The sequence below is a fragment of the Eleutherodactylus coqui genome, chromosome 1 (genome assembly GCF_035609145.1).
Source record: "Eleutherodactylus coqui strain aEleCoq1 chromosome 1, aEleCoq1.hap1, whole genome shotgun sequence".
NCBI classification, from domain to species: domain Eukaryota; kingdom Metazoa; phylum Chordata; class Amphibia; order Anura; family Eleutherodactylidae; genus Eleutherodactylus; species Eleutherodactylus coqui.
Window position 1 is genome coordinate 159942215 of NC_089837.1, and position 244067 is coordinate 160186281.

The window sequence follows — 244067 nt, forward strand, 5'->3', positions numbered from 1 at the left end:
ACTGACGTCTTCTAAATTAATGTGATGACTTCTAAATTAATGCAGCTGGGGTAGCTGACCTGGCTAGTCTACTAACTATTGTCTGCACTGGGCCATCTGCTCATTAGCTCACGCACAGTACTGCTGCCGGGCACTGGGGGATGGCTTAACTGCAGCCCGGAGAGAATTAGAAAAGGGAGCAGGAAGAGGTGGAGCTAACAATGAGATTGGGTGGCTTGCCACTGCCCCACTGAGTTAGTCCTGACTTCTCCAGGCCGACAGGATGTTACGTCATCAGCTTGGCCTGGAGGTGGGACTAGTAAACACTGGACCAATGAGGAGGCTCGCTGGCAGAGACCCGGTCAGCATGGCTCCCTATTGGCTCTCCACAGTGATTTTCCTACAACTTGGAGTAGCAACAGCAGCGGCTGAACTATAAGTGCCCACCTCTGGGCTCCTCCCACTTGCATGCCAGTGTTTCTGTACTCTGTTACTACACAGTCACACACAGTAGTAGTTGGTTAGTAGTTGGGAAGGCGGGCTACTGTGGTTCTTATACAGAGGGTCGTCCGAATGCAGTTAAGTTGTCACTGACAGTGGCCGATCCTGTGTATAATGAAGCACCAGTCCACAGAGCAGATGGCCCACTGGGAATTTTCCTGGTGCGGTAAACAGCCTATATTCCCCTGTAGGCCGCATTCATAGCCATCTTTGGCTGCAGGCTGCACACTCCTGAGGTAAGCAGTACTGGAAGAAATTATAAAGCATTAGGGTGAATGCCCACAAATGGATTTCTACTGCGTTTCCCGTGGCAGAAATCCGTGCATGAATTCCGCAGCCATTAGGTTCTATTGAACCTAATAGCTTTCTGTCTGCCAATGCTCACCTGCGGAATTCTGCAGCGGATTTTCGCAGCGGTAAATAAATCGCGGCATGTTCTATTTGCCACGGATTTATGCTGCGGGAGGTCTCCATTAATATAGCTTATTAATGGAAACCGTGGGAATCCGCACAAAAGTCTGCAATCACTCGCACGCACTATCGCGTTTTAATCGCAGTACTCCCACAGCGTAAATCCGCAGGCGTACCCCGCAATGCTCGTGGGCATAAGCCCTTACAATATCATCCCAGTTACTGGTGTATTTGTCATTTTGTTATTATTATCATCATTATTTTGTAAAAAAAATGTTTTTTCCAACAGAAATTAATTATTGCCTGAGTAACCCCTGTAGGAATGGAGCCACGTGCAATAGTCTAGTCAATAGTTTCTCCTGCTCCTGTGTTCGTGGATTCACCCGCAGATTCTGTGAAATAAGTGAGTATCTGCCAGATTGAGGGGAGTTCGGTATATAAGTGACCACTCGTTACTCTTTACTAATGATGATATCTATACTTTCTCTTGCAGATATTAATGACTGTACTAGAACTTCATGTGGTAATGGTGGCATCTGTGTTGACTTAATAAATGATTTCTCCTGCATATGTCCATCTAACTGGGAAGGCCGAAATTGCAGTACAGGTAATGTATTATTATCAGTATTGGGCTGCGCTCCCACGGGGCGGAATTACCACAGAAAATTTGCTGCATTTAAAGTAGCAGCAAAGTGAATGAGATTTTGATAATATCTTGTCTACATGCTGCGAAAATAACCCGCATAAAACCCGTACGTAGAGTGATGTGTGGCGTAGAATTCAAATTCGCGGCATGTCAATTATGTCGCTGTCTCCGCTGCATAATAAACCCCCTCTCAATGAGGTGGTGAATTCCGTACAGGAGTTCATGATGAAACCCGCAATAAATGGTGCAGGTTTGGAGGCAGGCATTCCGCAGCAACATTCCGCTGGAAATCAGCCCCGTGGGAGCGCAGCCTTATTATTTTATGTTATGAAAAGTTTTAGCTGTTTGTCTAAACGATAATCTACATTAAATCTCTGACTTTTTAACTGTTCGTTTTTTCCAGATGTGGATGAATGTATAACTGGCAGACACAGGTGCAGTGGTAATGCCGTGTGTAGTAACACACAGGGGTCTTATTCTTGCGCTTGCAAGACTGGATTTGTAGGTGATGGATTTACATGCAGAGGTAAGAACTTTAATTTTATATTTTCTCTGTATAAAACATGCCAGCTTTCAGGCTACGTTATTCCTCATTGATTAATGACATACAAACAGTGATATCGGGCAGATTTTGGCACCTAATCCGCGCCCAAATCCGCTTACAATATGAATCTTATTCCCTTGAATGGGATGCTGCATTGCTGTCTTCACTGATTGTTCTGCCAAAGATTTTAAATCTGCATCGCAGAACAAAAAGAAGTGGCGTCACTTCTTAACATGGATCCACATCAGAACTTCCACATGTAAACCTTGCCCACAGACGGCTCAGCAGTGGGTTTATGCCACCGTTTTAGGGGGCTGTGGAAATTTCCACATAGAATCTGCTTACTAATGGCCAAAATCTGCGAGGGGAATTTTCACCGCATTTTCATGCTGATCTGTCGGAAAAAGTGACATGTCCCTTCTTTGCACAGATGCATGTGAAAATATGTCTGAAATTCCACAAGCGGATTTTGCCCATTGACAAGGCTAAATCCATATGCAGATCCCTGGCAGAATAGCCGTAGATTTCTGCTGCCGTTTTACAGGGTGATTCCATATGAAAAGTTCCACAATAGAATCTGCCGTATGAACCTTAAAGGTGAAATCCATGCAGAAATATCCAATGTGGATTCCAGCGTGTGAACATACTCTAACAGTATATATTACATATATTATATTATCTTTATTCCAGAGGAGAGATTGTTTGAATACAAAAATGGAAGAAAAGCTACACGGCGAACTTCAGATTTTGTTTCTCCTACGATTGACATCCCAACAGGCTTTCCTTTTGGTGCATCATTTTATAACACCTTATATGTAAGTTACAGATTTCCAGCAAGGAATGTTGTACATCGCTCTGTCTTTACTAACCAAGAATCCAACCAGAAATCAATCTTTCACAGATTAATACATTAAGTAGATTTCTTGCTGTACATGTGAATACACACTGCCTTCAGCAGATGCAGGGGAAACAACTCTGGAAAGGCCCATTTACACGGAGCGATGATCGCTCAAACGACAGTTTGAGTTACAGCTTTGAGCGATCATTTTGCATAAACTATTAAGTAGCTACTTAACCCTTTCCAATCCACTGTCTGACGTCTGAAGACATTCTGATTGAAGGCTTTACAGCTCCAATGTCGGAAGACATCCAGTAGGGTATTCTTACTTATATTACTGGCCGCTCTGTTGTCGGAGGTCCCTCCAGCATGTCACATACCGCGGTACTGGCTCTAGCCAGCAGATGGCGCCACTGTAAAATGACAGAAAGAGAAAGCCCCCTAGGAAACCCTGAATCTAAAATTGGATTGCGAAGGGTTAATAGATATTTGGTGTGCAAATGAAGCCTTTAGCTGAATGCAGTTATTAGCCAGAGGGTTTTAATCTGCTTTCAATTCCTTTGTTCTCCGATGGGAAACAACGCTATCATCTGATAAATCCACACAATGATTTTTAGGTTGGCCTAAATTTAGACGCAACGATAATCGGTCAAACAATCGCTTTTTAGCGATTTTTGAGCGATCATCGCGCCGTGTAAATGGGCCTTAACTCAAAAAAGGACTTTTAGTGCAAACAAAATGCTGTCACATGCTGAGCCATTTTTTTCAACAATTCCAGAAAACAGTCTGACATTGGGTTAGATACTCCTAACAGTACTCTGCTTGCATATAGTAGTAATGAGGAATATCCAGATGAACGAATATGAATAATTTTTGAAAAACATATAAGCTGTGTGCACGATTGCACTCTTTTTTTCTTCTCTTATTCAATGTATTTTTGGAAATGAAGACTTTTTGCAACTAATTTTCGTGAATAATTTCTGACTGTTGGATTTCTCTGCTTGTTCTGTTTTCCAATTCACTGCTGACTGGAGGACTGAAGTTGTAGCAAATAAATTGTAGTCAAAGTAAATTGAAAGTAACTCATCTAGCCTGCTTCCCTGTTAACATGCATCTTGGGCCCGCCCACACTTCTCTTAACCTCTTAACGCTACAGGAAGTACAGTTACGTGAAGGAGGTTCGGGGTATGTATGGAGGGAGATCGTGGGTCGATCCTACTGCAGGTGGCTGGATGCGGGTGCCGGATGTTTCTTACAGCTGATACCCGCCCACAACAGCACTGATAAGCTGCACCGCTGATCGGAGCTATTAACCTTCTATTCTGACAGCAGCATTTAAATGCCCCGACCGATGTTCGGGGGTTCTGAACTGGCCCCCGCAATAAGATGGCAGGTTGCTGTGCAGTTGCCACGGCAGCAGGGGGTCTTCTGAAAGGCCTAAGGGCTGTCATTGCAGATTAGCCATCAAGCCATGCCTGTGGTGTGGCTTGATAGATTGCCTGTTAGATAACGGTGTAGTGTAAAACTATGATATTACATCATACTGCAGGAACAATCAAACCATTGCTAGTTCTTGTCCCCGAGGGGGGCTAAAAAGAGATGTAAAAATTAGTTTAAAGTTTTTCATTAATCTATATATATAAAAATGAATGTCTGTCTGTCCTTTTATGCATTACTACTACACCATTCATCCGATCGCTATGAAACTTTGGGAAGTTGTTGAGTACACTCCTGCGGCGGTTTCTGGCATAGTACAACTATCCTACGATAGGTGGCGCACATGCGAGCATCGTCGACAGTTATGCCCCCCAGATATAGATCGAGCAATCGATGTCCATCTCAAGCACGAAAGAAAAAGGCATTACCAGCTTCAGAAACAGACGAGCAACGGGAGGCATGTTCAACTACAAAATGATGCATCCGCCGAACGTTTCGCTAAACAATTGCTGGATATTGGGAATGGGAAGATGGCAATCGACAGATCTACACAATGTATCACATTGCCCACAAACTTTGGTAAGATGACATCAACCAAGGACGAATTGGTGGCTCAGTGCACGGGCTATATTAGCAGCTACAAAGGTATAATGAAAGCTGTGCTGTGATTCGTTGTTATTTCCTATATTGCTGAGGTAACATGAAAGCTGCGCTGTGATTGGTTGCTATTCCTTATACTGCTGAGGTAACATGAAAGCTGCGCTGTGATTGGTTGTTATTTCTTATATGGCTGAGGTATAATGAAAGCTGAGCTGTGATTGGTTGCTATTTTTTTATACTGCTGAGGTAACATGAAAGCTGCGCTGTGATTGGTTGCTACTTCTTATACTAATGAGGTTACATGAAAGCTGCGCTGTAATTGGTTGTTAGTTATACTAATGAGGTTACATGAAAGCTGTGCTGTGATTGGTTGCTATTTCTTATACTGCTAAGTTAGCGTGAAAGCTGCACTGTGATTTGTTGTTACTTTCTAAACTGCTGAGGTAGCATAAAAGCTTCACTGTGATTGTTTGTTATATCTTATACTACTGAGGTTACATGAAAGCTGCGCTGTGATTGGCTGCTATTTCTTATACTACTGAGGTTACATGAAAGCTGCGCTGTGATTGGCTGCTATTTCTTATACTACTGAGGTTACATGAAAGCTGCGCTGTGATTGGTTGTTGTTATATATTATACTGCTGTGGGAACATGAAAGCTGCGCTGTGATTGCTTGCTCTTTCTTATTCTGCCGAGGTAACATGAAAGCTGTGCTGTGATTGGTTGTTATTTCTTATACGGCTGAGGTATAATGAAAGCTGCGCTGTGATTGGTTGCTATTTCTTATACGGCTGAGGTATAATGAAAGCTGCACTGTGATTGGTTGCTATTTTTTTATACTGCTGAGGTATTATGAAAGCTTTGCTGTGATTGGTTGCTAGTTCTTATACTAATGAGGTTACATGAAAGCTGTGCTTTGATTGGTTGCTATTTCTCATACTGCTAAGTTAACATGAAAGCTGCACTGTTATTGGTTGTTACTTTCTAAACTGCTGAGGTAACATGAAAGCTGTGCTGTGATTGGTTGTTATATCTTATACTACTGAGGTTACATGAAAGCTGCACTGTGATTGGTTGTTATATATTATACTGCTGAGGGAACATAAAAGCTGTGCTGTGATTGGTTGCTCTTTCTTATACGGCTAAGGTTACATGAAAGCTGCGCCGTGATTTTTTGCTATTTCTTATACTGCTGTGGGAACATGAAAGCTGCAATGTGATTGGTTGCTATTTCTTATACTGTTCAGGTTACATGAAAGCTGCGCTGTGATTGGTTGCTATTTCTTATACTGCTGAGGTAACATGAAAGCTGGACTGTGATTGGTTGCTATTTCTTTTACCGCTGAGGTAACATGAAAGCTGCACTGTGATTGGTTGCTATTCCTTATACTGCTGAGGTAACATGAAAGCTGCGATAAACAATAGGGTACAAAGAAAAAAAAGCCCTGATGCCCCAGTGGTTTGGTATGTAGATAGAACAGAAAGGAACTTACTTCGTAGGGGTGCCAGTGGAAATGACACCCCTAAAATCCTGGTTGGCGTGTAGTAATGCAGAGGATAGGGTCGTAGTGGTTGGATTCCAAGGTAGAAATTTTATAATAAATTGCAACGCGTTTCGGCTATACAATGTAGCCTTTATGAAAGCTGCGATGTGATTGGTTGCTATGTCTTATACTACTGAGGTATACTGAAACCTGTGCTGTGATTCGTTGCTATTTCCTATAGTTCTGAGGTAACATGAAAGCTTTGCAGTGATTGGTTTCTACTTCTTATACTACTGAGGTTACATGAAAGCTGTGCTGTGATTGGTTGCTATTCCTTGTACTGCTGAGGTAACATGAAAGCTGTGCTTTGATTGCTTGCTATTTCTTGTACTGCTGAGGTAACATGAAAGCTGTGCTGTGATTGGTTACTAACTTACTATATATTATACCGCTGAGGTAAAATGAATGCTGCAATGTGATTGGTTGCTATTTCTTATACTACTGAGGTAACATGAAAGCTGCGCTGTGATTGGTTGTTATATATTATACTGCTGAGGTAACATGAAACTGCGCTGTAATTGGTGGTTATATATTATACTGCTGAGATAACATTAAAGCTGCGCTGTGATTGGTTGTTATATATTACTCTGCTGGGGTAACATGAAAGCTGCGCTGTCATTGTTTGCTATTTCTTATACTGCTGAGGTAACATGAAAGCTGCGCTGTGATTGGTTGCTATTTCTTATACTACTTATGTAACATGAAAGCTGCAATGTGATTGGTTGTTATTTCTTGTACTGCTGAGGTAACATGAAAGCTGCGTCGTTAGAGGTTGCTATTTCTTATACTACTGAGGTAAAATGAAAGCTGCACTGTGATTGGGTGTTATATATTATAAAGCTGAGGTAACATGTAAGCTGCACTGCGATTGGTTGTTATATATTATATTGTTGAGGTAACATGAAAGCTGCACTGTGATTGGTTGTTATCTATATATATAAAAATAAATGTATGTCTGTCTGTCCCATCTGTCTTCGCAGCAACGCGCAACATGCAAGCTAGTTATTAATGAAAATAAAAGTTATAAAAGTAAAGAAAAACCCTTTTGCCATATTAATAATAAAAGAATCTAAATTAAAAAAAAAAACATATTTGGTATCACTGCGTCCGTAAAAGTCTGATCTATCAAAGTAATGCATTATTTACCCTGCACGGTGAACGTCGTAAGAGAAAAAAAAACAACACCAGATTTGCGCTTTTTGGTCACTCCATCTCCAAGAAAAAATGCTATAAAGCAATGAAAAGGTTGTATGTACTCCAAAATGGTATGATTTGAAACTACAGGAAGCAAAAAATGAGCTCCTGCACAACTATGTAAATGGAAAAATAAAACGTTATGGCTGTCAAAAGGAGGAGGCAAAAAATGTTATTTTTTTCCAAAGATACTGTATTTTTATATTTTAAAAGTATTACAAAAATAACTATATAAATTTGGTATCTTAGTAATCGTACTGATAGAATGAAGGTATCTAATTATTTTTGATGCAATGTGTACACCATACAAACAAGACAGTTTTTTTTTCCAAATATTTTTTATTGAACAGTTTTTTCATTAAGTATACGTACATGTACAGATACTTAGCAATATTCACAACAGCTAGCAAAATATAACGTTAAATGCTAATAGTATCATGTAAAGTTGGATTATATTAAACAACGTATTCATAGATAGATTAGTTGTCGCCATTGTAAATAAGGGCAATTTGTTCTCTAGATATGTATACAAAATAAAATCAATACAAACATTTTAACTTGAATTGCTGCCAAGGTCCCCATTTGCTATAAAATTTAGGTAACGAGTCATTATTCTTTGCATATATTTTTTCAAAACAGTGGTGGTCGGATACTGTATCCAGTAAATCTCTCAAGAGGGGCACGGAAGTCGTCCTCCATTTTCTTGCTATGTTATTTTTTGCCGCTAGGAGGAAGTGACACATCCAGATTCTTTTGTCTGGCGGGAATGAGTCGCTTTCCAGGAGAAGGAGAGCCAACTGCGGGGATTTAATTGGACGAGTTCCAGTTATGAGTCGGATGGTGTCAAAGACTTCCTGCCAGTAGCCTTGGATCAAGGGACAGTCCCAGAATATATGGTATAGTGAACCTTCGAGTCCGCAGTTTCTCCAGCATTCCTTGCTTGTGTTTGGGTAGCATTTGGCTAGTCTTGTGGGCGTGTAGTATCATCTTGATAGCACTTTGTAGTGTGTCTGGAGTAAGCCAGCCGATATGGTTGCTTTATTTGTTATCTCGAAGGCTTTCAGCCAGTGTTTGATCTGAAACTTCTTCCCAAGATCTCGTTCCCAATTGAGTAGATGAATTTTTTTGTTGTTATTTGTATTTCCTACGATGATATCATAAAAGGTCCTTGTTAGAGATGAGCGAACGTACTCGTCCGAGCTTGATATTCGTGCGAATATTAGGGTGTTCGGGATGCTCGTTACTCATAACGAGCACCACGCGGTGTTCTGGTTACTTTCAGTTTCCTCTCTGAGACGTTAGCGCGCTTTTCTGGCCAATTGAAAGACAGGGAAGGCATTACAACTTCCCCCTGTGACGTTCAAGCCCTATACCAACCCCCTGCTGTGAGTGGCTGGGGCGATCAGATGTCACCCGAGTATAAAAGTCGGCCCCTCCCGCGGCTCGCCACACATGCCTTGTGAGTTAGCTGAAGGAAAGTACTATCGTGCTGGTGCTGCTGTAGGGAGAGCGTTAGGAGTCAGTGTAGGCTTCAAGAACCCCAACGGTCCTTCTCAGGGCCACATCTACCTGTGTGCAGGCTGCTGTTAGCAGTGGGTTTTTTTTTTTTTTTCTCAAAATCGGCAGCGCAGAGCATTGCACCCGGCATTAGGGACAGAAGTGGTGTATAGGCAGGGAGAGTGTTAGGAGTGAGTGTAGCCTTCAAGAACCTCAACGGTCCTTTCTAGGGCCAAATTGAAGCGTGTGCAGTACTGTGCTGGCTGCTGTTAGCAGTGTTGCATTTTTTTTTTTTTCTAAAAATCGTCTGTGCAGAGCATTGCACCCTCCATTGATACTACAGGGACAGAATTGTGTAGGCAGGGCCACAACACAGTTATTGTTCATTGAATATACGCAGTGGGTCCTTCCCTTTGCCAAAAAGGACAAAAAATTATATTTGGCCAGCCTGTGTCAGTCCTAAGGTCTCCGTGTACGTGTGTGCTGCGTGGACAACGTACAAAAATCAGACGCAACCAGCTACGGTTTACTGCAGGCTTGCGCCATTGTCTTTCCTGACTGGCAAATACCTGCTCTGCTAGAGTTAATAACTCTGCTACACTATAGTTGTGTGACACTTTTTGAGGGCCACACCACAGATATTAAACTTCTTGTTCATTGAATATACGCAGTGGGTGCTTCCCTTTGCAAAAAAGGAAAAGAAATTATATTTGGCCTGCCTGTGTCAGTCCTAAGGTCTCCGTGTACGTGTGTGCTGCGTGGACAACGTACAAAAATCAGACGCAACCAGCTACGGTTTACTGCAGGCTTGCGCCATTGTCTTTCCTGACTGGCAAATTCCTGCTCTGCTAGAGTTAATAACTCTGCTACACTATAGTTGTGTGACACTTTTTGAGGGCCACACCACAGATATTAAACTTCTTGTTCATTGAATATACGCAGTGGGTGCTTCCCTTTGCAAAAAAGGAAAAGAAATTATATTTGGCCTGCCTGTGTCAGTCCTAAGGTCTCCGTGTACGTGTGTGCTGCGTGGACAACGTACAAAAATCAGACACAACCAGCTACGGTTTACTGCAGGCTTGCGCCATTGTCTTTCCTGACTGGCAAATACCTGCTCTGCTAGAGTTAATAACTCTGCTACACTATAGTTGTGTGACACTTTTTGAGGGCCACACCACAGATATTAAACTTCTTGTTCATTGAATATACGCAGTGGGTGCTTCCCTTTGCAAAAAAGGAAAAGAAATTATATTTGGCCTGCCTGTGTCAGTCCTAAGGTCTCCGTGTACGTGTGTGCTGCGTGGACAACGTACAAAAATCAGACGCAACCAGCTACGGTTTACTGCAGGCTTGCGCCATTGTCTTTCCTGACTGGCAAATTCCTGCTCTGCTAGAGTTAATAACTCTGCTACACTATAGTTGTGTGACACTTTTTGAGGGCCACACCACAGATATTAAACTTCTTGTTCATTGAATATACGCAGTGGGTGCTTCCCTTTGCAAAAAAGGAAAAGAAATTATATTTGGCCTGCCTGTGTCAGTCCTAAGGTCTCCGTGTACGTGTGTGCTGCGTGGACAACGTACAAAAATCAGACACAACCAGCTACGGTTTACTGCAGGCTTGCGCCATTGTCTTTCCTGACTGGCAAATACCTGCTCTGCTAGAGTTAATAACTCTGCTACACTATAGTTGTGTGACACTTTTTGAGGGCCACACCACAGATATTAAACTTCTTGTTCATTGAATATACGCAGTGGGTGCTTCCCTTTGCAAAAAAGGAAAAGAAATTATATTTGGCCTGCAGGCTTGCGCCAATTTATTTCCTGCCTGGGAAATCAAATCACTGGTAATACAGCATGCTGAGGGGTAGGGGTAAGCCTAGAGGACGTGGACGTGGCCGAGGACGCGTAGGCCCAAGTGAGGGTGTGGGCACAGGCCGAGCTCCTGATCCAGGTGTGTCGCAGCCGACTGCTGCGCGATTAGGAGAGAGGCACGTTTCTGGCGTCCCCACATTCATCGCCCAATTAATGGGTCCACGCGGGAGACCTTTATTAGAAAATGAGCAGTGTGAGCAGGTCCTGTCCTGGATGGCAGAAAGTGCTTCGAGCAAGCTATCATCCACCCACAGTTCTGCGCCGTCCAGTGCTGCAAATCCGAATCCTCTGTCTGCTGCTCCTCCTTCCTCCCAGCCTCCTCACTCCACTACAATGACACCTGCTCAGGAGCGGGAACACTCCCATGAACTGTTCTCGGGCTCCTGCTTAGATTGGGCAGCAGTGGTTCCTCTCCCACCAGAGGAGTTTATCGTCACTGATGCCCAACCATTCGAAAGTTCCCGGGGTCCGGGGGAAGAGGCTGGGGACTTCCGCCAACTGTCTCAAGATCTTTCTGTGGGTGAGGAGGATGATGACGATGAGACACAGTTGTCTTGCAGTGAGGTAGTAGTAAGGGCAGTAAGTCCAAGGGAGCAGCGCACAGAGGATTCGGAGGAAGAGCAGCAGGACGATGAGGTGACTGACCCCACCTGGTGTGCAACGCCTACTCAGGACAGGTCTTCAGAGGGGGAGGCAAGGGCATCAGCAGGGCAGGTTGCAAGAGGCAGTGCGGTGTCCAGGGGTAGAGGCAGGGCCAGACCGAATAATCCACCAAGTGTTTCCCAAAGCACACCCTCGCGCCATGCCACCCTGCAGAGGCCGAGGTGCTCTAAGGTCTGGCAGTTTTTCACAGAGACGCCTGACGACCGACAAACAGTGGTGTGCAACCTTTGTCGCGCCAAGATCAGCCTGGGAGCCACCACCAACAGCCTCACCACCACCAGCATGCGCAGACATATGATGGCCAAGCACCCCACAAGGTGGGACGAAGGCCGTTCACCGCCTCCGGTTTGCACCGCTGCCTCTCCCCCTGTGCCCCAACCTGCCACTGAGATCCAACCTCCCTCTCAGGACACAGGCACAACCGTCTCATGGCCTGCACCCACAGCCTCACCTCCGCTGTCCTCGGCCCCATCCACCAATGTCTCGCACCGCACAGTCCAGCCGTCGCTAGCGCAAGTGTTGGAGCGCAAGCGCAAGTACGCCACCACGCACCCGCACGCTCAATCGTTAACCGTCCACATAGCCAAATTTATCAGCCTTGAGATGCTGCCGTATAGGGTTGTGGAAACGGAGTCCTTCAAAGCTATGATGGCGGCGGCGGCCCCGCGCTACTCAGTTCCCAGTCGCCACTACTTTTCCCGATGTGCCGTCCCAGCCCTGCACGACCACGTCTCCCGCAACATTGTACGCGCCCTCACCAATGCGGTTAGTGGCAAGGTCCACTTAACTAGGGACACGTGGACAAGCACAGGCGGGCAGGGCCACTACATCTCCCTGACGGCACATTGGGTGAATTTAGTGGAGGCTGGGACAGAGTCAGAGCCTGGGACCGCTCACGTCCTACCCACCCCCAGAATTGCGGGCCCCAGCTCGGTGGTGGTATCTGCGGCGGTATATGCTTCTTCCACTAAAGCACCCTCCTCCTCCTCCTCAACCTCTGTCTCGCAATCTAGATGTGTCAGCAGCAGCAGGACGTCGCCAGCAGTCGGTGTCGCGCGGCGTGGCAGCACAGCGGTGGGCAAGCGTCAGCAGGCCGTGCTGAAACTACTCAGCTTAGGAGATAGGAGGCACACGGCCCACGAATTGCTGCAGGGTCTGACAGAGCAGACGGACCGTTGGCTTGCGCCGCTGAGCCTCCAACCGGGCATGGTCGTGTGTGACAACGGCCGTAACCTGGTGGCGGCTCTGCAGCTCGGCAGCCTCACGCACGTGCCATGCCTGGCCCACGTCTTTAATTTGGTGGTTCAGCGCTTTCTGAAAAGCTACCCACGCTTGTCAGACCTGCTCGTAAAGGTGCGCCGGCTCTGCGCACATTTCCGCAAGTCCCACACGGACGCTGCCACCCTGCGCACCCTGCAACATCGCTTTAATCTGCCAGTGCACCGACTGCTGTGCGACGTGCCCACACGGTGGAACTCTACGCTCCACATGTTGGCTAGGCTCTATGAGCAGCGTAGAGCTATAGTGGAATACCAACTCCAACATGGGCGGCGCAGTGGGATTCAGCCTCCTCAATTCTTTTCAGAAGAGTGGGCCTGGTTGGCAGACATCTGCCAGGTCCTTCGAAACTTTGATCAGTCTACCCAGGTGGTGAGCGGCGATGCTGCAATCATTAGCGTCACCATTCCTCTGCTATGCATCTTGAGAAGTTCCCTGCAAACCATAAAGGTAGCCGCTTTGCGCTCGGAAACAGAGCCGGGGGAAGACAGTATGTCGCTGGATAGTCAGAGCACCCTCCTGTCTATATCTCAGCGCGTTCAGGAGGAGGAGGAGGATGAGGAGGATGAGGAGGAGGGGGAAGAGACAGCTTGGCCCACTGCTGACGGTACCCATGCTGCTTGCCTGTCATCATTTCAGCGTGTATGGCCTGAGGAGGAGGAGGAGGAGGAGGATCCTGAAAGTGATCTTCCTAGTGCGGACAGCCATGTGTTGCGTACAGGTACCCTGGCACACATGGCTGACTTCATGTTAGGATGCCTTTCTCGTGACCCTCGCATTCAACGCATTCTGGCCACTACGGATTACTGGGTGTACACACTGCTCGACCCACGCTATAAGGAGAACCTTCCCAGTCTCATTCCCGAAGAGGAAAGGGGTTTGAGAGTGTTGCTATACCACAGGACCCTGGCGGACAAGCTGATGGTAAAATTCCCATCCGACAGCGCTAGTGGCAGAAGGCGCAGTTCCGAGGGCCAGGTAGCAGGGGAGGTGCGGAGATCGAGCAGCATGTACAGCCCAGACAGTGCAACAGTCTTTAAGGGCCTGGACAGCTTTATGGCTCCCCACCAAGACTGTGTCACCGCTCCCCAGTCAAGGCTGAGTCGGCGGGAGCACTGTAAAAGGATGGTGAGGGAGTACGTAGCCGATCGCACGACCATCCTCGGTGACGCCTCTGCCCCCTACAACTACTGGGTGTCGAAGCTGGACACGTGGCCTGAACTAGCGCTGTATGCCCTGGAGGTGCTTGCTTGTCCTGCGGCTAGCGTCTTGTCGGAGAGGGTGTTTAGTGCGGCTGGGGGAATCATCACAGATAAGCGTACCCGCCTGTCAACCGACAGTGCCGACAGGCTAACACTCATCAAGATGAACAAAGCCTGGATTTCCCCAGACTTCTCTTCTCCACCAGCGGACAGCAGCGATACGTAAGCAATACGTATTATGCACCCGCGGATGGAAGCTACGTTCTCTCTCACCATCCAAAACGGGGACATTTCTGCTTCATCAATCTGTGTCTAATATTCCTCCTCCTCCTCCTGCTCCTCCTCCTGAAACCTCAGGTAATCACGCTGAACGGGCAATTTTTCTTAGGGCCACAAGGCTCACTCATCTAATTTTTCGAAACAATTTTTATATGTTTCAATGCTCTTAAGAGCGTTGAAACTTCAACTTGAACCAATTTTTCGTTAAACTGGGCTGCCTCCAGGCCTAGTTACCACTTAAGCCACATTAACCAAAGCGATTAATGGGTTTCACCTGCCATCTTGGTTGGGCATGGCCAATTTTTACTGAGGTACATTAGTACTGTTGGTACACCAATTTTTTGGGGCCATCACCTACAGTGTAATCATAGCAATTTGTATGTTCTTCACCTGCACTCATGGTACAGAAAGGTGTGTGGGGTTGGCCTACACTTTAGCTACATAAATGTAACTTGGGCCTTGGCTATACTGCAGCTACTGAAATGGAACGAAGACTGCGCTCCCGCTATAATGCTGCTAGTGATATGTTAGTGGGGCCTGTCTTGAGTGCTACTATTGCTGACATGGAACGAAGACTGCGCTCCCGCTATAATGCTGCTAGTGATATGTTAGTGGGGCCTGTCCTAATGCTACGGCTGAAATGTTACGAATTCTGGGCTCTGCCTATACCGCTGCTAATGGTATGTCTCTGGGGTGTGGAAACAGAGGCTTCCCAAAGACATGATGGCGGCGAGGCCATTTCCCACCAACGCGGTTACTGTAAAGGTGCATATAACCACGGACACGTGTAGAGGACACGTAGTGCCTCAAAAACATCCCCCTCCTCCTCCAACAGGGAAAACAAACATTCTTGGCAAATGCCTTTGCATTGGTTCGTCTGGTGGCAGTCCAAGAATTTCACCTTTACCGACACTACAAGAGAAACCCCCCACCATCCCCCCGCCACGGCCCACTTAATCCTGGCCACATTCCGAAAACCAACAAAATAAAACCGCGCTACTAGGTCCGCAGTCACCACCACATTACCACCAATGCGGTTACTGTAAAGGTGCATATAACCACGGACACGTGTAGAGGACACGTAGTGCCTCAAAAACATCCCCCTCCTCCTCCAACAGGGAAAACAAACATTCTTGGCAAATGCCTTTGCATTGGTTCGTCTGGTGGCAGTCCAAGAATTTCACCTTTACCGACACTACAAGAGAAACCCCCCACCATCCCCCCGCCACGGCACACTTAATCCTGGCCACATTCCGAAAACCAACAAAATAAAACCGCGCTACTAGGTCCGCAGTCACCACCACATTACCACCAACGCGGTTACTGTTAAGGTACATATTACCAGTCTGACTGGGGCATGCAGAGACACCTTGACAGAATGAATAGTGTGTGACACATAGGTTCCCCATTGCTATGCCCACGTGTGCAGCTCCTGATGGCGGTGGCACAGGATTCTATTTCTCATTGCTTCTGTACAGCATTGTGGGCTATCGCCCCGCCACTTTTAAAGAGGGTCGCTGCCTAGCCGTGCCAACCTCTGCAGTGTGTGCCTGCGGTTCCTCCTCATGGCAGACGCACTTCTAAATAGACATGAGGGTGGTGAGGCATTAGGGCAGCTGAAGGCTGCGCAGGGACACTTTGGTGTGCGCTGTGGGGGGGAGGGGGGCGGTTGGGCAGCATGTAACCCAGGAGAAGTGGCAGTGGAGTGTCATGCAGGCAGTGATTGTGCTTTGTTGGAGGTAGTGTGGTGCTTAGCTAAGGTATGCCATGCTAATGAGGGCTTTTCAGAAGTAAAAGTTTTTGGGAGGGGGGGGGGCCCACTCTTGCCGGTATTGTGGCTTAATAGTGGGACCTGTGAACTTGAGATGCAGCCCAACATGTAGCCCCTCGCCTGCCCTATCCGTTGCTGTGTCGTTCCCATCACTTTCTTGAATTGCCCAGATTTTCACACAAGGAAACCTTAGCGAGCATCGGCGAAATACAAAAATGCTCGGGTCGCCCATTGACTTCAATGGGGTTCGTTACTCGAAACGAACCCTCGAGCATCGCGAAAAGTTCGTCCCGAATAACGAGCACCCGAGCATTTTGGTGCTCGCTCATCTCTAGTCCTTGTCATTGAGGTTTGTGAGTTGGAACATTTGTGGAATAAAGTCTCTAGATTATTTGAGAAGGAGAGCGATCCTGATCGGAAGCTACTGAGAAGTGATAAAATTTTCAAGTAGGAAAAGGCCTCTTTGTCGGGTAGGTTGAATTGGAATTGGATAGATTGAAAAGATCGAGGTTCACTTCCAGTCAGGAGGTCAGATATGAGATTGATTCTGTGTCTATACCATTCCTTTAGGTTCAGATCTTGTGTATAGTAGGTTAGAGTTTCCAATGGGAGGTTGGTTGAAGAGATTTTAGTAGTTTGTTGGAATTTATGCGCCAGAAGATTCCAGCAATGTAGAGTTGTTGACATTAGAGGTGAGAAGTCTGATTCTATGCGTAGAGGCGGCAATTCTGGATTGAGAGTGCCTATCACTGCTGTTTTAACGAGGAGACTCAGAGGTTTGCCCTGATTTCTCTGTCTCTCAATGTGGCACCATGATGGGATTTGTGAATTTTTGAACCAGTTGGCTGATTGACTCAAGATTGTTGAGTTGTAATAAGCTTGGAGGTTGGGTACCCCCAATCCGCCCTGCTTTCTATGTTGATACAGAATGGAAGAAGCCAACCTGGGCCTCTTGTTATTCCAGATAAAACTTAGCAATTGTTTTTGAAAGTTTGCTATTGTTTTTTGGGGAATTGGGTGGGACAACGTGCGAAACAGATATAAAATTTTTGGTAAAATGAGCATTTTGTATAAGGCCATTCTACCGAACCAGGATATCTCCCTTCTCCCCAATTCATCTAACTCCCCTTTGAGTGTGGAAAACAGTGGGTTCATGTTTTGTGGGATAATCTCTGATACGATGTTACAGAGTTTAATTCCCAAGTAGGGTATAGTCGTTCTCCATTGAAATGGGAATTCCCTCTGTATGCTCTCCTTCAAACTCTTATCTATGTTAAATCCCATAATCTGGGATTTGGTTAGGTTCAGTTTATAATATGAGACTTGACTAAAGCGGGAGATGCACTCATAGACCTCTCTGAGAGAGTTCAATGGATCAGTTAAAGAAATAAGGACGTCATCCGCAAAAAGGCCCATTTTATGCTGTCTCATGTTGATTGGTATCCCCTTTACTCCCAGGGAGGTTCTAATCGTTTCAGCTAGGGGTTCAATTATCATGGTAAATATTAAGGGGGAAAGGGGGCAACCCTGACGGGTTCCATTTGTTATCAGGAATGGCTCAGACAAAGCTCCGTCCACCAAGACTCTCGCGGTGGGCTGAGTGTAGAGGGCTTGTACCGCTCGTAGAAAATTTTCACCCACCCCAAATCTTCGGAGAACGGCAAAGGCGAACCCCCAGTGGACTCTGTCGAACGCCTTCTCCGTGTCCAGGGAAAGGAGGAGAGAAGGCGTCCGACCCGAGCTTATCAACTCCACTAGATTTTGGGCTCTCCTCGCACCATCCACTGCATTTCTGCCCTTTGTAAATCCCACCTGGTCGTCATGTATGACTCCAGGAAGGAGTTCCAGAAGTCTAGTTGCTAAAATTTTGGAGTATATCTTCACGTCGGAATTTAGGAGGGAAATGGGCCTAAAGTTTGCTGGTGATGAAGTCGATTTTCCCGGCTTGGGGATGGCGACAATCGTGGCCTGTAGCATTTCATCTGCCATCTTGCCTTGATTCATCGAGTCGTTAAAGATGGTCGCTAGGTGTGGCAACAGGGAGAGTGAGAACCTTTTATAATATTCATTTGATAGGCCATCTGGGCCTGGGGATTTGTGGTTTTTTAGTCCACTGATGGCTTTAGCTATTTCTGGGATAGATATTGGTTTGTTTAGGGGGCCATTCTCTAACCTCAAAGAAGGGAGAGACACCCTCTCCAAGAATTTCTCTATAAGATCTGTTGTTGGTTGGGGGGTATTTGAGTCATTGGCTAGATTGTATAGGTTGGCATAAAAGGTTCTAAACTGATTCGCTATCTGTTGGGGATGGGTGATTTTTATAGTAGGGTCTCTAAGTGAATACAGAAATGGAATTTTTGATTTAATTTGTCTCTTTTTGACTATTTTGGCCATTAATTTTGATGGCTTATCTATATAAGAATAGAAATTTGCTCTAAGAAAGGTAAGATTGTTGGTATGTTTGTTTAAAAGGATTTTCCTTAATTCCCCTCTCATAGCCATTAACTCTGCGTGTTGGGTGTCTTGGGGAAATTCTTGTTGGGCTTTCTCTAATTTTACAATGTTCTTTAATAGGGAGTCAATTTTTATTTGTTTATTTTTTCGATCTTGTATTTTTAATTTTATTAAGACTCCCCTGATAACCGCCTTGTGAGCGTTCCACAGTGTGGAGTTGTTAATATCTGGTGTGGCGTTTATGGCAAAGTATTCGTCTAGTGCGGTTTCAATAAGTTTTTGGTTGGAAGGAGAATTAAATAGGTTTATGTCATTTCGCCAGACTCTGGCTGGGTTGAAAGGGGCATTGATCTTAAGTTTTAGGTAGATAGGAGAATGGTCAGACCATGTAGTGGTGCCTATTGATGAGTTGATAACGGAATTGAGAGTCCATCTATCCACTAGCATAAGGTCAATTCGCGAGAACGTTTTGTGCCTTGGGGAATAATAGGTAAACTCCCTCGAGGAGGAGTTTAGACATCTGAAAGAGTCATATAAACTTTCTCTGTGGAGCCAGGATTGAAGTGTGGGGGCGGTTCTTATTTTTGCTGTTGAGTCTATATCTCTATTTGGAATAATGTTAAAATCACCGCAGAGGATAAATTTTCCTGTGCGGGACTTTTTGATTTTTTTAATTAGTTTGTTTAGGAAGGCTATTTGCGCCTTGTTGGGCGCGTAGATATTAACAATCGTTACTGGAGTTTCGTCTATTTTTCCTACCAGGATGAGATATCTTCCCTTGCTATCAGCGATTTGTTCTTTAAGGGAGAAGTTTACTGAATCTTTAAATGCGACTAATACGCCTGCGTGTTTCTTTTGAGCATTAGCAAAAAAGATGTTAGGGTAACATTTGTTTAAAAATTTAGTGGAAGAGAGGTGTGTAAGATGCGTTTCCTGAAGACAAAGTATATCGATGTTTGCTGATCTAGCGTCCTTCCAGACCATTGCCCTCTTGAAGGGGGTGTTTAGACCCTTAACGTTAAATGAGCAAACATTTAATGACATCTTGACATATAAATATGCATATTGTGTGCGGGGTAACCTTGGCAGCATGTTTAACAGTGTAAGTAGAAACTTGAAAACTTACAACAATACAAGCAGGTCTTCTGGGACGTATAGGCGAAGATTTGCGGACGTTGTTCTTAGAAGTAGAAATAGCGTGCCTATCGGATAGGGTGCAGAGAAATAATTCTTCGTTTAAATATTCAAAGACCTGGGAACAGAAACAATTTAAACAAAACAATATAGCAGGTATAAAAACCTGATTCATTTGGGGGGAAAGTTCGGCAAACAAGTGACGGCCTTTTTCCTTGTTTTGATAGCATGGAATTACCAGCGTATAAAATATTCAGGTTGGACATGTTACAATTTCCTCACGGAGGTGTGGTAGGGAGAATGCGACAGTTAGGTGCCCTTTGAACTCTTTGAGGTTTCGCTGTTTGTGAGATCTCTGGCAAAGGGATGTTCCATTTCAGAAGTAGTTTTTTTCCTTCGTCTGGAGAAGATATAATTTGAGTTGTATTATCTCTGCGGATTATCAATTTGATAGGGAAGCCCCATTTGTAGGGTATTTTGGCGGTTCGCAGAGCCAAGGTTGTTTGCGCAAAGGCTTTCCTAGCTTGGATTGTGGATTGGGATAAGTCCGCATACAGGTGAATATTGGTATATGGCAGAGTTAAGGGGCCAGAGGATCTGGCAGCCGACATGAGCGCTTCTTTTACGTGAAAAAAATGTATTCTGGCTATTACATCTCTAGGCGTTGTATCTGGAAGAAAGCTTGGCTTAGCTAATCTGTGCGCTCTGTCTATGATGCAGTCATGGTCGGTAGCGTTTGGAAGAAGATGCTTAATTAAATTGATGAGGTAATTTGTGAGGTCAGGTTGTGTAACGCTTTCCGGTATACCTCTAAATTTCACATTATTCCTTCTGCTTCTATCTTCCAAATCTGTCACTTTGCTTTTAAGAAACTCCACTTCCTCCTCCAGAGAATAATGTGCATCAATAAGATTATTATGGGATGATGCTATTTCTCCTATCTTGTTTTCGACATGATCTGTACGTTGCTCTAATTCTTGGATGGACTCGCTAAAAGTATTGGAAAGAGCTTTAATGTCTTTCTGTAACGAGCCCCGCAGGGCTAAGATCATGTTCTTGATAAAGTCTTCCGATGCGGGAAGGCTTGAGTAAGGGAGGTCATTTATAGGGTCTGCTTCTGTTTGTATTTGTACAAGCTTATTGCAGGTGGTGGTATGTGGGGACATACGGGGTCTCTGTTTTTCTGGGCTATTAGAAGGTGTAGCTGATTTGGATGCCGACATGTTATGCAGGGAGTGTGAGTGCTGCGACGCCATTTTGTTTTTTGCTGTGATATTAATGGCGGGACTGTCATCATCATCATCACTCACCCTGCGCTGAGATGCCGGCTTCTGTTGGTTAGGAGACAGCCTCTTCAAGCCGATCGCTGCGAGTTCTTCACTATTTGAAGTGCCTGCGATGTCCTCTCCAGCTCCGGCGGCAGCAGCGGAGCTTGCGGGACTTGCGGACCCCGGGGAGATCTCTCTCACTGTCGGCTCAGTCTGTCCCGAGCCGCGGGAGGAGAAAAAGTCGGAGACCTTCTGCAGCGGTGCTTTGGCTGACTTTCTCTTCGGCATGATGCCCAGGGAAGCCTCCGGTAAGGATCTAAAGATATCTGAGCAGCTGGTAATGCTTTTTTTGCCGCTTTTTAGGCTATCGGAGAGCGGAGCACAGGTTTATGCTTCCAGCTCTGCTCGCGTCCAGGCCACGCCCCCAACAAGACAGTTTTTCAGCACATTATATGGTCCATTACATAGTACAATTGAAAAATACAGCTTGTCATGCAAAACACAACAACAACAACACGCCCTCAGTCATCTATGTTGATTGATAAACTAAAAGAGTTATGATATTTTAAATGTAGGAAGGAAAAAAAGAAAGTGGGGGAAAAAGGGCTGCATCCTCAGGGGTTAAAATGTCAATAAACCCCTTCAATGTAACAGTAATACTGAGCTACCAGTGCTGTCCTTCAGCCTGAAGCTAGACAGACTCATTTTTGGGTGCATTCACAAATTGCTGCAGATCAGCACCAAAATCTGTCATGTGTGAACGCACCCATAAGGTGTTTTGATACCTTTGCACTACATACTCATACATAACTCAGGTCTACATATTAGATGCATATACATTACACATATTAGGGCTCATTCTCATTAGTGCTAAAGGATTCTGTTTCCCTGCTCTGTCCGAGGGGCAGCATCCCCAGCCAAGTGGATCAACCAAACGGACCCATTGACTATAATGGTATTTGTTTGGTTTCCGTCTTGCATTTTGCAGCATGAAGTACAGCTCCATGCTGCACTATTTTGTCCAGTTTTTTTTCTAGCAAATTCAGTAATAAAGGATCCGATTTGAACCTCCAACACTGATTTGAAGTTACCCAAAGGGCTCGTTCACATGGGTGTATGCGTACAACTCTGCAGGGTCCCCCACAGCGTTGTACACATAACAGCCTATATGCTCTGCTGAGCTGTGTATGGCACTGCACATGCCCACAAAAGACGCATCTCAGACTTGTGTAGTGTGATTTTTGAATTCCCCACTTTGTCCAGAACAAGGATATATATGGAAACGTTGCCGTGTAGTATTCAGTGGGTTATGCTACTCCACCTCTGAAAGAGGAGGAGGGAGGGGAAGCTGAGCTTTTATGCATTCATGAGAGAGACCAGCTGATCAGTGCTGGGAACACCTAGCCAGAAAATTGAATGTAGGAGAGCCTGCAATACAAGTATAATGCTTTCTAAATGCTTGAGAAGGAAAACTCACTGCAAAAAAAAACAGATATTTTTTTTTCTGCAGAGGCTTAGTAAGATATGTGTGCATTCATTTTTCATGCACAAAGGTTTCCATAGGCTTTAAACAAAAGCAATATGGCATCCAGTGATACTCAGAATAAGGCCGGCTTCACACGGCCGTGACGGCGCCCCCCAGAGACCCCAATACTTACCTGCGGATCTGGCGTCCTACGTCCCGCATGACGCTGTGACGTGACGCAGCGTCATGTGACACGCCGGCCACGTCACATGACATGCCCACAGCATCACATATGACGCGGCGGCGGTAGGCGGGGAAGCGGTTTCACATATATGTATGTGTTGTTCTGTTTACCACAGTGTTATATGCGCTCAATCTCCGATCATGTTCAGTGCTTCATTGTATAAAGTACAAAGTTGTACTCTGTTCAGTAGAAAATACTTCATCAAATTTAATTTAAAGCAATTGCAATTTACCTGTGTAAAAATGCCATAAAATAAGATCATGATGATTTCCAGGTCTCTAATAGCAAAGCTTGGTCACATTTACACATACATTTCATGTTTTTCTATGGTTTAATGATTATATGAAGTAACTTCTCCTTATTTTTGTTTCAACAGTTCACAGACAATGGTGTTATAATTTTTCGTCGAACGTCTTATGACCCATTTTACACAATGAGATATCCTTATAATTCCTTCCACAACGATGATTATTCTACTCCTCCTATGATTGCCGTCTTTTGGGCAGATGGAGATTTCTCCACAATGGGGGAACTTTACTATCAGGTGAGCTAAAGCTCCAATCTCAATACGCCATAAATGAATAGACATTGGGGCATATGTAAAATACTCTGACTCCAGTTTTCTGGCAGTCAAAAGCCACAATTTTGGCACCTGCCGCAAAATTGTGGCTTTTTTGGACCTCAATATTGGCACTGCCACTTTTTCAAAAAGTGGTAGGGCCCAGCATTAGCAAGCATGCTTACACGCTGCCTGTTGGATTTACTATGATTTACACCAGAAGCTAGCATAAATTATAGCTGAGACCTATGCCAGCTCACAGATCATATAGGTTTCAGTCTGGCACATGGAGGTTCCACCAGATTCGATAAATATTAAGAGGCTTGTGTCAAATACACTTGTTGTTCTGATGCTGGCATATAGATTCCTTACACCGTTGTATGAAATTCTGGTCTAAGTAAATATGCCCCATAATACTTTCTACATTGTAGAACATCAGATATTTGCAGAAACTAATATATATATATATATATATATATATATATATATATATATATATATATATATATTCCCAGTTTCTACAAAGTATGTGATTTAAGAATCATGTTACCTGGTGTCTGCTTAATTCTATAGTGACTATTGATTGCATCAACTTGTGAAAGATGAGATGTTAAAGAAAATACATGTAAGGTCACCCGCCCATGAACGAATTTGTATTGCGGGATCCGCAGTCGGCATCCGCACAACAGATCCGCAGCAAATAACGTTTATAACATGCTATGGAAAAATGCTTCTTCCTGCACACCCGCAGAAACCAATTGTGATTTCCACGAGCGGAGGAACAATCACAGCATGTTCTATTTTAGTGCGGATTCTGCACAGGCGGCCTCCACTGAAGTCAATGGAAGCTGTCTGACCCGCAGCCCAACTACAATTAACCATGCGCAATACACATGAAAATGAATAAGAAGACAGGTACACGCGGTGAGGGTCGGATTTTACTGCCGACTCCCGCATGCAGAATCCAACCCGGTCGTGTGCAGGTAGCCTTGTAGTGTTATAAGCTATTTACTGTCCCCTCAATTAAAGGTCCCAACAATCAAAGGCTAGGAAAGTAATAAACTGAAGAGCCGGTCACTTTTTCTTTTAAAAGTAACATTTCTACATCTTTCAATCTAACACTTCCTCTCTTTGTTTTCACAGACATACGACTTCCAAGCTTCACCCAATCAAAACACAGATTTCAGAGACAAGCTTGAGTCTGAAATAAAGACATATTTTTCTTCTCTTCCTGGGACTTTTAAACCTGTCTGGGCCATAAAGATAACCTGGGATCAGGTTCTGCCATTTCCTTCATATTTTTTCAATCCCTCTGAGGTAAGATAACTACAAGCTACCGCACATGTGCGCATGCTTTTTAATACGCTAGACTTATATGGCCATGCATGCTCTTCTGGGTAATCCTAAAGAGAAACCATAACCTTCCTGACCTATGTCATAGGTCTCTCAACTAGCCAAGCCAGCAACCTGCTGCACACTGATGAGGGGAAAAACTCTGAAACAGTTTTATACTTCCAGTCATTGTTACATGGCTTGTTAAAATGTCTGACATTGACTTGCAAGAATGCTGCGTTCCAATAGCTCGCACTGTAGAGGCATTGTTCCATCTTGAAAAACATGGCAGCTTTCTTCCAAACACAGCACTACCCATGTCCTTAGTGTTGTGTAGGGTATCACAGCTCAGCTCAACTGAAGCAAATGAGAGCTGAGCTTTAATGCCAGACACAACCCACAGACTTGGGTGGCACTGTGTTTGGAAGAAACAACCTTTGACACGCTGAATACTGGGTTAAGATATTCCCTAGGATTTATGCATGAATGGGAAGTGTGAGACATTTATTGCACAGATAAGACCCCCATCAACAGTAATTCAGGGACCATAAACTTCCACACCCTTATCAGTTTAGCTAAAATGTTTCTGTACCTCTTGTAGCATTTCTAGCCTGACAACCTCTCCCCCCCAACAGTAATTTAGGGACCATAAAACTTTCACTCCGCTATCAGTGCCTAGACAAAAAAGTTTGTTTGCTGTTGCAGAATTCCTTTTAAGTACAAACCAATCACATCCATATCTGTGCCTTGTCATAAGTATGTATGTTATAAGTGTGTATAAATATCCATGCCTCTTCAGATCCAATCCATTTAAGCCTGAAGAAGAACACTGCGTTGGTTCGAAAGCTCGCTATTACATCATGTATTTTTGTTAGCCATTAAAAGGTATCATATCTACAAGATTACTTGGTTTCTCTTGCTGGGAACAATCACATTTTGGAAGAAAGCAGCCATGTTTTTCTAACCCTGGACAACCACTTTAATTTTTAATCTTGTCCCAACATTTGTCGTCTATCTATGGTGCTGTGAAGAAGGGAAGTAAAAAAATATTCCTACTGTGTAAAGGAAGTAAAAGGAAAATAACATGTAAATGTGGTATCACCATAATCTTATAGACACACAAAGCAAATTAAACATGTTATTTATACTGCATGATTTATGTCGTAAAAACAGAATATAAATAATAAAACCCTCAAAATTGTGGAATTTCATGTTTCACCCCATGTGGGGCAGAGTGCTAAAGCAGCAGAAATGCAGTCCTACTCTCTTGCTCACGACCTGAAGGTTGCAGGTTCAATCCTCGCCTGATTCAGGTAGCCGGCTCAAGGTTGACTCAGCCTTCCATCCTGCCGGGGTCGGTTAAATGAGTACCCAGCTTGGTGGTGGGTAATAAATAGATTACTTAAAAAGTGCAGCGGAATAAGGTGGCGCTATTCAAATAAAAAGATTTATTTTTCTATTTTTTAAAGTACAAGACAGTATTTGGGGATTTTACCCATGTAGTGGTTTCTTTACCCTATTTTTTTTCCAAAATTATTATTGCAGGGTTTTTTCCGTGACATATAGGACTATTTTTTACATCTATTTTCACTGACTTTTTTTCCCCTGTTTTTTAGCTTTATTGTGGGTAAAAAGCTAAAAAATTATTTTTTTTTAAATTTATAGTTAGCTTTTATTTTAAATGAATATATTTATACTAGCATAATTGTTTATTATTTCAGATGTTTTGATAAATAATATGCGTAGTTTTGGATTACAGGGTGCATATGACAACGTTTTTGGTTGGCGTCGGCAGTTGGTCATTTTTCTTTTATGTATAAATTTTAATTTTATTCTAGAATTTTTTTAAACTATTTTTGTAACTATTATTTTACAATCTATGTCCCCTATGACATTAGATAAGACCTCTGGGGGTCATTTACATGGTCTTTTTTCTTATTTCACACTTTTCCCCTATAGCTGGCACATCCATAGGAGCAATTTTTGATTACTCTTACATCCTCCACTGAGGCCTAGCATTAACCCCTTGAGTGGTAGGTTTCCTACCACCCTGTCAGAACCACCAGGGGAGTTTTTTTAAATGGGCCAATCATTTACTTTCAACTAATTTTGCAGTCGCGTTCCAAGAGCCATAACTTTTTCATTTTTCCATTGACACGGCCATATGAGGGCTTGTTTTTTGCGGGACAAGTTGTACTTTTTGATGGCATCATTTTTGGGTATATATAATGTATTGCATATGTTTGTTAAAAAAAAATTGTAGGGAGATTGGAGGGAAAAAAAATTCTGCCATTTGTTTTTTGGATTTCATTTTTACAGCGTTCAGTGTGCAGAATAAATAATGTGATAATTTTATTCTTTGAGTCACACGATTCCGGCGATACCAAGTTTATACAGGTTTTTTTATGTTTTGCTATTTTTGTACATTAAAAACATTTTTTTTCTTAAAGGTTTGATTTTGTGTCTCCACATTCCAAGAGCCGTATTATTATTTTTTTCCATTGCCAGAGCTCTAGAAGGCCTTGTTTTTGTGGGATGAACTCTAATCTTCATTTATCAAATTTTTAGGAACATGTAAAATTTTGATCGCTTTTTATTCCATTTTTTTCTAGTGGCAAGATTAACAAAATATATAATTCTGGCATGTTTTTTATTTTTCACTGCATTCTCTGAGCAGTATAAATAATATATTAAAGGGGTTGTCTCGCGAAAGCAAGTGGGGTCATACACTTCTGTATGGCCATATTAATGCACTTTGTAATATACATCGTGCATTAAATATGAGCCATACAGAAGTTATTCACTTACCTTCCCTGCGCTGGCGTCCCCGTCTCCATGGCTCCGTCTAATTTCAGTGTCTAATCTCCCGATTAGACGCGCTTGCGCAGAAGGGTCTTCTCCCATCTGTTCGGTCCGGCACAAGCGGCATTCTGGCTCCGCCCCCTTCTACGCGTCATCACATAACTCCGCCCCCGTCACGTGTGCCGATTCCAGCCTCCTGATTGGCTGGGTGCACCTTAAAATGTAGTGTGAACCCAGTCCTAAAGGTTTTCTTCCAGAAAAAAAGGTGTTCCTCACTTATCCACAAGATAGCTGATAAATGTATGATCAGTGTGAGCCCTCACATTCACTAGATCAGGGGGTCTGGGGTACTCTGTTCCTCCTTAATACATAACAGTGGTGAGGAGTTTAAATACGGCTGTGGTCAAGCATGCCTGCAGCCAGTCTATTTGAGGTCTGCGAGGCTGATGGAAACAGCTGCATACAGTGCTTGGCTGTACTTAGGAACCCCATTCTAGTGAGTGTAAGGATTCTGAGGGTAGTTAGGGCTTCCATTGATTCGACATTTATTAGTTATCCTGTGGATAGGAAATAACTGTTTTTCATGTCAAATCATGAATGGAAACTCCTGTGCACGGAATAGCTTCCCTGCTGCTTACAGCAGGGCATTTAAAAGGTGCTTCTGGCCAGAAGCACCTTTTAAATGTCCCGCTATTAACCACTTAGTCACCGTGGGGATGAGGGGACTCCCCGAGGGTACAGTTAATCCCTACGGTGAGTCCCCTAGTCACTGAACACTCATGCTGCCACTATATCCAGTTATTCTCAGGTTGCTATTGGAGTCTTGTGGTGCGGACTGAAAACTTTCAGTTTATCCACCTCACCCTGTTTGGGTGGGTTTTTTTGTGTGCTACTGTAACTGTTGATTACAATTGTCACAGTGTTCAGTGTTGAGGGGACTACAGCGGGGATGAAAGAATCCCCTGGCATAGCTGTCACAGCTGTGGCAGAGTAGCATGATGATGTCCTATTGCTTTCAATGGGGCCGGCACTGCTGCTGCCCCATTGAAAGCAATGGGATGGAGACAACCCCCACTGGAATTTTTGGGGAAGGGCTCAAAATATAAGCCCTTCCCTGAAAATAACCCCTAGCTGCTGGAAAAAAAAATACATAACTGTGACGGCTGTGGCAGAGGATTCTTTCATCTCCGCATTTTTTTCGCACACATAGGAGATCGAGACCTTAAGCTGTTTTTTGTTAGATCCAGTAATTCAGCTGTGTGACTTGGTTCTCAGCTAAAACCAAAAAGTATATAGCAATAATGTTCAATGTATTAAAAAGCAGAAAAGGCAAAAGTGATTAAGAAAAAACTATTTCTAGGCAGCTCTCCAAGCAACCTGACTGAATGATCATTTGTCTAGAAACATTTATACTTGTGGCATACTTCTACCACAATTCAGGGCCTCACAGCACATACTGTACACGTTCTACAGTCTCCTAAGGAAGATTGGGTATTTTTTACATTTTCCTAGTCTTATTATGAATGCATGGTTATGTATCCACTGCATGCAACCTACTGTGCTGTTCTAACCAACATTTCTATTGTAGACAAGCACCTATCAGGCTGTGTTAGTCACAGATGGCATCTACTCTTTCTGCTTGATGCGATTTGCAGATGGAGAAATGAAATGGAGATACTACTCACTCCCTGATGATTACTTACCGAAGATGGGCTACTTCAGGTATATTGCTTCTGCATTATAGCTCTTTGATACTTACCAAGCAGAGCTTTGCTTCCATTGTATGTATAACTTCAATGTGAGTTACATGTGTGCCTTACACTCAATTTACTATTATTTAAGGGTGGCTATTTATGAAAATATTATGGCAAGTTTAATTTATGACAATTGTAAAAGTTTGAATAAAATACAAAAAGAAAAGTTATATACTGTAATAACATATAGTTACTATAATCATCATTATATATGTATACATAATTAGTTTTCTCACCCCTATGGGTGGTATGTGTCTTCCTCAACCTCAAGACTTCTAGTTTGAAGTTCTGCGCAGAATCTTAGCTGAACCTAGTATTACACTCTTCTGGATAGTTTGCTTAAATGTTGTTCCTGGGATTTGGTGGAGCCATTCCCCCAGCTTTCGAGTCACAGCCCCAAGTGCTCTTACTACCACCGACCTGTTACATCTATCATCACTGCTATCTTCTGGTCCTTGTCAATTACGATGATGTTTGGTTGGTTGGCCAGTACCTGTTTGTTGACCCATATTTGGAAGCCCCACAGGATCTTAGCCCTGTTGTTCTCCACAACTTTCTACGGAGTCGATACAAATAAATGCCTGCTCATCTGTCCACTAAATACCATCAACTTTAAACTCTGTCTATCATATAGGCCTAGTGCCTCAAACACGTAGCATAAAGTCCATCACTTCATATCCTTCCAGGGTGTCAATTGAGCGTCCGTCCACCCCTGTCAGGTTTGTGGCTATTCAACCAGTATCACGTACTCCAGCAGTCAGGGGTGTAATTAAAGACTCAGGGGCCCGGGTGCAAAAGTTTAGCTCTGGTCCTCCCCACCTCTTCCTCTACTGTGCTGCAAACGGCTGCAAAACTAATTTACATACATGATTTAGCCCCTTGGCATAATCTTTCCAAACATGACTCATTTCCTGGACTTCGTGAAAATTTGTTTGTAGCCCCCATAGGCTAACTTTATATGGGTGAGCACGATATCGGGCCGTATGCGTTATCCCCATGGATGCAAAGCGTTTTTATATCAAAACTTCTCGGAAAAGTAGCGAGCCGGAGGATCGCGTCATATGTCTTACTGTTAACAATGGGGAGACCTTGCATCGCATAGGATTCACGTGCACCTAGTGGTGTGATGATGCCGCCGGCCCTGTTGAAAACAATGGGTGATATGAGGGCACATTCAAAGATAGGACGTGCCGCGATTTGTTTCCCGCGATTTTCTCCGGCCTCAGGCTGGTGTAAGCCCAGTTTCACATCTGTGTCGGAACTTCCAGTTGGAGGTTCTGCCACAGATCCATGTCAAAATACTGAAAGAAAAAGTGCTGCATGCAGCGCTTTTTCTTCTGTCCAAATGCAGCTGGACGCAAAGTGGACAGAACCCATTATAGTCAATGGAGTCGGCCCGACGCCATTCGGTTCTGTCCAGAGACTGAGTCGTTTGGCTGCAAGGATTCCTCATTCCTGCTCCCTGAATGGAACAGAAAAGCGGAATCCCCAATACAGGTGTGAATCCACCCTAATGGCTCAGTGTGATTCAATTTTTTTTAATGTCCTGCTCTGTTCAGACGGAGATGCGCATGGAAACGCTGCTCATATGCAATCTATTGCGTATGGACAGCATATCATACGCAGCCCATACAAGTGTATAGGGCTCACGCTGTGTATGAACGCAGAGAAATAGAGCATACTGCGATTTATTTCTTGTGTATCGATATGCAGTGTCTACACGCCAGTGTGCATGGATCAATAAAAGTATGTTGACTGTCATTGACTTCATTCATGGCATATCACGCAGCCATGCAACACGGTCATGTGCATTAGCCCTTACCTGGGTATCTCCTGTATATAATTATATATGTACAGCTGATATAAGATATACATCTACTGTAAATAATGATATACCAGGGTATACCAGCATGGTCGATATCACTACATACAGGATGTATAGTTTATACCAGTAGTACATATATAATTATATACAGGAGATAGCGTGTTATACCAGTATGCTCCATATTGCGACCCCTAGTGGTACGCCAGCAATGGACCATGGCTTGCTCTGCTGTGGTCACTGAGCTTAGAAACTCATGAGCTTTTCTGTACTGCAGCCACACCCACCCAGGTGATTAATTATATATATATATATATAATGTTTATATGAACACACACATATATATGCGTGCATGTGTGTATATACATGTATATGTATATATAATCTGTCACAAATATTCTGAAAATAACTAGCTGTTTCTGTGAATAATGGGAATACTAGTAAACAGGCTATATTTATATTAATCTAATAAATACCTTGGTGTTACAGCTAATTATTCACAAAATATGTCTACGTGATTCAGGCAGCAATATTAGTGTCAATGTAGATATTGCAAGTAATTTTATTTGACCCAAAACAAGTTTTAGGATATTCCTTGTATAATGCAAAAACTCAAATGTACAGTTATCACATGGTGTTATATTACCTGGGACATTATCACTATGGCTATAATAATTGTTTCTTATGTCTTTGGCTTTAGTGGGGAGCCTTCATACAGACCAACTCATGCTAATTTTCCAGCATACAATGACCCACAAACTGACTCTTTTGATATCCCGAAAAGATATACTCCAGATCAATACATAGGACAGAATACAAGTGAGTTCATTTCTTTAAAATGAATGTACTTTCAGATGAGTTTTCAGAATAAGCTGCCCCGTGTGCCCTGAAAAGTAGCATAATTTCTGGTCATTCTGTGACCTGTTATATGATTTATATCTTGCATTTATCACAGCATTCCCCCTCTGCAGGCTGTGCCTGTAACTTTCAGTTTTCTTCCCCTTCCCTCTGCTGTCTATAGACGTTTATGGACAGCATAGACTGTACCTTTTTACACTTATTGAATATTTGTAAGATTTTTTGACAGGGATTCTCTAAGAACCAATAAGAAATCTTGGCATGGTCCATCACATGTCATACTGTGAAGGTACAATTATTTCTAGAGGAAAATATGGTGCCACATGAAGGCAGTGTATGCTGTTACATGGAGTGCAATATAGTTGCATACAGTGGACAGGACTGAACTCTATGCACATTGAATTGTGTCTTTTATATATACTTTCTCAAACTGCTTTATATAAATATACATTCACAAAGTATATATCCGGTAGCTGTCCTGTCTGCATTTATAATTCTATCTAAAAACATATTTTCATATCTTGGTTTTTCTTATGGCAGAGAAAGCAGGTTATTGGGCTTATCGCCTGGAATACAACACAGCCGCCACAACAAACTATAGGCAGAAATGTTTGAATTGGTATTACAAAGACATGGATGTGTATCCATACTGGATGTATCACACTCGGCCATGCCCTTGCTCTTACAATCAAGCTACATTTGATACTTCTTATACATCAGCACATCGTCTAAGTTATTACGGCTTTCCAGAGAAAAGTACAGGTCAGTCCTTATATTACTAAGTACATTTTATCATATATGTATGTATAAAGAAGAACTGCAAGTCATATGATGAAAAGCACAGTTTTTTTAAACTGACCAAAACTTTAAATGAACCTCGCATTTTTGTCTATTCAAGATAAAATACTTCTACAGGACATAACTGCTCATATAAAATGTACATGTTGCTACAAACTGTAAAAATGTATGTAAATTGTAATTTAAGTGTGAAATCTTATCAAACACACAGTATAGCATTGGTTTAACCCCTTCTGGTTACATCTCTCTTTTTTCTTTCTTTGAGGTTTTTCATCACTACCTTTCAAGAGCCATATCTTGTTTTTAATTTTCTGTATCTATCATTGTATGAGGGACAAGTTGCATTATTTAATGGTACCATATAATGTATTGAAAAACATTTAAAATTTTCGAGTGAGGTGGAATGAAAAAACCCACAATTCTGCTATTGCTTTTCGGCTTTGTTTTTATGGTGATCAGTGACCACCAGTAAAAACAACAATTTCACTTTATTATCAGTACAGCAATACTAATAGTATATAGCTTTTATTTTGTTTTACCACATATAGGCCTCGTTCAGACAAGTGTCTTTTTTGCGCACAAATAGCCACGCAAAAAAATCATCAAAGCCAAAGGCGCGATGTACCGTATATACCGGCGTATAAGACGACTTTTGAACCCCGAAAAATCTGCTCTGCAGTCGGGGGTCGTCTTATGCGCCGGTAATACAAAAAAAAAAAAGTGTAAAAAAAAAAAATTTTATTACTCACCTCCCCCGGCGTCCTGTCGCGCTCCGGCAGGATGTCGCTCGCTCCGGCAGGCTGTCGCTCGCTCCTCGTCCCCGCCGCAGCATAGCTTTCTGAATGCGGGGCTTGAAATCCCCGCTTCCAGAAAGCTAATACACACGCCGGCAGCCATGACAGCATTGAATGGCTGTGATTGGCTAAGGCACACGTGGCTTCAGCCAATCACACTATTCAATGACATCATTGAATGGCTGTGATTGGCTGAAGGCGCACGTGTTAGCAATCACACCCATTCAATGATGTCATTGAATAGTGTGATTGGCTGAAGCCACGTGTGCTTTAGCCAATCACAGCCATTCAATGATGTCATGGCTGCCGGCGTGTGTATTAGCTTTCTGGAAGCGGGGATTTCAAGCCCCACATTCAGAAAGCTATGCTGCGGCGGGGACGAGGAGCGAGCGACAGCCTGCCGGAGCGAGCGACATCCTGCCGGAGCGCGACAGGACGCCGGGGGAAGGTGAGTAATAAAATTTTTTTTTTTTCTCCACTGAATACCGGCGTATAAGGTGACAGTTGGGGGGTCGTCTTATACGCCCCGTCGCCTTATACGCCGGTATATACGGTATATCCATGCATAATTTGCTGGTTTACACAATCCGTGGTCCATGCTGCGTGTTAATCCAGCTCCCATAGGAGTCAATAGGAACTCCTGTACAACACTCACCAAAGATAGGTCAGGTCCTATCTTTTCACGCAGCCCACACCTTAGATGCGTGCATTGTAGCCACGCATGTCCTATCTTTTACAGGTGCGAGTATTTTGGGTGTCTAAAAATCGTTCATGTAAACGCTGCAATAGGAAACCATTGGTTCTAATAGACACAATCTTTTTGCGTGGCTATTTGTGCACAAAAAGAAGCTCATCTGAACGAGGCCTTAAAAAAATAATTTAAAAAAAGCTTATTAAAAAAATATGCTAACATATTTGGAGCCTCAAAGGTTTTTTAGTTTTTCTTTGGCTCGTTTTTTACTGGTTGAGCTGTAGTTTTTATGGATTAAGTATTGCATGTGACTTTTTGGTCAGTTTTTGGTTTTCCCACTTCCAGCTATTGATGACGAAGTCCTTAAGACAGGTTATCAATAACAGATCGGCAGGGATACGTGTCTTGTGAGCCCTGGTGATCAGTTGTTCCCCCAGGCTGGTGCCTGTGTGAATGGAGATGTTTTTCTGCTAGAAGCATACAGCTTCATGCATTGCACAGTAGCCCTGGTTGTATTGCTGAAGTACCAGCAGCGACCACTGCGCAATTTACAAAGCTGTCTGCCTCTGGCAGAAAAACAGCTGCTTGCACAGGTACTGACCCTGGGAAACAGCTGAACCCTGGGAGTCCCAAACCGCAGATCTCTGCTGATCTGCTATTGATGACCTATCTTGAAGATAGGTCATCAATAGCTAGAAGTGACACAACATTTTTTTTTCAAATCCAAAGTTTTATTCAGTTTTAACATAAGGTACATATAAAGTACAGACAGACATGTCCAGAGTATACAACTCCTGGCTAATTAGCAGGCGAGATTCACGGCGAATAGCAATGTTTCAGTTTAGCTCTTTATACAACTGTATGTTCATGTCTGGACAGACGAAAATACATACAATGACTTACGTATGGGGGGGGGGGGGAGAGGGGGTCCGGGTAAAGTAGGGTGGGTAGGGGGGGGGGGTTGTGGTATGACTTGTGCGAGCATTCTCTCTCCAAGGGGGGTCCTCTCAAGATAAACCTAAAGAGAGAGTTCGACCTCCGTCTTTCCTCCTGTGGGGGGTTAGAGGGGGAGCTCCGAGCGAATTCTACGCCAAGGGCCCCAAGTCTCAATAAATTTTTCATGTACGCCTTTTGACCAACTGGATAGTTCCTCCAGGTTGTAGGTCCGGTCCATTCTGTCCCTCCACTGTGCAAAGAGTGGGGGGGACTTCTGCAGCCACAGGGGGGGGATAAGTGCCTTGGCCCCGTCGATCGCGTGTGCCAATAGTCTGTGCCTAAGAGGACTAAAGTCACCCGAGGGCTTCCACAAAAACATCACCTCTGGAGTTAGTGTAAAGTTGGGTAGAGTTCTTTTAAGCGATTCTGCTATTTTTTGCCAGAAGGTAGACAGGAGTGGGCAGGACCACCAAATATGCAGGTAAGAACCTGTGCCATTCTCACGTCTCCAGCATTTGTCTGTGGATGCAAGCTTGTGGTCTGCCAGCCACTGCGGAGTCCTGTACCAGCGAACTAAGAGCTTGTAGTGAGCTTCTTGATTAATAACGCATGAAGATAGTCCAAATGCGAACCTTAAGATTAGTTGAGTATCGGTGGAGGAGAGGGTTATATTTAGCTCCTTCTCCCAAGAGCAGAGGAACGCCGGCTTAAAGGTTGAGGAGGGCGGGAAGCAAAACCTGCGAAGGCATGCGATTTTTCTGGAAGATGGGCTACCCGCCCCCAGCGCCTTCTCGAAGGCTGTGAGGGGCCTTGTGGATATGAAGGTCTTCCTAAAATCCTTAAATACACCTTCAATTTGGGCCTGTTGGAGGAAGGGCAGTGGCTGGCCGGGCAGTAAAGAATCCACTATCTCCCTGGGGTTCAGGTGGATCCGCGATTGCAACTCACTCAGAGGTTTGCTGCCAAATTTTTGCCAGAGCCTGACAGTACAGGGGTCCGACGGGAGGCCCATAAGGCTGGGTAGAGAGCATAATGGGGAAACCGGAGAGGGTGTCGGAGCCAATATCTCTGCGAAAGAGTCCCAGGCCCTGCAAGGTCCCCTCAGGAGCATATTATATTTCGTGTTTCTGTAGGCGGCTTTTTTGGGGAACCACAAGGTATCCAACAAAGAGGGACCGTACATGGCAGTGAGCATCCGAAACAGAAGAGGGTCTCCCGATGGCATGGTCAGTCTCGACCAGTAGCTAATGTGAGACGCAATATAGAAGTCAGAGATGCTCGGCAGGCCCATTCCTCCCTCCTCCTTATCATAAGGCTGTAGGGCAATCTGGAGCTCTTTTGTCTCCAAATAAACTTCGAGATCATCTTGCGGAGAGTGTTGAAAAAATTTGTTGGGAGCTGGATCGGTAAAGATCGGATCTGGTAGAGAATTATTGGGAATATATAGGATTTTATTATATTTTTCCTCCCAAACCAGGAAATATAGGGGAGATCGTAATTATGTAGTAAAGTTTTGATTTTGGTAATTAGTGGGGGGAAGTTGGCTGTGAAGAGATCGTCTATCCTCCTTGTCAACTTCACTCCCAGAAAGTCTATTGCAGTATTGGACCAGGAGAACGGGGAGTCAGACATCAGGCTCGCACAGCGGGCCCTTGGGATTGAAACATTGAGGACCGTTGATTTGTTAAAATTTATTTTGAAGTTCGAGAGAGACCCAAAGTGTTCCAAACAAGCAGTGAGTCTGGGGAGTCCCGTTTCAGGGTTAGTAATTAGAAATATGATGTCGTCCGCAAAGGCGGCTGTGGATAGGGTACAGTCTCCTGCTGTTAGTCCCCGTATCTCCTGGTCCAGCCTAACATATTGGAGAAGGGGCTCCAGGGCCAGAATGAACAAGGTGGGGGACAAAGGGCAACCCTGGCGAGTGCCATTTTTTATTTCAAAGGGGGGGGAGAGGATATTATTTATTTTCAGTCGGGCGAAGGGCTCGGCATACAGGGAGAAGATGGCCGCGACAAAGGAGGGAAGTTAAAGTGGAGTAAGACAGATTTCATATATTGCCAATCTACTCTGTCAAAAGCCTTTTCGGCGTCAGTGCTCACCAACGCGAGAGGGATTCTTTTTTCATGGGCATAGTGCATTGCGTGTAGGACGCAAACGCAATTGTCCCTCCCCTCCCTCCCCTTCACAAAACCGGCCTGTTCCCTATCAACCAGGTCAGGAATGTGCCCTTCCATGCGTTTGGCGAGAAGCTTAGCCCATAATTTAGCATCCAGATTAATGAGGGAGATGGGTCTGTAGCTGCCGCACATCTCTGAGTCCTTATTCTCTTTCAAAATTAAAGTGATGTGGGCCTCTTGAGTCTGTCTCGGAAGTCCACCGCCATTCAGGAGCGCATTGAACATTTCTGTGAGGCGCGGCACTAGCGTGCTGCGAAAAACTTTATAGTATGTGAGGGGGAGGCCGTCCGGACCTGGGCTCTTTCCCGAGGGAGAGGAGTTTATCACCTCTTCAACCTCTGTTTCCGTTACTGGGGCCAGAAGTTGATTGGCTGTCTCCGAATCTAGTTTAGGGAGGGATAGCTTTTTTAAAAAGTCCTTTATTTGTTTGTTAAAGTCGTTTGTTTCGTTTTGGTCTAATTGCGGGCGTAAGTTATAGAGTTGGGAGTAAAAGTGTTGGAATTCGGCTGCAATATCGGCGGAGGAAGTGGCTCGGGTGCCTGAGTGGGTTTTTATTGAGTCAATTTGATTTTTGGTGCGGGCCTTCTTGATCATGGCTGTCATATATTTGCTGCCTCTATTATCCTGGACGAAGGCTATATGCTTGAGATATAGGCATCTTTTATTAAATCTTGTTTCTAAACAGAGATTTAGTTCCTTTCTGATAGCAGAGAGTTTGGAGAGGTTTTCCTTGCTAGCAGAGAGTTTGGTAGTGTATTCTAACTTTGCGATCTGCTTCAGTAGTTCGTCTATATCTTTTTGTTGGCTTTTCTTTTTTCTAGAACCGAGGGCTATCAACACTCCTCTAATAAAGGCCTTATGCGTTTCCCACACCACTGGGGCCGACTGGTCGCCGCCCCCGTTAAGCTCGAAGAATTCCTTTAGTTGGTTGGAAATCGCATCTTTATCCTCAGCGGAGTCTAAGAGGGAGGTGTTCAACCTCCATCTCCACTCCCGGGGGGTGCAGCAGAGAGGTCTTAGGTCCACGTGTAACGGCGCATGGTCGGACACCGTGGTGGGGGCAATAGAGGAGTCCCTTAGCAGGGGGAGAAAATAGGAAGCTATGAAAATATAGTCCAGCCTCTGGAAGGAGGCGTGAACATGTGAGAAATAGGTGTAGTCTTTGGCGGAGGGTGAGCATTGGCGCCACGCATCCACCAGACCCATCTCCGAGAGGCATCGCTGCAGGCGTCTCAATTTAGAGTGCGATATTTGGGAGCGACCCACTGATGAGTCGAGCAAGGGGTTTAAAGTGAGATTCAGGTCCCCTCCCAAAATAATGGGCCCAACTGCGAATTCCCTAAGGATCTCCAACTGCCCCACCAGCCACGCCACTTGGTTGGAATTTGGAGTGTATAGATTGGCCAGGGTAATCTGGAAGTTATTTAGGCGTCCTCTTAGAAAAATAGCTCTACCCTCTCCATCAGTGTGTTGTGCCTCGCACTTAAATGTGGAGGACCTGTGAAATAAAATGGAAACTCCTTTAGAAGCTGATGTCGGGTGGGGGTTGTGGAAGCCCTGTGGGAACTGTCTGCCCGGCAAAGATAGGCACTTACCCTCCTTGTAGTGGGTCTCTTGTAGGAAGGCGATCTTGGTCCCGTATTTTTTCAGAAGTTGTGCTACATTGTGCCTTTTAAAGGGAGAATTGAGCCCTCTCACGTTGAACGAGGAAAGGCGGAAGCGGTCGTCTCCAGCAGGTGGCGGAGGAGGCATCGAAGGTCCCAGAGGCGTGCTGTTGTAAGGGAAATCAGAATGTTCAGCACAACAAAATGCACTTTATCAGTGGGGTGGAAAAGGGAAGCCGAAGGGAGAAGAGTTAGGAACAAACACTAAGGGAGAGCGGGAGACACAAAGGGGATACTTACACTGCAATGAAAAGCTAGGTATTAAAGTTGTAAAAGACCAATTTGTCCTGAGACGGTCAGAGGGGGTGGTGTGCAGGACGGCGTCCACCACTGCAGTGGTTACTGGGGCTCACAAGCTCACCAGATGGAAGCCGGGATGCACTAAACCTGCCCTGGACGACTCCTAAGGGCCATTTTAACGTTAACAGCAAAAACATGTCTAAGAGATATGACATAGATAAGTTGGTAGGACGGGAGGAAAGAGTAGAGGCATCACAGGTGGAAGAACAACATAATAATCAAAGACTGATGGACCCATGAGTCCGCGGGGGGTCGACCAACGGAACGGCGATACTTCCGAACGATGGAAGGTATAAGCGGGAGCTGGGCCCAAAGTTCGCCTTTAACCCGGCGTGGAACTGGACTCAATCAAGCCAACAGTGGTACAAAAGCTCCGGTTCCGTAGACCGAGGCTGGATAAGGAAAATTTCTTGCCCCGACAACGGGCGGGCTGGTATTGTTCCTCATTCTCCCGCTGGGGTGGGGTCTCGGCTCTTTTTCTTCTTGCTCCTGGGTGATTTGGCCGGCGGGGCTACACTCCAATCTGTAAGAGATGGTAGGTTTGTGAATTTTGGTAGCTCCGGAAGAGGGAGCCAGCAAGGAAGGTCCAACGGCTCCATCTCGAGAAACTGCCAGCATGCCTGGAGGTCCTCCGGATCACGGATATTCAGCCTACGACCCTTGTGAGATATGCCCAAACCGAAGGGGAACAGCCAGGCATATTTAATCCCCTTTTCTCTCAGGGCGTCTAAGAGCGGGCGGAACAGGCGGCGCTTTGCCAGAGTAGACAGGGCCAGATCCTGAAAAATCTGTAGCGGAGCCTCAGAGTATTTCAGATCTCTGTGGTTTCTGGCCGCCCTCAAGATAGCGAAAGCGTCCTGGAAGGAGAGGACTTTACAGATGACGTCCCGTGGGGGATCTGTGGTAGCCGGGAGGGGTCTAAGGGCTCTATGCACCCTTTCGATCACAATGGGGGCTGCCCTCTCTGCACCGAGAAGAAGTGCAAAAATTTCTTTAGTCACCTTGTGAAGGCAGTCCGCCGCTCACGACTCCGGCAGCCCCTTGATGCGTACGTTAGAGCGTCTATTCCTATTCTCTAAGTCCTCCTGCATCAAGAGGGCTTTGTTAATCTGGTTCTGGTGTTCCTGCAGGGTGCGTGCAACTTCTGTGGCGTGTGTAATGATGGCGGATGAAGAAGTCTCCAGATCTTCTACTCGCCTGCCCAGAAGCTTAATATCCTCCTTTATTTCTCCCAGTTCTGTCATAATAGGACTAAGGTCTCTCATGAAGCCCTTAGACACTGCTTCACTATCTTCACTGTCCGAGGCAGCTCCCTCCTCCCCCTCCTTACTGTGAGCTGCAGCCGATAGCTGAGTCGGCGCCATCTTGGCTGGGAACAGCGGGGAACGATAGCTCTTCTCCTTCAGGTACCTCTGCATATCGGACTGCCCTCTGCTCACCCGCGGAGTCCCTGAGGGTTCCGTGCCTCTTTCCTTCCCGGTCCTCCTCATTTCTGCGCTGTTAGTAGCTGCTGAGGGTCCTGTGCTGGAGTCTTGCCGCGGGAGCAGTGGGTTCACACGGCCATTCTCCTCAGCGGTCAGGCTCCGCCCTCAAGTGACACAACATTTAAAAGTAGAAGTGATGGTATCAAATGCCATTAAAATGTAAATAATGATTTACAGATGTAGCAAAGTTTAACCTGACTGGTTAACTTTTAGTGTTAAGTTATCTTATCATAAGCCTTTTAAAACCTATTGTTATTTTATCCCAACACGATAAAACCCATTGTAAAACAATTGAAAAGGCTAATAAACTGTGGCACAGAAAGTTATTTTAATGTGTTGAGTCATGTTAAATTTTGCTGCATCTGTATGTTTCACTAAATAGTTTGATTTTTTTGCTCTCTCAGATTTGTATACTTCATACAACACTTTTCAGACCGCATTTTCAACATGGTATGGAGGAGGCACAAGATGTTACTACAATTATTGGGGCAGTTTGTCCTATGGAGAGAAAGAAAGATATTTACCAACACCATGGGAGTATAGAAACAACTTACAGGCACAAAGAAAGCAGTACAAAGGTAATAATAATATAATACACATTGATGGAAATGAATCATAGAATGTTAGCGCTGAAAGTGACCTCTAGGATCATCTGGTCCAACCCCCTGCTCAGTGCAGGATTCACTTAATCATCCCAGACAGATATTTGTCCAGCCTTTGAACACTTCCATTGAAGAACTCACCACCTCCCATGGTAACCTGTTTCACTCATTGATCACCCTCACTGTCAGTTTTTTTCCAATATCTAATTTGTGTCACCTCCCTTTCAGTTTCATCCCATTGCTTCTAGTCTTTCCTTGTGCAAATGAGAAAAGGGCTGATCCCTCTGCACTGTGACAGCCCTTCAGATATTTGTAGACAGCTATTAAGTCTCCTCTCAGCTCTTTTTTTTTGCAAGCTAAACATTCCCAGATCCTTTAATCATTCCTCATAGGACATGATTTGCAGACAGCTCACCATCTTGGTAACTCTTCTCTGAACTTGCTCCAGTTTGTCTATGTCTTTCTTAAAGTGGGGTACCCAGAACTGGGCACAGTATTCCAGATGAGGTCTGACTAAGGAAGAGTAGAGGAAGGAAGAGTTATGCTTCTCTTAATACATCCCAGAACTGTGTTTGCATTTTTGGCTGCTGCATCACATTGTTGTCTCATGTTCAGTCTATGATCTATTAGTATACAGATGTCTTTTTCACATGTGCTGCTTCTTAGCCCAATTCCTCCCATTCTGTATGTGCTTTTTTTCATTTTTCTTGCCCAGATGTAGGACTTTGCATTTAAATACCATTCTGTTAGTCGCCGCCCCCTGTTTAAGCTTTTCTAGATTTTTTTGAATACTCTCTCTCTTTTCTAGCGTTAGCTATCCCTCCTAGCCTTGTGTCATCGGCAAATTTGATCAGTTTCCCATCTATTCCCTCCACCAGATCATTTATAAAAATGTTGAACAACACTGGGCCTTGGACAGAGCCTTGTGATACCCCACTTGATATATTCTTTCACTTGGATGTGCAATCATTTATGACCACTCTTTAAGTACTATCACTCAGCCAGTTGTGAATCCACCTCGTGAATCCCATATTTGGTCATTTTTTCAATAACTATAGTATGAGAAACATTGTCAAATGCTTTACTAAAGTCAAGATATACTATATCCACCCCATTTCCCTGATCAACCCAGTTGGTGATTGTGTCATAGAAAGAAATTAGATTCATCTGGCATGATTTATTTGTTACAAACCCATACTGGCTCTGGTTAATTACTCCATTTTTATCCAAGTACTTGCATACATGTTGCTTAATAATTTGTTCAAAGATCTTTCCCGGTATAGAAGTCAGGCTCACAGGCCTGTAGTTTCCTAGATCCACCTTTTTCCTTTTTTTTGAAGGTAGTAACAACATTTTCCCTTTTCCAATCTTCTGGGACTTCTCTTGTTCTCCAGGAATTTCAAAGATTATGGCGAGTGGTTCAGCAATTACCTTTTCTGCTTCCTTTAGTATCCTAGGATGTAATTCATCTGGGCTTGAGACTTAAATTCATTTAAGTTAGCTGAGTGTTCCCTCACCATCTCTCTGCTTATAGAGAGCCTGCATTCTTTTATTCGCCCAATAGCACTGGGATGATCAGTTGATGTTACATATACTTTCTGAGAGAAAACAGATACAAAATAGGAATTTAAAAGTTCAGCCTTCTCAACTAATTCACCATTTTCATTTTGTAAGCATCCAATAGCATCTTTGACTTTTCTTTTGCTTTTGACATACCCCCCAAATCCTTTTTTATTGCTTTTGGCCTTTATTGCAAGCCTCAATTCATTATTAGCTTTAGCTTTTCTGACACTTGCCCTACAGTTTCTGCAGACCACATTATATTTTTCTTTAGATATTCCTAAATGAATTATGTCTTTGACTCTAAGGCCTTAGTCACACGGGCGTTTTTTCACGCGATTTGCGGATCGCATGACGGATGCGCATCCGCAAATCGCGTGACCGGTGCGCGCAAATCGCCCGAAAATCTGCTCCTAGCCGCGTTTCATTAGAAACAGGCCGGAGCTGTCCAGCGCATTGCATTCAATGGAGACGGCAATAGAGCCGGCTCCATTTAAAGCAATGCGCTGCGGGCGAGCCCGGGATGAATTGTCGGGAAGGGCTTAAATATGTAAGCCCTTCCCTGCAATTCATCCTAAAATGTGTAAAAATAAAAAATATATATATATACTCACCTTCTCCCGGCAGCCGGAGCTCCGCGCGGCCGTCCTGCAGTGGGTGTGAAGGGGGTGTGAGTCAGACCTGCCCCCTGATTGGCTCAGCGCTGAGCCAATCAGAGGCATGTCTCACTCACACCCATTCATGAATTCATGAATGGATGTGAGTCAGACCTGCCCCTGATTGGCTCAGCGCTGAGAGGCAGCAGTCACTCAACCATTCATGAATTCATGAATGGGTGTGTGAGTGAAACCTGCCTCTGATTGGTCAGGGCTGTGACCAATCAGAGGCAGACCATTCAGCAGGCGGGGATTTTAAAGCCCCGCCGGCTGAATAGTGCCGAGAAGCAGTTCAGGAGAACTGACAGCGGCGGCGGCTGGACTCCGGCTGCAGCGGAAAGGTGAGTATACAATTTTTTTTTATTTTAACACATTTTAGGATGAATTGCAGGGAAGGGCTTATATATTTAAGCCCTTCCCGACAATTCACCCCGCGCACGCCGGCAGCCCATTGCTTTCAATGGAGCGGCTGTATTGCCGGCTCCATTGAATTCAATGGGCAAACATCGTTCTTCTCTGTCACAGCTGTTACAGCTGTGGCAGAGAAGAATGATTTATCTTCTATATGTTCTCAATGGGGTCGGCACTGCTGCCGCCGGCCCCATTGAGCGCATATAGAGAAGAGAACAGGAATCGCAGATCGCAGATAGGTGCGATCTGCGATTTCTGTTCTATAATTTATCGGACGAGCGCATAAAAAGCGCTCATGTGTCCGATACCATTGCAAAGCAATGGTTTTATAAAATCGCCGGACGCATGCGCATGCGCAAATCACGGCTAAAAACGCCCGTCTGACTAAGCCCTAAAGCTTTTTGCTACTCACATAAGAAAGTTATGTTCTTTACAACATGATACATTTCTAGATTTTTAGCAGATCATTAAGATATAATGGCATATGGTATATCACTTTGACATATAATATGTTAAATTGTCAAAAAACAGAATGTTACGGTAAATTGTATTTATATTGTCCAAACAGAATATGAAGTTGATCCCTATAATAACTGCTGCAAATACTCTGGCTCTTCATCTCTATGTTCCTTATACCGGCAGAGAAGACCTTATGATTATTGCTCTGGATATATCCCACCTGGTCTTGGTGAGTATAAGTAGCATGAGGCTACCCAGCTGTCAATCTGTTATTTTTGAAACTTTTTCTAAAGATAAACTGAATACATTAATGTTTTTACATAGGCTCCTTATTTGGTGACCCCCACATCGACACAATAGATGGAGTAAAATATACATTCAATGGCTTGGGAGAGTTCATTTTGGCCAATGTCAAAGATGAGAATGACACAGTTATCTTCAGGCTTCAGGGGCGTACTGCTAGGGCTGGCAATGGCACACAGGCAACCAACTTTGTGGGCCTAGCTGCAATATTTCAAAATCAGACAACGGTAAAGTTGGCTTTTTTATGTACAGTATCCACTTATACAGTGTTTGCACGCTATGTGTTGTACAAAGTTGACAGGAAACAAAGTAAACATACTGTATCATAGTGACTGTATCACTCTACAACATTTTCATAACTTGTCTTTTTGTATAGATTGAGTGGATTCTTCAGAGAAGCAATTCAACTATTGTGAAACTCAATGGTACTGAATATACTTTACCAGGTAAGATAACATTCCACATTATTTATATTGACTGCAACTTTTTCCCAAATAAAATAGTTTTGTTTGATTTAAAAAAGTACAAAAGGAAAGCATTCAGAATATTCTTTTTCAGCTGCGTATATTAAGATTATCTTTTGCCTTGAGTGAAACTGTTACGTTTCTAAAGGGTGAAAATATGTCAGCCTCCAGCACGCCGCAGCAGAAACATGATTCTAGATATTTGTTTGCTGGGTTCAGCTAAGGACAATTGACCATTTTCTATAGTAGTATATCTTTAGAACAAAGATTTAGCTAAAGCATATCAAATACAACTTAGGGGTCCTATGATAAATGTCAAATAACATTGTTACATTTAGTATGTAAATCCTGCTTTCTGTGATTACACTTTGTTAACATACATTAAATCTTTCTAGACAATGTGACGTATATAAGCAAAATAACACTAGAGAAGACAAGCGGAGATGAAATACAGGCCGCATTCGATGGTGGGATCTCGATTACAGTTTCTGCTGACCAGGGAGCTTTGAACTTTATCACAATGTTCGATGTTACCTACAGGAACAGAACAGAAGGTCTCCTGGGTAAGATACCTTATCCTGCCAGTTCTTCAATTGTTACAGTGTATTTATGTACAGTATTGTAAATACGTTACCTTGTGCTCTGTAGTATATTGGCTTTAAAAATGTACATGATTTCACAGGAGTTTTCAATGACGATAAGACCGATGATCTGATGGCAGCAAATGGGACCAAACTGGAGTTTAATGGTGTGAAACTTCCCAATGAATCCCTGATATTTGAAATTGGAATGACATGTAAGTGGTTATCTGAATGTAATTTGTGTTCTTACAAAGGACCTAGTAGTTCTAAAATGAGCGACTTAATTCGTCACTTTTACCATTTTGTAGAGTAGCAGATTTGCTGCTACACAGAATAGAATGGGAGACTCACATGATAAATTCATCAAAAATGAAAATCAAATCTGGTGAATTAATTTGCTAACGCACCCTAACGATCAGCGAATCAGCAAAGCACAAATTGTAAAAATATGTTTGTCTCCAAATGGAGCTTGAACTTTACTTATTGAATATTTATAGGAATTAATCACCCATGTAATCTAATCTTGTTGTGTGTTTTATAGCCGAGATAGGGGAGATGGAAACAACTGCTTGTAAAGGGTTTATCTGCTAGAAGAGGGTTAAAGGGTATTTCAGGCTTCACTAATGACTCTCACGTGTGTCTTCTGAGTCAGTGTTTTTGTAAAACCTTTGTGGCTGCCTTGTTTACTGCAATCACATCTTCAATTAAGAAATTTTCATTAAAATTTCGATTTGTATGAAAAAACAATGAATACACATTATGCAAATACATTTTTAGAGAAATGTCCCATATTGGGTAACTGCAATCACATCTTCAATCAGGTTGGCTAGCTACACTGATCTCAGAGTACAAAACCTTGACTCATTTCTTCCCTCCTGCCTCATTACAGTAACGGCAAGGTCACATAATCAGTGAAGTTTTTTATTCTAGCCTGTAAGGGACACATGATTAGAATATGAAACGTCACTGATCCAGGTAATGTACAGTAGCAGCCAAGTCACATGACATGTTTGTCGAGCGGCAAAATGAAATATCTACTAATTAGAAAGCAATTAGTAAGTGGCCTAAATATGTGTAACTGATTTTAATACATTTTTAAAGACCGCATAACCCCTTTTAAAGTGGTTGTCCAAGACAATAAAAAAAAAAAATTCCCCATGCCCGAAAATAATAAACTCACCTTTCCTGGGTCCCCATATCTCCCTCACTGGCAGCTCAGTCCTCCATGCTGGATCTGTGTTTACAGGCTGCAGTCAGCTTGTCTTCGGCACGTCACAAACTGCTGCAGTTAATCAAAGACCTCAGCGCTCAAGCAAATACTTGGCACCCGTGAACCTCTTTTCACCCACTCTGTACCTTTTATATGGAGGCTCACACAGTTTTTCTTCTAATGAAATCTGTGAGAATACCACTAGCACAGTGATGGCGAACCTTTTAGAGACCAAGTGTCCAAACTGCAACCCAAAACCCATTTATTTATCGCAAAGTGCCAACACTTCAGGGGGTGGGGCTTATCACAACGTATGATTTCACCTCCGTCATTATAAAAAGGACAGGACCGCTTCAAAATAGACAGTGTGCAGCTTTTGACTTCTTTTTGGATGTGGAAATGCTGCGGAATTTGCCACGGTAATTACTGCCACGTGTAAACATACCACAGCGGTAACAGTGACACCCCACGGCGGCCCCAGCGGTAACAGGGACACCCCACGGTGGCCCCAGTGGTAACAGCGGCCCCAGCGCCCCTTCCCCACGGCGGCCCCAGCAGTAGCAGCTCCCCTTCCCCACGGCGGCCCCAGCAGTAACAGCGCCCGTTCCCCACGGCAGCCCCAGCGGTAACAGCGCCCCTTCCCCACGGCGGCCCCAGCGGTAACAGCGCCCCTTCCCCACGGCGGCCCCAGTGGTAACAGCGCCCCTTCCCCACAGCGGCCCCAGCGGTAACAGCGCCCCTTCCCCACAGCGGTCCAAGCCGTAACAACTCCCATTCCCCACCGAGATCCATATACGTACCCCATCTTCCAGTAATGGTATATCTTGTCACCACCGGAAGTTAGGGGTGTGACAGGGTTTCCATTCAGGGATTCAGGGATTGGCTACTTGCAAGCAGGTTCTAGCAGCAGTCTGTGCCAAGGTTCTTGCCTGGCCTCCAGGGTTACGCCAGTGCCCCCACACTCATGACACAGTGCTCCCGGCATCCCCCGCTGCTGACCCTGCGCTTCCAGCCTGTCACGCTCATGACAGTGCGCTCCCGGGCCCCCCTTCCCCCTGTGGCCGCTGTCACTGTATTCTCCGCTGTCCCACTCAATGCCGGCTGTGTATGGCCATGTGTCCCCGCCGCCACTGGCCTCCCCGCTGTTAGCCTGCATGCCACCGCTGTACATGTTTCTCCCGCGCGCCGGCCCAGCAGGGACACTGACAGCGGGGGACCAGTCCCACCGGCGGACACTGACAGCGGCGCAGGAGGCATGGAATTTGCCGGCCCGCCGCTGCAGTGAAGAAGGGAGCGCGCCAGTCCGCCGGGACTGACAGCGGGGGACCAGTCGCAGTTGCGGAGCAGGCAGGGAAGATGCTGGGCTGCCACTCCAGTGAAGAAGGGAGCACGCCAGGGACACTGAAAAGGCAAAAAGTGAAGACCTTCAGGGAAAGGTGAGGAAGTACGTTGCCAGGGACATGTCTCACCTGCCAGAGCCATTGGTCCATCCTGCTGTATCTGGTCTCCCAGTCCGAAGCTAGGGGCACTAACGTGGTGAGCGGCCGATGGCTCTGCGTGCCAGCAGAGAGGGCTCTGCGTGCCGCCTCTGGCACGCGTGCCATAGGTTCGCCACCACTGCACTAGCATATAGTCCGACATATCCCGCCTAAATGGAGATATTGCCTATATAAGCATCAGGACTATATGTCTAGGGGTACTGTGTACATGAGGCCTAATCCAGATAAATATGTCTTAGGCTGCTTTCACACCTGCATTAGGGCTCAGTTCAGGGTTTCTGTCTCTCTGCTCCGTTTTTGGAGGAGAGATACTGAAATAAAATGGAAAACAACGGATCCATTTTTTCCCCATTTTTTTCAATAGGCTTTCAAAAAAATGGAAAGTAAATAAAAAGACTTCAGTTTACTTCCGTTTCATTATGTTTCCATTTTTTTGGGATGGAAGAATAATCTGCAGCATTATTTTTCCATTTCCTTTTTGGAAACCGCACTGAAATCAATGGAGAAAAAAGTGGATCTGCTTTTTTCAATAATGTTTCAGTTTCTCTCCTCCAAAATGGAGCAGAGAGACAGAAACTCTGAACTGAGTCCTAATGCAGGTGTAAAACTGCCTTATATAAACTCATTAATATGCTAAACATGATCATAGGACCCAGCATATGCCAAAATAGTGTCCTTCAGGGCTCACTCCCACGAGCGTTATTTGCGCACGTAATACGCAGTGAATGGAGTCAATGAAAATACATTGCTTTTCATTGATCTATTTACATTAGCACATATACATTACGTGTAACATTAGCATGAAAGAGTACATACCATGCTCTATTTCACGTACAGCCCTTTTATTCACTATGGGTTGCACCTCCCATGGTGATAATATGCTGCGTTTTAGGCACACGGCTCTGTGAATGAGCCCTTAGTCATAAGTCCAGGCAGTAGAATTAGAAAGTGTTGCACTCTCTATTGATCCTGTAATTTGTTCCCAGGGAAAACAACACCTTTGGACAGCATCTTCATCTACGATGAAACAACTGGAGAATCCTGGAACACCTACAACAACAACACATTTGTACCAATGTTTTACGACGAGCTACTTCTGACCAGTAGCAGTGATGCCATCGATAAAGCAAATCAAACATGTCAAGGAAACGATGAATGTATTTTTGATATCCTGAGTACTGGAAATGATGCTTTAGGAGTCGCCACACTTACTAGTTTCAACTCAGCGACAGAACAAAACAGCTTGATGAGTAAGAAATGTCCTTTACTCTCTGCTTTATGTTTTTTTTCCTATACTTTTTCAGTAATTTTATATATTTCTTGCTTTAATTCCAAGAATATACAGCAGTGACAGGTCAAAACTGCCATTCTATCTCAACATTCTTACCATGTCCTTCTATACAAATACTATCCTCTAGGTTGGGTTCACGACCTTTTGTTGTCCAAAGGCCGCATTGTCAGACTGTATCACTCCCACGGGCTGCTATAAATCTTAGGCCTCTTTCACACGGGCGCTACAATTTTCGGCCACAGCGCAACGAAAATCGCATGAATGAGAGGCAGCCATGGCCAAGTCACGCCTGCATCTCCCGTTTATGCGTCCGTTCAGATGGCCCAGGTGCGGCATGTATACGCCACACTCGAGATACCGTCAGGTGAAGGGAGACGTAAACTCCTTCCCCCTCTCTGGCTCCTGGCAATGGGAGGGGGCAGGGGCTAGTTTTCTAAACTCTTGCCCCTTGCTGACTGCCTGCAATGGGAACGGGCAGGAGCTAGAGTGCTAATCTCCTGCCCCCTCCCTTTGCCAACAGCTGGTAAGGGGCGAAGAGGGAGTTTAGCATGAACGCTGCTAAGCTCCCTCCCACCTTCCTTTTCTGGCAGTTCTTATAGGCTCCGATAGGAGTCTATGGGACCATTAGTATTCCGGGCGGAGAAGACAGTTCCAGAACTATCTTTCACAGCTGGCGTAAAAACGTCCGGCCGGAATGCGCATCGTATGTGCTATCTTTGCCAGGCAGCCTTTTTTACACACTGGCAAATCGCCCATCTGAACTGAAGCATTGGAAACTAATGCCTCAGATGGGTGGCGTATATTAGTGTGAAAACGCTGCCAATATACGCCCATGTGAATGAAGCCCTAAATGACTATTACCGTCTAAGACATCTATGGTATATATATATATATATATAATGTCAGAAATGTTTGATAAGTGACGATTCCACTTCCCAACTATTGAGAGAATGGGGATCCCCTTCTCCCTATTTGCACTCCAAAAGACTAGAACACGCATGCAGCTCTCTCCTGTGTAGTTTATTTTAGTTGCTAAAAAAGGTAAATGTTTTACTACTCCGAAAAAAACTATAATGAATGTAGCTGCATTTATGAATGGCCACCTATCTGCCTCCTCTACTCCTTTTTGAATTCCTACAAAGTTACCAGGGAGCCCCATTCTGCTGATATGTGGAGATCTCAGAGATGATCATGTAGTGCATCGCAAGTACTTACCTGCTCCCACTCTGTACACCACCCCTCTACTCTCTGACCAGATAGTAGGGGACTGTACAAAATAGCATCACAGCCCCCAGACCATGATTTGTGCCCCCCTGCTCTAGATGAACAAACCATCTACACATTATAGCCCAAATCTGTACAATCAGTTAATAAAAGGTGCAACTTGTCTCTACAGATAACTTTCCTCCAAATGTTACTGGACCCACCACCATTAGCACTAAGCTGTTGGAGCCGATAACTGTCTATTACACAGGCACTGATGATAGCAATGAAGCGGTGATCTTCTCTCTGCAGACAGACTCCTCTGACATCAATATAACAGGTGAGAATATGTCAAGTGGTCGTGATAGTTGCAGTATATGGCCGAAGCTGCCTTGCAGTTTAAGTCCTCCACATGAGTGTATGCGTATTCATGATGGCTGAAAATTGCGTGAAAAGAAAAAAGCCGCAATCATGTCCCGAACTTAATTCACATGTTCTTGACCATTCACACAGACGGCTGCGGTGTATTAGAGAACAAATACTCCGCAGCGCAGAAATCCCTTGATCGGCATAAATTCTCATAATGCTGTACTAGAGGCAGCTGTAATCTTTTCCCAGCACTGGATGCAACTCAACTCCCTCCCTTTACATTTTTTCCAGTTCCCATAGTGGTCTATGGGAGCATCCAGCGTATCTTGGCAAAAAGATAGGGCAAGATCTATTTGTCGTTTTCACGGCCGTCCGATATACGCTACCATCTGAGCTGTCTTACCCTTTCCCTCCCTCTCGCCGGCTCTCTGCCTCTCTCCTCCCTTCCTGCTATTTGCAATGAGAGGAAGAGGAGAGGGGGAGGGGCCAAGATTCTGCACCCCCCCTCCATGTTTGCAGCTAGCAATGGGAGGGGGCGGAATGAGGAGGAGCTTAGCTCCACCCCATCTCGCCCCTTCCCATTGCAAATAACTGGAGGGGAGGAGAAAGGCAGAGAGCCCGCGAGGGGGAGGGAGAGGGGGAAGACAGTTCAGATAGCAGCGTATCTCGGCAGGCCGTGAAAACAGCGGCTGATATACGCTCCTGTGAATAAGCCCTTAGGCTGTATTTAGATGCTTGATACGATACGAGTTGTGTCAGACATGCTCGACACTCCATCCATGTGCTGTATGACATGCAAGACTCCGCACATTGTATGTCCCATATCCATGCGAGACACACGAAAATGGGGCTTGCAGTGATTTTTCAAATTTGAGCCATCCATGCAAGTGAAAAATTGCTTGTGTGAATGAACACCATCAAACGAATGGCTTCATTTTCCATGTGAGTTCTGTCCGTATTGAACAGCACTTACATGAGTTTAACAGCCGTGTAAAAGGGGCCTTAAAGTATCCAATCAGCCTATGAGTTTGCTATGAGCCAATCACTTAATTGAAATATAAAGCATACCAAATCAATAATTTATTTACTTAATAAATGTGCTTCCTTCCCTTCCTTCTTTTCTGCTGTACAGCTGATGGGATGTTGGTATGGAATCCCACCAGCTCAACACCTATTAACGTCACCATAGTGGCCAGTGATACCAAAACCACCACTGCAGTGGTTCTAACCCTGGTGCTCTGCAACTGTACCAACAATGGCAGCTGCCTCTATGACGGTGCCATTACTCTAGGAGATGAGACCACAACCTTCCAGGTAAACCAGCATATTAAATAATGGCCATTGTATTTTACTACAGTGGGATGCATATTTAATTACATGTCCAGTTTCTATTAGTGCTGCCATCTACTGTCTTGCAATGCAGGTCGCTGGATGTAACTGTTCTGCTGCGTGGACCGGAATGTTCTGTGAGGAGGATTTTGATGCTTGTGCAGAAAACAAATGTTTTACTAACAATTCTTGTATAGATGATAAAGCACCTGGGGAAGGATTTAGTTGTGGTGCTTGTCCTCCTAATCTAACTGGAGACGGGATAACCTGTACAGGTGTGTAAATGCTTCGCCTTACTTCTCCTTATAGATATGATTTTTAGTGATATAATTCTGATATCAGGTGGCGGATATTGTCATCATTCATAGAGAATAGGACACTGTTTAAACTCCTTCCTACAATATTTATATAGTTGATTGGAGCCTGGGCTCAGTTTTCCTGAGATTTGCTACATCTAGGCCTCATGTCCATGGGGAAAATCAGGCCAGCCGCGGATTCTTCATGCAGAATCCCGCAGTGGGTCCCTCCTTTCCCGCGGACATAAGGCCTAAAAATAAGAATTACATACCGGTCCAGACACTGTGGATCTGCCCTCCATCACGGCCGGATCTTCTTTCTTCAGCCGGTGGATGTGTTTGGCACGCCGGCAGCGTGCCGCACGCATGCGCCGTGCACTCTTTTTTTTTTTTTGAACTCCTGCTCTCCTGAGCCGGAGAGCAAGAATTTAGCTGCGGGTGTGCCGCGGATCTGGATGGCTTCCATAGGCTTCAATAGAAGCCTGCAGGAGACCCGCACTAAAATGGAGCATTCTGCAGGTGTTTTCCCGCACACGCAATCCGCGCCTCAGGGGAAAATGACATCTGCAGGTATTTAACTACCTGCGGGTGTCCAATGCATCCCTATGGGGCACGGATCACGCGTGTGGGTGATCCGCTGCGGATCTGTCCCCGTCGACATGAGGCCTTAGGGCTAATGTCCACGGCCGGATTTATGCCACGTTCTCCACGGCGAAATAATGCAGCTATTAGGTTCTATAAAACCTAATTGCTCAGTCCTCACATGCGGAATTCTGTTGTGGATTCACGCCGCGGACAAAATTCACGGCATGTTCTATTTGACGGCGTTTTTCCGAGCAGGGAGGTCTCCATTAATATAGTATTAATGGAGACAGCGGAAAAATGCGGTAAAAAACATGTTTTTCTGCGATCCCCAGCGGGGACTCTTTTGTTTATCCCTGCAGGTTTCCCACGGCGTAAAACCACAGGCGTATCCCGCTCCCTCTGTGGGCAGGAGGCCTTAAACAGAGTACAAACCTTTACTTTTTAAACTAGAGTGTCTGGCATCTTGTAGTCTGTTTCTAAGGAGACAGAAAGCATTAAAGAATTTCTCCATCTGATTACAATTGTTTAACCCTTTGCAATCCAATTTTGGATTCAGGGTTTCCTAGGGGCTCTCTCTTTCTGACATTATACAATGTCGCCATCTGCTGGCTAGAGCCAGTACTATGGTGTGGGACATGCTGGAGAGGCAGCCAACAACAGAGCGGCCAGTAATCTACAGTAAGAATACCCTGCCGGACGTCTTCCAACATTGGAGCTGTACAGCCTTCAATCAGAATTTCTTTAGACATCAGACAGTGGACTGGAAAGGGTTAAAAATGATCAGAATGGTGTAAAAAAAATCATTGGGTGCAGCATTAACCTACTACAACAGTGGATTTGCTCAAGTAGTCACATGTTTGTGACAAGAGGCACCAGGAAGTAGAACTCGCCAGAAGACCTGGGAAGCATCAGAATAGTAGTCACTAGGGATCAGTAAGGTGAGCATGACAGGCCTGTGTAATTGCACGCATTTTTTGCATGTTGCTTCTTTGCATGCACTTTGGTGTATTTTACTGTACTTTTTACATGCAAAAAAAGAACCACACCAATGCTCTCAGCCATTGAAATTGCCAATTAGTTTAATGAGTTTAAGATGTGTTTTTTACCTGCGCAAAAGCACAGGAAAGTGGGGAATGTAGCGTATTTTGCGCACGCCGAATACGCGCCTGTGAAAGAACCCATTAAAATCAATGGGTTATTTTTTTTGCGTATTGCACAAGCAGATTTTGCACACACAAGTACGCTCATGTGACACAGACCTCAGGGCTTATTCACACAAGCGTATATTGGCCGTCATTTTCACAACCGGCCTTTATGCGCTACTATCTGAGCTGTCTTTCCTCTTCCCTTCCCCTTCCCTTCCCTTTCTTCTCCCCCCTCACCGGCTTTCTGCCTCTGTTCTCCCCTCCGGCTGTTTGCAATGGAAGGGGGTGGGATGGGGGCGGCCGACATACGCACCCGTGAATAAGCCCTCAGGCTGCGTTCTCATCAGGACTTCATTTATGGTTTTCTGTTTCATCCTAAGGCCTCAGTCAGACGGGCGTTTTTTCGCGCGTTTTGCGCATCGCATGTCGGATGCGCATGCGCAAATCGCGTGACCGGAGGCGAAAAATCGCGGGAAAAATCTGCACCTACCCGCGTTTATCGTCGCTGCAAAACGCCCGTCTGGCCGGAGAAAAATCGCCGTGCGCATCAAAATGCGCATGAAACTTCGTCTGACCGGCGAAAAAAATGATTTTGGTGCGCACATAAAACGGCGAACGCAGATAGGCGCGATTTGCGAATCGTCGTGTCCTATAATTTTTCGCAAAAGCGGACATGTGACCGATATCATAGCGAACTATTGGTTCTATATATGCGCGAAACGCATGCGCATGCGCAAAACGCGCGAAAAAACGCCCGTCTGACTGAGGCCTCAGATGAAAAGCAGAAAATGGATTGATTTCTATGGGGCTTACTTGTTTTGTTTCAGTTTGGTTCCATTCTGCTGGTTTCTGTATTTGCAACAGAAATAAAAACTGACCTGCAGAACTTATTTTCCATCCAAAATAAAGGAAAGCTGGCAGAATGGACTTTTTTTTTCAAATTGTACTCTATTGTGGAAGCTGGGAAGGGGGAGGGGGGAACGGATAGAGACCCAGATGGAAACTATTCTGTCTGTATTGTGTTTAATGACTCTATTTAATACAACTGTGCAATTGTAAAGTATTAAAAAAACACAAAATGCAGATCTGTTATAAACTGATCATAATGGATGTCTAAGGCCATTTTCACATGGCCATGGAAATCGTACGAGATTTGTGCGTTGCATTCTATTGAATAGGGTCATGCACATAAGCGCCTTTTTCCCGCATCACAGTTTGGAAAAAATCATGGCATGTTCTACCTTCGGGCGTTCCCTCGGAACCCCTCATCCATTGTTTTCAATGGGGCCAGCAAAGACATTACACCTCGTACAATGTCCATGCAATGCGATGCGAGGTTTCCCATTGAAAGTAATAGGCAACACTTGCCAATCCTCGGACGCGGCTGACAGCTAGAGAGGATCACTAGTTCCCTGAAGTGATGTGAGGCGCTTTTGACAAAGAAACGTTAACCAACGAGACATTGCCCATGTGAAATTAGCCTAACTGATGCAAATAAAAAGTATCTTTCTTTTTTATGACTCTGTTTGCATCAGTTAGACATCCTTTTTTTAAAAATTGAATGGAAAAAATATGAATTCTTTAACAATGGATGAAAGAACGCTGATGTGAACCCAGATGTATTTTATTTGCACCAATTTGAATTAAATTTAAAAAAATTTAATTGGCCGGACAACCCCTTTACCTGATAGAACTTTACCAGTTAGCTCCTGTTGGCATATCTGTACATCTAAATGCACAACAGCTTAAAGGCTTATTTACACGAGCGTATAACTCTGCCTCTCTCCTCCACTCCGGTTTTGCAATGGGAGGTGGGGGACAGAGCAGAACTAAGCTCCGCTCTGTCCCGCCCACTCCCATTGCTGGCTGCGGACAAGGGAGGGGGTGGGTGCTTAGCTCCGCCCCTTCCTGCCCACTCCCGTTGCAAACCATTCAGAGGGGAGGACAGAGGCAAAGAGATGGTGAGGGGGAGGGAAGGGGGAACTGCTCAGATGGAAGCGTATATCAGCCGGCCATGAAAACGCCGGCCAATATACACTTGTGTAAATTAGCCCTCCATTGTTGGTCAAGATTAGGAAACATGGTCTTCTCCATTCATTGGAATGGGATTAAGCTACAATACCAGATAAATCCAAATGACAAGAGGGGCGCTGTAATGGGGAAAAGCCCAAATGAATATACAGGAACATCCAATAGTCTCACAGGCACTGAGGGAGTATGGCTAGGATAGATTCAGAGGGTTATGGCTGTATTACAATCACCAGCATTGAGTTTTATATGACATTCCAGGCACTAACAAGAGCACTTTTGAAAGTATTGGGATGCCTTGCGCACAAGTAATATTGTCAGTAGCTATTACAATTTAATAAAAATGGCAAAAACTGACCTGGAGATGTAATCCTAATGATTTTTTTTAAGAACCATATTAAATCTCAGTGGCAGAAGGATATGGTGATAATACAGCATAGTGACATTCCCATGTGCCTTTTTATAGTCATCTGTAAATGGTTGTAATACAATAGAACCGTCTCATAATGGATGAGGAAACTAGCTCTGCGTAAAAAAAAATAAGGCCACTCTCACACAAGCGTTTGTAAAAACCCTGTGTTTTTAATCATAGCGTTTTACAACGTTGAGAGCAGCGCAAAAACGCTAACTTAGCCACGCAAAAACGCTTGTGTGAATGAGGCCTTAATAATGCTGTAAAACGCTGTACACAGCACTTTACAGTGTTTTATAATATTTTTAATGCACCCATTCATTTCAATGGGCGATGCAGGGCATCAAAAACGCAATGCAACACCCGAAAACAGAACATACGGCGTTCGTTTTTGTGCACGTTGTAAACGCTGTGCTAAAATACTCGTCTGAGAAGCTCCATTGAAATGAATGGAGGTTCAGTGCAGCGATTTTAGCGAGCGTTGAAAACACTATAAAAAACGCCTGTGTGACAGAGGCCTAAAGGTGAAATTCTTGTACTTTTTAGTGAAACTAAGCACAATTATTTATTTCTAGATATCAATGAATGTCTTAATACATCAATTTGTCAGCAAATTTGTATCAATTCCTTGGGTGGATACAACTGCAGCTGTGAGGCGGGCTATGAAGTGGATGAGCGGGACAGCTCTCTGTGTGTCGGTAATGCATTATGCTCCATTTTGTCTTTCAATTAAAACTTGTTTTACATGACTTAAAGGTAGTGCAGCTGAAATAAATGATGTTACTAATATCACACAAATAAAGGAAGTCCAGCTAAAATAAAGGATGTTACTAATATCACACAAATAAAGGTAGTCCAGCTGAAATAAATGATGTCACTAATATCACACAAATAAAGGTAGTCCAGCTAAAATAAAGGATGTTACTAATATCACGCAAATAAAGGTAGTCCAGCTGAAATAAATGATGTTACTAATATCACACAAATAAAGGTAGTCCAGCTGAAATAAATGATGTCACTAATATCACACAAATAAAGGTAGTCCAGCTAAAATAAAGGATGTTACTAATATCACACAAATAAAGGTAGTGCAGCTGCAATAAATGATCTTACTAATAGCACACAAATAAGGGTAGTGCAGCTGAAATAAATGATGTTACTAATATCACAGACATAAAGGTAGTCCAGCTGAAATAAATGATGTCACTAATATCACACAAATAAATGTAGTGCAGCTGAAATAAACGATGTTACTAATATCACACAAATAAAGGTAGTCCAGCTTAAATAAATGATGTTACTAATATCACACAAATAAAGGTAGTCCAGCTGAAATAAAGGATATTACTAATATCACACAAATAAAAGTAGTCCAGCTGAAATTAAGGATGTTACTAATATCACACGAATAAAGGTAGTTCAGCTTAAATAAATGACGTTACTAATATCACACAAATAAAGGTAGTTCAGCTTAAATAAATGATGTTACTAATATCACACAAATAAAAGTAGTCCAGCTGAAATTAAGGATGTTACTAATATCACACGAATAAAGGTAGTGCAGCTGAAATAAATGATGTTACTAATATCACACAAATAAAGGTAGTGCAGCTGAAATAAATGATGTTACTAATATCACACAAATAAAGGTAGTGCAGCTGAAATAAATGATGTTACTAATATCACACAAATAAAGGTAGTGCAGCTGAAATAAATGATGTTACTAATATCACACAAATAAAGGTAGTCCAGCTGAAATAAATGATGTTACTAATATCACACAAATAAAGGTAGTCCAGCTGAAATAAATGATGTTACTAATATCACACAAATAAAAGTAGTCCAACTGAAATTAAGGATGTTACTAAAATCACACGAATAAAGGTAGTGCAGCTGAAATAAATGATATTACTAATATCACACAAATAAAGGTAGTGCAGCTGAAATAAATGATGTTACTAATATCACACAAATAAAGGTAGTCCAGCTAAAATAAAGGATGTTACTAATATCACGCAAATAAAGGTAGTCCAGCTGAAATAAATGATGTTACTAATATCACACAAATAAAGGTAGTGCAGCTGAAATAAATGATGTTACTAATATCACACAAATAAAGGTAGTGCAGCTGAAATAAATGATGTTACTAATATCACACAAATAAAGGTAGTCCAGCTGAAATAAATGATGTCACTAATATCACACAAATAAAGGTAGTCCAGCTAAAATAAAGGATGTTACTAATATCACGCAAATAAAGGTAGTCCAGCTGAAATAAATGATGTTACTAATATCACACAAATAAAGGTAGTCCAGCTGAAATAAATGATGTCACTAATATCACACAAATAAAGGTAGTCCAGCTAAAATAAAGGATGTTACTAATATCACACAAATAAAGGTAGTGCAGCTGCAATAAATGATCTTACTAATAGCACACAAATAAGGGTAGTGCAGCTGAAATAAATGATGTTACTAATATCACAGACATAAAGGTAGTCCAGCTGAAATAAATGATGTCACTAATATCACACAAATAAATGTAGTGCAGCTGAAATAAATGATGTTACTAATATCACACAAATAAAGGTAGTCCAGCTTAAATAAATGATGTTACTAATATCACACAAATAAAGGTAGTCCAGCTGAAATAAAGGATATTACTAATATCACACAAATAAAAGTAGTCCAGCTGAAATTAAGGATGTTACTAATATCACACGAATAAAGGTAGTTCAGCTTAAATAAATGACGTTACTAATATCACACAAATAAAGGTAGTTCAGCTTAAATAAATGATGTTACTAATATCACACAAATAAAAGTAGTCCAGCTGAAATTAAGGATGTTACTAATATCACACGAATAAAGGTAGTGCAGCTGAAATAAATGATGTTACTAATATCACACAAATAAAGGTAGTGCAGCTGAAATAAATGATGTTACTAATATCACACAAATAAAGGTAGTGCAGCTGAAATAAATGATGTTACTAATATCACACAAATAAAGGTAGTGCAGCTGAAATAAATGATGTTACTAATATCACACAAATAAAGGTAGTCCAGCTGAAATAAATGATGTTACTAATATCACACAAATAAAGGTAGTCCAGCTGAAATAAATGATGTTACTAATATCACACAAATAAAAGTAGTCCAACTGAAATTAAGGATGTTACTAAAATCACACGAATAAAGGTAGTGCAGCTGAAATAAATGATATTACTAATATCACACAAATAAAGGTAGTGCAGCTGAAATAAATGATGTTACTAATATCACACAAATAAAGGTAGTCCAGCTAAAATAAAGGATGTTACTAATATCACGCAAATAAAGGTAGTCCAGCTGAAATAAATGATGTTACTAATATCACACAAATAAAGGTAGTGCAGCTGAAATAAATGATGTTACTAATATCACACAAATAAAGGTAGTGCAGCTGAAATAAATGATGTTACTAATATCACACAAATAAAGGTAGTCCAGCTGAAATAAATGATGTCACTAATATCACACAAATAAAGGTAGTCCAGCTAAAATAAAGGATGTTACTAATATCACGCAAATAAAGGTAGTCCAGCTGAAATAAATGATGTTACTAATATCACACAAATAAAGGTAGTGCAGCTGAAATAAATGATGCTACTATCACACAAATAAAGGTAGTGCAGCTGAAATAAATGATGTTACTAATATCACACAAATAAAGGTAGTCCAGCTGAAATAAATGATGTTACTAATATCACACAAATTAGGGTAATCCAGCTGAAATAAATAATGTTACTAATATCACACAAATAAAGGTAGTGCAGCTGAAATAAATGATGCTACTATCACACAAATAAAGGTAGTCCAGCTGAAATAAATGATGTTACTAATATTACAAAAATAAAGGTAGTCCAGCTGAAATAAATGATGTTACTAATATCACAGACATAAAGGTAGTGCAGCTGAAATAAATGATGCTACTATCACACAAATAAAGGTAGTCCAGCTGAAATAAATGATGTTACTAATATCACACAAATTAGGGTAGTCCAGCTGAAATAAATGATGTTACTAATATCACACAAATTAGGGTAATCCAGCTGAAATAAATGATGTTACTAATATCACACAAATAAAGGTAGTCCAGCTGTAATAAATGATGTTACTAATATCACACAAATAAAGGTAGTGCAGCTGAAATAAATGATCTTACTAATAGCACACAAATAAGGGTAGTGCAGCTGAAATAAATGATGTTACTAATATCACAGACATAAAGGTAGTCCAGCTGAAATAAATGATGTCACTAATATCACACAAATAAATGTAGTGCAGCTGAAATAAATGATGTTACTAATATCACACAAATAAAGGTAGTCCAGCTTAAATAAATGATGTTACTAATATCACACAAATAAAGGTAGTCCAGCTGAAATAAAGGATATTACTAATATCACACAAATAAAAGTAGTCCAGCTGAAATTAAGGATGTTACTAATATCACACGAATAAAGGTAGTTCAGCTTAAATAAATGATCTTACTAATATCACACAAATAAAGGTAGTTCAGCTTAAATAAATGATGTTACTAATATCACACAAATAAAAGTAGTCCAGCTGAAATTAAGGATGTTACTAATATCACACGAATAAAGGTAGTGCAGCTGAAATAAATGATGTTACTAATATCACACAAATAAAGGTAGTCCAGCTGAAATAAATGATGTTACTAATATCACACAAATAAAGGTAGTCCAGCTGAAATAAATGATGTTACTAATATCACACAAATAAAGGTAGTCCAGCTGAAATAAATGATGTTACTAATATCACACAAATAAAAGTAGTCCAACTGAAATTAAAGATGTTACTAAAATCACACGAATAAAGGTAGTGCAGCTGAAATAAATGATATTACTAATATCACACAAATAAAGGTAGTGCAGCTGAAATAAATGATGTTACTAATATCACACAAATAAAGGTAGTCCAGCTGAAATCAATGATGTTACTAATATCACACAAATAAAATAACTCAAAACCTTTAGAATCCTTAAGGAGGAGCGGTCACTGGATAAAGAACAGCATGGCTGCATGGCTCTAGTTACGGTCCTTCCATACTCACCTCACTTTGCCTGGACAGGCTCTTAATAGGGTCCGCCTCCTGGCTCTGACAATGTTCTAAGTGGGCGGTCCTACCACTCACTCTCAGTGAGTGATGTCAGACTATCAATCAGGTCTGATGTCACCCACTGACAGGGAGCGATGGGGACTGCCCACTTTATACAATGACAGTCAGCACCAGGATAAATAACAGAGAGAGTTAGTGGGGTTCAGGCTGCAGAGGCATGCAATCAGCCCCGCTGACTTTATCCAATGTATTCAATACATTTTAATGTTAAAAGTTTTTGTGCTTTTCTTCAGACATTGATGAATGTAGCAATGGTGCCAATGATTGTGCCAGCAATAGCAACTGTACCAACCTTCCTGGAAATTATACTTGTGACTGTTTGCCTGGCTATGAAGGAAATCCCTCTATACTCTGTGTTGGTAAGGCCTGCTGAAAATTCCATCATCCTGTAATATTTGTAACATTTCTTGCTCCCCAATTTTATATATATATATATATATATATATATATATATATATATATATATATATATATATATATATATAATATGCTGTATATTATCTATATATAACCACTTCATACATTGACAGCACTGAATTAATATTCAATTAATGTCAGAATTTACTGGGATACTGAACCCAGCAGGTGTATATGTGTGCGTGACCATATGATAACGTTCAACCTAACATCCAGGTCTGATGTTAATGTATTTGGCCGTCCGAGACACATAAGTTCAGCGGCTGCATATGCAAGTGCGGCTGCATGTTAGCACTCAGTTAATCATTAAGGCTTTATGTGAGCCTAGTTACTGGGACACTGAATCCAGCGGGTGTACATCTGTGTGTGGCCGTATGATAATGTTCAACTTAACATCTAGGCTTGACATTGATATATGGGCCGTTTGAGACACTTCAGGTAGCGGCTGTATATGCATGTATGGATGCATGAGGCCACTCAGTTAACTACTGAAGCTTCATCTTAGCCCAAGACTTAATCTCCATTATCGTGATGAACCAGTTATAGATATACTGTAACTGAAGAAACGCGTCGATACTAGGAGAAAGTAATAAAATATAAAGTCCACGTGAGTGTATAGATTAAGTGAACATTGAAGTTTAAATTAACTAAACAGACACCTAGATATGCGGTATTTATCAGACAGACCATTGTTTCCTCTGGAGTTCCATATACCTGAACATGAGGGATAATTGGTAGATCTTAGACCACTACTGTAGCCTCTGTAGCAACATCAAAGACTACCAAGATAACACTGCTAGGCAAACAATAATCCCAATAGATTTACATCAAGGGATGTTAAAAAGTTTAAAAAGGAGGAGCAAGTCTATGGATAAGAAGGGGATAAGCTATAGGGGTGGCTGTTAGGGACTGATATCATATATCCCCCGATCTTATGATATGAGCTATTCCATGTAGCGATCCTTAAGTGTGGTGGATATTATTATTGAGGAGCAACATATGATTGAGGGTTCTGTATTAAATAGCCCCACCATTGGATGCACACAATTATCGGCATAGTATCACATCTGCTCTATATATATATCCACAGTTGACTCTGATTCAGCGCATTGAGGCTGCAATCGTGATGCTATTTGTCATCTATAAGACTATAAGTGACTCCCACATTATACGTTACCTGGCAGTGTGTATATGAATTCCATTAGTGGTCTAGTTTATGAAACCTGGTTCTTATTACACCAGGCAGTACATTTTTTTATGTTTGAGTATGTTTATAGTAGTGGGTCCCATATTTTAAATGTAATAATAAAAGTTAATTTTTAAAGTTTGTAGATTCTTTACAGTGATTTCTAATTTTATAGAGAAACCGATCTGTCTCTGTGATTAACCAATGATATACATTATATGCTGTATATTATCTATATATAACCACTTCATACATTGACAGCACTGAATTAATATTCAATACTTTGCGTATTATTTTTATCTATCTATCTATCTATCTATCTATCTATCTATCTATCTATCTATCTATCGTGTATATGCTATATTTTCCACTAATTTAATAACTATTTTCCCAACAGATATCGATGAATGTGCTGATAACACATCCAACTGTCCCAACCAATCGTTCTGCATAAATACCAATGGATCCTATTTATGTCAGTGTCTTCCAGGATATAGTGGAGAGAGCTGTTCAGGTAACATTTAATGAGACAAATACAGAAAGATGTCATTTCATTTGAATTCTCCAATGTTACCTGTCTAGAAGATCTGGAGTCTACTCACTTGTCTATTCTACCAAAAAATAATATATAGTGTATAAATATAAATCCATATAACTGAGAATTTCATAGCTTTACATTTATAAAATAATAATTTTCTCTCTAAGTCTGATAACATTTGGTTCTGTAAATGAATCTGTCACCTAACCAATGTTAATAAAAGAAGTTTCATATTTTGTGTTAAAAGGTTCCCCTGATAATAAGCTGATTACAAGGTTGCCACTACTGGGTTCCCCCATCCATCTGCTGTAATCCATAAGGGAAGCACAGCAGTAAGTGTTGAGTTTCCCTGCTGCACTACCACAGGTGAAAGCAAGTATAACACAGTTCTTATTAAATGGATGCACAGATGTGTAGGATCTCTATGGCCAGGCTGGGACTAAAAAGCCAACAAACCCCACTACCCCACTTGCAATATTGCCCCCTATATTGTGAAAAAATAGCATTGTGCAATGTGTGCTTTAGGTAATTACACACAATTAGTTACCTTCCTTTTAAATATGTAAATCAACACAAGAAGGAAAATAAAAATACAGCATAGAAATACCTAATTATATATCCAAATGAACAGGTGCCGGAGGCGGAGTCTAATAGGTTGACTTACATGGCAAACATGGAGGCCTTTGTCAGGCTTCCAGCTGCCATGGGAACCCATTGGTACCTTGTAATCGTGCTGCGGGGTGCTGATATTTAGCAGAAAGGGTTCCCTCCCCCCTGTTATCTGCTTACATGGTGCAGTTATTGATTGTGACACATATGGGGTTAAACTGCCAGGACCTGATGTTTCTCTGCTACTGGCTGTTAGATCAGAAGTCTGGCTGTCAGTAGTCAGCCAAGCCACTGCCTTAAAAAGATGTATGTGCAAATGAAAAGCGTATTGGCCGTCACTAAGGGGTTAAAGGGGTTGTCCCAGAAAAAATATTGTTTATAGTTAAATCTAGCCCATATGATTATTTTATATACTTACACTTATTGGAATAAGTGTTTCTATCCCCAGATATTCTAGGACTAATGTTAGAATAGCACCACCTACTGTTTCTATTGAAGAGCTATTCTGTGTCCAGTCCACCTCAGTAAATGTTCCATAGTGGTCACATATACTCAGTCTTGCTTTTCTCTCTCCTCTACTTGGTATGTGAAGAGGTCCCTGGTGCAATGAGTGGCAGCTTCTGGAGCCGCTGAGCAAGTGCTAAAAGACTGTGAAAGCGTTACTCAAATTATGTTTGTAAATAAGGAAAAAGGAACAATACCTCTGCAGCGCCACCTATTGAGTGGCAGCATTCCTGCAAATCAATATCCAACCTTTTATACAGGTCTTTGGAACAATGATTGGTAATTGAAAACCAAGTCAGAATACATAGACTCTGGATAATATAAGTACTGTCCTTACGGAGTGATGATACCCCTACCGATCCACGTCATAGGCCTCTCACTAGCCGAGCCAGAATCCTCCTGCACACTGATGAGGGGCAAAATCCCCAAAACGGCTGTCTGTGTATGGTTTCTGGCTTGTTTTCCAATTCCCAATCATTGTTTCAAACACCTGCATAAAGGGTCGGACATTGATTTGCAGGAATGCTGCCATCCAATAGGCGGCTCTGCAAAGTTATTGTTCCATCTTCTTTACTTGCATATATTTTCTAGAGGAGCATGCGTGGCCTTATAAGTCTCCTCACTCACCTTCTAGGTGCTCTTCTTAAGGGGAGACGATACCCCTCCTGACTCCAATTATGCTTGCTCACCATCTCTTCCGATGTCAGAAGCTATTTCAGAAGCTACCAGTTGACACATCATGCATCCTTCCACATACCCAGCGGGGCAGAGAGAGAAGCAAGACACAGATTAGAAGCAGCAGGCGATGCTATTCTAATATCAGTCCTGGAATATCCAGGAATATAAATATTTTTAATAAGTGTAAATACAACAAATTTTTATAATTATGAGCTAGATGAAACTATGAGCAATATTTTTCGTGGGACACGTCTTTAAGGCCTCATGCACGCGGCAGATCCGGATTTCGACAGCAGAATCCTGTACGGAATCCAGCCCTGGCCGCACCAGTGATCCCTGTATACCTGCACTTTTCTTCTCTTTATGCACTGTGCTAGGCAATGACGCGGAATCCACAGCCATTCTGGAATGGCCGCAGGTCGGACGGCTTCCATTAACAGCAATGCAAGTTGTCTGCGGGTCCTGCTCGAAAATGGAGCATGCTGCAAATTGTCCTCCACGAGTGGAAATCGCTATTGATTTCCGCTCGTGTGGAGGAAGCAGCGGATCTCCATAGGAAGTAACGGGCGGTATTTGCTGCCGATTCGCAGTGCGCACCCCGACCGCGGATTCCACAGCAAATATCCACCCGTGAGCAGCAGCCCTTAGTATTACTGCAGTATAGTTATCTTGCTATTACAATATGTTAGGACTACCAGATCCTGACAAGATCCTATACATTTCATAAGGGTGATTGTCCCAACTAAAAAAATTTGTAGATATTAAGATGTTTGCTTTATCTACTCCCCACTTCAGATACAGATGAATGCCTGGAGAATACCGCCCCGTGCCCTTTGCATTCAAACTGTACCAACATACCTGGTTCATACAAATGTGAATGTTATCAAGGCTATGGTGGTGAAAACTGCACAGATATTGACGAGTGTTCAACAATAAACCAATGCAGTGATTGGGCGGACTGTAACAATACTGAAGGCTCCTACAACTGTGCATGCAGGAATGGTTACTCTGGTAATGGGGAGGAATGTGACGGTGAGTATATTCCTTAAAGTAATAGTACTTTCCTTACTTCACATAGTAGATACCCATGCTGGCACAAGTATGGATTGGTAGTTTTACAGCTGAGCACTCTGTGCTATCCGTCTCCATGATTATTCCCTATCTCATACTGCCCTCCAGCTTCTACAACCTATATACAATATCTGACAGCAATTTAATTTTCTTTATACAATATTGCAGATATTAATGAGTGTTCTGAAAATTCCTCTATTTGTGGAGAAAATGCAGCCTGTAAGAACACAAATGGCAGCTATGAATGTACTTGTAATACTGGATTCATCCGTGTAAATGGAATTTGTGTGGGTAAGTACCCTTCACAGATATAGATTTAAAAGGTAAATTTTATTAGAAATTACTTAAAACCAAGGGCAAACATAAAGACACTTACAAACATAAAACGACAGGACAGAAAGAAGTTTCGACCCTCATGTGGGGACTGCTCAGTATCACCCGTCCTCCTCTTGTGTGGCCAGATGAAGACGGGGGGGTGTTTAACAGATACAACTAGAAAGTCCTACTGAGGGTTGAATCTCAAATTGATGTAGATCCACAAGACCCCTGTGTCACAGACACTGGTCTACTTTATAGTGTTATACAACTAGGTGCTTTATAGTCATATGTGACTAAGGTAACTAGCCATTATTCCCTAATGGCTGGTGTCTTCACTGTGATTATAGTCATTAGCCCAGTTAACTTCGAAGTCAATACGCTGGTGAGTGTTCGTAGGTCACTCAATTTTTTGTATTCCAATGCTCTTGTTTGTGCTCTTGTGTGGGTAAGTACAGCGGGCTATTCACATCTCATTTATTACATCTAGACGTTCCATCAGAGTTAAGGGAAACTATCACTGCCTTTGTTGAAACCTGCTGACATGTTTCAGTTCGTTTCTATTTGTGGTCCATCACATTATTGTTTTTTCCCCACAAAAGTCTTGAAAACAACCAGAGATCTGTTGGTCTCTATTTCAGCAGATCTCGATAGTGGCAGGGATAGGATTCCATCCAGGTGGTCCATCTTCACTGATTAATGTAAGCTGTGATGAAAACCCTGGATATAATCATGTTGTAATAAAGTTTTATATTATGAGTAAAGCTGCAGCAGGTGCTGCAAGTTATCAGTCATGTTAAAAGGTTTGGAGAATAGTGAAGAGGGCGAGTTAAGCTTTGTTAATAGAGATGAGCGAACACCAAAATGTTCGGGTGTTCGTTATTCGTAACGAACTTCCCGTGATGCTCGAGGGTTCGTTTCGAACAACGAACCCCATTGAAGTCAATGGGCGACCAGAACATTTTTGTATTTCGCCGATGCTCGCTAAGGTTTTCATGTGTGAAAATCTGGGCAATTCAGGAAAGTGATGGGAATGACACAGTGACGGATAGGGCAGGCGAGGGGCTACATGTTGGGCTGCATCTCAAGTTCCCAGGTCCCACTATTAAGCCACAATACCGGCAAGAGTGGGCCCCCCCCCTCCCAACAACTTTTACTTCTGAAAAGCCCTCATTAGCATGGCATACCTTTGCTAAGCACCACACTACCTCCAACAAAGCACAATCACTGCCTGCATGACACTCCACTGACACTTCTCCTGGGTTACATGCTGCCCAACCGCCCCCCCTCCCCCCCACAGCGCACACCAAAGTGTCCCTGCGCAGCCTTCAGCTGCCCTCATGCCACACCACGCTCATGTCTATTTAGAATTGCGTCTGCCATGACGAGGGACCGCAGGCACACACTGCAGAGGTTGGCACGGCTAGGCAGCGACCCTCTTTAAAAGTGGCGGAGCGATAGCCCACAATGCTGTACAGAAGCAATGAGAAATAGAATCCTGTGCCACCGCCATCAGGAGCTGCACACGTGGGCATAGCAATGGGGAACCTATGTGCCACACACTATTCATTCTGTCAAGGTGTCTGCATGCCCCAGTCAGACCGGGCTTTTTAATTCATAGACACAGGCAGGTACAACTCCCTATTGTGAAGTCCCTGTCGACCCACAGCATGGGTGGCTCCCTGGAACCCACCGGCGGTACACAGAAATATCCCATTGCATTGCCCAACACAGCTGAGGTAGTAATGTCGTGCTTAATGCAGGTGGGCTTCGGCCCACACTGCATGCCCCAGTCTGACTGGGGTTCTTTATAAGTGTACAGATGTAGTAAAAACTCCGTGTGCACCTACAGCATGGGTGGGTGCCAGGAAGCCACCGGCGGTACATAGAAATATCCCATTGCATTGCCCAACACAGCTGAGGTAGTAATGTTGTGCTTAACCCTTTCCAATCCAATTTGTATATGGTTTTCCTAGGGGGCTTACTCTTTTTCTGCTGTTATACAACGGCGCTATATGCTGGCTAAAGCCAGTACTGCATGAGCTGACACGTAGGATAGGCTCCGACAGCAGAGAGGCTGGCAATATACAGTAAGAGAACCCCGACGGACGTCTACCAACAACGGAGCTGTACAGCCTTAAACCCTAATGTCTTCACAGGTCACACAGTGGACTGGAAAGGGTTAATGCAGGTGGGTTTCGGCCCACACTGCATGCCCCAGTCAGACTGGGGTTCTTTACAAGTGGACACATGTAGGTTTAACTCCCTGTGGACCCACTGCCTGGGTGGGTGCCAGGAAGCCACCGGCGGTACATAGAAATATCCCATTGCATTGCCCAACACAGCTGAGGTAGTAATGTCGTGCGTAATACAGGTGGGCTTCGGCCCACACTGCATGCCCCAGTCAGACGGGTTCTTTAGAAGTGTACAGATGTATTAAAAACTCAGTGTGCACCTACAGCATGGGTGGCTCCCTGGAACCCACCGGCGGTACACAAAAATATCCCATTGCATTGCCCAACACAGCTGAGGTAGTAATGTCGTGCGTAATACAGGTGGGCTTCGGCCCACACTGCATGCCCCAGTCAGACTGGGGTTCTTTACAAGTGGACACATGTAGGTTTAACTCCCTGTGGACCCACTGCCTGGGTGGGTGCCAGGAAGCCACCGGCGGTACATAGAAATATCCCATTGCATTGCCCAACACAGCTGAGGTAGTAATGTCGTGCGTAATACAGGTGGGCTTCGGCCCACACTGCATGCCCCAGTCAGACGGGTTCTTTAGAAGTGTACAGATGTATTAAAAACTCAGTGTGCACCTACAGCATGGGTGGCTCCCTGGAACCCACCGGCGGTACACAAAAATATCCCATTGCATTGCCCAACACAGCTGAGGTAGTAATGTCGTGCGTAATACAGGTGGGCTTCGGCCCACACTGCATGCCCCAGTCAGACTGGGGTTCTTTACAAGTGGACACATGTAGGTTTAACTCCCTGTGGACCCACTGCCTGGGTGGGTGCCAGGAAGCCACCGGCGGTACATAGAAATATCCCATTGCATTGCCCAACACAGCTGAGGTAACGTCAGCTGTAATGCAGGTGGGCTAAAAATTAATTTGATTACACTGTAGGCGAGGGCCCACAAAAATTGCTGTATCAACAGTACTAATGTACATCCCAAAAATTGGCCATGGCCAGCCAAGAGGGCAGGTGAAACCCATTAATCGCTTTGGTTAATGTGGCTTAAGTGGTAACTAGGCCTGGAGGCAGCCCAGTGTAACGAAAAATTGGTTCAAGTTAAAGTTCCAATGCTTTTAAGCGCATTGAAACTTATAAAAATTGTTCTGAAAAATTATTTGAGTGAGCCTTGTGGCCCTAAGAAAAATTGCCCGCTCAGCGTGATTACGTGAGGTTTCAGGAGGAGGAGCAGGAGGAGGAGGAGGAGGAATATTAGACACAGATTGATGAAGCAGAAATGTCCCCGTTTTGGATGGTGAGAGAGAACGTAGCTTCCATCCGCGGGTGCAGCCTACGTATTGCTTACGTATCGCTGCTGTCCGCTGGTGGAGAACAGAAGTCTGGGGAAATCCAGCCTTTGTTCATCTTGATGAGTGTTAGCCTGTCGGCACTGTCGGTTGACAAGCGGCTATGCTTATCTGTGATGATTCCCCCAGCCGCACTAAACACCCTCTCCGACAACACGCTAGCCGCAGGACAAGCAAGCACCTCAAGGGCATACAGGGCTAGTTCAGGCCACGTGTCCAGCTTCGACACCCAGTAGTTGTAGGGGGCAGAGGCGTCACCAAGGATGGTCGTGCGATCCGCTACGTACTCCCTCACCATCCTTTTGCAGTGCTCCCGCCGACTCAGCCGTGACTGGGGAGCGGTGACACAGTCTTGGTGGGGAGCCATAAAGCTGGCCAGGCCCTTAAAGACTGTTGCACTGCCTGGGATGTACATGCTGCTCGATCTACGCACATCCCCTGCAACATGGCCCTCGGAACTGCGCCTTCTGCCACTAGCGCTGTCGGCTGGGAATTTTACCATCAGCTTGTCCGCAAGGGTCCTGTGGTATAGCAACACTCTCGAACCCCTTTCCTCTTCGGGAATCAGAGTGGGCAGGTTCTCCTTATACCGTGGATCGAGCAGTGTGTACACCCAGTAATCCGTAGTGGCCAGAATGCGTGCAACGCGAGGGTCACGAGAAAGGCATCCTAACATGAAGTCAGCCATGTGTGCCAGGGTACCTGTACGCAACACATGGCTGTCTTCACTAGGAAGATCACTTTCAGGATCCTCCTCCTCCTCCTCCTCCTCCTCAGGCCATACACGCTGAAAGGATGACAGGCAATCAGCCGGTGTACCGTCAGCAGCGGCCCAAGCTGTCTCTTCCCCCTCCTCCTCATCCTCCTCATGCTCCTCCTCCTCCTCCTGTACGCGCTGAGAAATAGACAGGAGGGTGCCCTGACTATCCAGCGGCATACTGTCTTCCCCCGCCCCCGTTTCCGAGCGCAAAGCAGCTGCCTTTATGGTTTGCAGGGAATTTCTCAAGATGCATAGCAGAGGAATGGTGACGCTAATGATTGTAGCATCGCCGCTCACCACCTGGGTAGACTCCTCAAAATTACCAAGGACATGGCAGATGTCTGCCAACCAGGCCCACTCTTCTGAAAGGAATTGAGGAGGCTGACTCCCACTGCGCCGCCCATGTTGGAGTTGGTATTCGACTATAGCTCTACGCTGTTCATAGAGCCTGGTCAACATGTGGAGCGTAGAGTTCCACCGTGTGGGCACGTCGCACAGCAGTCGGTGCACTGGCAGCTTAAAGTGATGTTGCAGGGTGCGCAGGGTGGCAGCGTCCGTGTGGGACTTGCGGAAATGTGCGCAGAGCCGGCGCGCCTTTACGAGCAGGTCTGACAAGCGTGGGTAGCTTTTCAGAAAGCGCTGAACCACCAAATTAAAGACGTGGGCCAGGCATGGCACGTGCGTGAGGCTGCCGAGCTGCAGAGCCGCCACCAGGTTACGGCCGTTGTCACACACGACCATGCCCGGTTGGAGGCTCAGCGGCGCAAGCCAGCGGTCGGTCTGCTGTGTCAGACCCTGCAGCAGTTCGTGGGCCGTGTGCCTCTTATCGCCTAAGCTGAGTAGTTTCAGCACGGCCTGCTGACGCTTGCCCACCGCTGTGCTGCCACACCGCGCGACACCGACTGCTGGCGACATGCTGCTGCTAACACATCTTGATTGTGAGACAGAGGAGGAGGAGGAGGAGGAGGGTGCTTTAGTGGAGGAAGCATACACCTCCGCAGATACCAGCACCGAGCTGGGGCCCGCAATTCTGGGGGTGGGTAGGACGTGAGCGGTCCCAGGCTCTGACTCTGTCCCAGCCTCCACTAAATTCACCCAATGTGCCGTCAGGGAGATGTAGTGGCCCTGCCCGCCTGTGCTTGTCCACGTGTCCGTAGTTAAGTGGACCGTGGCAGTAACCGCGTTGGTGAGGGCGCGCACAATGTTGCGGGAGACGTGGTCGTGCAGGGCTGGGACGGCACATCGGGAAAAGTAGTGGCGACTGGGAACTGAGTAGCGCGGGGCCGCCGCCTCCATGATACTTTTGAAGGACTCCGTTTCCACAACCCTATACGGCAGCATCTCAAGGCTGATGAATTTTGCGATGCGGACGGTTAACGTTTGAGCGTGCGGGTGCGTGGCGGCGTACTTGCGCTTGCGCTCGAACACTTGCGCAAGCGACGGCTGAACGGTGCGCTGAACTACACTGCTGGATGGGGCCTAGGACAGCGGAGATGAGGGTGTGGGTGCAGGCCATGAGGCGGTAGTGCCTGTGTCCTGAGAGGGGGGTTGCATCTCAGTGGCAGGTTGGGGCACAGGGGGAGAGGCAGGGGTGCAAACCGGAGGCGGTGAACGGCCTTTGTCCCACCTTGCGGGGTGCTTGGCCATCATATGTCTGCGCATGGTGGTGGTGGTGAGGCTGTTGGTGTTGGCTCCCCGGCTGAGCTTTGCGCGACAAAGGGTGCACACCACTGTTCGTCGGTCGTCAGGCGTCTCTGTGAAAAACTGCCAGACCTTAGAGCACCTCGGCCTCCGCAGGGTGGCATGGCGCGAGGGGGCGCTTTGGGAAACACTTGGTGGATTATTCGGTCTGGCCCTGCCTCTACCCCTGGCCCTGGACACCGCACTGCCTCTTGCAACCTGCCCTGCTGATGCCCTTGACTCCCCCTCTGAAGACCTGTCCTCCTGAGTAAGCGTTGCACACCAGGTGGGGTCAGTCACCTCATCGTCCTGCTGCTCTTCCTCCGAATCCTCTGTGCGCTGCTCCCTTGGACTTACTGCCCTTACTACTACCTCACTGCAAGACAACTGTGTCTGATCGTCATCGTCCTCCTGACCCACAGAAAGTTGTTGAGACAGTTGGCGGAAGTCCCCAGCCTCTTCCCCCGGACCCCGGGAACTTTCGAATGATTGGGCATCAGTGACGATAAACTCCTCTGGTGGGAGAGGAACCGCTGCTGCCCAATCTAAGCAGGGGCCCGAGAACAGTTCCTGGGAGTGCTCCCGCTCCTGAGCAGGTGTTATTGTAGTGGAGTGAGGAGGCTGGGAGGAAGGAGGAGCAGCAGACAGAGGATTCGGATTGGCAGCAGTGGACGGCGCAGAACTGCGGGTAGACGATAGGTTGCTCGAAGCACTTTCTGCCATCCAGGACAGGACCTGCTCACACTGCTCATTTTCTAATAACCGTCTCCCGCGTGGACCCATTAATTGGGCGATGAATGTGGGGACGCCAGAAACGTGCCTCTCTCCTAATCGCGGAGCAGTCGGCTGCGACACACCTGGATCAGGAGCTTGGCCTGTGCCCACACCCTGACTTGGCCCTCCGCGTCCTCGGCCGCGTCCACGTCCTCTAGGCCTACCCCTACCCCTCAGCATGCTGTATTACCAGTGATTTGATTTCACAGGCAGGAAATAAATTGGCGCAAGACTGCAGGCCAAATATAATTTTTGCCCTTTTTGGAAAACGAAAGGCCCCACTGCCTCTAGTGAATGAATTATCTAAGTTTAATAACTGTGCTGTGTCCCTGCTTATGTGTCACAGAACGTGAGGGTAGCAGAGTTATTATAACTCTTGGAGAGCAGGTATTTTTTTCCCAATTAAGGAAAGCAAATGGCGAAGCCAGCAGTAAAGCGTAGCTGGGTGCGTATGATTTAGCACTGTTCTTCACGCAGCTCACACGTCTCCACCGCCCGTAAGGACGGACAGAGGCTGGACAAATAGATTTGTTTTCAGTTTTTTCCCACCAACAGGCAGCACTGCGTATATTCAATGAACATGAGAAGTTTAATAACTGTGCTGTGTCCCTGCTTATGTGTCACAGAACGTGAGGGTAGCAGAGTTATTATAACTCTGGCAGAGCAGGTATTTTTTTCCCAATTAAGGAAAGCAAATGGCGAAGCCAGCAGTAAAGCGTAGCTGGGTGCGTATGATTTAGCACTGTTCTTCACGCAGCTCACACGTCTCCACCGCCCGTAAGGACGGACAGAGGCTGGACAAATAGATTTGTTTTCAGTTTTTTCCCACCAACAGGCAGCACTGCGTATATTCAATGAACATGAGAAGTTTAATAACTGTGCTGTGTCCCTGCTTATGTGTCACAGAACGTGAGGGTAGCAGAGTTATTATAACTCTGGCAGAGCAGGTATTTTTTTCCCAATTAAGGAAAGCAAATGGCGAAGCCAGCAGTAAAGCGTAGCTGGGTGCGTATGATTTAGCACTGTTCTTCACGCAGCTCACACGTGTCCACCGCCCTTAGGACGGACAGAGGCTGGACAAATAGATTTGTTTTCAGTTTTTTCCCACCAACAGGCAGCACTGCGTATATTCAATGAACATGAGAAGTTTAATAACTGTGCTGTGTCCCTGCTTATGTGTCACAGAACGTGAGGGTAGCAGAGTTATTATAACTCTGGCAGAGCAGGTATTTTTTTCCCAATTAAGGAAAGCAAATGGCGAAGCCAGCAGTAAAGCGTAGCTGGGTGCGTATGATTTAGCAATGTTTTTCACGCAGCTCACACGTCTCCACAGGCGTTAGGACGGACAGAGGCTGGACAAATAGATTTGTTTTCAGTTTTTTCCCACCAACAGGCAGCACTGCGTATATTCAATGAACATGAGAAGTTTAATAACTGTGCTGTGTCCCTGCTTATGTGTCACAGAACGTGAGGGTAGCAGAGTTATTATAACTCTGGCAGAGCAGGTATTTTTTTCCCAATTAAGGAAAGCAAATGGCGAAGCCAGCAGTAAAGCGTAGCTGGGTGTGTATGATTAAGCAATGTTTTTCACGCAGCTCACACGTCTCCACAGGCGTAAGGACGGACAGAGGCTGGACAAATAGATTTGTTTTCAGTTTTTTCCCACCAACAGGCAGCACTGCGTATATTCTATGAATAATAACTGTGTTGTGGCCCTGCCTATACAATTCTTTCCCTGCAGTATCAATGGAGGGTTGAATGCTCTGCAGAGGCGATTTTGAGAAGCAAAAAAAAATGCAGCACAGCTAACAGCGGCCTGGACAGTACTGCACACGGATAAATATGGCCCTAGAAAGGACCGTTGAGGTTCTTGAAGGCTACACTCACTCCTAACACTCTCCCTGCCTATGCAGCACTTCTGTCCCTAATGCCAGGTGCAACGGTCTGCAGAGGCGATTTTGAGAAAAAAAAAAATCCCACTGCTAACAGCAGCCAACACACAGCTATCAGTGGCCCTAATAAGGACCTTTGGGGGGTCTTGAAGCCTACACTAACTACCAATTCTTTCCCTACAGCAGCTCCGGTATAAACAGCACTGTCCCTCATCTAACTCACACCGCATCTGAGGCGAGCCGCGGGAGGGGCCGACTTTTATATTAGGCGAACACCTGATCTCGCCAGCCACTCACAGCAGGGGGGTGGTATAGGGCTTAAACGTTGCAGGGGGAAGTTGTAATGCCTTCCCTGTCTTTCAATTGGCCAGAAAAGCGCGCTAACGTCTCAGGGAAGGAAGTGAAAGTAACCAGAACACCGCATGGTGTTCGTTACGAATAACGAACATCCCGAACACCCTAATATTCGCACGAATATCAAGCTCGGACGAACGCGTTCGCTCATCTCTATTTGTTAACATGACAGAATTTGGCATGGATTTTGGTGTCAATTCTGCATGGATGGCACATTAAATCCATGTCCAATTTAGTTGTCTGAGAATTCACATCATAGTTTATACAGCACTGATTTCTCTGCGCATCGACTTGGAAATTTGGTGCTTTATTTATATGGTGCCAAGATATTCTGCAGCATTTTACAAATTAGAGGATACATTTACAAATCAGACACCACCTATGATATTACACTAAATTTGAGAAGTGCACATTGTGGAAAAAACAGAATTGACACATCACTTGTTGATGTGCATTCAACATTGAATCTGGGTCACATCCACACACAGATTAGCCCATTTGAATGTTGTGCCCAATCACGGACATGATGGGAATACACCTCTGTACTTGGTGGATGGGATGGCATGGAATACGGAAACAGACGCTACACTCTGCAACTACTATAAAAGTGAATAAGAGTTATTGAAACAGCATCATACAGCAAGATTTACTGTTTGTGTAACTCAGGAGCCACAAACTGCATAACTCCCCTTGCTTCGCTGTTTCCTTAACTTCCGGTCACTACTATGTGAATTTTGGAGGCAGCGTAAAACAGCTCTGCTTGGCTTCTTCAGTAATCCCAACCATCCTTGTCCCCCGCACACAGCTGGATTGGGGGACAGGAGGGGTCCGTCCTGGAGACAGATGCAGGTCCCAGCCGTGGTACCCATATCTAACAGACTTTTATTGGCATATCCTATGGATATGGCATAAAAGTGTGAGTTGAGAATACCCATTTAACCCCTTGAGTGGCAGGTTTCCTACCACCCTGTCGTGCCCACCAGGGCAGGTTTTTTAAAATGGTCTAATCATTGAATTTCAACTAGTTTTGCAGTTGCGTCTCAAGAGCCATAACTTTTTCATTTTTCCATTGACATGGCCATATAAGGGCTTGTTTTTTGCGGGACAAGTTGCGATTTTTTAAACAGGGGGGAGGAAAAAAAGAAATGGGGAAGAAAGAAAAAAAGGGGCCATGTCATTAAGGGGTTAAATAATGTATTAACTTCCTTCTCTGGGTCATTACGACACACACGGATACCACATGTGCGATTGTATTTTTGATTTTTTACAAAGTAAAGGGAGACAAGTGTTTTTTTTATTTTTTTTATAAATTTTTTACTTTTTTTTTTTTTATTTTTTTTTTATTTTTTTATTTTTTTTGTCCCTTTAGGGGACTTCCACAGGGAGCCATCATGACCCCTGATCACATTCCGGGGGTCCGATGGTGACAGCCCTTTACATGCTGCAGTGACAACCCTTTACATGCTGCAGTCACATAGACTGCAGCATGTAAAGGGTTAACACAGCAGAGATCAGAGGTTTTCTCTGATCTCTGCTGTAAGAGCTAGTACCTAGCTGTCCTCTGACAGCTAACAACCAGCTCTCCCTGCCACAGAGACCATCGGCTTGCTTCTGACAAGCCGATGGTCTCTATGGCAACTTGTAAACAAAGCAGGAGATTGCCGGCAGATCGGCAATATCTTCTGCTGGTTTTTCAAAGCCCTTGCACTGCTCTGTGTGGGTCTGTGCAGGCAGAGCACACTGTCACAGCTTGTGGCATTGTGCTCTGCAGCTCCTATAGTGATACATAGCCCGGAAATCTTCCGGGCTATGTCACTATGAGCAGTAGAGCTCGTCCCCGGAAATTTTCCGGGCGTGCCACTCAAGGGGTTAAGGATTAAAAGTGTCTCTTATTCCACTTTTCAACAGTGTCTAGAAAATGGGACATGGTTGGAGTACAGTGTTTTTATGACAGATTTAAGAATTGTGACTCTTTAAAAAGTGGAAAAATGTGTTGCTTCAGTTTTAATCCAGTAGTTGGGTGGCATACAAAATGCCATTATCAAAAGAGAGCAACATTTTTAACAATGTGTTGCATTTTAAGCTAGAGAAGGGGGAAAAGGGCTGCCGAAACACTGGCGCCGTCAATTATTCACCTAATGATAAATTCCCCCATTGCGTTTTTATATAAAGCAGACTTCGTACAGCCACTAATATCTTTGTGCTGTTGCGGTAGAACTGATGCAGTAGATATGTATATTTTCTCAGCATGTGCTTCAGGTTTTATTAATTCACCATTTGTATATGTACAAAATGCGGCTCACAGTTATGCCTAAATGTGTCTATAATTCGGTAATAATGTGCCATTCTTCCAGGAGATAACAAAGACTGCCTGTTATTTTCACAGATGATGTAGAATGTGGCCGTCCAGAGTATTGCTTAGGAAGAATATGTATAAATACAATAGGCAGCTTTAAATGTGCGTGCCAGCCAGGATTCCGCGAAGTCAATGACAGCTGTATCGGTAAGAACATCTGCTTGTATTTACAGGATCCAAAATATATACTGTGGTGTTCAGATCTCATAAAATGGAGCTTGACTGAACTAATATCACATAATAGACACTAATACATCTTTGCATTAAGTTCCTTCCACATGCATGCACAACCTGTGTCGTGGTAGGGGCAGGCAACACAGGAATCAGGGCACGATGTGGACACCGAGCTTGCAAAAATATATTTTTTATTATAACATATGAATTCGGAGGATGAAATAGCAATCAAAATGTTGTCACTTGCACGCAGTTAGGCAGTTACCATGGAAATATCAGGCAACTTAACTGGCCCTAAATAAAAGTAGGAATAGCTTTAACGTTAAAGGGATGATATAACAGTCTTTTGTTAATCACACTTTAATCATAGAACAGGTGATATTATCACCGAACGTATGAACCCAGTAAGAAATGGTGGTTTACCACACGCAGTCCGAATATAACTTAATTATTAACTGATGACTTGTCCACAATTGTATAGAACGGTATATAAATCCCTGGTTCACCTCCAGTCACGCTTCTGTAATTTTAGTGTTTGCTTGTCCTATCTTTTGATGGAGAGAAATCTCAACAACAAAGATTTGTGCCTATCTTTTGGCGGGTGATTTTTTTCAGCGTGTCAAAAGATCGTTCCTCTGAAAGAACCCATAAGAAACCATGGGTTTTTTAGAAGTAATTTTTTGACATGCCCATTCACGCCCGTGTGAAGGAGCCCTTAGAACGTACCTTTAGATACTTTTCTCTAACTTTAAACAACCTATTGGTTGGCTTACTTTGTGACAGAATTTTGGCGCACATTGTCGTCCAAGGAACACTGCTATTCCACACCCACTTCCCACTAAACAATGCCTTAGGCTGTGCAAGGCACAATAAGTGTCGAAAACACTTATTTATATATTTATTTGTAACTAGCTGATATACCCGGCTTTGCCCGAGTTAATTTGATACAGGTGTTTATGTGTTGTTTGCATGGAAAATTTGATTAAGTCATGGTTACTTTAGAGGAAGGCTGCATGCACGGATGTTACTCTACAGAATGTGGCGCCCCACCTACTCTTCTCACTTAAGAGCTAAAGAATGCTCACGCCAAATTTCACGCTTGTACGACACCGGGATCAAACATTACATAGGGATGAACTTACAGTTGCAATTAGCATTGAATTTTCGAGTTGTGACCCCTTTACTTTTCTTATTTAGAACATAAAGAATTTCCCTGCCAAATTTCATATTTGTACGACATCGGGAAGTCAAAGAATTAGATTTGGTACATTACACAGGGGCGCCAGTACTTGCACTTAGCAGTAAATAATCAAGTTGTGACCCCTTTACTTTTCCTATTTAGGACCCATGGAATACTCCTGCCAAATTTCATATTTGTACAACATCAAAATGTTAGAGAATTAGATTTGGTACATTACACAGGGGCACCAATACTTTTGCATTTAGCAGTGAATAATCGAGTTGTGACCCCTTTACTTTTCCTATATAGGACCTGAAGAATGATCATCCCAAATGTCATGTTTGTACGATATCAAGAAGTTAGAGAATTATATTTGGTACATTACACAGGGGGGCCAATACTTTTCCACTTAGCATTTAATTTTCCAGTTGTGACCCCTTTACTCTTCCTATTTAATTCCTAAAAAATGCTCCTGCCAAAATTCATGTTTGTCCGACATTGGGAAGTTAGAGAATTAGATTTGGTACATTACACAGGGGCGACAATACTTTTGCAGTTAGCACTGAATTTTCGATTTGTGACCCCTTTACTTTTCCTATTTAGGACCTAAAGAATTCTCCTGCCAAATTTAATGTTTGTACGACACCGGGAAGTTAGAGAATTAGTGGCGAGTCAGTCAGTCAGTCAGTGAGGGCTTTCACCTTTATATATATAGATAAATGTGGTACAAGGTATGTGCCCCTGCTTTTTGACATAAGTGATTCCTGTGCATTTCGCTTGGTAAATTATGATCTGATCCTTTAGAGCATAAAAAGAGTGATATAAATCACCAATGTAATTACTGCAATATCTTCATTTGATTAATTCTGTCAGATATTGATGAGTGCAGAGATCGTGTCTTGAATAACTGCTCCACAAATGCTCATTGCTCTAATGTGGCCGGATCTTTTAAGTGCCAGTGCATGGTAAACTACACAGGAGATGGCGTCACCTGTACAGGTAAGCAAATATACAGGTTTATGTTTATTTACTGTGAATGAAAAGTCATTAACCCCCCCAGCAGTTTTTGACGAGCTCTGTTCGTTCTGCAGGAAAAGGACATTATAGTTTGGGATGAATAGAGCTTACCTTTGAAGGGCACACCATCCAAAACTAAATTTTGCCATGTGTTCCATTATGGATTTCCATGTGTCATTCTCACCTGTTCTTTCCCTTGCTGCATCAGTCTCTGTATATCACACTGGGGCTGTTATATAGTAACAGTGTAAATCAGGGTTCAGTGACTCATGGTCCTTTTATACGGGACGAGCTGTCAGGACGCCTGACAGCTCCCAGTGATGCTCGCTCAGGTACTGTTACAAATGACTGAGTATCATTGGCATGGATATGGAGAGGACCGAGGAGTGTTCTCCCCCGCCCACCTCCATTCACAGTAAGCAGACAGTCTTTCAAAAGTGAATAACTGCTAGTTACACTGAACGGCATGTTGTCAGTTCTCTGCATGCAGAAATTGAACAATTCTCGTTCAGTAGCTGCATGCATTTACACTGGACGTCTATCCCCCAAATTTACACGGGAGCACGAGAATCTGAACAATACTGAATGATATCGTCCCCTATATAAGGGTCATTATGAATTCTACTAGGGCCTGCAGGGAGCTCTAAAATTAAGATGTGGTCTGATAAGTAGTAGCCTGGAGACTGACTACAATATACATAAATGTCCAGACAACCAGGTGTGTGTGGAGGGGTGTGCAATGATAAAAAGTTGTGTTTACAGAAGAGTCCTTCTCTAAAGGCCCATTTACATGAGCAGGCAGGTGTGTTTTCCATCCGTGTGCTGTCAGCATATTTCACAGACAGCACAGCATTGCATGTGCAGTGTCCCGTAGGGAAACCCCAGACACATGACTTATGTTGAGGAGCTGGGAGGGCAAAGTGTTGGCTTGTCATGGCGGCACTTATCAGGCTCCCTCCTGGAGAGACACATGTAGTCAAGACCAGGTCAGCGCTGGGCCTCCTCCGGACAAGCCCGGCATGGGGATGCCCAATAAACAGGGTAACAGGTGCAGATCCCGATACTCTCCGGCATGACCATCGGCGGGTTGAATACATGACACACAGACAGTTTAAGTACCTCAGGTCCCCAGGAACAGTCAGGGCCTGAAAATAACTTTACTAAGAACTTCACTTTGATAGTACAAGGCATAAATACAAAAGATACTCTAGTGCAGGTAACACAAGAGATTTGAGGTCAGGGAGGAAACTTATGATGACACCGGTCCTGCAGTCCACGTTATCTGTCAGGAGCCGCTCCTGGAAGGGGAACTCTCCAGAGGAGGAAAAGGGGTAGGGTCACTCCACAGACTCTCCGGCAGACAAGTACCTCAACTCAGCGGGACTAAGACTTCAATACGCTTAAGTGTGAAACACAGACGATTAAGTACCTCTGCACTAGGCCTTGACTAACTGAACTTGCGTTGGGGTTAACTTACAATTTGAATTGAAGACACGCATTCCGGGAAAACCTCTCCTCTTCCTCTATCTTCAACACACAAGGGCTGAAGGTGCCCTCATGTGTCTCTGTGTTTTCTCTAGCAGCTCTAGAAGATGGAAGACGGAGGATTATTGTTTCTTGTCACCACTGTTATTGTGGGTAGTGGCAAGATACTTGGTGCTTGACAGGGGGGTGAAACCCACTGTTCCTGAAAGGCTGCTCTTTGTCGGCCTCCCAGCAGGTCCTGCCACTCAGCACTGCATTGCTGTCTCCTCATCTGAGTATACTGTGTGTGCTGCTGGCCCCGCTGAGGCTGTAGGCGTCAGCGCTCCCCCCCCCTGCAGTGCTGCACTGACTGTGTGCTCCCCTTATGCAAGCTGCTGTCACTCTCCCTGGCGGCACTGTCCTCAGCCCCTCGGTCACTGTAGGCAGTGGAACATTTTGGGGGAGGTTATACCCCCCTAATGTAAATTCAGCACTGGAATATCAAGGTGTTATTTTGCATAGGGGATAACTTGGAATTCTGGTACAACCCCTTTAAGACTAAAATTAGTTATGTCACTAAGTAATTAAAAAAGTACCTAAGTTGACTGAGTTCTACCTCAAATATATTAACATGAGACATAAATTCAAAATGTATAATAAAAAAAGTGACATTTTCGGAAGGATTTCCCAATTTTTTATGTGACTGGTGTGTGTGTGTGTGTGTGTGTGTGGGGGGGGGGGGTTAATATATTTTAAAGTTCTGTGCCATAGTTTATTTAATGTGTTAACTGTCAAGTTAAATTTCGCTATGTCTGTAGATCTCTAATATATATATTTTATTGTTCAATCGTTTTTATTAGCATTTAAACAATACAAGTTTGATTACAAATCATCAGTCAAACATTTATCACATGTATTGAGCAATTAACAAGTTGTTAAGTAGAAAAGAGATTTGCTTAATAGCTATTTTTCGTTACATTAAAGGTATATAAGATAACTGAGGGTAGTTGAGGTGTAGGGGGATTTTAATTTATATTTTACATAAAAAGATATTTCTTATGAATTCTGAACAGAAAAGTAATGACAAGTTTAGGAGCATCAGTCTACCTAATGCTGTGAGTGTAATGATGTTTATCGAGTTCATATCTGTTTTTATAGTTATTGATGAATGCAAGTTAAATACAACATATTGTGAACATATCTGCACCAGTTTCCTGGGGGGACATATTTGCAGTTGCAACGATGGCTACAAAGTGAATGAACAGAACAGCTTTAAATGTGATGGTACGGCCTATTTTTTCTGTATTATTAATGTATTATGTAGTAACTTATCAGCTTTCCATATAAAAATTAAAAAACAATATGCTGCATGAAATAATACAGTATACTTGAAAATTATATCTCCAATTGCAAATCTGGGTTGAAATCGGAAGTGTAACAGAATTCGTTTCTCCCATTGAAATCATTGTGGTCCAAGCCAGGAGTGTAATAGAAGACATCGCTCCCATTGATTTTAAATAGGAGTGATGAATTCTATAACACTCCTGGCTTCAAAGCCAAAATCGACGTCCAGGTCGGCTGCACTGACAGCTCCACTGCTCGGGATCCCCGAGATCAACTATTACCGCATATTCCAGCGTATAAGACGACCTTTTAACCCCGCAGAAAAATCTGCTCTGCAGTCAGGGGTCGTCTTATACCCTGCGTATACAAAAAAAAAAAAGTGTCAAAAAAAAAAAAACAGTACTCCCCTTCCCCGGTGCTCTGCGGCGCTGCTGCAGGCTGTCGCTCCCTCCTCGTCACCGACAGAGCATTGCTTTCTGGATGCGGGGCTTGAAATCCCCGCCTCCAGAAAGCTAATGCTGTGATTGGCTAAATCGACGCGCCGTCAGCCAATCACAGCCATTCAGTGACATAATTGAATGGCTGTGATTGGCTAACTCACACGGCCTCAGCCAATCACAGCCATTTAAGGTCGTCTTATATGCCCATTCGCCTTATACGCCGGAATATACGGTAATTACCTATTCTGAGTCAAGTAAAATACATTTGCAAAATGTCATTACTGGCAAAGTGTGATTGTTCTCAGTAAGAGAAACCACGTACTCTTGTAAATATGATACCTTTTAATGGCTAACAAAAATACATGCTGTTATAGCGAGCTTTCAAACCTACTTAGGGTTCTTTCTCAGGCATAATGGAACAGATCTAAAGACGTATTTATATAAAAACATACACATGATCACATGGGAGGGCACAGACATGGTGTGCTTAATTTACACTTGAAAAGATTTCCAGAACAGGATAAGAAGGCACAGACATGTTGTGATTAATATCACTTACATAAATACCAGAAAGGGATGCATATAACAGTAAGGAGGTAAGGGGTGACCCCCTAACATCACTTCAGAGACTATAAAACTTTCACATCTCTTGTCACTGGAATAATAAACCCCTTAGTGATGGCCCCATTGCCTTTCTATGTCCTGCCTAAGTGGGCTTTAATCCTCAGGGATGTAAAAGCATGCATCCCATGAGGATTAAAGCCCCGTGGGCTGTGGACATGACAGCTGCGTGCTGTCAGTTACCAGATGCAGTCAACAACATGTAGCTGTAATAGGGCGCCACAGGGATCGCCAATAGCATTAAAGTAAATAAAAAGTTAAATAAAGTTAAAGATTCAGCTCCGCTCATTGATTGGATCCATTGGGGCTGCTGAGTGTACTCACCACCATCCTCTGCAATGTCCTGCAGCAATCAAGTCTGCCAGGACCTAACGCCGCTCTTCTGTGCATGGGCGCCAAACGTATGACATCACGTAACCACGCAGAAGCCTGGATTGGGAGATTTGAAATCTCCTAGCTCCCAGCTCCTGAAGGTAGCCAGGAGGCAGGACATATCACCAGGGACTGTGGTGACCGGTCCCAGGGCCCCTGATTGCCAATATCCAAAAGTTTAAAAAAAAGCTTAAAAAAGTTAAAGTTTCAGCTGCCCTCATGGATCAGATAACAGTGATCATGTAAAGTTAAAATACAAAGTTTAAAAAAGTAAAAGTTTTATCTCCCCTTACGGATTGTATCCGTGAGGGGAGATGAAATTACATAACAAAGATCCCCGGATTTGTCCCACAATGGGATCTTTATCCGAGAACCTTACCCTGGAAAGGATTACCCAGGAAATTGAAAATCTCCCTGCCCTTGGTTACCAAAGGTAGCCAAGTGCCTGGAGATGTTGCGGGGGCCTGCGGTATGCGGTTCCTGGTCATGTGATCACCGTTATCCATAGGAAAAGTTAAAAGAAGTTGAATTTTTATCTCCCCTCACCAATGCAATCGGTGAGATGAAATGAAACTTTTTACCGAAGGCCTCCGTATTTGTACTGCAATGTGATCCTCCTCTGGGACCTAACCCGGATTCTGTGCATGCGCCCGTCACCAAAATGCCAGACACATTTGCAGGAGCCAGGTAGGGCCTAGGAAATTTAAAACCTCATTACTCCCCGCTACCAAGAGTCGCCAAGAGCCTGGAGCAGTGACTGGTGGCCTAGTTGAGCGATCCCCGGTCACATGATAAAAAGGTAGCGATCTACCATTAGGCTGGTCTCCCGCGCCCGGATAGAAATTACGGATTCCGCATGCTTTCGATCCGCGGTAATATGTGGATCAATCAAATGCATTGGATTACACAATTGCACTCACATTAGCTGGTTGGAATTACGTAATCCTCTCGCAGAAAACAGAACGCAGCATGTTTTTTCTTTTTAATGCTGATATCCGCAACATAGAGCCTATTGTGCTCTATAGTCGCGGATATACCCGCAGACGATACGTAACTACATCATGTAGGGCTGCGGGTACCCACAACATTGTTAAGTGACGGCGAGGGAAATACAAACAAAAAAAGGTGTACAGCGCATGACCACCTGTGTGAGTACAAGGTTATGGACAATACATTACGCGGCCGCACGCAGGGCCTCGGCCAGGCTCACAGCTAGGATCTGCTGCGGACCTCTGCAAGCAGATTCCACATGTGGCTGTGTGAACCCGGCATTATTCAGAGCGCTACCAGTAATACGTAATTTATAGAATTCCCTGGGAATGCTTGCCGTCCTGCAGTTCCAGGAGCAGCTTGTTGAGCACCTTCTGTGTGAGACCGCCACACCTCTGCAAGCTTATGAAGCCTCACAGAGCACCACTTTTTACACCCCATCTCTGCCACTGAGGTCAAGAAATACTCCCCAAAACAGCATGAGAGGAGGAGGGATGCCTGGTTTTATTGCCCCATATGCCAATCCCAATCGGGCCTCCGCAATTACCCCTGTCTTTAGACATACCACACAGTTTACATTATTACTTTTATCTAAGATTTAGGGAATGCCAAAAAGGGTGCGGAGGTGGGGCCTATTTTTAGGGAGTCAATTTTTTTTTTCCGCAATGGGGCCTGGAATTTATTCAGTTGTGCCCTGAAACCCAATGGGTGTCCCCTCCATTATTGGCCAAGCTATGTGTCCAATGATGTCATTGAATGTCTGTGACTGGTTAATCCAGCACCGACTTTCATTAGCTGACGAGCGCTGGATTAACCAATTAGAGCATTAGCTTGCTGGAGGCGGGGTGTTCAAGCCCCGCTTCCAGGAAGAAAAGCTCTGTCGGTCTGGAATAGGACGCCGAAGCCTGCAGTAGCACTGCAAATCATCGTGAGGACCGAAACGCTGGCAGTAGGTAAGTATTACCCCACCTCGGCTTGCGAGCTTCTTGACTTGTGAGCAGGCTCGTAACCCAAGTTTTTGCTTTTAAATCAAAACAAAAATTTGAGAGACCGCCTGCTTGCAAGTCAAGAATTTCGCAAGCTAAAGGCACTCGCAAGCCGAGGTACCACTGTATTTGAGATATTGCAATTGAAAATTTTCCCAATAAATATACACAAATTCTATTCCATTTTTAGCACCTAAATGAAGTACAATATGTGGCGAAAAAACAATTTCAGAATCACTTGGATATGCAAAACCTTTACAGAGTTGTTCTATGTTAAAGTTACACATGTCAGATTTCCAAAATTTAGCACCGTCACTAAGAGGTTAAGTATTTACTGTTATGCTCATGTTTGTAGGTATCATATCTACAAGATTACTTGGTTTCTTTTATTGAGAACAATCACACTTTGCTCTACTGACTAACACGATACTAAAATCTTTTTTCGTATTATTGGCAAAAACACAACATCAAAGTATGCAGCAAAAAGAATGGAGTATACCATGCTGAACCATTTTATATCATTAGCATTAAAATATGATTTACTCATGTTCATTTTATGTCTTTAGATATTGATGAATGTACTAATGAAACAAGTCCATGTGCTGCAAATGCCACTTGCACTAACCTACCTGGAAACTACTCCTGCCAGTGTATGCCTGGATTTGAAGGAGATGGCATGCATGAATGTACTGGTAAGCGCTGGTCACTTAAGCATCATCACTTTAGATATTTCTTCATTTACCTTAACCCCTTAGGGACCACCCATACATGTTTTCACGTCCTGGGTGTCTGGGCTTTATTCTACAGGGCCATAAAAACACACCGCCGGTAGTGAGAACCTGGAGCTATAATCAGGGGCTGTGAGGAGAGATGAAACTACTTACCTAAGACCCCTGGATTTATTGCCTGACAGGATCTTTATCCAAGGACTTTTCCCCAGTCTCTGCACATGCGCTCATAGGCAAAATGGCGGACGCAAACGCAGAATCCGGGGATTGCCCGGAAAATTTTAAGTCTCCCTGCTCCTGGCTACCAAAGAGCCGAGAGATGGAGATTTCATGGGAGATATTGTTAAAAAAAAAAAAAGGTAGTTTCACCTCAACTCAAGGATCGGATCCATAAGGGGAGGTGAAATTACTTTCCTAAGGCCTCCGCATTTGAACCCTGACGTGATCATCCCCCATAGGCATTCCCTGGCAACTCCGCATGCACCCACCGGCAAAGTGACTAACACATGCGAAGAAGCTGTAGAGGGCCCTGAAAACTTTAAGATGTTCTATTTCCCAGCTACCAAAGCTAGCTGAGAGCCTGGAGCAGTGACTGGAGGCCTCGTTGAGCGGTCCCCAGTCATGTGATTGCTATTATCTAATGGTATTAAAAGGTCTACCTCAGCCGGTCTCACACGACCAGCTAGCAATTGCGGATTCTGCAAACGTTTGATCCGCAGTAATCCACGGATCAAACAAATGCATTGAAATACACAATACCTCTCACATTAGCGGGTCGGAATTACAGTACGTAATCCACTCGCAGAAAATAGAACACAGCATGTTCTGTTTTACTGCAGATATCCACGACATAGAGCCCATTGTGCTTTATAGCTGCAGATATACCTGCAGCCCATACACAATTACATGTTCGAAGGGGATATCCCAATTTTTTATGTGACTGGTGAGAGGGTTAATATATTTTAATTTATATTTTACATAAAGAGATATTTCCTTATAAATTCTGAACAGAAAAGTAATGACAAGTTAAAGGGGTTGTCCCGCGGCGAAAGCGAAAAAAATTTTTTTTCACTTACCCCCGCATTCTGCCCTGTTAAAAAGAAAGCATAGGTTAGTTTTTAAAAATGGCATTGCGCTTACCTGCATCAGCGTTCTGCAGCTTCTTCTTTTCTTCTTTTAAAATGGTGCCGCTGGTCTTCTCCCATGGTGCACCGCGGGTCTTCTCCCATGGTGGATTTTCTTCTCCTTCCTTGCGTTCCATTGCCGATTCCAGCCTCCTGATTGGCTGGAATTGGCACACGTGACGGGGCGGAGCTACGATGACGACACGGTGACCAGCTCTCCGGCACGAGCGGCCCCATTCACCAGCCAGAAGACCGGACTGCGCAAGCGCGTCTAAAAACGCCAGAAGACATCGAAATTAGACGGCACATGTGACGGGGCGGAGTTACGCGATGATGCTTACAAGGGGGCGGAGCTAGAACGTCGCTGCTGCCGAGCCGAAGGGAAAAGACCCATCTGCGCAAGCGCGTCTAATCGGGCGATTAGACGCTGAAGTTAGACGGCACCATGGCGACGGGGACGCTAGCAACGGAGCAGGTAAGTGAATAACTTCTGTATGGCTCATATTTAATGCACGATGTATATTACAAAGTGCATTAATATGGCCATACAGAAGTGTATAACCCCACTTGCTGCCGCGGGACAACCCCTTTAAGGAGCATCAGTCTACCTAATGCTGTGAGTGTAATGATGTTTATCAAATTCATATCTGTTTTTATAGCTATTGATGAATGCAAGTTAAATACAACGTATTGTGAACATATCTGCACCAGTTTCCTGGGTGGACACATTTGCAGTTGCAATGAAGGGTACAAAGTGAATGAGCAGAACAGCTCTAAGGGCTTCTGGCCACAGGTGGATATTTGCTGCGGAATCCATGGTGGACGTCCGCATGGCGGATCCCCAGCAAATAGCGCCCATAGCATGCTTTGGGAAATCGATTCTTCCTCCACACTTGCGGAAACCAATTACAGTTTCCGCAAGCGGAGGAAAAATCGCAGCATGCTCCATTTTTGTGTGGATTCCGCACTGACTGCTTCCAATGAAAATTGCGGACAGGTTGCAGATTGCACGTCGTCGCGGGGAAAAAAAATCTACACTGCGCATACGTGACAGCGAGCAGCCTGGTCCATCTGCAGTATACATTTCCCGGCGACAGACCAGGTATGCGCCGACGCCGTTGCTGGCAGAGCCAAGTTCTGCATGCGGAATCCGTCTCTGCAGCGTGCAGGAGGCCTAAATGTGATGGTACGGTCTATTTTTCAAAATAATGTATTATGTAGTAACTTATCAGCTTTCCAGATACAAAATAAAAACCAATATGCTACATGAAGTAATACAGTATGCTTGAAAATGATACATTCAATTGCAAATTTGGGTTGGAACCGGAAGTGTAATAGAAATCATTGTTCCAATTGAAATCATTGCGGCCCGAGCCAAGAGTGTAATAGAAGGCATGGCTCCCATTGATTTTATGAATTCTATTACACTCCTATCTCCAAAACCAAAATGGACATCTGGGTCGGCTACACTGACAGCTCCACTGCTCGGGATCCCCGACGATCAACTATTAATTACCTATTCTGAGTCAAGTAAAATATATTTGCAAAATATGGCAAAGCATGATGGTTCTCAGTAAGAGAAACCAAGTAATCTTGTAGATATGATACCTTTTAATGACTAACAAAAATACATGATGTTATAGCTAGCTTTCAAACCTACCAAGGGTTCTTGCTCAGGCATAAGGGACCAGATTCAAAGATGTATTTATATAAAAACATATACACATGCTCACATAGGATGGCACAAACATGGTGTGCTTAATTTGTTCTTGAAATGAATTTCTAGAAAAGGATAAGAAGGCACAGACATGTTGTGATTAATAGCACTTATATACATCCCTTTCTGGTATTTATCTTACAGTAAAGAGGTAAGGGGTGACCCCTAACATCAGTTTAGAGATCATAAAACTTTCACATCCCTTATCACTGGACTAATTAAGTATTTACTGTTATCCTCATGTTTGTAGGTACCATATCTACAAGATTGCTTGGTTTCTCTTTCATTATGCCTTGATGAAGGACTGAGAGTAAAAGTCTGAAAGCTCGCATTAACATCATGTATTTTTGTTATCCATTAAAAGGTATCATATCTACAAGATTACTTGGTTTCTCTTGCTGAGAACAATCACACTTTGCTCTACTGGCTAACTCGGTACTAAGCTTTTTTCGTATTACTGGCAAAAACACAATTTCAAAGTATGCAGCAAAAAGAATGGAGTATGCCATGCTGAACCATTTTATATCATTAGCATTTAAATATAATTTACTCAAGTTCATTTTATGTCTTTAGATATTGATGAATGTACTAATGAAACAAGTCCATGTGCTGCAAATGCCACTTGCATTAACTTACCTGGAAACTACTCCTGCCAGTGTATGCCTGGATTTGAAGGAGATGGCATGCATGAATGTACAGGTAAGCTGTGGCCACTTAAGCATCATCACTTTAGATGTTTCTTCATTTATCTTAACCCCTTAGTGACCACCCATACGTGTTTTCACGTCCTGCGTGTCTGGGCTTTATTCTACAGAGCCATAAAAACTCACCAGCAGTAGCCAAGAGACTAGAGCTGTAATTGGGGGCTGTGAGGAGAGATGAAACTACTTACCAAAGGCCCCTGGATTTGTTGCCCAACGGGATCTTTATTAGAGATGAGCGAGCACCAAAATGCTCGGGTGCTCGTTGCTCGAGTCGAGCTTTCCGCGATGCTCCAGGGTTCGTTTCGAGTAACGAACCCCATTGAAGTCAATGGGCGACTCGAGCATTTTTGTATATGACCGATGCTCGCTAAGGTTTTCATTTGTGCAAATCTGCAAAACCCTCATCAGCAAGGCACACCTTCGCTAAGCACCACACTACCTCCAACCAAGCACAATCACTGCCTGCAGGACACACCGCTGCCTCTTTTTCTGGGTTACATGCTGTGTCGTCCCCCCCCCCCCCCCCCCGCACGACCCTGCATCCGCAGCGCACACAAAAGTGCCCCTGCGCAGCCTTCAGCTGCCCTCATGCCACACGCTGGCCTCATAGCCACACCACCCTCATGTCTATTTATGAGTGCGTCTGCCATGAGGAAGAACCGGAGGCACACGCTGTAGAGCGTTGGCAGGGCCAGGCAGCGACCCTTTTCGAAAGGGGGGGGGGGGGGCGATAGCCCACAATGCTGTTGAGAATTGATAATAGATTGACGTTCCATTTTCATTTCAATCCTTTGCCACCTCCGTCAGGAGCTGCATACGTGGGCATAAAGGGGAGTCCGCTGCCAGCCCAGCACTTCTACACATCTCCACAATGCAGCAATACTCGGTGTGGAAAGTATGTGAGCGGGCCCTGGGTCAGCCTCTGTCCCAGCAAACACCTTGTGTGGCCCAAGGTGCTGCGAGTGACATAGCAATGGGGACTCCATGTGTCCACACACTACTCATTCTGTTTGGGTGTCGGATACCTCATCGACAACGCAATGGGTAAACTATCTGCACTCTGCACCCTACCCAAGTCTGTCAGTGTTTTGGGGACAGACAGGTACAACTCCGCTATGGCAAGTCTGTGTGAACCCGCAGCATGGGTGGCTAGCAGGTACACACAGACAGTACAGAAAGAAATCCCATTGCAGTGCCCCGGATAGCTGAGGTTACGTGAAAGGAAATACATGTTGGCTGCGGCCCACACACCATGCCCTAGACATTCTGGGTTATTTTTAAAAGTGCCAGACAGGTACAACTCAGCTATGGCAAGTCTGTGTGCACCCGCAGAATGTGTGGCCAGCAGGTACGCACAGACGGTACAGAAAGAAATCCCATTGCAGTGCCCCGGATAGCTGAGGTTACGTGAGAGGAAATACATGTTGACTGCGGCCCACACGCCATGCCCTAGACATTCTGGGTTATTTTTAAAAGTGCCAGGCAGGTACAACTCCGCTATTGCAAGTCTGTGTGCACCCGCAGCATGGGTGGCTAGCAGGTACACACAGACGGTACAGAAAGAAATCCCATTGCAGTGCCCCGGATACCTGAGGTTACGTGAGAGGAAATACATGTTGGCTGCGGCCCACACGCCATGCCCTAGACATTCTGGGTTATTTTTAAAAGTGCCAGGCAGGTACAACTCCGCTATGTCAAGTCTGTGTGCACCCGCAGCATGGGTGGCTAGCAGGAACACACAGACGGTACAGAAAGAAATCCCATTGCAGTGCCCCAGATAGCTGAGGTTACATGAGAGGGAATACATGTTGGCTGCGGCCCACACGCCATGCCCTTGTCAGTCTGGGTTTTTTTTGGGGCCAGATAGGTAGAACACCGCGATGGGAAGACTTAATGCACCCATAGTATACACAGACCCCTGTAATATTCCTGTAGCAAAGGTATAAGCTGACCCCAGTAACAGTTATGTTGCAGAAGTCTAGGGAGACCCCAGTAGCATTTCTGTAGTAACAGTATAGACAGACCCCAGTAAGATTTCATTAGCAGAAGTACACTACCGTTCAAAAGTTTGGGGTCACCCAAACAATTTTGTGTTTTCCATGAAAAGTCACACTTATTCACCACCATGCGTTGTGAAATGAATAGAAAATAGAGTCAAGACATTGACAAGGTTAGAAATAATGATTTGTATTTGAAATAACATTGTTTTTACATCAAACTTTGCTTTCGTCAAAGAATCCTCCTTTTGCAGCAATTACAGCATTGCACACCTTTGACATTCTAGCTGTTAATTTGTTGAGGTAAGCTTGAGAAATTGCACCCCACGCTTCTAGAAGCATCTCCCACAAGTTGGATTGGTTGGATGGGCACTTCTGGCGTACCATACGGTCAAGCTGCTCCCACAACAGCTCAATAGGGTTCAGATCTGGTGACTGCGCTGGCCACTCCATTACCGATAGAATACCAGCTGCCTGCTTCTGCTGTAAATAGTTCTTGCACAATTTGGAGGTGTGTTTAGGGTCATTGTCCTGTTGTAGGATGAAATTGGTTCCAATCAAGCGCTGTCCACTGGGTATGGCATGGCGTTGCAAAATGGAGTGATAGCCTTCCTTATTCAGAATCCCTTTTACCCTGTACAAATCTCCCACCTTACCAGCACCAAAGCAACCCCAGACCATCACATTACCTCCACCATGCTTAACAGATGGCGTCAGGCATTCTTCCAGCATCTTTTCATTTGTTCTGCGTCTCACAAACGTTCTTCTTTGTGATCCAAACACCTCAAACTTGGATTCATCCGTCCACAACACTTTTTTCCAGTCTTCCTCTGTCCAATGTCTGTGTTCTTTTGCCCATCTTAATCTTTTTCTTTTATTGGCCAGTCTCAGATATGGCTTTTTCTTTGCCACTCTGCCCTGAAGCCCAAAATCCCGCAGCCGCCTTTTCACTGTAGATGTTGACACTGGTGTTTTGCGGGTACTATTTAATGAAGATGCCAGTTGGGTACCTGTGAGGCGTCTGTTTCTCAAACTAGAGACTCTAATGTGCTTATCTTCTTGCTTAGTTGTGCAACGCGGCCTCCCACTTCTTTTTCTACTCTGGTTAGAGCCTGTTTGTGCTGTCCTCTGAAGGGAGTAGTACACACCGTTGTAGGAAATCTTCAATTTCTTAGCAATTTCTCGCATGGAATAGCCTTCATTTCTAAGAACAAGAATAGACTGTCGAGTTTCAGATGAAAGTTCTCTTTTTCTGGCCATTTTGAGCGTTTAATTGACCCCACAAATGTGATGCTCCAGAAACTCAATCTGCTCACAGGAAGGTCAGTTTTGTAGCTTCTGTAACGAGCTAGACTGTTTTCAGATGTGTGAACATGATTGCACAAGGGTTTTCTAATCATCAATTAGCCTTCTGAGCCAATGAGCAAACACATTGCACCATTAGAACACTGGAGTGATAGTTGCTGGAAATGGGCCTCTATTCACCTTTGTAGATTTTGCACAAAAAACCAGGCATTTGCAGCTAGAATAGTCATTTACCACATTAGCAATGTATAGAGTGCATTTGTTTAAAGTTAGGACTAGTTTAAAGTTATCTTCATTGAAAAGTACAGTGCTTTTCCTTCAAAAATAAGGACATTTCAATGTGACCCCAAACTTTTGAACGGTAGTGTATAGGCAGACCCCTGTAACATTTACGTGCCAGAAGTGTAGGCAGACCGCAGTAATATTTTAGTAGCAGAAGTATACGCAGACCCTCTAGTAACATTTGTGTAGCAGCAGTATATGCAGACCCCTGTAACATTTCAGTAGCAGCAGTATAGGCAGAGCCCAGTATTTGTAACATTTCAGTAGTAACAGTATAGACAGAGCCGAATAATATATCTGTAGTAATAGTATAGGCAGATCCCAGTAACATTTATGTAGCAGCAGTATAGGCAGACCCCACCAACATTTCTGTTGTTGAAGTATAGGCAGACCCGAGTAACATTTTTGTAGCAGAAGTATACGCAGACCCCTGTATCATTTCAGTAGTAACACTATAGACAGATCCCAGTAACATTTCTGTAGCAGACGTATAGGCAGACCCCTGTAACATTCAAGTGGCAGCAGTATAGGCAGACCCCTGTAACATGTAAATGGCAGCAGTATAGGCAGGCCCCTGTAACTTTCTTGTAGCAGAAGTATAGGCAGGCATACCCCAGCAAAATTTCTGTAGTAGTAGTATAGGCCAACCTCTGAAACATTGGGATACCATGAGCGTAGGCGAAGGCCAGAAAAATCAGTTGTATAAGAGTGTAGGCGTGGGCCCCAAAAATTAGTGTACCAAGAGTACAAGTGTACCTCTGAAAAATTTATCAACCGAGAGGGCAGGTGAAACCCATAAACATTTTTTTAAAGATACAGCTCACTGTTGCTTAATTTGTAACAGAGCCTGTAGGCAGCCCTGTTGAAAAAATTGGTTCATGTAACAGTCTCAATACTTTTGAAACTTAGAAAAATTCTTAAAAACATTGGTAGATGTAGATGAGCCTTTTGGGCCGCAGAAAAATTGGCCGTTCAGCGCGATGACATGTTTCTGGAGGAGGAGTAGCAGGAGGAGGACTAATGTCAGAGACAGATTGACAAAGCTAAATGCCACGTTTTACCGGTGACAGAGAAGAGTGCTTTTATCTGGGGTTGCAGTGAAAAAATCTTTAGGCTCCGCTGCTCTCCGCCTGTGGAGAAGAGAAGTCTGGGGAAATCCAGGCTTTGTTCATCTTTATGAATGTAAGCATGTCGGCACTGTCAGTTTACAGGCGGGTACGCTTGTCCATGATGATTCCCCCAGCTGCACTAAACACCCTCTCTGACAAGACGCTAGCTGCAGGGCAAGCCAGCACCTCCAGGGCATACAGCGCAAGGTCGTGCCACGTGTCCAGCTGTGACACCCAATAGTTGTATGGAGCAGAGGCAACACAGAGGACGGTGGTACGATTGGCTGCGTACTCCCTCACCATCTTTTTACAGTGCTCCCTCCGACTCAGCCTTTGACTGGAGAGTGGTGACGGAGTCTTGCTGGGGAGCCATAAAGCTGGCAAAGTCCTTGGAGAGTGTTCCCCTGCCTGCGCTGAACATGCTGCCTGATCTCCGCGCCTCCCCTGCTACTTGGACCTCAGAACTGCGCCTATTGCCGCTAGCGCTGTCAGATGGGAAGTTTACCATCAGTTTGTCCACCAGAGCCCTGTGGGATTGCATCACTCTCGAACCCCTTTCCTCTTCGGGAATGAGAGTGGAAAGGTTCTCCTTATATCGGGTGTCTGCTGAATGCTTCAGCTAGGAATAATGTAATAGGACCCCGGTTCTATTTTGTTGGTTTTCGGAACTGGGGCCATGATTAAGAGGGATGGCTGGGGGCATTCATATTGTGCCGCTAGAGGTGAAATTCTTGGACCGGCGCAAGACGGACCAAAGCAAAAGCATTTGCCAAGAATGTTTTCATTGTTGGAGGAGGAGGGGGAGGGTTTAGAGGAGGTGGCATAGACCGCCGCAGATACCAGAACCGAGGAAGGACCCGCAATTCTGGGTGTGGGTAGGACATGTGCGGTCCCAGGCTCTGACTCGGTCCCAGCCTCCATCAAATTCACCCAATGTGCCGTCAGGGAGATATAGCGGCCCAGCCCGCCAGTACTTGTCCACGTGTCCGTGGTTAAGTGGACCTGCCCAGTAACCACGTTGGTGAGGGCACGATTGATGTTGCGGGAGACGTGCTGGTGTAGGGCTGGGACGGCACACCGGGAAAAATAGTGGCGACTGGGGACCGAGTAGCGTGGGACCGCCGCCGCCATCATGTTTTTGAAAGCCTCCGTTTCCACAAGCCTGTACGGCAGCATCTCCAGGCTGATCAATTTGGCAATGTGCACGTTTAATGCTTGAGCATGCGGGTGCGAGGTGGTGTATTTGCGCTTGCGCTAGCGACAGCTGGATGCTGCGCTGAGAGACATTGCTGGATGGGGTCGAGGACAGAGGAGGTGAGGGTGTGGGTACAGGCCGGGATGCGCTCCTGCCTGTGTCCTGAGAGGGGGGTTGGATCTGAGTGGCAGGTTGGGGCACAGGGGGAGAGGCAGTGGTGCAACCCAGAGGCGGTGAACGGCCTTCGTCCCACCTTGTGCGCATGCTGGTGGTGGTGAGGCTGGCATTGGTGGCTCCCCGACTGATCTTGGTGCGACACAGGTTGCACACCACTGTTCGTCGGTCATCCGCGCTCTCACTGATAAACATCCACACCTTTGAAGACCTAGGCCTCTGCAGGGTGGCTTGGCGCGAGGGGGTGCTTTGGGAAACAGTTGGGGGAGTCTTCGCTCTGGCCCTGCCTCTACTCCTGGCCACCCCACTGCCTCTTCCAACCTGTCCTGCTGCTGCACTTGCCTCCCCCTCTGAAGACCTCTCCTCAGTTGGCTTAGCCAACCAGGTGGGGTCAGTCACCTCATCGTCCAGCGGCTCTTCCTCCAAATCCTCTTTGCGCTGCTCCCTCGGACTTACTGCCCTTACTACTACCTCACAGATAGACAACTGTGTCTCATCATCATCGACCTCCTCACCCACTGAAAGCTCTTGAAACAGTTGCCGGAAGTCCCCAGCCTCATCACCCGGACCCCCGGAAATTTCCAAAGGTTGGGCATCGGTCACAACAAACTCCTCAGGTGGGAGAGAAACCATTTTTTCCCAATCAAGGCAGGGGCCCGAGAACAGTTCCTGGGAGTCTGTCTGCTCATCAGAATGTGTCATTTTCATGGAGTGAGGAGGCTGGGAGGAAGGAGGAGCAGCCAGAGAATTCAGAGTTGCAGCAGTGGACAGCATAGAAGACTGGGTGGTCGATACATTACTGGATGCATTTTCTGCCATCCACGACAGGACCTGCTCACACTGCTCATTTTGTAATAAAGGACTACCACGTGGACCCAAAAATTGTGATATGAAGCTGGGGACCCGAGAAGCTTGCCTCTCTCCTAATCCCGCATCAGCCGGCTGCGATTCACCTGGACCAGGAACTCAGCCTGTGCCCACACCCTCACTTGGACCTCCACGTCCTCGCCCGCGTCCACGGCCACGTCCTCTAGCCCTACCACTCAGCATGGTGTATTACCAACAGAGCAGACACAGAGCGGTCTGAATAATTATGCAATTAGTGGTGTGCAGTTGGAGGCTGACAGCAGTTATGTTACGCACACTGCAGTCCGTAAAAAATTATACGCTAGGCTGCAACAAGGCCTAGCTGGGTAATAGTGAGCCACTACAATTCCCAGCGGCCATGCAGTAAAATGCACACGGTCACAGGTAGCCCTTAGAAGGAGCTTTTTTTCAAAGTTTTTTGAAAAAGCAAACAGCCTAGATAGTGTGTATATGTCTTTCACTCTATAAGCGGCTGTTGGCTTACGCTGTGCGTGAAGTTGACGGGACGCACAGAACGGTGTAAGAAATTAGGCAATTATTGGCCTGCACTTGGAGGGTCACAGCGGTTATGTACACTGTAGGCCGAAAAAATTATACGCTGGGTTGCAGAAAGGCCTAGCTGGCTAATAGTGGCCACTACAACAGTAATGCACACGCTCACAGGTAGCCCTAAGGAGGAGTGTTTTTTCAGATTTTTTTGAAACAACCAGCAGCCTAGATAGCGTGTATATGTCTTTCCCTCTATCAGCGGCTGTGGGCGTACGCTGTGCATGAAGTTGACGGGACGCACAGAGCGGTGTAAAAAATTAGGCAATTATTGGCCTGCACTTTGAGGGTCACATCGGTTATGCTATGCACACTGTAGGCTGAAAAAAATATACGCTGGGCTGCAGAAAGGCTTAGCTGGCTAATAGTGAGCCACTACAACAGTAATGCACAGGCTCACAGGTAGCCCTAAGGAGGAGCTTTTTTGGGGTACTTGTTGACAGGATTCTACACTACCACTGTCCCTGCCTGACCAGTACTGCCCCTATACTCTGTATAATTGGCTGCAGACTGAGAACGCAATAGTCTGCACAGCCCAAGATGAAAAAAAAAAGGTACAAAACTGCTCCCAGCAGCCACAACAGTAATGCACACGGTCAGAAGTAGCCCTAAGAAGGAGCTTTTTGGGGTACTTGTTGACAGGATTGTACACTACCACTGTCCCTGCCTGACCAGTTCTGCCCCTATACTCTGTATAATTGGCTGCAGACTGAGAACGCAATACTCTGCACAGCCCAAGATGAAAAAAAAAGTGCAAAAATGCTCCCAGCTGCCACAACAGTAATGCACATGGTCAGAGGTAGCTATAAGAAGGACCGTTGGGGTACTTGTTGACAGGATTCTACACTACCACTGTCCCTGCCTGACTAGTACTGCCCCTACACTCTGTATAATTGGCTGCAGACTAAGAATGCAATAGTCTGCATAGCCCAAGATGAAAACAAAAAAAATGTGCAAAACTGCTCCCAGCAGCCACAACAGTAATGCACACGTTCAGATGTGGCCCTAAGAAGGACCATTAGGGTTCTTGAAGACGCTAACATTCTCCCTATAGCAGCAACAGCACTCTCCCTAATCTCTGCCAGCGTGTGTCTGAGGCGAGCAGCGGGCGGGACTGCTTTATGTACTCGGCGGTCACTTGATCTCGCCAGCCACTCACTGCAGGGGGGCAGGATAGGGCTGGAACGTCACAGGAGGAAGTTGTAATGCCTTCCCTGCATGTCTATTGGCCAGAAAATGGCGCTAAACATGCAGGGAAGGAAATGGAATTGGCTCGAGTACCGCGTAGTGCTCGTCTTGAGTAACAAGCATCTCGAGTACTCTAATACTCAAGCGAGCATCAAGCTCGGACGAGTACGTTCGCTTATCTCTAATCTTTATCCATGGACCTTTCTCCAGCTTCTGCACATGCACCCATAAGCAAAATCGTGGACACCCGTGCAGAATCTGGGCATTGCCGGGAAATTTAATGTCTCCCTGCTCCTGGCTACCAAAGGATTACATTGCATATAGGCTGCAAGTACCCGCATCATTGCTAAGCATGGGAAATATAAACAAACAAATAAATGTGTACTGCGTATGACCGCCTGCATGAGTACGCAGTTACAAGGGCTGCTCCTCGGAGCTAGTGGCAGCCCATTCACACGCATAATCTCAGCATGTTAACAGCGTGGTTTACACATTCTTTAACAGCGTGTAAACCACGCCCATCTAACCCAGCCCTAAGTGAGCAATGGGGCCTGGAATTTGTGCCCTGAAAGCCAAAGTGTGTTCTCTTCTTTGTAGGCTTAGCCTTGTGTCTAATAAGCAGATTGTCCTGTTTTCAGAAACAAACCCATTGTAGCTCCAAACAGAGGTATCGATTTTTGGGGTGCAAGTCTTTATTGATGTGTGTGCTATACAAAAAAACTTTTTAAAATTACACACTTGCAAAAAAAAGTATTCTATTTTTTTTTCTTTCTTCTTTGGGTATGTTTCTGGACACAGGTCAAAACAGGGTGCCCATTGTGGGGTGCACATCCTCATTTTCATGTGCACTATAGCAAAAAAAACCTCTTTAAAATGACATATTTGCAAAAATATGAAATTTTTATTTTTTTCCCCTCTAAATTGCATTGACTCCTGAAAAAACCTGTGGGGTCAAAAAACTCATGACACCCCTCAGTGAATACATTAGGGTGTATACTCTTTTACATGGCGTCATTTGTGGAGGTATCTATCGTTCTGACACCCATGAGTCTTTGCAATCTTGACTTGGTGTAGGAAAACAAAATGTTCCTCAAAATAATATTGTTAAATTTGTACGCCTCAATGGTTAAAAACAAATTAAAGTTTTTCAAATGTGCTTCCAGAATAAAGTTAACAGATGGATATATATCAATCTTATCAAAGATTTGTACAGTATGTTTGCACATATTTGACATATTGCAGTTGAAAATGTGAAAAAAATTACTAATTGTTCAAAATTTTCCAAACTTGGGTGTTTTTAATAAATATACACAAATTTTATCAGTGTATTTTTACCACCTAAATAAAGTAAAATATGTGGCAAAACAACAATGTCAGAATTACTTCTATATACAAGTAATTCTATGTTAGACCTCATTCACATGAGCAGAGTCTGCATGCATTAGAGACGCACACAGGATGCGCTTCTATAGGAACAAAGCTAGGGCATGCGACTGCAAGTCACATCTAAGCTCTGTGGTACGCGTAAAGATAGGACCTGTCCTATCTTTACAGCGTGCTTTCCATATACTCCTATGGGAGCTGGAAAGCACATACCATGCACCTCGGATCATGTGAACGGGCTACGTCAAGTAGCAGGAATTAACCCATTCACATGATCTTTTCACACGGCTATACTGTGCGCAGACAGCACTCTTGTGAATAAGGCCTTAAAGTGATACATGTCAAATTTTAAAAATTTGGCCTAATCATTAAGGCGCACACACGCTTGGTCCCTAAGGGATTAATCTGTTCTGCATAGTGCATCTGTTTCACGCAAAACATTACTGCATTTTTACTTTTTAGCAATAAACACCACAACTGAATCACCAGTAACAACTCCAAATGGTAATGGAACAGTAACCGATGCTATAACAACATCAGCTGCAAGTGAATCCACAGTCCATCAGACTACGGCGACCAGCCCTGTGGCAGTTACAGGTACAAGCAGTGTTATTCCTGGTACGAATGTTACAATCATGTTTGTAAAGATAATGCCAGGGGGCAGATGGTTCATAGGTATTCATGAATTGATTAGAATCTTCAAGTAGAACACTTTGGGGCAGTTTATACTCTCCTAATGTAAATTTAGTATTGGAATATCAAGGTGTTATTGTGCATAGTGGATAGCTTAGAATTCTGGTACAACCCCTTTTAAGGCTAAAATTAGTTATGTCACTAACCAGTTAAAAATGTGCTAACAGTGACTAAGTTCTGCCTCCAATATATTTTCATGACACATAAATTCAAAATCTACAAAAAAAATTTCATATTTGAAAGGATCTATCTATCTATCTATCTATCTATCTATCTATCTATCTATCTATCTATCTATCTATCTATCTATCTATCTATCTATCTATCATTCCTTTAAAAAAACACATCCAAACACATACGGCATTTAATTGTGTATGCAGCTTCTTAAAAACGTTTGTGGCCTTTGAATACCGCATGCAGTTTTTTTAATCTGTTTTTTTTAATTTGATTAACATGAACACACCCTAAGGCCACTCTCACACATGTGTTAAGAAGACGCTGCTTGAAATCGTGCAATTTTTACCTCAGTTTTGAACAACGGTTTTGAACACATGGTACAGGGTTTAACAGCGCTTTTTAATGCACCCCATCATTGTATTGGGTGAGGAGGTGTGTTAAAAAACACAAAAAGCAATAATAGAACAGACAGCTCTCGAAAATCGCAGCGCTAGAAACACAGCGTTCGAGTACAGGTCTGAGTGACCCCATTAAAATCAATAAGAGAGTTGTACCGCGGTTAGCACAATGCACAAGACGCCGCGCTAATAGTGGACAAAAGCTGTGTGCATGTATACTAGTGGCCTATGGAGCTACAAACAGATTTTCATGTAGTGCAGTTAATGAGTCATGTTTGCAAAGATAATGCCAGGGGGCAGATGATGTATGTAAATTCGTGTTGCAGCTGTATGCAGCTGAACTTTTGCACCTGGGCCCCTGAGCCTTTAGGTATGCCCCAGCTTGGTATCTAGATCTAGATCTGCTCTCTGCTCTGGTTCAAAGGTATTCATGAATTGATTAGAATCTTCAAGTAGAACACTTTGGGGCAGTTTATACTCTCCTAATGTAAATTTAGTATTGGAATATCAAGGTGTTATTGTGCATAGGGGATAGCTTAGAATTCTGGTACAACCCCTTTAAGGCTAAAATTAGTTATGTCACTAACCAGTTAAAAATGTGCTAACAGTGACTAAGTTCTGCCTCCAATATATTTTCATGACACATAAATTCAAAATCTACAAAAAGAAAATGACATTTTTGAAAGGATTTTCCCAATTTTTAATGTGACTGGTGGTGGTGGTGGTGGGGAAGGGGGGTTAATGTGTGTCCTAATGCATACAATGTCCAAGATACCAAAAACCATTTTACTTTTTAGCAGTAAACACCACAACTGAATCTCCAGTGACAACTCCAAATGGTAATGGAACAGCAACCGATGCTATAACAACATCAGCTGCAAGTGAATCCACAGTCCATCAGACTACGGCGACCAGCCCTGTGGCAGTTACAGGCACAAGCAGTGTTATTCCTGGTACGAATGTTACAATCTCAAGTCCAACAGAACCCGACAATCATACAGTTCCTGTCACTAACACGAGCGCTATCACTCCTGGTACAAATGTAACAACTCCTACTACAACTCCCACAATATCTGGAAGTCAGACCTCCAGTACCAGTAAGTCGTATTCCCTTTTGTGTTCCAGCGGTCATAAAACCTTTTTATTTTTCCATCAATGTAGTTGTATGACACTTTTTGTGTTTTGCAGGACGAGTTCTAGATTTTATAGGAACCAATTTTTGGTACATATAATTTATTGAATAACTTTTATTTTTTTTCTTGCTGGGAGGGAATGGAAAAAAGTTTTCACCATTGTTCTTTTTTAGATGTACTTTAATGGCATTCACCATGTCGTATAAATATTATCTGACCTTTATTCTATGAGTCAGTACAATTATGACAACACCAAATTTATAAAGGTTTGCAGAGCTTTCACATACTCCTGCAGCACCCAGTCCCGTACCACGCGACCTTCTCTGGATCCATCTTGAAACCTATAATGACAATGATGTATCCCAGAAATGTGTTCTCTTGCCTATCTCTCTCTCTCATATCTATCTATCTATCTATCTATCTATCTATCTATCTATCTATCTATCTATCTATCTATCTGTCTATCTGTCTATCTATCTGTCTATCTATTTATCTAGCTATCCTTTAAAAAACACATCCAAACACATACGGCATTTAATTGTGTATGCAGCTTCTTAAAAATGTTTGTGGCCTTTGAATACCGCATGCAGTTTTTTAAATCTGTTTTTCTTAATTGTGGTTAACATGAACACACCCTAAGGCCACTCTCACACATGTGTTAAGAAGATGCAGCTTGAAATCGTGCAATTTTTACCTCAGTTTTGAACAACGGTTTTGAACACATGGTACAGGGTTTAACAGCGCTTTTTAATGCACCCCATCATTGTATTGGGTGAGGAGGTGTGTTAAAAAACACAAAAAGCAATAATAGAACAGACAGCTCTCGAAAATCGCAGCGCTAGAAACACAGCGTTCGAGTACAGGTCTGAGTGACCCCATTAAAATCAATAAGAGAGTTATACCGCGGTTAGCACAATGCACAAGACGCCGCGCTAATAGTGGACAAAAGCTGTGTGCATGTATACTAGTGGCCTATGGAGCTACAAACAGATTTTCATGTAGTGCAGTTAATGAGTCATGTTTGCAAAGATAATGCCAGGGGGCAGATGATGTATGTAAATTCGTGTTGCAGCTGTATGCAGCTGAACTTTTGCACCTGGGCCCCTGAGCCATTAGGTATGCCCCAGCTTGGTATCTAGATCTGCTCTGGTTCAAAGGCATTCATGAATTGATTAGAATCTTCAAGTAGAACATTTTGGGGCAGTTTATACTCTCCTAATGTAAATTTAGTATTGGAACGTCAAGGTGTTATTGTGCATAGGGGATAGCTTAGAATTCTGGTACAACCCCTTTAAGGCTAAAATTAGTTATGTCACTAACCAGTTAAAAATGTGCTAACAGTGACTAAGTTCTGCCTCCAATATATTTTCATGACACATAAATTCAAAATCTGCAAAAAAATGACATTTTTGAAAGGATTTTCCCAATTTTTAATGTGACTGGTGGTGATGGTGGGGAAGGGGGTTAATGTGTTTAAATTTACGATCTGAAGGTGCTGGCAAGCTTGAATGTGTTGCTAAGCAATGGCAACTTAAGCATCATCACTTTAGATATTTCTTCATTTATCTTAATGTATTCTGCATAGTGCATCTGTTTCCTAATGCATACAATGTCCAAGATACCAAAAACCATTTTACTTTTTAGCGATAAACACCACAACTGAATCTCCAGTGACAACTCCAAATGGTAATGGAACAGTAACCGATGCTATAACAACATCAGCTGCAAGTGAATCCACAGTCCATCAGACTACGGCGACCAGCCCTGTGGCAGTTACAGGCACAAGCAATGTTATTCCTGGTACGAATGTTACAATCTCAAGTCCAACAGAACCCGACAATCATACAGTTCCTGTCACTAACACGAGCGCTATCACTCCTGGTACAAATGTAACAACTCCTACTACAACTCCCACAATATCTGGAAGTCAGACCTCCAGTACCAGTAAGGCCTCAGTCAGACGGGCATTTTTCCGCGCGTTTTGCCCATGCGTTTCGCGCATATATAGAACCAATAGTTCGCTATGATATCGGTCACATGTCCGCTTTTGCGAAAAATTATAGGACACGACGTTTCGCAAATCGCGCCTATCTGCGTTCGCCGTTTTATGTGCAGACCAAAATCATTTTTTTCGCCGGTCAGACGAAGTTTCATGCGCATTTTGATGCGCACGGCGATTTTTCTCCAGTCAGACGGGCGTTTTGCAGCGACAATAAACGCGGGTAGGTGCAGATTTTTCCCGCGATTTTTCGCCTCTGGTCACGCGATTTGCGCATGCGCATCCAACATGCGATGCGCAAAACGCGCGAAAAAACGCCCGTCTGACTGAGGCCTAAGTCGTATTCCCTTTTGTGTTCCAGCGGTCATAAAACCTTTTTATTTTTTCATCAATGTGGCTGTATGACATTTCTTGTGTTTTGCAGGACGAGTTCTAGATTTTATAGGAACCAATTTTTGGTACATATAATTTATTGAATAACTTTTATTTTTTTTCTTGCTGGGAGGGAATGGAAAAAAGTTTTCACCATTGTTCTTTTTTAGATGTACTTTAATGGCATTCACCATGTCGTATAAATATTATCTGACCTTTATTCTATGAGTCAGTACAATTATGACAACACCAAATTTATAAAGGTTTGCAGAGCTTTCACATACTCCTGCAGCACCCAGTCCTGTACCACACAACCTTCTCTGGATCCATCTTGAAACCTATAATGACAATGATGTAGCCCAGAAATGTGTTCTCTTGCCTATCTCTCTCTCTCATATCTATCTATCTATCTATCTATCTATCTATCTATCTATCTATCTATCTATCTATCTATCTATCTATCTATCTATCTATCTGTCTATCTATCTGTCTATCTATTTATCTATCTATCCTTTAAAAAACACATCCAAACACATACGGCATTTAATTGTGTATGCAGCTTCTTAAAAATGTTTGTGGCCTTTGAATACCGCATGCAGTTTTTTTTATCTGTTTTTCTTAATTGCGGTTAACATGAACACACTCTAAGGCCACTCTCACACATGTGTTAAGAAGATGCAGCTTGAAATCGTGCAATTTTTACCTCAGTTTTGAACAACGGTTTTGAACACATGGTACAGGGTTTAACAGCGCTTTTTAATGCACCCCATCATTGTATTGGGTGAGGAGGTGTGTTAAAAAACACAAAAAGCAATAATAGAACAGACAGCTCTCAAAAATCGCAGCGCTAGAAACACAGCGTTCGAGTACAGGTCTGAGTGACCCCATTAAAATCAATAAGAGAGTTGCACCGCGGTTAGCACGATACTCAAGACGCCGCACTAATAGTGGACAAAAGCTGTGTGCATGTATACAAGTGGCCTATGGGGCTACAAACAGATTTTCATGTAGTGCAGTTAATGAGTCATGTTTGCAAAGATAATGCCAAGGGGCAGATGATGTATGTAAATTCGTATTGCAGCTGTATGCAGCTGAACTTTTGCACCTGGGCCCCTAAGCCTTTAGGTATGCCCCAGCTTGGTATCTAGATCTAGATCTGCTCTCTGCTCTGGTTCAAAGGTATTCATGAATTGATTAGAATCTTCAAGTAGAACACTTTGGGGCAGTTTATACTCTCCTAATGTAAATTTAGTATTGGAATATCAAGGTGTTATTGTGCATAGGGGATAACTTAGAATTCTGGTACAACCCCTTTAAGGCTAAAATTAGTTATGTCACTAACCAGTTAAAAATGTGCTAACAGTGACTAAGTTCTGCCTCCAATATATTTTCATGACACATAAATTCAAAATCTACAAAAAGAAAATGACATTTTTAAAAGGATTTTCCCAATTTTTAATGTGACTGGTGGTGATGGTGGGGAAGGGGGTTAATGTGTTTAAATTTACGATCTGAAGGTGCTGGCAAGCTTGAATGTGTTGCTAAGCAATGGCAACTTAAGCATCATCACTTAAGATATTTCTTCATTTATCTTAATGTATTCTGCATAGTGCATCTGTTTCCTAATGCATACAATGTCCAAGATACCAAAAACCATTTTACTTTTTAGCGATAAACACCACAACTGAATCTCCAGTGACAACTCCAAATGGTAATGGAACAGTAACCGATGCTATAACAACATCAGCTGCAAGTGAATCCACAGTCCATCAGACTACGGCGACCAGCCCTGTGGCAGTTACAGGTACAAGCAGTGTTATTCCTGGTACGAATGTTACAATCTCAAGTCCAACAGAACCCGACAATCATACAGTTCCTGTCTCTAACACGAGCGCTATCACTCCTGGTACAAATGTAACAACTCCTACTACAACTCCCACAATATCTGGAAGTCAGACCTCCATTACCAGTAAGTCGTATTACCTTTTGTGTTCCAATGGTCATAACTTTTGTATTTTTCCATCAATGTAGTTGTATGACACTTTTTGTATTTTGCAGGACGAGTTCTAGATTTTATAGGCACCAATTTTTGGTACATATAATTTATTGAATAACTTTTATTATTTTTCTTGCTGGGAGGGAATGGCAAAAAGTTTTCACCATTGTTCTTTTTTAGATGTACTTTAATGGCATTCACCATGTCGTATAAATATTATCTGACCTTTATTCTATGAGTCAGTACAATTATGACCACACCAAATTGATAAAGGTTTCCAGAGCTTTCACATTCTCCGGCAGCACCCAGTCCCGTACCACGCGACCTTCTCTGGATCCATCTTGAAACCTATAATGACAATAATGTATCCCAGAAATGTGATCTCTTGCCTATCTCTCTCTCTCATATTTATCTATCTATCTATCTATCTATCTATCTATCTATCTATCTATCTATCTATCTATCTATCTATCTATCTATCTATCTGTCTATCTGTCTATCTATCTGTCTATCTATTTATCTATCTATCCTTTAAAAAACGCATCCAAACACATACGGCATTTAATTGTGTATGCAGCTTCCTAAAAACGTTTGTGGCCTTTGAATACCGCATGCAGTTTTTTAAATCTGTTTTTCTTAATTGTGGTTAACATGAAGACACTCTAAGGCCACTCTCACACATGTGTTAAGAAGACGCAGCTTGAAATCGTGCAATTTTTACCTTAATTTTGAACAACGGTTTTGAACACGTTACAAGGTCTGACAGCGCTTTTTAATGCACCCCATCATTGTATTGGGTGAGGAGGTGTGTTAAAAAACACAAAAAGCAATAATAGAACGGACAGCTCTCGAAAATCGCAGCGCTAGAAACACAGCGTTCGAGTACAGGTCTGAGTGACCCCATTAAAATCAATAAGAGAGTTGTACCGCGGTTAGCATGATACTCAAGACGCCGCACTAATAGTGGACAAAAGCTGTGTGCATGTATACAAGTGGCCTATGGAGCTACAAACAGATTTTCATGTAGTGCAGTTAATGAGTCATGTTTGCAAAGATAATGCCAGGGGGCAGATGATGTATGTAAATTAGTATTGCAGCTGTATGCAGCTGAACTTTTGCACCTGGGCCCCTAAGCCTTTAGGTATGCCCCAGCTTAGTATCTAGATCTAGATCTGCTCTCTGCTCTGGTTCAAAGGTATTCATGAATTGATTAGAATCTTCAAGTAGAACACTTTGGGGCAGTTTATACTCTCCTAATGTAAATTTAGTATTGGAATATCAAGGTGTTATTGTGCATAGGGGATAGCTTAGAATTCTGGTACAACCCCTTTAAGGCTAAAATTAGTTATGTCACTAACCAGTTAAAAATGTGCTAACAGTGACTAAGTTCTGCCTCCAATATATTTTCATGACACATAAATTCAAAATCTACAAAAAGAAAATGACATTTTTGAAAGGATTTTCCCAATTTTTAATGTGACTGGTGGTGGTGGTGGTGGTGGGGAAGGGGGGTTAATGTGTGTCCTAATGCATACAATGTCCAAGATACCAAAAACCATTTTACTTTTTAGCAATAAACACCACAACTGAATCTCCAGTGACAACTCCAAATGGTAATGGAACAGCAACCGATGCTATAACAACATCAGCTGCAAGTGAATCCACAGTCCATCAGACTACGACGACCAGCCCTGTGGCAGTTACAGGCACAAGCAATGTTATTCCTGGTACGAATGTTACAATCTCAAGTCCAACAGAACCCGACAATCATACAGTTCCTGTCACTAACACGAGCGCTATCACTCCTGCTTCAAATGTAACAACTCCTACTACAACTCCCACAATATCTGGAAGTCAGACCTCCAGTACCAGTAAGTCGTATTCCCTTTTGTGTTCCAGCGGTCATAAAACCTTTTTATTTTTCCATCAATGTAGCTGTATGACATTTTTTGTGTTTTGCAGGACGAGTTCTAGATTTTATAGGAACCAATTTTTGGTACATATAATTTATTGAATAACTTTTATTTTTTTTCTTGCTGGGAGGGAATGGAAAAAAGTTTTCACCATTGTTCTTTTTTAGATGTACTTTAATGGCATTCACCATGTCGTATAAATATTATCTGACCTTTATTCTATGAGTCAGTACAATTATGACAACACCAAATTTATAAAGGTTTGCAGAGCTTTCACATTCTCCAGTAGCACCCAGTCCCGTACCACACAACCTTCTCTGGATCCATCTTGAAACCTATAATGACAATGATGTATCCCAGAAATGTGTTCTCTTGCCTATCTCTCTCTCTCATATTTATCTATCTATCTATCTATCTATCTATCTATCTATCTATTTATCTATCTATCCTTTAAAAAACGCATCCAAACACATATGGCATTTAATTGTGTATGCAGCTTCTTAAAAATGTTTGTGGCCTTTGAATACCGCATGCAGTTTTTTAAATCTGTTTTTCTTAATTGCGGTTAACATGAACACACTCTAAGGCCACTCTCACACATGTGTTAAGAAGACGCAGCTTGAAATCGTGCAATTTTTACCTCAATTTTGAACAACGGTTTTGAACACGTTACAAGGTTTGACAGCGCTTTTTAATGCACCCCATCATTGTATTGGGTGAGGAGGTGTGTTAAAAAACACAAAAAGCAATAATAGTACAGACAGCTCTCGAAAATCGCAGCGCTAGAAACACAGCGTTCGAGTACAGGTCTGAGTGACCCCATTAAAATCAATAAGAGAGTTATACCGCGGTTAGCACAATGCACAAGACGCCGCGCTAATAGTGGACAAAAGCTGTGTGCATGTATACTAGTGGCCTATGGGGCTACAAACAGATTTTCATGTAGTGCAGTTAATGAGTCATGTTTGCAAAGATAATGCCAGGGGGCAGATGATGTATGTAAATTCGTTTTGCAGCTGCATGCAGCTGAACTTTTGCACCTGGGCCCCTGAGCCATTAGGTATGCCCCAGCTTGGTATCTAGATCTAGATCTGCTCTCTGCTCTGGTTCAAAGGTATTCATGAATTGATTAGAATCTTCAAGTAGAACATTTTGGGGCAGTTTATACTCTCCTAATGTAAATTTAGTATTGGAATATCAAGGTGTTATTGTGCATAGGGGATAGCTTAGAATTCTGGTACAACCCCTTTAAGGCTAAAATTAGTTATGTCACTAACCAGTTAAAAATGTGCTAACGTTGACTAAGTTCTGCCTCCAATATATTTTCATGACACATAAATTCAAAATCTACAAAAAAAAATGACATTTTTGAAAGGATTTTCCCAATTTTTAATGTGACTGGTGGTGGTGGTGGTGGTGGGGAAGGGGGGTTAATGTGTGTCCTAATGCATACAATGTCCAAGATACCAAAAACCATTTTACTTTTTAGCAATAAACACCACAACTGAATCTCCAATGACAACTCCAAATGGTCATGGAACAGCAACCGATGCTATAACAACATCAGCTGCAAGTGAATCCACAGTCCATCAGACTACGGCGACCAGCCCTGTGGCAGTTACAGGCACAAGCAGTGTTATTCCTGGTACGAATGTTACAATCTCAAGTCCAACAGAACCCGACAATCATACAGTTCCTGTCTCTAACACGAGCGCTATCACTCCTGGTACAAATGTAACAACTCCTACTACAACTCCCACAATATCTGGAAGTCAGACCTCCAGTACCAGTAAGTCGTATTCCCTTTTGTGTTCCAGCGGTCATAAAACCTTTTTATTTTTCCATCAATGTGGCTGTATGACATTTTTTGTGTTTTGCAGGACGAGTTCTAGATTTTATAGGAACCAATTTTTGGTACATATAATTTATTGAATAACTTTTATTATTTTTCTTGCTGGTAAGGAATGGAAAAAAGTTTTCATTATTGTTCTTTCTTAGATGTACTTTAATGGCATTCACCATGTCGTATAAATATTATCTGACCTTTATTCTATGAGTCAGTACAATTATGCAACACCATATTTATAAAGGTTTGCAGAGCTTTCACATTCTCCAGCAGCACCCAGTCCCGTACCACGCGACCTTCTCTGGATCCATCTTGAAACCTATAATGACAATGATGCAGCCCAGAAATGTGATCTCTCTCTCTCTCTCCCTCTCCCTCTCTCCCTCTCCCTCTCCCCCTCTCCCCCTCTACCTCTCCCCCGCTCCCCCTTTCCCCCTCTCTCCCTCTCCCTCTCCCTCTCCCTCTCCCTCTCCCTCTCCCTCTCTCTCTCTCTCTCTCTCTCTCTCTCTCCCTCTCTCTCTCTTTCCCTCTCTCTCTCTTTCTCTCTCTCCCTCTCTCTCCCTCTCTCTCTCTCTCTCCCTCTCTCTCCCTCTCTCTCTCTCCCTCTCTTTCTCATCTATCTCCCTCTCTCTCATCTGTCTGTCTGTCCTGTCTAGCTTATCTATCTCCTTCTCTCTCATCTGTCTGTCTGTCCTGTCTAGCTTCTCTCTCATCTATCTGTCTGTCTGTTTATCTCTCATGTATCTATCTATTTATTTATCTATCTCCCTCATCTATCTATCTGTCTATCTATGTATCTATTGTCGAGGGTTAGTCTGCACAAACAGACTGGTCAGTGATGTTGTCCGGTTCCAAATTGACCTACGTAGGAGCGCTCTTTTGAGAGGCAAAGCATTGACCATTACACACGGTATATGGTGAAGCAATGAACTCTGAGTTTATTATTTGCATGTCTTGGCTTTTATAGCCAGTCCCCCTCGTGGCTAAACAAGGAAAAACTCGTGATTTTACATACATCTTAAGCTCATGACTTTTACATACATCTTAGACTTGTGATATATGACTGAGACAAACACATCTTTAAGAAATTGCTGATAATTCTCTTTTGTGGTTAAGCCATCTCTTGCTAAATTCCAGGACACCTGCTCTTGTGAACTTCCTGATTCCACTAGGTCAGTCTGCAGGCCTGTTTCTCAATAGTCATGAGTTCTGTTACACATGAAAATATATTTGCAATATATTCATTTAGATAAGCAACATATATTAACTCCTTCAGCCCCTTTTGGCCCCTATCACTATCTATCTCTGGTATAAGTTATACATCTCCCCGTATATAATTGCACACTTTAAAAAACACATCCAAACACATACGGCATTTAATTGTGTATGCAGCTTCTTAAAAATGTTTGTGGCCTTTGAATACCGCATGCAGTTTTTTTTATCGGTTTTTCTTAATTGCGGTTAACATGAACACACCCTAAGGCCACTCTCACACATATGTTAAGAAGACGCGGCTTGAAATCGTGCAATTTTTACCTCAATTTTGAACAACGGTTTTGAACACATGTTACAAGGTTTAATAGCGGTTTTTAATGCATCCCATCATTGTATTGGGCGAGTAGGTATGCTAAAAAACACAAAAAGCAATAATAGAACAGACAGCTCTCGAAAATCGCAGCGCTAGAAACACAGCGTTCGAGTACAGTCCTGAGTGACCCGCGGTTAGCATGATACTCAAGACGCCGCGCTAATAGTGGTAAAAAGCGGTGTCCATGTATAAGAGTGGCCTATGGGGCTACAAACAGATTTTCATGTAGTGCAGTTAATGAGTCATGTTTGCAAAGATAATGCCAGGGGGCAGATGATGTATGTAAATTCGTTTTGCAGCTGTATGCAGCTGAACTTTTGCACCCGGGCCCCTGAGCCTTTAGGTATGCCCCAGCTTAGTACTCTAGATCTAAATCTGCTCTCTGCTCTGGTTCAAAGGTATTCATGAATTGATTAGAATCTTCAAGTAGAACATTTTGGGGCAGTTTATACTTTCTTAATGTAAATTTAGTATTGGAATATCAAGGTGTTATTATGCATAGGGGATAACTTAGAATTCTGGTACAACCGCCTTAAGGCAAAAATTAGTTATGTCACTAACCAGTTAAAAATGTGCTAACGGTGACTAAGTTCTGCCTCCAATATATTCACATGACACATACATTTAAAATCTACAAAAAAAACATTTTTGGAAGGGTTTTCCCAATTTTTAATGTGACTGGTGGTGGTGGTGGTGGGGGTTAATGTGTTTAAATTTACGATCTGGAGGTGCTGGCAAGCATGAATGTGTTGCTAAGCAATGGCGACTTAAGCACCATCACTTTAGATATTTCTTCATTTATCTTAATGTATTCTGCATAGTGCATCTGTTTCCTAATGCATACAATGTCCAAGATACCAAAAAACATTTCTGCCATTTTACTTTTTAGCAATAAACACCACAACTGAATCTCCAGTGACAACTCCAAATGGTAATGGAACAGTAACCGATGCTATAACAACATCAGCTGCAAGTGAATCCACAGTCCATCAGACTACGGCGACCAGCCCTGTGGCAGTTACAGCTACAAGCAGTGTTATTCCTGGTACGAATGTTACAATCTCAAGTCCAACAGAACCTGATAATTAGAGATGAGCAAGGACACTCATCCGAGCTTGATGCTCGTTCGAGTATTAGGATACTCAAGATGCTCGCTACTGGAGTCGAGCACCACGCGGTACTGAAGTAAATTTCATTTCCCCTCCCTGCATGTTTAGCGCCATTTTTTAGCCACTAAACATGCAGGGAAGGCATTACCACTTCCTGCTGTGACGCGCCAGCCCTGTGCACGCCTACAGCAGTGAGTAGCTGGCGGGATCAGGTGACCGCCGAGTACTTAAAGTGGTGCCGCTCGCGGCTCACCTCAGGCGCATGCTGGCAGAGGTTAGGGAAAGAGCTGCAGGTGTGATAAGGAAAGTGTTAGAGTAGGGATCCTGTTTTCAAGAACCCAACAGTCCTTCTTAGGGCTACTCCTTATTGTGTGCATTACTTTTTTGCCTGGCTGGGAGCAGTAGTGCACCATTCTTTTTTTTTTTCAAGCATCTAGCCCAGAGCATCTCATATCTCGCATTCACTGTGTGCGGTGAATTAGCCATAATTCTCATCGCTGAACAGTGGATGAATTGTTGCTGGGCCAGTGCAGAGCATCTCCCATCTCCCATTTGCTGTGTGTTGTGAATTAGCCGTAATTTTCATCGCTAAACAGTGGGCTAATTTTTTCTGGGGCTGTGCAGAGCATCTCGCATCTCCCATTCGCGGTGTGCGGTGAATTAGCCACAGTTCCCATCGCTAAACAGTGGGCTAATTTTTTTCTGGGGCTGAGCAGAGCATCTCACATCTCTCATTCACTGCGTGCGGTAAATTATCCAGAGTTCCCATCGCTAAACAGTGCGTTAATTTTTGCTGGGCCAGTGCAGAGCATCTCACATCTCCCATGCGCTGTGAGCGGGGAATTAGCTGTAATTCTCATCGCTAAACAGTGGTCTAATTTTTTCTGGGGCTGTGCAGAGCATCTCACATCTCCCATTCGGTGTGAGCGGGGAATTAGCTGTAATTCTCATCGCTAAACAGTTGGCTAATTTTTTACTGGGGCTGTGCAGAGCATCTCACATCTCCCATTCGCTGTGTGCGGTTCATTAGCCGGAGTTCCCATCACTAAACAGTGGGCTATTTTTTTCTGGGCCAGTGCAGAGTATCTTGCATCTCCCATTCCCTGTGTGGGGTGAAGTAGCCGCAGTTACCAGCACTATCCACTGGATTAAAATTTTCTGCCCCTGTGCAGAGTATCTCACATCTACCATTCTCTGTGTTTAGTGAAGTAGCCACAGTTATCAGCACTATCCACTGGGTTAATTTTTTCTGCCTAGCCATACAGCCTCTCTTATCTACAAGTCTCTGAGCGGTAAATTACCCATAGGTTTCAGCACAAGACAGCGGTTTAATTTTTTCTGTCACAGCATAGAGCCTCTGGTATCTACAAGTCTCTGTGTGCAATGAATTAGCCCCAGTTCTTAGCGCTATACAGTGGGTTAATTTATTTGGGCCCTGCTCTATCCTTTATCCGACATGATGAAGGGTAGGGGTAAGGGTCAAGGTCAAGGATGTGGACGCGGGCGTCCAAGTGAGGGTGTGGGCAGAGGCTGAGGTCCTGGGTGGGGTTTATCAGAGCCGGCTGCTGGGGGATTAGGAGAGCGCCGCGTCTCTCCACTCCCCAGCTTCATCTGACATTTTGCGGGTCGAACATGATCTGCCATTTGCTGCTTATGGTCTGTCCCAAGTAAATTGTTAGGGGGGTGACCGCTAAGCTCTTGCCCCCAATTTGGCTTAATAGTGTGACTTGGGAGCCTCAGATGCACCCATGCATGCTGCCCCTGCTGTTCCCTATCCGTTTCTGTGGTGTTTCTGTGATTTTCTGATGTTTTCAGGTGATTCCCACAACCTCCCCTATACGGAGCATGGGTCACCCTGAAAAATGCTCGAGTCCCCCATTGACTTTAATGGGGTTCGTTACTCGAAACGAGCTCTCAAGCATTACGAAAAGTTCGACTTGAGTAGCGAGCACCCGAGCATTTTGGTACTCGCTCATCTCTACTGACAATCATACAGTTCCTGTGCTAACACGAGCACTATCACTCCTGGTACAAATGTAACAACATTTTCTCTTTTAGTTTTTTCTTATGGAACTTAATGTGCTGGATAAATAATGTAATATTTTATGGTATGCGCTGTCATAGATGTGGCAATACCAATTATGTGCATTTTTTTGTTTTGTCAATATTTAAAGCATTGTGTAAAGGGAAAAATGTTTAAAATGTTTTTTTCTGTAAAATGTTTACATGCTATGGTCAGCCATGACTGCGGCATCTGCAGGGTTAAACGATGTAGAGGAGTGATTAGATGAGCAAGTCCTCATCTTTTCACTCCTTTTCTGGAAAAAAAAGCCCCCATATGTGACAATCAGAGAGCATATATGCTCTATGATTGATTGGAAGGGGGGAAGGGTGATAACATCAACTAAATTAATGTCACCCCTTCTCTGCGACAGGGAAATGATACAGGAAAATCACACATGGTTTTCTTCTGCCCGCTGGTCCTCCCTCCCTCCCCCTCCCTCTCTCCTTTGCACAATGACTGAAAAGTGATAGCTGTAAAGCCATTATTCTGGTACCCACTTTAAACGGCCGCAACTCCATTTTAAGTGCGTCAGGCATTCTTTGGGTATCATTTTAAAAGAATGACACAATCAGCATGTTGGTAGCGCTGATAGAACCCGGAGCTACAGCCATTTACAGTAGAATGTAAACCATGTGTTTCCATATGTCATTCTCACCTGTTCTTTCCCTTGCTGCATCCATCTCTGTATATCACACTGGGGCTATTGTATAGTAACAGTGTGAATCAGGGTTCAGTGACTTATGGTCCTTTTACACTGGACAAGCTATCGGGATGCCTGACAGCTCCCAGTGATTCTCGTTCTTGCCAGTATCGTTCTCTACCCACTTCTATTCACAGTAAACAGTCATTCAGAATAGCTGCTGTTTACACTGAACAACATGTTCAGTTTTCTGCATTCAGAAATGTTTGAACGATTGAACAATTCTCATTCAGTCTTTCACTCGCTGCCCACATTTGCACCGGACAATTATGCTTTTATTTTGTTCCTTACTAAAAAATAAATATGTGCCTTATGCCTACAACTGTTCTATTCTCACTGACATCTGCAGGTACTAGCACGAACTGTTCCCATACTGAGGAGTGTGAGCAAAACTACTGTAGAAATGGTGGAACATGTACAAGGATTGGCCCCTATTGCACTCCTCACTGTACCTGCCCTCCGGCATTCTCTGGAGAAACGTGTAAAGATATGGTGGACTCTTTCGTGGCAGAATTCAGCCCAAGTAAGTTAACATACTTCAGTGTTCAGCATATGCAAGTGAACCAATGGCGCTGATATTTTAAACTGACGTCTAAAGTGAATATATACTAAGGTCAGCCTAACTTACTAATCGTATATATGGGCTTTATTTAGATATCCATATTTTCCGTCCACGTGCTGTTTGTGTATTTTACAGACAGCACATGGACCTAATATAATCTTTGCCGCTATCACTGACAAACTCCTTAAAATATAACCTTTAATAAAGAATACTAAAAAACAAGAAAATTGCGGCTTTATACACAAATAATAGTCTACACTGGCAGGCACTGCGTATAGTTCCTGAACGTGGATTGGCTGTAACCTAGTCTATGGAAGACATTGGGGCCAATTTGTAGACGAATAAATGCAAAAAATGCTTAAAGGAAAAATAATGATTTTAACAGGAGGTAGGGAAGGCAACCGAAGGGATAATGACTAGGGATGAGCGAGTATACTTGCTAAGGCACTACTCGCTCAAGTAATGTGCTTTAGCCGAGTATCTCCCCGCTCGTCCCTGAAGATTCGGGGGCTAGCGCGGGACCAGAAGCTGCGGGGGGAGAGCGGGGAGGAATGGAGGGGAGATCTCTCTCTCCCTCTCTCCCGCCCGCTCTCCCCTGCTCCCCGCCGCGACTCACCTGTCTGCTGCGGCGGCTCCTGAATCTTCAGGGACGAGCAAGGAGATACTCGGCTAAAGCACATTACTCGAGCGAGTAGTGCTTTAGCGTGTATACTCGCTCATCCCTAATAATGACCCTTGACCACTGGGATAATGCCTATCTACCTATTCTTTGAGCATATAGGCCTGTGCCCTCAAAACCAGAGGTGAGGTTCAGTACATTAAATATAGGTACATGGATGAGACCCAAAAGACTGTAATGAAGAGGGTCTAATATCCTGTTAGATGCACGAGAATCAAATCAGAAGTAAGGCTCTAAGATCACGTAGGCCCAATGTACTTTACAGTCTGGGTGATTACTCAGTACAAGAATGCGGTTCACTGAACACAATCACGGTATAGCTCGACGCGTTTCTGTCATGGAAACGTCTCTTCAGGAGCCTAGTTAGAAAATGAACCGTAAAAAAGTGATGTAATGATACACCTAGAGAATGTCTCACTGAACCAATGAGGTAAGCTCAATGGTGAGAACAGTGCCTAGTGAGGAGCAGAAGTGCCATGGTCCTAGAGATGATCCAGAGCTAGTAAAGAGTAGGGACAATACCCTGTCCTGCTAGGGGATGCAGTTCTCAGATGGGTCAGTGTTTAGATGGAAATTGCATATATCACCATTCGGGTTTCAGATGAACCCAGTCATATAGAGTGGTGACTTAGAGCAAAAAAAAACATAGATACCCTATTCCTATACTAAGTGTTCAATAATATGAACTAAAGAGATGCAAGTATAGGTGTGCCTTGTACTTAGATAAATATTAACTGATACTAGCTAAAGTAGAAATACATTGGTAAGAGAACCAAAAATAAAAAATCAATCAAAGGCCTAGCAGCTTGAAGGTAGGCTGGAGACATATGAGCTGGGTGAGACAAATGCTGTCTTATAAAGCCGAGTCTGGTAACGCCTCCTTGGGGGTAAGTACCCCTTCATCCAATCCTATAGTCCGTCACCGCCCATAGTCCCAATAATGAATAGTACCTGCTCTAATATCTGAATTGCCACTATGCACGGGGGAAAAGGGTGGACGCTGTCCATATATATGTGGTGCCATTGCCGCACATGGATTCTGATCGCTGCTGACAGCCCCCGATGTTTGGAAAGACAGGGCCCTGAGAAACTGCTTGCGGCTGCGGTTCCGGATGTGCGGTCACGTGATGCCTTACGTCATCGAAGCTGCCCACGTGATCCCAGGGAACTCCCACTCAGAACATGTGATCCGAGTGAGTGATCACATGATCGGCCGTGGCAACTGTCGCTAGATGTACAGGGACGCGTTGCTAGCGGGGGTATGTAAATTGCGTTGCTAGCGGCGGATATGTAGGATGCGTTGCTAGCGGCGGATATACTGAACGCGTTATAATCTTTGAGGCTATACATATGAGTGCTCAATTAGGGCTCCGTCACACGAGCGTTTATTATATTCATGAATTTATGATTGGGTGAGTGCTGCCTCTGATTGGCTGAGCACTGTGACCAATCAAAGGCAGCTCTTAGCTGTCATTCAATAGCTGAGAGATGCCTCTGATTGGTTACAGTGCTCAGCCAATCAGAGGCAGCCCATTCAGCAAGCAAGGATTTTAAATCCCCGCCTGCTGAATACTACTGAGAGCAGTTCAGGAGTAAAGCCGGCTGGACGTGGCTGAGCCCCGGCAGCTGCAGACAGGTAAGTATAGATTTTTTTTTATTTTTACACATTTTTAGGATGGTTTTCTTATATTTGAAGCCGTTTTTCTGAAAATAACTACAGCGCTTGCCAGCAGGCAATTGCTCTCAATGGAGCCGGCTGTATTGTCGGCTCCATTGAATTCAATGGGAGAGCATCGCGCTCCTCTGTGACAGCTGTGGCAGAGGATAGCGGGCAGCGCTCTTTTTGAGCGTCAAATTGTCCGTGTGACCAAGCCCTTTTGTGCCGATAAACGCTGCTAGCAGTGTTTTTTCCACCGTGCCGCCCACTTAGGTCACGTGAATTTTTGAACGCATCAGTTATGCGTTTAAAAATTTGCGCGTACAAACCCCCGTGTGACTGAGCCCTTACACAAACAGATAATCAGTGTGAAAATAATCACTGCATGTCCTCATATCATCCGTATCAGTAACGAGTATATGACATGCACTGTCCATTATCATTGCAGATATTCTCTGGCACAATTCATATACGGCTGTATGAATTCAGACTTAAATCGGGTTTCTTATTGATAAACTCTCCTCAGGATAGTTCATCAGTAGTTGATGGCTGGTGAACAGTCACTTAGAATCCATGGCGATCACCTGTCAGTGCAGCAGGGCTGTATGTCATCATTGGTGTCGGAGGCAAAAGCATTATAGAGGTCTTCACTCCCATGGATATCAATGGGAGCACTGCCTCCTATTATACTTCTCCTCCAACTCTGGTTTCGGAGCCAGAAATACTGTAATTGTAATAGGAGGTTGTGCTCTCATCGATTTGAATAGCAGTGAAGCCCTCTATAACACTTCTCCCTCTGACCCTAATAACGTATGGTCCTCTGGACTGATAACGAGCAGGGCGACCAGCTGGTTACCAGGGATCCTGAGCGTCAGGTTCCCATTGATTAATTATTGCTGACCTAATCCTTAGATAGTGATTAATAAAAGTGCGCAGGACAGCAGAATTTTGTGCCAATTGAAAAATACATCCAAAAGGATGTGTCCTTTATTCCTTCACAATCATAAAAACAGCGCAGTCGAAACGCTTCATTTGGGCTGGAATCCTGCCCACAGCGGGGCGTGCAGTTTAAATCGCTTCCCTGGAAACTGATGGTGGTTGGGAGGAGTGCTGCTGTTAACTAAGCAAACTTCTGATCCTGAGATAGGTCATCATTATGATTTGCCTGGAAAACCCCTTTAAGTCTAGTGTGTCTACTCACTTTACTGCATGCTGTAATGATTTTTATTTTTGATGTAATTGTTTTGTTTTTTTCTCTCCTTAGACACGAAAAAGAGGACTGTAAATGTAACTTTAACCTCTCCTAATAATTTCACTTTTGAAGACGGTTATTCACAAGTAAGTACATTTCAATGTATTACATATATACCGTACGTCCTCTTAAATCCAGGTTGTGCACGTGTGCAGCGAACCCGTCTTCACATTACACAAAACTTGTTTCATAATAGTTAAATTTCGTGTGTTTGATATATGTGAAAGGCTGTGATGGATTTGTATTTTGTGCCAATTCAACAACAATTAAATAGTTGGTGACATTTGTTTAGAAAACTCCATGCTGTGTTCATGGTGGGACCCATTTGGATTCACGATGGGCCAATCGATACCACTATAATGGGCCTAGTAGCAGAGCGGCATAAATACTGCACATGATTAAGCTTGAGGTGATTATAGTATCTATGTGCTTACTTAAAATTTGCATGAATATTTTTTTCAATTTAATGTTATGCAGATTACAGAACAACTTAAGAGTGCTCCACCTGAAGTAGCAAAATTGTTTGATAAGCGCACAAGTGAAATGCATGTACCAACGTGAGTTTCTTTACATTAATTGCATTTTTATGTTAATTTTCTACTTAAAGGGGTTGTCACATGAAACATATTGTTTATAGTTGAATGCAGCAGTGGGCGGTCCTATCAATAACTGACAGTTATCCCCTTGAGTGCCACGCCCGGAAATTTTCCGGGACAAGCTCCACTGCTCATAGTGAGATAGCCCGGAAAATTTCCGGGCTATGTATCACTATGGGAGCTGCAGAGCACAGTGCCACAAGCTGTGACAGTGTGCTCTGCCTGCACAGACCCACACAGAGCAGTGCAAGGGCTTTGAAAAACCAGCAGAAGATATTGCCGATATGTCGGCAATCTCCTGCTTTGTTTACAGGTTGCCATAGAGACCATCGGCTTGTCAGAAGCAAGCCGATGGTCTCTGTGGCAGGGAGAGCTGGTTGTTAGCTGTCAGAGGACAGCTAGGTACCAGCTCTTACAGCAGAGATCAGAGAAAACCTCCGATCTCTCCTGTGTTAACCCTTTACATGCTGCAGTCTATGTGACTGCAGCATGTAAAGGGCTGTCACTGCAGCATGTAAAGGGCTGTCACCATCGGACCCCTGGAATGTGATCAGGGGTCCTGATGGGTCCCTGTGGAAGTCTCCTAAAGGGACGAAAAAAAAATACAAAAATAAAAAAAGGTAAAAAATTATTAAAACAATAATGAAAACACTTGGCTCCCTTTACTTTGTAAAAAATCAAAAATACAATCACACATGTGGTATCCATGCGTCGTAATGACCCAGAGAAGGAAGTTTATACATTATTTAACCCCTTAAAGACATGGCCCTTTTTTTCTTTTTTCCCCATTTCTTTTTTTCCTCCCCCCTGTTTAAAAAAATCACAACTTGTCCCGCAAAAAACAAGCCCTTATATGGCCATGTCAATGGAAAAATGAAAAAGTTATGGCTCTTGAGACACAACTGCAAAATTAGTTGAAATTCAATGATTAGACCATTTTAAAAAAACCTGCCCTGGTGGGCACGACAGGGTGGTAGGAAACCCGCCACTCAAGGGGTTATCTGTGTTTTACTGAATCTTTCCCCATAAAACTATATATCAGTCTGCTCATCTCCTCCAGCTCTATAACCTACTGTCTGCAGAATAGATTACATATTAATGTCACAATTTGCCTTTAACTTTAGGTGTTTTACATTTGGGAGAGTTGTCAGTGGAATATGGGTCTCATTCTGAGTTTTGCGATTGGCCCCATAATCTTCTGAATAAGCTAGTACCTTTATGTGAGGAGCCATACAATTAGAGGTAGCCGGAGTTCTTTTTCAAGTTTGGTGCAATATTGATATTTGCTGCTTCGGCATGTTTTTAATAACTGGGACACATCATGTTATAAGTTTACCCACTGAATTACTGATGTATTTTGATGTGTTTTTCCAGGATGGAGTCCCGTAATTTCTCAGCATTATTCATTGCAAGATTTACTTATGTGGCAAATATAACAATAATTACGTATTTAAACGATGAATTGGTGAAACAACTTCAGACGAATACTATTCGGAGAAAACGATCGACAGCTGAAATTACAATTAGCAATGTGACCGACAGTGAAAAATGTAAGTGTTCTTCATCATTTGTAAACTAGAAGACCGGATTCACACGGCTGTATTGCGAGTTGCACCTGAGGTTTTTGGGCATAGCCCTCATCATTTACTTGTCTGTGAAAAAATATGTGGATAGCACAGAATCAAAGGAATATACGGACAGTATACAGCCTGAAATTATGGCAGTCTGAATAAGTCTTAGGGCTTATTTACACAAGCGTATCATGGCTGGCTGATTTATGCTTCCATCTGAGCAGTTCCCCCCTTCCCTCCCCTTCACCGTCTCTCTGCTTCTCTCGTCCACTCCGGCGTTTGCAATGGGAGGACCGGAGCCAAGCTCCGCTCTGTCCCGCCCACTGCCATTGCTTGCTCTGGACAAGGGGTGGAGAGAGAGCTTAGCCCGGCCCCATCCTGCCCCCTCCCATTGCAAATTGCTCTGAAGGGAGGAGAGAGGCAGAGAGCCAGTGAGTGGGAGGGAACTGCTTAGATGAAAGAGTATATCGGCCAGCCGTGAAAACGCCAGCCGATATACGCTCGTGTAAATAAGCCCTAAGACAAATGTTGATATATTCGAAAATGTGACCTTTCTCCATTTTATGTAAAAATGCATTTTTGGCTTGTAAAATAGGAAAAACAGGAAACTTAACACAAGCTTGGAGATTTGGAGAGATTTATTAATACAAATATGGCAATTTTCCCGCTTAATTGTATTAAGAAAATGGTTTAGTAGCTGGACTGTATTCCCAAGCAGGCACAGGTTCTTCTCCTTCTTCTACAGTACAACAGTTTACATGAATGTGCTCAGGGGCGTAGTTATAGGGGGTGCAGACATAGCATCCACACTTAGTCGCTGTAGAGTGAGAGGGCCCAAAGGCTCCTCTGCCACATAGTGTAAGAAGACATCACCATTATGAATAGAGCAATTATAGACTTCGCATTGCGGCCCAGGAGCTCAGAATTTTGTCCCTCAATGGTTTTATTTACAAAGCCAAGTTCAGGCAAAAAAATGGAAGCGTCTTTGAGAGGAAAAATTGCTTTTATTCCCCAACCAGCCTCAGAGAAACAAAGTTTGATTGGGTGTTACAGGTATTTGTACCACTTTGTATCTGCAAGTATTCTTATCCATGTCTGTAAATAAAAAAGAAGATACATACCAATTTGGCAGATAGACTTAAGGCTTAAATTGAAGCTCTTGGGGCCCCAATGAAAAATCTATAACAGGACCCTCAGATATCATGTGCTATTTGTGACACTAGGGTCTTCATATGTGAGAAAGAGGCATTTGAGACCTGTTAAGCACTAAAGCCTGGGTTGAAGTACTACTGTATGGATGAAGGCTGATGTTGACTACATACATAACCCCATAATGGTTGAATGGTTGACATACACACCTATTATTACCACCATGACTATAAATATGTGAATAGTTGCTCAAAAAAAGATACAGCCATCAACATATATACTTTTTTCACCCTGAGATTCATAGCTGCTTTTTCAGTCTGGCCACAAAGTAAGGCTATGAGGCTGCAGGCCGTGCACATTTCTGGCCATTGGACAAGGAGCTTTCAGTACCAGGATAAGTGACTCAGACTACAGCCAGATGAGCTACAAGGTTTAGGAGACAGTAGTGCAGTGTGTAATGTCAGGCCTTTTTTTTAGCCTTTGCCCGCCCTTTGACTTAGGACTAATATTATTTCTGTACTAATTAAATCCAGATAGTGAATAATTTGTAATTTTTACAATCTGGTTTTACTTTCTAATTGTGAATTTTTTAATTCTATTGTTTGTACATGACTATTGGGGCGACCATCTTGGCTGAGCTACAGTTAACAGCAGCTTCATAGGCCATTCATACAGGAGGGGATTTATTGACTTCCATAAGAGACTGTTTTAGGCATGTTCCATGACCTGTGCTGATGTTATTTTGTAGGGAGGGAAGTAGATATGTTGTGATTATCAGCTATTGAAAATGGTGGATTCTGTGTTATTATATATGTAATCCTGCCTGTGATGTTAATGAGAACACCGCTGAAAAGTTCCCTCTACAGAAAAGGAAGTGTCAAACTCTTATTAGAATTGGTGGTCAGTGTGAAAACTGATGGATTTTAGGATTTTTGTTTTTTTCAAATATAAAAAAAGATGCCAAAAATTCTTTAAGAGGAACAAAACTTTTTTCAGTACATATCGTACATATAGTAGATGTGCCATTAATAAATTTAGCAAGGTGCCCGGTTACCAAAATTTGCTTCCATAAGGTCAGGTGCAAACTGCCAATCAAAGTTCCCTTATAGCGCTGTCTTCTGTGCCTCTTCTACTTGCAGCCCTTCACCGTTGTTAATAGCAGTCCATACACCATTTCCCACTACTAGGTGTACGGACCACTAACAGGCTGTGAGTCGGGGTGGGCAGCACATCTCTTGTACATGCTCGCTCCCAGGCGCTCTTCTGTCCTGGACTCTGCTGTTCTTTGGTGCCTGTCACACGCAGCTTTCATAGTGAAGGGTGTATTTCCTAAACTTCTCTTTGGCAGTCCATTCTGATGCCTGCCTGCTGAAGAACGTTTCCAGCGCTGCTGCTTTCTGTCTACCGCCTGTCACATCCTAACTGCACCAAAATGCACTACAGCCTGTTAGCAGTTCACATACCTAATAGTGGATAATAGTGTATGGATTGTTCTTAGGAACAGGGAAGGCCTGCAAGTAGTAGAGGCAGAGAAAAATCACTAGAAGGGAACTTTAGTGGACAGTTTATACCTGATGGAAGCAGATTTTAGTAATCAAGTACATTGCACATTTACTATTCCTCATTGCCATACAATTAGAGAGGGAAAGACAGAATTACCCGTGGTAGAGCACTTTTTTAGTCACGGACACAATATGCAATACATGAAAGTTATTACAGTAAAACCTCCACTAACGTTGGTAATCCGTCCGAAAGCAATTGACATTGTAAACTGAAACTGTTGCTACTGGAGGTAATTATTTCCATAGGAATCAATATAAATCCAATTAATTTGTTCTAGACATTCCAAAAAATACACCAAACCACATTTAATGGAGAATAAATATGGTCTTTAATACCAAAAACAATAAAAATAATAAATGAATATAAAAGACTACTGTAAAAAATAAATGAACATTTAACATGTTATTGAACATGTTACTGAGTGTTATCTGTGGTGTTACATAGGACTGCAGGTGACATCTAGTACATTATCTGTCCTCAGCATTATCACTGTGTTCTCTATGCTGTAACATAGGACTGCAGGTGACATCTGCTGTACTACAGTACATCATCTGTCTTCAGCGTTATCACTGTGTTCCCTGTGGTGTTACATAGGACTGCAGGTGACATCATTATCTGTCCTCAGTATTATCACTGTGTTCTCTCTGCTGTTACATTGGAGTACAATTGTACAGTACTGTCCTGTACTAGCGTATTTACCGTCGTCTATAATACAGAAGGCTGGGTTGCATTAGCAGCAGGAGGAGGAGGAGGAGACACCGAGCAGGAGATCACATGGGTTCAGTAGTAGAGATGAGCGAACACGTTCGGCCCCGCCCCTTTTTCGCCCGAACACCGAACTTTGCGAACACCTCGGTGTTCGGGCGAAAAAGTTCGGGGGCCGCCGTGGCAGCGCGGGGGGGTGCGGCGGGGAGTGGGGGGGGAGAGGGAGAGAGAGAGGGCTCCCCCCTGTTCCCCGCTACTGCCGCCCGCGCCGCCGCGCATCTCCCCGCCCCCCGGCGGCACCCGGACACTTACGCGCGAACACTGCAGTGTTCGCTAAAGCCGGTGTCCGGGTGCGGATGTGTCCGTAACGGACACGTTCGCTCATCTCTATTCAGTAGCAAGGTCACGGGGGCAGCACCCGCCGGTGTTATTAGAGGCAACCAATGCTACTAGAGACAAAATTTTGCCTGAAAAAACAGCCTTACTCGAAATCAGCCTCAGTAGAAGTCAATATTAGTAGAACTTTAACTGTATATTGAAAGGCAATTTCAAATCACAGCAGCACAAAAGAATTTGGGAGTACAAATTTATAACAACTTTTGACACTTCCAACAGAGGCCTAAATTCTTCAAGAGGATTCAGGCGTGACTGGGAAGTATGAGAAATCTGTAGCATAGATAACACTGCTGACCTGATGATCTCCTAACACTAATTCAGATACCATAAAACCTTCACATCTATGTTTGTATTAATCACTCCCATGTCTGTGCATTGTCATATGTGGTGCTACCGTTCAGCATAGCGTGGTGTGCAGCTATTTTCTACTGTGTGTACGTTCCCTGTCGTCATGCTGATTGTTGTTCTCTGGTGTCGCACGGGCCTTACATCTGGGTTACCTACTTCAGTTGTGGTGCACACTGTTCTTCAGTGCAATAGTCGATCAACTACGGTAGTTGTTATCATTGCCCTGAGTCCATGCTGTACGAGGTGCTCGTGTGCTGCACGGATGTGATAGCATGCTTCTTCGAATCCATTTAATTATGCCTTGATGAAGGACCCTCAGGTCCGAAAGCTCACATTAACATCATGTATTTTTGTTAGCCATTAAAGGTATCATAGCTACAAGATTACTTGGTTTCTCTTGCTGGGAACAATCACATTTACTATTGATATGCACAAAAAAAGTTTTGTTACTCTTTAAATATGTTTAATATAAAGATTAGATTTATACAATAGTTGATTGTCTGATGACACATTCCCTTTAATATAATTCCCAGCCACACAAAATAACACGTTATTAGAGATGAGCGAGCACCCAAATGCTCGGGTCTGCGTTATTCGAGTTGAGCCTTTCAGAAAATTCGAGAGCTCTACTCGAATAATGAACCCCATTGACTGCAATGGGAGACTCGAGCATTTTTGTATGTGGAACGCATGGTGCCGAGCTTTTGTTTTGTTTTTTCCCTGGTTTGTCTCAAGAACCAGGGAAAAAAGCCAGAGTATGTTCGCTCAACTCTAGTTATTATATTCCGCAGTGAGCACTACAAAACATCAAAATGCTTTCAGTTCTGCATCCCTATTCGTATCTGACACTCGAATGAAAATAAAGGAACACCTGGACCTGCTGTATTGTGCTCTCATTACTCTTCTGCAAAGTATTGTAGATGAATAGTTGTCTGCATACTTTGAGAGTTTCTCTGTTACTGTAGTGCTTTCCCTTACCTGAAAAAAAACAAAAAAAGCTCAGCTTTACCATGGTCTGATGGTCACCCAGATATCATGTTTTTTAATACAAGCCATGTGTCTTATAATTAGAGTTTTTAAATAACCGTTTTTTCCTTAGTGAGTGTTCAAGAACTTGCAAAGTCTGCAAGCTGCAGTTACGCTGGATATGAAGTGAATCCTGAAAGTTTGCTGTGTGTCTCAAAGTGTGTCGATAATACATACTGTTTAAATGGTGCCGCCTGTCATCTGTCTGATGGAAATATTACCTGCAGGTATGAAGTTCTGTTATCATTTTTATATATTATACTCAAAACCTGTTTCTTAAACCAGAATAAGAGGAAGCTCCCCTAAGACAGTTATGGCACACAGTTAGGCCTTAGTCACACGGGCATTTTTTCACGCGATTTGCGGATCGCATGACGGATGCGCATCCGCAAATCGCGTGACCGATGCCCAAAAATCGCCCGAAAATCTGCTCCTAGTCGCGTTTCATTAGAAATGGGCCGGAGCTGTCCAGCGCATTGCATTCAATGGAGCCGGCAATACAGCCGGCTCCATTGAAAGCAATGCGCTGCGGGCGAGCGCGGGATGAATTGTCGGGAAGGGCTTAAATATATAAGCCCTTCCCTGCAATTCATCCAGAAATGTGTTAAAATAAAAAATATATATATACTCACCTTGTCCCGGCAGCCAGAGTTCAGCGCGGCCGGCCTGCAGTGGGTGTGAAGGGGGTGTGACTCAGACCTGCCCCTCAGAGGCAGGTCTCACTCACACCCATTCATGAATTCAATGCTGCCGCCGGCCCCATTGAGCGCATATAGAGAAGAGAACAGGAATCGCAGATTGCAGATAGGTGCGATCTGCGATTTCTGTTCTATAATTTATCGGACGAGCACATAAAAAGCGCTCATGTGTCCGATACCATTGCAAAGCAATGGTTTTAAAAAAAATCACCGGACGTATGCGCATGTGCATATCGGGCGAAAAAACGCCCGTCTGACTGAGGCCTTAGGGCGAACTCAGACAAGGGTTTTTTTGCATCTCGCAATGCACAAAACGCGCCCAATTTTTTTGCCTGTGTGAATGCACCCTTACCTAGGTGCGTATATGGTGTATTCCCCTGTCACACTGTATAAATATACCCTAAGACCACTTTCTAAGGCCGCCTGCAGACGGGCGGGTCGAATCCGGCGGCGAGAATTCTCGCCGCGGGACCCGACCCCAGTGCCTGCAGGCAGGAGCGCGTACTCACCCGCGCCTGGCGGGTCCGGCTCTTTCATGTGCCGGCTGCCGGGCAGCCGGCGCATGCGCAGACCGGAGCCGGCAGCCGGGTGAGTAACGTTTCTGTGCGAGGCTCTGCGAGCCCCGCACAAAAATAGGACATGCTGCGGTTTGTTTGCCGCGCGACATTACAATACGCACTCCTATGCAGGCTTTCAGTCGCGGAAATCCCGCGGATAATCCCGCCGCGGGATTTCCGCCCGTGTGCAGGCGGCCTAACATGGTGGAAATGTTGCAGATTCGTAGTGCAGATTTCGCATTATAAATCTGCTACAAGTACAACAGTACAAGTAAATGAGTATTGAAAGCCTCATCTTCCATAATGCTGATTTTAAAGGGAATCTGTCATTTTGAACATATTGTCCATCATGTTATAGAGCAGGAGGAGCCGAGCAGACTGATATATAGTTTTATGAGGAAAAATTCAGTATAACTTGTATGTCATTTATTTATATCCCTACTCATTCTGAGCTGAACAGTCCAATGGGCGGAGCTATTAATGATTGACAGTCAATCACTGATAGGGCGGCTATTGGATTGAATCTTTCCCAATAAAACTACCGTATTTTTCGCTCTATAAGACACATCTGATGATAAGACTCTCCTAGGTTTTAGAGGAGGAAAATATGAAAATATTTTTAACTCACCCAGATCAGGCAGTGAGGGAGGTTTAGCTGATATTCATGATAGCACAAAAAACATAATTTATATTTTCTGCATTTTTTAGTTGTAAACCCTTCTCTATATATATCACATCTGGACCACGATGTGAGGACCTCTCTATGAACCTGGGTGCATTCTTTGGTATTCTATTTGGAACTTTGGCATTCCTTCTACTCCTGTTCCTTGGAATCGGGCTTGGGCTATACTATTATCGAAAGAGCAAACAGAATGCCGCTGATCTAGATGATGAGTAAGTGACAAGAACTGCACACTTTTATATCAAATGTACATTAAAAAAATGATAGAAAAATGACCTGGTCTTATAAGCCCAGGACTTAACCCCTTAGTGACAACCCTATAATGTTTTTACGTCCTGGCCTGCTGGGCTTTAATCTCTGAGGACGTAAAAACATGCATCCTCTGGGGAGTAAAACCCTGCAGGCTCTGGACGTGACAGCTCCATGCTGTCTGTTACCAGAGGTAGCTGACATCCTGAAGCTGTCATCCCGAGCCACGGGACTCCCTCCCTGGTTACGCGATCGCCGGTATCCACTGGGCAGTCGCGTTTAAGTCAATGAGAAGTAAATAAAAGACAAAGTTTCAGCTCCTCTTAATGTTCGGATCTGTAAGGGGAGCTGAGGATACTCACCCCAGTCCTCCGCAATGTCTGCCAGCATTCTGGTCCTGCAGGACCTGACGCTGGCTTCAGCGTATGTGTGCCAGACACCATTACGTCACTCACAGAGGGCCGGAAGGCCCGGGAAATTTAAAAACTCCCTGCTCCCGACTAGTATGATTAGCGGAGAGCAGGGAGCTGTCACCGGGAGCCGTTGTATGCAGTTCCCGGTCACATGATCACTGCTATCCAATGGATAACAGCAATCATGTAAAAGTTAAAAAAAGTTTGAAAAAGTATAAAAGTAAAAAGTTTGTTTCATCTCCCCTCAAGGATCATATCCCTGAGAGAAGATGAAATTAGGTACCTAAGCCCCCAGATTTAGCTGCGGATCTTACCACGGCCTTTGCGCCTGTCGCCAAAATGGCGGACGCATGCGCAAAAGCCGCAGATTGACAGGGTCATTTAAAATCTCCCCACACCTGGCTATTAAATGTAGCCGAGAACCTGGAGATCTCATGGGGGCCGCAGTACATGGTTTTTGGTCACGTGATCGTTGTTATCCAATGGATAACAGCAATCATGTAGAATTTTTAAAAAAGCTAAAGTTTCACCTCGCGTCACGGATCTGAACCGTGAGGGGAGGTGAAATTACTTAACCTAGGCCGACAGGATCCTTATCTATGGACCTTTCCCTAGCTTTGGCGCATGTGCCCATTGCCAAAATGGAGGAAGCAAGCACAGAAGCTGGGCAGGGCCTCGGAAATTTTAAATCTCCTTGCTTCTGGCTACTAAAGGTAGCCGAGAGCTCAGAGTAGTAACCGAGGGCCGTGGTGAGCAGTCTCCAGTAACGTGATCGTCGTTATCCAATGGATAATGATGCTCACGTAAAAGTTAAGACAGGTAAAGTTTGATGCTGTGTTCGGTTTGGGCCCCGTTGTGTATCCAGACAGAAGCTTAGGGCCGCAGTAGGTATGTTTCTGAACACGGGACAAACTTGTGACACTTTTTCAACATGTAGAAAAGTAATGATTGCTTATAAAAAGTAAAGCAGATGCTTTGTAAATAGAGATGAGCGAGCATACTCGCTAAGGGCAATTACTCGATCGAGCATTGCCCTTAGAGAGTACCTGCCCGCTTAGAAGAAAAGATTCGGCTGCTGGCGGCGGGCGGGGAGCTGCGGGGAGGAACGGAGGGGAGATCTCTCTCTCCCTCTCTCACCACCGTTACCCCCTGCTCACTGCCGCAACTCACCTGTCACCCGCGCCGGCACCCGAACCTTTTCTTCAGAGCGGGGAAATACTCGCTAAGGACAATGCTCGCTCGAGCAATTGTCCTTAGCAAGTATGCTCGCTCATCTCTATTTGTAAATTTCACATTGTCACATCAGAGCCAGATGCCCAAAACATCTTGTACGGATCGGACATGATAGTTGTCTGAAAGGACAGATATACACTGTATTTGAAAACGTGGATAACAAAACTATTGATGATAAAACTAAACAATGGGGGAAGGGGAAATCTTATCCTATCATACTAATACAGGAAAACCCTGCTTAAAAGTGGGGCGATCGCCTTGATGAGGGTGGTCCCATGTCTTGGGGCTACATAGACTGTCCCTATTTGGAACAAGGGGTGACTACTGAGAGATATAAATAACAATTAGCCACAGCAGTACTAAGTAGTAGATTCACCACAGCAAGTAATACGTAAGAACACCAGGGACTTATCTGACTGGGCTGGCACCAGGAAGACATGGACTGGACCAGAACTCCACCATGCAGAGGCATAACCTGTGCCCTCTAAAAGAAGGGTTCAGAATATATATACTTTAATAGTGGCTGATTGGCTGGTGTGGAGGTGGTGTCCCCAGCAGGCAATCAGAGAAAACAGCAGCAGATAGATATAGACTCGTAGGCAACTAATGCCAAATGACTAGGTGCATGCACCAACATCATTGTTACAAGAGCCAGGCTGAAAACATGATGCAAGCCCAAACCCACTCCCGTGTTTTGGCCACAGTGTGCGTCATGACATTGACGCAGTCGACACAACATGACAACATTATTTAAAGGGGTTCTGACATGAATAATGTTTTTATGCTTTAGCAGCCATTGTTCCCTGGTCTGCCTAATGGACACAGGGAACCCACGGTTTAATGGCTGCTAAAGCCAGGCAAGGTGAGTAAAAATTTTTTTTTTTAATGTCAGAACCCCTTTAAATGTACTTGCCCCAGAGAACTGGGGCGCTTTTTAAAGGCTATGTAGCCTGAAATGCCTATCAGTGTACATGTTTTGCTAAAGCTGCCGCCATAGATTACTGGAATTTTACCGTTCATGTGCTAGGTCATTCTTTACTACAAGGCATATCACTTGTTATTACTGATGGCCTAGGCATCAAGAGCTTCCCAAGTTTGTGGATTGAGCAGGTATTTGGGTCCTATATGGTATACCATAAGGGGGTCATTGATAGAATGTACTGCATATGGAAGGAACCAACTTTATCATCCCTAACTGCAGTCATTCTTTCCCGTCAGATTTTTTTCCCATCATAGGTAAGGCTGTGTTCACATTGCACTAGAGCAGGGGTACACAACTTTTTCTGGTCAGAGGGCCACGTTGTCATACTGAACCACTTCCAAGGACCCTAAGGGTATTCCAATCTGAGGAATGGAATCGTATATTCTAAATATATGTCACAATAAATCTAAGTTCCACTTTCAGTGCTCCCACCTATTGGAAAAATGGGGTCACTTTTTCCTCCAATCAGCACTCCAGAGAGGAGGAGATAATGCATGTGGCTCTCTCCATTATAGATGATGGATTTATGTATGCTAGTGTCAATGTATGCTAATCTAGCATGTGCAAAAATTACACACCCTTTTCATATGGCTGGTGAATGGGGCTGATGAATACATTGGGCACTTGAACCAGGGGCTTGCCTGGAATATTCACCAAACAGTTCACAACAGCTATGAGAACACAGCATTGCTTATAGCTTCAGACCACATGTTTTTCTCCAACCATCTTCTAATGTTGTTTATTTGGCCTTTTCTTATTCAGAATGTACCAGAAGCAGTTTAACTGGAAACCAAGTATATTTTCACGTAAGTACATATATTATGTTCTTCACACTGTTACATTTTTATGTAATAGTGGCTCACTTGTTAACCCTTTCAAATCCACTGTCTGACCTCCGAAGACATTATGATTTGAAGCTGTACAGCTCTGATGTTGGAAGACATCCGTCGGAGTTCTCTTACTGTATATTGTCAGCCTCTCTGCTGTCGGAGCCTACCCAACATGTCACCTAATGCTGTACTGGCTTTAGCCAGCATATAGCGCCATTGTATAATGGCAGAAAAAGAGTAAGCCCCCTAGGAAAATCAGGATACAAATTGGATTGGAGCGGGTTAATATTAAGACTTCTCATATTAATTTATCTTTCAGCCTTCTCGCGGCTTGAAGAAACCGAAGAGCCAAATTTTTATGAAGACACTAATGCTCCACATTTGGTCAGTTGGAAACCTCATCTCGAAAAAGTCAACCGTTTAATAGAGGTATGATAACTACCGTGTTACATCATCATAATAATAGGACACTTTAAAGTAGTTGTCTGAGTTAAGTAAACCCCTGGCAACAGGTCCCCCATGCATTGTTACTCGAGCTGAGCTTTCTGTAATGCTCGAGAGCTCATTTCGAGTAACGAACCCCATGAAAGTCAGTGGGAGACCCGAGCATTTTTCAGGGTGACCGATGCTCGGTAGCTGCCTGAAAACAATGGTCTGCCGGCACCCCTGAAATGTTTTTCAGGGAAGGGCTTTACATATAAGCCCTTCCCTGAAAAACAAAAATGTTAGATGTAAATAAAAAAAAACAAAAAAAAACCTACCTCTTCGCCGCTGCCATGTCCCGCAGGGATGCAGAACACATCTGCCGCATGCGGCAGATGTTTCCTGCATCTTTGCAAGGAAAAAGAATTCCCTGCTGCACCTGCCACATCTGTGACAGATGCAGCAGAGGAATTCTAAATCCCTGCGGGGAATAAAGGATTCCGTACCGCAGCTGTCACACATGACAGCTGCGGTGGAGGATCCTGCTGCCGACACCCCTAAAATGTTTTTCGGTGAGGGGCTTTAAATATAAGCCCTTCCCTGAAAAACAAAAAAAAGTGTTAAAAAAAAAAAAAAAATACATACCTCCTTTCGGCTGCCGGGCTCAGCCGCATCTTCTCCTGGCTGTCCACGGCTCTGTAGATCTCAGCTATCAGCAGGCGGAGATTTAAAATCCCCGCCTGCTGGTAGCTCTGATTGTGATTGGCTGAAGCGCCGCTGAGCCCCGGCAGCCATCAATGGCTTTTCAGGGAAGGACTTCATTAGCCCTTCCCTGAAAAGCCATTTAAAATTGTGTCCAAAAAAAAAAAATACATACTCACCTGCCGGGGCTCAGCCGCAACTTCTGCCACTGTCCCCGGCTCTATAGTTCTCAGCTATCAGCAGCCGGGGATTTAAAATCCTCGCCTGCTGGTAGCTCTGATACAATACAATATATGTACCCAAAAATTATGCCATTAAAAATACAACAGGTCCCGCAAAAAACAAGCGCTTTTATGGGTATGTCAATGGAAAAATTACCTGGATTGCGATGATGAAAAAATAGTGTTCCTGTAGCTCATTTAGGCCTCGGTCAGACAAGCGTTTTTTTTTTAGTGCATTAATAGGCGCACTTAAAAAGTGTCTCTATTAGAATCAATGCTTTCCAATGAAAGCGTTCACATGTACGTTTTTTTTAGAGGCGCTAAATAATCGCACCTGCAAAAGATAGGACATGCGAGTGCAAATGCATCCGTTCACGCAATGTGGGATTTTAATTTTTTTGTGTTCCTATTTATTCGTTAAAAAATTGCTCGTCTGACTGAACCCTCACACAGACGTTTAAAAATCGCGGCACTTTCAGCAGCGCCTCTGTGAGGGCGGCCCTTGGAGTCTGTTATGGAAAGTCTATTTTTCTTTCAGGGAACAATTCATTTACCATCAGTCCATTCAAAGTCACTTGGTACGGGGATGGACAAAACACTCTGCGATGGCTTCAATTCCAATAAGCCAAACAATAATCCTAATGTTGTACCTTCCATCTATAAAGAACGTACGCTTTCTTACGTATAATAAAGTGTTATCATTGTACCTATGGGGTGTATAAGCAATAAGGCCAAATACATCATTTGTGAATCAAACATATTCCTTGGCGCCCGTTATAATGTCAGAGCCCGGGCCTGATACACTGCTGGGCCAGTACAACCATGTAAACAATCTAATACAACATAGTGGGAAAATGTACCTGTGCTGGGAATCACAGGGCTAAATAATGTACATGTGCAAAACTTTCAACTGATCTATCTTTGTATATTATCTTCTAGGTCAAGATTAAACGACCAGAAATCAAAAATGACTTGGAAACGACAGAATAGAAATCCAAACAAAATGAATGTATTTCTCTGATGTTTTAGTTGAATTGCTTCAAATTTAAAACTGAGCTTTATTTAATGTACAGAAAGCAAATATTGTCTAATGATTGCAAGACACAAGTGATTATGATGGTATAGGACACTAAACTCCCTGTATAGTCAGGCATTGTACCTTGTAAATACCTTAATTTATGAAATATGAAGCCCATCCTTATAGGACACAATGCTGCCTCATCAGTCCTGTTTGGGGTTTTATGTATTTTGCACATTTAATGAATACATGCTTTCCATTATTCTTCCAATCCCCCACCCCCCACCCCACTTAAAAAAAATAAAGTTTTACAAGCTGGTCACTGCAGCTCCTGGATTCTTCTGTACATTGTGAATCACTGGACTAAGAAACAAAATAGGAAGGAGCAGAGTTTATTTTTCTAGCCTGTTATGTGTCATAATATCTTTAATTCCATTAAATTATGTTAAAATGAATGTTTTGGAAAGATGAACAAAATAGCGCAGGTTTCTCAATATTATAATACATTATTTCCTTGTAGCTCTCAGTAATGAATAATCTACTTTTAACACATTTTCCTAAGTATCAATTTAAGAAATGCAATATTTTACATTCTAAGTGTTTACTTTACACAATGGCACTCATGATGTAGAATGCACTGGAACTTTAAAATATTATATTATATTGTGATTTTAACATAAAATGCTATATTTATATATCCGATAGTTTAATAAAAATATAATATTAAATTGAATTTGCTTTGAAAATTCTGTTAATAAGTTCAAAGGGGTATTCCCATTTCAGACGCTTAAGGCCGCCTGCACACGGGCGGAAATCCCGCGGCGGGATTTCCGCCACTGAAAGTTTGCATAGGAGTGCATTACAATACGCACTCCTATGCAGACTGCCGCGGCATGTCCTATTTTTGTGCGGGGCACGCACTCACCTGGCCGCCGGCTCCGGTCTGCGCATGCGCCGGCTGCGCCACAGCCGGCACATGAAAGAGCCGGGGCCGCCAGGCGCTGGTGAGTACGCGCTCGTCCCTGCAGGCTCTCAGGTCGGGTCCCGCGGAGAGAATTCTCGCTGCCGGATCCGACCCGCTCGTCTGCAGGCGGCCTAAAGGAGTTGTCCAGGATAAAAAATTTTCCAAATGATTCGAGCTCATACTCACCTCACCCAGCTCACTGCTCTTTTCCTGATGGTGGCTTCAGGTCTTCATTGTGTTGATTACAAACTGCAGTCAGGCTGTGACATTCCGTAAACCTGCTGCTGCAGCGAATGGCAGAGCTCAGCAATGATTGCTCAGGTTTGTCATTGGCTACGGCAGCTTATTTGGAGACTGCTCAGACTGACTGCAGCCTGTAAAGATGATGCCAGCAGGGCGACATAAACCACCAAAGAGGAATCAATGGGGAGAGGCGAGTATGAGCTCTCTGAGCCATTTATTAGGTTTACACAATGGGAATTCCTTTGGGAAAGACATTTTAGTTTATTTCACACCCCCTTTAACACTTATGGCTGAGAGAGGAATATGTATCCTTATTAGAGATGAGCGAGCACCAAAATGCTCGGGTGCTCGTTGCTCGAGTCGAGCTTTCCGCAATGCTCGAGAGTTCATTTCGAATATCGAACCCCATTGAAGTCAATGGGCGACTCGAGCATTTTTGTATATGACCGATGCTCGCTAAGGTTTTCATTTGTGAAAATCTGCAGAACCTACGAAAGTGATGGAAACGACACAGGAACGGATAGGGCAGACGAGGGGCAACATGCAGGGCTGTATCTCAGGTTCCCAGGACTCACTATTAAGGCACAATAGCGGCAAGAGTGCCCCCCCAACAATTTTTACTTTGGACAAACCCTCATAAGCAAGGCATACCTTAGCGAAGCACCACACTACCTCCAACCAAGCACAATCACTGCCTGCGGGACACATCGCTGCCATTGTGGGCGATAGCCCACAATGCTGTTGAGAATTGATAATAGATTGACGTTCCATCTTCATTCCAATCCTCTGCCAGGAGCTGCAAACGTGGGCATAAAGGGGACTCCGCTGCCAGCCAAGCACTTCTACACATTTCCACAATGCAGCAATACTCGGTGTGGGAAGTATGTGAGCGGGCCCTGGGTCAGCCTCTGTCCCAGCAAACACCTTGTGTGGTCCAAGGTGCTGCGAGTGACATAGCAATGGGGACTCCATGTGTCCACACACTACTCATTCTGTTTGGGTGTTGGATACCTCATCGTCAACGCAAGGGGTAAACCATCTGCACTCTGCACCCTACCCAAGTCTCTCAGTGTTTTGGGGACAGACAGGTACAACTCCGCTATGGCAAGTCTGTGTGCACCCACAGGCTGGCAGGAACACACAGACAGTGCATCAAGAAATCCCATTGCAGTTCCCCCGGATAGCTGAGGTTACAAGAGAGGAAATACATGTTGGCTGCGACCCACACTCCATGCCCTAGACATTCTGGTTTTTTTCAAAAGTGCCAGGCAGGTACAACTCTGCTATGGCAAGTCTGTGTGCACCCACAGCATGGGTGGCCCCCAGGAACACACAGACGATACATCAAGAAATCCCATTGCAGTGCCCCGGATAGCTGAGGTTACGTGAGAGGAAATACATGTTGACTGCGACCCACACTCCATGCCCTAGACATTCTGGGTTTTTTCAAAAGTGCCAGGCAGGTGCAACTCCGCTATGGCAAGTCTGTGTGCACCCACAGCATGGGTGGCTGGCAGGAACACACAGACGATACATCAAGAAATCCCATTGCAGTGCCCCGGATAGCTGAGGTTACGTGAGAGGAAATACATGTTGACTGCGACCCACACTCAATGCCCTAGACATTCTGGGTTTTTTTGAAAAGTGGCAGGCAGGTACAACTCCGCTATGGCAAGTCTGTGTGCACCCACAGCATGGGTGGCTGGCAGGAACACACAGACGATACATCAAGAAATCCCATTGCAGTGCCCCGGATAGCTGAGGTTACGTGAGAGGAAATACATGTTGACTGCGACCCACACTCAATGCCCTAGACATTCTGGGTTTTTTTGAAAAGTGGCAGGCAGGTACAACTCCGCTATGGCAAGTCTGTGTGCACCCACAGCATGGGTGGCTGGCAGGAACACACAGACGGTGCATCAAGAAATCCCATTGCAGTGCCCCGGATAGCTGAGGTTACGTGAGAGGAAATACATGTTGACTGCAACCCACACTCCATGCCCTAGACATTCTGGGTTTTTTCAAAAGTGCCAGGCAGGTACAGCTCTGCTATGGCAAGTTTGTGTGCACTCACAGTGTGGATGGCTGGCAGGAACACACAGACGGTACATCAAGAAATCCCATTGCAGTGCTCCGGATAGCTGAGGTTACGTGAGAGGAAATACATGTTGGCTGCAACCCACACTCCATGCCCTAGACATTCTGGGTTTTTTCAAAAGTGCCAGGCAGGTACAGCTCTGCTATGGCAAGTTTGTGTGCACCCACAGTGTGGATGGCTGGCAGGAACACACAGACGGTACATCAAGAAATCCCATTGCAGTGCCCCGGATAGCTGAGGTTACGTGAGAGGAAATACATGTTGGCTGCGACCCACACTCCATGCCCTAGACATTCTGGGTTTTTTCAAAAGTGCCAGGCAGGTACAACTCCGCTATGGCAAGTCTGTGTGCACCCACAGCATGGGTGGCCCCCAGGAACACACAGACGATACATCAAGAAATCCCATTGCAGTGCCCCGGATAGCTGAGGTTACGTGAGAGGAAATACATGTTGACTGCGACCCACACTCAATGCCCTAGACATTCTGTTGTTTTTTTTAAAAGTGCCAGGCAGGTACAACTCCGCTATGGCATGTCTGTGTGCACCCACAGCATGGGTGGCTGGCAGGAACACACAGACGGTGCATCAAGAAATCCCATTGCAGTGCCCCGGATAGCTGAGGTTACGTGAGAGGAAATACATGTTGACTGTGGCCCACACTCCATGCCCTAGACATTCTGAGTTTTTTCAAAAGTGCCAGGCAGGTACAGCTCTGCTATGGCAAGTTTGTGTGCACCCACAGTGTGGATGGCTGGCAGGAACACACAGACGGTACATCAAGAAATCCCATTGCAGTGCCCCGGATAGCTGAGGTTACGTGAGAGGAAATACATGTTGGCTGCGACCCACACTCCATGCCCTAGACATTCTGGGTTTTTTCAAAAGTGCCAGGCAGGTACAACTCCGCTATGGCAAGTCTGTGTGCACCCACAGCATGTGTGGCTGGCAGGAACACACAGACGATACATCAAGTAATACCATTGCAGTGTCCCGGGTAGCTGAGGTTACGTGAGAGGAAATACATGTTGGCTGCGGCCCACACTCCATGCCCTAGTCAGTCTGGGGTTTTTTGGGGCCAGATAGGTAGAACACCGCGATAGGAAGACTTAGTGCAGCCATAGTATACACAGACCCCTGTAATATTCCTGTAGCAAAGGTATAAGCTGACCCCAGTAACACTTATGTTGCTGAAGTCTAGGGAGACCCCAGTAACATTTCTGTAGTAGCAGTATAGACAGACCCCAGCAACATTTCTGTAGTAACTGTATAGACAGAGCCGAGTAACATTTCTGTAGTAACAGTATAGGCAGACCCCAGTAACATTTCTGTAGCAGCAGTATAGGCAGACCCCTGTAACATTTGTGTAGCAGCAGTATATGCGACCCATGTACCATTTCAGTAGCAGCAGTACCGGCAGAGCCCAGTATTTGTAACATTTCAATAGTAACAGTATAGCCGGCCACCAGCAACATTTCTGTAGTAACAGTATAGACAGAGCCGAGTAACATTTCTGTACTAACAGTATAGGGAGACCCCTGTAACATTTATGTAGCAGCAGTATAGGCAGACCCCTGTAACATTTCAGTAGCAGCAGTATAAGCAGACCCCTGAAACATTTATGTTGCAGAAGCATAGGCAGACCCCAGTACCATTTTTGTAGCAGCAGCATAGGCAGACCCCAGTACCATTTCTGTAGAAGTAAAGGCAGACCCCAGTAACATGTCTGTCGCCGCAGTAAAAGCAGACCCCTGTAACATTTATGTAGCAGAAGCATAGGCAGACCCCAATACCATTTTTGTAGCAGAAATATACGCAGACCCCTGTAACATTTCTGTAGTAACAGTATAGACAGATCCCAGTAACATTTCTGTAGCAGAAGTATAGGCAGACCCCAGTAGCATCCTTGTGCCAGCAGTATAGGCAGACCCCTGTAACATTTACGTGGCAGAAGTATAGGCAGACCCCTGTAACATTCAAGTGGCAGCAGTATAGGCAGACCCCTGTAACATGTAAGCGGCAGCAGTATAGGCAGGCCCCTGTAACTTTCTTGTAGCAGAAGTATAGGCGGGCATACCCCAGTAAAATTTCTGTAGTAATAGTATAGGCCAACCTCTGAAACATTGGGACACCATGAGCGTAGGCGAAGGCCGGACAAATTAGTTGGATAGGAGTGTAGGCATGGGCCCCAAAATTTAGTGTACCTCTGAAAAATTTATCAACCGAGAGGGCAGGTGAAACCCATAAACATTTTTTTAAAGATACAGCTCACTGTTGCTTAATTTGTAACAGAGCCTGTAGGCAGCCCTGTTGAAAAAATTGGTTCATGTTACAGTCTCAATACTTTTGAGACTGAAAAATTGTAAAAACATTGGTAGATGTACATGAGCCTTTTGGGCCGCAGAAAAATTGGCCGTTCAGCGCGATGACATGTTGTTTCTGGGGGAGAAGTAGCAGGAGGAGGACTAATGTCAGAGACAGATTGTCAAAGACAAATGCCACGTTTTCCCGGTGATAGAGAACAGTGCTTTTATCTGCAGTTGCAGCGAAAAGAATCTTTAGGTTCCGCTGCTCTCCGCCGTTGGAGAAGAGAAGTCTGGGGAAATCAAGGCTTTGTTCATCTTTATGAGTGTAAGCATGTCGGCATTGGCAGTTGACAGGCAGGTACGCTTGTCCATGATAATTCCCCAAGCTGCACTAAACACCCTCTCTGACAAGACGCTAGTGGCAGGGCAAGCCAGCACCTCCAGGGCATACAGCGCAAGTTCGTGCCACGTGTCCAGCTTTGACACCCAATAGTTGTATGGAGCAGAGGCATCACGAAGGACAGTGGTACGATCGGCTACGCACTCTCTCACCATCTTTTTACAGTGCTCCCTCCGACTCAGCCTTGACTGGGAAGTGGTGACGCAGTCTTGCTGGGGAGCCATAAAGCTGGCAAAGGCCTTGGAGAGTGTTCCCCTGCCTGCGTTGAACATGCTGTCTGATCTCCGCGCCTCCCCTGCTACTTTGCCCTCGGAACTGCACCTTCTGCCGCTAGCGCTGTCAGATGGGAAGTTTACCATCAGTTTGTCCACCAGGGCCCTGTGGTATTGCATCACTCTCGAACCTCTTTCCTCTTTGGGAATGAGAGTGGCAAGGTTCTCCTTATACCATGGGTCGAGAAGGGTGAACACCCAGTAATCCGTAGTGGCCAGAATGCATCTAACGCGAGGGTCGCGAGAAAGGCAGCTTAACATGAAGTCAGCCATGTGTGCCAGGGTACCAGTATGCAACACATCGCTGTCCTCACTAGGAAGATCACTTTCCGGATCCTCCTCCTCCTCCTCGTCCACAGGCCATACACGCTGAACAGATGGGAGGCAAGCAGCATGGATACCCCTAGCAGTGGGCCAAGCTGTCTCTTCCCCCTCCTCCTCCTGCTCCTCCCACTCCTCCTCCAAAACGCGCTGAGATATAGGCATTAGAGTGCTCTGGCTATCAAGCGACATACTCTCTTCCCCCATCTCCTGTTCCGACCACAAAGCGTCAGCCTTTATGCTTTGCAGTGAACTTCTCAGCAGGCATAGCAGAGGAATGGTGACGCTAATGATTGCAGCATCGCCGCTCACCATCTGGGTAGACTCCTCAAAGTTTCCAAGGACCTGGCAGATGTCTGCCATCCAGGCCCACTCCTCGGTAAAGAATTGGGGAGGCTGACTCCCACTACGCCGCCCATGTTGGAGCTGGTATTCCACTATTGCTCTCCGCTGCTCATACAGCCTGGCCAACATGTGGAGCATAGAATTCCACTGTGTGGGCACATTGCACAGCAGCTGGTGCTCTGGCAGATTAAACCGATGTTGCAGGGTCCGCAGGGTGGCAGCGTCCGTGGTGGACTTGCGGAAATGTGTGCAGACGCGGAGCACCTTGCCGAGCAGGTCAGATAAGTACGGGTAGTTTTTCAGAAACCGCTGAACCACCAGATTGAAGACGTGGGCCAGGCATGGCACGTGTGTGAGGCTGTCGAGCTGCAGAGCCGCCATCAGGTTACGGCCGTTGTCACACGCGACCATGCCCGGTTGGAGGCTCAGTGGTGAAAGCCAGAAGTCGGTCTGCTCTGTCAGACCCTGCAACAGCTCGGGGGCTCTTGTCACCTAGGCTGAGTAGTTGCAGCTTGGCCTGCTGCCGCTTGCCCACCGCTGTGCTGCCGCGCCGTGCCACACCGACTGCTGGCGATGTGCTGCTCACATTTCTTAATTGAGAGGTAGAGGTTGTGTAGGAGGAGGAGGAGGGGGAGGGTTTAGAGGAGGTGGCATAGACCGCCGCAGATACCAGAACCGAGGAAGGACTCGCAATTCTGGGTGTTGGTAGGACGCGTGCGGTCCCAGGCTCTGACTCGGTCCCAGCCTCCACCAAATTCACCCAATGTGCCATCAGGGAGATATAGTATCCCTGCCTGCTACTACTTGTCCACGTGTCCGTGGTTAAGTGGACCTTCCCAGTAACCGCGTTGTTGAGGGCACGATTGATGTTGCGGGAGACGTGCTGGTGTAGGGCTGGGACGGCACACCGGGAAAAATAGTGGCGACTGGGGACCGAGTAGCGTGGGACCGCCACCGCCATCATGTTTTTGAAAGCCTCCGTTTCCACAAGCCTGTATGGCAGCATCTCCAGGCTGATCAATTTGGCAATGTGCACGTTTAATGCTTGAGCGTGCGGATGCGTGGCGACGTATTTGTGCTTGCGCTCCAACGCTGCACTGTGAGACATTGCTGGATTGCGAGGCGCTCGTGCCTGTGTCCTGAGAGGGGGGTTGGATCTGAGTGGCAGGTTGGGGCACAGGTGGAGAGGCAGTGGTGCGACCCGGAGGCGGTGAACGGCCTTCGTTCCAACTTGTGGGGTGCTTAGCCATCATATGCCTGCGCATGCTGGTGGTGGTGAGGCTGGTATTGGTGGCTCCTCGGCTGATCTTGGCGTGACACAGGTTCCACACCACTGTTTGTCGGTCGTCCGCGCTCTCACTGAAAAACATCCACACCTTTGAAGACCTAGGCCTCTGCAGGGTGGCTTGGCGCGAGGGGGTGCTTTGGGAAACAGTTGGTGGAGTCTTCGCTCTGGCCCTGCCTCTACCCCTGGCCACTAGACTGCCTCTTCCAACCTGTCCTGCTGCTGCACTTGCCTCCCCCTCTGAAGACCTTTCCTCAGTTGGCTTAGCGAACCAGTTGGGGTCAGTCACCTCATCGTCCAGCGGCTCTTCCTCCGAATCCTCTGTGCGCTGCTCCCTCGGACTTACTGCCCTTACTACTACCTCACAGATAGACAACTGTGTCTCATCATCATCGACCTCCTAACCCACTGAAAGCTCTTGAGACAGTTGCCGGAGGTCCCTAGCCTCATCACCCGGATCCCAGGAGCTTTCCAAAGGTTGGGCATCGGTCACGACAAACTCCTCAGGTGAGAGAGGAACCATTTTTTCCCAATCAAGACAGGGGGCCGAGAACAGTTCCTGGGAGTCTGTCTGCTGATCAGAATGTGTCATTTTCATGGAGTGAGGAGGCTGGGAGGAAGGAGGAGCAGCAGCGAGAGGATTCAGAGTTGCAGCAGTGGACGGCGTAGAAGACTGGGTGGTCGATACATTGCTGGATGCATTTTCTGCCATCCACGACAGGACCTGCTCACACTGCTAATTTTGTAATAAAGGTCTACCACGTGGACCCAAAAATTGTAATATGAAGCTGGGGACCCCAGCAACTTGCCTCTCTCCTAATCCCGCAGCAGCCGGCTGCGATTCACCTGAACCAGGAACTCGGCCTGTGCCCACACCCTCACTTGGACCTTTGCGTCCTCGCCCGCGTTCACGGCCACGTCCTCGAGGCCTACCCCTACCCCTCAACATGATGTATTTTGAATACAACAGACACAGAGCAGTGTAAAAAATTAGGCAATTATTTGCCTGCACTTGGAGGCTGACAGCGGTTATGTTACGCACACTGTAGGCCAAAAGAATTATACGCTAGGCTGCAGAAAGGCCTAGCTGGGTAATAGTGAGCCACTACAACTCCCAGCAGCCACAACAGTAATGCACACGGTCACAGGTAGCCCTAAGCAGGAGCTTTTTTGGGGTACTTGTTGACAGGATTCTACACTAGCACTGTCCCAGCCTCACCAGTACTGCCCCTATACTCTGTATAATTGGCTTCAGACTGAGAACGCAATAGCCTGCAGAGCCCAAGATGAAAGAAAAAATTGGTGCAAAACTGCTCCCAGCAGCCACAACAGTAATGCACATGGTAACATGTGGCCCTAAGAAGGACCGTTAGGGTTCTTGAAGACGCCAAAACTCTAACTATAGCACCAGCAGCACCCTCCCTAATCTCTGCTAGTGTGTGTCTGAGGCGAGCAGTGGGCGGGACTGATTTAAATACTCAGCGGTCACTTGATCTCACCAGCCACTCACTGCAGGGGGGTGGAATAGGGCTGGAACATCACAAGAGGAAGTTGTAATGCCTTCCCTGCATGTCCATTGGCCAGAAAATGGTGCAAAACATGCAGGGAAGGAAATGGAATTGACTTGTGTACCGCGTGGTGCTCGTCTCGAGTAACGAGCATCTCGAGTTGTAGTGGATATCCGCCATCTATATTTTTGGGAAAATGGACATACATTTCATGTGGACAGGGGACCTGTTTTATAAATGTAGCCATTCTATATATCCATGCCAGTATTACTCCATTTTGTTTGCTCTTCTACAAATATAGATATATTTTTGTGTACCAAATATATTTACTTCCTTATATGTAAATATGATGAAACTTTCCATTCTCTTAACTCCTATAGATGTAAGCAGAAGCTAGCATTTAACAGTTAGCAAGAACGCTCTATTTCCCGATTCTTAGTAACTTTAGCAGGGGTAGAATCAGACATAAATAACCGCAGTCTGAAGCAGTACCGCTTTTAGCTACCGTAATAATAACCCAAGCAGTTTTACTGGAAACTTATGCAAATAACATGGGAAATTTATGCAATTAATAATTCAAGGTGTAACCTCCAATGATATCGGACCATCCACACGAGGGGTGTAAGACAACCCATTCGTCTTGTCCTGCCCTCTCCGGACTGATACCACGTGACGGGCTATAACAGATGACCGGATGATGGAAGAATTTCAAGATGCTTATCCAATAATTAAACAATACGTTGTATCTATGTAATCTTTGACCTGCCCAGATGGCAGATATGTTAAACTCTTTAAAAGAGGCTGTGCACCCACAAATAAAGCAGAATTAGGAAATTTTCATATGCTGAACTTGTGTCAGTGTGATTGCTTCAGGCTGTGTGCACAGTCTCATAACCAATTCATAATTAATCTGGAAGGGTGCAAACATTCCTATTTGAGTAGGCCGTGGACTCACAAAGGAAATCCACGACAGTTGGCGACCCAGATGGGACATAGTTGGTGGCCCGTACAAGGAGTGGTCGATAGGGTCTAGAGACGATCGGAAAACAAGGCGCGGACATAGGCAGCCTTGAACTTGGCGGGCCCAACAAATCATCAGAACACGGTAAGATTAATTATCTATACCTGTGTGGCTGACTCCAAGCTCGCCTATGTGCCATGTCAAGGCTGATCGATTTGGATCCGCGCGACAGGTAATTTAAGTCTCAACCACATAAATAGAACTTGTCATAAGAACAAAGAGGGAATGTTTGCATGCCTGTTGTCTTTCTTGGAACGTACTGGTTAACTGGCGAAGTCAATAAAATGTCCTAGGGAAGGGCCCTGAACAGTTATCGCTACACTGGTGAGGTCTGGTGATAAGACTTGAGAGAAAGGGAACTGTCAGGGAAGTTTGAACAGATATCGCTACTCCTGAGAGTCTGGTGATAGACCTGGGAGAAAGGGAGCTGTCAAACGTTTGGACAGGTATTGCTACTCCTGAGAGTCTGGTGATAGACCTGGGAGAAAGGGAACTGCCAAACAGGGATCCCGAGGGGCAGTGAGACTAAGCCAGCCATACTGGTGTTCTGTCTATTTGTGTGTACGTCCCACCTCCATGTCGTGTTCCTGATTGTAAAAAAAAAAAAAAAGATTATTGTTAACAATAAGCACATGGGGATGGGAGATCTGTAAGCAGGATAACCCCCGCTCACCGGTGTGGCTATGGTCCACTGGTTGAGGGTTACTATCCACACTTATTTGTTTATCATTTGAACGTTCCTGAGTGGATCCCTTTGTCTGAGGGTAGATTATTAAACTATGTAGCGGCAGAAATGCTAGAGACTCTAGGGCGGGACATACTGTGTCCGGCGTCTGAGGAGGATCCTATAATCATAAATCTGGCTGCCATGATTGAGATTGAGAGGCAGCAAACATTGGACCAAGGCCAATTCTTACACCCTCCAGAAAAGTGTGGAAGGCGTGGAGAGTCACGTTATCATTGATTAATCAAGCAATCTTTCTGTGTGCTCAAAACGTCATGTTTGATATTGAATAACAAGCATATTGCTGGGAACTACTAGCAAAACAAAAGGAATAAATTGATTGTATTTTCTTTGAATTTAAGTAGTCCTACCTGTCCTTTTATATAAAGGTAGTGTGCTTGTCTGTTGTGTAGAGTTAATACTGCTGAGTTGTTTATATAGAAATAGTCTGTTTATCTATCATATAGAATTAGTTGCAATCCTACTCAAACTGTAAGAAGGGATTGTTGGCAATGAGAAGCACTGGCTGGGTTATGGCCAAGAGTGATGCCCAAGTACACAGTGGCGTTGTGGGTTTGGAATTCATAGGTTAGATGTGCATTATTGGATCCCTTCTAGTAAAGGCAGACTGCTAAACTGTGTTGCTGTTGAATTGTTTGAGAGTATAGGATGTGATACATTGCGCCCGTAGGCAGCAGAGAGAGAAAGAATCAATATGTGACAAGGTGAATGTTGACAAGAGATATTGATAGACGTACATATATATGTATGTGAATGTATACAAAGGGTTAACCGAGTTTGTTTCAGTGAGAGAGAAAGGCTGCTTGCTCGACCCCCTTACTTTCTCATTTCTTGATTTAGGAAATAGCTTTGTTTGCTTTCATAGAATAAAGGAATATAATGAATGTAATTAATTATACTGTTTTAGAAGGCAGGTAAGAGAGAAGTATTGTAAGGTGCATTTTTTACTGGTGTCTAAAGTCACAGATGGACGTTCAGTGATATACTAAATTGTTAGAGCAGGTGGATTAGACCCAAGCGATAGAAGGGAAAGCAAATTCATGTGCTGTGACAAATAACAACTACTGTTCATATGTCTTGTTATGTAATCTAATCTTTGTTGTACGTCCTTCATATAAATGTAAAAAGTTATATGCCACTCACATCCTGTGGGGGTTTTTAAGAATACAAGGGTTAAAGAATGCAGAAAATGTTGCGTTACAAACTGTAACAAACTGCATCGTTTGCCGTGCCCACCAGAAAAAAACATCTATGTTTGCCAAGTCCCCAAATTCTATTGTAACCACATACAATGTTAGGTGGTCACAGCTGTGACCGTAAAGTTACAACATAGTAGTTATACATTAGACGTTAGAATTTCCCTGAATGTCAGTCAGAGGGAGAGAAGGTGGGCTGAAATGGCATCGGTACCCACGCATGCCAAAGACACCAGTGTTCAATATAACAGTTTAGTTGTATAACAGTTCAGTAAATAAGGAGATAGAATAATATCTCAGTCACTCAGCAACCTTTGGCACACAATATGTGAATTACAGTATGTTACCAATCAGATGGAGATGCCTGGCATCTAAGACTGTATCACTGTTTGGCGTTATCAGTTCTGTCTAAGACTGCACCTGCTCCGGTCTCCTATCGGTCAGATAATTTCCCATTCACCTATGGATAGTGTAGTCGGCCGTAGGTTCCAGCGAGGGCACACTCTGTGGGTGTTAACTTGTACAGATAGAGGATGTGGATACCTGAAAAACATAGCCCGGGGGGATCCATGTCCTCCTTCTGAGGTGAGGTAGGGATTACACTCACCCTAAGAGTAGGGCCTTGCGGGCGATGGGGAAGCCTAATAATCCTGTCTCTTTGTCTCTTCCATTCTGTGTTAGAGAAAGGAGGGGCTGTCATGGGAGGGGGAATTTAAAAAGAGGAACTTGCTGGGAGAACTTAGTACTCCAGCAGTCCCAGGGTAGATAAATTAGCAGACAGTATAAAATGAAATAAATTATGGGGAATTAGGTATAGATCTAAGTTAAGCGGAGAAGCCAAAGAATGGGGAACAAGTAGGTAACGATAAGGCCTGGTATCCACCGGAGGGACGGGGCAGACTTGACCCGTGTTCGGCCTGTGATAAATGTAAATTGTGTGATACATAAGATTTTACGTGTTTGTAATGTGGATCGGATGGCTGCAAACTTTGAATAAAAAAATAAGGAAGCAAATGATCAGCCAAATTTAGAGGGGTGGAGCTAGATGATGCAAGAATACGTAATGGGTCATCCCTCTCTTGTCCACAAAGGAGGGGTAAGAATCTTGGGCAGCCAGAAAAAGTTTTTATTTTATTTTTTCCTCCGGTCTCAAACTTGATGGGACATTGCAGGCAGATTAGATTAAATTAGATTAAATTAATAATGAATTCTCTTAAAGGATATCACATTTTAAATATGGCTGCCCTGATGGAAGGCATGTCTCTGTTTTTGGCACTGATATTTTACAAACCCTATCTGCATCCATCATAATGGCGCCATATGGATCGGTACGGGTTGGGACCTCAGGTGCCATTTCAGAAAAATTTTTGTAAATTAAACTGCTCTGTGGAGCTGGCTTATGTGTTTGGCCTGATAGCCGCTGTGGAAACTCAGCTTTCCACGGTTCCTGACAAATTATGGGCTACCTACAAGACAGACATAGGGAAATTGAATGTACCCACCATGATAATATACATGAGACCCGGATACACACCCCTGGGTCAAACAGTATCCCCTTAGTGAAAAAAAAAAGGGGGTGAAGGGTCAGCCACGCATGTTAGGTGCTGTGTGCTGATGATTTTGGAAAACTGCCGACCGGCCACAATTTCACTGTTAATTTCCCTTGCAGAAGATGGCTGTACGGCCTGGAGGCCTCCAAAGATAAACTCCAGTTCTGCAAGAAAGGTTGTTCTCCTGGATCATTGTTTAGCCAGGGAACTAGACATCTGACAGAGGAACAAAAGGCTGCTGTCAAGGCCATATCTGTACCTACATCCGTTGCCAAACTCCACACCTTTCTGGGCCTTGTTTCATACTGCCGCCCATGGATCTATTCTGGCCATGTGACGACAGTATTGACACAAAAGCACGCAGGACAACCACGGCCACTAGGATAATACTCCACGAGGTTGGATCCAGTGACTCGAGGAGCTCCCTCATGTGTTTGCGCGGAGGCAGCAGTACAGGCAATGGTTGACAAATCTTCTAAGTTGGTATTGGACTACCCCCTAGTGGTCCACACCCCAAATGACACCCAGAGCATACTCATGCAAGGGCAACCCAAGCACTTATCTCTGGCTTGTTAGATCCGGCTACAATGTGCTCTTTCCATGCCTCCCCTAATATTTCTTTCCAATGTTGTACTACCTTGAACCTGGCTACTCTTCTTTTAATCGGGTATTCCGGTTCAAACGGGGGAGGGGAGGCATAGGTGATCTGAGTATGGCAGCTCAGCTATTTTTTTACATTTTTAAAATCTTTGCAACAAGATTCTGATAAAAATCTGTTATTAGAACCCACTGTTGACAATGCATATTTTGAGTTTTCTTTTGTAGATGGTACCAGGGTGAGGATTGTTGACTCCAAACCGGATATGCAGAGGCCGCACAACAAGATGTCCTAAACGCAGAAGCTCTGCCTCCGCATGTCTCAGTGCAAGAAGCGGAACTGAAGGCCCTCAATGAGGCGTGTAGAGTGGTAAAAGGTAAGACGGCAACCCTTTACACTGACTCCTGGTATGCATTTGGCATAGCTCATGATTTGGCCCAATATGGAAGGCCATACAGTTTCTTATCTCAGTAGGACAGCCAATTAAAAATGGTGCAGTGGTGCAGAGTCTCATGGAGGCCCTACTACTACCTGGCAGTGGAGAGCTCACACCGATTCCTACAATGGAGAAGCGAGAGATGACACCCTCGCTGACAGCACAGCAAAGGCAGCGGCCTTCAAGCCGTGGAAGAAAAAAGAAAAGATACTGACAGTATGAGTCAGTGGCAAAAACTTTGGACATTGATAAAAACTTTGGACATTTACAAGAACTTTGGACATTGACAAGAACTTTGGACATTGATATGCTAAGGACTTTACAGTTACAAGCCAACGAGGAAGGAAAGCAAAAATGGACTAAAGATGGGAGCAACAGAACAGGACGGCGTATGGTCGACGTAACAGTCAGCAGAACTTGCCTACAGAGGTCCCTGTGCCCCATGATGGCCCAACTGGTACACAGAAATACATACCTATCAAAAAGCAGCAATGACATCGACACTGAACGAGAATGGGTGACACCTGGGTTCTCTGTAGCTGCTGCATCATTTGTCCAGTTTGCATGATCTTTGTCATATGCGAGTCAGGACAGAAGTAAGGTGGCCATATAACACTTGCCTGGACCACTCTACCCATTTCAGAGATTGCCAATTTGACTACATTCAGTTCACACCGGTTGGGGAGTATGAATATATGCTTGTTGTTGTTGGTGTCTTTTCAGGTCGGAGGCCCACCCTGATACTAAGGTAAATGAGCAGGTAACCACACAGAAGCTCGTGAATGAGGTAATCTGCAGATACAGGGTACCGGAAGTGAATGAGTTAAACGAAGGTACACACTTCACAGGTGAAATAATACAACCTCATGTCTGCTCTGGGTACATCCCAGGCCTCTTACCCACCCTACTATACACGTAGTAGTGGGAAAGTAGGAAAGATGAACGGTACCCTAAAATCTAAGATACAAAGGGCAGATATGTTAAACTTATGGAGAAGTTTAAACTGAGAGAAGGCAATGGAGAAAACGGACTAAGTGCCTTTTATTAGCCTGTTTCCTCAGTAAGGTACATACCTAACAGGAGAAGAGAAAAATAATAAGTTTAAAACATTGTGTATTTAGAACACTGTGATTGGTTTTCGCTAAGATTTTGCTTTATTTTATCTGCAGTGCACTCTGCTCATGCCACGCAACATGCCGGCGTTACAACACCCCTGGTCCCGCTACCTTGCCGCCTCTGGAAAAGGGAAGTGGGAATAATCACCTTGTAGTTTTTCCTTCCAGACTGATAGATATGATTATGCACTTACTAATGAGACAGAGGTTCAGTCATGTTGATCAGTCATTAGATAGCCCTAATTTTGCACTCTTTGTGGATGAATCGAGCTGGCGTCAAGAAGGCTGGTTCTACACAAGTTATGCAGTGTTTACCTGAAGTAGTAAAAGCCTAAACAACAGTTGTGAAGGACCGCCCACTCTACTGAGTTTTCAAAACATTCTACACTAGAGTTTACTTTGATAAAGAAGTTATTAATTATATTTGTCACCTCTATAGTTATCCTAATTTCTATTTGTTGTTGTGTACAGTGTATTCCAACCCCGATGACTACCTGCTCCATTGTGTGCCTACCACGATCTGGGACGTCGAGGAGGGTTAATGGTGAAGGATGATATGTGGTAGTGTAGGGACAGTTAATGTAGTTAGTTTAGTGAAACGGATAGTTTCAAGGGGGGTTTGTAGTGGATATCCGCCATATCTATATTTTCGGGACAATGGACATACATTTCATGTGGACAGGGAACCTGTTTTATAAATGTAGGCATTCTGTATATCCATGCCAGTATTACTCCATTTTGTTTGCTCTTCTACAAATATAGATATATTTTTGTGTACCAAATATATTTACTTCCTTATATGTAAATATGATGAAACTTTCCATTCTCTAAACTCCTATAGATGTAAGCAGAAGCTAGCATTTAACAGTTAGCAAGAACGCTCTATTTCCCGATTCTTAGTAACTTTAGCAGGGATAGAATCAGACATAAATAACCGCAGTCTGAAGCAGTACCACTTTTAGCTACCGCAATAATAACCCAAGCAGTTTTACTGGAAACTTATGCAAATAACATGGGAAATTTATGCAATTAATAATTCAAGCTGTAACCTCCAATCATATCGGACCATCCACACAAGGGGTGTAAGACAACCCATTCGTCTTGTCCTGCCCTCTCCGGACTGATACCACGTGACGGGCAATAACAGATGACCGGATGATGGAAGAATTTCAAGATGCTTATCCAATAATTAAACAATACATTGTATCTATGTAATCTTTGACCTGCCCAGATGGGCAGATATGTTAAAGTCTTTAAAGGAGGCTGCGCGCCCACAAATAAAGAAAGTAAGGAAGTTTTCATATGCTGAACTTGTGTCAGTGTGATTGCTTCAGGCTGTGCGCACAGTCTCATAACCAATTCATAATTAATCTGGAAGGGTGCAAACATTCCTATTTGAGTAGGCCGTGGACTCATAATGGAAATCCACGACAGAGTACCCTAATACTCGAGCGAGCATCAAGCTCGGATGAGTACGTTCGCTCATCTCTAATTATAATAAAAGAGGGCAAAATTAGCAACATCCTCATTTACACCTGGAGTCGCTACAAATTGGGGGATTTGGGAGGTAAATGAATCTGCACAGTCCCACATTGCGTGAGACATTGCATTACTCGGCACTGATGACTCAGCGACTGGTTCAACCACTATAGGGCTAGAGGTAGAACTGGAGTTGTCACTGCCATAATTTATTTCTGCCTCTGACGTTCGTCTGAATGAAGAAATTGAAAGCTCCTTCACATGAGCATATACGTATATGAGTTCCCCCGTACGCACCATATATTTGCATGAATTAATTTTTAACAAGTTCGAGTCCCAATAATGGAAATCAATGGGTTCGATTTACTGAGTATCACGTGTGCAAAAATTGCTATGTATTTTAGACAGTTTTTCTGTCTTGTCCAAAAAGGTGGGGGCTAAACTGTGCCAAATTGCAGTAAATTACAGTAAATTTTTGAAATAAACTAAGCAAACTAACAGGTGGTCTAAACTTTCACTGGACAGTCTTAAACTTAAACAGATTTATCATTCAGCAAAGCTACTGTGATAAATCTGGCACTTTTTAAAGCCATCTAGTATAACGGCCCTTTTACACACAGCGATGATCGCTCAAAAGCCATCTTTTGAGCGATAATCCTTATTTGTAAATGTGTGGCCATAGAGCACTTATCGTGCATGTTTCGTCCTTCGCTGAGTTCAGCTCAGCTTAAAATGCATCAGGACTGATAAGACAGACCGCATGCCGAGTTCTCCGCAGGCAATGCTGATAACATTCTTTCAGCAGCTGTCCCGCTGGAAAACAATAGTGATGTATTTAGTGAACAGACCACCTGCTGTTCTCTAAATACATGCACATGAAGCTAGTTAGCTACTAATGGGCTGATTTTGAGAGATCATCTGTGTGTGTAAATGGACCTTAAGTTTGCACGGTCTATTAGACAATATTAGTAAATAAGCCACACATTTTGTTTTTTAGAAAATTCCATATATTTTTTTCAAATTTGAAACAAATCCCATTAAATATTTTGTAACATATATATTGAGTTTGTAACAATATATTGAATTTAGATGAAACAAAGTACCATATATGTTTATTACACAACACTTTTATAACATGAGACATATTAGACACATCTTGAAGTTCTAGAAAATTGATTGTTCATTATATTTTGGAGCTGATGTTGTAAATATACTTTGTCAAACTTGAGAGTTTCCAAGAGAGATATGATGATGCATCAAAATCACAGTCTATTGAGTCAACTGCAAGTTCCCTTTACATGGCTCAGACATGTTGTCTCCCTATTCCATTTTGGATGTAAGATTCTCCTTCGTTTAGCTGAAAAAGAAGTAAATTTACTTTGCTAATTGAATTAGTTTTGATGCTTAGCCAGTTTAGAAAAAAATGAAAATTAACGATATGCCACTGAACTGATTAAAGGAATTCACGATTCTGGTGAAATCAAATTTACATTGTTCTTTTTTTAGCTCTTGCTACTTTGGAACAATAAAATATTTTTCATAGAACATTTTTTTGCATCCCTGTATTCAGAGACTCAGAACTTTTTTATTTTGCCATCTATGGGCTTCATTTCTGCAGGATAACTTGAGGTTTTCCTTTTGTGGTGCGTGTGAATTTTTGATCACTTTTTATTTTGTCTTTTGTGAGGCAGAATGATCAAAAACATTGATTGCTCAGATAATACCCTGCACTGCTTATGTATTATCTCTGTCATGTTCATCACTGACAGTAATGTGTATTACGGTCAATGATGACAGTGACCCTCACAGGTCACCTTACATGGCAGACCTGGAGATCATGATTTGACCACCAGTTGTCATGGTAACCATTGGCCAATGGGTTGAAGAAGAGCGCTTGCTCCCTCTCCAAACCCTCTAGATGCTTTAAAAGGATTAAATCACCAGGATCGGAGCGAAGCTCTATACCGGCTGTTGCGGCTGCACTACAGCTGTAAGTTACAGCCGTGATCCCACTCTGGTTACTGGGGGCTCAGCTTCTAAGTCCCATGGTAATCAGTGCCGTACATGTACAGCACGATGTGAAAACTACTGGCCCGCTGCGTTGTACATGTATGAAGCATGTTGGGAAGGGGTTAAATGAGTCTATTTACCAATAGACTCTGCCAGCGACTGAAGAATGAATGATAATTTGCTCACTTATTGTTTGCTGCTCAGTTTATGCAGACCATGATCGGCCTATGTAAATAGGCAGTCTATCATTTATGACCAACTGCCTATTTACGGAAAGAGAAGGGTGGAATTATATCTATATATATAAAGACGAAATCCCTCACTGACTCATTCACTGACTGACTCACTCACTCACTCACTGACTCACTCACTCACTCACTGACTCGCCAAAAGTTCTCCAACTTCCCGATGTCGTAGAAACATGAATTTTGGCACGAGCATAGATTATCTCCAAAATAGGAAAAGTAATTGTGTCCCAACTCGATTATTCAATTCTAGCGCAAAAGAATTGGCGTCAAAATTTAACGTACGTAATCTAAATCTCTCGCTTCCCAATGTCATAGAAACTTAAAATTTGGCACGGGCATTGAATATGTCATAAATAGGAAAAACTAATAGGTCCCAACTCGATTATTTAATTCTATGCGCAAAAGAATTAGCGTCAAAATTTTACGTACGGAATGTATTTTTCTCACTTTCCAGTGTCATAGAAACGTGAAATTTGGCACGAGCATTAATTATGTCATAAATAGGAAAAGCTAATGGGTCCCAACTCCATTATTCAATTCTATGCGCAAAAGAATTAGCGTCCAAATTTTACGTACGGAATGTAATTTTCTCACGTAGAAACTTAAAATTTGGCACAGGCATTGAATATGTCATAAATAGGAAAAGCTAACGGGTCCCAACTTAATTATTCAATTCTATGCGCAAAAGAATTAGCGTCCAAATTTTACGTACGAAATGTAATTTTCTCACTTTCCGGTGTCATAGAAACATGAAATTTGGCACGAGCATTGATTATGTCATAAATAGGAAAAGCTAATGGGTCCCAACTCCATTATTCAATTCTATGCGCAAAAGAATTAGCGTCCAAATTTTACGTACGGAATGTAATTTTCTCACGTAGAAACTTAAAATTTGGCACGGGCATTGAAAATGTCATAAATAGGAAAAGCTAATGGGTCCCAACTTAATTATTCAATTCTATGCGCAAAAGAATTAGCGTCCAAATTTTACGTACGGAATGTAATTTTCTCACATAGAAACTTAAAATTTGGCACGGGCATTGAATATGTCATAAATAGGAAAAGCTAATGGGTCCCAACTTGATTATTCAATTCTATGCACAAAAGAATTAGCGTCCAAATTTTACGTACGGAATGTAATTTTCTCACTTTCCGGTGTCATAGAAACGTGAAATTTGGCACGAGCATTGATTATGTCATAAATAGGAAAAGGTAATGGGTCCCAACTCAATTATTTAATTCTATGCGCAAAAGAATTAGCGTCCAAATTTTATGTACGGAATGTAATTTTCTCACTTTCCGGTGTCATAGAAACGTGAAATTTGGCACGAGCATTAATTATGTCATAAATAGGAAAAGCTAATGGGTCCCAACTCCATTATTCAATTCTATGCGCGAAAGAATTAGCGTCCAAATTTTACGTACGGAATGTAATTTTCTCACATAGAAACTTAAAATTTGGCGCGGGCATTGAATATGTCACAAATAGGAAACGCTAATGGGTCCCAACTTGATTATTCAATTCTATGCGCAAAAGAATTAGCGTCCAAATTTTATGTACGGAATGTAATTTTCTCACTTTCCGGTGTCATAGAAACGTGAAATTTGGCATGAGCATTGATTATGTCATAAATAGGAAAAGCTAATGGGTCCCAACTCGATTGCTCAATTCTAAGTGCAAAAGAATTAGCGTCCACATTTTACGTATGGAATCTAATTCTCTCACTTCCTGATGTCATTTTATATAAAGGAAACGTCGCATGGTTACCTCCCGTGGTGTTTCCTGGGTAACGCAGAGAACTATGCAAAATGGTGAACATATGTTTTTCCAGTATCTCTAAAGTAACCACGACTTCATAAGATTTCCATGTGACCACCAGATAAACACCAGTACCAAATTAACTCGGGCGAAGCAGGGTATATCAGCTAGTACAGTATATATGCAGTATATTACCGTGGAAATGAATGAATTCTGTATATTCCTGAAAGCTCATTGTCCACATATGGACTCCACCTCACCAGACTGGGTTCTTCAGGGGCTACAATCACATCTGGAATTGTTGGCCTCCGGATTTTGAATGCTGAAAAAAGATACAAGAATACATTTACTGCATATAATCTGCAAAATACTTCCTGGAATGAAATGTTATTTCAACATGGGGCTTTTTGAAAAAGATAAGGAGTAATGCTGTAGGCCTCCTTCACACGCGTCTTTTTTCCCCGCGATTAAGGGCTCCTGCACACTTTTGTTTTTCTTGCACATTTTTTCACGCGATATCGCTGAGGTTTATTTATGCGATTGTCAATGGGACTTTCTAATGTTAAAAATGCATCATAAGTTTGTGCTTTGTAATTTTTGTGCAATGTGTTTTTAACATTAAACAGTCCCATTGACAATCGTATGAAAAAAACGGAGCGATATTGCATGAAAAAAACCTGCAAGAAAAACGCAAGTGTGCAGGAGCCCTAACGCAGCGTTTACAGCAACACGCTAATTGTGGTATAATGCTCCCATTGTTTTCAAAAGAGCCTCTCAGACAACCCATCAATCGCAGTGCTTTCCAGTGTCGCGATTTTTGTTTTATTTTTCAATGTTTAGCCCACCTCATCAAAAAATGAAGGTAAAATCACGGCAAAGTGATGCGATTGAAATCGCAGTGCTTTACCAAACGCCTGAGTGAGGGAGCCCTTAATATAAATAAATATATATATATATATTTTTTTTTTTCTGTGTAGTTAGATTTTACAAATGACCATGGATATATTTATTCATGATTGCTGAGAATATGTTCATGCCGAGCCACATCTGCTGTAGAGGTGGGAAGCCCACTGCCATGCTATCCAGTGCTGTGAAAATGTGGTAATGATGCAGAATCAACCATGTGACACGTTAACCTGGGTTAGGCTGATATCTGAACAATGCCTGTCTGTTTAGTTACAGTGAAGGAACATTAAAATGCTATTTAAGACAGTAACATTCTAGATACTTCCTTCCTTTCAACTTTGTAGCAAATACTTGTTTTAGTATGTTGAAGGGGTTTACCAGAACATAAAGAAAAAGTTAAACTGGCTTAAAATAACGAAAAAGTGAATACCCGCCTCTCCTGATGGCTCCCTGTCCAGCACTGTAGCCCCATTTCCCCCTGCATGGAACCCAGAAGAAGTGATGGGCGGTCCCGTGCCGTTGATTGTGCATGTGACCACTTGGTCAGTCACAGGCTTGAGTGGCCATAGAAAGATCATCAGGAAAGCCTATGAGCGGCTAAGTGGTGATGTGCACAATGAATAGTATGTGACCACCTACCTCCTCTTCTGTGTTCCATGCGAAGGTCGCTGGGGCTGCAGTGTTGGACAGGGAGCCACTGGGATAGGTGGGTATTCAATTTTTGTTCACTTTAAGCCCGTTTAACCTTTTTTTTAGGTCCCAGAAAATCCTTTTAAGTGCTCTTTCACACGGGTGTTGTTTTTACGAAGAATAGGCGCATGAAAAAAATCACGTCTATTAGAACTAATGGTTTCCTATAGAAAAGTCAGATGAAGAAATTTTAGAATTTTAAAACTCACACCTTACAAAGATAGGACATGCGTGACTGCAATACACGCATCTAAGGTCCGAGCTGCGTTAAAAGATAGGGCCTTACCTATCATTGATGGGTGATGTGCAGGAGTTTCCATAGACTCCTACGTGAGCAGGATAACACCCACCACGCAGCTTACGATCGTGTGAATGGGCAATTTTACTGCTAATTAAGCTTGTGGTTAGATAGCTGGAAATCACCTGTTCACGCTATTTTTCGTGCAGTTAGCTGCGATTTTTATCACGCGCCTATTCTGCGTGAAAACTACGCCTGTGTGAAATAGCTTTAATGCTATATGAAAAAAACAAAGAGTGTTTGGAGTGAAATGTTGGCCTAGAATGAGACATGGACTCAGCTCTATTACCAAGTACAAGCCAAGACTTATCACTCAGTTTCAATAGGCAAGCTCACTAATGGACCATTCACACAGGATTTAATATTTCGCAACGATTCTTACAAAGGATGGAGGGTTTCTTCTGGAAAATATTTTCGTTAATGCAGCTGTGAAGAAATAAAAAGAGCCATCTTTAGTTTTTGAAAATCATATTTGACATAAAAGATATAATCAAGGCAATAATACATAGATGTTTTCCTTATGGAAGGTATAGAAATGTAAAGGGGGAGTGTAAGGGGTTAATTTTACTTTTGGTGTGCTTGCCTTTTGATGTGCTAGTCAATGGGTAGACTTCTATATGATCAATGACCTTCAGAGACAGAGGTCACATGATTATTTACTGTAAGTTTTGTGGCTGTAGAGTGAAAAGAACCTTTGGCCACAGCCGCAGAAAGGTCCTGGAATTCACTAGGATTGCCTTTATGCTGGCCATAGAGACTAGAGACTGGGCATAGAGACTGTGAATGGGGACTAGGCTCCACCCCTGGATGATGTCACAACGGCCATCTTTGCCAGATAGATTATTACAGCTGCATCACAAGAGGACACAGGGAGCAGCAGTATGTGATAACCTGCAGAGTGTATGTGAGAACAGCAGACACAGCTACAGTGGTGCAGAGCAGCAGTAACAGTGAGGAGAGTGCTGCAGAGAGGCCCACAAGGGATGCAGCAGCTACCACTGAGCGGAGAGTAGTCTGGGTGCTGTCCCCATGCTGGGTGAGCAGCATTGGAGAAAGGCCCCGATGACCAGGAAGTTGAAGAAGTGCACCAAAAAGGCCCTGATAACTCGGGAAGGGGTGGGGGGAGAGAGACAATGACCAAGGAGAGGGAGTCTCCTTTTCCACAGGGGGTTCAGTTCCTGAAGAAGTAAACGGCGCCATGGATCTAGATTCAGCAACAGTTCCATGGATTCAGTTAAGATCAAACTGTAGGACATGTAAAACCAATCCAACAACTATTTAGTGTGTGCACACTAGGGACAATGATGGACTGTGGGAGACCTCCACAAAGGCTATGTAGTTAGGACTGAATTGTGACACAATCTTTATGGACTATCAGTTTACAACATTGAGAGTGATCAATGAGTAGAACAGGTTACCACGGGAGGTGGTATTGTGCGCCAGTAAAAGTATATGTGAGACAGAAGTGTACAGGAAATGTCTGTGTGTGCACCTATGGTGCATTTAGTCCGCATTGACACGGGACTCCTAAATAGGTGAAGTACTTTGGCACCTATGGTGCGTGAGACATTGATGTTGCCGTGCCACGGACCTTCGAGGATATATTACGGAGTACGATTATGAGTATGGAGTACTACAAGGACAGTGGTTAGTAATGATTGAAGTTCAAAGTGCCTTGTCTTGCCAAGGTGAACCCCTGACATGGAAATATGGATATATGTTATAAGTGTGAAGTTGAGTTAAGAATACGTAACATTCAAGTGCCAGTGCCCTCCTGTGAAGCGGAACCAGTTAACCTTCACCTTCATTCAATAAAGTTACTTTTGAGAATAAAATGTACAATGCCTTCCCCTTTCACTGCTGCGCCATACACATGCCATCACCCTGCATCAGATGTACAATGCGGCAAGAAACATAGCATTAGCCTGTGATAAATACCAATACTGTCGTTGGTTAATGCAACATGGCACTAAGGCCTCTTTCACACAACTGTATGCGTTTTTATGCTCATCGGATCACAGTCAAATATCGAGTTAAAGGAAGAAAGCTGCGATCAAGTCCCAGTCTTAACTAGCATTTTCTCTTCCATCCACATGGGGGGCTGCAGCGTATCAGCAAAAATATACACTTTAGCACGGAAATTCCTCGTTCGGCAGAAATCCTTGGAATGACTTCTAATGCTTAAATAGAGGCTGCTGTAATTTTTTCCTGGCATTGGACGCACCTAAACTCCCTCCCCCTCGCTTTCTTCGGCTCCCATAGAAGCCTATGGGAGCCTCCAGTGTATCTTGTCAAAAGATAGGGCAAGACCTATCTATTCACACACCATGGAAAATTGTTTGCCGTTTTTGGTCGCCGATGTCCTATTATTCCGGGTGTGATTTTATAAATGTGCCTAAAAATCGCTCATCTGAATGAATAAGTTGCAAACCAATGTTTCAGATGGTCACAATTTTTGAACGCAGCTAAAATAGCTGCATATCTATAGTCGTGTGAATAGAGCCTAAGAGTCAGCAAATTCCCTCAGTGACTTTGAAAAGAGCACTCCGGTTTCTGCCCCATGCTAGTCAAGCTATTCTGTTCTTTCTGTGCTACTATTTATTTGACTGCGTTTCTGGGTAAAATTCACATAAAACTACATCACACAAGGAGAGATTTTTTAAGTTATAGCTTCAAAGTCCCATTAGTTTACCACTCCTGATATAAAGCTACCTCTAGTATAAGTCCACCTGGGCTCTGTAGCCCCTTGGTATGAACCAGTAGAAGGATATGGCTCCACTGCTGTATACAGTTCTCATGGGCTCTGTCACACTACTTCTTACTTTACGTTTCTTGATTAGCTAGTTTTGACTTTTAGGCCCCCTTTACACAAAAGTGTGTGTATTTGCACATGCATGAGCGCATTGTTTTTGCAGAATGAATTATGCTGGACAGCACTTTTAGGTGATGTATTTTTTTAATTTTTTTCATGCAGCTAGAGGTTATTTTCAGGGAAGGGCTTATATTTCAAGCCCTTCCCTGAAAATCCTTGCAGGGTTTGCCTTCATCCCATTGCTTTCAATGGAGTAGCAACAGCGCCGACCCCATTAAAAACAATGGCATAGCATCACGCTCCTCTACCACAGCTGTGACAGCTGTGTCAGGGGATTCTTTCATCCCCACGGGGAGTCCCCTTATCACTGAACACCTTGATAGTGCTGCCCCTATGTTCAGTGATGAGGGGACTCCCTGCGGGGATTAACAGAGCCCTTGGGGAGTCCCTTCATCTCTACAGGGACTAAGGAGTTAACAGCGGGACATTTAAAAGGTGTTTCTGGCCAAAAGTCAATGGAAACTCCTGCAAAACATGCACCAAAGATAGAATATCTCCTATCTTTTTTAGGTGCGCATAATTATGTACTGCTAATTCCTGTGCATATGAACGCTTCTACAGGAAGCATGCATTATGCGCGTGCAAAACAAAGACTTGTCTGACCGAGCCCTGAGGGCTTATTCACACGTCCGTATATCGGCTGGGTTTTCACACCCGGCCAAAATACTGTGTCCCTTTCTGCAGGGGGAGGAGGCGGGCCGGGCCGGGAGCAGTGCACTGAGCTCCCGCCCCCTCTCCGCCCCTCGCCACTATTTGCAATAGGAGGGCCGGGACAGGGATTGGAGCTCAGTGCACTGCTCCCGGCCCGCCTCCTCCCCCTGCAGAAAGGGACACTGTATATCGTCCGGACTTACATAGAGAAAAAAATACATCAAGAGGGTTCGTTAGTAATAATTTCAAATATATATTTTCGTTTCATAATGATTATATTAGTAGCTGAATATATAATAATTAGAAGATTTTGATTTCTCCAAACCTTTCAGCATCTTTTTCTTGGTAATATCTCTTCTGGCAATAGCAGACACACAATCCAATACCCAGTAGAAGTAGAAATAGGAACGCCAAGGATCCAAATAATATCCCAAAGAAAGCATTAAGATTCATAGAGAGGTTCTCACAATGCGTCCCCGATGTGCTGTATATGCTGAAGTTATTACATCTGATAAAAAAAATCAATATAATATGTTAAACTGGACATAGATGTAGAAATCTTTTGTATTGTAGGACCATAACTGGCTCTCATTAACAACAATCATCTGTGATATAGTGCATTTACAACAGTTAAAGGGATTGTTCCATCAGGACAAGCCCTGTATAAGCCAGAGCAGAGAGCCGCATGGTGAACTTGTGAGCTGGACTGATGGCTCTTATGGAAGGCTGGTGTTTTGCTGATGAGACAATTCCTTTAAAGGGTTATTCTATCTAATAAAGTGATGGCATATCACTAGGATCCTAAGAATAAAGAGGCTGTAGTGAGCATTTAAGGGCTGATTCCCACGGGCGTGGAATTTACGCAGCTCTCAGCTGTGGAAAAACAAAATCGCAACTCTAGCTGCAGAAAAATCGTCTGTATGGATGACTTTTCTGCGCTGAAGTCTCGAGCTTCAGCTGCCATCTTTCCACGCTCAACGAGAGGGACTGAAAATATGCACTGACAGAGAGAAATGACTTTGTGAAGGGAAAAACAGTAAGGCAGCAGCACAAAACTAGCACTGTAGCGTCTTCATTCTCAGAGTCAGTTAGGGTCTCAAAAGTCACATCCCCGCCAATCATAAAGTCAGGGACATTTTCTAGTGGCACAGATGAAGTAAACACCCAATGAACATTTGTTCCATGCCATGACATGCAACGCTAGCTTTATAGTGAGGGTACTCTGACGCAATATTAATATGTGGCCATTGCACAAATAGCATAGGTGGGCTACATTAGCACTATAATATGCCATGCTGGTTACCTTTTTACATCTGCCTGGCATCCCTTTATTAGTTGGGAATACCCTTTACAGCGCAAGGTGATTGCTCAACCGTTGAGCGATCACCTTGCGCTCCAAACGGAGGATGCAGAAGACAAGCGATGTTTTCTACATCCAGCTGTTCCCCACTCCAAGTGCCTGGCTCTTATACAGCCGGGCGCTCCGAGCGGAGGATTCAGAAGACAAGCGGGGTGTCCCCACTTGTCTTCTGCATCCAGCTGTTTTCTGCTCCAAGTGGGGTATGGAGAACACAGCTGGACCGCTCTGTTCTTCATACCCCACCTGTCTTTAGGGTGCGGGATACACCTGAAACAATAGTATCAGCTGTATCCCGCTGTGAATTCCTGATAACTGATCGCTGATCTTTCAACATGCTGAAAGATAAGCGATCAGCAACGGCTTAACGAAAACTGCACAATGTCAGTGCAATTAGACACAACGATTATCGCTCAAAAGATGGCCTTGAGCAATTTTTGAGCGAACAGGGCCTTTACCTTTTATAAAATATCAGGTATGAATTGTTCAAATCAGCCTTATAATCCTTCTCTTATTTAAATTGGATCACATTAGCAAACAAAAGTTGCCAGAGTTTAATTAATGTACATTATGTATTTAAGCGAATAAGTCACATGGTGAGGCTGTAGCATCCTGGTACAACGGGGCCTCTCCATATGTATGCATGCGTTTGTCTACGTAATGTCAGTGTCCGCTGAGTTGCATGAATGATGTGTATTGCATAGCTGCAGCATTAAAAATGTTAAGTGTCTGGTATGTGAGCTGACTGTCTGGAAAATGTATTTGTTTGTTGTGTGACCTTGTGTGATATATGTGATTGCAAGGTGTGTGCAACTAGTTCTGTTATGGGCTTGCAAGGGAGAGGATAAGAGTTCTGCAAGAAGACCACACAGGCGCCTTCAGCCTGTGTGGCCCAGAATGAAGAGGTGAAAAGGAGTCTATCGCCTGCCCTGGGACTGCCGTACCCAGGAGATATTGATTAATTGATTACTTTGTAACCGTGGTTCTGTAATGTTTGTACTTTTGTCTTTCTGTATCCCCTGTCTATGTAAGCACTGCGGAATATGTTGGCGCTATACAAATAAAGTTTATTATTATTATTATATGGATGGACCCTTCTCGTTCTAGGAGTGAGAAAGAGAGTGAGGAATCGCCATGCCACCCAGTTTTATTAAATGTGAGTGTTGACTGGTAGAGTGTTGGAGAGAAGAGAGTGTGTTGCCGGGATCAGGACCTACAGATAACAAGACTGTGGTCTCTCCTGCACACCCGTGTGTCCTCCCTGTTACACCACTTTAATGTTTTTACACTGGTTTCCTGCTGGTGTGCTTTTCAAAGTTGTACTCAAGTTACTTGAATAAAGCGACCAGTGGACCGTCCATTTCCGGAGGTTGTGTCTTAAAAGAACCCCATGTGTGTGTGGATTTACGCTGACAACTATAAATTCCCCCACGGAGGCCGCGTAAGGGTGAGTTTACTCCGCCATCCAGGAATTTCCCCAAGGCAGAAGAAACGGTGGCGTCATGCATGACATAAGAGACTAAAGTAATCCATTATTGGGTTTCTGTGTTTATTAACCTGCCCTCGGCCCGTGAACGTGTCACCGCTTTCCCTCCAGGTGGGAGATAGAACCACTGGGACAAGGCCGAAACTCTACCCCGCTGTCTCCTAGGCTGTGGCCCGCTCCTCGGACGCTGCAAAATCCCATCTACTTTTTCCACCACAGTTTACAAATTATGGACATTTGAGAAAATGACCCACAGCTTCATGCTCAACACTAAAAATATTTTTGAATACAATTAATTGGATTTCTTGTTAAATCTCTTCAGTAGTAAGCACACACATTGACCAGACATCTGCTCTGCAGAATTGCTAAGATTAGCTAGGAAATGAACAATCCAGTCAATAGGCACTAATGGAAAAAAATCACCCACTGATTTCTGAGCTCACCTGCAGATAATTTCATCCTTCATATGGACACAGGTTGCATTATTCTGACAAGTGGTTTTACACTGAGATTCACATGTGAAGGATTCTTTGTTAAGAGTGTACAATAAGTAACCATATAAGGAGCAGGTAAAATACGGTTCTAACTGATCCACCGTGTCTGCCGAGAGAAGGAAGAAGTTATAAAAATTACCAATAATACATTCAGTGCGCTTGTTTTTTTCATATCACTGCTATTGAAATAGAAGGCAATGAGACAGCTATACATAGGAGGGTGTAACTATAGGGGTGTTACTCCTGGGCCCTACAGCCTGAAGGTGCCCAACGGTAAGGCCTCCCTCACACAGATGTTTTTTTCAGCTGTCAGAGGTTCCTATTGTTTTCAATGGAGCCTCTCACACATCCTCAGTCAGCCATTCGATAGCGTTGCTTTTCAGCACCGCGATTTTCGAGTGCTGCCTGTTCTATTTTTGGGCGTTTAGTGCTCCTCATCAATGATGAGAAGTGTTAGAAGTCAGCCTCAGCATCGCTGCTACCGAAAACTAAAGTAAAACGCGGAAAGGCGCTGCAATCTAAATTGCCGCTTTCATGTGTGAAGGAGGCCTTACTATTCCATGTTAGAGAGTAACAGTGTTTATGTACTGTACTGTGGCATTGCTGAATGCATTCTCCTTGGATTATGATATTGTACATATTATCCCTGTTCTGTAACAGCACTGCATTATTCCCATACTGGGAGGTCATACATGCATTAAACCATTTTTTAACTCACGGTATTTATTATCCATGTACTGTGACTTTACTGTGTTCATCCTCCTTGCACTGTACATTCAATGTGGTTTTATCCCACTATTTTTACATCAGGGCGTTTAATATTTATAGTATATTATAATATTTCTTGCATCAATGTGATTTCTATCCCTGTGCTATGACTTCATTACCACTTATGTCTTTTATTTAGCATATTAAGTAAACCTTCACAGTACAGGGAGAAAAAGCCAGTGAGCCCTTAGTCGCGGAAGCCTCCTTGCCGACCTCTGTGTAGTGGCCGACACTAGTAACTGCAGGCACGGCTCCCATTGATTTCAATCAGAGCCGTGCCTGCAGTTACAATTGCCAGCCACTACATGGAGGTCGGCGTGGAGACTTCCGCTCCAAATAGACAGAGGTCGAAGTGGAAGCCTCTGCACCTACCTCTGTATGGTGGCCGACACTTGTAACTGCAGACACGGATCCCATTGATTTGAATGAGAGCCATGCCTGCTGTTACAAGTGCCGGCCACTACACAGAGGTCAGCATGGAGGCTTCCGCTCCGACCTCTGTGTATTTGCGGCACCGACAGTATGCACCCGCTCAGCTGACTGGTCGGGGTCTCGAGCGATGGACTCGGCCAATTAACTATTGATGACCTATCCTGATGATAGCTCATCAATAGTAATTCCCTCGAAAACCCCTTTAATCATGCATTCGCTGAAGGTCTTTAGTAAAGCATATCTTCTGAAAGTTGTTTGCATCAAGGCATGGTTCACGCTTCACAATCTTTCTTGAGAAGAAGATATTTTTCAGTAATGTTAGGGAAAAACTCCCTTTAGTATGTCATCCGGTGTCCAAATTGTAATGAGTACTCATCATTGTTTAAGTAATACCGATCGGTAGGAAGAGAGACAATATGCACAGCTGCATTGCGTGTACAATTCATCTACTTCGATTTTATTACCGTTACAAGAGGTCTTTTATAGACCTATCATATAATTAAAATGTCGTTGATTCTGAGCCAAACATTACATATTTGTTTAGGCTTTGTGTGCCTTTATTTAATAGTGAATAAAATCTGAGAACCCCACATTTCCAATCTCATGTCCTTACTTGAAACACCTTTTGCTAATTAGTTCCTGGACAACTTACATCAATGGTTCCTTTGCCACATACCATAACTCGAAATTTCATGTAAAATTGGGGGCTGTTACATATCCTATAACATGTGAAGCTACATCAGACTTAACAATAAAAAAAATTAACTCACAATATTGTCCATCTCTGACTCGCTCAAATGTAATGTTGCCAATCCCTGCTTTTCTGAGCACGTTTGGGCTGCCACTGTAGATCAGATGTCGGATAGCACTTATCAGCTGTTCATTCAGGAATGTTATGATGGAGATGTTTCCATTGTAGGTAAATGTAGAGGTTAAGCTGATGTGATATATGGAGTTCACATATGGGCTGCAGAAAACAAATAGATATTCATTGTATGCTAAAAACTATATAATGTGTGACATTATAGGCAATCAAATACACATGCATTTATGATATATGTATCAGACTTAAAGGGGTTGTCCCTTGAAGATATTGTTCATAGGTAAATCTAGTCCATAATTGGAAACATCATTTGTATTTGCACTTCTTAAAATAATGTTTCTTTCCACAGATATTCCAGAATTAAAGTTAGAATAGCGCCACCCGCTGTTTCCATTCTCTGTCCACCTCAGTAATTGTTGTGGACACACATGCTCAGTCTTGCCTCTCTTTCTGCTCCATTTTGAATGTGGGGGATATCTGGTGTGCTGAGCAGCTGCTTCTAAAGTTGCAGCATCTTCTCTGATGTCAATTGATGTTGAGCGAGGGATGAGAGAGTGAGACAGCATTACTGCAGAGAAGCAAAACAGTAGGTGTGATCACCTTGGATCATTTAATGAGATGGACCAGACAAAGAAAGTCTCTTCAATAAAAAGAGCAGGTGGCGCTATTCTAACTTTAGGCCTGGAATATCTAGGGATATAAAGAATATTTTTGGTGGGACAAACCCTTTAACCCTTTCAAATCCAATTTGTATCCTGGTTTTCCTAGGGGGCTTACTCTTTTTCTGCCATTATACAACGGCGCAATATGCTGGCTAAAGCCAGTAGTGCATGAGGTGACACATTGGATAGGCTTCGACAGCAGAGAGGCAATATACAGTAAGAGAACCCCAACAGACGTCTTCCAACATCGGAGCTGTACAGCCTTAAATCATAATTAGAGATGAGCGAACGTACTCGTCCGAGCATGATACTCGTTCGAGCATTAGCGTGTTCGAGATGCTCGTTATTCGAAACGAGCACCACGCGATGTTCGAGTTACTTTCACTTTCATCTCTGAGACGTTAGCGCGCTTTTCTGGCCAATAGAAAGACAGGGAAGGCATTACAACTTCCTCCTGCGACGTTCAAGCCCTATACCACCCCCCTGCAGTGAGTGGCTGGCGAGATCAGGTGTCACCCGAGTATATAAATCGGCCCCTCCCACAGATGCATTCTGACATTGTTCAGGGAAAGTGCTGTCTTGCTGGAGTTGCTATAGGGAGAGTGTTAGGAGTTATTTTAGGCTTCAAGAACCCCAACGGTCCTTCTTAGGGCCACATCTGTTGAGGCTGCTTTTTGCAGTGTTGCACATCTTTTTTTTTGTATATCAGCCGTGCAGAGCATTGCGTCCAGAGCATTGCGTCCTGCAGTAATTTTACATAGTCCAGGGCCAGTAGTGGTGAGGCAGGGACAGAAGACATATACAGTCTATATAGACAGTGGGCTTTTCCAAAAAAATTTGGGAAAAAAAATCTATTTGGGCTGCCTGTGACCATCCTCAGTGTACTGCGTCTCTGCTGGGGGGTAGTTGTCCTAATTCATACGCAGCCAGCTAAGTGTTACAGTAGGCTTGCGCAAAATTCATTCCTGGCTCTGCGTTGCCTGTCACATCACCGCTGTATTCCTGTCCAGAGTGAAACAGTCTGCAGTAATTTTACATACTCCAGGGCCAGTAGTGGTGATGCAGGGACAGAAGACATATACAGTCTATATAGGCAGTGGGCTTTTCCAAAAGAATTTTGGAAAAAAAATCTATTTGGGCTGCCTGTGACCGTCCTCAGTGTACTGCGTCTCTGCTGGGGGTAGTTGTCCTAATTCATACGCAGCTAAGTGTTACAGCAGGCTTGCGCAAAATTCTTTCCTGGCTCTGCGTTGCCTCTTACATCACCGCTGTCATCCTGTCCAGAGTGAAACAGTCTGCAGTAATTTTACATAGTCCAGGGCCAGTAGTGGTGGTGAGGCAGGGACAGAAGACATATACAGTCTATATAGGCAGTGGGCTTTTCCAAAAAATTTTGGGAAAAAAAATCTATTTGGCCTGCCTGTGACCGTCCTGAGTGTACTGCGTCCCTGCTGGGGGTAGTTGTCCTAATTCATACACAGCCAGCTAAGTGTTACAGCAGGCTTGCGCAAAATTCTTTCCTGGCTCTGCGTTGCCCGTCACATCACCGCTGTATTCCTGTCCAGAGTGAAACAGTCTGCAGTAATTTTACATAGTCCAGGGCCAGTAGTGGTGAGGCAGGGACAGAAGACATATCCATTCTATATAGGCAGTGGGCTTTTCCAAAAAAATTTGGGAAAAAAAATCTATTTGGCCTGCCTGTGACCGTCCTGAGTGTACTGCGTCTCTCCTGGGGGTAGTTGTCCTAATACATACGCAGCCAGCTAAGTGTTACAGCAGGCTTGCGCAAAATTCTTTCCTGGCTCTGCTGTGCGTTCCGTAAGCGAAGTCAGCCTCCAACCACAGGCCAATAAGCGGCACATTTAATTACAGCGTTCTGTTTCTGCACTACTGGTAATACAGCATGCTGAGGGGTAGGGGTAGGCCTAGAGGACGTGGACGCAGGCGAGGACACGGAGGCCCAAGTCAGGGTGTGGGCACAGGCCGAGCTCTTGATCCAGGTGTATCGCAGCCGACTGCTGCGGGATTAGGAGAGAGGCACGTTTCTGGCGTCCCCACATTCATCGCACAATTAATGGGTCCACGCGGTAGACCTTTATTAGAAAATGAGCAGTGTGAGCAGGTCCTGTCGTGGATGGCAGAAAGTGCATCCAGCAATCTATCGACCACCCAGAGTTCTGCGACGTCCACTGCTGCAACTCTGAATTCTCTGGCTGCTGCTCCTCCTTCCTCCCAGCCTCCTCACTCCATTACAATGACACATTCTGAGGAGCAGGCAGACTCCCAGGAACTGTTCTCGGGCAGCAATGGTTCCGAATCCTCTCCCACTGGAGGAGTTTGTCGTGACCGATGCCCAACCTTTGGAAAGTTCCCGGTGTCTGGGGGATGAGGCTGGGGACTTCCGGCAACTGTCTGAAGAGCTTTCAGTGGGTAAGGAGGACAATGACGATGAGACACAATTGTCTATCACTCAGATAGTAGTAATTGCAGTAAATCCGAAGGAGGAGTGCACTGAGGATTCGGAGGAAGAGCAGCAGGACGATGAGGTGACTGACCCCACCTGGTTTGCTAAGCCTACTGAGGACAGGTCTTCAGAGGGGGAGGCAAGTGCAGCAGCAGGGCATGTTGGAAGAGGCAGTGCGGTGGCCAGGGGTAGAGGCAGGGCCAGACCGAATAATCCACCAACTGTTTCCCAAAGCGCCCCCTCGCGCCATGCCACCCTGCAGAGGCCGAGGTGCTCAAAGGTCTGGCAGTTTTTCACTGAGAGTGAAGACGACCAACGAACAGTGGTGTGCAACCTTTGTCGCGCCAAGATCAGCCGGGGAGCCACCACCACCAGCCTCACCACCACCAGCATGTGCAGGCATATGATGGCCAAGCACCCCACAAGGTGGGACGAACGCCGTTCACCGCCTCCGGTTTGCACCACTGCCTCTCCCCCTGTGCCCCAATCTGCCACTGAGATCCAACCCCCCTTTCAGGACACAGGCACTACCGTCTCCTGGCCTGCACCCACACCCTCACCTCCGCTGTCCTCGGCCCCATCCAGCAATGTCTCTCAGCGCAGCGTCCAGACATCGCTAGCGCAACTGTTTGAGCGCAAGCGCAAGTACGCCGCCACGCACCCGCACGCTCAAGCGTTAAACGTGCACATAGCCAAATTGATCAGCCTGGAGATGCTGCCGTATAGGCTTGTGGAAACGGAGGCTTTCAAAAACATGATGGCGGCGGCCCCGCGCTACTCGGTTCCCAGTCGCCACTACTTTTCCCGATGTGTCCCAGCTCTGCACGACCACGTCTCCCGCAACATTGTACGCGCCCTCACCAACGCGGTTACTGCCAAGGTCCACTTAACAACGGACACGTGGACAAGCACAGGCGGGCAGGGCCACTATATCTCCCTGACGGCACATTGGGTGAATTTAGTGGAGGCTGGGACCGAGTCAAAGCCTGGGACCGCTCACGTCCTACCCACCCCCAGAATTGCGGGCCCCAGCTCGGTGCTGGTATCTGTGGCGGTGTATGCTTCCTCCACTAAACCACCCTCCTCCTCCTCCTCCAACGCAACCTCTGTCTCGCAATCAAGATGTGTCAGCAGCAGCACGTCGCCAGCAGTCGGTGTCGCGCGGCGTGGCAGCACAGCGGTGGGCAAGCGTCAGCAGGCCGTGCTGAAACTACTCAGCTTAGGAGAGAAGAGGCACACGGCCCACGAACTGCTGCAGGGTCTGACAGAGCAGACCGACCGCTGGCTTTCGCCGCTGAGCCTCCAACCGGGCATGGTCGTGTGTGACAACGGCCGTAACCTGGTGGCGGCTCTGCAGCTCGGCAGCCTCACGCACGTGCCATGCCTGGCCCATGTCTTTAATTTGGTGGTTCAGCACTTTCTGAAAAGCTACCCACACTTGTCAGACCTGCTCGGAAAGGTGCGCCGGGTCAGCGCACATTTCCGCAAGTCCCACACGGACGCTGCCACCCTGCGAATCCTGCAACATCGGTTTAATCTGCCAGTGCACCGACTGCTGTGCGACGTGCCCACACGGTGGAACTCTACGCTCCACATGTTGGCCAGACTCTATGAGCAGCGTAGAGCTATAGTGGAATACCAACTCCAACATGGGCGGCGCAGTGGGAGTCAGCCTCCTCAATTCTTTACAGAAGAGTGGGCCTGGTTGGCAGACATCTGCCAGGTCCTTGGAAACTTTGAGGAGTCTACCCAGATGGTGAGCGGGGATGCTGCAATCATTAGCGTCACCATTCCTCTGCTATGCCTCTTGAGAAGTTCCCTGCAAAGCATAAAGGCAGACGCTTTGCGCTCGGAAACGGAGGCGGGGGAAGACAGTATGTCGCTGGATAGTCAGAGCACCCTCCTGTCTATATCTCAGCGCGTTGAGGAGGAGGAGGGGGAAGAGACAGCTTGGCCCACTGCTGAGTGTACCCATGCTGCTTGCCTGTCATCCTTTCAGCGTGTATGGCCTGAGGAGGAGGAGGAGGAGGATCCTGAAAGTAATCTTCCTAGTGAGGACAGCCATGTGTTGCGTAGAGGTACCCTGGCACACATGGCTGACTTCATGTTAGGATGCCTTTCTCGTGACCCTCGCGTTACACGCATTCTGGCCACTACGGATTACTGGGTGTACACACTGCTCGACCCACGGTATAAGGAGAACCTTTCCACTCTCATACCCGAAGAGGAAAGGGGTTCGAGAGTGATGCTATACCACAAGACCCTGGCGGACAAACTGATGGTAACATTCCCATCCGACAGCGCTAGTGGCCGAAGGCGCAGTTCCGAGGGCCAGGTAGCAGGGGAGGCGCAGAGATCAGGCAGCATGTACAGCGCAGGCAGGGGAACACTCTCCAAGGCCTTTGCCAGCTTTATGGCTCCCCAGCAAGACTGTGTCACCACTCCCCAGTCAAGGCTGAGTCGGCGGGAGCACTGTAAAAGGATGGTGAGGGAGTACGTAGCCGATCGCACGACCGTCCTCGGTGACGCCTCTGCCCCCTACAACTACTGGGTGTCGAAGCTGGACACGTGGCCTGAACTCGCGCTGTATGCCCTGGAGGTGCTTGCTTGTCCTGCGGCTAGCATCTTGTCAGAGAGGGTGTTTAGTGTGGCTGGGGGAATCATCACGGATAAGCGTACCCGCCTGTCAACCGACAGTGCCGACAGGCTTACACTCATCAAGATGAACAAAGCCTGGATTTCCCCAGACTTCTCTTCTCCAACAGCGGACAGCAGCGATACCTAAGCAATACGTAGGCTGCACCCGCGGATGGAAGCATCGTTCTCTATCACCATCAAAAACGGGGACCTTTTAGCTTCATCAATCTGTGTATTCTATTCATCCTCCTCCTCCTGCTCCTCCTCCTGAAACCTGACGTAATCACGCCGAACGGGCAATTTTTCTTAGGCCGTTTTATACGTTTTTATACGTTTCAATGCTCATTAAAGCATTAAAACTTGCACCTGAACCAATTTTTATTTTAACTGGGCTGCCTCCAGGCCTAGTTACAAATTAAGCCACATTAACCGAAGCGATTAATGGGTTTCACCTGCCCTCTTGGTTGGGCATGGGCAATTTTTCTGAGGTACATTAGTACTGTTGGTACACCATTGGTTGGGCCATCGCCTACAGTGTAATCCAATTAATTTTTTGCCCACCTGCATTAAAGCTGACGTTACATCAGCTGTGCTGGGCACTGCAATGGGATATATTTATGTACCGCCGGTGGCTTCCTGGCACCCACCCATGCTGTCGGTCCACACGGAGTTGTAACTGCATGTGTAACTGCTGAAGAAGTCATAAATGACTCCCACAGTGCTTCTAGTGTTAAGCTGCCTATCAGCAGAAAACAGGTAGCTTTTACGACACTCAATTTGTGTGAATGGAAATAACAGAGGGAGGGACTGACACAATTGCTATTTCATAACCATAATCCCCAATGTCATCAATAGAGTATCAACAGGGCAGATCTGGAATGAGGACTAGATGGCTGTCTCAGACATCATTTTTTGCAATCTACAAGGAGCTCAACTATAGGGAATTTAGGAGATTACATTATATTGTTGATGGAGGTTTGATTGGAGATTGCAGTGTATACGTAGTGTATCAGCTTCCATGTGTTTCTTATTCCCAGCAGAGGAATAGTTTCCATCAGACTCTGCACAAATAATATACTGCCTGTATATTTCTGTTATGTCATTCTTTATGCTGCACATAAAATATTACACCTCACTCATTTCCACAGCTGACATCAGTGTGTGCCAGATAATAATTTACCTTGTATTCATGCATGAACATTTTGCCAAATATTTTAAATAAAGCAAAAATTGAACGTGTCTTAAAACCTGGACAAGTTGTACTTACTATATTCTAAAATGACTGATATTCACAAATCTGTTCACTGGCAGCCGTCTCATAAACTCTGCAACCTACAGTCCAAAATACAAAACACAGAAGGAAGTTGGTAAACTGTAGTCATGCATCCAGTGGATTATTATGTTACTACTGCTATTAGTACTATTTCTTCCAACACTAGAACTAAGAATGCTAATAATAGCAGGACAAATAGTATGTTGGAAACAATACTGCTACAGATATAGTATGAGCCCGTTTGAGGCCTTATTTTCACGACCGTATATACGCAGCTTTTTAGTCACGTTGAAAAAACGCTCAAAAATCACGACAATCTGGAGCATTGGATCCCAATCGTGTGAATAAGGCCTTACTCTGCACTACATTGTAGAGATTGACTCCCTATCAACTCCTAAAAATAAGCATTGCTGCATTCATATAACACCGCCATAGTTACCGTAAGCCTTTTGACACCCTGTCACCTTCTAGGTCTGTATTTTCAAGCTATATCACACATACGTCTGTATTGTACATTGACACCTGTAATCTAGTGGATATGCACCATACTTACTGTGTGGTTAGCTTCTTCGGCTGTTAGATTTACTCTTGAACTCATTCTTAGGTGTAAAGTTCGTTGAGGTGTATCTGACATAATGAGAGCACAGGTTACAATACTGATAAGAAAATACTTTTTCTATAAGGAAAAAACAAACTCTCCCCATCGTGATGGAATTTTTTCCCACAGATACAAATTATCAACAAGCATAAAGTTAAAAGAAACTTGTCAGGTCCCGTACACTGCGAGCAGCAAGATATAGTGACAGACACACTGATTTCAGCAGTCTATCACTTGTGCCAATCAGTTTAGTGGTCTTGCAAATCTTATAAGTCCAATGAAGTGGATGCATATTTATATACTTTCTCGCCCTCCACCCCCCTCCAAAAGCTGATTGATAGGTTTCTCTATGTGCACAGTAACATAACCATTAAATATAAGTAAATGGATTCTGCTGTCACTGTTGGCTACCTTCATAGTTTACATTAGGGCTAGTGAGGTTCACATAGTTGCTATAAATCCCTACTGCTGTACAAATGAGTTATTCATTCATGCTGATCATAGTTCTACTGTGAATAACAATAATTCACTCACAAAGTAAATGTAATATAAAAATCTTATAGCCTATCAGAAGGTTAATAAATATAAACGCCATAGCGCTTTGTAAAGGGGCTATCCTGGAAGTCCACAAATGAAGCAAACAGCAGGAAATGTAATAAGATAAAAGAGATGAAAGATCACGTCAGCTTGTGTTTATTTTCCTGCAGCAACGTGTCATGCGGTCCATGCCATGCACAAGATGTAACTTTACATCCTCTTGCCTAAAGTGCCAGGCAGTCAAGATGTAAACTTCTCAGTCCAAAGCAAAGGAAATCCGGCAGCACCCACTTCAGATGCAAGGAATCAGCAGAGGTATCACAGCATGCCAAGCCACAATGGGGACCATGGACCTTCAGTACCCTCAGTAGTTAAATATTCACAGAAAGTGGCAGCATCAGCGGTGTGTTCAATAAAAAATCAGCCTTTATTGCTCCATGTTCATAAAATATACAGGTTCACTTATTGTTCATCCTTCATTTTAAAATGGAAAAAAGGGTTTGGTACGGTGTTAGCCAGTAGAGTAAAGTGTGATTGTTCTCAGTGAGAGAAACCAAGTATTTTTGTAGATATGATACCTTTTAATGGCTAACAAAAATACATGATGCTACAGCAAGCTTTCCGGTCTTCTATTGATACTTCCTCAGGCCTAAATAACTGGTTTGGATGGGGCACATGTATAATATACAAATGCAGATCGGACACACCTCTTGATTAAAATACAAATTTTCGCACACAGAAATTTGAGACTGTTTTGCACTCACTGAGAACAATCACACTTCCTTCATTTTATGCACACCAAACCTGCCGATAATAATCAGCTCGTGTAAGCAGGCAATCATTCATCTATGATTGACTACCTGTTTACTCTGAATGGAGGCGGGCGGCCAGCTCCACCTCCATTCAGTGAGTGATTATCACCCCTCTGTGAAGGCACAGAAGCAGTGAATTCAGTTGCAGTGAGTCCACTGGAGTGTAGTGGGTCCAAGAATCTGCCCAAGTACTCACGCCAGCCCTGACTGACCTGACCAGCCCATGACCTGTACCATCCTACCCGGACTTCTTACTGTAGAGTCTATGGACAATACGCCTCTGAAATACTTTACCGCAGTAAAGTATCTACATATGCTTCCTTTCACTGTACTACAGCTGGGAAGCAATAGTCGACAACTTACTCTCTGCAGCTTCTGGAATGTAAGTGTTACCAGCTTCTAAGCATCGATCATCAGAAAACATTGGATGGCAGCTACACTTCTGTGCACATGTGCTGCCATCTCTTCTGCAGGGCTGTCCATTTCCACAGTAATCAGGATCACAAGGGCCACATGAAATTGTGCATTTATAGCCATTTCCTGCAGATCAAACAAATAGAACATACAACCATGTATCTGCAATAATTGTGTGCGGCAGGAGCAAAACGTTGCTAAAACATTTTGGAAGATCCTTAAAGTTAAAGGATTATATTTTTGCATTTCGAAAATTGCTCACACCATAATCCATATAATTTGTAGAAAATGCTACACAAGTATTTCCTCTAATGGTACATAATATTATTTGCTGAAAAGTGGTAGATGCTTAGACCAAATTCCAGCAGACATGGTTAGACAACAAGTGAATCCTTAGCAATACTTAGCAGGCTTTGCTTTTCTCAGAATCTTCATTGACTTCTATGGGAGTTACATAAACAGCACAGAAAAGACAGGGTGGCTTTTTCTGTAAAGGTCAGCCACCTCAGGCAGCCTGGATTCAACAAAGAACAGGAAATAGGGAGTCCAGATGGGAATACCCCTTTAGTATTAGAGCAACAATTCAATTTGAAGGCATTGTAATGGATCATTTTACAATAATGGCATACTGGGTTATCACTCTGTATATTTTTATTACTTATAAATCCTACAGAATATAAAAAATGCCACAACCGCTTATTAGGTGGGGAATCCAGGTAAAATTCCTACACAGGAATTTAGAAACATCAAGTTAGATTCTGTTCACATAAGTATTCAACCTTCTGTTTTTTTGTTCCTTTATGGGAGCTAGAAAACAGAATGCTGGATCTACCCTAAAACTGAAACACACAGCGCCTGATGGACCCCATGGACTATAGAGGCTTTGGCGCAAATCTGCATATGGCAGCCCCGTCCCCAGGAGCAGCTTAAATAGTTGCAGAGGCAGTACACCTCACCTATTGGCTCCTGGGAAATGGAGTTCCAAACTCCAGTCACCCTTTCGAAGCCGTCAAACTGATTTTTGATCATGGACCAACCAGATGATAGTTCAGTTGGCTAGTTTGACACTGAGGAGGAGGAGACAGCATAGGGGGTCTGGAAGATGACTTCTCACTGAATAGAGGGTGCTGGCAGCATCATACAGAGGGGATTAAGGAGGGGCAGAACACAGACTACAGAGTTAGCAGAGAAGCTGCTCTGTAAGTAGCAATGATAACTAAGAACAACTGACTCAGGGACGATACTTCTCCCTGGTTCTGTGAATCAACTGTAAATATTACAACTGGTTAGAAAGAACCAGGGAGAACCTGCTAGATCCCATCCCTGCAGACAAGTTGTGGCTGACAGCAGTCTTCATGGCTGTCTGGGCCTGGATAGAGAAGAAAAGGGAAAGTGGAAGTAGTAGACTGAGTCACTGTATCTAAGTCTGCTGTGTTATAAAATGTATCTTATAGATATCTTGTTTTACCTGCCTGTAAGCTTTTAAAACCATAGCAATGCCCCTGTTTCTAAAAATACTTATTTCTAACAATATGAGATTTTTTAATTATTTTTAGATTACATTTTTTTACTAATATATAATTAAGTATATAAATGTAGAACACTTTCAAAAGTAAATACGTCCATGTAATTCAACTAGGGTAAAGGCCAAAATTCGCTCAAAAGCCATCTTTTGAGTGATAATCGTTGGCTGTAAATATGCCCAGTTCGGCATAAAAAATCCACCATCCAGCAGAAGAGCTGATAAGATGGACCGCATGCTGTGTTCTGCACGGGGAGCGCTGATAACATTGTCTCAGCTGTCAGCCCTGTGCCAGAACAAAGGTAATTTATTCAGAGAACAGCAGGTGGTCTATTCTCTGAATACAGCTCCCGGTGGCTCACACAATAGTAATTGGTACTAATAGCCATTAGTACCAAGTAGTAGTTTATACAAAATGATCGCTGAGAAGCCATCTTTTGAGCGATCATCTTTGTGTGTAAAAGGGCCTTAAGGGGCAGCAAAAACAATTACCATATATTAAATTTTACATACAATTCTTAACAAATACTAAAAATAACAATGTCAAGTATTTACTTTAACAATTACTTGTTGACATACATAGCATGATTATATGTATTCTAAGAGTCCTCTCACCTGTATAGCCAGCATTACATGAACACACGAAGCTGCCTAATGTATTGGAGCAGTATGCATTGGAAGAACATGGGTTGTTTAAACACTCATTAACATCATCACAGTGCAGTCCATCACCTAGAACAATATCAATTGCATAGTGAAATGATGCATTTAGACAATACTGTTCTACATTGCTGCAACTTTATATATCATATCATATAAGTACTGTACAGCCAGTGTAACATTACTTCTGCCAGTTTTGGAAAACTATTTCATACTCATAGCAGGTAAACTAGACATAAATGATGTTTTGTTAAAGGGGTTGTCCCATGTCTGTAAGTTATGCCTTATCCACAGTGGTCATACATGGGCATCAAACCAGGAGGATGATAGGAAGTATCAGCAGCTATGACAGCGCCATCTAATGTCAGTTCAACATAATTCCTCCAGCATAGTCTGCAGCTCTTATATTCTAATAGTCTTAATTCATAATTAACATATGTATGAATAATCAGCATTAAATATAGCTTGCCTTTAGATTTGATCTTTAAACCTATCAATTTCTGAAGTGTAGATTCCATAATTTTGTGCATTTTTTACTGTCACATATTTTAAGAGTTGTAACTCTTAAATGCTAATTCATACACTAGAATTAATTACCTAAGAATCCTTTATTGCATGAACATAAATAGCCACTTTTGGTGTTTGTACATGTAGCGTTGGGAGAACATGGATTAGTCAGACATTTATTCCGATCTTCGCAGTGTGTGCCGTTACCTAATACACATGAAATACAGTCATTAGCGGGATGAGTAATTATTGCCATATGTAGAATATGATATATATTAGAACAAATAGTAAGAGGTTTGAATAGAAAATTGAGACTTGTAGCAAATATACAGTATAAATGGCATTTTTAACAATTCTGGTTCTGTCTGGAGCAAAATTTTTGTGAAGGTGGTATAGTTGGGGTAAAAAGCGCCACATTTAGAAACTGTGAAAAGTTTTTTTTTTTCTTAGGGAAAATGCTGAAAATATAGTCTTTGTGCATTCTGAAAGGAACCTGTCATGTTGAAATGCAGTCTGATATACAGACAGTATCTTATAGGGGCAGGAAGAGCTGAGCAGATTGATTCATTGTTTTCAGAGAGATTCAGTAGAAACTTGTCATTTATCATTTATTAATCATGTATTGACCTAAACCCCTGCTCATTCTGGGTTCTGGATGGTCCTATCAGTGATTCACAGCCTTCCCTGTATGAGTGTACATACAGACATAGCTGTCAATCACTGATAGGACCGCTCACTGGACTCCTGAGCTTAGAATGACTCAATTCTTCCTGCGCTATAACATGCTGCCTGCCACCAGATAGGACTGTATTTTCAGCCTGACAAGTTCCCTTTAAGCATGTGCCAAATATTTTCCATACTTTTCAAGTATAACATGCAGGCAGCAGAGCATTTTATCCATTTTGCCATCACGTGAACAAACAACAGATATAATATTTATCTAATGAGCCACAGAACTATGGAAGGCAGCATGAAATGCAAGAGCTGATATAAAGTTACAAAAAGTCCTTTTCATTATTTACCACTTAATGGCTTTACTGCAGATTCTGAATATTATGAGATAAATAGTCCTAAAGGTGAATGCTGATGATAAAGTGTTGTTAAAGGAGTTCTCCTTCACTTTGAAAAACTTCAGTATAAACAGTATATGGTAAAAATGACAAATTGTGACAAGTCCACCTTTGAATTCCCCCGCAGCTCCTGTTCTTGTCAATTTATTGAGACAGAACTGCTCTACAGGATTTCTTGCATGCAATAAATGTGCTTGTATCTTTCACACAAGTTCTTTCTTTAGCAGGCAGAGTAGCATGATGAAACTTATTTTGACAGTTTTGTGGACTCGCACCAGTCTATGCTTACCTGGCTGTAACGGTTATACAATATTGTACTCAGCATGTGACTGCGACAGCCAATCAGTGACATCAGTTTAGAAACAGACAACCACAATGGACACGGAACCATCAGCATGGGAACAGTAAAGGATTCGAAAGGTGAATTTGCTACAGTTTGGTATTTCCTCCTGTATGTAGCCTATACTAGGCTTTTTTATATGTCAGGAATGCCTTTGACAATAGTTTTTAGTTCAGATGTTGGCGCAACCAAATAAAGCCATGTTCACATTTGCTTAATGCTTTCCATTCTTCTGTTCTATCATAGGAACAAAAAAACAGAAAGCCGGATCTGTCCTAGCAACACCCTGTTATTTGATGTGGTATTTTTGGATGGGTCTGCACGGAGCCCCCGTATGGAGCCTACGATGCGGATATGCACAGAGCCTAATAAGATGGTTAGCTTTCATCTACTGTTGATAGTGGACTGTGTGTAGACACTTGTGGAGTATATACAAATGATGTACACCGTATACTATGCACCATAATCATTGTCATATATTTTACCCGTAAATCCCTGCTTGCAAGTGCAGTTATATCCCTTCAAAGTATTTGTACACACAGCGTTGGGAGAACATGGGGTCTGAGAACATTCATCGAAATCTGCAAGAAAAATAGGACTGATATAAATTCAATAAAACTAAACTAATTCCATTAATGACGCACTTAGGGTGACTGCAGAAGAGTGTATGCACAAATACGCGCAACATATTTGTGCAGTGAACGAGGTTGATTTGCCCGCATATCGGCGCATTGTACTGTACTGTTTTGTGCATGCACAACACACCCCCGCCTGGATTTAAAAGGCTATTTAGTGTAATTAGGTCCACACGTGTTCTCTGTTTCATGGGATTGCACAGTGTTTTGTGCATTTGCACAGCTCCTATAGGCCTCATGCCCACGGCCAGGTCAGATTCCGCCTGCAAAATCTCACAGCGGAATCTGACTCGGCGCCCCCCACAGACCCCATAATCCCCTCTCCGGATCCACGCCAGTGCTGGGCGTTAACGCGATTTCCCGTGAAGTACCGTGGGATGGACAGCTTCTATTGACTGCAATGGAACCGTCCACACGATTTTCCGCGATAAATAGAACATGCTGCGATTCTCCCCCGCAAGTGGAAAATCGCTGTTGATTTCTGCTCATGGGCAAGGGAGAAGCTGTTAACATAGCATGTCTATGGATGGCTATTGCTGCAGGATTTGCGGTGGGTGTCTGACCGCAAATCCTGCAGCGATTATTCGTCCGTGAGCATTTGGCCATAGACTACTATGGGGCGCTTTCTAGCAAACAAAATGCGTGCAAAAAAAATCATTAATGAGAATTAACTCATTGACGTCATTGGGTTCTATTTTCTGCATATTGCACACCCAAATATGTCCGTGTGAAAAAGACCTTAGACAAACATTTACTTCTCTTCTAGACTACAAATACATGCTGGAAAGATGCCTTTGAGAATACAGAATACAATTCTTACAAAATGACAGACTGAACTTTATGAAGCTCAGACTTTGGGGACAGATAGTCTTTTATTAGTGACTCATAAATATTTTCCCATTTTAAGATATTAGTTAAAATTTAACATCTGCTTCAAAAATGTAATTTACAAATTCATAAAAAGATGCATTTCTTATTTACCATTAGAATGTATGTGGTAAAGTGTGAAGAGAAAAGAACGTTTGAGACCTATTTCATTGTCGGCTATTTAATGATCCTTACCTGAACAGTGAAGTCCATCTCCAGAAAGCCCTGCAGGGCATGGTCCACAGCCCTTTAAGGGGTCACAGCTTACATTGTTGTAGCAACCTTGAGTACAAGGGTTTATGTGTTGTTGGCAGAAGATCCCCGTATAATTATCTATACAATTGCAATTTGCCACCTAATTTGCATGAAAATAATCACCATACAGTTAACAATGTTTGCATATGATATTATCCAATCAATGTATGCTAATACAGCTAGAAATGATATTTAACTTACATAGAGAGAACTGCTGTTAATTCGTGTGATCTGCTTGTAGTCACACTCACTACTGACCCGACAGCTGCACACAATGAACTTTATGAAGAAGAAACTGGATACATTATATGAATCAATAGCTTCTAACTGGAAAGTAAAGTCGTGGGTGCTAGAAGGGGCCCAGGTCACAAGTCCAGTCTCTAAATAATTCCAAAATGTAGATCTATTAAATGATGAGGTTATCTCATAATGAGAGACAACATTATTACAACATTATCCATAGGACTGCATGTATAATAAGTCATGTTATACCTAATATTTTATGGAGCCTTGTATTGTTAAATAAGTGCAGCTGCAAGAAAAAAGTAAATGAACCCTTTAGAATTACCTGGATTTCTGAAATGCTAATTATTAAAATGTGCTCTGATTGTTATCTGGGGTAAGTTACAATCATAGACAAATACAACATAACTAAACTAATTACACGCAGTTTTAAGGTTCATGCGAAATGAAAAAGAAAGATTTGATCAGCTCATCATAAGTCCAGCAGGACAATTGCTCCATGGTACAGGGGAGAAAATTATGCCACCTCAGCGCTGGAATGGCAAACAAGGGTCTCCGGCACTCATAGGTCTTTAATTAGTAGGAAACAAAATTCCTATGTGTATTGGACCTCCTGACTGTGATTGTTATTCATGACATGGTGGCATCTCACCTTGACATGGTTTAAAAACATATGACCAACTCAGATGTGTTGGAAACGCTATCTTTTCTCCTTAGGGAGAGCACCTAGACGGTGAGTGAGGAGACTCAAATGGCCATGCACGCTCCTCTGGGTAATATGCAAATAAGGGAGATTGAATAAAACCTTTACTGTGCCACCTATTGAAAGGCAGCATTCCTTCAAGCCCAAGTCAGACTTTTTATAGAAGCCTTGTTACAATGATCCGGAATTAAAAGCAAAGCCAGGCTCCATGTACAGACAGCTGTTTCAGGGTACTTGCCCTTCATCAGTGTAAAGTAGGAGTCTGGCTTTGCTAGTGAGAGGCCTGGGACAGGGGTCAGAAATGCTATATTTTCTCCTTAGGGAAAGCACCTAGACGGTGAGTGAGGAGACTCAAATGGCCATGCACGCTCCTTTGAGAGATAGTCTCAAACATTGTAACCCTTTTTCACTGACTACACTATCTAAAATATAGCTTTTATTATTATCATCTTGTTTTAAAACCAAATAAAGGGTACAATGAAACAAACACTTAAGCGGAAATAGGTACTGGATTGCAAACAATCTATTACTACAAGGACAACCACTCAAAAAAGTGGATATATCCCACAAAGAGTAGAAAGGACCTATTATGGGTTCCTAATAAACCCCATTAACCAGTCATTCAATGGGGTAAGTGATCATTGTATCATTCTAGTTGAGAGACATAACTCCTGGTGTCAACAGAGATTGTCATCAATCAACTAGTATTGAAATGTCACTTAGACTAAGTGTCAAGAGAGATGTATAACCAATCTTTTAGGTGTCAATATCCAGAGATCAGCTGATGGACATTGTCCTTAGATGAAACTAATGGGAGTAAAGTGACTCCACTGGTCTCTGGTATCGCCTTAAGAATTTAAAGGCAATATTATCTATCCCAATGCGTTTCGCTTGAGGCAAGCTCTTCAGGAGCCAAGATAGCCCTCATATGTACGTTCTCTCCTCAATCGAGTACTAAGCATGTCATTTCATGACACTTACTTATGATAACCAGCTAGATCAATGCTCCAAAAAGCTATACACAAACTTATAAATTATCTATGTCTTTGCTTTAGCTGGATTAACCACGGGGAAAAATATAATATTTCCTCTAGCTAAACATGCAGTTTACTCCAACACAGAGAGGACTAAAAAACTGCACTCATGATTTTCTTTGAATAGGCCCTCCCTTCTCATAACAGCAAGTTTTGTTCTGTCCTATTCAGGCAGTCACATATCTACTCCCTCTATCTCATGTTCAATGTCTATATATAGGAGACTAGCAAAATTTCTAATTCTTGGATAATCCTCTGCTCTATGACAACAAATGATAATTGCTGCAGTCTAACGCTCAGAGATTGCCGCTATGTTGAGATAAAAAGCAAAAGAAAAAAGATATAAAATGAAATAAAGCCAACAACCCTGATGGTGGGCTGCTGACTTGTACTTTTATTAATTTTTCGACCAGTACCTTTTGGTATTTTAAAACACATGTCCCTTTTAAGTGATAGCATGTCCACGGATATTGTTCTGAAATTTTAAAGTTTAAATATGCAAATTAGATGTGAACACACCTGAGTTGGTCATGTGTTTTAAAACCATTTTACAAGGAGATCATACAATGCCATGAGTAAGCACCATAGCTAGGAGATCAAATAAAGCATTTTTTTTGCTTAACATGTCCCTGCATAATGCTTTTAATGCAACTAATAAACTTTGGATTTTATAAAAGACCAAAGGGTGTCGGAGAACCTTGTTCTTTGTTAGCAAAAGGTTTTTCATATAAGGCAATGGGATTAGAAGTATGGGTTTTACTGGTGCTTCGCCCATTAAATAAAGGCACATGAAGTCTGGTTACTGACAAATCTATTCTTCTCAAGAAAGGTAGGTTAGTATGAACCATGCCTTGATCTAAACTGTATAATACTTATCAAAAAGGAAGAAATCTTTACTTGCAGGTACTGTGTATGAAACAAAAAGTTTAAATCTAAAACTCCTGTTAAAGATATGAAAAACTCGCCCTATTGCTGTGCAATAAAAAACTAAATTTATCGTCTTACCTATATTAGGATAAATGTAAGTAATCACCCTAATAGCAGCCGTTTGAACTGATCCAGTTATATTTATGATCATGACAAAATAAATGATTATTGACAAGTTTATAAAAAGGTTAGTGTGGCAATATTGGACAATACGTGTTTTGTGACTCTGTATTGTAGACATACTTTTCTCTACAGCCACCGACATGTCAATGTGTTTAGGAAAGTATCCAATGAATAGGTTAATATAATGACCTGTAACATTGAGATGTATAGATGTATATGCAGTAAATGTAGTTCCTGCTCCATGGGCTTTATACAGCTTCTGCACACTCTCCATCAAAAAGGCCCGAATATTGCTGGCTCCTATAATCTTAGGTGGCATCAAATCTGAAATAGAAGGCAAAAGATAAAATACACTGCTATAAGTCTGTTTTTTTTAATTCCAGGCAGCAGAATCATAAATGCATGCATCTTCAATCACATATATAATGATATTACTTTTATAAAAGATAGTTTGGGGTATTTATACACTATCCTTAACCTAATATTCCATTACATGTGCTGTAAAACATCTCCGTAGAGCTGTAAAGAAGCCATGGCAAATGTGCTAACGTGTTTCCTGGAAAAAAGGACCTACCCCGATAATAAACCCTACCCAAACACTACATAAAAAAAAACAAAAGACAATACTCACCTAGCAGGCAGCGTTCAGGTCCCTTACGCTGGGCTGTGGTGCTCCGGCAGTCTTCCGTGTAGTCCTCGGTGCTGAGAGAGTATTTTCTTCCTGGTAACGAGGCTGGAATATGCCGCCTCCAGCAAGAGATTGCTGTGATTGGATCACAAGTGCCATGACTCAGCCAATCAGAGCCGGCGCTCGATGAATCAATCACAGTCATTCAGTGAATTAAATCATTGAATGGCTGTAATTGGTTCATCGAGTGCTGGCTTTGATTGGCTGAGGTGATGTTCCTTAACCAATCACAGCAATCTCTTGCTGGAGGTGGGGTATTTAAGCCCCGTTACCAGGAAGCAAACGCTCTCTCAGCGCTGAGGACTACACGGAAGACTCCCGGAACACCACAGTCCAGCGTGAGGGACCCGGATGCCGCCTGCTAGGGGAGTATTAAGACACCCCCTGAAAATAAGACACTGTGCCTCTTTTGGGGCAAAAATTAATATAAGACAGTGTCTTCTTTTTGGAGAAACACGGTATCACTAGCATACGGTATTACCGAGTAAGCATGGGAATGTGACCATTAAGACCCCACAAATCACTAGAGAAAAGAGACTGTAATATTGTGTAAAGCACAGAAGATTCTTGAGAGGTTTTTCCTGCACAGTTCAGCAGGTCCTGTACATCAGATGTATTCAACTGTTGTAGTTCAATGCACAGTTTCTGGTCAGGAGTGGTGCTGCTTAGAGAAAATGCTGTTAGCTTATGTTTTGCCTGTCTGATTTCAAAAGGTAGCTGCTGGTGGGCATTAACACTGATAAGTTGGCAGAGTAAATGTTTTTTAACGTTTGCAATGTTTTAAAAATTAAACATAATTTAATTGATATAGTTGTCAAAATCACTAACAAGACTTAAAAACTAAATTATTGCAAACTAGGATCTAGCTATTCTTCTTTAAGGGCTTCCAACCAATATATGACCCTACAGACAATGCCCCATTAACTATTGTTTTCTTGGTGTGATTGTTCTCAGTAAGAGAAACCAAGTAATCTTGTAGATATGATACCTTCTAATGGCTAACAAAAATACATGATGTAATAGCGAGCTTTCAGACCTCAAAGGGTCCTTCATCAAGACATAATGAAATGGATCCGATGAAATGTGTTCTTGGCATATATGAAATTCATATATTTTTAATGACTGCATAACTAGTGTTTAGAAGGTTACATTACATAAAGAACACATACACAATTTCATATTGGATCACTTACTGAGTGTGATGTTCAGGCTTTGAAAGTCAGTGAACATTTTCAGGGCTTGTAGTCCAATTGTCTCACTTCCAGAACTGAGGGCATCATAGATGCATTCTTTGTTGTTAGCACACGCGGATGATACATCTAAGTACTTTCCCATATTGGTTGATATTAATTCATTGAAAAATACAGGAGTAAAATTACTTGGTATTGGTCTTGATTGGTTTATAGTGAATAGAGAATCCTGAGTGACTTCCCCTGTTATGTATTAGAAAAAGCAACAACTACAGATGAAATACTCTATAAAATATACCAACAAGCAAATAGCAGAATAGAAATCACATTATATAGTAATAGCTTCAATGAAAATAATGTCTTTCACTTATGATTACTTGAAAGGATTTTTTATTTGTTGACTAGTTGTATATATAGTAATACTAGTAATTATTAGGACATTATAGTAGTAGTGTTTCTGGTGGCACATCACACTCACAGTAGCTTGATTACCACAAAAGACAAACACAGCTCCGCTCACAGCAGTGACATCACCACAGGTCCTTCAGCCCACTGGATCTCGGTGGTGGTGGTAGGTCAATGTGTTCTATCAGGACTGCTGAGTTGTGTAGGAAATTATAGTACCAGTGTTTCTGGTGGCGCAATGTACCACACAGCTCTGCTACATGGTACATGCACACACACAGCTCTACTACACCCCACCCATCACACACACAGCTTGGCTCCTCCCACAGTCTTCTGTCAGGACTGCTGAGTTATGTCTTCTGAGATAATAACAGCGGTTGTATTCTCAGTGTGTTATTTTTGTCCTCCCCTTCCAAGACCCCTAACTGTGTTGTTCTTTTGTCAGTCAGACTCCATGTTTTATATATGTTGTAGGACCTTCAATAGCGTCACCAGGGGGTGGAGCGATGACCTTACCAGGGGTGGAGCATTAGAAGCACTCACTCACATACTACAGACAAGTGGTCGTTAGTAGTTCGAAATGCATAGAAAGAAATAAGACAAGGGTTCTCTTGTTGAATAAGTAAATAGAAAATGATACTTATTTGGAATAAACTTATTGTTAACTCTCAGATCTATTAGCATACTACAATTCTTCCAACCACAGGCAAATAATCCTAGCTTTGAAAAACTGTTGCCACAATTGGACGACATTTACATTACTACAATTTTCCTCTGTATGCCGCTATTTTTTGCAACATCAATCATGGCCATACTTATATAGGAAAACGAACATTTATTCAATACAACTTTAAAAAGATAATGATGGATTTTATATGTAGGCTTGATTGTTTTGTGCATTTACACTAGCCAATTTTTGTTCCTTATTTGTTTTGTTCTTTATTAAAATTAATCATTATAATAAATTAGACTTGTATAAGTATAACTTAGATTTTAAATCAAAATGGTCATCACTGACGTAGCTTAGGAGGTAAAGTTGACTATACTGTAGATGTTGACTATACTGTAGATGTGACTATATACATATATATTTTTTAACTTTATTAAGCACCTACATGACTTCCCATAATTAAAGATATCTTCTTCTCTACTCTTGATGGAGATATAAGAACCATCTGGCCTCATCAGATCATCACTCATATACCAGTTCCATACACCTGTAAGAAGACATTGCATTAAATTGTTACATTTATGGCAATGACACCCATTATCAACAACAGTACTTTTAATTAGACTACATTTATAGAATGTAATTCATTGCAATTAGAAATATTAGTTTTATTTCAGTAGAATAATTTTAGAACAGTAGTAAATATACTCACCAAGCAAGCCCATGGTTTTGTTTAAGAACTGGCTAGGAAGGATGACTATTGCATTCAGTATTTTAGCGTAAGCTGACACAGATACAGATAAAAGTCCTTCAAAGGTTGCCGTGATGGAGCCATCATTTAGTAGGAAGACACCAGGGTTGCTGTTATTAATCTTGGCATTTATATCTATATTTGGGAACAATAATGATTAATAAGTAAAGGCCCTTTTACAGGCAACGATTATCGACAACCGTTACATGAAAATGCAGGTATGGTGCACTTTTCGTTTGCACGATGGAATATAGTTAAACTTAAAATCCATCATTCAGCTGCTGAAACACTGAGCAAATACATTCCATTTGAATGCATTTCACTCATCTTTCAAAAGACTGCAGGATGTTCTCCCCGTGGCATGCTTATACTACCTGCAAGGAGAACAATGCAATCTGCTAGCAGCCTCAAGGAGAATAAAAGAACGTGTAGGCAGCTGTTTACACAGCTGGGCGTGTGTTTAAACACACTCTGGGCTCTGCAAACAACTCCTGGAGGCCCTTTTACATTTAAATGAAGATGATAAAGTGTTATGGCCATTAACACTTTATGCAAATAAATTGCTAAATCTTTCAATTTTTCAGTCGTTTGAAAGATTATCTTTCTGTGTAAAAGGGCCTTATACAATAAGTATTGTACTTTATAGTAAACTACTATACATTTCTATGTGATTACCTGCTGAGTAACTGAAATTGACTGCATGACCATTAATGTAAGTATTTATAACACCTTTGCTTAAATACCACTCCACCTGAAAGAACAGAAAGCATATGCAGTGTGACTATAAATTCTGAGGCACATTTGAGTTTATAAGTCGTTTTTTCAAATATGAACAACATAATAATTATGCAAATGTATTTAGCACATCCAGATTAAAGCAATCACTCTTCATCCTCTTAGGCAGCCCACGTAGCAAGAGGTGGCACTGGTTGGGCATGTGTCCCAGATGCTGGAAGTGGGGTAACAAGCCATGGTGTTTATATACAAGGCTAGGGCAGCAAACAATGTTTGCTCCAGGTAAAAGTATTGAAGAAAGACTGTTCATTTCATGTCAATCGGATTACCAGTAAGGATGAGCGAGTATACTCGCTAAGGCACTACTCGTTCGAGTAATGTGCCTTAGACGAGTATCTCCCTGCTCGTCCATAAAGATTCGGGGACCGCTGCGGCTGACTGGTGAGTCGCGGCGGGGAGCAGGGGAGAGCGGGGGGGAGAGAGGAAGAGAGAGATCTCCCCTCCGTTCCTCCCCGCTCTCCCCCGCAGCTCCCTACTCCGCGGCGGCCCCCAAATCTTTAAGGATGAGCAGGGAGATACTCGTCTAAGGCACATTACTCGAACGAGTAGTGCCTTAGCGAGTATACTCGCTCATTCTTAATTACCATCTATGGGAAGGTAAGTTGTAAACTAGGTAACAGGGTAAGGAGACAGTTGTTGTGTATCTAGAATTTTATAAATAATTTCATAATTGTACACACAAACCACACAAAAGATTGATAAATAAAATGAAAATATTGGGAATGGTGAACATGTGTATTAATGGGAGCATTGTCATTAAAGGGATAATCTGGTAGTGCTTACTTTTGTCCTATATACTGATACAGGTGTAAAGTAATAAAATTAGCTATACTCACCTATTCCATACCTGCATTACCTGCATCACTTTGATCCCCAACCTTTCTGGTCCCTCTTGGCCTCCATATACTTCCAGGTAGCCTGGCAATGCTCTCGCCAATCACTGGCCTTAATGTTGGTACTGCTGAGGCCAGTGATTGGCTGCAGTAATCACGAGCCCAAACAGAACATAACCATGCTACTCAAAAGTATACAGAGGTCAATGAGGACTGGAGCAGTTGGGGGCAGTGCAGTCATGGAACAGGTGAGTATAACTCTGTTTATTATTAGAGATGAGCGAACACCAAAATGTTCGGGTGTTCGTTATTCGGAACGAACTTCCCGTGATGCTCGAGGGTTCGTTTCGAACAACGAACCCCATTGAAGTCAATGGGCGACCAGAACATTTTTGTATTTCGCCGATGCTCGCTAAGGTTTTCATGTGTGAAAATCTGGGCAATTCAGGAAAGTGATGGGAATGACACAGTGACGGATAGGGCAGGCGAGGGGCTACATGTTGGGCTGCATCTCAAGTTCACAGGTCCCACTATTAAGCCACAATAGCGGCAAGAGTGGGCCCCCCCCCCCAACAACTTTTACTTCTGAAAAGCCCTCATTAGCATGGCATACCTTTGCTAAGCACCACACTACCTCCAACAAAGCACAATCACCGCCTGCATGACACTCCACTGCCACTTCTCCTGTGTTACATGCTGCCCAACCGCACCCCCTCCCCCCCACAGCGCACACCAAACTGTCCCTGCGCAGCCTTCAGCTGCCCTCATGCCACACCACCCTCATGTCTATTTAGAAGTGCGTCTGCCACGACGAGGGACCGCAGGCACACACTGCACAGGGTTGGCACGGCTAGGTAGCGACAGTCTTTAATAGGGGCGGGGCGATAGCCCACAATGCTGTACAGAAGCAATGAGAAATATAATCCTGTGCCACCGCCATCAGGAGCTGCACACGTGGGCATAGCAATGGGGAACCTATGTGCCACACACTATTCATTCTGTCAAGGTGTCTGCATGCCCCAGTCAGACTGGTAATATGCACCTTAACAGTAACCGCGTTGGTGGTAATGTGGTGGTGACTGCGGACCTAGTACCACGGTTGTATTTTGTTGGTTTTCGGAATGTGGCCAGGATTAAGTGGGCCGTGGCGGGGGGATGGTGGGGGGGCTCTCTTGTAGTGTCGGTAAAGGTGAAATTCTTGGACTGCCACCAGACGAACCAATGCAAAGGCATTTGCCAACAATGTTTTCCCTGTTGGAGGAGGAGGGGGATGTTTTTGAGGCACTACGTGTCCTCTCCACGTGTCCGTGGTTATATGCACCTTAACAGTAACCGCGTTGGTGGTAATGTGGTGGTGACTGCGGACCTAGTACCACGGTTGTATTTTGTTGGTTTTCGGAATGTGGCCAGGATTAAGTGGGCCGTGGCGGGGGGATGGTGGGGGGGCTCTCTTGTAGTGTCGGTAAAGGTGAAATTCTTGGACTGCCACCAGACGAACCAATGCAAAGGCATTTGCCAACAATGTTTTCCCTGTTGGAGGAGGAGGGGGATGTTTTTGAGGCACTACGTGTCCTCTCCACGTGTCCGTTCCATGTAAGCAATAGTAGCACTCAAGACAGGCCCCAGTAACAATTCTGAAGCAGCAGTATAGCGGGAGCGCAGTCTTCGTTCCATGTAAGCAATAGTAGCACTCAAGACAGGCCCCAGTAACAATTCTGAAGCAGCAGTATAGCGGGAGCGCAGTCTTCGTTCCATGTAAGCAATAGTAGCACTCAAGACAGGCCCCAGTAACAATTCTGAAGCAGCAGTATAGCGGGAGCGCAGTCTTCGTTCCATGTAAGCAATAGTAGCACTCAAGACAGGCCCCAGTAACAATTCTGAAGCAGCAGTATAGCGGGAGCGCAGTCTTCGTTCCATGTAAGCAATAGTAGCACTCAAGACAGGCCCCAGTAACAATTCTGAAGCAGCAGTATAGCGGGAGCGCAGTCTTCGTTCCATGTAAGCAATAGTAGCACTCAAGACAGGCCCCAGTAACAATTCTGAAGCAGCAGTATAGCGGGAGCGCAGTCTTAGTTCCATTTCAGTAGCCTTAGTATAGCCAAGGCACAAGTGACATTTATGTAGCTAAAGTGTAGGCCAACCCCACACACCTTTCTGTACCATGAGTGCAGGCGAAGAACATAGAAATTACTATGATTACACTGTAGGTGAGGGCCCCAAAAAATTGGTGTACCAACAGTACTAATGTACCTCAGTAAAAATTGGCCATGCCCAACCAAGATGGCAGGTGAATCGCTTTGGTTAATGTGGCTTAAGTGGTAACTAGGCCTGGAGGCAGCCCAGTGTAACGAAAAATTGGTTCAAGTTAAAGTTCCAACGCTTTTAAGCTAATTGAAACTTATAAAAATTGTTCTGAAAAATTATTTGAGTGAGCCTTGTGGCCCTAAGAAAAATTGCCCGTTCAGCGTGATCACGTGAGGTTTCAGGAGGAGGAGCAGGAGGAGGAGGAGGAGGAATATTAGACACAGATTGATGAAGCAGAAATGTCCCCGTTTTGGATGGTGAGAGAGAACGTAGCTTCCATCCGCGGGTGCAGCCTACGTATTGCTTAGGTATCGCTGCTGTCCGCTGGTGGAGAACAGAAGTCTGGGGAAATCCAGCCTTTGTTCATCTTGATGAGTGTTAGCCTGTCGGCACTGTCGGTTGACAAGCGGCTACGCTTATCTGTGATGATTCCCCCAGCCGCACTAAACACCCTTTCCGACAAGACGCTAGCCGCAGGACAAGCAAGCACCTCAAGGGCATACAGGGCTAGTTCAGGCCACGTGTCCAGCTTCGACACCCAGTAGTTGTAGGGGGCAGAGGCGTCACCAAGGATGGTCGTGCGATCCGCTACGTACTCCCTCACCATCCTTTTACAGTGCTCCCGCCGACTCAGCCGTGACTGGGGAGCGGTGACACAGTCTTGGTGGGGAGCCATAAAGCTGGCCAGGCCCTTAAAGACTGTTGCACTGCCTGGGATGTACATGCTGCTCGATCTACGCACATCCCCTGCAACATGGCCCTCGGAATTGCGCCTTCTGCCACTAGCGCTGTCGGCTGGGAATTTTACCATCAGCTTGTCCGCAAGGGTCCTGTGGTATAGCAACACTCTCGAACCCCTTTCCTCTTCGGGAATCAGAGTGGGCAGGTTCTCCTTATACCGTGGATCGAGCAGTGTGTACACCCAGTAATCCGTCGTGGCCAGAATGCGTGCAACGCGAGGGTCACGAGAAAGGCATCCTAACATGAAGTCAGCCATGTGTGCCAGGGTACCAGTACGCAACACATGGCTGTCCTCACTAGGAAGATCACTTTCAGGATCCTCCTCCTACTCCTCCTCCTCCTCCTCAGGCCATACACGCTGAAAGGATGACAGGCAATCAGCCGGTGTACCGTCAGCAGCGGCCCAAGCTGTCTCTTCCCCCTCATCCTCCTCATGCTCCTCCTCCTCCTCCTGTACTCGCTGAGAAATAGACAGGAGGGTGCCCTGACTATCCAGCGGCATACTGTCTTCCCCCGCCCCCGTTTCCGAGCGCAAAGCAGCTGCCTTTATGGTTTGCAGGGAATTTCTCAAGATGCATAGCAGAGGAATGGTGACGCTAATGATTGTAGCATCGCCGCTCACCACCTGGGTAGACTCCTCAAAATTACCAAGGACATGGCAGATGTCTGCCAACCAGGCCCACTCTTCTGAAAGGAATTGAGGAGGCTGACTCCCACTGCGCCGCCCATGTTGGAGTTGGTATTCGACTATAGCTCTACGTTGTTCATAGAGCCTGGCCAACATGTGGAGCGTAGAGTTCCACCGTGTGGGCACGTCGCACAGCAGTCGGTGCACTGGCAGCTTAAAGTGATGTTGCAGGGTGCGCAGGGTGGCAGCGTCTGTGTGGGACTTGCGGAAATGTGCGCAGAGCCGGCGCGCCTTTACGAGCAGGTCTGACAAGCGTGGGTAGCTTTTCAGAAAGCGCTGAACCACCAAATTAAAGACGTGGGCCAGGCATGGCACGTGCGTGAGGCTGCCAAGCTGCAGAGCCGCCACCAGGTTACGCCCGTTGTCACACACGACCATGCCCGGTTGGAGGCTCAGCGGCGCAAGCCAGCGGTCGGTCTGCTCTGTCAGACCCTGCAGCAGTTCGTGGGCCGTGTGCCTCTTATCGCCTAAGCTGAGTAGTTTCAGCACGGCCTGCTGACGCTTGCCCACCGCTGTGCTGCCACACCGCGCGACACCGACTGCTGGCGACATGCTGCTGCTAACACATCTTGATTGCGAGACAGAGGAGGAGGAGGAGGAGGAGGGTGCTTTAGTGGAGGAAGCATACACCTCCGCAGATACCAGCACCGAGCTGGGGCCCGCAATTCTGGGGGTGGGTAGGACGTGAGCGGTCCCAGGCTCTGACTCTGTCCCAGCCTCCACTAAATTCACCCAATGTGCCGTCAGGGAGATGTAGTGGCCCTGCCCGCCTGTGCTTGTCCACGTGTCCGTAGTTAAGTGGACCGTGGCAGTAACCGCGTTGGTGAGGGCGCGTACAATGTTGCGGGAGACGTGGTCGTGCAGGGCTGGGACGGCACATCGGGAAAAGTAGTGGCGACTGGGAACTGAGTAGCGCGGGGCCGCCGCCTCCATGATACTTTTGAAGGACTCCGTTTCCACAACCCTATACGGCAGCATCTCAAGGCTGATGAATTTTGCGATGCGGACGGTTAACGTTTGAGCGTGCGGGTGCGTGGCGGCGTACTTGCGCTTGCGCTCCAACAGTTGCGCTAGCGACGGCTGGACTGTGCGGTGCGAGACATTGGTGGATGGGGCCGAGGACAGCGGAGGTGAGGGTGTGGGTGCAGGCCATGAGACGGTCGTGCCTGTGTCCTGAGAGGGGGGTTGCATCTCAGTGGCAGGTTGGGGCACAGGGGGAGAGGCAGGGGTGCAAACCGGAGGCGGTGAACGGCCTTCGTCCCACCTTGTGGGGTGCTTGGCCATCATATGCCTGCGCATGGTGGTGGTGGTGAGGCTGTTGGTGTTGGCTCCCCGGCTGAGCTTTGCGCAACAAAGGTTGCACACCACTGTTCGTCGGTCGTCAGGCGTCTCTGTGAAAAACTGCCAGACCTTAGAGCACCTCGGCCTCTGCAGGGTGGCATGGCGCGAGGGGGCGCTTTGGGAAACACTTGGTGGATTATTCGGTCTGGCCCTGCCTCTACCCCTGGCCCTGGCCACCGCACTGCCTCTTGCAACCTGCCCTGCTGATGCCCTTGACTCCCCCTCTGAAGACCTGTCCTCCTGAGTAAGCGTTGCACACCAGGTGGGGTCAGTCACCTCATCGTCCTGCTGCTCTTCCTCCGAATCCTCTGTGCGCTGCTCCCTCGGACTTACTGCCCTTACTACTACCTCACTGCAAGACAACTGTGTATGATCGTCATCGTCCTCCTCACCCACAGAAAGTTGTTGAGACAGTTGGCGGAAGTCCCCAGCCTCATCCCCCGGACCCCGGGAACTTTCGAATGGTTGGGCATCAGTGACTATAAACTCCTCTGGTGGGAGAGGAACTGCTGCTGCCCAATCTGAGCAGGGGCCCGAGAACAGTTCCTGGGAGTGTTCCCGCTCCTGAGCAGGTGTCATTGTAGTGGAGTGAGGAGGCTGGGAGGAAGGAGGAGCAGCAGACAGAGGATTCGGATTTGCAGCAGTGGACGGCGCAGAACTGCGGGTAGACGATAGGTTTCTCGAAGCACTTTCTGCCATCCAGGACAGGACCTGCTCACAATGCTCATTTTCTAATAACCGTCTCCCGCGTGGACCCATTAATTGGGCGATGAATGTGGGGACGCCAGAAACGTGCCTCTCTCCTAATCGCGCAGCAGTCGGCTGCGACACACCGGGATCAGGAGCTCGGGCTGTGCCCACACCCTGACTTGGCCCTCCGCGTCCTCGGCCGCGTCCACGTCCTCTAGGCCTACCCCTACCCCTCAGCATGCTGTATTACCAGTGATTTGATTTAACAGGCAGGAAATAAATTGGCGCAAGACTGCAGGCCAAATATAATTTTTGCCCTTTTGGGAAAACGAAAGGCCCCACTGCCTCTAGTGAATGAATAATCTAAGTTTAATAACTGTGCTGTGTCCCTGCTTATGTGTCACAGAACGTGAGGGTAGCAGAGTTATTATAACTCTGGCAGAGCAGGTATTTTTTTTCCCAATTAAGGAAAGCAAATGGCGAAGCCAGCAGTAAAGCGTAGCTGGGTGCGTATGATTTAGCAATGTTTTTCACGCAGCTCACACGTGTCCACAGGCGTTAGGACGGACAGAGGCTGGACAAATAGATTTGTTTTCAGTTTTTTCCCACCAAAAGGCAGCACTGCGTATATTCAATGAACATGAGAAGTTTAATAACTGTGCTGTGTCCCTGCTTATGTGTCACAGAACGTGAGGGTAGCAGAGTTATTATAACTCTGGCAGAGCAGGTATTTTTTTTCCCAATTAAGGAAAGCAAATGGCGAAGCCAGCAGTAAAGCGTAGCTGGGTGCGTATGATTTAGCAATGTTTTTCACGCAGCTCACACGTGTCCACAGGCGTTAGGACGGACAGAGGCTGGACAAATAGATTTGTTTTCAGTTTTTTCCCACCAAAAGGCAGCACTGCGTATATTCAATGAACATGAGAAGTTTAATAACTGTGCTGTGTCCCTGCTTATGTGTCACAGAACGTGAGGGTAGCAGAGTTATTATAACTCTGGCAGAGCAGGTATTTTTTTTCCCAATTAAGGAAAGCAAATGGCGAAGCCAGCAGTAAAGCGTAGCTGGGTGCGTATGATTTAGCAATGTTTTTCACGCAGCTCACACGTGTCCACAGGCGTTAGGACGGACAGAGGCTGGACAAATAGATTTGTTTTCAGTTTTTTCCCACCAAAAGGCAGCACTGCGTATATTCAATGAACATGAGAAGTTTAATAACTGTGCTGTGTCCCTGCTTATGTGTCACAGAACGTGAGGGTAGCAGAGTTATTATAACTCTGGCAGAGCAGGTATTTTTTTTCCCAATTAAGGAAAGCAAATGGCGAAGCCAGCAGTAAAACGTAGCTGGGTGCGTATGATTTAGCAATGTTTTTCACGCAGCTCACACGTGTCCACAGGCGTTAGGACGGACAGAGGCTGGACAAATAGATTTGTTTTCAGTTTTTTCCCACCAAAAGGCAGCACTGCGTATATTCAATGAACATGAGAAGTTTAATAACTGTGCTGTGTCCCTGCTTATGTGTCACAGAACGTGAGGGTAGCAGAGTTATTATAACTCTGGCAGAGCAGGTATTTTTTTTCCCCAATTAAGGAAAGCAAATGGCGAAGCCAGCAGTAAAGCGTAGCTGGGTGCGTATGATTTAGCAATGTTTTTCACGCAGCTCACACGTGTCCACAGGCGTTAGGACGGACAGAGGCTGGACAAATAGATTTGTTTTCAGTTTTTTCCCACCAAAAGGCAGCACTGCGTATATTCAATGAACATGAGAAGTTTAATAACTGTGCTGTGTCCCTGCTTATGTGTCACAGAACGTGAGGGTAGCAGAGTTATTATAACTCTGGCAGAGCAGGTATTTTTTTTCCCCAATTAAGGAAAGCAAATGGCGAAGCCAGCAGTAAAGCGTAGCTGGGTGCGTATGATTTAGCAATGTTTTTCACGCAGCTCACACGTGTCCACAGGCGTTAGGACGGACAGAGGCTGGACAAATAGATTTGTTTTCAGTTTTTTCCCACCAAAAGGCAGCACTGCGTATATTCAATGAACATGAGAAGTTTAATAACTGTGCTGTGTCCCTGCTTATGTGTCACAGAACGTGAGGGTAGCAGAGTTATTATAACTCTGGCAGAGCAGGTATTTTTTTTCCCAATTAAGGAAAGCAAATGGCGAAGCCAGCAGTAAAGCGTAGCTGGGTGCGTATGATTTAGCAATGTTTTTCACGCAGCTCACACGTGTCCACAGGCGTTAGGACGGACAGAGGCTGGACAAATAGATTTGTTTTCAGTTTTTTCCCACCAAAAGGCAGCACTGCGTATATTCTATGAATAATAACTGTGTTGTGGCCCTGCCTATACAATTCTTTCCCTGCAGTATCAATGGAGGGTGGAATGCTCTGCAGAGGCGATTTTGAGAAGCCCAAAAAAAATGCAGCACAGCTAACAGCAGCCTGGACAGTACTGCACATGGATAAATATGGCCCTAGAAAGGACCGTTGAGGTTCTTGAAGGCTACACTCACTCCTAACACTCTCCCTGCCTATGCAGCACTTCTGTCCCTAATGCCAGGTGCAACGCTCTGCAGAGCCGATTTTGAGAAAAAAAAAAATGCCACTGCTAACAGCAGCCAACACACAGCTATCAGTGGCCCTAATAAGGACCTTTGGGGGGTCTTGAAGCCTACACTAACTACCAATTCTTTCCCTACAGCAGCTCCGGTATAAACAGCACTGTCCCTCATCTAACTCACACCGCATCTGAGGCGAGCCGCGGGAGGGGCCGACTTTTATATTAGGCGAACACCTGATCTCGCCAGCCACTCACAGCAGGGGGGTGGTATAGGGCTTAAACGTTGCAGGGGGAAGTTGTAATGCCTTCCCTGTCTTTCAATTGGCCAGAAAAGCGCGCTAACGTCTCAGGGAAGGAAGTGAAAGTAACCAGAACACCGCATGGTGTTCGTTACGAATAACGAACATCCCGAACACCCTAATATTCGCACGAATATCAAGCTCGGACGAACGCGTTCGCTCATCTCTATTTATTATGTTACATATACATAATGTTACATATTATGTTACATATACAATCCATGCACGTTACTCAAGATCTATTACTTGGGCCTACATTATACTTGCCGTGGTTTATTTACCTGCTATGTGTTTTATATAAATATAACTGTGTCATTGCTCTATATATATCATTTATTGTCCCTGAAAGAGCCAGAAACTGTACAGCATACTAGACCCTAAAATTGTCTCTTACTCACTTTAACATTAGTAGTGTTTGATATGTACTGTACTACAAATGCCTGGAAGTTAGTGGCCATTGCTGTTCCAGTTTGTATTGTACGACCTTGTAAAATGACAGATATGCCTGTATCTGATGCATTAAGGAGCATGAAATCTCCAAATCCATTAAAAGTATAGTTTAACCCATCTAGAGTTGTAATGTGAGAGTCTCCAAACATCCATCCTGTAAAAGATGACAAAACAACAAAGTTACATAAACCTACAATAAAAAGTACAAGTTTAACAGAACATTATATTCTGTAATTTGTCCTTATGAAAGGACGCAGTAAAACTCTTCTTAATTGAGGGGGACCAGTGGCACTTTTTTTTTAGGCCATGGGGTGGTATTATTTTATTGTGAGGGGGCACAGTTTGCCTAATTATATGTATATTGATGGTGCACAGTGTGGCTGAATAATTTTGTGGGGACAGAGTGTCACTAATTATATGTTCAGGGGACACTGTGTGTGGCACTATTAAGAGTTTTTCTTAATATAGGCATTAAGGATTTGTGCGTGGCAAACCCTGCAGAGAGGAGTCATCACTAGGAGAAGCCATCATGGCAGCTGGGGTCAGTAGGATGAGAGAAATAAGTCAGTGATGATGTCACCTGTGGCCATTGTTTATTCTGCCTCTGACTATCTGATCAGTACTGTAGTCACTGTATGGTCAGCAGTATGATAATTGGTGGTAGCACTCTTATTTGCAAAATGACAAGTCCGAGTATTTATTTATCATACAGGTCATACAGGGAGTTGTTTCATATGATACAAATATTACAGGGTATGAACTCACTTTGCCATTTATTACTGTATTGATCTTCATACTGCTGTTCTATTTACTGAGATTAGTTCTAGGTCTGTATTTATGCTACAAGGTCAGCTCTGGTGGCGTATTTATGTTGTGAACTTGGTTCTGGTGTTATATTTATGTTATGAGCTTGATTCTGGTGCTGTATTTATATACTGTGCTTTGTTCTAATGTTGTTTATATGTTGCGAGCTTGGTTTTGATACCATTTTTATGTTACAGCAGGCGTGAAATCATAAATGGGTGCGGGCAGGGTTAGGGCATGGCTTAAGGTTAAAAGAATTTGCCGCGGCATACGTAGTGTGCTGCATGTATTCTTTCTCTTTGGAGAGCCCTGTTTTAAAATCCTGAATTTGCGCATAGTTTAGTCATACGTAGGAACATAAAATGGTGAATACTGTTATAGTTAATTCTCAGTGTACCCTTATTCATGCTTGAACTTTGGTAAAATACCCTGTGAGTCATGGATTCCATGTATAGACTACTGAGCTATTCCCTAGAATACGTTATTGTATATTTTGTATTAAGACCGATAGTTGATATGTAAATATTGAAAAATTTTGCTAATTATTCACTGAAACAGTGTACCCACCGGAAGACAAAGGTGTGTAATCCCAGCAATTCACTGAGGGTCTCTTTTCTCTGTACATTTCACAGAATTGAGGATCATCAACTTCATTGCAGCACCATTCTTGAGACAGGACTTCCTCATCTAGAGTACAAGTTATAATTGTGGTAAAATACACTAATCAAAGTGAAATGCCAGCTAAAACATCACTGTTATCCATGTTAGGCTGCATTCCCACGAACGTATATCGGCTCGGTTTTCACGCCGAGCCGATATACGTCGTCCTCATGTGCAGGGGGGGGGAGGATGGAAGAGCAAGGAGCAGGAACTGAGCTACTGCCCCCTCTCTGCCTCCTCTCTGCCCCTCTGCACTATTTGCAATGGGAGAGGCAGAACAGGGCGGGGCTAATTCTCAGAATTTAGCCCCGCCCCATCCTGCCTCCTTTCATTGCAAATAGTGCAGAGGGGTGGAGAGGAGGCAGAGAGGGGGCGGGAGCTCAGTTCCTGCTCCTGGCTCTTCCTTCCTCACCCCCCCCTGCACATGAGGACAACATATATCGGCTCGGCGTGAAAACAGAGCCGATATACGTTCGTGGGAATGCAGCCTTAGGTGCTGATTATAGAACTAATTTCTCCATGTCAAGGTAAATCTGAGTGATTAGCATTTTAAGGTTTATTTATTTAGAGATTGCAGAATCTTTTAGACATTTTTGAGTTATGCAGGGATCGGTGAGATTCGCGATTTTAACATTACAAGTCCCATAGACGCCTGCAGAAAAAAAAACGCTGCGAATTTCGCAGTGAAAAAAAACTGTAGTGGGTAGTCACCCTTAAGAATCAAAAGAAAACGGTATTTTTAAAGGATTTATTCATATCATTGGGGGTTTTGGTTAGCCTCCTGAGAAGTCAACACACTCTTTGCACCAGGATAGAGGGCTAGTACCTGTTCTCTTCCCCTGACTGTTGTGTTATAATGGTATAACTGCTGAAAATGGTAATGTGCCATTAATTGCAATAATAGCCCAATTTTTTAAACTGTACTGTGTTGTTTATGCTAATTGTATCTACAGAGGCTGGGCACTCCCTAATGTGTAGAGTAAGGCTGTATGCACATGGCCAAGTCGGATCCCGGCTGCGAGATCTCACAGCAAAATCTGACCCTGTGCCGGTCACTGACCCCCGCACATTGGAGAGAATGATGTGCTGGCGATGACGCGGATAAGCAATTGCAAGTGATTTCCGCTCGTGTGCTTAGAAAAATCATTTTACATTGCAAGCTATGAACGGACATTGCTGCAAAATTCGTGGCAGGTGTCTGGCCGCAAACTCCACAGCAAAAATCCATCCCTGTGCATTGGGCCTTAGAGTTAGCAAACTGTTTCTGTGGTGTCACCATTTCTTTTTTAATTGAAGACATCAGAAACAGTTTTCCTGGATGTGATCTTGCCAGAGGATAAGGTGTCAGTCAGAGGAATCTATTGTTGGTGCCCTGCTTCTGTCTTGACAGTGGATGTGTTGATGCTTGTAGTGTCTGGGGGTGTTAGATATATCAACATTACTGTATGTTTGATGTTTTGCGCACAATGAGTGTGTGGAATATATTCAAACTTTGTGGGAAATTTGCCAGAGATCTAAGCCTACAAAGCTGCCAAAGAGCATTCTAGTAGATTGTCGAAGAGAAAGAGAGGCCTGGGAGTGACGGAATCCTATAGAAGAGTGAGGTCCATCTGGTTGTTGAGAAAGACAGAGATAATGAAAGAGAGATGGGTCCTGGAGAGAGACTATGGGATTAGCATGTGTAATTAGTAAAAGTAAGGAATCGTATAAATGGTAACAAAGAGTGCAAGTTATTGTCAAGTTGTATTGTGTGCTGTTAAATAAGTAAAATGGTACTCCAAAAGTGGTAATATTCCAACTTGAAACTTTGCAGATAAACTGTGTTAAATGGACCATTCTCTGTTCTTTTGTAGCTACTGTCATGCATGCAGAGCTGGTCAAGGTGATTCTGGATATGGGCACTGACTTAGTTGTCACAGATATCCCCTGTGGGTTTGGGCATTCACATACCAGAGGCTAGTGTAACCCTGCAAATATGCTGTGGTAAGGATACAGACAGTTAGGGCAAGAGCTTTCAAAGATCTTGGGCTACAACCTGACCTAAAACCCCTTGAGGGGCTTTTGAAGCTGACTATAACAGTTTTTTTTTCTGTTCTGCCATCTAAGACGTTGTGCCCACCAAGTGTGTGAAGTAGCCACTAAGCTTTGTACCTCTTATTGATTGCAACCAGTAAACTTGTGTTCCACTGTAGTGATATGCAAATAAGGGAGATGGAATAATACCTCCACAGTGCCACCTATTGGAAGGCAGCATTCATTCAAGCCAAAGTTAAACTCTTTATACAAGCCTTGTAACAATGACTAGGAATTACTGCAGTGATAGTAACTGCGAAGAGTTGTGCTTCTACCTGAGATAGTACATAGTTCCTGTCATCCCAGTAGCATATAGTGCATCCCATGCAGGTCATTATCATGACGCACCCTGTACTATGAATACTGTCTGAGCTCTAATTTTGGCTATAATTCTAGAGTATTCATTTATACATTTATAATAATTTAATTTCATGAATTCTTGAGTAACTGGACAGAAGCGTGTCAATAATTAGAGGAACCAGGTTAGGAATCCTCTGATTTCATTGATGCCAAAGATATATATATATATATATATTTTTTTTTTTAATTCTTTTTTTTTCAAATGAGGAAAAATTATCAATTTTGTTTAGCATTATATAATTAATTTATATTACTTCCACGTCCACAAAAAACATGCAGAATACCTCGAGCGGCATCAGTTAGTGTAAGTTTTTTTAAAACTAAAATTACACTAAAAAAGTTCAGCTGTGAACTATCCCATCTCTAAAGCATAATAATAATCCTCTTACCAGGCACAACAGGTGCAAATGTCCACGTCCTTTCCTGAAAACCTTCCAAAAAATTGTTTTTCAAGTTGTACAAACATCTTATGCCAGCTCCAAAGTTACTGGGGAATGTCGGCCGGAGCATCCTTACAGCAGGGGATTGAGCTAAAACTATAGAGTAAATTATATATGTTATAGGTCTGACTTCAAATATTATACTTTAAGACTCATGTGCTGTTGTGTCAAAAATTGAACATTTTTAGCTGAGCCATGATTTCTTTACGATGCGTTACTTATCGCCAAAAAATAAATGTAGGCTAATCAGCTGATCTTGTCACAGATATTGGTGGCACATCACTAACAATGTCTAACTGGCAGGGGTTTCTGGGTGGTCTCATGAATGTCCATTATAGTCACTGGCCGTCCATGGAGCCAACTGGTAATAGTTGAGTAGAATGGACAGAAAAGAAGTGGCACATAATGGAAAACTTTTAAAAATAAAGAATCTTAACACAGAACATAGATAATGTCAGAGTCTAAAAAAAGTGACATTAATAGCACATCTGACAACAAAGCTACATTCAATATATAAACATCCTTTTTGTAACTTCTTGAACTTTAAATTAGTTCGTTAAACATACGTAAGTAAAAGTTAAATTGAAGTGACAATAAATGCATTTTTTTTGTCACTTTTCCAAAAACTTATATACAAGTGGCCATTTAAAGTTCTGGCTGCAAAAATTCATTAAGGCCCCCTGCACACGGGCAGAAATTCTGCAGCAAGATTTCCCGCAGAATTTCCGCCCGTGCCCGCCTGCATAGAATTGCATTTTTTTTTTCAGGCAAAATGGCGAAACCCCAGTATAAAATCAGACACAAGCTGTTATAGTCAGTGGGTTCCGTCAATCGATGCTGGTTTCTGTCATTTTGACAGATCCAACAGCCTTCTTTTTAATCTCCAACAAAAGACTGGTAATGTGAACAGAGCTGAACTCCATGTTTAAGCAGTGGATTTTGAGTGTGTTATCAGAAAAATAGAGTTCTGACCTCTGTTAAAATACATCAAGAAACTAGTCAGCACAGAATATTGGCTTCCACTAAGAAGCTTTCAAAAAGCGGACATTCACTTTAAGAATACACTATGTACACATTTCACTGCCTTTTTTTCATACTCACTGAGAAAAAAATGCAAGACTAAAATATATCCTTTTTTAATATTAGACTAAAACATTATAACTTCATACTCAGGATTGATTGTCTGTCATTTGTATTTGCTATACTCAGCAGCTTTCGTATTTTCAGTACTTCATAAGCCACCTCTGCTTTTGCCCTTAGGAACACGTTGAAGTCCAATTCCCTAGCTCTATCTCATTGCTGAAGATGAAAATTCAGCTTTTTACTGTTCAATCACTAAATGCAATTGCAGCTGGTATTGCTATTTCTTTCTACATGATTTCATCAGCGGTCTATATCACCATCTATAGGCAGATTCTATTGCTGTTCAGTTCTGCACAGCGTTCTTTTTATCTGACATTGGTATTAGCCATGCCTTACTTAGTGAACAGTAGAAAGCACCCAATTCATGGCCAATATTCAATCCTGAGTATGGAATTATAATGTTTTAATCATGTATTAATAAAGGTTATATTTTAGTCTTGTATTTTGCTCAGTGAATTGACTAACTATTGTTGTTGTTAGCCATTTAGTCTGCCATGACCCTAGGTGACCCTAAAGGCGAGCTTCCTCCATGTTTTTCGGTTTTGCACTGCTTCTTTCAGTTGTGTGATATCCATGCCAGTATTGGCTCTGACAGTATCAGCCATCGTGCTCTTTGTCGGTCAGGTCTTCTTTTGCCACTGATCTGTCCAAGCATTATAGATTTTTCTAGCGACTCTGCTCGCTTACATGGCCAAAATACGTGAGTCTAAGTCTAGTCCTCTTGCCCTCCAGTGATATATCGGGTCTCATATGATTCAGGACATCTCTGTTTGTTACTCTCGTCGTCCAGGGCATATGCGGCAGCTTTCACCAACACCACAGCTCAAACGCATCAATCCTCCTATCAGATTTTTTCGCAGTCCAGCTTTCACATTCATACATGGCTATGGAGAAAATGGAGGTTTGCACTGTCCTATGTTTATTTGCTATAACGATATTCCTACTTCTCCAGATTTTGTCCATGTTTAGCTTCGCCCCAATGCTATTCTATATTTTCTCTCTGGCACAGATTATCCAGCCTAGTCAATTTTCGAACCAAGGAAGATAAAGTCTCACAAGCATTCTATGACCTCATTGTTGATTTTGATTTTTAATTTGGACATTTTTTGCAGTTATAATTTTCAGTTTGAGGCCCATTTTTTAAGCTTTCAGTTTTAATCTCACATATCAACTGCCTCAGACCTGCTTCTGTTTCTGCAGGCAGAGTTGCATCATTTGAGTACTGGAGATTGTTGATGTTTCTGCCATCTATTTTCACCCCGATTTCCAATTCGTTTAGGTCCATTTTCCGCATGATCACTTCCAAATATAGTTTAAACAAGAAGCGTAAGAAGATGCAGTAATGTTGGATGCCTTTGCTGATCCCAAATCAGTCTGTATCTGTATACTGTGTTCTCACAGTGGCTTCTTGATTGGTATAAAGTGAGTTTATCTGCTTGACTTGCCAATACGCTCAACTCTTGTAGGGCCTGCCATAGCTCGACACAGTCAAAGTCCTTGATGTAGTCAATGAAGCACATGTAGATATTTTTTGATTAACTACAGTTGACTAACTATAGTCACACAATTTTTTTTCAGTAAAGAACATACTCTAACTGGAAACGAAAGGCACAAATCTAGGCTAAAAGCAGTAAGCAAATGTTTACATGATTGGCATTTTCTTCAGTGGATCTTTCCTGTTTTTAAAACAAAAGCTTACCCTACCTGCTTTAGTTGTTCTGTATCGGAAGTCAGCACACCCCTGCTGATATAAGCATGGACAAGACAGTAAGCTGGCATTCCACTGAGATGCTGATGGTTGTGTAGCGTACCAATCCAGACATTTCATCCGACTGTTGTTTACAGCATTACTGTTCAGTGTATATAACCACAGACCCGTCATATCTGGAGCAGGAACATAAAATTAGAAACACATTAGAATACTAAAATTGCAAATGTATTTTTGCAACTTTTTTAGAAGAGGAAAATATAAAAAGAAGAAAATATTTTTTATACTGTGTAAAATAACTGGAGTTAATTTACAGCATGAAATAATAGTTAAATATAATATAAATATAAATTAGATTAGACACATTACCAGAGTTATAACCAACATAGTTTGATGGACGATACTTCTCATATGCGGGTCTTCTCATGATATCATCATTTTTGAAAAAATTATTAGATATTCCACTAGGCAGTATGAAAAAAGATAAATGAGTGCACTTACAGGATATCACAGTGATGTATTTAAAATGTTACCTAATCTGCCTGGATCATCTACAAAATGCTTACATACATGTAAAACATCAGCATTAGGATTTCTTTTTAACTGGGGCAAAATAAGTATTTGAACTTGTAAGACCCAAGTAACAACCATTGGTAACTATAGCAAAGTATTCTGGGTATAAATAATTAACTATAGATAAATAACTATATGCAGCTCATAGCACGGCCGCTTAAACTAACCATGTAAGGTAATAGACAATGCAAAGCACACAAACTTTGTGTAGACTGATCGTGTGATTATATTCTTTTCCATACATTTTTTTATTCTTGATACATTTGGTTGGTTAGTAAGAAGTAGTAGATAGATGGAAAGGACTGCAGGATCAGTCTACAAGGGATTGTTTTGTAGTCTGTAACCATGGAGACACATAAGAGAAATGTAAACCAGTCTGTGGAGACACATAGACTGCATAGAAACAGTAGACGAAAAACGATGACAATTTTTTTTATCAAGACTATTTGAAAAGTTGCAGCATTTTTGTTTTATGCATTAGAGCAGCAAATATAATTGGTTGAAAAAGATGTACATAGCTTGTTATATACTAAAAATGACCCTAACTTAATCTATTATCATTTAATTGGTTAGCAGTGATTGAAGTATTTTATATGACATTAAGTGTTACCTAGAATATCCGATTACTACTTCAGAAAGGTGATTTGACACATCCCAGTTCATACCGCCATCCTTATACAGCATCAGGATATAGGAAACAAATCCATCAGTAGTTAACACTGCCTGGTAGGTGTTGGTCTAAATAAATGTAAAGTATAGAATAATATTGAAGAGGATTCATCTCATCTCATCAGCTCACATTCACAAAACTAAAAGATTCCATGTAAATATTGGGCTTTTTAACCAAAAATACACACTATCTAGAGTCCTAAAACTGTATACAAGCTTTAGGCTGACTTCACACGAGCATAAGTGCAATTGCATGCGCCTCAATGCAGTGTATTTGCGCACTGAACAAGGCTTTTTTGCGCATAGCGTATAGTACAATTCTTTTTCTGCCCACAAGGCATATACATGTGGCAAACAAATGCACTGATTGAAATGGCTAATTGGTTCCAGGTGTGTTCTTTTTCCAGCGGAATTATGCAGCGATTCACGCATCTCCCATTGACTTCTATTGGGACCTTTGGTGCGCAAATATGCAGAAAAATAGAACATCTTCGATTTATTTTTGCATGACCAACAGCATGCACAAAATATGGAAATTTGAATGAACCCATTGAAACCCTATTGCAGTGTTGGCGAACCTATGGCACGCGTGCCAAAGGCGGCATGCAGAGCCCTCCCTGCTGGCATGCGTTGCCGCTGGCTGCCCACCACATCAGGTATTCACACACTGTGCTGCTAGCGGCGCTGATCCCGGCCACACTGTGACGTTAGTGTGCAGCTGTGATCCTCCTCCCCCCTCCCCCGACGTCTCCTCTTAGGCTCTGCGAGAGCAGGGGGAGGAGGCGTCCAGCAGCACACTGACGTCACAGTGTGTGCCGGGATGCATATTAACTTTTTCCACACCACTTCTGCCTTATTCAGCAATTCCAGCAACCTGATTGGCTGTTTGGGTTGGCTGATTCACTAAACAACCAATCAGGTTGCTGGAATTGCCGAATAGGGCAGAATTGGTGTGGAAAAAGTTAATATGCTGCCAAATCGGCGCAGAGCAGCAATGCTGGGTAAAGGAGGGGCAGAGCTTCCACGAGGAGGAGCGGGTAAGTATGTGGGTCTCGGGGGTGTCACTATCACAGTGGGGGCCACTGGGGGGGGTCACTATCATAGTTGGGGTCACTAGGGGGGTGTCACTATCATGCTGGGGGCCTCTGATGGATGTCACTATCATGCTGGGGGCTGCTGTGGGGGGGGGTCACTATTACCGCAGGAGCCGCTGTGTGTGTGTGGAGGGGGGCACTATTACTGCTGAGGCTGATAGGCGTGGTGTCACTATTACTGCTCTGGGGGTGTCACTACTATTGCTGGAGCCGCGGGGGGTGTCAATATTACCACTGGGGGGGTCACTAGTATCTCTGTGACTGCTGGGGGGCACTGTTACAGCTGTGGGCGCTGTGGGATATCACTATTACTGCTGGGGCCGCTATGGGATATCACTATTACCGATGGGGCCACTGTGGGATGTCACTATTACCGCTGGGGCCGCTGTGGGATGTCACTATAACCGCTGGGGATTCTGTGGGATGTCACTATCACCGCTGGGGCCACTATGGGATATCACTATTACCGCAGGGGGTTCTGTGGGATGTCACTATTACCGCTGGGGCCGCTGTGGGATGTCACTATTACTGCTGGGGCCGCTGTGGGATGTCACTATAACCACTGGGGCCACTGTGGGATGTCACTATAACCACTGGGGCCACTGTGGGATGTCACTATAACCGCTGGGGATTCTGTGGGATGTCACTATCACCGCTGGGGCCACTATGGGATATCACTATTACTGCAGGGGGTTCTGTGGGATGTCACTATTACCGCTGGGGCCGCTGTGGGATGTCACTATTACTGCTGGGGCCGCTGCGGGATGTCACTATAACCACTGGGGCCACTGTGGGATGTCACTATAACCACTGGGGCCACTGTGGGATGTCACTATCACCACTGGGGCCACTGTGGGATATCACTATTACCGCTGGGGCCACTGTGGGATATCACTATTACCGCTGGGGCCGCTGTGGGATGTCACTATAACCGCTGGGGCCACTGTGGGATGTCACTATAACCGCTGGGGGTTCTGTGGGATGTCACTATCACCGCTGGGGCCACTATGGGATATCACTATTACCGCTGGGGGTTCTGTGGGATGTCACTATTACCGCTGGGGCCGCTGTGGGATGTCACTATTACCACTAAGGGCCGCTATGGGATATCACTATTACCGCTGGGGGTTCTGTGGGATGCCACTATTACCGCCGGGGCCACTGTGGGATGTCACTATTACTGCTGTGGCCGCTGTGGGATGTCACTATTACCGCTAAGGCTGCTGTGGGATGTCACTATTACCACTGGAGAATGTTTACATGTGGTGGAAATGGGCAGGGCTGTTTCAAAATAGACAGGGTGCAGATTTTGGCTGCTTTTTGCATGCAAAAATGCCGCAGAATTTTCCCCAGAAATTTCCGCTGAGGACATTCTGTAGCATTTCCACATCCAAAAAGTTGTCAAAATAGACTTGCTGTCTATTTTAAAGTGGCCTGTCCTTTTTAGAACGACGGGGGTAAAATCGTACATCGCCATAAGCCCCGCCCCCTGACATGTTGGCACTTTGTGATAAATTAGTGGGTCTTGGGTTGCAGTTTGGGCACTCGGTCTCTAAAAGGTTCACCATCACTGCCCTATTGTCTGAGTATGGCGTGCGCAAATACGTCCATGTGAAGCTGACCTTATACTCAAAAAAGCTAAAACATAAACAGTACTTATATGCAGGAAGTTAGTATGGTAAAGGGCATCCGTGACTACAGATGTAGCAAATGCTAACTTGATATTTAATGCCTTATGATAACTTAAGTACAGTGTACTACAATGCTGTAAATTGAATCATCAGGATGCGCCAATCATGTTAACAATTGCTGCATCTGTATAAATTATACAGTATATAAATATATATATTCACCTGGGAATCATCATCCTTTGCCGGATAGGCTAGAACCTTGTCCCAGGTGATCTTCAGCGTCCACTGAGCAGTGTACGAAGTATTCATGTATCTACTGATCATCTCCTCCACTTCTGTTATAAAGCTTTCATTGCCTGAGCTGCACTTGATGTATTCCTGTTTTAGTTACAGATATAATTACAATTTAGTTCTAACTGTATTGAATAATGTGGTTTAAAATGGTTTACCATGCTCTACTACGTGCTTCAATGCTACATATCTGTGAAAAAATTCATTTAGTCCACCATCTTGTCATTATACTCCATCATGATAAAGAAGATTTAAATGATTAATATAGTGTGCCGAGTTTAAAAAAAAATTGCTTATGCATGCAACAACATTTACGTCTCCGCAAAAAGGACATACTTTTGTAACAATGTGATGTACCACCTGACTATAGTCTGGATCAGAAAAAGGAACTCATACTGAAGTCTTGTGTTCACTTGTATGCTTTTTTATTGGGCGTTTTAAACTGAAGATCTAATGTCGTTGGACAAATGTTCAGTCTAAGGCTATATATTATGATATTACACTAGAGGCAATTTTAGTCTACGCAATAATGATGAATATATTTATATATTATATATATATATATATATATATATATATATATATATATATATATAAAATATGGCTGGCACCACATGCAGAAAGGCTCGGGAGACTCGAATCACTTGCAATTTTGGCCTTTACCAGCGTTATTCCACATATCACAGCAAACAGTTGAAACATACAATGACTGAGCGTTCATGATCCACAGGGTCCCCATCACTATCCCCCACCCAGGGTGTCTAAAGGGCATCCTCCTCTATCAGACCTTTGTGACGGGCCCAAACTGGTCCACACAGACCTCATGCTCCGGTCATGCTGGCTGGCAGCCATCGTTTCCCTGAGTGTGGCAGGAACTTTTATGTTACTTCCTACCATACCCACAGGTGTTCTCTCTCATCTCTAGTACTAAATGCCTGTCTACAGCCACCTGCAGTCCATCTAGGTGCACTGCAGCAGCAATATATATATATATATATATATATATATATATATATATATTTGTTACGATGGTGTTGGCAACTAAGCACGGGACCAACACGATCGTGACCAATGGAAGGACTAGGGTACGCACACGGGTTTCTGGCAAACTGACCCTGTGCTACATGGGAGGAATGGCATGGCCCTACCTAAGCGGGGACATTGCCCCAATAAGGGCAGCCCAGCGGTCTTCAGATCTGGGCCCTAGCTGATCCTAGGAGCCACACACTAGAACAGGACGCATTCACATGCCACATGACATGGACTGAACAACAGGACACACAGAGCAGAGAACACAGCATACAGCAGCCACAATGCAAACACTAATAGCAGATGATAAGCTGAATATAAATGCGAGGTGTTAGTTCGTACATTGGCCAATGAACTTAAGCTGCAAGCCCCGGCAAGGCCCCTTGTATCTTGCAGTCCCTACACTAGCAAGACACATCTACTAGAGGGCCCTAGGGGCCAACCTAGCGCAGACATAGCAAACAAACTCAGCAGACCACACTGACACAAAATAAACGTACAAACGGACATGAACCACAAAGCACAGATCACACAGCAAGCTGCAACAGAACACATAGCAGGTAACAGGACACATGTCACAGATACATCCAAACAGTACAGGACCAGCTTCAGACTGACCAGGAGCTGGGTTTATATGTAAGCACAGACCCAGGGGATTGGCTAGCAGGAATTATCACACCTGAGAGTGCTGTGCTGCTGGAAACACAGTATTACAACATGTCTCAGCAGCACACGTAACAGTATTCTTATCTGTAGTTCCAGAATAGCTATAGTTTTTATAGTTCTTTGTATGAGTTATCCTGAATGGCATACAGAACCAAGAGAACATAAAAAACTTTTTCTACAGTTGTCACATAATGCAGGTTTAGTTTATATCATACTTACTCACACCCTTTTTTCTCTAATAATATGCTGCTTTTACCTTGTAGTAAGTAGTTCCCACATTTTTGGAGAAGTCGGCATCATCCCAGAACACAGCAATGGTAGCCACATTATAATCTGCAGTAAACCCGTTGGCGGGTGGATTAGGGTAAGAGAAGATGCTACTTTTGGACAGGGGAAAGATGATTTGCCCATTGTCAGTGTACTGGGAAAACAGAAAACCACAAATTCAGGTCTGATACATCTGTATGTATATTTTTTAATAATAGAACATGTTGCAGATATGTGCCTGTCAATACTGTTGAATAATAGTAATATAGCTTATTTTTTACAGTGCTTAGGTGCTTGATTATAAAAGTATATGTACTATATAATTAAAGGTCATGAATATAAATTAAAAAAATGAAGCAACTTTGCACTGTGTCTTGATTAAAAACTCCCCAACGTTTTGTTTCTACAGTGCCAACGCAGACTAGGAATTTCCATTGTAAAATGCATCAAACTAACTCTTTGCAGTATATGATTCTGTAGTCCTATTCCCTTCTATGAGTCCTCAACTTCCAGGTAAACTAGTAAATGTACGTTAGCACAGAGAAGGGGAAAAAATGGAGAAAACATGAGACTGAAAGACTGCAACACTACACTATACAAGATCTGTTGTTGGAAAAAGTGTCATTAAAAATTGGGAAATTGAACCCTATAATGATCAACATGGCTTTTATTTTCTGTTTTCTAATCAAATTTAAAAGAAATTCTATTAATCAGGGCTTGTTTTAGGGGGTGACAAATTGGGCAATATCAAGGGGTCTCCATTAGCTAGAACTCCCTGGAAAGATGGGAACCCCAAGAGCAAACTAAAAGCAGCAGCAATATCTAGAAACTACATGGCAATATTATGTAGACACTTTAAAGCGACCTTCCGGTCCTGGACAAATAAAGATGGCCACATCGCTTCTCTGACTACCTGATGCAAACTGTATATTAGTATGCACTGGTAGTCTAATATACTACATGCCACTGTAACTGTCCAGCACTGCTCAAGTGGACAGCACCCAACAATCAAAGCAGTGTGTAATGACTTAAGGCCCATTTACACAGAAAGATGATCGCTCAAGATTCATTCAAAAGATAACTTGAACAGTAGTTTTAAGCGATCATTTTGCATAAACTACTAAGTATATGCTTAGCTACTTAGTAGCTTATTAGCGTGCAAATAAAGCCTTTCGATAAATGCAGATAACAGCAGTAGGTCTGTTATCTGCATTCAGCTCCATTGTTCTCAAGCGGGACTGCAGCTGAAAGAATACCATCAGTGCTATCCCACGGAGAACTCAGCATCTGATAAGACCCCACAATGATTTTCAAGCTGGTTTTTCACCTCCACCTTTGGTCCATATTTTGGAGACTGTAATGTGAAGCTAATGCAAATCAATAGGACTATATTCACATGGACGTTTTTTGTTTTATTTATTTTTTTAAAACGCAGCATCACCGCATTTTTGTGCATTTGTCTCTGTATAATATTTCTTTTGGTAAAATACGGATTACTGTTTTTCCAGTAGAAAGTAGAATATACAGAGGCAAATACAGATCAAACAGTGGTGAAATACTGAGGATATGCAGTTTTAATGTCATCTGAAACACGTCGGTAATATGCATCCGTATTACGGAAGTGTTACGGTATACTGAGGCCACTTTCAGTCGAACGTTCTTTAAATCTGTATTTGGTCTGAATTTGCAGACCAAAATAGGGAGCTGATATAGATCTACATATCTATTCACATGGCCATATTTTTCTCGGCTGTTTTTTAAAAACACAGCATCACCTATTTATTGCATTTTTGCCTCCATATAGTTATTACCTTCCACTGGGCAAATACGGATCTGTATCTACCTAGTAGAAAATAAAATATACAGAGGCAAATACCTGTGACATATTATTGTAATGTCATCTGTAACGCGTCTGTAATATGGATCCATATTATGGACATGTTACAATACGCTCTTCTGAATCTGGCCTAAGGGAGTATAATTTGGATTCAGCACTTAGACACTATAAAGTGATATTATGTACACTTCAGGGGCAATTTTATGTTAGCGATATATGAGAGCCTTCTATCTATCTATTTCTATCTAAGGCTAGCTTCACACGGCCAAGATGCAGCAGAATCCGGCTGTGACCCCGGCTGGTGACCCCACATATCTGAATTATCTGTAATGTGGATGACCAGGAAGGCTCGCAGGCGGTCATACGCAGTACAGATTTTTTTTCCAATACTTGCATTTCCTTCACAATCGCTAGGCGATGACACGAGTACCCGTGGACCAGACGCAATGTTAATTGTGTATAGGTTGTGGGTCATCTGCTCAGAGTCCACAGCAATCGAGCATGCTGTGATTTTTACTCCACTTTGCAGAATACGCAATTCATATCCACAAGTGTGAAGGAAAAAGTACATGCCTTTCAATGCGTGCGATTTGCTGTAAGTCCTCCACGCAGGCACCAATTGCTGATTCCACAATAGGAATCCGGTCATGTGAAGCTGGCTAAGGGTTCTTTGTGCCCTGCTGAGCTGTAGAAGTCTGCTGCTAGTATCCACAACTAGACAAGATGGAAAGAGCTGACTGCAACTCCTTCGTTAGTCTATAGGAGTTGGAGACAGCCAATCCATAGGTTGAAGTCCTAGAGTTGACATGCCACAAATATTTCTTATCAGTATACTTTTGTAATCTAAACCTATAAAAATCTGACCTAGTTGTCTATAAAAACCTACCAAACAGCAGTCTTCATTTTCTAGAGCAGTTTTAAGAAAAGAAAGCTGAGCTCTATTGCTAGGGGAAATAAGGCCAATTTTTCTGTTAGACAATTATGATGAATGATGCCCACTATGAATGCCTGAGGCAGTGCCTGATAGGGGCAGGGCATAGCACATTGACTCCAGGAATACTAGAGAGGACAGTAATGAGCTGCCCCCTTTGACCTTGCATTAGACACAGTCAGACAGAAATACTATTCAAAATATGACAGTTGTCTGGTTCAAATTGCACCAAAAAAACTGTCTTACATGCTTCGCACCACAATTATGATGCTATGTCTCCTTTTTGACTTTGTGAAAAGGAGGCATAGCCTAGATTGTGACAACAATTTCACTAAATTGCTCCAAACGCCTGGCACAGTCTTTGGCGTAAACAAAGCCAACTAAAAGATGGAAAGGTGGCCTAAATTAGAGTAGACCGTCTTAAAATTCACAGATTTATCATTCAGCAGAGCTACTCTGATAAATCTGGCACATTTTAAGACTGTCTAGTCTAAATTTGCACTAACTTTTGGACAATATTACTAAATAAGCCCTAGTGTATCTGGTTTGCCAAAATGTCCCTTTAAATGTATACTTTTTATAGAGAAACCCACTAATTGTTTGTGAATGCATGCTGAATGGTACTTACTAGAGATGAGCGAACGCGTTCGTCCGAGCTTGATATTCGTGCGAATATTAGGGTGTTCGGGATGTTCGTTATTCGTAACGAACACCATGCGGTGTTCTGGTAAATTAAACTTTCTTCCCTGAGACGTTAGCGCTTTTTTTTGGCCAATATAAAGACAGGGAAGGCATTACAACTTCCCCCTGCAACGTTTAAGCCCTATACCACCCCCCTGCTGTGAGTGGCTGGGGAGATAAGGTGTCACCCGAGTATTGAAATCTGCCCCTCCCGCTGCTCGCTATGGATGCATTCTATATGCGCTCAATGGGGCCAGCGGCAGCAGCGCTGACCCCATTGAGAACATATAGAAGACAAATCCTTCTTCTCTGGCACAGCTGTAACAGCTGTAGCAGAGAAGAACGATGTTTGCCCATTGAATTCAATGGAGCGGCAATACAGCATGTTCCACTGAATGCAATGGGCTGCCGGCGATCGCAGGATGAATGGTCGGAAAGGGGTTAAATATATAACCCCTTTCCTGCAATTCATCCAGAAATGTGTTACACTAAAAATATATACCGGCGTATAAGGCGACGGGGCGTATAAGACGACCCCCCAACTGTCACCTTATACGCCGGTAATACAGTGGAGCAAAGAATAAAAAGCATTACTTACGTTTTTAGATGATCTGCGGCGCTCCTGCAGGCTGTCACTCCCTCCTGGTCCACGGCAGACAAGCTTTCTCCACGAAAGACTTTAAATCCCTGCCTCCAGAAGCACATGTGCCTTCAGCCAATCACAGCCAATGACAATGATGTCATTGAATGGCTGTGATTGGCTGTGTTTCTGGAGGCGGGGATTTCAAGGCTTGAAATCCCCGCCTCCAGAAACACAGCCTATCACAGCCATTCAATGACATCATTGTCATTGGCTGTGATTGGCTGAAGGCACATGTGCTTCTGGAGGCAGGGATTTAAAGTCTTTCGTGGAGAAAGCTTGTCTGCCGTGGACCAGGAGGGAGTGACAGCCTGCAGGAGCGCCGCAGATCATCTAAAAACGTAAGTAATGCTTTTTATTCTTTGCTCCACTGTATTACCGGCGTATAAGGTGACAGTTGGGGGGTCGTCTTATACGCCCCGTCGCCTTATACGCCGGTATATATTTTTAGTGTAACACATTTCTGGATGAATTGCAGGAAAGGGGTTATATATTTAACCCCTTTCCGACCATTCATCCTGCGATCGCCGGCAGCCCATTGCATTCAGTGGAACATGCTGTATTGCCGCTCCATTGAATTCAATGGGCAAACATCGTTCTTCTCTGCTACAGCTGTTACAGCTGTGCCAGAGGAGGACGATCTTTATGCTGACAGTGGGGGGGGGGGGGGCACTCTTGCCGCTATTGTGGCTTAATAGTGGGACCTGTGAACTTGAGATGCAGCCCACCATGTAGCCCCTCGCCTGCCCTATCCGTCACTGTGTCATTCCCATCACTTTCCTGAATTGCCCAGATTTTCACACATGAAAACCTTAGCGAGCATCGGCGAAATACAAAAATGCTCCGGTCGCCCATTGACTTCAATGGGGTTCGTTGTTCGAAACGAACCCTCGAGCATCACGGGAAGTTCGTTACGAATAACGAACACCCGAACATTTTGGTGTTCGCTCATCTCTAGTACTTACATAAACTATATGCATGCTGTGTAGTACTTACATAAAGAAAACTTCTTAGCTGGTTCCCAAAGGGAAATCCCATCACTGGTTGGAAGAGAGGAGAGTTGAAATCTATTCTTCTCAAGACATAGGTTATGTCACCAGCACTATCCCCATAGGCAAACAAAGGAACAGCTGGAATGTAAAACATGTAGCAATTTGGTTACCTATATAATGTGAATGACCAATGGATTAGAAGATTATTAAAGGGGGTTGTTTTAGATTAGAAAAATAGTTTGTTTTTCAGAAATAGCCCCTCTTGTCCATAGGATGCATCTTGTATTGCAGCTCAGTTCCATTTAAATGAATGAAGCGGAGCTGAGTAATACAGACAAGAGTCCAAAGTTTGTAGAGAAAGACAGGCTTTTCTTTCTATTCTCAGACAATCCCTTAAAAGACATCTAAAGATACTGAAAGCAAAGCCACCTCACAAATAGAGATGAGCGAACCTACTCGGCCACACCCCTTTTTTGCCCGAGCACCGCGATTTTCAAGTACTTCCGTACTCGGGCGAAAAGATTCGGAGGGCGCCGTGGGTGAGTGGGGGGTTGCAGCAGGGAGTGGGGGGGAGAGGGAGAGAGAGAGGGCTCCCTCCTGTTCTCCGTTGCTACCCCCCGCTCCACCACACCTTCCCCCGCCCAGCGGCGCCCCCCGAATCTTTTCACCTGAATACGGAAGTACTCAAAAATCGCGGTGCTCGATCGAGTAATTACTCGAAACGAGTATATTCGCTCATCTCTACTCACAAACCATTACCTCTGCCACTGGTAGAAGATACTGGGGCTGAGTTAAGCGTAGTGCTTCTTGGAGGGATCCCATATGATGAAGAGTTATCGTTTGGATAGATTGTATTATGAGTAGACACTGTTGACACTGTATCTTCTGCAGTTGTAGAAACAGATATATGAGCTTCTGTCCATGTTTTGGTGGAGATTTCATTATATGTACTGCTGTGTTGGGGGGTGGTTAGAATTTCATAGCTCACGTTAGATGTTTCAGATGGGTAGACAGGTATAGATATATAATTAGATAATGAACTTTGCTTCATAGGGGAGACGGATAAGGTATGCAAAGGTTTGCTGGTCTGGAAGGCAGTATGAATGGCTGTTGAAGGGTGGAGATCTGAGACAACCTTAAATGTACTGCTTCCACTACTGTCTACAGATGAAGTAAAGTCTTTCTCGATAGATGCTAAAGTTGGAAGACTTGTGGTTTTATTAACATAACTCGTGGTTGATGTACTTTTCTCAGTATGAACTGAAGACGAGGCAGACATCTTATTACTAGTTATAACACTATCTGTAATGCTGGGTTGAGTTTCCTTAGAAAATAGCCGTGGTATTAAAGTGGTAAAATGTATTGAAATATGAGACTCGTGAGATGTTACAAATTTCAGGGGGTTAGAAGTCATAGCAGGGCTATCAGCGAGTCCTAAATTTGTCTCATTGTTTCTCCTAGTATTTCCAGTCAAGTGTGTAACAGTTGGTTGACTACTTGCTTGATTTGTATATGTAACATTTTGTCTTTTGTTTATTGCTCCCACCGAGTACATCACATTTGGTAAAGTAATTGTTGAAGTTTTTGATAGTGAAACATTTGATGGTCCATTAATAGTCTCTTCTGATTGAGTAACATTTGGTTTATTATGTGTAATTCCTTTTGGGTGTGTATCCTCTTGTGTTTTTCTTCTTTCCTCTGAGAATATGCCATATGAACTTATTGTAACAGTTGAATTTGTAACATATATTCTTTCACTTAACGGTATATTGGATGTTTCACCTGAAATTGTCGATGCTTCTTCTAAATATTCAGCTTCTTGCCCATTGCTCGTTGTTTCGTCTGATTTTGTAGTAATTGCTGTGGCTTCTGTAACTCTACGAATGGTTACTTTTGAATGTATAATGTCTTGCCATGTACTTTTTGATGCTATTAAGTCTGTAAAATGAGGACTTTTACTTGATGTGCTTTCTGATTGTGTGACATTTTGCCTTTTACTTGCTGTTTGTAATTGTGTTATCTGTGGCATTCTAGTTGTAGTTTCCCCTAATTGTGTAGTGTGTAATCCTTTCGTTGTTGTTTTTTCTATATTTGTTGTACCTGGCCTTGTGCTTGCTTCGGAAATTGCAATATTTGAATATTCACTTGGTGTATATTTAATGAGTGTATTATGTACAGATTGATGCGCTTTATCTGAATTTGCTCTTGCATGCCTTGCTCCTTCTGAGTAGTTGATTGTTTCTTTAGAGTGTGTAACTTCTGGACTTTTACTTTTTTTATCTGAGTATGTAATATCTTCACTTGAAAGCAGAGTAATTCCTGTGAATGTACTCATTATTTCTGAGGTTGTAGCCTGATTTCTAGTAGATCCTTCTGGTTGAGTGGCATCTTTCCTCACACTTGCTGATTCTTGTAATTGTATTACTTTTGGTATTTTACTAACTTCCTCTAGGTTTGTTACATCTTTCATTTCACTTGCTTGCTCTGTACCAGTAATGTCTTGACCTTTCAATGTTGTTCCTTCTGAAGATAAATTATCTTGCCTGCTTGATATTCTTTTTTCTGAGTATGTGACGTCTTGAGATTTGCTCATGGTGTTGTCAGAGTATGTAAAATCTGGTACTTGACTTGTTATGTCTCTTGAGTAGATACCATCTGACTTCATGCTCAATGATATTTCTGCATTTTTAACATTCTCTGACCTTGCACTTGTTTCTTCTGAAAATGTAACATTTAATCTTCTACCTGTTGTCCATGCTGAAAAAGTAGTCATCGGATTTGCACTCAATGAAACGTCTGTGTTTGGAAGACGTGAAGTTTTATTTGACGTTATTCCTGATTGTGTGCCATCCTTACTCTTAACCCTTGTTATTTGTAATTGTGCAGCTTGCTGCTCCCTACTTGTATCTCTTAATTGTGTATCATGCTGCATACTACGAATATCTCCTAAAAGTGTGACATTTGGCCTTGAACTGAGGTTTGGGACATCTGTACTTTCAGTTATTGTTTCACCAGAGTATGTAGCAACTGGCCTGCTTGTTCCTGCTAAGTATGTACCCTCTTCAGCGTTACTTGTTTCATCTGCAAATGTACTATTTGTCCTGTTAGTTGTTGGCTGAACTAAGAATTTGGCTTCTGACTTTGTACTCACTAATACTGTAGTCACATCTTCATTATTCCTTGATGTTTCTTCTGAATGTGCGTCATCGTGCATTTCACTTGTAATTTGAAATTGTGTAAGATTTGGCATTTTAGTTGTTTTTTGAAAGTTTGTAATATTTGCATGTTTCGTCCATGCACTTGTTTCTTTTACAACATTTGGCCTTTTAAATGTTGTTCCTACCGAGAAGAAACGGTCAAGGCTCTTAGATGTTCTTCCTCCTGAGTGTGCAAGATCTGTCATTTTGCTCACGGTATTTTCCGAATATGTAACATCTAGCCTTGTAGAAGGTGCATTTGTTATACCTTCTAAGTGCATGTCCTCTGATCGCTTGCTCCCTGTTATCTCTCTGCTTGTAACTATGTATTTTCCTGTCACATTAGCTGGTCTACTTTCTATTTCTTTTGCTTGCAAGCTATCTATGTGTTTGCTTGTTTCTTGCAATAAAGTAGAGTCTGTCTTTGAAGTACTTTTGTCATCTTGTTTGGTAAGATCCAGATGTCTACTTGTGTCTTCCGATTGTGTGGTAAGTGGCTTTTCACTTGTTTTTTCTAAGTATATTAGATCAGGGCTTCTACGTGTGCCTGCTGAGTATGTACTGCCAGGATTTATATTGACGGATACCCCTAAGTTTGTAATTTGTGGTGTTTTATTTGATCCTCTTTCTGACTGAGTGATATATCCACTAATTCTTGGTGTTACCTGTGAATGTCTTGTGGTTTCTTTTAATAATGGAACATCAGGCCTTGAACTTTTTTCCTTTGGAACATCTGTGTGTTTAATAATTGTTTCTTCAAAGTCTGGAATATCTGTTGCTGTACTTATAGCTTTAACTGAATGTATAAAACTTGGCCTTATTGTCATCATTTCTTCTGAATATGGAACTGCTGGCATTTTGCTCACTGATTTTGGGGGGTATGTAACATCTAGGATTTTACCTGTTTCGGCAGAGTTACTACTATGTGACTTCTTAGATGTTTTTCTTGACAAATTGTAAGTCCACTTATATGCACTATTTTCTGTGTGTGTAAAATCTGGAATTTGACTTGTATTTTCAGATAATGAAAAATGTGGCCCATTACGTGATGTCATTCCATGCGTGTTTGTCATTTCTTTGTCTGTAGTACTAGAATCTTTATTTTTTGCTCTTTCTTCTGAATTTGTACCAACCGTATTTTTTCTTGTTACTTCAGAATAAGCGATGTCTGTTCTAGTACTTGTTTTCTTGTCTGGGTAAAGAGTGTAAGGTCTTGTACCTACTAATTCTAGATATGTAACATTTGGACTTGTATGCAATATTTCTCCATGGTATGAAACATCCGGTGATTTACTTGATATCTTTTCGAATTGTGTGATATTATGCCTTCTGCTTATTGTCGTCTGTAATTGTGTAACTTTGGAGCGTGTATCATCTGCATTACTAAATATTTTCATAGAATGTGTAACATTAAGAGTTTTATTTAGCATTTTTTCAGAGAAGGTAAAAACTGGAACTGCACTTGTTTCTTTGGAATGTCTCATATCATCCATGCTGCTTGCAGTTTCTCCTGTATTTATGGTATGAATTATGCTTGTAAAATCTTGAAATTGTCTTTCCTCTGTGCTTTCAGTATTATTCAGTATTTTATGTGTCGTTATATCTGAGTATGTTACATAGGGGATTTTGCTGACTGTTTCTCTTGAATATGTAAACTTTGGATTTTCACTTTTTGTGCCTGAATATGTAACATCTAGTCTTGCGCTTGTTTGTACTCCTGACTGTGTTACACTTTGTGCTTCTTGATTTGTAGAATACGGATTATTCCTTGAGGCTTCAGTTGAGCTTGTAACATTTCTTATGTATGTACCATTAATGCTCCTACTCATTGTTTCCTCAGAGCTTGTTTCTTCATCTGGATATGTTCCAGTTGAACTTGTGGAATTTAGGACTGTAATGGCGAACTGACTTTGTGAAGTATCAATAATATGGCTATTACTTGTCATATGTGATGTATCCAATGTATTACTTGCATGCTTTGTTGCAAGCATGTTTAAAGCTGTATGACCTGTAGCCTTCATTTCACGGCTAGTCACCCAGCTTGTATTTTGAGCTGTATTAGTCACATACATCATTGCAACTTTAGATGTCACATCTGAAAGATTAGTTCCAGTATCTACTTCTTGAGCCTCTGGGTATGTTGAAGGTATTGGAGAAACAGAGGAATTGCCTGTAAAGGCAGATGAGATTATTTCTGATTTGGATGTAGTAGATCTGCTCTCTGTCATTAATCTAGGGAAATATAACTGTGTGTATTTAATTCCATTTGTTGTCTGATTTTCAAAGTCTGATGTGAGTGAATAACTAATATTGGAACTCGAAGTGTTTTCTTGTGCTGAATTGCTTAATGCAGTAATCACTTGAAAAGGGAGTGATGAGGATCTTCTTGTGATAGAAGATGTGTTAATTTCAGCTAAAGATGATGATGATGATGTAAATTGGGTGGTTCTGGATGAGGAGTTAAATGAAATATTTGTGCTTATTTCGGAGCTGTTGGTGGTTGAGTACATTGGAGATGCAGTTTGATGATCACCTGAATTTGTACTCTGAATATCAGATTTTGTTGTTAGCACATGGTCATCTTCTACAGTAGAACTTAAGGTCTTTGGTCTAGTTTGTGTAGGCAAACTGCTGTTCACTGTGTTATAGCTTGTTGCAGAAGTCACCAAAGTATTACTATTTTCATAGCTAGCTGTAGTGAGATTAGTGTTGGTTCGTGTTGTAGCAGATGTTACACTTTCCAAGTTGCCATATGTAAAGTGGTTGGGAAGAGTGGAGGTCATTGAAAAAACTGAGGAGGTAGAAATAGCACCCCTGGTGATTGGTACAGAAGACCTAAATTCTTCAAAATGCGTAGCTGTGCTTTCTGTATTTGACTCTTTCCGTATTGTAGATGTTTTCAAGTTGTCATGTGGATTACTGGTAACTGCTGACCTTGCGTTCAAAGCGTATACTGTTATTTTATTAGACACTAGGGGAGTACTTGTATCCACCCCTGAAATTCTATTTGGGTTTGTAGAAGTGGAATGTTGTATATAACGATCTGTGAGTGAAGCAAAAGAAGAAGTCATTATTTCTGTGTGTAATATAGGAAAATTGTCTTTTCCAAACATAAGTGGCCTAAATGTGCTATGAGACTGTAGGTTTTCTGCTGTTTCTGGCTTCAAGTTGCTTGTTGGTTTCGAAAATTCTAATGCTACAACATTGTTGTTTTGTGTTACCCTTGTACTCCTCATTGATGCTACATTCCAGTCAGTAGAAGCCCGGGCACCTGGTATTGGGGATTTGGTAGTATCACTTTGTATTGCATTTGTCTCAGGAGGCTGTGATGCTACATTTGTGGGTATTTTAGTTACAGGGTTGCTTAATGTATGTGATTGGGCAGTAGAATGGATATTGCTATTAGACCAACTGTACAGTGGTTCTGTTGCTTCTATGACAGAACTAGTTTCTGTATTTTCATTGGTAGAAATTAGGTTTAGATTTGATGCTTTACTGAACCTTTCACTGACTTTACTTTCAGAAACAGATTGACTGGATGTGTTCAGTGAGCGGACTGAGATATCCAGTATTGGTAAGGATACAATATTGTTTCCAGAAGTAGTAGTAGTAGTATCCATATCTGATGGTGACAGAGTAGCAGATGGGGTAGATGTGGATGTCTCTGTGATACTTATGATTGATCCTGAGGTTGTTCCTTTAGGAATTAAAACCTTATTTGCTGAGATTCTCCTGTCTATCAAAATTGAACTTGCTTCAGGCTTAACTGATGTTATAGATATTTCATGTGTAGATATTGGTGGTGTTGAGGATGTAAGAGCTGCGTTCTGTCCTTTTTCTGTAGACTGTCCAGTTCTCGAAGCCTGAGGTATAATTTTCAAGGTCTGAAAAGTAATCTTATTGGATGAAACAGTAGAAATATCCGTAGAGTCTGCTGGAGATGCCAATGATACTTCAGAAACAACTTGAGGAGATGCTGTAGTTTCTTCAGAAGTTACTGAGATAACCTTATTTGCATGAGTATTGACCACAGAATGGTAACTCCTATTTATGCCTTGTGTGGGTGTTTTGTCTGTCATTACAGTTGTAATAAGGTTTTCAGATAGTGTATTAAGAGACCCCTTGAATGCTGAAAATGTATATTGTTCAGAAGAGGTCATCATTGCCTGTAATGAACTACTTGTTTGCGCAGTAGAAGATGATTTCTCTTGTGTTCTATAGGTATCAGACAAATATGTTGTAGATTCACCAAATGAAGTCATTTTAGGTATTTCGAAGTTAGTATGATACAAGGTTTCAGAGTCTGCAGTGTTTGTAATGTTTTCACTTTTTGATGTTAAGCCTGTAAACTCACTTGCTACTATGTCAGAAACCTTGGATGATGTCTTAAACATGGAAGATGCTGTTACGTTCTCTGATAAAGTACCGTTTTTCAGTATATTCATCGAAATATTAGAGATAGTTGATAAGTTTACTCCCATGTTATTTTCAGAGGTCAAAAACACAGTGTTGATAGGAGAAACACTTGAAGAAATTCTATTTTGCCAGGATGGTGATATAGTTGAAGTATACACTTCAGATTCTGCTTTTAAGGATGTCACCTCAGATACAACTGTGCTTTCAGTTGTGACTTGTTGAAGCCTTGATTCTTGACTTGAAAACATGGATGATCTCAGGATTATTGATGGAGTAATTGCTGTTGCGTCTGTTCCTTCGCCTTTATATTTCAACATGTTTTGGCTTGCCATTTTAGAATCCGAAGTTTCAGTAGTTGATATTTTAGATCTAGTGGTTGACTGTCTCTCAAACACAGTAGTCCTATTTATTGTTGCAATTTCTCCACTGTTTTTAATTGACTCTGATGGAACTTCTGAGGATGTAACATTGGCCAAAGTAAATGTGAGTGTGTTTGTTGATGAACCTAGTTTACTTATTCCAGAATTAGTTCCTTTAATTGAAGTTATTGGAGATAATAAAGTAGTTACTTCACTTGATGTAATATCATGCAAAATTCTGGTTACCAAAGTAGAACTGTGTTGTCCATTTCGTGTGTTGGCATTTGATGTTTTAAGGTACAAAGTAGATAAATGTGTAGTTTCAGGTTTGCTTTTGTTAGTACTATATCCTGTAGCTGATACTATAGCCGGTGTTACACTTGGAACGAAGGTCACAGTAGACGTGTAATAGTCAACATTTGTTGCTGAACTTCCAGGTATTTCTTGGGAAGATTTTGCAAGCCTTGCCTCAGTATGTGATAGCTGACTTGTAGACTGAACAATATGGGCTGTGGTTGAGTTTGTTACATTTCCTAATTTGGAGACTTTCAGATTTGCACTAGAAGTGATTCCATTTATTTGTATACTTGTCGTGGATCCATTCATTATATGAGATGTCATCTGGCCAATTGCTGAAGAAGTGGTACTTAATAAAGTAGATTGAGTTTCTGAAACGAAATCAAATAGAGTTTGAGATTTCATGGATATTACAGTCCTGGCTGAAATAGGAATACATGTAATGGGTACAACAGTACTGCTAGAAATGTGATAAAATAGGAATAGCAACAAATAGCAGCAAAAAGTACCTTAAATATCCCTACAATAATGTAAAAGAACCAATCTATTGTAATATTAAGGGGGAGTTATTAATAGTTGTGTTCCAAAATAAAATACAATTTCTCAAGCTGTGATTGGTTGCTATGGGCAACAACATCCAACTGTCTAACCTACTGTTAGATGGTTTTGCTAATTGAGGCCCAAAAAGTTTTATTCTGCAGCAGCTGTCCATAGGGAGATATGTGACAAAATAACCTTCAATGAAGACAGGAGAGCGTTTTGTGTCTTTGATTTTCATGCCTACCAGTCTTTTCCATTGATATCACATTTATGTATCTTAGCGTCATTAAATGTGAGTTATGAGTGTTTCGAATTTGACATCTCTATTTGTGAAAGGTACAATCAACATGAAAACTGTTCAACGGAACCCTTGAGACTGTACAGATGTAGCAGTGCTAACCTTGATCACTGGTATTCTTCTTTGCACGTGGTGCAATGATCTCTATGCGTTTTGTGTAGAGTGGCCGTTGCCAATCACTCTGAATGGCCAAATTGCTATACAGATAACATAGGCATGCTACATTAATGCCATAGCATGCCAGCATAAACCCAGTGCTGCTTGCCATGTTTGTATATCGAAAATGTCTCTCAGATTTCTCCCACCTGTCTCACAGTTGACACCTGTCCATCCAGGTAAACAGGAACAGCTGTAACTTCCTGGAGTATTAATACATGTCCGATGCTTGCAAGGGCTGGATGCACATTCATCTATATCTACAAAAGAGGCCTGTTAAAGTATATTATGCAAATACACATACGGATAAGTCCTGAAATTAAAGAAGTCATTTCGCAGAAACTTGATTTTGAGTTTTAAACTGAAACAAATAATTCCACTCAGAATCAATACCAACCAGGAGAACTAAAAGTGGGCAAAACCAGTATGGGAGATATTTTCTGGATATCATGTAAATATGTTATAAACATAGCTTACTGCAACTCAAAGCCAATAGAAATCAGTATCTGATATTTACTGAATTCCTCAGCAGCAGTATATCTTTATGTAAATGATATAGGCTCTTGCACACTAATATTAATATTCCATTCGACTACTTCCTTATAAATTTGATAGAGATGAAATTGGACATGGAGATATAGGAATAAGAGAATAGAGTTAATATAATCAGTTGTCATAAATAAAGCACATATTTAGCTTCATCTGGAAGGTGTGTTTCTGATTCGTAAGACCTCCTGACCCTGGCTTCTATAAAGTAAACTACCCAACGTCACATAATTCACAGCTGAAACCAGAAACACAGGAGAAGTGGAACCCATGGACCAAACCACTGCAGGTACCACCAAGGAGTGCTCAAACACTCATCTATATCTGAAAGAAAATAACTTTATCATCATAAAGTCTTCAAAGTTCACAAGTAAAATATTTAGATTGCATTTAGAATCAATGCAGGATTCAGAAAGATAGATAGATAAATATGAGATAGATAGATAGACCCACTTTTAATATTGAATAAGACCCACTTATTGCATAATTTTGGACCCACTTTTGATATTGCATAAGAAAATTGTGGCCAATTTACTTGGATTGGCATTTCGTACGCCCAGATATGAGCAACAAATGTATTAACCCTTTCCAATCCACTGTCTGACGTTTTCAGACATTCTGATTGAAGGCTGTACAGCTTCGATGTCAGAAGACATCCGGCAGGGTATTCTTACTGTATATTACTGTCCGCTTTGTTGTTGGGGACCTCTCCAGCATGTCCCATACTGCAATACTGGCTCTAGCCAGCAGATGTCGCCATTGTGTAATGGCAGAAAGAGAACCCCCCCAAGAAACCCTGAATCGGAAATTGGATTGCAAAGAAGAACAAGCCTCTTAATATGTTTGTCTCATCTGGTCGCAGTTCTGTACACCAGATGAAAACTTATGCCAGCTACAATCTAGATTAGCTTTTTGCTATAATCTATGCAGTTTATGGTGTAGATAAAATAATAAAAGTGATGCCCTTCCCCTTAAAACTGGTCACCATTCGCTTCTTAAAAAACTGCCAGCTTGCCGCATAAATGCCAAAAAAGTCATAAACTTGTGAATTTTAGATGATAGAATTCTGTTTTTTTACATGAATATCTAATATTTTTACACTTGAAATGTTCCCATTATAATTGGGAGGGATTTAGCTAAAAACTTGTTTTTACAGTAGCCTAATCTATGTTCGACATGGTAATCCCATGCAGGGAAGAGCCGTGTCCTGAATGTCAGATGATGTCCAGGACAGCAACAAGCAGAGAAGCCTCTGTTTTCAACAATTTGACCCCTTAAATCTTGTAATTAATAGCGATCACAACATGTAAATGAGTTACAGGGGGAGTAACCTCCTCCTGTTATCCATCAGCACTCCGCAATGTGATCACCTCCGGCAGGTCTGCTTGCTGATCGGTGAAAAGTACACTATGCCAGGGATGTAACGATCACATCTTCAACTGCTTTAAAGGGATAAAAAGTGTGCTAAAAAAGTTCAGCAAAGTTAAATAAAATGAATTAAAAGAAGAAAAAAAAACATTGTTTCCCTACAAAGCCCCTTTATAACAGAAAAAAATAAATATATTATATATCGCTGGGTTTGTAATGACTTCTACTATAAACAGTAAACAACGTAAAAAATGTAAAAAAAAGAATGTAAAAATTTATATTTTTTATTCATCCACCTCCCAAAACATGCAATAGAAAGTGCTCAGGCATTCATTCATGTACCCCAGAAGAGAACAAAAGGAAACTGCAGCTCGTCTCGCCAAAAAAAACAAAACACCCTAATAGCTCATTTATGGTTATGGTGTGTAAAAGGTGGTGATTAGAGATGAGCGAGCATACTCGCTAAGGACAATTACTCGATCGAGCATTGCCCTTAGCGAGTACCTGCCCGCTCGGGAGCAAAGATTCGGCTACCGGTGGCGGGCGGGGAGCTGCGGGGGAGAGCGGTGAGGAACGGAGGGGGGATCTCTCTCTCCCTCTCTCCCCCCTGCTCCCCCCTGCTGACTGCCGCAACTCACCTCTCACCCGCGCCGGCAGCCGAACCTTTTCTCCCGAGCGGGGAGATATTCGCTAAGGACAATGCTCGATCGAGCAATTATCCTTCGCGAGTATGCTCGCTCATCTCTAGTGGTGATACACATACACTTATTTTTTTTTTATAACAAGAACTTTAATTGTGCCAAAGTAACAAAACTTGAAAAAATATATAAATGTGTGTTTTTCCATAATTGTAGTGACCCAAAGAATAAAGTTAGTATATTATTAATATCGCATGGTAAGCACAATTAACAAAACAAATGTATGCCAAAATTGCTATTTTTCAACTGTCTTGAAAAAATTGCAATAAAACTGATTCAAAAGTTGTAGTTGCCCTAAAATATCACTAACTGCAATTCATCTGGAAAAATCAATATCTCACATAGCTGTACTGGTGGAAAATGTTATGGATCTTGGAAGCAGCAATGCAAATATAATTATTTTTTTAAAGGGGTTGTCTCACGCCGAAACGGTTTTTTTTTTTATTCAATAGGCCCCCCGTTCGGCGCGAGACAAACCCAAGGGATGGGTTAAAAAAAAAAAAAGTTTATTACTTACCCGAATCCCCGCGCTGCGGCGACTTCTTTCTTCCTTTACCAAGATGGCCGCCGGGATCTTCACCCACGATGCACCGCGGGTCTTCTCCCATGGTGCACCGTGGGCTCTGTGCGGTCCATTGCCGATTCCAGCCTCCTGATTGGCTGGAATCGGCACACGTGATGGGGCGGAGCTACGAGGACCAGCTCTCCGGCACGAGCGGCCCCATTTACCAGGGAGAAGACCGGACTGCGCAAGCGCGTCTAAAAACGCCAAGAGACAGCGAATTTAGACGGAACCATGGCGACGGGGACGCTAGCAACGGAGCAGGTAAGTGAATAACTTCTGTATGGCTCAGTCATAATTAATGCACGATGTACATTACAAAGTGCATTAATATGGCCATACAGAAGTGCTGAACCCCACTTGATTTCACGAGACAACCCCTTTAACTAGTAACACATAAATATGTATAAATTTGGTATCGGTGTAATCGTATTGACCTGCTGAATAAACGTAACATTGCATTACTACTATGTGGTGAACATTGTAAAAGAAAACCTAAGAAAACAATAGCAGAATTTCCTCTCCCAAAAAAATGAATAACTGTTGTACAATACATCACAGGCCACTCAAAAGTGGTGCCATAGAAGATTCATCTTGTCCCGCAAAATAAAAGCCTCATACGGTTATGTCGACAAAAAAAAATGTTATGGCTCTTGTAAAATGGAATACAAAATTGCCCGGCCATTAAGGGGGAAAATAGCAGTTAATATATATGAACAATCTTGTATGATAGCAACTTTAGCATACACTGTAGAATATGTGTTTCTCATATCTACTTGAGAGCCATTTACGTGAAATACCTGTGGATCTGCTGAATTATATAAAGTCAGACAGGTGAGTAAGGTTTTTGTTATGTTTTATCACATTTTCTGCCACTTTTATTATTTTCCTATTTTCTTATTTCCCCTTTAAAGATGGCTGGACATCACACAGAACAAGCAGTTACCTCTTTATTTATTTTGTAGATTGTAAGCTATTTGTACTGTCTGATCTTGTCTGTTCATGTAAACTCTGATTTGTAAGGTTCAGCTTAATATTGGCACAATTATTATTACACAGCCCATATTCTAGCATAGAATACACCAAGTGTGGAACATTTATTAGTGGCTCACCAGCAGCACATGTTACTCCAGTGTATCCTGGGAGACAGGAGCAGGAGAAGCTGTTCACCAGATCAGTACAAGTGGCGCCATTGCTGCACGGGTTGCTCAGGCATTCATTCATTTCTTTAAAAAATATATCACTTTTATTATTATTAAAGTAAGTCACAAAGATAATAAAATGTGCAGATTCTTTATACATGAGTGCATTTTGAACAGAGGCAGAGTAGTTTTAGAATATGCCTTTCAGTAGACTCTGGGGCACATTTATTAAAGCGACCCCCAATTTCAGAACAGGTAATATTTGCACATAGTTGTACAGTGGGCCCCCACAATGACTTTTACTGCTGGGCCCTAGGCACCCCAGTCCAACATGATATTTGAAGGGGGTTTGAGATGCATCGGCTGGGTGTTTAGTTTCACTGTTAGGACTTACATTATTACACAGGATTATTATTATTATGCAAATACATAATATTTCACACCCTCACTTCTGTATATATTACTTCTCTATGTTTCATCATCTTCTTAGTTATACAAGACTTCAAGGCCCAATGTCTACGGGTGGATTACATATGCGGAATCCGCGCAGGTCACTCATGCGGATAATCTACAAATCAGGGCGCTCATAGGATGCATGGGTGTCTGCAAATGGATTTAAAATCACAGCACACTCCATTTTCTGTGGATCCTCATGCGCAGGACTTCCATTGAAGGCAATAGAAGCCATCCGATCTGCGGCTGTAGAGGTGCCACGGATCATGCGGGAAAGCAGGGGATTTGAAAAAAAAAAAGCACTGCTCATGTGCGGGGCACCGCCGTGCAGAAGAAAGAAGATCTAGCCAGGGAAGAGGAGACTCGCACAGGATCTGGAGACGTAAGAAAATGTCCCATGGCTGCCGGCACGGGCGGATTCCGTGCGGGATACCGCACTCTGAATCGGTGCATGCTTTGGACATGAGGCCTAAGGCCTTTCCAGTGACTTAAAATTGCTTCACAACCGCTCTGTTCTTCTTGGTTGCTGCTGACCTGGACATGTGACTGCTGCAGCCAATCACTCATCACAGCAGTGACCTTCTATAGCCAGTGATTGGCTGCAGCAGTCACATGTCCTGGTCAGCAGCAACCAAGAAGGACAGAGCGGTTGTGAAGCAATTTTATTTTGTGGGAAATGTCTTACTGAAATTGAATATTCAAATGCCTTTGCAATATAAACAAGAATTCTGAAGATTTATAGGTGATTTTACCTTCACTACAGGTTGCTCCCTTCCACCCAGGATTGCAGATGCATTCAAACTGATTGACATCATTTCGACAATGGCCATTCTTACATGGTGATGTCTTGCACAAATTGATCTCTGCAAAGATTTAAAAAAATTAATTTCTTGAGTTATCTGTGCCAGAAGTTACAGACCCAAATATTGAGGTGGCACTCACTAACCAGCCCAAATTATAGTACTTGTGTGCATATTAACCCATTAAGGACCAAGCACTGTAAATTTATGGCGCTTGTTCCTGGGCTTTAAACCCAGCCAAATGTAAAAATACGGCGGTGGTTTAAAGCCCCTGCTTTTGCAATAAATCAGAAGCATGTCTGGTTGTCAGCTGTTTGTCACAACTGATAACCCGGAGGAGAAGGCAGGAGGGTTTTTTAACCCTTTCTGCCTCCTCCTTTTTTTAGTCCAAAAAAAAATGTAATAAAAAGTGAAAGTGGGAGTATAACTTCCATTACACAAGCCGGCAGCAACGTTACCTCTGGGATTCCCTGCTACAGCAGAGCTGCAATGTCGTAGCAGACCCTGATCAGTTCTGCCAGTCACTATTGTGACTACAGGGGATGTTTTCGCCTGTAACTGGGGCTGCTATGGATGTCAGTGGAAAAGTTTCCAATTAAAAAAAACATGTGTATGTCCCCCAGAGGTCTTGTATGACGTCATGGAGGACATAGATGGTAAAAAATAATTACATAAATAAGTAAAACAAAATTACAGAAAAAAAAAAAATATATACATAAAAAAGAAAATAACCTAAAGCCGACGCCAACCAAAACCGTCGTCGTATGAGGCCTGTAATCCAAAACCATACATATTATATATCAAAACGTATGAAACAAAATGAGGAACCGGTTCCCGTACTTTATTTTAGTGTAAATATACTAATTGTAAAAAAAAAAATAACTATAAATGTTAAAAAAAATCTATTTTTTGGCTTTTTACCCCCAATAAAACTGAAAAAGTCAGTGAAAAAGGTATTAAAAATGTAGCCCTATATGTTACAAGGGAAAAAGCCTGGTCCTTAAGGGGTTAAAGCATAACTCCCTTAGTATTAGGTGTGGAGAAATATTTTTGCACACTGGGTTGTAGAACTACCAAAGCAACTATATGACACTCGGAGAGAATTGTGCGTGCCTAGTGTGCAGCAGTGTCTCTCCATGCCTGAGGTCAGTGAAGGTATACTTTTATGTACTCATATATACACTTCTAGTAATATAACTGCAGATAATTAATGAGCCATCATTAATTTGGATGATTAAAATCCATTTTTATTAATGTCCCTGTGACAAGGCTGGTCAAGGAAATTACACTTGAGTGCGCTCCAGAATTCCAGAATGATATTGTGTGCAGTATTTCTCTTGTAAAGTTAGCTTCTTTTTGTCTAAAACCTTTGACTATCATAGCTCTCATGGGGCTGCTTTGTCTGTCACCTGCTCACCCTGAGGGTCACAAGTGTGGATCAATCCACTACCATCCCTCACACTGTGCAACACTTGATTAAGAAACACTATCTTTTTTCCTTAGGGAGAACACCTAGACGGTGAGTGAGGAGACTCAAATGGCCATGCACGCTCCTGTGGGTAATATGCAAATAAGGAAGATGGAATGAAACCTATACAGTGCCATCTATTAAGAGGCAGCATTCCTTTAAGCCAAAGTCAGACTTTTTATACAAGCCTTGTAACAATGACCGGGAATTAAAATTTGAGTCATTTGAGTCTTCTCACTCACTGTCTAGGTGTTCTCCCAAAGGAGAAAAGATAGCGTTTCTGACCCCCGTCCCAGGCCTCTCACTAGCAAAGCCAGACTCCTACTGTACACTGATCAAGGGCAAAAACCTTGAAACAGCTGTCTGTACATGGAGTCTGGCTTTGCTTTTAATTCCCGGTCATTGTAACAAGGCTTGTATAAAAAGTTTGACTTTGGCTTGAAGGAATGCTGCCTTCCAATAGGTGGCACTGTAGAAGTTTTATTCCATCTCCCTTATTTACACTTGATTAAGTACATGCCTCTAGAGATTGAAACATAATGGCCCCCTGCACACAGGCGGCCATTCTGCGGCAGGATTTCCTGCAGAATTTCCGCCCATGCCCACATGCATAGAATTGCATTGAAAACGCAATCTTATCCAGACGGCCGCGATTTAGCCACATGAAAATGTATGCACAAAACAAAACGTGGCACGTTCTATTTCTGTGCGGATGTTAAGCTGTTTCCAACTGCCCTACTCATGTCAATAGAGAATGGCTTAACATACAACTACTAGGCTTCAGATTTGTAGCCCCTCATTCTTGTCATCAGTGAGGGTCCTAGGACTCAGACTTTTACCCATTATACTGTTATAACCTACTTGCCAAGTTATAAAATCAAAACTCCCTGTGAACATGCATTATTGAAATGTGAGAAGCTGGATGATTGTATTGACTACTTGGGACGTTCTGACCAGACTGTTAGGAGTTGTTGGAACCAGTGGATGCATGAGGGCATGGACACAAAGCGACTGAGCTCAGGATGCCCTCTACAGGCCACCATTAGAGAGGATCCTCTGATCATGCGACAAGCACAAGCGGATCTAACTGTTTTGTTGTCTGCTATCCAAAGACAGATGGCACCATTATTATAGGACCCTGTGTCTGCCAGAACCATTTTCAGGCACTTGGCTGGATACTCATGGTACCCATTACATGTACTGCCTTTGACATCCACCGTCACATCCAATTGTAGCACTATTGTAAAAGGCGAAACTGGACTACTACGGTATGGAACTGGGTTGTCTTCAGCGATGAATCTAGGTTTAGTTTGGGCATTGATGACAGCTGTGTTCATATCCTGCCTTTGCTGTGGAGCGGTACACTGTCTCAACTGCTGGTGTGATGGTCTATGAGGCTATCCCATATGACAGTTGGTCACCCCTCGTACTGGTACGAGGGACAATAACAGCTCAACAATGTGTTTGGGAAATCCTGCAGCCATGTGTTGCTTCCCATGGCAGGGATTCCAAGAAGAATTTTCCAGCTGGATAATGCTCAGCCGCACACAGCAAGAGTGTCACAGGAATGCCTCCACAACATTGTCACACTTCTGTGGCTGCCCCGGTCACCAGATTTATCGCCAATAGAACATGTATGGGGCCATCTGGGATGCCAACTTCAGCCAGCTTATCAGTTTGCATCATCTAGAGGCTCAGTCACAGCAAATGTGGAGCGATATGCCACAGAATACTGTACAGAACCTGTGTGCTTCCATGCCAGCTTGTATCACATCTTACATCCAAGCTAGAGGTGGTGCAACAGGGTACTAGAGCCTGCATGCCCGGTTGTATCACATCTTATATCCAAGCTGGAGGCAGTACAACACGGTACTAGAGCCTCCATGCCCGCTTGTATCACATCTTACATCCAAGCTAGATGTGGTACAACAGGGTACTAGAGACTCCATGCCCACCTGTATCACATCTTGCATTCAAGCTAGAGGTGGTACAACAGGGTACTTGAGCCTCCATGTCCACCCATATTACATCTTGTATCCAAGATAGAGGTGGTACAACAGGGTACTAGAGCCTCCATGCCCATCTGTATCACATCTTATATCCAAGCTAGAGGTGGTACAACAGGGTACTAAAACCTCCATGTCCACCTGTTTCACATCTTGTATCCAAGCTAGAGGTGGTACAACAGGGTACTAGAGCCTCCGTGCCCACCTGTATCACATCCCGTATCCAAGCTAGAGGCGGTACAGCAGGGTACTAGAGCCTCCATGCCCACCTGTATCACATCTTGTATACAAGCTAGAGGTGATACAGCAGGGTACTAGAGCCTCCATGCCCACCTGTATCACATCTTGTATCCAAGCTAGAGGTGGTACAGCAGGGTACTAGAGCCTCCATGCCCACCCGTATCACATCTAATATCCAAGCTAAAGGCGGTACAACAGGGTACTAGAGCCTTGATGCCTGCCCGTATCACATCTTGCATACAAGCTGGAGGCGGTACAACAGGATACTAGAGCCTCCATGCCCGCCCATATTACATCTTGTATCCAAGATAGAGGCAGTACTACAGCGTACTAGAGCCTCCATGCTCGCCTGTATCACATCTTATATCCAAGATAGAGGCGGTACAACAGGGTACCAGAGCCTCCATGCTTGCCCGTATCACATCTTGTATCCAAGCTAGAGGCGGTACAATGGTTTCTGGAGCCTCCCTTCAAGTGTTCAGTTTTCCACAATAAATTTTCTCTGATATTGTAACCACTTATATCAACATTACAATCACACATAGAAAGTTTTATTCAATTCTGATAACTCCTTCTAGGTGCAGTTGGAGTGGTTGATAAATTGTTAACTTAAAAGTCAGATCATGTTTTTTACATTCCCAGTTGGCTGAACATGCTTAGTGGTAAAGAGTAATCTTAAGCAACTCTTTATCCAACTTTCCTCTGTCCCAAATAATCGAATTTTCACTATAGACAGAAATATACTGAGACATCTATTATTATAGTAAACATTGGGTAATAAATCACTTGGTTTATACTGCACCTGTACATGTGAATCCATCTCCTCTGAATCCTGTGTTACAGTAACACTTATAAGATCCCGCAGCGTTCACACATGTTGCTTCAGAATGGCACATGTTCAGTCCAGAATTACATTCATTCACATCTGTACGTAAATGTAGAGTTATATTTAAAGCAGTGCAAAAGCCTTCTGTACAAATTTCTGATTTTAGAAAAGTGCCTGCTGCAAAATGTAAGTCCTCTACCTTGTATTTTCTAAAAATTCAATGGAGAATCTCATCATGATATACAATCATTATAATATACACAGAATAGCCCTTTATTACGCACACCTTCCCATCCACAACACTGCAGCTGTATGGAAATTAGGCACATGGCCCTGGAGTGCAGGAAAACTGAGCATTCGAACCAGGCATGGTCATTGGTACTAGACTAGTCGGGGCCAGTATTTGTAAAACTGCCAACCTTGTGGGGTATTCTTGGGCAGTGGTGTTGAGAATATACTGAGAATAGATCGCTGTGCAGTGGATAAAGCATCGCTTTGTCAGCTGAATCCACATTTCTGCTGCGCCATGCTGTTTGGAGGGTCAGAATTTGACACAAGCAGCACAAATGAACCCTTCTTGTTAGCGGTTTAGAACATGTCAATATCTCTATCTAATTTGTAACAACTGCAACAAACTATTCAGGCCATGTGAGCTAATATTTCTGCAGAATGTTTTCAAAGCCAAGAGGAATTTATGCCACATTGCATATTTCGTGATAAAAGTTTTCTTGCTTTTTAAGCAAATAGACATCTTAAAAGTCATGAATAGAAAACACTTCAGCCTATATTTCAACCTGGAACCAATTTAATGATTAGAGAAATTTAAGACCAAAATCTTCGATTTATAGGTACTGATGGTAACACTTGACAAAAGCAAAGAATTATAAAATCACTGCTTTCCTTAGATTCCTTCACATCTATGGGAAGACACAGAATACATGCTATGACTAAGTGTCACAAGCGGCCTGAAACGCGTAAGCATGTCTGGTCATAAATTTTAAGGGATCTATATAAAGCCAATGATTTTATCGCTTAACAGGGTTGTAGAATTACTGCACATCAAACTGTCTTTATCGTTCACTGTGTTAAAATAAAGTGTTCTTACCCATCCACTGTCACTGCAATCCAGTGCTGTCGCCCTGCTATCGTCCCAGTTTTTGTAGTGACAGATGAGGCCACTGAAACTCAGGTGATCGCTGCAGCCAATCAGAGGCTACAGCACCCCCAATTGTTCTCCTGGCAACAGCACTCACATCCTGAATACCATGATACCAGGAGTTCCGGAACAAGATGCTGCAGACTCTGATTGGCTGCAGCAGTCACCTGACTTCCCGTGATGAGAGCAGTGGCAACAAACACACAGACAACGGCAGGTCTACAGCGCTGGATCGCGGTGGAAGGAAACAAGTACCACTCCTCTTTTTATTTTAGTACAGGTGGCATTAAAGGAGGCATGCTGGCCGGATACTCGACAATCCCTTTAAGGTCAATGCCCACCATTCAACATGAAGTCATTTTTAGGTTCAACATTATGAGTCATATATACTAACATTTGTATGCCACTTTTCTGGTATACAAAAGTTGGCATTTTAATGCATATATCAAAATTGTGACTTTCTGAACCTTTATGTTGGGCCCCGCCACTTTATCAAAAAGTGGGTGAAGCCTAGCCCTAGGGAATTTGACTGCATGGGGCCCATTACATTTAGTACAATGTATTCCAAGACTAGGAGCTGGTGTACAAAGAGCTGCTGCCAGATGCAACAAATGTATTAAGAAGATTATGCCTCTTAATACATTTGTCATAGGCACACTAACGATCAAAAGTTTTAAACATCTCAATTTTTCATGTTATGTTTGATATTAACACAGTTCAATACCAGCAAATAACATGATATGCTTCAAAAGTAAGTTTAGAAACATAACAATATTATAAAATCTTAACCTGAAATGCAACACTAGTCTGAATTTATGATTTTAACCAAAGGGCTTTTTCAGGGAACACATCAAGGACAGCCGCTTAGCAGCACAGAAAGCAAATTATGGTTTGAAATTGGATGCAAACTATTCTTACAAGTGTCTCTACTTTTGTAGATTACTTTCAAACTCTCTGATTCTATAGACCTAGTGTGGGGACAGACTGCATTACAACATCTTCTAGGGCAGGATTTGCACAATTTTGCTCTTCAGGACAGAATACATTGCTAACATAATAGCAATACAAAGGCAATTAACTAAAAATGGCAGACGGACAATTATAATCCTTAGAGGTGTAGATCTGTCCTGCATTGAAATTGCTAAAAAAAAGCTCAGGTGGCAGTCAGTACAGTTTCCTATACTATAAAAGTGTGCTTGAAACTGGAAGAAACTCTCACAGGAAGAGGTTTGGCAGACCAAAGGCTACTACAAAGTCTGATGACAGTTTTTTGAGAGTCAATAGTTTGCGTAATCAGAGTCTCACACCAAAAAATCTTCAAGCACAACTTAATCCAGCAAAAAATGAACAAGTTTCCATTTCAACTGTGAAAAAAGTCGTCTATCTGGAGGTTTGACAGGTAGAGCAAGAAAGCCACAGCTGAGATCGCAAACTTAAAAAAAAAGGCTTGCCTGGGCCAAACAGCACCTCCAGTGGACTACGGAAGAGTGGAAAATGTTTTATAGACTGATGAATCAAAATTTGACATCTCTGGTACATCACGCAGAGTTTTTGTATGCTGTTGAGTAGGTGAGAGGATGGTTCCTGAGTGTAACACCAACTGTCAAACATGGAGGAAGTGTGATGGTCTGGGGCTCTTTTGCTGGATCCAGAATTGGTAATTTGCACAGGGCGACTGGCACACGGGACACAAAGGGCTACCACAGCATTTTGATATACCATGCAATGCCATCTGGTGTACGCCTAGTTGGTCAGTGGTTCATAAAACAGCAAAACAGTGATCCAAAACATACTTCTAGGTTATGTCAGAACTTCTTAAGAAGACAAGAAGAAGCTGGTAGGATTCAAAGAATGGAATAGCCTTCACAGTCTTCAGACTTGAATGGGTAGACTTGTATTGGAGAGCGTGTACACAGGACACTAAAAAAGGGTTCGATTTTCATGCCATGTGCCTAATTCAGTGGGTGACATCACCCGACTGTCTTTCACATCCCCTTAACAGCACCTTGACTTATTTTATAGTGCTGTAGGGAAGTGTCAGGTTCCCTTTAATAAAATGTAACAATGGACATTCCACAAACATAATGATCATAGTATATTTACGTACACAATGTTTTAAAGCAACCAGTTAATCTTGACTAACTGCATGTGGCCTCCAAGTTCCAGGGCAGGTTGCCGGTAGCTGACAATTATCACTGTTCATTTACTGTGAGCCTAT

The 244067-nt window shown here is 43.4% G+C and overlaps 3 protein-coding genes across 4 annotated transcripts; 2 read left to right on the top strand and 1 right to left on the bottom strand.

Annotated features, from left to right (window-relative positions):
• The first annotated feature begins 21404 nt into the window (after positions 1–21404).
• On the top strand, positions 21405–108409 carry LOC136631697 (mucin-like protein). The gene is made up of 30 exons (XM_066606016.1): positions 21405–21452; positions 23201–23368; positions 24527–24700; positions 29106–29239; positions 31794–31912; positions 32492–32713; positions 41200–41373; positions 44593–44712; positions 44808–45013; positions 45163–45232; positions 45646–45813; positions 45933–46046; positions 49527–49790; positions 51228–51374; positions 52536–52717; positions 52827–53007; positions 57774–57896; positions 62616–62741; positions 64383–64499; positions 67110–67346; positions 67554–67676; positions 79092–79208; positions 81289–81414; positions 84055–84180; positions 88216–88341; positions 91792–91917; positions 102431–102565; positions 104034–104333; positions 106014–106313; positions 108351–108409. The coding sequence occupies exons 1-30, from the start codon at positions 21405–21407 to the stop codon at positions 108407–108409; spliced, it is 4632 nt and encodes a 1543-aa protein (XP_066462113.1).
• A 3755-nt stretch (positions 108410–112164) lies between these two features.
• Positions 112165–126845, top strand: LOC136631770 (mucin-4-like). Its single transcript, XM_066606146.1, has 6 exons — positions 112165–112273; positions 118307–118480; positions 122120–122193; positions 122585–122664; positions 124078–124253; positions 126772–126845. Exons 1-6 carry the CDS (start codon positions 112165–112167, stop codon positions 126843–126845), a joined length of 687 nt encoding a protein of 228 aa, XP_066462243.1.
• Positions 126846–128908: 2063 nt separating this feature from the next.
• LOC136627389 (mucin-4-like) lies at positions 128909–225870 on the bottom strand. 2 transcript variants are annotated; one of them, XM_066602447.1, is made up of 29 exons: positions 222081–225870; positions 221326–221459; positions 216230–216394; positions 214210–214365; positions 211204–211331; positions 210390–210484; positions 210017–210196; positions 207119–207265; positions 204204–204323; positions 202781–202986; positions 192807–192882; positions 192093–192266; positions 191826–191927; positions 190309–190548; positions 188617–188751; positions 185599–185777; positions 185338–185497; positions 184126–184221; positions 182321–182437; positions 181679–181795; positions 179491–179667; positions 177734–177807; positions 177175–177239; positions 170092–170288; positions 168071–168227; positions 165110–165292; positions 161644–161687; positions 159563–159689; positions 128909–129413 (listed from the first exon to the last, which is right to left on the bottom strand). In XM_066602447.1, the coding sequence occupies exons 1-29, from the start codon at positions 225589–225591 to the stop codon at positions 129410–129412; spliced, it is 7266 nt and encodes a 2421-aa protein (XP_066458544.1). In that variant the 5' UTR covers positions 225592–225870; the 3' UTR covers positions 128909–129409. The 2 variants fall into 2 exon arrangements, with proteins under 2 accessions (XP_066458544.1, XP_066458536.1); XM_066602439.1 differs by lacking the exon at positions 128909–129413 and adding an exon at positions 156389–156707.
• Between the last annotated feature and the right edge of the window lie 18197 nt (positions 225871–244067).

Coding starts and splice junctions, on each gene's coding strand:
- LOC136631697 (XM_066606016.1), top strand. CDS start 21,405: ATGCCCAGGGAAGCCTCCGGTAAGGATCTAAAGATATCTGAGCAGCTG. Junction 29,240..31,793: donor CCGAAGATGGGCTACTTCAG/GTATATTGCTTC, acceptor CTTTGGCTTTAG/TGGGGAGCCTTCATACAGAC. Junction 45,014..45,162: donor TATTTCAAAATCAGACAACG/GTAAAGTTGGCT, acceptor CTTTTTGTATAG/ATTGAGTGGATTCTTCAGAG.
- LOC136627389 (XM_066602447.1), bottom strand. CDS start 225,591: ATGACAAACACGCATGGAATGACATCACGTAATGGGCCACATTTTTCA. Junction 168,228..170,091: donor AGTCAGAGATGGACAATATT/GTGAGTTAATTT, acceptor TTCTCTCGGCAG/ACACGGTGGATCAGTTAGAA. Junction 159,690..161,643: donor GAAGAAACCCTCCATCCTTT/GTAAGAATCGTT, acceptor ATCTTTTTTCAG/CATTCAAAATCCGGAGGCCA.
- LOC136631770 (XM_066606146.1), top strand. CDS start 112,165: ATGACAACTCCAAATGGTCATGGAACAGCAACCGATGCTATAACAACA. Junction 112,274..118,306: donor CAGCCCTGTGGCAGTTACAG/GCACAAGCAGTG, acceptor TGACATCTGCAG/GTACTAGCACGAACTGTTCC. Junction 122,665..124,077: donor AGTGAAATGCATGTACCAAC/GTGAGTTTCTTT, acceptor GTGTTTTTCCAG/GATGGAGTCCCGTAATTTCT.